Source organism: Trachurus trachurus, assembly GCF_905171665.1.
Source record: "Trachurus trachurus genome assembly, chromosome: 23".
Taxonomy (NCBI): domain Eukaryota; kingdom Metazoa; phylum Chordata; class Actinopteri; order Carangiformes; family Carangidae; genus Trachurus; species Trachurus trachurus.
The window spans coordinates 7084065-7364420 of NC_139912.1; the positions used below are offsets into that span (position 1 = coordinate 7084065).

Genomic DNA, 280356 nt, shown 5'->3' on the forward strand with positions numbered 1-280356 from the left:
GCGCTAATTCGATTAAGTCACTGGCTGCGATACAGGAACAGGTGAAAGTTTCTGCAGAGATTTAGTCATGTGCAAAAGAAAATGTTTACTATTTTTATGTTTTTACCATTTTTGATGTCTGAAGTGGCAAAAAAAAGGCAAACTACTACTGGCTTGTGGTTGTTTTTTTTTGTTGTAACAACTGTGTGTGGGTGTTTCTTTGGCTGAGTGGTGTGTTTCCTCTGTATAAATTCAGATGTAGGTTACACCTTTGTTATGTGTGTTGGCTTCGTTTGACTGGTGCCAATTCTGTTGAAGACTGCAGGACCTGTTTTCTCAGCTTTTTTTGCTTATTTGTACAATAAAAGACAAACTACAATCTACAAGCTCTGTGATGTTTCTGTTTAAATGTTCTGGGCCGGTATTCAAGGTGCTGACACAACAAACAATCAGCTGCGGGACAAAAACAGAAGGAACTGATCTAATACATTCAAAAGTTAGAGGAAACTGTCGAGTTTAGACATCGAACGGTGGTTCCCAACCAGGCGTCGAACCATTTAAAATAATAAAATGTCAACGCAAGACTCCTCACACATCTAAAGTGATATATTTATGAGCTGTGGTCACTGTTCTTCATCATTGCAAGTCATTTTAATCCTTTTAGAGGCACGAGGAGGTTCAGCTATCTGGTATCTTTCTCCAGCAAAGAGCAAAAGACATAAAAACCGAATAAATTAAGTTTTACAGAGCAGAAAAAGGTTTTTGCGCCGTCAAATTCGACTGTTTTGACCTCTAATATTCATTATGTGACCTTCATTGGGGTCTAGATCGATGACTTCCTGCAGATTTTACTATCACCCTGTGGCGATACTCAAATTTTCCAGAAACACAGATGAAAAGATAAGAAAAATATATACATTTCTCATAATTTTTGATTTGTCTGGTAATTTTAAGCACTCCAGTCTTTCTAAAATTGATATAGAGAGATTTAAAAGGAGGTCACGATGAACAGTGTTGTGTTTTTTGGTGGAGCCGCTGGTTTGGTTCACTGTTTAAAGGTTAAACTGAGGCTGAGTGAATTAAATATCCCTCGGCGTCCGTGTCCTCGTATCACAGGTTCAAAACACATCACGGAAACCGAATCCTCCCTCTGAGCAAGGACGATGATTCACCTGCACCGTGTCAGGGTCGCTCTACTTCAGGCTAATATATAATACAGCAAGACATTTTGGTGTAATAAAAAAGCAGCTAAAGTCTGAAGTGTGGTTTTAAAGAATAAATATCAAGCACAGAGTCTTTAAATCAATTAAAAACGAGGGAAAAGTCGACTTATCAATATGAGATTTATTTTATACAAAGCAGATATTTAACATGGTTTGAGGCACAGAGACTCCACAGGAAGAAGCTCATTGATCAACCACAAGGGGGCAGTGACATAATTGGATTAATTTCCCCCTTTTATGTTTTGTCCTGAAGTGTTTTCCTGTGGAGTGAAGTCCCCCCTCCGTCTTACTGTCACAGCCGAGTCGTCTCTCCACTCGTTTACCTCACAGGAAGTCGTACAGGTACTTGACAATATCAAAGTTCACCGTCCTGGAGGATCAATCACAGAAAACAGGACATTGTTAGTGAGACAAAAAACACAACAAACACTCACATATGGCAAGCCATTTTAACATTTTAGAGTCAGACTGTATGTGTTGCAGATATCTGTATCAGTTTAGCCCTGTCTAAAAGAACATTTCAGATATTCACAACTACAGTACATTCTTCCTAGGACAAATTATGTTACTTTTGCCATTAATGTGTATGGGGTTTGTCATTACAGATATCTACAATTCAGTTGCAGATATCTGCTATGTGACGTACGGATATCTGTAACTGAATTACGACTAGTACTAATTCCAGTTTGAGATATCTACAATTTGATTCTGACTAGTCATAATTCCAGTTCAAGATATCTTTAATTCAACTCAATTAAAGATATCTACATGTCCCTTTTCAGATATCTTAAATTAACTAGTCAAAATGACGTTGTAGATATCTCAAACTGGAATTAGGAATAGTTATAATTCAGTTACAGATATCCATAATTCACATAGCGGATATCTGCAACTGAATCGTACAGTAGATACCTGTAATGCCAAACCTCATACACATGAATGGCAAAATTGGCGTCATTTGTCCTAGGAAGAACATAGTTGCAGAAATCTGAAATGTCCTTTTTGACTAGGCAAAACTGAATTACAGACATCTTGAATGAAAAATCCAACTATTCAAAATGTAATTACGACTAGAAAGACGTTGTTGATATATACAATGTTAATTCCAGATAGTCAAACTTAGCTTTTAAATGTAAAATCTGTTTGCTATACACACCTGGATATGGCGCAGATGAAGTCCATGGAAACGGCACATTTGTACTTGGGGGCGTCGAGCTGGTCGTCGTGACTGACCTGAGTGAGCAGCTGTAAGGTCACCAGAGAGGAGATCTGAACGAGGAAGAGGAGAAACTGAATGAGTGTGTGTGTATGTGTCTGAGTGTGTGTGTTCCACCTCTTTAAACGCAGCTTTTTCACACACACTTTGATCCAGAGCCACTAAATGATGCTGATGCTGACGACGACGAGCTGCGAGCTGCACGGATACGGGGTTGAGCCCAATTTCCTAAAACCATTTCATGCTCGGGGGCCGTAAATAGACCGACATTTGGCCGCGGAAACCGAAGCTCATGACTTCGTGTGTAGGAAAGTCTCTGATCTGCGACGCTGTGGGTCATTAGGCGCGATTGGACATAAAATAGTCCCACTACCCCCTCAAAGATGAAATAATAATTTCAAACCCTCTGATTATGCTCGTGCATATTCTCTTTCATTTGCTTAAATCTGGGAAAAGCATGAAATTAAATGATTCTCTATATTCGGTCAGAAGCACAAGGCCTCACAGAGAGAGAGAGAGAGAGAGAAGAAGCTCTACAGGAACAAATGAAGGGTGAAATCCTCCCACTACAGAGCTCACAGTGGTTCATCACTTCACTATAAACTTTAATTTGTTCTGTGTTTTACGACAACATAAGAGGTTTCTTTTTTTTTTTTTTTACAGCAGAGCTCAGCGTTGTGCAGGTACGGTGGGAGATATATGGAAGTGATTCTGTTCTTGCTGTTTGTGAGACACAAAGAGGTGGAAGATGAGGAATTTAAAACGTTTGTTCTTCCTTATTATCTATATAAAGTAGGTTTACATATTGACCTGTGTTATTTATCGTATTTATATAATTTAAAGAGGAACTATGCAGGATTTTTAGCTCTACTATTCTAGATTTTTACCTTAAATAAACACCTTCGGAGTAATTGTTATGGTCAAATAAATGAATTGTAACTTGTAACAGGGAGAATGGAGAATGCATAAGACTACATACTGTAAATATACACGTCGTAACATTGTATATGATAAATAACGTTATCCACCGCTCCATGGATTGATTTCTCAGCGGCTTTGTTAAAAACAAATGCACATGGCCGAGAGGAGGGTTAGCAGAGCAGTGGGAAAGCGACCGGACTTGCATAGTTCCCCTTTAAAAGTACTTCTTCATATAATGTTCTTGTCTACGGGAGATGTAAAAGTTTGAAAATACTCTGAAATAAAAAAAGTATAAAGCGATGTTTTAATGTAAATTATCAAAGTGAAGCCTCATCAGAGGCTAAATGCTGCAGCTTAAGGCCCCGTAAAAGCTGTTACAGCAGCAAAGAGATGAAAATCAGTGGGTTAATCTGATTTTTATCAGTGTTTACATCAGAACGCCATAAATCCTCATGTCTTACTGCACAACCAGGTGTGAGGACTGGTTCAAGTCTTTTTCACTGCCGATATAAACTTGATGTTAGTGGGTCTTAGTGGGGTTTTTGTCCAGTTTCTTCCAGTCCATCCTTCACCATGAACAGATAAATGTCATGCAAACTGCACCTGTGCAACATGTGCAGCTGGATGCGACAACAGCAGCAGCTCACCTGAGAGAAGATACTGGCGGTGGGGGCGACTCTGCTGTCGACCACGCTGTAGAAAATGGCGAGCAGGCGGTCCAGAGGGAACGGCTTCGGCCCCAGAAGATGGTTACTGGTCTGGAAAATAATAACGACATCATGTTAAATAATATGTGACACAAGTTGTGAAGTGAAACAAACCAAGAAAAACAAAGGCTGTTATGTTAAGTTAATCACCTTTTCATTTTTCTTCAGGAAGTTTGTTTTTCTTATTTTACCGTGATGCTGTTGAGAGGAAACAGAAACACATTAAGTTAGGTTTTAATTGAAATAACTGATGAACACAAATAGCGGAGGAGTAATTAATCCGTACAAGAACAGAAATGAAATAAAACCCAGAGAAGCATCATCTCATCAGGAGACACTACAGGAGGTTTAAAGTCTTATAAGACTGAATTATTGAGGCGTTTTGATGAACCCAGAGTCCATGGGGTGCAGAATGAGATGATTTGCTCTCATGTTCATCTTGAAATAGTTCATTAATCAAATAAAACGCAATTTTTCCAAATCATTCACCAACAATTAGTGAGAAACCCTGAGGATTTTTTTATTGCATCGCTCTCTCCCCCCTGTTGTTCTATCACTGTGTCACACTGAGAAACAACCAGCTTCACATAAACCCCGTTTCCAAACCTTGAGGAAGAAGCGTTTGTCCGCGCGAGCCGGGTTGTAGGACGCCAGGTAGGCGGCGATCAACAGGAACTTGGAGTAATACGGCAGTTCGACATGAGTGTGAGCAGATAAACCTTTTGGAAGGAGGGAAAAATCATTCAGACGGGGTCGTGCGTGTGTGTGAAAGTCTAAAAATAAAAACCCACGCGTGGCTTCACACAGAGCAGCGACTTTAAAGCATTACTTTCAGTGCGATGAGCTGATAGACCATTTACTGCACAGGAAAATATATATATATACATATCACTGTTTCAGCATGAACCCACAGTGTCACTGCACCCTGTCACTTGTTTTACAGTTTAACATCTGCTCTGCAACCGCATTACGTCACTGAGCGAAGCAGCAAAACAGTGAACCAGTGTCGTTACCTCGCAACGCTCCGGTTTCCTTCTCGTCCATTTGCTGCATCTGCTCCCACTGAAGACTGAGGAGAGGGAGGAGAGGAAACAACACAACACAACAACAATGATCAATTTACAGGCCGTTAATTACGTGACAATGTCAAAAAATAGCCTACAAATAACAGCCAATTTCATAATAATGTCGAGAAATACAGAAATATCTGTCCATTGCAAGGACTTGGTGGAGAAAAATTACTATGAAAATTGACCGTTATTTCTTGATATTATCAGGTAATTAACGGCCTGAAAATTAAAGGGTTACCCAACGATCACATGTTGTCGGCCTCGGAGTTAAAAAAAAAAATTGACCGATTGATCGGACGAACCTGGAAACTTCTCGGAGATAAACTGTCTGCATGGCCTTCTTCAGATGAGGCTCGATGTTCCTCCACAGCTTGTGTGTGTCCGTTTCTTTCACTGCAACGCATGACAATAACCAAACATCAGTGACAGAGACACAGCGATGATGATGAGGCAGGTTCAAACAGCAACAACAGATCAGTTCACTCCACAGGTCACGTGATCTCTACGTCCTACAAACTTCCTGATTTCAGCCTTTTACAGCAAAAAACTAAACTTTGATAAAGTGGCTGTCGAAAAAACCTGCTCAGCACCAAATGGTAAACTGATGAATTTAGCAACTATCTGCTGAAGAAAGCTGAAAGTCTGGCAGCTGAAGGTCCAGATATTTTTTTGTCAAGAGCTGCAGATTAATGGTGTTTGGACTTCAGCTTCATTTATCAATGTTTCCCACTCCAATTCAAGGACTTTCCAGGCCCAATTCCTGCAAATTTAAAGACCTAACATGACATAATTTGAGAAATAAACAGTGTTGATTACTGTTATAACACTAAGATTCCTTTATAATAAGAAAGAGCACAACTTTAAAGAAGCTCATAGACTTATTATTAAAGTGAAAGAGTCTCAACTGTGTTGCATTCAAGTAAAAAGAAGTCATAAAAACAAAACACTTCGGTAACCCTTTAATTTACAGGCCACTAATTACGTGATAATGTCAAGAAATAGCCTAGAAATAACGGTCAATTTCATAGTAATGTCATGTTTTTCACAAAGGCAAAAGATTACACATGCTTTTCATGCTTTGAATTTTTTGGGAAAGGTCAGAACTTTTCAACTGACCAATATTTCTGGACGCAATTATTTTGTTATTTCTTGGCTATATTTCTCGACATTACTATGAAATTGGCCGTTATTTCTTGGCTATTTCTTGACATTATCACATAATTAGTGGCCTGTAAATTAAAGGGTTTCTGAAGTGTTTTGTTTTTATCACTTCTTTTTACTTTAATGTCTGTAAATGCAACACAGTTGAGACTCTTTCACTTTCATTAATAAGTCTATGAACTCTTTCTTATTATATAGGAATCTTGTTGCACAAAATATATAAATTCAAGCACTTTCAATGAGCCAGGTCTATTAATGTCTATATATACACATACACACAGCTTTCACTATAGGTACACCTTTATAATCTTATGCAGCCCAATACTACTGATCTATTTTTACTAAGTTTATAATAATCAGTTAATCAAAATGCTGTGATGATGATATCAATCAACCATACATCTAAGTAGATGCAATAGATGATCCTCATCTACATGAACTCTACAGCTGAATGACGAGGATGCTCACGCAGTTGTGTGATGGATGGTTACCAGGCAACGCGCCGAGCTAACGGGATAATAATCTGTCAAGAGCTTGTTCTGCTTCTACAAAAAAAATCAATTAATGCAGCTTTAAAGAAATAAATGGAGGGAGGCAGAGTTCAGACGACCGACATGACAGGAGGATCCCTCTTCAGGCGAACACAAAGAAACCGGGGGTGAAATAAGATATTATTTATATTCAGACATTGATCGGCTGTCAGATGAATGAACACTCGTCGTCTTTATGTATTACCTCTGCCTTCTGCCAGAGGCTCGCAGAACTTGGAGAAGTTCAGGGAAGCCTGTATGAAAAGAGACCAAAAAAAAAAAAAAAAAAAGGAGAGAAATCGATGATGCAAGGCTGAAAGAAAATCAAAACAGTGAAAAATCTTATAAAGGTGTGTGTGTGTGTGTCTGACCAGGTGTCGTAGCTCTCTCAGGTCTCGACAGACGGAGTAAAAGACTCCCAGCAGGATGTTGATGTATGAGGAGTAAAACTCGGCCGAATATGACGGATGTCTGTCCTGGGACAAGATCTGCTGCAGCTCACCTGTGAGTAATAAACACACACACAAACTATATTTAGAAGCAGTTTTATCACAGACCGACAAACAAACTAAATTATAATAAGTTGCATGTTTCCCAAACCAGCTGGAGATTCTTACATATCAAGTACAATGATTCACTGCCTCTAAAGAGCTGAATTCATACAGTGGTGTTTTTTTAAAAAGCAGAAACCTCCTCCTCCTCCACAGCCGCCGCCGCCGCCGCCACCTCGAGGAGCGCCAGAACAAAATCACAGGTACAAAATCTCACATCTCATCACGCTGCATCTGTCAAGTGTGTGTCATGACTGTGCAGAGAGCGCGAGTTATTTGTGATACCAGCTGATGTAGCATGAGCCTGTATGTGTGTGTGTGTGTGTGTGTTTGTGTGTGTGAGGACCGTGGTACCTTTGCTGTAGTCGGGGAAGTGGAGCAGAAGCGGCTCGAAACAGCCCGTGTTCGGTCTGAACTTGTCCCAGGAAATTTCACTGAGCAGGATGACGGTGACGTTGTCCTCCACCTGCACAACAGACACACACATTCACCTCAGTGAGTGACAGTGACCATTCATTTCGTCGTTTGTGTTAATAATCAATGTTTTTTTTGGGCTAATTTGTTAATTATATCGACAGAAAATGAACCAGAATCATTTTGACAGCTGGTTAATTGTTTATAGAAACCAAAAAAAAGATCAAACATCTTTTTAATTCAGCTTTAAAACTGTGAAAATTCACTGTTTTTCTCATTTTACATAGAAAATTCTCATGGACAGTTGCGCTTTTACCAATAATAGATAAATTAATAAATAAATACAGACACCAATTTCCCATTCACTTTTACAGCAGTGATCAAACAGGTGCAGCCTAGACTCAGAGCTTTTCATGCTCCTCTATAATATGAAGGACGTCTTTGTCTTTGTGAGGACAATACGATCGGCGACGGGGCTTTTAACAGACAAAAAGAAACATGTCAGCAGCTCACAGTGAACCAATGACGCACAGCTGATCTTCCTGTAATTACACACAAAGGGCTTCTACGGAAACATTGGAAATGACATGCTACACTGCTGCAACATGGATGGACCAAATTGTGCGATATCATAAAGTCAAAAAATGTCTTTCTTCAAAACTTCAACTGTGTCATAATAACATACAACCAACAGTTAAAGATTAAATCTGTCTAATTTATCAATACGTAAATCAGAGAAAGGCTGCAAATGATCACATTTGAGAGGCTGGAGGTAGAAAAACTTAAGTATTATTGCTCAAAAAGGCCTAAAGGGATAGTTAGATAGGCAAATTCTCCTATCACCATAATCCCTATAGTCATAACAGTAGGTTCATTACCTTTAATTATCGGTGCATGTTGTTTTGAGATCCGCAAGGCAGAGACGTGAGCTGCTCAGTGAACACAATGGAGGTGAATGGTACAGGTCCCCTGGCCCTGTCCCTCATCAAACTCATCAAATACACAATCCAACAACTCCAAAACGCTCTGGTGGACAAGTTGTGACCTGCACATTCACTACGCTATGAAATGAAATAATCGTGTAACAATACGAGACAGAGTTGTTTTCGAGGCAAATACAGAGACTGCTTGCCGAAAAAATGTCCCCGACAGGAATGCGCATCAGTGGCTTTGCATGAATTTACCTTGAAAACAACTCTGTCTAGTAACGTTCTGTTATTATCTCATAGCGTGGTGAATGTGCAGGTCACAACTTGTCCACCAGAGTGTTTTGGAGTTGTTGGATTGTGTATTTGATGAGTTTGATGAGTGAAACCAAGAAATCCAATTAGCCTCCGTAGCGTAGCTCTAAGCAGCTCGCGGCTCTGCTCCGCCGTTCTAAAAATAGCTTGCACCGACAACTAAAGCTTCGATTTTTTTGGGTCAGCCCTAGAAATAATATCAAATATAATTATATATATTGTTTTGTGTTTTGATGATGGGTCAGCATCATCTCTGAGAAGTTCAAGTGCAGCCATGAGTTGGAGAAAGCTTAATTAAATGTGCTCTGGCCATAATCAGTAAAGCCTCTCGGTTAACCTTCCTGCAGAGGCCAGAATAATATATTATTAGGAATATACATTAGAGACACACCAGCCCTCCATCATCCTGCCATCAATCACCCGACATGTGATTGTGCATCCTAATTATCACTTCCACAACATCCTGGGTGGCAGCGCTGAAGCAGCAGCAAGACATAAAAAAAAAAGACAGATTCCTCTTAACACTCACGATCCACCAGAGAGTCGTCAGCTTTCACAGGAACGAAACACAAATAATCACACAAATAATCAGTCTCTTTACTCTCGCTGTGTTTAATTAAAGTGCTGCGAGTGGCTGCCATCCATCCACCCATCCACCCATCCTTCCTTCCTTCCTTCTTTCTGTCCTAACAGCATTATTAAAGCGGTCCACACACACTCGGCTCAAGGTCACTCGTCACAAAGGGAGCTCTTCCAGTCGCTCTTCATCATCCACACAGTGCAACAACAACAACAGTAAAGTGGCCCGGGCTGATACTGACAGATAACACAAAGAGCCGGCAGCTGCACTTTCTTTCTCACCAGTTCTTGGAGACGGAGGAGCGCGGGGAGCAGATTGGCATCGGCGTCTCTCAGGAGCTCGGCTTTTTCCATTACCTGCGAGATAATAAACGTGCACGTTTGAGCTCATTTTGTAACATCCGTATGTACTCAATAAAAAAAACAAAAAAAAACAAGAAGAAGTTGTGAATGAGTGTTTTTTATCTCGGCGTTTCACTGTGATTGCTGCAGGAAGCTCAGTTTAAAAATGAAAATGAGACTAAAGCCAGGATAAGAGATTAAAACCCACTCCTGCGCTGGCTGGGAAACCGCACTTATATTCTCCAGGCTAATGCATCTGGAGCTTTGTTTGTTGCATCCATTTGCATATGCTATCACTACTAATCATATTATCATACAAACATTTAAGTGGCACATCCAGAGAGAATAAATAATTTGACGTGCCATGGATTACAGCCTTTTTTTTTTTTTGGTGTGTGCCAGGCGAGGGGAGATTTTCTGGTTGAGTGTAAAGTGCATGGCGCTCACAATGTATCGCGTCTGCTTGGCAGGAGACTGGGAGCGCTGCTGCCTGTAGATGCGAACAAAGTCGGACAGGGAGGGACTGCGGGGGAGCAGCGCGGCGGCCTCGCAGCCAAAGAAGGACCGCAGCACTTGTTCAAACAGCAGCGCCACGGAAACACATTCGACACAGCTGACTGTGGCATGAGGCAGCTGCAGAGAGAGAGAGAGAGGGGAAAGAAACAACGACAGGGTTAATGCACATCTTCGTCTTTTTCCTGTCGACTCGCATCACAATAAATGATTCAAATTTGTTCCTGTCACAACTCTTCCTCAGCTGGAATTTGGCCTCACGGGATAAAAAGTAGCGTGATGTTAAATTTACGCCACATCTAAGTTAGTTAGAGCTGCAGATATTTCTATCTTGATCCACTGTTTCAGTCATTTGTTGGTTTAAACCTCTCCACTGAAAGGATTTGCTGCTTTATTGTTATTTTTGAAGACATTTTTTGCCATTATTTGTCTTGAATGATTGTGAACCTTGTATATATTTGGGTTTTGGACTGTTGTAACTCTTGTTTTCAAAGACTAAATGATTGATCGCTTACTGTGTTTGTTTGTAGTTTGGTTGATCACCTATCACTTACATTGCAATATTAAACATAAATAAATAATCTTATGCCACATCTAAGTTAGTTAGAGCCACAGCTATTTCCATCTGGATTCACTGTTTCAGTCTTTTGCTGGTTTAAACCTCTCGACTGAAAGGATTTGCTGCTTTATTGTTATTTTGAAGACATTTTTCACTTTGATGGTGCCTCCATTTTCAATTTTCAGCTCATTCATTGTTTTTCTTCGTCTCGTAAATGTCATATATTTGGGTATTTGACTGTTGTAACTCTTATTTTCATTATTTTTAAAAGACTAAATGATCAATCAGTTAATATAGAAAAGAAATAATGTAAATAAGTCTTAATTTTCAGCCCTTGTTAGGAAGTTAGAAACTTAATTGTCCATGTTGTAAGAACTGGGCTCACATTGTAGCAAGGACAAACAGCACAATCTTAAAAAAAAAAAAAAAAAAGTTAACATAACAATAAAAATCAAAAGGAAGAAACTACGTTTGTGGTGTTAGTCGAGACAGATTTGCTGCTACTTGTCAATACGACGGGGAAGAAAAAACTCAAGTTTGGGTACAAAGGGTGGGAAGCTTCAGTGAGGATCTGGAAAGATTTGCTCTTCATATTTAATTCATACAGAAAGATTTGCAGAAAGATAGTTAAGTTTTTTCCTCCAAATCCGACACCTCGTATTCTATCTATGAATTTTAAATCAGGACGACAGATATAAGCCTACGCGCAGAGAGAGAGCTGCTCTGTGCAGGCAGGAAGGAGATTTCTCTGAAACACGCTGCCACCATAAAAATTTCTTAAAAAGGATCATGTTGTCAAGAACTTTTTCTTTCCTCCAATACTAATCACGATTTTTCCGACAAGGACTGAGCAACCAGTCAGTCAGAGGCCTGATAAACGTCACAAACGCCAACATCTGTGTAAAGTTTAATTGAATAAATCAAACTGTGGTGTTAAGCAGCAACTGACACGAGCCTGATTAATGGTTCATCATCCCTTTACACACTTTTGTTGTCTGTCTGCAGTGTAGGACGGGAGATAAGGGAAGACAAGGTAAACTTATTTATTTCTCATTATAATAAGAAAGTTGTACCCAAGTTGCAACCTGAGCATCGACACACATACAAACAGTACACCATTAAAGAAGAAGTGGACTGGACATGTTTGTCTCACCTCGAGTTCCTTTAACAAGATGTGCATCACATGACTTTTCCCTGACGCCCGATGACCGTAGATGAAGACTGAAGGGTAGCTGCACTGCTCTGGCTGTGGGGACAAAACAAAGCAGCTTTTATGCAGCATAATTGTTATTTTCATTGATTTCATAAACATATATGGAACAAACGTCTCTCCTTCTACTGTGTTAAGTAACATCAAACTGTGTTTTCATCAGCAAAATAAATCCAGTGCTGTTGATAATGACACTAAAAGCATTATTAATTTAATATTTAATTTAATATTAATGTCACTAACAAATGGATTAGTTTGAAACATTTCTATTAGATTGATTGATTTCCTCTGTTTCCCACTGTTCTTTACCTGCCGGTTTTATTGTCATTTTAATGTTTAATTTTATCCGCTGTGACTTTATTTTTATCCTCATTTTCTCTGTTGAGCATTATGTACTTTCGTTTGATAAGTGCTTTATAAATAAAGTTTAATATTAGTGTGTAACTGTTCCTCTTGAGACAAATGTGCAGAAACACATTGATTTATTCATGATAATCTGACACATGAGGTTTAATAACAAACACTTCATCTAATCTAAATAGTGTAAAGCAATGTCACAAAAGATTTTTCTGACATTTTTGGTAAAAATCACAAAAACATTGTTTAAGTCACATTATTGCTTCTAAAAGTTCATATTAGAGCTTTATAATTGATTTGAAAACCGTTTAAAACACCTTTTTAACCAGAATTTTCAAGCACACTTCCTGTAAATGAGTTGACACGCCCATGTATATAAAAGCTGTACAGGTGAGTTGACCGTAATTTACCTGTCCCATCAGAGACAGCAGCATCCCGGCCTGGACCTCTCTGCACGGCAGCAGCTCTCCGACCCTCCGCAGCTTCTCCTGCTCATATCCCGGCTGCTCCAACAGCAGCGCCGTCATCCCGTCTGTCGTAACCTCCGATGGCAGCACCGAGTCACCGTATGTGTTTATTATTATTATCTCACCGAGAGGAGGTCGGTGATTTCCACGGAGGCTAAAAACAACACAACCACCGGGAGCTAAGCGACCGTTTAACGGGCAGCAGGAGGAGCCGACGGACTGCTGTCAAAATTTGACTCAAACTAGTGTAATTAACTCAAACTATGTCCTGTGAATACACCGTTGTGTTGTGGAAACGTCCATGGCTGGAAATAAAACGTGTAACAAACGTAAAACAGCGTGAAAAACTAAGTTAAAGTCAGAAAAACACAACACATTCACGTTCACACAACCGAGGAAACTCACAGCAGTTTTCGCGCGCGCCTTCGGATTACGTCAAATGACGACGTTCGGTCACCAGCCAATCACAACTCACCACGGAATTCTGGGTAATGTAGTTTTAAACTCTTTATGCCTCACATGAAGATTATAGCTTATAAAAATGTAAACATTACAGCATTTCCTACTAGATCTGTTTCAAACTTTGTCCTATGTGATACCAGACTCTACAATACACTTATATATTTTATCTTTTTATATTTTTTCACCTTTTTTATGTATTAAAACATCTTGTAAAATAACAACTGCATAAATTGGATCAAAACTTCCATAGGAGATGCAGAATGAACATTACAGTGGTGATATTATTAACATTTGGTAATAATCCGTTGATAAAGTGAATAATCAAACCAATAGGGTTCTAGTAACATAAATTATGAACGTTGTAACCAGAATTAACCCATTAATGATAAATTATAATGGATTGCTTTTGTATAGCTATTTCTGTGCACAGAACATCTTAATATTTCTGCTTAATAGAAAATGTGATATTGTTGCTATTTGGGAAAAATCTGGAGGGCCTGATATGCTATAATAAGAAATAAATAGACTAACATATGCACATCCTTTTTATTAGTAGGTAGCCTATTTATTGGCCTATTAGGCCACTCGTTTCTGCAGCAGCTGTAGCAGGTGCATGTGCAGTCTATTGACTGTTGTGACTACGAGGACTCTTATAAGTTAGAACCAAAAGCAAACTTCTCGGGGTAGCCTATCTTTAATGTGCAGCAGCCTGAGCGCAGATGTGCCCATTAAATAGAGCCATCAGATATGTGTTTCTTCAAAATCAATGTGTCTGTTTAAGATTTGGCGCCTCGCTGTAATCATACGTCAGCCTGGGATTAAGGGAGGTGGGCTGGCCCTGTGATATCCACGGCTCTCCTCTCCAACTCTGATTCAATAGGAGCTGAGCTGCGGTTGTCGGTCTGTCGCCGCGTCGAGCACGGAGCTCGGACCGTTTCAGCGAGATCTCTCCCTCCTTCTCTCTCACACACATACTCTCGCACACACGGATTCAGAGAGCGGAGCCGGTCTGAGGGAATAACAACACAGCACAACAGCCTCCGGCTTTGGCACGACTCAGGTAGAGAGACGCTGGTGAATAAACATGAGGACAAATGTAGGATAAATCCACGGGCAGCTGCTGAGCGGATGATGCCTGGAGGAGCTGGTCTGCACGGAGCTGGAGCGCACGTTTGGTCCTCCTGGTTCTCTCTTTTTCTTTTTTCTTTTTCTTTCTTTCTTGCAGAGTGATGAATGAAAAGCAGAGAGGAAAACACTGGACGGAGACAAAGCGGTGGATGTGAGAGAGCAGCGGTGATGCTGCTGCTGCTGTGACTGAGCCCGGGCAGAGATAGATAGACAGATACAGAGATACAGAGAAGTTGTGTGTGCAGACCAACGCTGTGACTGTGCTGTTTAGGGGAACCAGATGCTGCAGATGTTTAGTTGAGTGAGGGAACAGTGATTGATCCTGTGGACTGAGCAGACCCCCCCTCCTCCTCCTCCTCCTCCTCACCATCATCACCACAATCCTCCTCTTCCTCACACAGACCAGAGGATGGTCCCCGGGGCCCCCAGCACCTGCACCACCACCACCACCACCACCATGCTCCCCGCGTCCGAAGCTGCCAAAATCTACCAGACCAACTACGTGCGCAACTCCCGCGCCATCGGCGTCCTGTGGGCCATCTTCACCATCCTCTTCGCCATCGTCAACGTGGTGTGCTTCATCCAGCCCTACTGGATCGGAGACGGCGTGGACACCCCGCAGGCGGGCTACTTCGGTCTCTTCCACTACTGCATCGGCAACGGGCTGTCCCGGGACTTGACCTGCCAGGGCAGCTTCACCGAGTTCAGCACCATCCCGTCCGGCGCGTTCAAGGCCGCCTCCTTCTTCATCGGCATGTCCATGGTGCTGGTGCTCACCTGCATCGGCTGCTTCGCGCTCTTCTTCTTCTGCAGCACCGGCACCGTGTACAAGATCTGCGGCTGGATGCAGCTGGCTGCAGGTAAGAAACCCCCACCGACCGACTACAGGTGTGTGCATGAGTTCACAAGTTCAGTGAGAAATGACACAGATTCACACTGAATGAAATCAGCTGGTCACTATCATACTATACGCTACTACTACTACTGATGTTGTCCAGATGTTTCTCATAGCAGCATTTTATATTACACAAACCCCCACTCTGCTTACTAAAGCAGTTATGTAACTGTGTGTAGTGTTAGTGTAGGTGGAGTGGTAACAGCCTTGGGGAAAGTGAGACCTTAAATTGAAACTGTAAAAAAAGAGAGAAAAGAATAGAAAGAAAAACATTGTGTGCTGCTGAGGCCCCAAGAGGTCTAATGAAAACGTACAAGCTTTTCTTTTTACAATTCCACCTTAAGCTGCATGAGGTTGGTTCACTGATTCTGGAGGTCTGAGCACTCAAAACCAGACTGTGAGCGAAAGAAAAAACATTTAAGTTTGCACAGTTTCCTGAATCCGTTCATGTTTTATCAGTTCATTTTGAGCTAGAAGGCAAAATGTGATAAAGTCCAAGTGTTGATAACTCATGGAAACAGGTAAGTCCTCAGTGATTGTGTGTGGTTTAAGCTCGACTTTAATTTCATAAGAGTGAGAAAATAGTCAAATGCAAGTCGTTGTTTTACTGTTAATGAGAACAAACAGAGTCTTTGCGGTGTCTTTAAACGCACTATGATGTAAGAACTGGTGTGAAGGAATCAAAGCAGCAGAGACAGAGCAGCTTGTTTCTGTCTTTTAATTATAATTTTAATCAAATTTCCAGGATGAAACAGAGAGAGAGAGAAAGAGAGAGTTCCTCTGTATGTGCAGCATCGAACCTCAACCCTCTTGTTTCACCACATGGGAGAATATTGTAATAAATACCTGCATGGACAATGTGTTCTTATTAATGTTTGTATTAGAGAACAGCAGGAACAAGGCCACACACACACACACACACACACACACACACACACACACACACACACACACACACACACACACACACACACACACACACACACACACACACACACACACTAACCAGTGTTTTCTAAACCAGACTATCACAAAAACTAAACAGAAATTACACTTAGTGTCATTTTTATTTGTGTGTTGTGCTCATCTGGATTTATTTAAACTCCCATTAAAATCACAATAAAACATTCAATGACTATAGATAGACATCTGCGCACACACACAAATACACAACACACAGATGCTCATTACACACTACAAATTGCGCTCATAGCTAGAATAAGAATTTATCGTCTCCAGTACGTCACATGTAATATTCAATAAACTCTTTTAGTTTCAGTTTTTACTCTAACTTTATGTTTCATCCTGGATCAGTTATGGTATTAAAAACTTTAGATTTTTTCCAAACAGTTTAACTTAACTCTCTGATGTGTCATTGATGACGTTGTCCCTTCACCTATTAGCAACTGTAACTGCAGAGTTTCTTTAGCTATACGAAGCCATTTTCAACACTTTTTTATTTTTAACTCGACAATAGTGGGTGAGCTGTCCACCTCACACTCATTTGTCTTATGAGTCACAGTAATTTAACCTCTGATGTTTCACTTTGGACATTTGCTCATACGGTTATTTCTCTGTTATCATTTACACTTAATAACCAGTCAGAGTCAGAGATTAGGTCTGTTTTTGTACTCCACCCCCTTCTGCGTCATTGGTCCAAACCATAGCACCTACTTTACCCACAATGCAACTCGACTTGGGTCAGTTTGGTTGGAGATTTGAGATCAAAAGTGATTTAAAGGGGACATATTATGGAAAAAAAAATCACTTTTTGAAGGCTCTTTAACATATATTTAGGTGTTTGTCTTGCCTTCCGGCCCCAAAAATGTGAAAATTGACAAAAACAATCTGTAATTTGCAGGCTCTTGCAAGAAATCTATGTGGTAGTTGTTTGACATGTAACCAGCTCTCAAATTTGCATAATCCCACCCCTACCTGTGAGTACGAGTACAGGTGGAGGGGGCGGGGCGAGCAGTGGCTCATTTGCATTTAAAGGGACAGACACAGCTGTTCAGAACAGGGCTGTTTTGAGCAGAAAAAGTGCTGTGATGTTTGATCCTTGTGGTATTTTGACCGAAGTATGTCACAGATATGTCTTTAAGACACCTGGGAACTATTTGAATTTGCGGAAAAGGGGCATTATAAGTCTCCTTTAATGGTTGGTTTTGTGGCTTTTGCTGTTTGCTGTAACTAATGTGTCTATAGTCACTCTCGATCTGTGCAGTGTTTTTCACTTGACCTTGACTTGACAGTGTTGGACGGTTGTTGACTGTGGGGCAGGTGTTTAGATGAAGCAGCTGTAATTCAAACCAAAAACTGTGAGATTCCACTTCACCTCTGAGCAGCATCGCACCAATCAACGCCTCAGCTGAGAAGAAGAAGAAGAAGACTGATAAACAGATTTTTGAGCCGAGGATCCTGATATAAATCTAATTTGTGGTGTATAAATAATCTCCCGACTGTGGAGCCTCCATGGCGCCTTGGCTGCAAAACAGTGCGCGTTCTCAAATGGGAATTAAATGTCATAACCAATAACGATCACATTCATGGAGAGCGCAGCTGCCTGCTGAAAATGCACGGCGGCTAAATATCCATCCTGAGTCCCCAAACGGTCAGTTGACCATCAGATAAACAGCGGCCAAACGACGTCACGCCGCAGCGAGCATCGATTAGACAGAGGTGAGCAGGAGTGGTTGTCCAGATGTTGGGCCCAACAGCTGTGAGGTGCAGACGGGAAGCTCAGTGGCAGCAGTTTATTCTCTGTTTTCTTTTGTGTCACGGATCAAAAGCTGCGTCTTATTCCTCTGAGTCACACGTTATGAGTTTTCGCAGGGTTTTTTTTCCCGCCACGTCGGGGGAGCAGCTGTTTAGAGAGTTTTTTTTCTTTCTTTCTTTTTTTTTTACAACACAGACAGGTGAAAGAAAGAGAAATAGTCAGATTTTCAAAACCTGTCACAGCTGATCCAGTCGTTTCTGCTGCTTCCTGTGAGTGTGGTGAACGATGAAGTGTTTTATTCTTCAATTTCAAAACACCTCAGGGAGAAATGTTGTACTTTCTTCCATTTTATTACAAGGGGTAAGGGAAAAATCAATACAGCAAAGGTTTGCAATTATTTGTGTGGCAACATTATATCGATATATTGATCTTTTATTGAGTAGCTATATTGTATTGGAAATACAAAACTGTTATGAGCAAACAGGGAACTTCATCTTATTGGATAAAACAGATGTTGACACACTTTCAGGACGTAATTTGCAGTTGGGAAAAAGTGATAAATCTCAATGTATTTTACCGCAATACTCAGGATATCGCAATAACATTGTATCATGAATCAATTATCATGATAATATTAAGATTCTGAATAGAAAATATGAGTTCACTTCCAACTAACGAACATTTCTGATCAATTTTGATATCATTTTTTAAATTTACTCAGTTACTTACATCCCCTTTAACTGCTGTGCTGTAACTATAGTTAATCTTCCAAATGTCCCCTTCAACTCATAATGGACTCACTGATTTATTATGACTCATTATTATTATTATCAATTATTAATCTGGTGTATTAATCCACCTATAAACAGTGCGTCAATGAGAACAGATACATTGATAACATGTTCCCATCATTCATACAAGACTTGTGAATGGCAGGAATGTGTATCAATGTATCTGTTTAATTAAAAACTTTCCTGAGTCAGTCTGATAAGGCACAAAGAAAAAGATAAGTTAAGATTTGGCTCATCTGAGAGAACTAAACAAAAGTTGGTTCATGGTTTGGATAATAAAGTAAATGTCCATTGTCATCTCCAAAAGTTGATACATCTAAACGTCTTTATAATCCAATCAAACAGCTGGTGTTGATTGATATTTATTTTTGATACATTTTCCTGCTGAAAAGTCTTTTCACTCACAGCCTCATTCATCACCCTCTCCTCCTCCTCCTCCTCCTCTTCCTCCTCCTCTGTCTCATCCACTGATTCACCGAAACCACTGTGAAATCAGCCATTTAAAGGTTTTTCTAGTAGCCAGTGTGTCTCCGTCTTAGCCGGTCTGTGAAATCCCAGTGTGATTGTAGAGAACGACGTGGTTTCAGGTGGTGGTGGTGGTGGTGTGGAGCTGCTGCTATCAAAGGCTCGGCTCCAACAACCACGGGATGTCCTGAATGTTTGATGAGCGCCGGCTTCTAGTAAAAAAAAAGAAGATGTTTTAGGGAAAATATCTGAGAATAATGAGGATGTGCTGTAATGGTGGTGGAGCTGAGTCTTTGTGCAGACTGTGAAAGAAACCACAGCCTGGTTAGATGATGCTTTTCATAGTCTTTTGTGTAACTTTTGCTCAGTAGTTGTTGCCTCTTGTTAAGTCTTTTTCTGTTTTGATTTCGAACACCCATCACTGTAACACACATTTTAGCCAGGCTGTCACCCATTAAAAAACAGAAGCAACACATGCAATATATAACAGAATATGTCCACATCCACTGGTGGTTGTGATCCATCGGACTAAAAAGCTGATTAATTTTTCAAAATCTTAAAGAGATAAAAGTAGATCAAGAGCAAACGTTAGTGTAAAAATATGATTTAAATTCGTTTTTAATTCTGCATATCTGAAGTTAAAATGAAAAATTACCCATTTCCTCACAGCTTGAAGCTCAATATCACAGTTTTCTTGCCGGTTACATTCATTTTTCTTCATAGCGTCGACTTACTGATTACACTTTTACACACTGAGCAACAGACACATATGCAAATGACACACAACTATGTAATAAGACGACCCCCCCCCTCCATGTAAATGTAATATACTGTGGAGGAATTGTGTTGTGTTTCATTCCTCCAGAGGCTTCGTGAATCTACGCCAAGCTGTTCTGGATGGTTGTGTTGGCACGACTCTCCTCTTGTGTTGTTGTGTTGTTGCTGCTGCTGTTGTTGTTGTTTTTTTGTCGTCTTTAATTTGTCACGCTCGTGCTCTCTCACTTTATAACTTCTTCGTTTTTCTGATGAGTTATGGAGCTTGTTAAAAGAAGAAAAAAAAGAGAAACAAACAAAAAAAGCAGCCTGGAGGAGGATAAAACAACATCCAAATGGATTTTTCACAACCCTAATAATAACTTATAATGTTATTTATTAGTGGCTTATTATTTATATATAAAGCAGTAATTGTGATCTATCTGCCGTTAACAACCCTTTTAAAGGTGTGCCTCATTAGAGCGATGTGTCTGATAATGGAGACAGGATGAGGTGAGCATGTGTGCTCAATAACCTGGATAACCTCCAGAGCTCGGACGAACCATCTGGATCTCTCACACACACACACACACACACACACACATTGACAAACTGCCCATTTTCCTGGGTAAATGTGTAAATCCATAGAGAGCCTCCGAATCAGAGGTGAGTTACTCAAAGTGTTTCCAGCGCACGGCCCATTTCCTGGTTGTCTGACCAGCAAGCTCCCTGCGCAGTAAGTGGCTTTACCTCGTGGCGCTCTCTGCCTGGACTAAGTGGTCCTCCGGAGCGAGGAGCTGGCATTGGGAGCCGACAATAAAAGCTCCATTTGGTAGCTGGAGGTTTTTATTGATCCAAAATGTTGCTGCTCCCCCAGAATAACAGGAAGCAGAGGCTCTCTAACAGGGGGACGGCTGCCGTCTCACGGGCCTTTCCTCTCCTGCATGCGCCATAATGTGTTATTTGTTGGCTGTGAGACAGACAGACAGAGAGACAGACATACTGGAGCTGACCGCCTGATAACACAGTCTGATAAGGCGCCTCACCGACTGATATTATTACACCAACGCCTGGCACATTGTTTGGGTTTTTCAATTTTACACCTCTTCAGAAAGATGTCAAGTGAGCGGCCGACGTGAAGGAGATGAAAGAAAGAGATATTCAGTCAGTGTACGGTGTATATACGAGCATGTGACCAAAGAAACTGCTCAATCTCAGTATGGTTTGCAGCTGAGACACTAATCTCAACATCAATAAAGATTAATCCTTGAAGTAATTGGGCAAAATTAAGTTTGAAAATCTACATAAATCTAACGTCAAAGGATCTTGAGAGCTGCTGAAGTCTCTGATCTCACACTTGAATATAAAAACTGCACATTTAATGCAATTTAGGTTGCATAATGTGGCGTTAGTCCATGCTGTGTACTTGTTCCTATAAAAATAGATATTAAATAAATAAATATATAGCTGCTGGCATTGAAGCATCTATAATTTATCATTTTTTTCCCCAAAAAGCAGCATTGACATCTCAGCTCAGTGTTCAGTAATGTGAGCTGAGATGGTCTGGATTTAAAGCCGAGAGCTAATGACATCAGCCCGGTCCTTATCCTCTCACAGATATAATGAAGGACCGGAAGAGTCTGAGAGGCTTTAGCACAGTGATGTAACATGACCACACACACACACAGAGCATAGGAGCCATTAAAAGAACAAACTGGGTGAGTGATGTGTTCACCTGAAGGCGTGTGGATGGATAAACCCTCCTCTACCCCCTTCAAGTGCTCAGCTGGTTGAGTTGATCTGCAGAGGGGAACATGTCTTTTTTTAGGCCCAGAGAGGAGGTCACAGTGGCTGGACCGACTGTGATTTAACACTGAGTCAAAAAATAAAAAACAAGCGAGGAGGCATAAATAAAAAAGAGACGGCGACGCAGCGTGAATCAGCCAAATTAGAAACCAGCCAAGTCAGCTGGAAGTCACGGAGACGAGGGATCTGGAGTCGCCTGCTGACTAAAATCTGAGTCGGTCGGAGGATTAAGAAAAGTGGATCACCTCCTTCCGCTGGTGAGGATTTTAAAGGGACAGAGGCCGACGTGTGAAGTTTGTTTGTTGGTTTGTTTGTCGCAACACAAATCAGTTTCACAACCTCATTGTCCATTAAACAACTCAACAGCAACAAATCTGACAGAGCGGACAATAGCTACTCACTAAGTAAAACCTCAACACAACAGCTCAGAGGACGATAACATGAGCATGAGGCCACTTCATCATTGTTCCTATTGTGGCTCAGGAATTAGCTGATTTAGCCTTTGTGGGTAAAACACCTTAGGATCAGTGTCTCAAACAGATAAGCCCATTGGCCGACAGCCAAGCTACCAGCTTCATGGCTGTGCAGAAGAAGCACAAGTACTAGTGTTAATATGCCAATGTCAAGCACTGTAGTTTCACATGTTAGCATGCCCCCAAACTGGGGATGTGCAGTACTTGGCCTATTCCCTGCCATCATGCTATGATGTTCCAAAAATGGGGTCATCCCGTTAGCCGGGTCCTATTTTCTCCGCTTTTCTCCAAAAGGACGCAGGGAACATGCAATTTTTGGTCCCATACCTGGAAATGTAGTTGTGACTTTGCAGATCTTTGCCTCTTTTTGAGTGAGAAGTTGAGTTGTGACTTTGAGTGAGAAGTGTCCCATTGGTTGGGTTTAGGCAATGAAGAAAGGAGTTGGTTAAGTTTAGTAAAAAAAATAAATTAAAAAAAGACCAGGTAGAGGCTAGACAGGCCAGATAGAGAGAGTCCATCGACCGGCAACAGTGGGCAACATTTCCCTATTGCGACCGGGGAACATGGGATCCTTTTTGGGGAAAACTGGGAACATAGGAACATAGGTACGCTCCCTTTCAAATCATTCTAATTTGATTGCAATGTTAATATGCTAATATTAGTAGCATATAATGTCACTATGTTTTCCATCTTAGCTTAATTTGTTGGTATGGTAACGTGCTCACAATGACATTGCTATGCTAATTATGTTAGCCTACTTTGTTTCCCTGCTTAGCTTTACATGCTAGCTTATGGTGAAATGACATTTGTTTCACTGTTTATTTGGGAGACCGTTTAAGACTTTATAATTTTGTCAGGTTTAAATGTCAGGGGTCACCAAAGTCATGAGGATAAATAAATTGGGAATCATAATGTGAGGACAAATTGCTTGTTTTGGCTCGATAAGAGAAACATCTGACCTGCAGGTGGCACCGAGTCAGGGTTTATCTTCTTGAGGCCATGAACATCTCGGTCCGTGCAATGATTGTTTAGATACTTCATCTTGGATTAAAGTGGTCGACCAAGCCACTATTAGATCGCTGTTGCCATCAAATGTGGCTAAAACATAAAGACAACGGGATAAATCGTCCCAAAAATACATAAAATCCATTCTAAATCAACAGTAACTGAGAGAAACATACAATCAGAAACAGAAAACCATCGCGCTGACATTGTGAAGGTCACATTATTCGCCGCAGCTTGTTGACGAATAACATGTCATCCCGAGGTGATGATGAGTTTGTCTGTAAAAATTAGCCGAGGAGTGACGGACAGATGAGGCTGGCTGCGGGAGCGGCCGGAGCCCATTCTCCGTAAAAGCGAAGCGAGGGTGGATGGTGTGTCTGATTGGGGAGTCGCGAGGTATTTAGAGCCTTAACTGTGACTGACAGCTGTGATTGCGGGGTAGTTAGGACGTGGAATGAGCAGAGAGATCGAGATTATGTGAGATGGGGAGCAGCGCAGGAGGCTGTCGGAGGCATGCAGCTAGACCACATGGAAATGACATCTAAAGTCGTCCTTCTTCCAAAAGCCCCTGGGGCTGTAATTACACTCCATACAATGCATACGCACACCTCTGGTTGAGGTTAAACTGCAAAGAAATGAAATCTAGTTGTTGAAACATGTGCACAAACACATCATAATACAATCAAGGCCAGTTTGATTTAAGCAGTTTGAGCGAGACTGAGGAATCGCAGCTACTTCGCCAACTCCACCGAGGAGGAGGAGGAGGTCATGTCCTTGGTACCGTTTGTTAGAATATTTTCACAATAAAAACTATTTTAAAAGATTTTAATGGAATAACTCCTCAAGAACACTTATTGGTTTTTGTGCACACATTCCCTCATTTTCTAATAGTTTCCAAAAAAGAACCGTGTTTCCAAATTTGGTGCTAATTAACAGAAAAACAGAGTCATTATTAAATTGGCCGTTGCCTGTCTCAATTGAAGCAAGTGAGGAGCTTAAAATTGGGTTTTTAATTGGATGTAAAATAGAGAATTTTGTTCAAGGACATTTCCTATTGCCGTTACAGCAACCTGATGAATTGAAGTGTCCGAAACTCAGTCGTCGAAAATTAAATCACCCCAATCGAAGCTTTAATATTCACAGGCAGCTTTTCGCTACTCCTACCCTACCTTCCCCCCAAAAAATGATGGTCATTATCAGCTAATCAGTGTGATTGCCTATCAGGGTGCACACACTTTGATTGAGCTCCAGATGCAGGCTGTGTGGCGTTGGTGAGGTTATGTGCAGTGCTCTCTTGATTGCTTTCTAGTTGTTTTGAATCCCCAAAATGAAAACCACTAAATCGCGTTTTTATCGCACGCAACAGCTTCGAGACAGTTGCGACTTTACAGGCTCCATTAGCTCGACATTACACCTCGTTTAAAAAAAGGAGTGAGTTTATTATGATGATTCGGGGGTTGATAATATGAGATTGCTGTAGGTGAAAACTGTCAAATCTCTGCATTTGCTTGTGTGAGGATGAGGAAACACAAAACCTACAGAGCTCTCTCTCTCTCTTCCTCCCTCTTTCCCCAGCTGCCTATGGCCTTGATTTCCACTGTGTTGCCCTGGAGCAGGCTTCATACATGTTTCATGAGATCTGCCATGTTCTCTCGTGTTTCCGCCGAGGCCGGGACAGGGGAAGCGTTGCCGCTTTAGGACGTTGGCATTTTCCAGAGCTTGCGCTGGCCTTTAAATTGGTGGGATAGTGTCCACTCGCCAGAGAGGAGAGAGGGATGATGGGTAGATAACAAGTTCCTTCTGGGGGGTGGGGGGGGGGGTGTCTCTCTCTGCAGGATTCAGCCGTGCTGAAGTGCATGGGGCTTAATAACGCTCCTAATCAGGTGGTAGTTATCGAGCAGCGGGAGGGAGAGCAAACAGCAGGAGGTTTGGAGAAGAACGGCGAGGCCTGAACGACGCCACGAGGGGAAGCAGGAGGAGGAGTGATTGGCAGCTCAGAGTTTGGTGTTTGTGCTGTTGAACAATGTAAAGCAGCAACAGTGTGTGTAAGAGTCTATGGAAGACAAGAGAGTGCATGTGGCGGAGTGGGAGTATCGAACGTTATTTTGTTATTTTCCTCTCTGCGAAAAAAAGAAAATGTTCCCAATCTGCTGTTGTATTATCCCACTGTATTATGTTTCCCAAAGGGAGCGTCACTAAATAGCTCGACTGCTCCCCACAGCACCAGGGATCAGTGACGAATCCCCCCGGCAGGAGAAAGTGATAATCTCGAAGAGCATAAGCTTGTCCCAGAGGAGAATGAAATGCTGTGCCTCTCTTGTTTTTTTTTGCTGCTGCCTTTTAAGTCTGGTGGGAAGCTCCATAATAACACCAAGAACCATATTATTCTTCAGAGCAGGGGATATCAGTCTGTTCTGCATATCAAAGGCGATCACGATGGAGGGTTTAATTGTCTCAGCTGATGTAGAACGGGTCGTAATCTGATCTATTTAATGTCCGGAAACTTAAATCACCCCCTGTCTGTATGCGCCATCAAAGATGTTTCATTATAGGCCTCTATAGGAAGTGTTTTTGACTCTGAGTGGCTGAATTCAAATCAGTGTTTCCCGTCCTACTCTTCCTGATTGATTCATCTTATTAAGTTAATGCTCAAATCCTTCCAGTCAGACCAGGTCGCAGGATCTGTGAGTGGGAAAGCCTTCGTTCTTCAGAGTCCGATCAGCGCTGCCAAATCTCACACACACTCTCTTTAACTCTCTCTCTCTCTGGTGTTGTCTCACAGAAACGATGCTGATGGGTTTCTGATGCTTTTATTTATGCCACTGCGTCAATCCTCCAGAGACTTCTGGGAAAATCGACACAAAGGTTCAACGGCGCTGTTGAATGCGCTCAAGTCTTCCACGCCTCGTTAAGATTTGATTATCCCGTCTCCCCAGGAGTAATGTAATTAGTGTAACCCGGGTGGTGGTGGTGTGGGTGGAGGAGGGGCAGTAGGAGTAGCTATAAGGAGGCTGAGTGTAGCCTCACTGCCGCTCAGCTTGCTCATCCCTATACGAGCTTAGAGACCTACATAGCCTGCAATCGTCGCCAACTTAATCCTATAGGCCCGTCGCCTCCTTCCCACGCCGCCGCCGCCGTCGACCCAACAAGTCGTCAGCGGCTCCTCCTCCTAACCTCAGACGACTGGAAACTTCTGCAAAGTTTCCCGCCGGAGCTAAAAAAAAACAGAAAAAAAACAAGCACTAGGCTTTGAGGCACGCCTAGTCGTGATGGGATGTGACAAGCTGAACGCGAGGAACAAGACCCCGAACCAACAGTTTGCCAAATGGACTGTTGAATTGAATGACTTTGTTGCTTCTCCGTCCCTCGGGCCTTTCAGTCTGAGCGAGCGCACACTTCACAGTCGAGATGCTTCTGAACTGAAGAACATCGCAGCCGATTCCAACAACCTTGCAGATTAAATGCTGCTGCTGCTGCTGCTCTTGTAATCACTGTCTCTCCCTCCTCCTGCAGTGGCCACTTGTGTCTTTTCAGAATAAAAGCCAGGCAGCAACAGCTCTGAACGGTCTGTCGTGTCTACAGATGTCACGATTATATATTTTCTTGGTGCAATCATTGTCAGAGAAATAATCACGGTATTACAATTATCACGATTATTATGCATTTATTAATTTCACAACACTATGAATGTGTAAAATCAAATACAGTCAAAATACAATTACGTTACTACTCATTGAAAACACAAAATATTTCAAGTATTTATCATGTCATATAATAGGCTATATGACCAATTATTAATTCCCCCAGGTGAAGTATTTGAAATATTCAGGTCATAAATTGTTATTTATACCAGATGTTTACGTTTATTTAAATCGTTTTTAGTTTTGTTTTATTTTTTTTTAATTACAAATGACAAGTTAACATTTAAATTCCTACCAATTCAATGTTTCGTACCTTTATTTTGGTGCACATCTGCCAATATGGTTCCAACATCATCTTTTTGTGTTTAATACCATGATTAATTGTGAAAACAAGTAATCGTGACATCCCTATAGTTGTGTCTCTTCCTTATCAATCTGACAGATTTAACATCCTCATTTAATCTGCAGATGAACAGCAGCAACTGATCTGACTCTATATGATTCAACAAAACGAACACAAACCAGCAAAACTGCAACAAAAACACAAACAGAGACTAACAACAACTAGCGATCTGTTTGTATTTACACTCGGTCCAAAGCGAGCTCCTCTCTCCCCGGCTTCATAATTACGAGATGAAGAAAAGTTGAATTTCACTTAATTAGGACCTGGGGGCAAAGAGAAAAAAAAGAGAAAGTACGAGAGGGATACTACTTCACACAATTAATCTCATGCCGCGGGTTGATGAGCAGGGCACCGTGTTTTACTGAAAAAAGAGAAGAAGCGGATGTGGTGTTTTAACAAGAAGACGTTGTGTTTATACGAAGACTTTTAAACAATGCTGGAGGAAAAGACATTATGGAGCACAGCACATCAGGTAATTACACTACAAGACACCCGGAGTCTGTTTCAGGAACATTTTGCAGAATAATTACTCCAGATTCAAACAGCAGCCACTTCTCTGTAGAGTTATTAGATATAGAGTTGAACTGTTCTCCCATTAAACACACTTAAATAATTTTAATATGAAGTTAATGAAGACGGCTCCTCGACTGAAACTATCAAGACTCATGATGTAATTCCTCCAGTACTTCACATAATGTGCACGTTCTTTAAGACCACTCGTCAACTCTGTCTCATAAAGCACCATTTATAACGGCTTCATAAGGCCACGTCCACACACTGCTGCCTTTTAACTTTAAAACACACCACACTGGAGTTTTTAAACACATAAAACAGAGATTTTAGAGACTCTGCTGAACATTTAGTTTCATTTGAAAAGCCTGCACAGTACAGACGCCAACAATGGCTCGACTACCAGTGAAGACAGCATCATTGATAACTAATTAGAGGCATTTGCTTACAACTGCTATTAGTTAAATTGGTAACCCTTTAATTGACAGGCCGCTAATTACGTGATAATTGTGATAATGTCAAGAAATAACAAGTAATTGCACGGTAATGTCAAGAAATAGCCTTGAAATAACGGTCAATGTCATAGTAATGTCATAAAGGCAAAAGATTAGCCTTTCCTTGCTATTTCTACGCAATCAATCGTTACTTCTTGGCTATATTTCTCGACATTACTATGAAATTGACCGTTATTTCTAAGCTATTTCTAGACATTATGACACAAATACTTGTTATTTCTTGACTATTTCTTGACATTATCATGTAATTAGTGGCCTGTAAATTAAAGTGTTACCGTTAAATTCTGTATTTTAATGCCTTTGCTGTTCTTCATTCATAGTATTTTGTGCAACTACTCAACTGCAGATTCCTGTTTACACTGGCCCAGACATGCCCAGCCTATGTGGATGGTCAAGTGTGTATTAATTCTCAGATGGTGTTTGATTTGTCTGTACGACGATTTAACCAAACTCATGTATCTGACTCTGAGCTTTATTAAACATAAAGCCCCAGAGCTTCCGACCTTTGACCCCTTGTTGTAAACAATCCATGTTCTCAGTTCACTGAAACAAAAACATTTTGCAGTTTGTCAGAAACTTGTGTTGTCAATCAAAATGCCATTTTTCTAACAACGGCACAAAAGCTGCAGCGAGTGAAGTTGATTATTCCGTGTCTCCGTCACTGTTGCTCTTTGACATCTGCAGGTTAATACGGTTAATCCATCCAACAAGCGATGGTTGTGCATGAGCACGCGCCAGAAAATATATATCCCTCTCAAATGATTCTTATTTTTCTCCTCTGCATTTAAATTCACCAGCATGTCTGTGGGCTGTGGGCTTTTTTTTTTTCTTCTGTTTTTTTGGGATGTTGGCAGGAAAAATTGTTTGTGAAACTCAATTTGAAAGCTGACATGCATGGTGTTTCCAAGATGTAAGCTTGTGGTCTGTCACCATCTGAAAACACAGAAGGTACCGGGGTGGGATGGGGGGGACACTGGACACTCTTTGTACGAAAGCACCAAATATAGATAAGAATATACAGAATATACAGCTGTATATTGAACCGAATAATTGCCAGTGTGGTTTCTCCTACAACTATACAACAATAACAGGCCGTGGCGTTTTAATACATTGGAGGAAACAGTACCTCAGGTTGTTGATTTTGTCTTTTACTGTCCTTTGTGTGTTAACGCTATTATTAAGTAAAGTAAAATAAAACTACGCTTGGAGCTGCAGCCGTCTTTTTTGTTCTTGTAAACAAATGAATGACCAGTAGACAGCAGCTACTATATCAAGCCTGCGTTTGATCCATTAGACTTTGTAGCTGCTGTTGTGTCCTTTACGGCGCTCTCTAAGCGTTGTCAACACGTCTCTTCCTCCTGCCGCCAGCTTTCACATGTGTGTGAGCCCCGGAGGAGGGGCAGGCTTTATAGATTTCCCATCGGGGGTTTATCTTCTTGATCACTGGGCCGGGATGGAGAAGACAGCCGCTTGATTTATTCTCCTCCTCCTGAGCGGAGGCAGCAGGACAAGGACATGGTGACCCATTTGAAAGCATCTGCCTCGGCTGAGCCTCTGTGCGTCCGCCCGTGTGCATTTGACTGATGTTCATTTCAATGTGTGAGTGTTTTGGGTTAATGAGTGATGTTGGTGTCCGCTGGCGTCGAGGAGACTGACGCACAGACCCAGGTCCTCTTCATATATCAGAGTCTCCGAGAGGACTGTTATGACACCTGGCTGTCATTGTTTGAGGGTGAATGATGCTCAGATTCTCCTTGATATATAGCAAACACACTTCAGTGAAGGTTGCACCACACAGACCAATTTTCAAGTCTAAAAAAAAACAGCTGTAAATGCTCGTTTCCAATGACAGCACCAAGTTGTGACCTCAGAAAGCTACTTTTTCATTTTTGCAGACCTTATAAGTGATGAATGAAAAGGGACTATTATAGGCCTACCACAATTAGGTAGATTCATAGGCCTATATTTATCTTAATTCTATTTTAGCTCATCTCTTTTAGCATTTAAATGTCTTTAAGCAGCTATTTGTAAGTTTATCGCGATTGTGTAGCCAATGTTAGCATTCACAGCTGTTTATGTATGTATGTATGTATGTTATGTATAAGAGAAAGTTAAACATTAGCCTAAACTTAACCAGCGATCCCCGGGCAGATTGGGCTAATTCAACACTTTCCGATACCGAGTCACTGTGGCCTCTCTAGCATTAATTAGCATATTAGCATCTCTAGTTCTTGCATCTTTAAGTCTCTGGGATTTTGTTCTGTCAAGACATTTTCATGTTTTACAATGCAATAAAAAATACATCACATCAGCAAATTCTTTAAAAACTTGGTTGCTAAAAGTTGCTAAATGAGAACTTTGTTGAGGATGTTAGCTCACATTGGCTAACATTTACTTTTTACGTGTGGCTTCAAAAAGTATAAAAGTGCTGTTAATTTGCTGGACGAAACGTCTTGAACTTTTGTTTACCAAAGAGCATGTTTTCTGCAGTAATCCAAAAAGCTTGTATAAAAAATCCAACTGGCTTTGTTTTTGTTGTCGCAGTAGCTACAGTGACGCTAACATCCAGATTAGCCTAATTACATCATCCCTGTCAGGCTCCATTACTCTACATGAGTCAGCACTTTTAGGTGCTCACTGGAGTCAAAGTTTTTAACAAATACATTAACAAACACTTCAATTTGTTAACAACTACGGTATCTAAACCATTTAGCATCAGACTGTCTCGGTGCCGCTGGATATTACTTCACCACACCCCTCTGCTATTCTCACCAACACTTCAAACTTTGCACTTTACATGGATTTGACCTACTTTCTAAACCATTTATTCATCTCAGAGTTCGATCGCTCTATATCCCACTGTCTCCGTCGTCCTAATGTCCAATTTATGGCCCTCAAATCCCTTGTTCTGGTCATCTCTGCAGCCCTAAAGTGCAACCACACCTCCTCCTCCTCCTCCTCCACCAAATCTCCAAAACGAAACTCAGACCCATTAGATCCACTCCACCTCAAACAGCTTTCTCAGCAGGACATTTCATTTGCACAATCCGCTCCTCTCATCATCGATCAATAACTTCATACTGGATGAGAAAGATGTACGATGAGACTTCGGTCTTGACACGAAACATCCCTGAGAATATACGACTCTGTGGAAAAAATTGAAGTGCTTCCTTTGGGTTGAGAGAAAGAACATGATACGACAAGTTGTTACCGAGTCATAAACGTCTACCTGATGTTTTCCTGCTGAAATTACCTCTCGCGCACAAAGACTGAATGAGACAGACTGAACCGAAATCCATTTAAATCAGTTTGTGAAAGCCGCAAGACGTCTTGCTCACTGCTGGTTTCCCTCTGAGGGAAAACGCCTAATTACACTGATCATCCATCGACAATTATAACAGTGGTATTGAGCTGCAAATGAGGAGGTGCGCCACGCTGGGGTGGAAAACACGACTAACAATGTTAACACTGGAAATCGTGTTGGCGGGGGGATTGAATCAAAGAAAGCTTAGTGAAAACTGGTGGCATAAGGAGAATACAAATGAGGGGTATCGTGGCTTGAAGAGGACATCAAACGGCTGCAGAGCTCGTGTGGCAGCGCAGCGAGGGTTGTTATTTGAGGGTTGTTATTTGATAAACTTTAGTGGGGGGAGTTAAGGAGTGAGAGCCGTTGTGGGAGTGTTTGCATCCCCAGCGGACTTATACTTTTGATTACACCAGGGAAATGGCACAGGAACAATACTCCTCACTGCACTGCACTCAAAGGAGGCTCTGAGTTGAGTGTTTTCTCAGACATGTGTGTGTATATGTGTGTGTGTGTGTGATTGTTAACAGTAGCTTCTATACTCTCGAGTGTGTTTGTTTACAGACACCATTTTTCCGAAGGTCACGGATCAGAGAACACGGTCTGAGTGTGTGTGTGTGTGTGTGTGTGTGTTGGTGTGTGTGGAGCAAGAGAGTTGACGTGTGTTGTTTCAGCGATGTTCGCAGCCACCTCAGCCGCCCATTAGTGCTCTTGCTCCCTCCCGAGCTTGCCGGTTGCCATGGAAACGCCTCTCCTCCTCGCCTCGCCACCACCACCGATGCTTCCACTGCTGCTGCTGCTGCTGCTGCTGCTGGCAGTATCCCATCATCACTCCCTATAGTAGGCTACTCCAAGAGATCACCAAGAGGAAGCCGCTCGGGGGATCAGCAGCGGGGTCTTTTCGGGGAGAGGATGCACTCTGGGAATTGATTCAAAGGTTTAAGGTGTCTCCATGACAACGTACATAGATTCAGCGTTTGACTGATCCATAAAAAAGCCTGAAGACGCTTTCTGCAGGTCAGAGGCGCTCGGGTCAGGAGAGCATCATCGCTGGAGCTCGGAGGAGCTGCAGCTGCATGATAATAAGTGACCACAGGAGGTTTCACTTCACTTCTCACATCAGTGCACCTTCCTAAAGCAGGGGGTGTCAAATGTGCTGGATGAATTTTCCACATGTGAAAATTACATAGAAGACAGAAGAGGCATTGTATTGTTGAAATTGCAACTTTTCTCAAGAAATTTCAGGTTTTTCTTAATGATTTATTTTGTAAGAGGATAGTTAATTTATTGTAAACATCTTAACAATGCACTTCATTTCTTTGCACTAGAACTAAGAGAAAAGGAGTTTTTCTTATTCATAGGTTATAATGCTGTTATTTTACTGGTCCGTCCAACCCACTTGAGATCAAATTGTGCAGTATGTGGCCCCTGAACTAAAATGAGATCGACACCCCTGTTCTAAAGTAAAGCTGCTATAACCAACAAATAAAAAACAAAACAAAAAAGAGGGAATGTTTAACTTGCATCACAAACATGAGCTGTTTATATCTGAATCTGTAGGTGATAACAGCTCATTTACTCTCTGGGTCCGTGAGCTTTTAACTGCATGACGTGTTTCCAAGACTTTAGAACGAGGCCTCGAGCTCGAACACAACTCGACTGTGACTGTGTCCTAAATCATTCCCATGTCCACTCACTTACTAAATACTTAATGGAGAGCACTATATTGAGATTTCAAACACTTATGAATCACTTTGAGTCACACAGCAGCATTTTCTTTTTTTTGCTTATACAAACACAATCCTATTGCAGCGTTCACACTCAAATAAAACTGAAGCTGTAGTGTAATATAGCTACTATAGAATTAAACAGGAACTATGCTACATTTTTACCTTCATTAAACAGCTTCAGAGTAACTGTGATGGTTAAATAAATGACTTGTAACTTGTTACAGGGAGAATGGAGGCTCTCTGCCTTCCACCTAGCGTCTCTTGGCCGAAAACCAACTTTGCAAGATCAGAGCCTCCGACCCGGTGACCCAGCTCTCGTCTATGCGGCACCGTATGACTGATAAAACTACATAAATATACACAATGTATATGATATATAACGTTATCCACCGCTCCATGGATTTCTTTCTCATCGGCTTCGTTGAAAACAAATGCACATGGCCAGGAGGAGGGTTAGCAACACAGAAGAAAAGAGACCAAACTTGCACAGTTCCCCTTTAAATAGGGAATGATTTCTGACACATTTAACACACTTTTCTGGTATAAACACTTCATCATTTGGGAATATTCAAGATGGGTTGTGTATGATTTAATGCCACAGCTTTCTAATATATCGCCTGACACATTTGGCATCTTCAGAAACATCGCCCTAGTAGTTTAAAATTAAGTTTTTGATCGGCTCCAAAATGGACAGTGTGGAGGGTTTTTGGATGAGAGCTGCACTTGTATATCTCAGTTTGATGGTTTTATCATCTCTCAGAGTGTTTTAAGTCACGTTCCAGGGGCAGTTTGGGGTTTAGTATCTTGCCCAGTGGCAGATGCGAGGAGCCAAAGAGCCAAGAGATTGAACCACTGATGTTCTGATTAGTGGGCGACCTTCGCTGCTTTCTGATCCGCCGCCATCCCAGAGGTTCCTTGAAGTATACTCCAAGATGTCTCTGACCCATCGGTGGGACAACATGCCTCCACTGCTTACACGGCTTACATTTCTCTTTTCATGCCAGGTGGATTTTCCTCAGTGAGAGACAGTGCTCTGATTTTTTTTTTTTTCTTTTTCCTCCCCTCACATCATCAGTCATTAGTGTGCATTGCTGCAGAAAGAGAGAGGGAGTCGGAGAAGAGGAGGGGAAGGGAAGGCTTGAAAGAAAGGAAGAAAAAAAAAGAAGAAGGAGAAGAGGAGGAAGAAGAGGGGAACATGTACTCTCTGCCATCACCACAGATCAGAGACACATTAGAAGTTACTGAAACGAGAGTGGAGCAATCCCCTCGGCCCGACTTCAAAGGCAAGACGGTTTTGGAGAGAAAATAAGGACAACCGTTAAAGATTCAGAAGAACTGCCAAAGTTGTCTATACCACTTCAAGAACCTCTGTCGCCACGTCAGAGGGAGCGAAGAAGGAGAAGAAGAGATAGATAGAGAGAGAGATGAAGCGGCGTCTGATCGCACATGTAACATTACCTGCATGGGATTATCAGGAATCAAACGTTCGCTGGAATCGATTGTTGTGGATAAAAATCTGACCATCTGTGTCATCTTTCTCTCTCTCTGGGCCTTTTCCCCCCATCTCTCTCCTGTTGTTTCCCTCCTCACCTCACATGCCCGCCGCTGAGCCATGACAGTATTGAGCTTTCACAAACACGATCACTGTGGGGGGATTTTAGATTTACTGACAGCGACCATACAAGGCTTAACACGTGTTTTTTTTTTTTTTTTTGCTGCTCCAGTCTGGGATGTAGCGATGCAGCCTGTTTGGCAGATTTACTCCTCAGGTTCAGCAGTGGGAGCTGTTAATTAATGGGAACACCTGCTCTAAATCATCCTCTATATCCCCCCCTCTGATAGGTTTGTGGAGGAAAGCAAAGCAGAAGAGAGGGAGGAAGGAAAGGGTGGGGGTGGTGGGGGTCCTCCTGTAGTTCCAGGAAACAAAATCTGCTTCAGATTACAGTCGTATGTGAGGATATGTTGGTGATATGACACAGCAGACTGCTCCAGAGGGTTGGGACATATGGTGGGGAAGAGACGGAGAGGAGAGGACGGGGGGGAGAAAACAAGAGAGGGTTTTTCTGTGTCACATTCACAGCGCTGAACTCAGGTGTTGCTGAAGCCCACAGACTTGTACTCATCCGCACAAATCCACACAATCAGCTGGAGCAGCGACAGCAGAATCGTCAACTATTTTGATAATCGAATAATCGGTTTGGGTAGTTTTTTGAGAGAAAAAAAGCCCAAATTCTCTCATTTCAGCTTCTTAAATGTGAATATTTCTGGTTTCTTTGTTCCTTTCTGACGATAAACTGAGTCTCTCTTTGGTTTGTGGACAAAACAAGAGATTTGAGGATGTCATCTTGTGGTTTGGGAAACACTGATTGATTGACATTTTTCAACAGTTTATTGACCAAACAACTAATCGATTAATCATTTACATAATCGACAGATTAATCGATAATGAAAATAATCGTTAGTTGCAGCCCTAATCCTATCCAATCCTCCCCAATCTGCAGGGAAAACGACTTCTTGCTCCCAAACAGGTTTTGTTTTGTGCTCCAAAGAAAATCAGAGGAGGAAAAACTTTGATTTGAGCTCATTTGAAAACTCGGAAGAGGAAGAAGAAGGAGAAGACGGTTCCAACTAGGACCGACTTCAAACGGAGACGGGCAACGAAATCTGAGGCATCGGCATCAGTGTTTGGATGCAACTTCTGAAAATGTGTCTCCTGTGTACTGTAAGGCAGCGGGGGGCCTCGTGCATCAGAGGGAGGAAACACAGCACCTCCGCACCGCCCGGGAGGATTATCATAATAACTTTTTATGCAGATTATCACGAAAAGAAGAGGAGCTTTGTTTCTGCTGCCTTGCTGAGGGGGGTTTACAAAGGGGCCACTGGAGGTGTCTTAAAATAATCCTCATTTGCTTACACACACTTGTGAGCATCAGATTTGGAGGCAGGCTTTGTTCTCTCACCGTCAAACAGTATCAGGCTTCGAGCCATTGTCATTACATTAACTTATAATATTTTCCTCGAAGGAGTAGCTTCATCTGCATCTAATCGTCTTTAATCAGCAATTATCCAATAGCAATTCTGTGTGTGTGTGTGTGAGTGTGTGAAGGTGTAGTAGGGTAATAATCTTATTTTACTTTGTTTTTACTATGCTCTAATTTTCAGAGTTCAGGGGACGATGTCTTTATTTAGCCTTTCTAAAACTATAAAACACAACTATCTCCTCTCTTATGCTTCTCTCTGGAGCTATAATAACAACAGGTCGATGTCGGCCAATCAGAAGAGAGGAGGCGCTGAGTCTCTCCTCTGATTGGCTGATAGTTCTCTGGGTGCTTTAATAACAAATAGAGCAGATTGAAGACTAAAACACTCCGAGAAATCAAAATGTTTCAATGTTGGATGTTTAGGTCCAGCCAGGTGGGCGGGGCTTGATGACTGCTTTGTTGTGACATCACAAAGTTACAGGAAGTTTTTACGGTTTGTTTTAAGACTCAGTATCTTCAGTTTACTGAAGCTTTGACACTTTGACAGCATTTATATGGAATTTATAATGAAAAATTGATGAAAATCTCACTTTTCTTACAATTTGGCATTTTTAAAGAAATATTCAGCAGGAAAATTGAAGTTATAAGAACAAGACGGACTAAGACTTTTTCTTTTAAATCTGTCCTTGTTATCATTTTGAATTGTTAATGCTTTGTGAAGCCAAAATCCTGAGGGTGGGAGGGGGCAGTCAATCATCCTCTGCCGAGTTCCTTCTATTACATTTGGTTTACGACCTTGAGCCAAAGTCAGCTGTTTTTTTTTTCTCTCTCTTGATGTTGATAAAGCACTAATAACATAATAACTCTTGGACTTGTGTTTTTTTGGCCAGTTTTCAGAACAGACCTGAGCGGCTGAGCCTCCCTCTGCTCAGAGATGATTAGATTGTAAATTTGATGCTCAATCAATTTTATAGCACACTCTCTTCTCCGGAGGACCGTCCCCAAACTACCTCGTGCTTGACACGGGGGGTAAAAATCTTTACTTTGCTTTCCGATAAACTGAACGAGATGGTCCAGGGCGTCCTCGTAGGTAAATTAAAGCGTGGATTAGCTGTTGCTGTTGTTTTTTTTTATACTTACGTGAGGCTGCTTTATGTCTTTATGTCTTTGAAGCGTGGTTTCTGTGTCTGTGTGCGCCTTTCTCTGAAGGAGAGGAGCGTGATCCGTCTCGAGCTGCATTTTTAAACAGCCACTTTCATTCCCTTCATGTCTCAGATGAGCGGCATTGGGATTCAAATCTTGTAACCCTTGTTCCTGCCTCATTCCTCCAGTGTTCGCTCCCTCTCCCTCTCCCTCTCCCTCTCTCCTCCTCTCCTCCTCTCCGCTCTGCCGCGACGTCTCAGCCCACACCTGAAAAAACACAACAGCACATGAATCAAACAACAACACGTACACAACGCATACGTTCTTCTATTATTGAAATCTGACTTCCAGATCCTCTCCCGCATCTTCATCCCTTGTCGTTTTCCCTGTCATGTTACACATCCTGACAGACACTACACACACAGGCACTAATGTTATTTTAAGCCCGAGCTGCATACATCAACCACCTGTCTCTCCCACTATTTGTTTCTCATTTCCTGTCTTTATACTCGCTCTTCCTCCCCTTCTCCTCCTCCTCACTCTTGTTTTGTCAGTTCATCTTTGCTTTATCTTCCTCACCTCCCCTTCCTGCCCCTCTCTCTCTCTCTGTCTGTATCATTCACAGTGACAATAGCAACACAGCTTTTGTTTGTTAAAGGAGGTGAAGAGAGGGGAAGGAACGAGGGCACGATGCAGATGGTTTTTGTTTCAGCCTGAGCGGCTCACAGTGACCTCAGTCAGCGTCTCAATCACAGAGAGCTGTGAAAAACAGCTGAAAAACGGCCTGGTTAAGATTTCAGCACCACAGCGAGTGGACAGCTCCCTCTTTGCCACTGTTCACTGTTCATTTGCTAAAAACGCTCCCATATTTTTTGATTAAATAGCCATTTGTTAATGTCCACAATCCATTTCATAATTAACCTTTCCAGTGAAATTCAAGCGAAGACGTATGGATACAGTTTCAACTAACTTCTAATGTGTCTCTGAAAAACTGTAGAAAATTTTAAGATTCATGTCATTCCCCTCCCCTGTCTCTCTCAACTATACTATCAATTAAAGGCAAAAATTGCCAAAAATAAACTTAAAGGGGACATATTATAGAAATATCCCTTTTTAAAGGCTCTTTAACATATATTTGGGTGTTTGTTTTGCTTCCCGGCCCCCAAAATGTGAGAATTGACAAAACAAAATCTGTAATGTTCAGGCACTGAAACCAGCCGTTCTGAACAGGGCTGTTTTGAGAGGATGAAAAGAGCTGTGATGTTTGATCCTTGGGGTATTTTGACCAAACAGATATGTCTTTAAGACAACTGGGAACTATTTTAATTTGTGGAAAGTGTGCAGAATATGTCTCCTTTAAAAGAAAGTGAGAAACGTACACATTTAAAGAGGAACTATGCAAGTCCGGTCTCTTTTCCTCTGTGTTGCTAACCCTCCTCTCGGCCATGTGCATTTGTTTTCAATGAAGCTGGCTAGAAATCAATCAATAGAGCGGTGGATAAAGTTATATATCATTTAAGATGTTATGATGTGTATATTTGTGTAGTCTCATCTGTCATAAACCAGCATTAGCACTGACAGCTGGTTATTTGCCAAGACATTTAGCCAGTGACTCGGTATCGGAAAGTGTTGAAACAGGCTAACCACAGCCAGCTGATTATTGAAACAAGACATCGCTTTCCAACCTCACAAATACGTAGATAAATAAATAAATATTCTTATTAACTTACATATAGCCTACAAATGTCTCTTCATATAGGCTACTGTATGTTTTGCTTTCTGTTTGCTCAGACTTTACAGTAGCGAGACAGGTTGATGACATGTTTCCTGTGATTATGTGCCACAGGTTTTTATTGCAAGTCGATCATCAGACCTATTTTACACCCCCATGGCCTTGGACCCATTACTATTTAATGTGAGAGCCGCTGTGCTTTCATCTCCTGGCTTTTTAATGAACCGCTGAGTGAAGCATGTTGCTGATACCAGTGTTCATAAAAAAAGAAAAGAAATCCTAGATAATATACTGCAGGTTTTTTCATCATGGCTCCAACTGTCTGGACACTGACATTAATCTACAATTACGCTTTGCTCACTGACCGTAAAGCTACACTGTGTTTTCTCAAATCTTATGTATCATGCAACACGTGACTCTGCGAAACACGGAGACTGGAAGTGAAGCGGCTCAACAACACAGCGGCCCATTAATCAGCTGTGCCAGCGATCGATAGCGCAGACAAACCCCCGTGAATCAGTGGAGCTAATACAAGAGGTGTTAATGAGGATGGTATGCAGCAGGATCCGTGTTGTAAATAATACTCCCTCCCTTCCCTCTCTCTCTGCCTTATCTTTCAGCTCACACACATTTGTACACACACACACACACATAGCTCAGTCCTCTGTGGAGCAGAAGGGATCAGGGCAGGGGGGTGGAAAGAGAGAGGAGGGGGAGAGAGGAGGTATTTTGTCCTCATACCTTCTTGCATCTGCCAGTTTCCGCCCCAATTAACTCCCATTAATATAATTTGCCATGGTCCACCTTGATGCCGATGCATAGTGCATACAGTATGAGCTCTCTGCCTCGCTCGGTGTGTCTCCTGCCTGCCCTCCACCACACACACACACACACACACACAAACACACACACACACACACACACAGAGAAAGAGAGAGACACACCTGCATTGCATTCACACTCTGTCAATGAGCGTGACGTTTAAAGGAACATGAATCGCACAAAATAGACAGTCACAGCTGGGCCTGTGAAATGCACCATAATAATGAGTGGCTTGATGTGCATGTGTGTGTGTGTGTGTGTGTGTGTGTGTGCGTATGTGTACCATGTGTGGAGATAGGACACAGGAGTGTAGATTATATGACACCTCACTCTTCTGATCGTCCCTGGGGTCGAAGCCGACAGCTGTCAGATGGGAAACCTTCAAGAAGAGAGGAAGCGTGTGGAGAGAGAGAGAGATGCTTGAAAAACTTTTTAATAGCGAAACTTATTCTGTGTGACTCGGCTCCCCTGATACTTTTTTGCCTTTGAGTATCAATAAGTAATACGATGTGTGTAATGACAGGATAGATATCATATATAGTGAGCTCAGCTGAGCTACATATTATTATTATTATACACTCCACATCTGCGTAATCAGTTCCCTCAAGCGCAGCAGCCGTGGATGTGCAGAGTGAGGAGGAATGATGATGATGATGAGCAAGCCGAGCACCCACGGGACGCCAGAGATCCAAACCTCCAACAGTCTGACGGCAGCAGCACATTCACATTCACATTCACACGCAGGCTTAAACACACAGATGTGTAAATGTGCAGCCTGGCACAGCTTCCTAAATAAAGCAAGCATTTTGAGCAGGGAAAGTTAAAGAAACGTGTTTGTGTAGCAGCTTTTCCAAACACAGAGCCAATTCCGAGGGTTTTAAATGAGGCAAAGAGAAATGTTTTAATGCAGCATGAACACAGATGGAACTGTTATCAATTAAGAAATGGCTGAAAATACAAAACTGAAAAATGTTTTTATGACAAAACAAATGGAAATATATATTTAAAAAAAGACTGACAAACAAATTTACCAGATAAAATCACTCAAAGAGAAACTTAACACCACATAAAATTGTTCTTTTTGCTGCAGTGTGTGTGACATCATTGCTAGGTGTTGTTACCAAGGAAACACAGCTTTTTTACAGATGTCCTCCATCCGGTTAAATTACACTTTAAAGTCACTACGCTTCATAATTTCAACACTTTTAAGCTTTAATTCATCTTCACTTCATTAGTTATCGATGCAGCAGGACATGAAATTATTAATGAAAACTAAGTAAACTCATCCACCGCTGTCCAGGAATTCAGAAAATATCTGCTCTCAAAACCGGATTCAATCAAAGAAATAAATAAAATATGTAGCTACGATAAATATAAAAAAAAACCTCCCGAGCTTCCAGACAAGGAAGGTCGAGGTGTAACAGTGCTCAGTAATTGACCACCAACCTCCTGCAGTGTTAAAGGAATAGTTCACCAAAAAAATGAAATTCAGTCATTATTGACTCACCCTCATGCTGATGAATACTCCGGAGTAGTTTTTTATTCCTCAAAGTGCATCTAGAGACCCAGGAGGCCGGTTCGTAGTCCAACGAAATCCTTATATGAGAGTCAATAGCGCCAGACACAAAAATTACCATAAAACTACACAAAAACCTTGTAATATTTCTCCACACTGCTCGTCCGCTGCAATCCAAGTGTCCTGAAGGGATATAGTCCAGAGTTTACTCGAAATGACGTAATTTTGGACATTTTTACAGCCTAAACAGTCCTGTACTGAATTTGCATGGGGCGCATGAACGTCAGAGCGCAATACAGGACTGTTTAGGCTGTAAAAATGTCCTAAATGACGTCGTTTCAAGTAAACTCTGGACTATCTCCCTTCAGGATACTTGGATTGCAGCGGACAAGCAGTGTGGAGGAAGATTACAAGGTTTTTGTGTAGTATTATGGACCTTTTTGTGTTGGGCACTATTGACTCTCAAGGATTTCATTGGACTATTAACCGGCCCCCTGGGTCCCCAGATGCACTGCAAAAAACTACTCTGGACTATTCATCAGCATGAGGGTGAGTCAATGACTGAATTTCATTTTTTGGTGAACTATTCCTTTAACGCACCACAGGTCTAAATGAATGAAGCCTTCTTCGCTCTCTCAGTCTGTGAACTTGTTTTTTTATCTCCACCCAAACTGTCTGACGTGTTGAATGTTAAAAAACCTGAGTCACTCTGAGTTTTATGGCGATATGAACGTAACCCTGCAGCTTTTAGGGTTGTGTGCGTTCGTCGAGCATCACTCATTTGAAGACTCAAAATGAGCTGACATGATTCCCCGTCTGAGGGGTTTCATAATATCTTTTATTATTTATGGCAGGGATTGTGCGTGGCCCTCTGCACAGACTGAACTGATGTTGAGATGAGGGGAATTTATTCATCAGGAGATGAAGGAGCTGATCCCATTGGCTTAGCCCTGTTGCTGTTGTTGCTGCTACACGTCACACTGTAGCTGCGTCGTGCTGCCGTTTGTAGGATTGTTTGTAGCTACACAACAGTTCTGTGCAAGCCTATAAACAAAACAATTTTTGCAAACGATAAAAGATGCGGCCTCAGTCCTACTTTAGAGACAGTTTTGGGGGGATAGAAATGATTTTTTGTTTGATCTTTTTCAGCTTTGCAGAAAACAACGGCTAAAAAAAAAAAGAAAAGAAAAAAGATTAGCTTCAGTACATTTTTCAACAGGGAAAAAGTGCAATTTGCAGAAACTGTTTATATATTGAAGATCAGAGCTGAAAGGATGATAATGAGATCAGTGGGATTGGATTATATTTCTTTATGCTGCATATTCGGCTTTAATCACATCCACACTTCTGCTTTTATGACATTAAACCTGCAGCTGCTGTTAAAACTGAAGCCTGAACCACCTCAGCACAGAAGTGGACATCTTAAGGATTTCACATGAGACAAACCAGTGTCTCTTTGATCCCCTGAATTTCTCTTCTAGTCAAACTCTACTGGATATTTAAGATTTTCCATTGAGATGACACGAGGTTTCGGCTCGTTCTATTAGACACTGCAGCTGAAAAGCCTGCAGGAGCACTGAGCAGGTTGTTTACACGGGAGAGACGCGTGTGCACTGTACCGAATCCTCTAATATGAATAAGGGGAAATCAACTCCAGTACACAGCGGAGGACACGGTAGAAATTGCAGATCATAGGAGCTGGGGTTTCAAATTATGACCTGAAAGTAGTGTGAGTTAGTATACAACAAAAAAAACAGATGAAAGAATAAAGGATTACAAATTAAAGTGATATGTCAGATGAGAACTTTGTCTCTGCTCTGCAACCAAATGCAGCGAGAGCTAGAGAGATAAATCTATTAGCAACACGGTGCGTGTTTTGTCTACTAAAAATAACATAAAGAAATGTATTTACTGCTGCTGTCTGCTGCTTTAAACTGCTTTTTCTCCTTTTGCTCTGAGAAAATTGATTTCCAAACTCAGGAAGGCAGAGGGAAAAGTCAATAGACTCATTGCCTCCTGGGAAATGTAGGCGTAGGATATGGATTAGAGCGCTTTTGCATCAATACTGGTTATTATTACAGTAGCTTGTTGCTGCTGATATTGTGAGCAGGATTTAACTCATGAATAAGACAAAAACAGAGGAGGTATAGGAGACAGGAGACAGGAGGGCGAGGACGGCGAGATGGGCCAAACTGAATGGGAGGGTAAAGGAGGGAGGGGCATCGGTCCCTGACATTTCCGGAGATTATCCATCTGCTTAGTCCCTGGCGGCTCACATTAGTACACTAACCTGATACACACACACACATACACACTGGTGACTCTGCACTTGTGAGGACCTTTTGATGACATAGTGTTTACAGTAGCTCCTACCGTCACAACTACGTGACTTATGTGACCTTAACATACATCTAATAACTGCTAGAGATGCAAATTAACTACAAAGAGACACAGAAAAGTAAAAAATAGACACAAAGAAACATGCAAAGTGAGTAAAAAAGTCACATAAACTGACCACAATGGATTGCAATATGACAAAGAGACATAAAATAATTGAAAATCGATGCTAAATGACCACAAAAAAAGATGCAAAATGCATAAAAAACCACACAAAGAGATGTTCAAAATAGATGCAACATGAACAAACCAGGAGATCAAGTCCTCACCTGAGCGATTTTTTTTTTGGACTGCAGCCTCAGATTTCTGTTCTTGGCTGACAGCAGAGGAACCCGATGTGACTTCTGCTGTTGTCGCACCATCTGCCTCCAGGTTTTGACGTGTTGTGTTGTGCATCCAGAGATGTTTTCCAGGTGGTGGTGGTTACCTGAGGAACCGGAGCCTCTCGTCTCTTGTCTCTTGTCAGCTCAGGCCCATCTCCTCCTCTGACCTCAGAGCTCCTGATCGCTGGGTGTTTTCTTGTTTTTGACTCCATGCTGTGTAAAAACAAAGAGAAAAAACAGTGGAGATTGTTGTGTATGAAAATACAGATACAGATACAGAAGAATTTATTAATCCCCGAAGGGCAACTCACACATACATTCATTCACACATCTTAACAAACGTAACGGAGGTAGCATGATGAGATGGAAATAAATCAATAAAACTCATATATACAAAGGAGGCAAATGCCAATAAAATGCAATAAAAAATGCAGAGAGCAGAATAAATAACAATGATAAAGAATAAAAAAATAAATAAAAAAAACGATCAGCAGATTCAGAAATACTCACCCCAGATATCTGGGTAACCCTTTAATTTACAGGTCGCTACTTACGTGATATGAAATAACAAGTAATTGCGTCATAATGTCCAGAAATAGCCTAGAAATAACGGTCAATTTCATAGTAATATAGCCAAGAAATAACGATTGATCGTGTAGAAATAGCCCAGAAGTCAATTTCAAGGAGTTGGTGGAGAGAAATTCTGGCTTTTCCCAAAAAAATTTAAAGCATAAAAAGCATGTGTAATATTTTGCCTTAATGAAAAACATGACATTACTATGAAATCGACCGTTATTTCTTGACATTATCACGTAATTAGCGGTCTGGAAATTAAAGGGTTACTGATATCTGATCTCATGTTTCAAACTAGAGGAGTGACCTTTTAATCTGAGCCTGACCCCAGGTCCTAACAACCAAACATCCAGTCCATCCTCTCTTTCCAAAAACATCCTCATCCTCATAAAGACATCAATTCAAATAGTGCTGATTCTCCCAAAAAAAAAAAAAAAAAAAAAATCCCTGACAATTTGACTGAGTTGCACTGTCAACAAATAAATACAGACCTCTGAGACCCGGGGATGATTTGATTGCCGGGAACGAGTGAGAGTGAGAGCAGCTCCCCACTGCTGTGAGATGACTCTGCTCTCTAACAGCTCGGTCTGTCATCGTCGGCCGTGCAGCAGACGGCTAATGAAGGCAGCCCGACTCACCACATGCTGCTGTGACATGTGGTGACATATTCTCTCTCTCTACCTCCTCCTTCTTCTTCTGCACCTTCCTGTCCTGTTCCTGCACCTTGCTCTCACCTATTTTCATTTTAATCGCTTGAATCCTCCTTTTTTTTGGTGAAATCTCTAATACTGCTTATAGATTTGTGGTTCCCAGATATTCCCTATAATGTTTTAATACAACTGAACTGTTGATATTCAAGTTTGATTTAGTTTGCACCCTTACTACTACAATACAGATCTGTAAATTTCAGTCATCTGGATGGAAGATGACTTCAATCAGTTTAAACTGTTATTTCTGTGCTAACTGTCTCAACAATCTTATTACTTCTAGCTATCAATTTCATTTAAGTCCTTATTTAGCAAACAAATTCTACTGTTTATTATCTAAAGCCTTAATTTCATTGTACATGCATGTATAATGACAATAAAGTATCTTGTATTATGTTAGCTAATTACTTAAATTCATTACTGTTAGGAAACTGTTTCCACAATTATCTTAATTACTTTTCGCTGACTACTTCAACTTCAATATGTTTAGTTAATTACTTCAGTTGATCTCTGTTAGCTGTTTTTTTCAACAATATCATAACTTTTCAACTGTTATTCATTTAATTTAGCTATTTCAATGGAGTATACATTATTATATCTTTACCTCACCATTTTAATGGTTTTATCTTACTCTTTTGAACAACTTTAATCATTACTAATAAGTTAAAGGTGTACAGAAAAGAAAATTGAATTTGAGCCCACTCTGGATCATAAAATTAATGTAATAACTCATCTTTCAGACGATGTAGGTCAAACTTTGTGCAAAATTCTATTTTTGAGTAAATCCGGGATGAAATTGTGTATTTTAGTGTAGTTTTTTTTTCGCATTGGATAATGCAGGCGCACGGATTATACGTCAGCCTGTACACGATTCACCAGCCACTGATATTGGATCCGTCATCCGTCATTCAAACGTCTGAGACAACACACACACACGGAGCTCGGGCTCGCCCCAAGCTTTGAATATCCCGCCCGCTCGATAACGACCAATCAAATTAGTTTTCCTCACTCGGGTAAACTCGTGTTGCAGCTCGTGACAACTCGGCGCGACAAACAGGACAAACGGCCATTTCTGTACACCTTTAAGTATTAAATCTGTTTATACATTACTCTAAAGTAACCATTACTTTTAGCTCACTACTTCTCTCTAACCATTTAAGCTGTTTATACAATACTTTTAACAAACTATTTAAAGTGTTACCTAACTATTTTGGCTTTTAAAACTACACTCCAGCGTTGTGTAGTTTTCTAGCCTGTTTTTCTATTCACTGTTATTGCGTTACACAGGACTCATAATGAATCAGTGTCACTCTAGTCTCTGAACTTGTTTGGCTACATTGTTTGTTTTCATCCTTTATTCTAATATGTGGATTTATTTCGAATCAAATCACTTTTTTTTTTCATTTTAAATGTAGTTATTTGAGTTAGTTGAGCTCGTACCCCTCAGCAACTGCTTAACATTCAACTATACTATACTTCCCACACTTCCCCTGAGCACAATGATGTTTTTACACTTTGTACTGTACTGTTCACATCTTATCCATATTTTATAAATGCCGCTGCTGCGTTTAAAGCGGTACACAGTGTCCTGAATCCAGCAGGAGGCTTCTCCCCTCGGTGCCCATTAAGCCATCATCTACTGTACAAACACTGACCTATATTTTTCCTCCCTCTTTTCTCCTGATCCATGCAGGTACGTGTCTGATCCTGGGTTGCATGATCTACCCGGACGGCTGGGACAGCGACGAGGTGAAGCGGATGTGCGGCGAGCAGACGGACAAGTACACGCTGGGCGCCTGCTCGGTGCGCTGGGCCTACATCCTGGCCATCATGGGCATCATGGACGCGCTCATCCTCTCGTTCCTGGCCTTCGTCCTGGGAAACCGCCAGGACAGTCTGATGTCTGAGGAGCTGCTGGGAGACAGTAAGACCTCACACATCATCATTCATCACTGTACTTTTGTCTGCAAAAAGGCTGTTTTTCATAGTTATTATGCCCCCGAGTGTACATGTGCATCTCAATAAAAGAACGTTTATTCATGTCAGTAATTCAATTAAAAAAGTGAAACTAATACATTATAATAAGATCCATTACACACCGAATTAAACATTTCGTGTTCTTTTTTATTTAATTTCTTTTCATTGTAATGATTATGGCTTCACATTTAATCTATCTAAAATCTAAAATTCAGTATATCAAAAAAGGGTATTTTTAAAGGGATAGTTCAACATTTTGGCAAATTGGCCCATTGCTATAATCCCTATAGCAGTAGGTTCGTTACCTTTAATTGTCGGTGCAAGCTATTTTTAGAACGGCGGAGCAGAGCCGTGAGCTGCTCAGAGCTACGCTACGGAGGCTACTGGGATTTCTTGGTTTCCCTCGTCAAACTCATCAAATACACAATCCAACAACTCCAAAACGCTCTGGTGGACAAGTTGTGACCTGCACATTCACCACGCTATGAGATAATAACAGAACGTTACGAGACAGAGTTGTTTTTGAGGGAAATTCATGCAAAACCGCTGATGCATGTTCCCGTCGGGGGCAGTTTTTCGGCAAGCAGTCTCTGCATTTGCCTCTAAAACAACAAACCTGAACCTTTAATATGGAAATGTTGGCCTTCTGAAAAGTATGTCCATCTATATGCACTCAATACTTGCTTGGGGCTTTTTGACTTGAACTACTGGAAATTGACTTTTCCATGATATTCTAGTTTATTGAGATGCACCTATATATTCATTATGAACAAAGGGACTTTTCTCTCTCAGTTGTGTGGTTTGATGCAAATCAGAAAAAAAAATCAAACAAAAAACTTATTACTGCTGCACAAACTTTGTTTTTTTTCCTTCTCTAATCTAATTATCAGTCAATTTGTTACTTTTCTTAAACAATTTGGGGATAATTTGTGGATACTCTTTAACAGTGACAGCTTGGTACTCACACAATAAATAAATAAAATGAATAGAGGCAGAGCACAATTACACCTGAAGTGAGATGCAAAGCTAACGAAACAAAGCAAATGTCAAGAAAACTTATTATGAAAATCAATCAGAGCACAAGGCCTGAGTGTCTGCTCTGTCTTCTCATCCTGTGAAGATTTTCTACCTCTCTGATGTGTTTTTGTTCTTAATTTGCCTTTTCCATTAAAACTCAATACAAATAATGAGAGACTACACATCAAAGACGCCATCTGATTTCCTCCTGCCATATAATATACCACACATCCCACCAGCAGCTTGAAATTAAAACATCCCTCACTTTTCTTTTTGTTTTTTTCCCCTCCTTGCATGATTTCATATGCACAAGTTATTAATTTGCATACATTAAATGGAAGTTATACACCACCTGCTCATCTTCTTTTTGCTCGCTTCTGTTTTTCTTTCTTTTTTTTGTGTGATTGGATGAGATGACAACTTGCACTCAGACCCAAAGAGAATGATTAAAACAGTGAAGAGGCAGGAAGGATGGGAGAATACAGATGAAGGAGGACGGCGATAAAATGCAATGAGAGAAAAGGCGAGAAGAGAAAGATGGGTGACAAGAGGAAGGAAGAATGCACCAATAGCGAAGGGTTAATTGAAGCCCGGGGATGCTGGACAGAGTCATGAATTACTAATGGCTGTTTACACAGCTTGCTGCCAGCCTGTCTAAATGAATCACAGCCACCCTATCAGCCAGGACACAGTCGCCTCTTAGCTCGTATATGCAAAGTGACTGGGAGGAGGAAGGAGCCATTATCAACCTAGAGAGACCGGAGCGAGGGAGCGAGGGAGGGAGGGATGATGAGCCGAGGAAGAGGAGGAAGAGGCAGCTGTACATGCAATACTAACCTGAGAGAGAAAATGAGGGATTCATCAAGTTACAAATGGGATGTTTTTCTTATCTTGTCACTCAAGAGAATTGATAATGACACCTACAAAAAAAAAAAAAAACACATGACAGAGTTGTGTTTTAACCCTCCTGTTGGGTCAAGGAAGGAAGGAAGGAAGGAAGGAAGGACGAAGGGAAAAAAGGGAGGAAGTAAGGAAGGAAAGAAGGACGAAGGGAAGGAAGGAAGGAAGGAAGGAAGGAAGGAAGGAAGGAAGGAAGGAAGGAAGGAAGGAAGGAAGGAAGGAAGGAAGGAAGGAAGGAAGGAAGGAAGGAAGGAAGGAAGGAAGGAAGGAAGGATGAAGGGAAAGAAGGATGAAGGGAAGGAAGGAAGGAAGGAAGGACGAAGTGAGAGATGGGAGGAAAGAAGGAAGGGAAAAAGGAAGGTACAATAGAGGAAAAATAGGGAAAAAAGGGAGGAGGGAAGGAACAGATTAGGTCAAGGAAGGAAGCAGAAGGACGGATGAAGGGAGGAAGGAAAGAAGGAAGGAAGGAAGGAAGGAAGGAAGGAAGGAAGGAAGGAAGGAAGGAAGGAAGGAAGGAAGGAAGGAAGGAAGGAAGGAAGGAAAAAAGGATTGTGGAAAGAAGGAAGGGAGAAAGGAAGGAAGGAAAGAAGGAAGGATGGAGGAAGGAAACAGGTTGGGTCATCTGCAGCTGGATAACTGTTAGTTTTATGCAACACTGCCACCTACTGGTTAAAAATGTGAATGTTATTTTAACCTTCTTGCTGATTTAGTGTCTCTCTTTCTTCCCACAGAGCCCGGTAATAACGCCATATAACTTCTGGTAAGAGAAAGGCAATCACACACACACACACACACACACACACACACACACACACACACACACACACACACACACACACACACACACACACACACACACACACACACACACACACACACACACACACACACACACACAGGTAAGGCTGCTACTGGAGTTAATGAAATGAAGCCGCAACAAAGAAGTTTTAACCTCTTAACATCAAGCTTTTATTTTATTCCCCCCTCGAGTATCTGAATCTTTATTGAACATTATGTATTTTTGACTAAAAACTGCAATTTAAACTGTAAAAAACTGAAACAAAAACTGCTGATCTGATCCAGAACAAAGGTGCAATTCATAAGTAATAAAAACAAAGCACTGCAATCAAACTATTATTATACTCATACACTTTATTCGAGTTCTTCAGCCCATTAAAACTCCATTTAAATATATCAAAATCCAGTTTTTCCCTTTTATTTCCCCCTCAAGTAAATTTAAGATTGAAAAAAATCATTTAATTCCTCACTGTTTAATTAGTTATACTTTCAGTTAGTTTTGTGGCTCTATTGATGATATAAATGTAATTATGAAGCATTCACAGGAATAAAATCCTGGTAGAGATGTATGGAGATACATTTGTGTCTTTATTATTCAATCCAAAAAAAGTTGATAAAAAAGATATTCAAACTTCACTTCAATAAAAAAAAAAAACCTTTTCAATCACAAAAAAAGTGTTTGAATGCAAAGTATATATATATATATTTGGATACCCAAAAAAATGCGTTTGAACCCCTTTTTTCTTTGATTTAAAAGGTTGTTTTTTTTTGATTGAAGTGAGTTATCATTGATTGAAAATATCTTTTTTGTTTAAATCAACTTTTTCTTTTTGATTGAATAATAAAGACACAAATGTATCTCCATAGAGACGTATTAAGTCCTTGAAAAATACCAGAATCAGCCTCAGTTGATGTGTTTTTTGTGGAGTGTAAACTGTTCATTTTGTTAAAACACCCTCATGAGAAACAATACCCGAGATAATAATTAAAAACGATCACTCCGGTAATCATAATAATGATTAATAATTGCTTCCCCTTCTGGATGCATTTGTGTTAATTTAGCTGCTGCTGTGTTAATGAAAATGTATCTATATACTCATTAGAAGAACATGGAGACATCTAAGAGTCAACATTTTCCCTCCGCCTTGGTGTGTGCGAGCACATTAAGTAAATAATCACGGTTTGAAAGCATGAGAGTGTGATTGTTTTCAAAAAGCTTGGGTTAATTTGTATAATAAGTAGTTTACATGGGAGAGAATTACTCCACTGGGCTTCCACCACCACCCACTCTTGAATTTCCAGAGAATAGAAGAAAAACATAACAAATGAAAAACATGGAAAGCAAAGATGTTTCAGGCTATTTACTAGACTTGTTCATTCAGATGAATTGCAGAAACCGGGGGCTATAAATTAACTCATCCACCACCTCTCTAACACTTCATTAAAATCATGCAGATTTTTTTTTACATTACTGTATATTGTTCTTCTTCTTCAGGTCTCGCTGCCTCGACGTGGATGTTACTTCAGGACCCAGCTTTCCTCTCCTGGTCCTAGCTTGTGGCTGGGAAACAGAGCTGATGTGTGAACAGATCAAAGATGAAGAGGAGGAGGAGGAGGAGGAGGACGAGGCCACACAACCTTGTGCAGGATGCCTCTTGTCCACCATGGAAGCTCCCTCTGTATAATAGCCTTCTCAGTCGTCTTAAACTGCTTATTTCTGCAGGATGACCTCTGAAAAAAGACGTTTTTTTATTATTTTATTTTTTAGTTTACCTGTGTTGGTATGTCACCGCTTCATCTTACTCAAGCTGGTCAAACTGAACTGAAATGTTCTCTCCGTGTGGATGCGAGGAAACGATGCCAAGAGTGGAGGTTCAACAAACAAAAAAATAACATTTTAAAGACTTCACTTCATGTGGTTAAAAAAAAAAAACCCAGCTCCAGGACACACGTTGGGGACAAACACGATGGTGGTGGTGGCAGTCGCTCAAACCGAATTAAATCAAAACAAATTACCCAGACTTTGACCGACACAAATAAGGACTTAACAGACTTGAGGTATAAAAGCTGTCACATCTTCTTTCTTATCAAGTCAACAAACTCCCTGTGTAAATGAGTTTGGCTTCTTCGACACTGTTTGACCTTTTTTTTTTATTATTTAAAAGGAGAAGGAGAAGAGGACGGACGACATTTCTAGCCTGGATAAACAAACTGAAAGAACAGTCGTGTTTTTTGCTATAATTAAATGTTTGGTGTGATAGAATCAATTAGAGGTTTTTGCTGGTGACTACTTTGCAAAAAAAAAAAAAAAAGACTATAAATAAAAGTGCACTAAATAGAAGAAGACATCAGTTGTATCAAGTCTTATAATCTGTGTATAGCTGTATGTTGGTTACGTCCCTGTACTTTGTCTTGACTTTGAAACTGGTCCATTATTAGTGTGTGCCATATCTTGTAATCTGACAGTATTGTGAAGTACTAAAGGTCATGAGGAGAAGCTAAAGTTGACATGAACTCTGGATGGAAAAGTCTGACTGTTGTATTATTGTCTATTTTTTATTTGATTGTTTGTTTTCTATCATTTTTCACTGTCACAGGTCTAAAAAAAAGCAAAAATCTAAAGCAAAAAACACACATGTTATTGCGTCTAACTTAGATTGAATTTGAAAATGTATGAAAGAACAAAAGAAATCAACGTCAACTGGACTGTTTTCTTTCAGGCAGCGTTAATTAGAGGAGCTGGTCGGTGGGTTTAGTCACTCTCAAACAAAGCTATCTTTCCAAAGTTCAAACTAATTGAAACTAACAGGTGTTACACCCAGTTTGGTGACCCATCAGATTCTGTGAAGTTTCACATATCAGGTCCTCGTGGAGAAGCTTTAAAGGGATAGTTCCACATTTTTGCCGAATCCTCCTATTGCCATCATCCCTATAGTCATAGCAGTAGGTTTATTACCTTTAATTAACGGTGCATGTTGTTTTGAGATCAGCGGGGCAGAGACGTGAGCTGCTCAGCGAACACAATGGAGGTGAATGGTACAGGTCCTCTGTCTCTCATCGAACTCATCAAATACACAATCCAACAACTCCAAAACGCTCTGGTGGACAAGTTGTGACCTGCACATTCACCACGCTATGATAATCATGTAACATTACAAGACAGAGTTGTTTTCAAGGCAAATGTGTAGTTGTTCCGAGTATTTGCTTCATGTGTCGTATAAAAAAACATGATTATCTCATAGCGTGGTGAATGTGCAGGTCACAACTTGTCCACCAGAGCGTTTTGGAGTTGTTGGATTGTGTATTTGATGAGTTTGATGAGGGACAAGGACTCTCTGCCCCGCGGATCTCAAAACAACATGCACCGATAATTTAAGGTAAAGAACCTACTGCTATGACTATAGGGATGATGGCGATACGTGAATTTGCCAAAATGGTGAACTATCCCTTTAACTATGCTAATAAGTGTTAAATTACATAGGCTATAAAGGTCTCTATCCTGCATGTAGGCAGCGATGTTACTCCTCCAGACCTTTGATGTTATGTAAAATGCATTAATAGGCCTTTCTTTTTATTTCCATTGGTTAATCCGTCCCCCCATATATCTCTCTATCCATTTCCTGCTACTTATCCAGGCCGAGGTCTGTTTAATGACTAATTAATGACATAATTGTGAATCATTGCTGCATAAAAAGGCCTACAGCTGGGGAGTACTGAAAAAAAGAAGTGTTAACACTTTACAATAAAGGAACATGAATTATGATATTGATAATTATTATAAATTATAAATAAATGTGTTAATGTAAATAAATCAATGCACTTACTATATTATCCCCATTGGTCCTCTTCTTCCACAGACTCGACACCTAAATCAGAGCTATTGACATTTGTAATTCTGCCTAGATATTACGTCGGCACAGTGTTCATGAACTTTCGCAGCAGCAGTGAAGCTGAAATCCCTAAATAAGTCATAAAATCTGACGGGTGACGAAATTGGGGAGTAATACTTGTGTGTATTTCAAGTATTTCTTTAACACTCTTTATCACACTAACCTTGTGCCTCCTGTGACACGATCCCTGTTACTGTAGCTGTTACCAGCCGGGTGTTAGAAACGCTGTTAATACAAAAAAGATAACACATGAACTCTTTGTACTTTTCCTATTGCGCTCCCATCAGTCTCAACCCTGAACCCAAAGGTTTTTTTATGCTCCCGACTCATAACCACCAGAAAATGATATATATATAAAAAAAGAAAAGAAAGAAAAATGTTTAAAATGTTAAATCTTTTCTGTAAAGGATCTGTCCAGATGAGCAAATATGAAATCAAAGAAAACATGTGCATAATGTGAGACTTAATAAAAAATAGAAAACACCAGATTCTCTCTGCTTCTGTTGACGTGAATAAAATAAAAAGGACTAAACTAACACACATTTACATTGTCCATATAGTGACTTTGCAATGGGTTGTTGCTTGTACTTTCTATTAATATATACATTCACAGTGGTTAGAGTGGAAACTTTGTGAATAAATTGACCAAAGTTTGGTTGATTCAAGGCGAGACAGCACCCCTGAAAATGCTATTTTCCCTTTTTTTGGTTGATTTTGTGATATTTTGCTTCCTAAACATGTCATTTTTCGAACTAGTGGCAATACAACGTCAATAACACACAATTAGTTGTTTATTTTACTTCATTTTGCCTCATGGCGTCCGTAAATTCCTCATGAATTTGCCAAAAGTTAGTACTTTTCGCACAGCCAAGCTTTTGAATCTGGCATCATCCAATGTTGGTGATTCTGTTCTTGGCGTTTTATGCAAAATTTGTGTATTTAATGAGTCAGCACCTCATTTGCATATATAAACATAGAGTTCTGAAATCTTGCAATACATTTTATCTTAGTTTTTATGTACATAACAAACCGGGAAACTTTCATAGTGATCTATTACATTTTTTTGCCTATTCACCTGGCTGTCTCGCCGCCTATTCACCTGGCTGGCTCGCCTAAATTAAGAAATTGAGTTAATTAATCTGCTTTGTTTCTTACCTGAAGCCTTCTTATGTACCTAACTAAGCTCTCACATCTAAGAAATTGTGTCTGCAGATTTTCTTTTTTTTTTTGGGGGGGGGGGGGGGGGGTAATAGTTCAAGAGCAGCTGCTGCCAAATGCTGGTTTATGAGTCACAGTGAACTTGGGCGAGAGCAGCATCACAATCACCAGAGACCCAGTGGATTCATCACGTCAGAGATGGAGACATCGGCCCTGAGCAGCTCAGAGGCAGCTGGATCAGAGGCCATCTGCTCCAGCATTCATCCTAACAGCCCACAGGCCAGGGGGAGTGGGGTGGGGGGGCTGGACACCTGCAACAGGAGGAATTACACTGTCGTCTCTCGATGAGGCTCTGAGTTATCAACTGGTAATTTTGTTCTGAGTCTGAGGAGGACTACGACGTTAAAACGCTTACAGCTATTACAGCTCAGTGGCCTTGTGAGGTTGTAACAATCATTACACAGCAGGAAAAACAAATTGGACAAGCGAACAAATGACTCGGCTATTCTTAGATCAGAGGAGCGAAGACCGTCGTCTCTGTACGGTGGCCATTTTAGGACATTACAGAGTCAGCCAGTCGGGTGCTAGGCTTAGTTTTCATCACTCTTACTATATACAAGTTATTATTCAAGCTCCCTGACAGAAACTGCTGCAACTAGAGCCACACAATCCTAATATCGCATACACATGAACTCCCATTTGTATTTATTATAAATCTATGGATCTTTATATATCAAAAAATCTGCAAAACAGTCTTTGTACATGTTGTATAAACTGATTTTTCTGGTGCTACTTATGAGTGATGTGATTAAAACTCTTCTTCCCGCCGTTTTCTGTGCTGGTTAATTCTCTTTTTACTTTGATGCATCCTCACTTTATTTATCTACATATGCAATTAACCAACATTCAAAGGTTGATTATTAGAATTTAATGCGAGATAAATGAAAATGTTGAAAGAAATATAAAATAACTGATGTTCTTATTCAGATATTGTGCATGGGTATAACATTTCATCATGTTAAATCCATGAAAAAACAATAGAAACTAGGAGATATAGTGTGCTTGTTTTTTTTGCAGATTATTATTTTGTGGATTTATGGCATCTCTCCAAGATGATCCAGATTAACCAAGAGTCGTTTGGACATGAAAAATATGCAGATTCAGCTGTGGATTAACCTTTTACCATCAATGAATATTTCCAATCTCTCTCCTGTGGAGGCAGGAAGCCGAGCGAGTGTTTCACAAACTTTCCCAGAGACACATGTCACCACGAGTGGTATAAAACTGTCATTACAGTGATTTATTATAATGAACCATGAAAATAGCCAACCAGTGCAGTGTCTGTGAGTCTCTCCCCTCCACACAAACATACACTCACACACACAAATAATAATAATAAAAAAAAAAAAAAGACAAAAGTTGAAGAGTCCAGAGAGAGAGAGAGAGAGAGAGGGAGGAAAAAAAATAAAAATAAAAATAATGCTACAGTCACAGAAACATTCAGCTTTGCCAAGAAGAGCGTTCATATTTACAACCATAGTTTCAAAATGGGATGGGTGGCGAATTGTACAAGCATAGAAAAGAAAAGAAGCAAATATTTACAACCTGTTCCTGGTGAAAGCTGGAGTAAACCACCTATACATTAAATTACACTTTCTACAAATAACCATTGATATTCAAAAATAAACCGCTAACGTCCTACCGGCGGTGGGCGAGACCAACTCTGCCTACCTCAGAAGACTACGAGCACTCGTTTTTACACCAAGTCTCTTCGCACGCACCTCTTCCTCTTCTAAGCAGCCATACACTTACACACTTACACACACACACAAGCGCGCGCACACACACACACACACACTCACACACACATACAAACGAGTGCAGCCTCCCGGGGGGGTTTGGGGGGTGGGAGGCGGTGAGGCAGGCTCCCAAGAAAATGGGGTCTTTTCTGAATCTGCAGCGGTGAACAGATTATTTTCGTTGTTAGACAGAGGAATAAAAAAAATAATTGTGTTTTTTTTTTCTTCTCTATACAAAAAGCTTTTTTTTTTCTCTTTGCTATAATGAGCCACTAGGTTAAAACAAATAAATGGTGTAGAGAAAGAGAGAGAGACAGAGAGCCGACGAGACGAGAGAGGAGAGGAATAACTGACAAAGGAGGAAGAGGAGGGAGGTAAAAGGAGGGAGGAAAAGGGGGGAGGAGGAATAAGAGGAGGAATAGGCTGGAATGTCAATTGATAAAACAAAGTGCGGGGTTTTACAACGGGATCTAAACAAGACACAGAAACAGAAACGGAGAAACGTTCGTCGTCTCCGTCACAGGAAGGTTTTTATAAAAACAAAGAGGCCAGAGAGAAGAAGAGAAGAAGAGAGAGAGGGGGGAGGGGGCTATGAGCACCTGGGGGGGAGAAGAGGAGGAGGAGGGGGAGGTGGGGGTGGGGGGTCGTCCATCTTCATCTTTTTTTTTTATACAGTTTGTCTTGAAGATTTTTTTTTTAAAGTTCACTGTCCTTTTTGTCTAAAATTTTTCTTTCTGTCCTTGTGTTGTTGTGGTTTTTTTTTTTTTTCCGTTTTTTTCGTTGTTATTTTTTAAAAAGTACCCTTTATTCCCACAATCTGCTGTTTTTCCACTGGCCGTGTTGTGTTGTGTTGAGTTCAGGTACATTAGAAAACATATCTACAGCGTTATGGTACACGCCCCTCTCAGGGTGAGTTCACAGGGGCTGCTGGGGGTAGGTAGGAGGGGTAGGAGGGGGGGGTCAGTGCCACCCCGTGCTCAGATACCCCGAGCTGTGGAAGGGGGTCGAGGACGCAGGAGCTCCGCGCGTCCCAGAAGGCATCTGGGCGGCGGCGGCGGAAGCGACGGCCTGGCCTTGTTGAGTCTGTTGTTGTTGTTGTTGTTGTTGTTGTGGGGGAGGGGGAGGAGGGGGAGGGGGCAGTCCGGTCTGCTGCTGGAGGGGCGGCGGGGGGTACGTCGTCGACTGAGGCGCCACCGAGGGATTCGCGACAACGGCAGCGGCGGCGCCCGGGTGCAGCATCGCCGGCTGAAACGCGGCCAAGTTCTGAAAGTGGTGGGGGGGCGGGGGCTGCATCGGAGGAGGGTTAGGGTTGGTGGTGGTCGAGGGCGCCGGGGGAGGAGGGGGAGGCGGCGGGGGAGGGGTGAGCGACAGGAGGGGGCCGCCGCCGCTGGTTGGAAGCGGTTGTTGCTGCTGCTGCTGCTGTTGTTGTTGTTGTTGGGGGGGCGGGGCCTGTGGCGGCGGCGGCGGAGGGGGGGCGGCGGTCAGCATGAGCTGGTGCTGCTGGAGGGGAGGGGGCTGCAGGTTGACGTGCAGCAGCGCCGCGCCGGGCATTGGGTGCGGGTGCGGCGGCGGTGGGGGCGGCGGCGGCGGCGGCGGGGCGTTGGCCGCCACCGAGGTCTGATAGTGCACGCTGTGGCTGTGGGGGGGGAGAGTCTGCAGCAGGGGCTTGAACCCGGGGAAGGGTCCGGCGGGGGAGGCGCTCTGGCCACCGGGGAAGTATGCCGCGGAGGAGGCCGGGGGCGCCGGCGGCGGCGGGGGAGGGGGCGGCGGCGCGCTCTGCGAGTTGTATTGAACGAAGGGGGCCGGGCCGGGCTGAGCCGTCGGGTTCTGGGGCTGCGGCTGCGGGGAGAACAGCGCCCTCTGGCTGCGGTACGGCGAGCCCTGCGGCTGCAGCTTGGGCGAGTGGAGGAGGGAGGGGCCGGGGTAGTGGACGGGGGAGGAGGGCAACGGCGCCGGGTGCAGCTTGGTGGGGGTCAGCGGCGCCGGTTTGGGTCCCGCGGGCTTGCTCGGCGGCGGCTGGCTCGTCGCGGGGTTCGGCGTCCGGGGTTGACCACCACCGCCGTCGCTGCCGCCGTCGTCCTCCTTCGCCGATCGACCGCCTGGAGAACCGGGCTGAGAGGAGAGAGAGGCGTTAATATACATAATTACAATCCATCCCATCCTACACAACACATTGTAAACAGTGACTTTAAAGAGGAACTATGCAATATGGACCCGTCGTAACTCGTCCATATGTGTTCATAACAAACGACTGCGAGAAATCAATCAGGCGAGCGCAACACAACGTTATTAGTTGTAGTTCATTTTTTGTTTTCAAAAAAATGGCATGTCGGGCAATTTTTGAAGTGTTAATGATGTTGTAAATGTTTTTTTTCCATCTTCTTTTCTACTCCTGTATTTAATTACCGTTAACTTTGTTGGTTGTGGTCATTTTTCCGGTTTAGTTTTGCTTTTTATGTTTGTTTCCTATAGACCCTTTCAGAGAGTATAAACAAAGACAGGTGTGGCTCATTAGAAAACGCTCTGGTACACTAAATGGAATGGAGCCTTAATTAGTATCCTTGGTAACACCTGTATTTGTTTATACTCTCTGAAACGGTCTATATTGTAAAAATGCTGAAAGGAAGCTTAGTTTGCTCAGTTTGCTATGTAGGACAGGCATTATGCTTCTGCCTGTGCCTTTTCTTAGCTGAGTCTGTGTTTGTAAAGAATTTTAAAAACCCACATGTACCGACTGGCAATTGTGCAATAATTTTAATGTTTTTTGTTTTGTCTTGTCATTTATTTAACCATCACAATTACTCTGAAGCTGTTTAATTAAGACAAAAAAATCCAGCATAGTTCCTCTTTAAACATTGACTATGAAGCTTTCTGATCGCCACTCACTGCGTGGGTCGGGGTCTTCTGCAGACTTGGCGATGGACAGTCTCTCAGCGCAGGTGTGTCACCGCCCTCTGTCTCACCGTCTGCGGAGAAACACACACACAAAAACGTTAAGAAACGACAGACAGGTAAAAAAAAGAAACTCCGAATCGGCGTCTTTTCCTTCGTTCTCACCAGTGTCTTTGTCTTTACTGAGCAGCAGCGCTCTGTGGTAGCCGCGCTCTCTGGCCTGCTCCACTGAGGTCGACGACGTCCTGCGGAGAAACATCCAACGTTACATCATCTCATTTCCAGTGGAAACGAATTAAATATATAGAAAATATATTTAATAAAATATAAAAAAAAGATCTTTAATGACACAAACTCACTGTATCTTTGAGAGCACGTACCACTGTCCTTCTCCACCTTCCTTCTCTCCACCGCTCTCCGCCTCCTCACTTGTTTGTTGTGGGTCCTTTACAGTGGCGGTGGCGGCGGCGGTGGCAACAGTGGCAGTGGCGGAAGGGGGTGCGGTGGTGTTGCCGCAGAGGGCCGCGGGAGCAGGGGGTTGAGGGGGCTCGCTGGTGGTCTCCATGGGGAAGGCGTCCATGGTCAGAGGCGGCACGGTGGAGACGGGGGAGCTGCACTCGGTCTTGGAGCCGCTGCGGCGAGCTTCCCGCTGGCGCTTTCTGTACTCCAGCAAGGAAACCTGAAACAAAACGCAGAAGAGTCAATTATGATAAATTGCTACATTGAACCATTAGAGGGCAGCGTTTAGATTAAAAAACAACACCATATGTGTGAGATAATGCATTTCTGAGACCCGGCACGTGAACAGAATAAAAAAAACCTTGGCTCAATTTTAACGTCACATTTTCCGATTAATCTCATTAGTCACCTCACCTTTAAAATTGAGCGTTAGCTGCTGCCTTTTGTACAATTATTACAATTATGATTATTGTAATTCATTATGTTGGTCTTGACCAGAGCTCGCTCCGCCGCCTGCAGCTGGTGCAGAACGCTGCTGCTCGCCTTTTGACTGGCACAAAAAAACATCAACACATCACCCCTGTTCTGGCCTCCCTCCACTGGCTTCCTGTCCGCTTTAGGATTGATTTGAAAGTGTTATTAATTGTCTTTAAGATTTTAACTGGTCTGGCTCCTCTATATCTGGCGGAATTTATACAAATCCGAAATCCAGCCAGAGATCTACGGTCATCCAGTGAGTTGTTGCTGGATGTAACGAGATCAAAATTGAAAACAAAGGGGCGATCGTGCCTTCTCTGTGGCTGCTCCAGGACTCTGGAACAGCCATTACATGTTAGACATGCGGGACCCATGGAGAGGATTAGGTGTGCTTTAAAAACACATCTTTTCTCCTTGGCCTTCGGATCCACAGGGACTTCTAATCCTGGCTAGTTTTGTTCAAAATATCTATGTGTAATTTTTGACATAATCTTGCACTGTGGTTTATGACGACTGTAGTCGTGCACGTATATGTATGTATGCGCATATGTTCGTATATGTACATGTGCTACATGCATTTGTGTGTGAGTACGTGTGATGGTATGCATGTTTTCTTGTTTCTTGTACATGCGTTCTTTTTGTTTTTGTCTCTGCTCTGTGAAGCACTTTGGACGACTGTCACAGGTCTTTTTAACTGTGCTATATAGATAAAAGTGAACTTGAACTTGAACAAATGTACCTTTTTCTTCTGTGGAGGGTTCTGCGCCGACCCTCCTACCTCGCCACTGCCATCCCCGTTCAGCGAGCGCGAGAAGCCGATGGAGCTCCCCTCCTCGGAGCAGGGGTAGAAGAGCTGCCCCTGAGCTTCGCTGAAGGAGGGCTGGGGGACGACCAACGGCCCCGCCACGGCCGCGGGCCCCGCTGCAGTCCCAGCTGCAGCCTCGGGCCTGAACGGCGCCACCAGGGGCTCCAGGGTGTGCGAGGGCGTGAGGTCCCGTAAGTTCGAGTTGACTGGTGAGAAGTTCAGGCCAGCTGGTCCAGTCGGGCCTCGCTCTGGGCTTTTTATCCAGCCGGGGAAAGAGGAAGCACACGTTTCCGCAGACGAGGACGACGAGGACGCCGAGGAAGCCTCGTTGCTGCCTTCTGCGGGGGCGGCGGCGCCGATGACGACGTCGGCCCGGTCCTCGCTGCTCTCCACAGACTCCACGACTAAAGGCTGCGGACTCTCTGGGACCGACACCTTGACTTCTGCAGGGAGGACGTCGGCGCTCGGAGCCCGGACGCACGGGGAGGAGACCAACGAAGGAGGGCGATCGGCCTGCGAGAGAAGGGAGGAAATCGACATCAGGCGACCGATTTAATGAGAGAAACAAACTCTACAGTCTCTCTAACACAACCCGGGGTCGGGTCACTCTGATCTGATCGCTAAAAAAACATGTATCCTGCCTTCTCAAAATAAATACATGGCTGGATCGGTCATTTTCAAATCTCCTAAGATGGCGCACAAACAAATGAATCACTACATCAACAGAACATCCAGTGATCAGTTTGCACTCATTCAGTACGTTTACTTGCACAGCTAAGTCGAACTATGCTCACGGCTCGAGTTCTGTCTGTTTGTCTGTTTCTCCCAGTTTGCATGCAACAGGGAAAATCGAACAATTGACAGCGTCCCTCAATATTGGTGGCGATATGCGTCGTTTCAGCGGGTTAACACAGACCCTGTCACCTAGTAAATAACTGGAAATAAATAACTAGTACTCAACTACAGTTGCTGACCAGATGCGCCTGTCAGGGCTGAAAATATATACAAATGACTCGGTCCGGTCAGACCTCAGGCTTCCTTTTTTTTTTCATAAAACATATCTTTTCGCTGGTTGCACTGTGTGAAATGCACTGAATCGGCGCCGACGCATCAGCAAAGGCAGGTTCAGGTCGGCTTCTCTGTTGCACTTCTTGCCGCCTCTACTGTTGTGAAGCATGCACACATGCATTGTCAGGTTTCAGTCCGATTTAGACGTATACATGAAGAAGAAAACCGGTCTTCAATCGCATTATCTAGGTGTTTTAGTCGGATTTGGAGAAGTATTAGTCGTACAAACGTGTTTACATGCACTTCCGTTGTCCAGTTATAGCTTTTTTTTCACCTGTCATGTAAACGTACTGATTGCTGTGAACAGTTTTTCCTCTCACCTCTTGCACACTGGGTTTCCGGCTGACCTCTGGCGAGCTCTCTACTGAAGAATCACTCTGCAAAAACCAAACAACACTCAGTTATTCCAGTTCTTCTTCTACACATACAGTATATTCAACCTTCCCAGACCCCATCTCACCTCCTGAGGGGCACTAAGTGTCTGTGTTGGGGTGCTGGGCAGGGGCTCTGTGCTTGGCTCCTCCGTTCGGGGACGTGGTGGCGTTGCCAGTAAGACGGGCGTCGCGGGCGCCTCCGGTTGGTCGACCCTGGTGGGCGTGGCACAAGGGGAGCCGTAGGGCGTCGAGCTCTCGGACATGCAGGCGTCTAACGGACTCAACCGCCGCTTTTTCAAAGGTGTGGGCAACTCTGAAAGAAGGAAAGGAAGCGAGTGCGCGTTTAGTGATTTCACCAACTTGTTCTGAAAGTGGCTGAATGTGTCAGACTCATTTGCATAGTTGTCTTGAAATGACACCAACAGGAGCTCGTTTGTGCATCACAGTCTGCTCAAAAGTGTTTTATGATGTGGCTGCAGACAAAGACAGGCAACACTAGTATTGTATTTAATTATGTAGTACTGTATTTAAATTATGTTTAGGCTATTCCTTTTGCACTAATAGCATATATTCTATTGTTTTAGACATTGTAGGATATATTTGATCATATACACAGGTGCATCTCAATAAATTAGAATATCATGGAAAAGTCAATTTCCAATAGTTCAAGTCAAATCGCCCCAACAAAGTATTGAGTGCATATAGATGGGCATACTTTTCAGAAGGCCAACATTTCCATATTAAAGATGCTTTTTTTTAATTGGTCTTTTGTAATATTCATTTTTTTTGAGAAACTGAATGTTGAGTCTTCATTAAATGTGAAGTCATAATCAATACAGTTAAAAGAATTAAATAAACAAAGACATGAAATGTTTCATTCTGTGTGTAATGGATCTATAAAATGTATTAGTTTCACTTTTTGGATTGAATTACTGACATAAAATAAACCTTTTCATGATATTCTCATATATTGAGATTCTATCTATCTATCTATCTATCTATCTATCTATCTATCTATCTATCTATCTATCTATCTATCTATCTGTACCTGGTAGCGAGCAGGATCCATCCGTACCTGGTAGCGAGCAGGTGCCGTTGTAAGGTAGCGGGCTGTCAGAGTCTCCGTTGATGGAGGGGCTGAGCGGACCCTCGCTGGGCATGAGGAGGCTCGGTCTTCTGGCCGGGCTGGTGGAGCCCTCCTCCTCTAGCGCCTGTTTCAACCACCGCTGTGATGAAAAAACAAGACGTTTAGTAACTCAGGTCGAACACGCTAGTGAACTTTAACGTTACATTTCTGAAGCGGGGCTCTGTACCTTCTTGCAGGAGCCCGTGGTCGGCGGCGTTTCTGGCAGTTCTCTGGACCGCCGTCTCCCCGTGGGGACCCCGGGAGTGGTGGGGCTGCGATTGGCCAGGAATGGGGACGAGAAGCGGACGTAGTGTTTGGGCGTGCTGTAGACCTGCGGCGAGCAGGCCATGCCCGGGAGGGCGTTCAGCTGCGTGGCGAGGACTTCGGGGTCGCTGCTTATTCTCAGCGGTCTCTCTGGGACCGGCTCCGGGGTTCGCACCATGCCACGGTCCTGCTGCTTCTCTCCCACCCATTCACTGACAAAGTGCTGCAGAGAAGAGTTTCAGTGGTTTAGTAAACATCAGATCATCTACAGGGTTTCAAATATCTGACGTTTGTATTTGTCAATAAATTATTATTTTAATGGCTTTGTTCTTTACAAGTAGCTCCGGCATAACAAATACAAAACAATCAAGTATTCATAGGAATGGGTTTAGGAAATCGATCTTCATTTGAAAGATTCGATATTGGATAATAAAATCCTTCGATCGATCTTTTAATATTTGCCATTTCCTGTTTGATCACAGAGCAGCGTGAACACAGTTATATTTAGTTGTGTCCGTTCGCTGCTGAAATTCAGTAGCTACTTGAATTATGTCAACAGTTGCACTGTTTACTTCTGGAAATAAATAAATGTGCATTAATGTCACTGCTTTTGGGTCAATTTCTCTTAATCTAAACACTAATAGTTTTTAAATAATGCACAAGGTTGGAGAGTTTCCATCGTTGTATAATTTGCAGCATCAGTTCTGTAAATACCTATTCCATAACCAACCAAGCAAAATTGGTATTAACGCTGAAATATCTCTAAATGGATCAATATTGAATGATAATCGGAAATCAAATCGAATCAAGTCCTTGTGAATCACATAAAACTCTTTTTGTACCTTTTTAGTTTTGAAGTTCTTGCTCCCGATGCGGTTCCTGTCCGGTGCAGGCGAGCTGCTGCTGTGCGGAGGGCTGTCGTCGTCGGGCGCTTGGCAAGCGATGGCCTCCGGCTCCGGCGCGATGGGCATTTCTCCTTCGGGGACCTCGTTGGTCAGCGGCTCCAGGGACTCGGTCGGAGAGCCCGGGGGCAGGTCGGAACAGGTGCTGATGGTGCGGGCTCGCCGGCGCTGCTGGCCGATGTGCGTGCGGTTTCTGGAGAAACTCTTCCTGTTTCTCGAGCCTTTGACCTTCGCCGGCTTCAGCCCCGGCTCCTCTTTCACCTCCAGAAGTGGCTGGAAGAGAGACTGTTTGGTGTTAATACTGGATTGTATTGAACTGAACTGAATTAAAGTTTATTATCATGTCATGCGTACATCTGTATGCCCGTCGCACATGGGCTGCCAGACAGAAAACAAACCGGGACCAGAGTCAATGTCAGCACATCTATGAAATGCACTTTAATGAATCTCAACAGCACTTTACGACACTTATTGTCGATTAAATGCACTTTAATATTGTATTACTCCTTGCTCCTTTCCTTTTGAAGCTACCACTGTGTGATATATTTTATTTGTACCATGTGGTGCTTTGTTTTGTCCTTGTCTAAATGCTGTTTTAGTGTGAACCGCGGGACTGTGGATGGAAATTAGCTTTAGCGCTAAGTCTGGCATGTTTACACTTTGTATGTAAATGAATATGCAGAGTCCCGTTCCAAATAAACAAATAAATGAAATGAAAATGAAATAGACAAACTAAAACACAGTTAAAACACAGTTAAAACAACCAGATCCTCAGGAGCAATCAGAGGAAAGAAAGAAAAGGAAACAATAACAAGCTTCGAAGGAGTTGATCAAAGATGAATTAAACAAACTATCCTGTCTTCTTTTCCAGGCTTTGGAAATAAAACTAGCAGTCTTAAACACATTGAAATTAAACAACCATTCAAGTTTTTGCTCATCAGAGCACCAAAATATTTAAAGGTTTTGTCTATAGAGTTTGCAGAATAATACCTCTCTCAAATCCTCATACTTTGAACAGTACAGAAGGAAATGGAGCTCAGTTTTCACTTCATCTACAGTAACTCACACATTTCACATATTCTATTTTTTAACTCGACCGACCTCAAAGGCCATGTTGTTAAAACAATTCAACACTTAACGAAACACGTCCCTCTGTGCTTATTAGTCACAAGCGCCGTCCTTGAGGTCTATTCATGGAAAAACACATTGTTTGTCCAAGGTCCGTAGAACAGAAGCTACTTCACAAACGCAGCGGCCGTGGCTTCTGTGTGCGACCGCTCGAGTATTTATGTCACCCAACATTCAAAAAGGAAACCACACACACACACACACACACACACACAGGAGGGTCTTTGTGTCTCTCTGAGCTCTCACCTGCATGACAGCCGGGGAATCCGCCATCTCCGGCGTGGCGGGAGGCTCCTCCTTGATGTCGCTGCGACCCCCGACCTCCGTCTTGCAGCCACCGATGCGCTCCAGCGCCTGCTCCCTGCGCTTCTCCCTCTTCTCCATGCGGGCGAAAGCTTGCAGGATGGCCTCCATCTTCCTCTCCTCTCGAGTCTGGAAAAAGGGGGATGGGAAGAAAAGAAAGGAAGAAGAAGGAGAAGAAGAGGGAGCAGAGACATGAGTCCATGGGGTTACCACTCGACCACAGAGCCCCAGTGGTGACACGACGGGTTAATATGTGCTGCACAGAGAAAGCCTTTCTAGTGCCGAGTGCAGAGGCAGGTGAGAGTGTGACCTCTCGCTTTGCACAGTAGGAGACACACACAAAAAAAAAAAGAAAAAAAAAGGAGAGCAGGTCAGACAGAAGCGACAGGAAAAATGTTTTGAGGTTGTGTAAAAAAAAAAAAAAAAAAGGAAAAAAAGTGACTGGGACACGAAGAGGTTGTGTAGTTTAACTCGTCTTAACGTGTTCCTGGCCGCTAATTTCACCCCAGCTCTGTGTATGTGAAACCATGGCAACCTCCACCAAAAAAATCAAAAGCGCTCCACGTCAGAGCAGCCCCACGAAACAAAAACTGAGACAACAACATCAACAACAACAGCAACAACAACGTATTTCTGCATAAGGTCAGACTTGAAGACTGGTGTCTGTTAGTTAGTAACGCAGGTAAGAGTAAACCTCTTAGGTCTGGAGGAGGAGGAGGAGGAGGAGAGGGGAGGAGAGGGGAGGAGGAAGGAGGAAGAGGAGGAGGAGGGGTAAATGGGTGGAGTGGGTTTGTTTGGCTATGTATGGGTCAAGTTTACCTCCTTGTGTTTCAGTCCCTTCCAGCTGGAAGCCGCCCCGACAGGGAGATGGGACTGCTCCGCTGGGTTGGCCTGAATGTTCAATAAAGAGACAGCCCAGTTTAGAAGAGACATGTCCCCCCTAAACAAGGCTTCACAAACAACTGGACACATCTGGACTGGTTATAAACTCTTTGCTCTGCTCTCGGTTTTGTGTTTTCTAATGACCTACAGGCTGCACCACACTGGAAACTACGGAGCTACTTCGGGGCGGGAGGGGGGCGAACAACTGACACCACGAATGTGACAAATAACGTCGAACATTGAGGTAACTCTAATAGTCGTTGTGCTTCAAACCTGCCTCGTCCTTATAATAAACCCCTCAGCTTATAAAATCTTCACTGAAGCCCCTTTAAACTGCTTAATTTGGGTTATCTGAGACGAAAAATACTAAAATGTTTGGTTGTAAATCCAAAACTATGACGTATTCGCACACACAATCCAATGTTAAGAGGTTTGTGGAGGACTTAAAAAACAAAAATTAAAGTTGCTTTACTGTTTTCCTATTTAAAAATGCTGCACTTTACATCTGATTATTGTACAACTGGACACAGATTGAGATTTTATTGGGGCTAATCTGACCTGCTTCCTCACTTTCAGCTCACACCTGAACTATAATAACCTCTCTAAGCTTCTTAACCTCACAAAAAAACTCCAACTTTTCTAACTTTCTTTGTCCCACAGCCATGTAAAAAACAAAAACAAAACAAAAAAAACACAGATTCGAACATCACCAAAAACAAAACACACAAAAAGAAACACAACAAAACAAAACACCGCCGAGTAAACAACACAATCCAGCCTCCACCAGCCAATAATAACACATTCGGTTAGGGAGCCATTACACAAAGAGCCGGGGTTTCAACCAACGGGGCGCTTTCTGTTTAAGTAGGCAAGATGTCATGCCAGCACGCACTGATGTTATCTCCCCCGCACCTTGTCGCGGCAACGGATTTACAACACCCACATGCATCTACAGTACTACGCCGGTGACTGTCGGTGTGTGAATGCAATGCAATGCATGCTTCTTTTTTTTGCTTTTCTTTGCTCCGGCGGGCTGAGCTCGCTCTCGCTCTGGCTCTGTTCTCCCGGGCGCCGTTCCATAGAAAGGAAAGCAGCCTATTGGATCTTCCCAAAGTCAATATGGCCCTGGCAACAAGGCTCGACCCTCTGCAGCCCCTCCCATCCCCTCCTCTCCCTCCCTCCCTTCAACTATCAATCCCTCTCCGGTCATTAGCAGAACTGTACGTTGGCCAAAGATGAGTCAGCACTTTACACCTTGGGTCCACCGTGTGAAATGGAGCTGACTGCAGGGTAATTTCCAGAGTGTGTGTGTGTGTGTTCGTGTGTGTAGGCGTGTAGGTGTGTGTGTGTCAGTATAGTGTACCATGCTCGCCTGTGGGTGTTTGATCTCATCGCTCAGTGGGGGGGGTATGAGGGTATGAGGCTGTTTGGCAGGGAGAGCGAGTGGTTGAACCAGTAATAGGCCGTTCGTGGGCCACAATGAAGGTGAGAGCGGAACAGCTATACTCGACTCTAATGCACACCGGGGGGATCGTTACAGTGTGTGTGTGTGTGTGTGTGACGATACAGTAAATCTGGCAGGAGGTGGTGGTGGTGGTGGTGGTGTGAACGAGCATGTTACACTGAAGGGCCTTTTCATTTTATCATATGGTGACAAGGAAATAAAAAAAAACATAACAAAATAACAAAAAAAAGGGACAAAAATGAGGGAAATACATGTTGCGAAGTCATGACACACACACAAACAAATACAAGCACAAAGCCCCAGTACTGTGAGAGGAAGAGGAGGGAAGTTAGCATTAAAAACAAAAAAAAAAACACAAAAAAAAGGAGGAAGATAGGACGGGGAGCGCTGGCAGGAGGCGAGCGATGAAGAGGAGGGTAGAGAGGTAAGAAGACAGCTGCTCCTATCCAAGCCACAGCTCCCGTTAGCAGATAAAGAGTTAACAGGGCAACAGGGGACACTTTTTATTTTTTTGCTCTTTGTGCTGGGTGGCTGTATGTCACACACAAAACAAAAGAAAGAAAAGAAAAAAAAAGCTGTAGCCCCCTAGCTTGGCACACTTACCATCTTCCTCCTCCTCTCTGCAATCTGCTCCTCTGACTCCATCTCTACTTCATTGCTAACGGAGGTTTTGTCTTCTAGATCCTCATATAACTCAGGATCCTGTAAGAGGAGGGGAGAGCGGGGTATGATGGCGCTTTATCACGGCTTTGATCATTCAGTCTGGCTACAGACTAAAAATAAGGGGGGGGGGAGACAGGTAGGAGTGTAGGAGGAGGAGGAGAGGGGGGAGGTGAGGGAGAGAGAGGAGGAGGAGGTCTGAAAAGATACTGTGAGACTGTTTGGCCTGTGCACAACACTTGGGTCAATCACAACGGGGCCTGTTTGGAAGTGAATACTGTGTCGACTCGAGTGTGAGCATACGGTTTAATTAATGTATTTAAAATCCTTTTTTTCTTCCTGGGACGCGTGTTTTTACAGCTGTGACAAAATAATAATAATACAAAAAAAACTTCTCGTGCTACTGGACTGGTAAAAATCCAAATATTTCTATAATATAAAAAATATTTCCGTGGATTCAAAATGCTAAGTGAAGTTAAAAAAAAAAAAACACTCTTATGGAGAGGTTTAAAAAAAAAAATTGTTTTGCAGGTTGATGCATCCGAGAAGGAGAGAGAGACGGCGCTCTGCACAATAGCGTGATACACTGCAACACATCTCTGCCAGACAAGTGGCATAAAAGTGTCTTGTGCAGCATAAAACCTGAATGAGCTCTTCAAAACTATTCACTGGGGAAGTGAACGCATAAAAAATAAAGATAAAAAAAGGGATGATGGGAGGGGGGGGGGGGGGGGAAGAGGGAACTAAAGAGGATGTATACAAAGAGTGACTAACAATGGAGAAAAAAACATGCACAGACCATTTTACAGAGATCAAATAAAACAAAACTGCATGCATGGACCATGAGGGTGAATGTATTTTAACAAAATAAGCAAAAAAAAAGTCTAAAAACCATGTGACACATGGGCAGTGAAGTGTTAAAGAAAGATGTTAAAGAGACTGGGTGCACTGGAGTGTGATTGGTCAGAGAGATGTAGTATGTGTGTGTGTGTGTGTGTGTGTGTGTGTGTGAGATCTTGCCTGGTTGTTAGAGATGGAGAGCCGGAGAGGAGAGAGTTTCCTCTGCTTGCCGTCGCCCACGCATTTGCTTTTCCCCTCGCCATCCAGACCCATGTTCTGGTTCTGGCCCAGGTCGTCGCGAACCGTCTCCTTGTCCTTGCGGCTCCCCCGGCGTCGGCCGCCGGAGCCCATGTTCTCCGTGGGCTCCAGGTTGTGCTTGAGGACCGGACACTCCTGGTTCCCCCTCACACAGGCACAGTCCACCTTGTATTTACTAAAACATGTGAAGAGAAGAGAAAAAGAGAGAAAAAGAGAGAAAAACAAAAGAGAAAAATATGAAGCCAGAGAGTCGACAGGTAGCAGAATCCAAGCAGTAGCAGATTTTTACTCTAACTCACCAGCTGCCATAGTCGAAATCAAAGCCAATGGTGATCTCTGTGCCCTTGGTGATAGGCCTCAGTGAATAGATGTATAAATGTAACATGCCATCTTCAATGACATGTCGCACCTGAGGGACAAATTCAGCAAAAACATCAGTGAAAGAGAAAAAATTACAACAAATTACAGCTGTTTGCTATTGGAACAAATAAAAAATTGTGAAGTTCAAGCAAGTATCATCTTCACCTCTGAGTTGGGGGTGCAGGAGCGACGGATGAACCGCGCTTCGTTGCCAAAGCTGCGAGCGTCCACACACATCTCCAGTCCGTCAAATTTAGAATAAAACAACACAAATGGGTACGGCCTAAAAGAAAAGAAACACGCACACAAAAAAAACAAGGAAACAAATCAATCAAGTGGTAATAACAGACATAATAAAAAAAACAACAACTCTGCAGTGTATTCAACTATGTAGCATTGGGTTATTTGTTCGAAGCAACATTTAATTTAAATTCAGAGGACAAAGATCCAGGGAGAAGCCCCCGCCGACCGGGGACTGGCATCCTGACCTCTTGAAGAAGTATCCATTGGCCTCGAACTGCTGTCGAAGCATGAACTTTCCCCTGTACTCAATGATGAGGGAGTCGGGGGCCAAGTCTCGCACCGCCTTGAGGATCTTCTTGTTCTTCTGAACTTGACTCTGGAGGAGAGAGAGAGAGAGACACTGAAATCAAAGAAGTTAAAGGTCAGAGTGTTTACAAGACTATAGACAGATACTTCATTCATATGCATGACTTTTTGTATTAATGTGTTTATATTTAACTTTAACTATGATTATGAAGGAACGATAATAGTTTGATGAGAATAATAATAGATGTGATTATGTGTGTATGACTAGATCATTTATACATTTTACTTTCATATATAGTTTATTTTTATAGATGTGTTTCCTTTATTGCACCAACTGGATTAGCACCTTGAATTTCGTCATGTTGATGCACTGTGTTCATATGATGGCAATAAAGCTTCTAACTAATAACTAAATATAAAACCATAACTACAATTCTTCTAGAACTGCAGCTACTACATGATTTATCTATATATGTTGGACTTTTTTACATGTATGATTGTTATGTGTTATGATGTATTATTAAATGGCTATATCTATTATTATTATTATTTTGCTATATTATTAGTTATTATATAACTAGAATTATATATTAGGACTAATTGTGTATGTGTGTAATTGTGTGAATATTGGCTTTCTATGGTTTTTTCTTTTACTTTCTTGTCAGATGTTAATTTAAAATGTAATTTTTGTTTTGTTTGTCTGTGTTGCGGACCCCAGGAAGAACAGTCGTCACCACTGTAACCCTAACTAATGGGGCTCTATTTAACAATAAATAATAAACTACCAATCGTACCTCCACAGGTGGTTTGAAAGAGGCTGGGTGCGTGTTGTATGCCAGGCTCTTGCCGTCGCCTTGCTCTTTAACACGCAACAGGACCTGGACGTCCTCGCTGTACTGATTGCTGCTGGCCTCCTCGTAGCGCTCCATCCACGTCTTGATCTTGTTCTCCCACAGAGACGGGTGCTCCGTCGGCTCCTGCTCCGGAGCTGCACCCTGAAAAGTTAAACGGCACGGCACAGTCGTTTGGTAAATGAAACGCACCGCTCTTTTAATGGATAAAAACCACAACATTAGTCTGTGAACAGTGGTCGTGTGCTGCTTTGTGTGAGTTTACCTTAACTCTGGAGGACTTTCTGGACCCTTCTCTGAAAGCCTGTCATAGAAAAAAGGGGGAATTTAATCTTTCATGTCGCTTGAAGTTCAAGCATATAATACATAATGGGCCTTTAGTGATTTCATTATTAATTAATGAGTCAACGCTGACCTTCTTCGCTCGAGCAGAGGATGCCGGAGGCTCTTTTTCACCACTCTTTTTGCGTTTCTTATCAGCCTGTTTATTGCCGAGGCGCCCAGTCGTCAGGGTGATGGTGGTAGGCGTGTGTTGAAAGGTGGAGTACAGCTCTAGCGGCACCTCATCTCCACTCTCTGTAGCACTGGTGTCCCCATCTGAATAGGCGAACAAATACACCAGTGATTAGGCGAGAGCGCTGAACAAAGAAACATACCGGGCTATAAAAAGCTACAACTGCTGCAGGCAAGAAAGGAAAAAAAAAGAAAAAGAAAGAAGGGGAGCTTGCCAAATTACAATAACAAGAGATAAGGCATGTTACAGCAACGGATTAGGCCGGATACAGTTTACAGCTTGTCCAGCAGGTGTCAGTGTGTCCCCGGCTCGGGCTGAGCAAAACCCGAGCCGAGGCTGCAGGGGGAGGAGGCTGCTGTACCCTGACACAGCCTCCAACCTGCTCCGTTCACCAACAAGCTGGCCATTTACTGCAGCGAGCGAGGAAACCAGTAAAAGCAGAACTGAAACATCTATATATATATAAAGCCTCTCGCAGAAAAACTCCTCACAACTCATAACTTGCGCTAGGTGAATGGATGTGGTAGCGTTGCACATCTGTGGCTTACCCAACTTAGTTTATGTTAATTAAATGCTGTGTTTCTTTTTCTATTTTTCTGTCATTATATCATTTAATAAGACTCCGCTATGTGGTGTTTATCATCAGGGGAAGCATGTTGGTTGGTGTTCTCTATGTTTTTGTTTTGTTTTATGTTATGTTTTCATCATTATAAAGGCAGATAAACTGTGTTGCATGACATGTTGCAGGAATATCAAAGACTGTATTCATTTTTGCTGCTCAAAACTCAAATAAAGATATTGTGAGGGGGGGAAAAAAAATAAAATGCTCAATTTTTATAAAGGTTAAGGGTTGAAAGTCCTTGTGTGTCGTCTCTGTTGTCTCTCTTACCAGACAAACATTCTCGTTTCCTGGTCTGCAGCAGGATGGCCCTCTCTCTATCCAGGTGTCGTGGTTGGCAGCGTTCGCACAGGTAGGTCTCAGGAATGTTCTGCCTGTCGATGCCCATGCAGTCAATGTGCTGCCAGGCACTAAAGAGGAGCAGAGCAGCAGCAGAAGAAGAAAGAGAGAGGGGGAGGTTTTAGTTTTAATGAGCGTTTAACTCAATTGTCTGAAGTCGTTTAAACATTAACAAACATGTGTTTGAGGGAAAAAAAACCCAGAGGTCTGAGTCATCAAGAACGATCATACATTATCTGGTAAACAATGAACATAATAACAACCTAGACAACCCGCACACATAAAAACGGATTAAAAAAAATAAAAAAAAAGGCCGGGAGTCAGCGCTATTCGAGACGTGTGACTACTTGTGCCATCCGGGCCTCTTCTCTCTTCTCTCTCTTACCTGCACTTGTCACAGCAGATCATGTAGCCGTCATCGTGGGTGAAGCCACAGATGCAGCGGGTTATGTCGGCCCCGTAGCTGCCATCCTCGGAGGTGCTGAGCGTGGTGCCGCGGGACGCTTCGTCCTGGCCCCCTGGTACAAACAACCCTCCCTCTCCTTGTCGGATCAACATGGAGGGGGGAGGGGAGGCCGGCGGCGTAGGTGGGGGCCGCGCCCCATAGTTATGGTCCTGATGGAGGGGACACAAGGGTCATGTGGGGGAAACCAAACTAAACTAAACTAAACTTAACTAAACAGTCTTATTCTATGATAAGATTATGAAAATGAAGAAAAGAACAAGTTTTTTTTTCACTATCAATTAATTTCCTGATATATTTTTAATGACCTAAATGAAAAATTGATTACAAAAATAGCTGGTTGATTAACGCAACTCTAATTTCCTATATCAGAAAAAGATTGAAGAGGCTAGTCCATTACAAGTCATTGCTCCATTTCTGCTCTAACTAGGAGTTAGTCATGCCACAGTGACTGATAAACAAAAAAGAGAGGGTTCAAAGTATGTAGGTTATTTGTAAGATAGTGAAAGGAAACTGTGTGTGTGTGTGTGTGTACTCACAGCATATGGCAGGCCAATGTAACTGTGGGAATGGTGTGAACTGCTGCTGTAGATCTGGTGTGGGTAGCTGGGCTTTTCCAGCACCACAGGGCTGGCCTCCACCGATTCTGGTCTGAAAAACAAACAAACAAACAAACAAAAAGAAGAAACGGCACTTTAGTGTACAGAAAAACTCAAAGATAACAAGGTTACACAGAGCGACTCGTGCATTGTTCCCTTCCAACAGTGTGAGGAAGTTGTGTGTGCGTCAAGAGGGCTCGGCAAGGAAGCAAGGGGAGCTACTGCTGGCGACACGGAGGAGGCAACGTGGCCAGAGAAGTGTGGAGCATGTGTGTGTGTGTATGTGAGTGAGTGGATGGACACATGTTATGGCGACGACCTATGTTATGGTGCTGTTACTGTGACAAATATCACAAAAGAAGAGACTTTTGTGCCCCAAAGCTGACAGAAAAAGCAGAGCAGTGTTTCCCACAGGATGAGAAATTCACTTTTAATCGTCCCTGAAACGCCTCAACTTGAAATAAATTAGTAGGAATCAGCACACAGACAGAGAGCTGTCTCAAAAAACAGGTGTGTGGCCCAAAATTAGTGCAATTTAAAAGCCTGAAATGAGGCCTTCTCATGTCTTATGAAAGATTTTCACCTGGGCGGATCTAAACCTCGCTGGGCAGGCCGCCCAGGTAGAGAGAGCCCTGTGTCACTCAGACAAAGCAACACACACATTTTTTTAAACTTTTTTTTTTTTTTTGTCGAGCTTATTCATACCAAACCAGTAGATTCACTTCACGCAGCACAACTGGGTAAAGAGAGAGAGTGAAAGAAAGAGAGAGGGAGAGAGAGCCTGTTTGGCAGTTTGAGACCAACCCACCCTTATTATGACATGATCAATCTATTCTTCAGTTGCTCTGAGGGCGGGACTAGAGGAAGAGGGAAGTGGAACTGGCCAAACGGATGACATGAGACATGATAATCAGGTATTAACAGGGACAGGAGAGGGGGCGAGGGGGGGGAGGAGAAAAAAGAAAGGAGTAGGAGGAGGAGGTGAAAATATGAGGAGTGACTACTAGACGTTACAAAACAAGAAAGACACATTTCGAGATCAGATCTGAGCCGAGACACAGTTTAAGGGGAGAAGCAGGAGTCACAGAGATCCACATGTGTTGATGGTTTTAAATCACGCGACAATATCTCCTGATCCCGCTCTTTACACACACACACACACACACTAACACACAGACCGTGACACATACACACAGGATCCAAGGTCAGAGACATAAACCAATAAAAAAAAAAAGAGAGTTGAATGAATGTTTCAGCAGTGAGCGCTTGTTTTTACTGCCTCTAGAAGCTCTACAGGCCTTAAACAACTAAACAAAAGGACACCTAACTCCAGGTAACTGTTCGAAAGTTTTCATGAGCAAGGCAGAATAATAATAATAATAAGAATAATAAAAAATAAAGCTCTCTAAGCAAACTAGACTAGACTGTGCCTCAGGTAGGCAGAGGAGTAAAAGGCTGCATGCAGGGACTCTGAACTCTGTTTCTGTCTTTACTTACAGTCACTCTACTCAACTAATAACTCACACATTTTAAAAGCCTTTAACTCAAACAGATGTACAGTGATCAGATCAAGCCCTATAAGGTGAGATACGTGTAACAACTGAGCAGCTGCAGCATGTCGTATCAATGACATGTGACATTTTAAATTAAAAAAAACACATTATTCCCCTTCCTCCTTAGTCCACCAATCTCACCTGTCTTTTCTCAGTTAGTCCGGGGGGGTTAAAGCTGTGATACGGGACCGTGTTTGAGCCCTTCTCGGCCCCTTTGCTCCTGCTCTTGCTCTTGCATGCCTTACGAGCACTGTGCAACACTTCCTGTGTGTACTGCCGCTCAAGTATTCGCTGTCAAAGTGAAAACGTAAGTGCATGCATGAGGTCTGGAGGCGGACCCACGCTAAGGTGTGTATGAGTGAGTGTGTGTGTGTGTGTGTAGACAACAGATTAACTGCCATACAAGACACACATTTGAGTTAAACGTTTCAGGTATGCAGAAAGAGCCGGAGTTCAAAAAAAAAAAAAAAAAGGTGGTGGGAAAACTTTCATAAAAGTTGAGAGTGGTGCGATAAGTTCACTTCACTTCCTGCAACTACTAACGCCCTTTTTCCAATTAATTAGGGGTGCACCGAAAGGCATTTTTTTGGCCGAAGCCGAATACCGAATAAAATCAAAACGCTTGGCCGAATAACCGAATAATACCGAATACTGAAAGTGGTTATAAAGTTTTTAAATAAAATATTTTTTTAAACTTAATTTTCAAAGAAAGTAAATGTTTATTGACTATTCTGACAGTTTTTGAATATTCCAGTTGCCGTTGCTCATCAAAAAAGCACAAGAAGTTAAGTGTCTTTTCAAACAGTGGTTCCTAACCTTTCTTGGTCAGATTTTTTTTAATTCATCAATTAGGCTGCTAGACATTTCAGGCGACCTCATTTGAATTTCAGGCGACCCCACGTGGGGTCCCGACCCCAAGGTTGGGAAACACTGTTTTAAATAGACGTCGGCCACGGACGGAGTTGGCGACATGCTGGGACGAGGAGCTTTCGTTTTAACTGCTGCAGCCGTCTCTCCCTCTCGTAGCCTACTCAGCATGTTGTTGTTTGGTTTTTAAATGATTAATTAAAAGGCGCGTTGCTACGGGAACGGTCCCCTCACTCAGTCCTCTCAGTGGCCGTGTCTCCGCTGCGAGAGGACGCACCGGCACCGGGCTCTTGGAGCAACGTGCAACGGTGCGCGCGGTCGCTGTGCAGCTTTCCCCCCACTGCTCTTGTTGCTGTTGTTTTTCTAACAGTAGGAGTCACCTACTAATAAAGCTCCATGAGGTTTAAGCTGCCGTTTCCATCGTCGCGCGATCGCGTATTTATCAGACTTTACTTTTTTTTTTTTTTTTAATATTCGGCCTTGCTTTGCGCTCATTCCACCGAAGGCCGAATGTTGCTTTTTTTGCAATTTTCGGCCGAATATATTCGGTTACCGAATAATCGGTGCACCCCTACAATTAATCATTAACCAAACCAAAGTCTACACTTTTATAATACAGGGATTGATGATCTCGCTCGGGGCGAAAGGTGAAACCGTCTTTCTATATAAAATTAACCGGGCATTTCTATATGATACACTTTCAGTTTGACCTACGAGTGAATCAGTGAGAGAAAGCGAGTCGGAGACAAGGACAAACAAGTCCGAAGACAAACAAGTGTTCAGCCTGTTCAGCGGGAAGGAAGTCGGCATGTTTGAATGTATGCGTGTATGTGTGTGTGTGTGTGTGTGTGTGTGCATAGCTGTGTCATTCATGTCTCCATTCCTATGAAGTGGAAAAGGAGGGACTACACACGAGTGGGAGGACCACACACACACACAGTCAAGTCAGTCATGATCATGCTCCTGCACAAACACCACGGGACATCACAGACAAGAACAGGAGATGAGACGACGGTATGAACAGCAGAGTTTGTGTAGTTTTAAACCGTCGTCAATCAAGGTGACGCTGCTGTTTGGGTCTCAGATTCGTTACTTTTTATTGGTGCCGAATTCCCGCCGAAGCACCGAGTATCGTTACATGTGAGGTTAAAAGGTGCCACATTTCAGCTTGACACGACGTCACAGGTCCAGCTATCCAACCTGAGGAGGCGCCTGGTTAAACATAAAATACTCTCACAGGCCGAGGAGTTGTGATGTTGTTGTGAATGAATATTCAAAATTCTGATGTTTTGACTATTCTTTTTTTTATTTTTTATAGACAAACTAACTTTAATTAACTCACACAAACACAAAAAAGTACCGCCGTCACACCGTCGGTACCGGTTCTCCTATACATAGGAACCGAGTGTCGGTACTGTTATCAAAGTTCAAATGTGAGCAGAAACCCGTCCCTGTGAGTAGGCGATCAATATCAGGTATTAGAGCGAGGAAACAGACGTCATTAAAAATGCAAACACCTGCTGCGGAGCGGGCGAAGAGGCAGCAGCAGAGTGGACGGACGAGCGCAAAGAGAGGAGAGATCAACAGCAGGAGAGAGAGAGAAGAGCAGCGCTGAAGAGCCAGAGGCAACGCCTTCACTCCTAAAGAGCTCCCACTCGCTGCCATGGCAACACTACGTAGTCGTTCGGCGTGTGCGCGCACGCCAGACTCGTGTGTATGTGTGTGTGTGTGTGTGTGTGTGTGTATGTGTGTGTGTGTATGTGTGTGTGTGTGTGTCACACTGCAATAGCCAACAGCTGGTCACGCTGCTGCAGACTTCAGGGGGATGTGGAGAGGACGTGACGCTGTTTCTCTGGTGAGTAGCCAGCCCCGCTGCTCCAGACTCGGCTGGCGTGCACGCACAATACTCCCAAACAACTGTGTGTGTGTGTATATAAGTGTGTGTGTGTGTGTGTGTGGGTGTGTGTGTGTGTGTGTGTGTGTGTGTGTGTGTGTCGAGCCCCTCTGGGTCTGGATGGGACCTGTGCAGCAGCAGCAGGTGGAAGCCCCTTTTCTTTCAGGCTTGTTATCTGCTTTTGAGTGAAAACCTGCAGCAGGCGATCGGACGCAAAATGTGGCCGGACAAAGGGCGAGGGAGGGGTGAGGGGGGTGAGGGGGGCAAGGGGGGCGAGGGGGTGCAGGCGAAGGGGCTTTACTCCGACCCCCGGTGGCAGCAGAGCTCCACGGAGAGCAGGAGGAGGGAGGGAGGAGGGCGGGGACGCGGTGGGACTGCTTTAAGACACCACATCTATGCGAGGGCCACCTGTCACTCAGGGCAGTGACCATGGCAACAGGCCCTGCGCAGTGCAGCGAGGGGAGCGAGGGGAGTGAGGAGGGGGGCGAAGAGCAGATACCATGGCAACACAAGCTGTCAGGGCAACAGCAGAGGACGGGGAGGGGAGGAGGGGAGGAGGGCTCTGTTAAAGACACAGGAGCCCCCGACGTCTTCCATAAGTTGATGACGTGTGTTATTCATAAGAGGAGAGAGAAAAACCTCTTGCTTCGTTTATTTGACCGGAAAAAGAAAAAAAAAAAAAAAACACGGCAACGGTAATGGCAATGTCCTTGACGAGACTATAGGAAGCAGAGAGGAAAGGAGGGGCAACAGGAGGAGGAGGAGGAGGCTTGTTGCCATGGTTGCATGCACCATTTCTGCCTCACTCACCGACCGACCGACCGACCGACTGGATGCAGCGTGTAACACATGTGCAAACATCACGGAAAACCATAATAGAGAAGAGAAAACCATGTTGTGTTGTTACTGTGTACTACACACACACACACATAGAGAAACACACACACACAACTATCTTCTGGGCTTCGAGCCAGTTTCATACGGGCAGATGTAGTTAATAGAGAGCACTCAGGACGGATGGCTGCGTTGAGGAGGAAGAGCCGAGTGCGAGCGTAATCAATGGCAAGACAGATATGTCCATTAGTAAAGACTGTGGAGTGGTTTGGAGGGGGGTAACTTTGTAAAAAATGTGGGGAGAGATAGAGAGGAGATCTGTGTAGAAAAATAGGGAATTGAATCACGCCACACAAGAAGCAGAAGATGGCAGAGCTGCAGTTTTGGAGGAGGGGGGCATGTCGGGGCACATATACATGTATATATGAAAAAGGAAAAGTGTCCAGGGGAATGTGAAGTATAACACCAGCAATAGAGAGAGAGAGAGAGAGATGAGAACAGAAAAGAGGGAAGGTGAAAGGTTTCAGAAGGACATTAAAATATAAAAAATAGAATAAAAAGAAGAGTGAAATGAAACCGAGAATCAGTCAGAGGGGGCCGAAAAGATTGTAAACAGGAATAAATGAATGAATGAACGAGAGGAAGAGGAGGTGTGTGTGTGTGTGTTTGTGTGTGTGTTTGTGTCGGCGTTACTCACTCTGAGCCCGCAGCCATGGCCCGGTATGAGGTGTCAGTTGTGTCCACCCCAACTGGGACGACTATGCTCATGACGTTCTCTGCTGATCAGTTCTTGTCCTACTGAGTCCAGAGAATGGGAGTCCAAAACACTGAGGCATGCCAGCCACAGCACTCATTGCAGACATCTAAGTGCATCCACAAGGCCTGGATGAGGAGAAGAAGAAGACAGACAACGGAGAAAGAGAGAGAAACAGTTTAATTAGGACTGTGCATCTGAAACAAAACCTTTAAAAAAAACCTCACGACAACCTGAGTGACGTGTCGTTTCTTTCATTCCAAGAACAAGTGTGCAGCTTTTTTAGCAAACCCGAAATCTTTTTTTTTTTTTACAAATCATAGTGAAAAACTTTGGGGGGGTATTTCCAGCGCACGTCGTTGCACGATGACATGATTCATACTTTCAGACCGAGAAGAGGTGTTTAACAGGGAAGTGTTTGACAGGAATTTCCCCTCTGACGGGGCTGAGGTGTTAACTGATGAAGAACGAGAGGAGGATACACGGTGCTGTAAGGTGAAGCCCGAGCTGCTGCTGCTTCTGCTGCTGCTGCTGCTGCGAGCTGCGCAAAAGCGACCTCTGCACACACACACACATGCATATATACACAATCTGCCGGGGGATGCAGAGGGCTGCACTGTAAGAAAGCTCCCACAAAGGGGAGCAAGAGCACACGGAGCAGCCGGCCGCCGCCATGAAAGGAGGAGGCTGGGGAAACGCACACAGGACAAAAACACACACAGAGGCCATTTTTCCCCCTTCGACTTCGACGGGAAGAGGACTGCTCTATTCTCAGCACACAACAACAACACACTCGCATCATCTCAACAAAAACAACAACATATGGACACACATGTTATGTATTCTTCAAAGAAATTTGATTACAGGTGCACACGGGGGGAAAGCTTTTGTGTTTTTTTTGTCCTCGCTGCTTGTTTGCGTTTCTAAAAGCTGCCGTCGGTCGGATCAAGTCATCAGTGAGTGATTACATTAGGTGCTAAGCAAGCGAACGCTACACTGCGTCCTTTAGGCACACACACACACGGAGCAAGAGGAGGTTAGCTGGATTAATAAATGACACTCTGAGTGAGATAATAATAATAATAATATTGATGGGGGGGGAATATTAAGCCGAGTATTTTAGTGTCTGATGCGGATCCAGACGAGAGCATATGTCAGCGCGGCCCGCCTCGATACAGAGAGCTCCGTTGATAAGCGGGATTAGTGGGAGGGGACAGATGCCGAGACAAAATAGGCTGGAGGTCACACCTCCGCCTGCTCGAGCGCTCGCGAGGGCCAAACAAAAGGCTCAGATCTCAGGCTCAGGGTGCAGATGATGCGAGCGAGGAGGTTACAAAGCAAAGGGATGTGTCATCATCATAATGTCATATGTGTGTGTGTGTGTATGTGGAGATGAGAAGAAGTGGGGGGCGGGCATACTTCACATTCACATTCACAGTTCACACTTAGCACAAGAAGAAACAACAAAAAAAAAAAGAAAAAAGAAGCCTGTCTCTGCATGCCTGCGAGGTTTCCGCCCGGTCCGGCCTGAGCATGTCCTCCTCGCCAAAACGGCATGGCTTCACAGTTCACACACGTCCTGTACCGTCTTCTCTCTCCAGGAAAACTGTATTTCATTAGCAGCTGTCAATGTCACCCCCCCCCCCCATCGACTGCTCTGCTACTTTTTAAGGTTTTACTTTCCCCCGTGATAGCAAGAGATGTTTATTTTTAAAAACAGAGTAATTTCGGCCACTAATTCGCCCAAAATGCACCATTAGGAGGCCGGCGGCCAGCGGGACGGGTGAGAGGCTGGCAGACATGACAGCTGTCAGCTCCGGGGCTAATTAATAGCAGGAAGAAGACCCCTGTGAGTCTGTCTCTCTGTGTGTGTGTCTGTGTTATGTTTGTGTATGTGTATGTGTGTGTCAGCCAAACCTATACTGACGGGGATCACTTTCCAAATTCTCTCTCTCTCTCTGTGATTGTGGTTGGTTGCTGCGCTGACTGGGTTTTAAAACATAAAACACAGAGAGAGAAAGGCATTTCATGATGGGAGCTGATGTAACCAGAACTCTCTCTTTCAACAAGGATGGGGGCAGTTTGCCAAAACACTGTAATGACAACCCCCCCTCACCACCACCACCACCACCACCACCACCACCACCACCACCACAACCCTCCTCCTCCTCCTTTTGTATTATCTGAGAGGCCCAGTATGTTTTAGCACTGGTAAATAGCGTCTCTCTCTCCCCCCCTCCACAACTAAAAGCAGCCTTGTCCACTCTTCGCTTCATCCAGGGAAATCCTGCCGTCACTACTGAGGAATGCACACACAACCTCACGTTCACATATATGCGAACCCCCCTCCTCCTCTCCTCCGTTGCACACAAACAGATAGATAAACCCCCCCCCAACCCCACGTCCTCTCCAGCGTTCCTCTATAAGGAGGCCGTCGGAGCAGCCGGCGTGCAAACATATTTTGCGCTACGCCGCCGCTGCTGCAGCCAGACGCAGTCAAGAAGCCTGACAAAAGGCGAGTGGAAAAAAAAGGGGGGAAAAAAAGGAAAAACAAGTACAGTACAGCAGCAGCAGCAGCATTCCTGACTAAATCTGAGCTGCGCTGTGTCTGCCTGCTGCCTGCCTGCCTGCGCTCCTCCTACTTCCTCTACCAGAGATGTCCATCACCCTGGAGAAACGCAGCCAAAGAAGGGGGGGGGGGGTAGAAAAAGAAAAAAGAAAAAACAACCACCACCACCGCTGCCTCCGCCACCGCCCCCCTTTCCTGTGCCCAGTCACCCCGCCCGGCCGGATTTGTCTCCCTCCTCTGTGCACTTCCTAAATAAACCTGAGACAGCAGCAGCAGCAGCAGCAGCAGCAGCAACGCAGAGCAGAGCGGGGAGCGGAGAGCGGCGAGGGGAAGGGGAGTGTCGCAGACTCAGTTTCCCTAATTACAAGGAGGGTGGGAAGAAGAGCGTTTAAAGCCACCTTTGGCCAAATCCTCCGCTGCTGCTGTTATGGAAACACTTGAGCGGAGTGAGTGAGTGGAGGGGGATAAAAACGAGGGGGAACATGCACAGGGGGAGTCGACAACCAGGAAGACGTGTAGCAAGAGCAACAGTGGATAATAGTAAAAAAAAAACAACAACATATGAACCACAGGGTGGAAGTGGTAAAGCGCTGCAGCACGTCTCCTGTGTCGAACCGTTCACCTTTCATGTCTCTCTCTGAACAGATTTCCTGGCGCTGTAGGGAGCTTTTAGAGAATCATCCACAGCCCCCTCCATTTCAGAGGGCAGCAGCAGGCAGCAGGCAGCCAGGCAGGGTGGGGGAGGTGTACACATATACATGGGGTCTGTCTGACGGTGACGCCACACAGCCCCAAAGACCCTGGGTGGACTCTGGGTGGCGGAGTGGAGCACGCATACATAGCGTAACCCAGTCTCTCCTCCTCCTCCTCCTCCTCCTCCTCCTTTCCTCCCTCCCTCCCTCCCTCCGTCGGTCGGCGAAGGGGACACAGTCACGTCATTGTGTTGAGGGGGAATAACTATCCTTTTAAGACAGAACCGCACTGAAGTCGGCGAGGGAAAACCCACACCACCATCACAACTCGGCTCGAACCACGCCGCTATACAGACAACAGCCTCCCTCTCTCCCTCCCTCCCTCTCCCTCTCTCTTCCTCAGTTTATTACCGCTGCTCTGTGTGTGTAACAGTGTTTTCATTCTTGTTTTCACAGCCAAGTCTGGGCAGATTATGTTTTTCGATAAGTAGGAGGAGCGAGGGAGAAAAAAAAAAGTTAAAAAAAAAAAAAAAAAAAGAGGGAATCCAACTGAATCCCCCCTGCTGCTGCTGCTGCTGATGTGACTTCACACCATCCTCGTCCTCATCCTCGCCGGCTGCAGTGACTCAGCTCATAAACAAATGGACAAAACGAACTCGTAAAAAACACGGTCACATATACAGGAAGCATGACCCAGATGGAGGAATGTAGGCCTGGTCGGCCCCTTTCTCTCTCACTCTCTTTCTATCTCTTTTTTTTTTTTTTGCACGGGTGCCCACAGCGGGACACATCGCATCTGCCCCGTCCTTCATAAATCAGCGTAAAAACCCACGGCTGCCAACGCTTCCCCGTGCACTCAAGCACTGAAGGTGAAGCCATACATCAATACAGCAAGGAGGATATGGATGCGAATGTCTGCACAAGCAATTTTTTTTGTGTGTGGCCACAATAGGAAATGTGTTGTTGCGTCTGCAAACCTAACAGCTCCGACTTGAAAGAAAGAAAGAAAGAAAAGCAAAAGGCCGGCCCACTTAAAGAGTCAGATGATGAGGAGAGAGTGATGCTGCAGTGTTCCTGTCTCCTAAGTAGCAACTTGTATAAACAATAAAGGCTGAGGGCCAAGCAGTGCAGCGTGCAGGCCGATGATGGAGACAGACACGGTAAGTATGAACATATAGGATGTTGTTGTGGTTGTGTTACATGTTCAGGTCCGCCCTGAGGCGTGGAAACCTGCCACATGGGATTGTTTTTGCTGCTTTATGGTGTGAGGAAATCGTATGATATGGGAAAGAAAACAAAAGTATGAAAATCAAAACAACATCCTAGACTGTGCATGGTTCAACCAGCCAGGGAGTGAGTTATTTCAAATGAGTAGGATGGGAAGGAGGACAGGGGTCTGGCAGCAAAAGCTGGGGCAGCCCTCCTGTAGTCTGAGTAATGCCTGTTCATGGAGAACCCCTGGGGCATAATCTCTCCATCTCCCTCTCCATCCTGCTTACAGAGAGAGTAGAAAGTATCACAGCCGGGCTATGTACGGTTCCTTAAAAACATTTGTAAATGAAGACTAAGGTATGTAATTCACTTCATACTGCATCTCCATGGGGCTGACATCATTTTTTTTTTGACTTGACTCGACTTGGGGATCTTTTCCCCCTGACAAGCAGGCACACATGCAGCTGCCAGCTAATTACAGCATTTGGGGAATGCAATGTGCAGCTAAACCCAAAATGTGAGCTATGCATGATGGGTGCTGCATGTGATGTGATGTGAGCGGGGGAAAAAAATGGGGAGAGGCTACACACACACACACAAAACAACACAAAACAGTGAGAGCCACCACTCAGGTCCCATTACAGCAGTGTTTGATGATCAATTTCACGCCTGGACCGCAGCGCCGTTACATCACCCCGACATCGACATGGGCACATCCACATCTTTATTAAAGTCTATCCTATCCTGGCTTGTGCTGCTGCTGCTGCTGCTTTAACGCACACGACACGACGACACCACAGCAACAACAACAGGAAGGAGGTTAAGGGAGGTGTGGTTCACTACGGCCGCAGCCCTGAAGCCACCTGTCGGGGAAGGCAGCTTGCGGAGTTTAAAGAGGGATCTGTTACGGCCCAGCTAGCAGCACAAAAACAGGTCACCTGAGCCCTGGCGTCTTGTCCCAGCTGAGGACGCCGTCATGTGACCGTGTCGGCCGGGGCCCCAGAGCCAGAGCCAGAGCCAGGCAGCTTTGTCGGTGGACCGATGGCGGGTCTGTCTCTCGGGGGGTTTTGGGCACACACCACACGAATGAGATCACTGGAGACCAGACCAAAGACACACAGACACACACACAGCTTAGTGAGGTGTGTGTATCAATCAACAGAGACCTGCACTTCACCCGACACAGAGGCGCGACTGTTTCAGGGGTGAGAGTTTATCGCCAGGAGAGCTGAGCACGAAAACAAGGGGAGAGAGGGAGCGCCGATAAGTCTCTCTCTGGGCCTCCGTCTGCCTGATCGATATGTGAATACGCCAATAAATATCCTGTGCACTTTGCTTGACTTCTCTATTTTCTCATTCTCGATACTTTAAAAAAAGAAAAAGGGGGGGAGTTCAGTTCATCATCTTGTGACTTTTTGATCATATGCGTCTGTCTCAAGGTGAGGGTGTGAGAGGAAAGGTGTGTCATCTGAGACCGTCTTTGGTCTCCCGGCTGCCGAGCAGAGGCAGTGCTCTGTCCCTGTGGCGGCGGAGGAGGAGGGAGGAGGAGGAGCGGTGGCGGCACAGCTCACCTCTCGTCACCATCTCTGTCAACAAAGCAAGGCAAACACACACTTTGCTACACAAGGCAACCAGGCACACACACACACACACACACACACAGTCAGGTATTTACCACTGTCAGCTCCATTATCATGTAGACGGAGGGAAGGAGGGGGAAAAAAAGAAAAAAGCGAGAGGCCTAGTGCTCCTTTACAAGGAAGAACATGATGGCGAGGGATTTTGTGAATTATGTAGCCGAGACTGATTAAGAACAGTGGAGCCCTATAACTCATCTAGCAGTTTTAAAACCTTCCTCAGAGATGAGACGAACCTTTGACACCTACTATTATGTGAACCTTATCCACAGGTGGCCGAAATTCATTACAAAGAAGCTGACCCTCGGCGGACAGAAGCTATACGCCAGACCGTGTACTGTTCAGGTGCTTTGTGGTGTTTTTGATATGAATAATAAAAACCAAGACTGGAAAACCGACCCTCTTTTTCCTGCGTGTGTGTGTCATGTGGTATGCAAAAAGTTTTGGAGGCCTGTGTCATGCTTTACTCCTGCTGCTGCCACGGGGTTTAGTCAAACACACCCACATGTATGATACATCTAGTTAGTCTAACACCGTCACAGCTGATTAAAGTCGTACAACTCACATTTAGCTGGTTGATAGTCTGAACTGTGATGCAAGCAGCCTTGATATATATCGGGCCCTCAGATGCTTCAGCATCTCTGAACATTTTCTGCTTCTCACTTTCATCTGACTAAATTATCAGTGGGGAAAGAGAGAAAAAAAAATACTTCTTGGCAATAGTCATGAACAGGCATTTGAGCTGTACATAGTGCCAAAGTTTGTCCCATGTGGTGATCTAGAGGAAAGGACAGTTGTACCACATATTGCATATTGCTTCAACACTATCCCGAAATTGACTGCTGACTTGGACAGCATATTTTCATTTCTAATGCATTAATCATAGACGGCACTACGGTTAAACTATAACTCACTGGTGTAAATATCAAACTAACTTAACAGAAATGGGCACAAGAATGGCCTACAGCATTAATAACAATAAAAAGATATAAGCTTGTGCAGGGAATATGTGCAAGACTAAGATTTGTAGTTATTGAGGGAATGTTTCTTCTTATTATAATGTGTTTGAAACATCTGTTGTGCAAATGTGGGCTTTCACATTACTAGGGAAAACTAAAAAATATATCAATTCAACACACTGAGACATCCCTGGTATTTTATAGGACTGGTTTAGTATCAACATTCATTCAAGTGCAAAAGCAGGGTTACTGCATGTGCTTTGTATATTAAAGTGAGGGGAAATGAACTATCCAGCTGGTTTGTGTATCATAAAGAGCTCAGGCGTGCAACAAGCAACATATCTCCTGTTGTGATACTTAAAAAACAAAATGACAAATACTTGTTCAAATTGATTTACCCACTAACAAACCGTGGCAGTGAGAGGCAAACTGCATAATACAGTTAACTCAGTAAAAGATAATTAAAGGCAGGTCATATGTGGCTAAAGGAGCAAGTCTGCATGAGATGTATTTTGACAAAGAGCTGTGTTTGTGTGTGTGCTTTCATGAAACTTGTCCAAAAAAAAGTGTATTTTACAAAATATAACATGCTTATTGTCTAATCTTTTCTACTAATAGCCCTCCTGTCCTCACATCTAACATTACAACACGAAACAGAGGCAATAGCATGAGCCGTGACGCACGTCACAGAGCTACTATGTTATTCGTCTTTAGGGGAAACAAGCATGAAGAAAGCATCAGTGATTGTTCACTATGACAGGACATAGAGCGCAGTATTATTACTACAGTGCAGTCTAAATTGTTTAACGTTATTGTTATGCCAAAGCTGAACTAAAGAAAATAAAGAATAAAAAAAATCATGTTGTGTAGTTGCTTCCCAGTGAGTATGTCGGCGCTGCAGTCAGTCCTGCCGATAGGGGTGTGGAGGGTAGGGTACAACGTTGCTATTATGTTACCACCACACACACTCCCTGGTGCTGTCGCCATTTTCATAGCGCTTTTCTCAGGACGGCGAGACAACCGTGTAGCCAGGGGAGCCTCGCCATGGGACGAAAAATCCCCCACAAGAATGCATTCAAATCGCCTCTTTCCATACACTCTACCTTAAGTATCACTCTGTCGGTTCAGTCTTATGTGTTGTTGTTTTTTTGTGGTAAAAAAATTCGTCGAAAGCAGCAGACAAGAGCCAGTAAGCTAATCTGCTAGTAGCAATTATGGTCGGCAATGGCCTCTTCTCTCTCTCTCTCTTCGATTGGGTTAGGCTTTATATTAATGGTGTTGGTTGGTTGGTGGTGGAGCGGTGAAACAACAACTCGAAGCACGAAGCGCATTTTTACATGACGGCTTCGGCAGACAGTGAACGCATCACCGTTTATTTAACACGGTGGAACTCAGAACGTGACGTTTAAAAAAGGCCAAAAAATAACGGACAAAGCTAAAGCTAGTAGCGATGCGTAGAGAGAGAGAGGAAGGAAGGAGGAAGAGGGGAGGGGGGAGGTTAGCATTGGTTAGCATGGCGAAGCTAGGCTAGGCTAAGCTAGAGCCGACGACACGAAAAAGAAGTGGATTAATGCTTTGGGGCTGCCGTCACAGACAGGAAAGAGCGACAACATCACCACCGTTGAGAGAGAGAGAGAGATAACTAACTCCAAAGCCGATTGCACACTCATACGGTAAATTGTTTCAAATCGGGGGTACAAAAAAAGACGAAAAAACAAAACAAATTGCGACAGTATCCTCCTAGTTCAGGTTCAGCATGGCTAAGATTGCCAATCGAAGATGATGTGAGTTACACAAATTGTATGACTGAGACTGAGATGCCCAAATGGATCATCCCCTCCCCCCACGCTTGCTTGCTTGCAGCATTTGAACTCAATAATAATAATAATACACCCCTCTGAATCTAAATTGAGTGATCGCAAAATGTACTTTTTTTTCTTTTTTTGAAGCTAATTTATAACAACAAAATAGCAGCACGTTACTTCCACGTTTGACATTGGATCTATCTCTTCTCGATTCGTCTTTGCTTTGCTTCTGCCATTGCTGCGATTCTGTAAAAAGCCCAGCAGCCTAGCCTATGAGATTACTGCGCAATGTAGCTAGGTATTTGAGTTATTTTATTTAACAGCTGGTCTTTGCTTTTGAGTATACTTGGGACATAATAAGACGTAGCGCCTTCAAATTACTGTTTACGTGCATGTAAAATGTAAAAAAGCTCATTGTTCTCTGGCTTTGAACTGTGGGGCAATGTTATAGATTTTGGCTGAACGGAAATAATGTCCCATACTCTATAGTTGAGCTGAATGTGAAGCCACCACGACACGAAGCACGACAGATTCAAGTTTGTTACTAATGTTAACATTTTGTCCATTTTCCATCACACTGACTGGGTGATAAGTCAATGTTGGCAAACACTGAGTGTCGATTTAAGATACAAAAAAGAGCAGCTGCAGTTCAGTTGCAAGGACCTCATCTCCATCAATGTACAGTGAAATAGACTAGTTTGAAATAAAGCGATGGGTGTTATAACAACAATAATAATAAGAGGTCACATTATTTTACACTAAAATGGGATGAAACAGTGCGCAATATTGCCCCGCAGTATCACTGTGTCAAACTTAAACATCAACTGAGTATCCCTCTATCTCCAGTTATGTTCAATAATAACAATATAATATAACATTAACAGTGGTATTGTTCGTTTTTCCTTTTTTGGAGGACAAGTTCACTCCTGGAAATGTAACTGTTGTTGAGTTAAGGCTATGGGACAGACTATTTTAATCTAATTGCAGCGTTTACCAATAATGTGTAATGTGTGTTACTCTAAACTAGGGCGGCAAATTGAGCACTACATCCTTTTAAAAGTTATATTTACCCGATGAACTTTGTGTAACGTTTCGTGTATTATTACCACACTATAACGAAAAGTGCCTGTGTCAAGCTAATTTGAGCTAGTAGCGTAGCATGCGCTAGCTAGCAACACTCACATTAGAAACTTACGTCATCTGGTTAGCTGTTTTCAATTTTTTTTCAAATTTAGGTGAAATACGAACGAAAAGAAGGTTTTATCAACTACATATCAAGCTAAACTCATCAGATAACTACAACTTTACTGTTAGCACAGCACCAGCCAGCATCAGCAGCAGCATGATGTGAGCCTAGCCAGCCAGCTAACTAACTACTAAAGCCAACAATAGCCTACACAGGTACGGATTTGGGTTTGTTGCTCACTCTTACTACAACTCACACTTAAATGCAATTTACTTACCGTTTTATGTCCACTCTGGAAGGATATGAATAGCGAATAAGGGTTAGGGGACCTGGGTAAGACCCCCGTCGCTTTCCACACAGCTTTCCACAACCAAAACAATACTTCAGTCCACACACACTGCGGATCCCTAGCAAAGGCTTTAAAATGTTTGTATTTAAACGTGTCCTTTTAAAGAAGTCCTTTTTACTGTAAAAATAAAAAAATCCCTTGACTCTTGTTCTACGCGGGGGACCCAAATTTAGGCTATAAATCAACTCCGAAACCGTTAAAACTGTGCCTTAGTCAACGGCGACTTTTTTAGAAATTAGATCCCCTCAGACCAGTCTCTTTTCCCTTTGCAAAAATGGCGGCCCTGCCAGGACTACCGAGACTCCGCCTCCCCCATGAGCCCCCCCCTCCCTCCCCATCACTAAACTCGAGCTCCGCCTCCTCATACTGCGGGGCTACACTCCCAGTTTCTCAGGGGCGCTGTGACCGCGCGTTGCCTGCATGCGCGTTCGCGACTGCGATTCCTCAAGTCTTTTTTTTTTCTATTTATGTCGGTGACGCTCTGGATTTAACTTGTACTACTGCTGCACCAGGGCCGGCCCAAGCCTCCATGGGGCCCTAAGCAATTTTTTATTTTTTTATTACTGCCAATTACAGTGATTATGGATCATTTACACCCCAACTTGTTACAAATTTATTTCATTTTCCTAATCTGTCATTATGAATCATCATGTTTTTATCCATCTATGGTTTTTAATAGTAGGCTATGAAATGGTACCAAATTCAGCTAAAAGTTCAGCCTGGGGTTGATTTACACTTACAGAGGAACTGTGCAGGTTTTTTTTTTTTTTTTTAGCTTAACTATACTACATTTTTACCTTAAAGGGGAACTATGCAAGTCTGGTTGCTTTTCCTCTGTTTTGCTTACCCTCCTCCCGGCCATGTGCATTTGTTTACAACGATGCAGGCCAGAAATCAATCAATCAAGTGGTGGATAATGTTATATAGCCTATCATACAATGTTATGACCGGTATATCTGTGTAGTCTTATCTGTCATAAACAAGAGATTACTCGTTACAAGACGCGTTTGTGACATGGTGCACAGAGATGAGAGCTGGGACACCGGGGTGTTGATCTTGCAAAGTTGTGTTTCAGCCAAGAGAGTTAGGATAAAAAATCCTGCATGTTACTGTATAATTCAACAGCTTTGAAGTAATTGTGATGGTTAAATAAATGACATATAACTTGTTGCAAGGAGAATGGAGGTTCTGCCTTCCACCTTGTGTCTCTTGGCTGCCAAACAACTTTAAGATCAGCGCTGCCCTCGTCTCTGCTGCACCGCTGGCACAAATGCGCCCTGTAACCTGTAATCTCTTGTTTATGATAGATAAGACTACACAGATATACAAGTCATAACATATGACATATAAAGTTATGTACCGCTCTGTTGATTGATTTCTCGCAGGCTTCGTTGTACACAAATGCACATGGCCAGGAGGAGGGTTAGCAAAACAGCGGAAAAGCGACTGGTCTTGCATAGCTCCCTTTAATATTTAAAATAATATAGCACGCTACTAAATGGGATACTGAATGTCATATGGGCCAACTAAATGTAGTAAAATAAACCAATAGACAATGCATTTGCTGTAAACACGTCATCTGCATGTTTTTTTTTTTTAATTTCTGGTTTTAAATAAACTGCAACAGCAATATGCAACAACAATTTGAATTTCAACAAGGGTTTTTGTAATTATGCAGGGGTTCTCCAGGGATCGACATAAGTTACGCAGTATAGGTAAAAGTTAATTGCTCTTTGGGGTCCCAGTGGTCACGGGGCCCTAAGCAGGTGCGCAGTTCGCTTATGCCTTGGGCCGGCTCTATGCTGTAGGCTACTGTTGAGACAGTGCAGTGTATTGTTTGGTTTCTTTTCAGTCCCACACCCCCTCAATTACATCAATACTATATAATTAACTTAATATTATTTTTAGCCAAAGCTCATATTCAGAACTGTAATCAAACGCCATGTGTGCCGTTTCGAAAGGAAATCAAACATTGACACAAATCTGAAAACAAGAAAGCCATAAAGACTCTGGGATTACAATGACTTTGTGTTGACTACCTTACTGCTCTATTTGTTTTCTTCTCCTGCATATTATTATATTATGTAACCTTTTCAATCTCTTGGCATCACTCTACTTTGAACTGTAACCCCCTCACTCCCATGTACGTATAGGCTACATCTGTCTAATAAAACAAAACAAAAACTGTTGAGACAGTGACCGTCAAATAAGATAATTAGAAGGAAAATTTGACTGTAGCTTGTTTATTATTTGATGTGGTAGTTCAACCCACTTAAGTTCTAATACATCTGGTTTAAGTGTTACTTTACACAGTATTTTTAAGTGATCACAGCATATTGTTGCTACAACCCCATAGCCTCCACAATGCTCTGATTACACTAATATCCGTGCTATCTTCAAGATAATCTTATTAGAGTGAAGTCAGCTGTGGGGATGTTTTTATCAGGAGGTTTTGTTTAAACTATTTGTTGTTTCCCCTTCTGTTTCCTATTTTTCCTCTCAGGATGAAAGGGGGGAGGAAACAGTCAGCTCACAGATGTGTGTTTTGTCCCCACATAGCCAGTTTATATTAAATTTATACACTGCAACATGTTTGATTTATTAAAAACTTTCAGACGCACTTGTGCTGACTGACTGGGCCAGTCCAGATTGTTTATTAATGCTGGGATCAGACCGCCTGTGGCTCTCACCTAAGTTTACAAAATCTAAGTGTGGCTACTTTGAACCAAAATCCTTTATTTTACCATTGGCACGGCTGAAAAGGAGCACCTAAATCCGCTACCCCAACACAGTAGGAGGCAGCTAAAGCTGTTATGTAACCCCTTACACAAGCAGCATTTTGTATATTGAACTGATGTTAGGGAAGGGATAGCCTATGAAACACTGACCAGTAAGATTAAATCACGGACAAAGAAAACAGACCACACAGGAAAATCTCCAGAGGGCTGTGACATTATTGAAGAAGTCATGCACGCTGAAAACATTATCACTGGACTTGATGTCAAAATCTCAAACACAAACAACTCACACAATAGAAACAGTTAATTAATAAACTCGCAAGTTTTTATTTTTTGTTAAAACTCCTCATTAACTCTCATGTAAAATATGATGAATTTTGTGGAGTGTTTTATGCCCTGCAATCATCATCACTTATGGTTGTTATTTAGCCTACAGCCCTTTTGTTTTTTAACAACAATATTAGAGTAGAATAGAATAAAGTATAAGTAGCCTACTTTATTAATCCTTTGCAGGAAATTATTGTGTCGCAGCAGCTAAAGTAGAATATATTTTTTTTAAATACTTAGGTAAATAAAATAACTTACCGGTAGGCTAATAATATTAAGGATACGGTAACAAAAATCTGTATACAATTATAAGGAGACATAGCCTATTCATTAATAAAATAATTCAGTTAGTGCAGGAACATATTGTGCAACCAGATTGCTGAACGTATAAGCGTATAGTTGTTCAAATCTGGAAAAAAAAAAAAAAAAATTCAAGCATTTTTTTGATATATATATTTTTGACAGCTTTATTGTTGTGGTGGCTGACTGTCCTCTCTCCAGAAATATGCCTGTAGAAATCCCTTTGACATCATATGTAGAGAGAGGATGTTCTCATCGTTTCCATCTATTGACCCCCCCACCCCCACTCCCACTCTGAACCGCATCCCCCGGCGCATGCGCACTCGCACGGGTTCCGCTGCAACTGCTTGGCGCACCAGCAACGAGGTTGTTAGAAATAAACTTGGTGGGGAGGACGGAGGTGAAAGTCGGGGCCGATCCAAACGAGCCGCCCTCATCATCACCTGCTTCTAAAAACACACGGAAATGTTCGTTAAAAAAGAGTCTGTGGAGGATGCAGCGACTAAACCGTCGTTTTTTTTGGTAATTTTTTGAAGAGGATATAACAAAAATCTGTAAATGATCGTTGCACAATCGGTCTTTTTTCATCCGAAGACGCACAGTTGGTGGTGGTGGTGGGGGATTATTAATCATTGTCCAAAAAAGCAGCAGCAGCAGATGAAAATCGGTCATTTTTTGAGAAACGGTTGGTTTCTGGTGACGTCATGCTGCTAGTATTTGTGGGCGGGCTCTGAGCTGCGAGGGGAGAGGGGCGCAACCGGAGAGCAACTGCGACCAGGCGCCATTAGGTAACAACAACGTAGCCCACACGACACGATGTGTATGTAATCTCTCGAATAGGCTGTAAGATTTAGATTAGGGGCCGTGTATGTTTCGATAATGAAGTGGAAAAAACCGGGAATACCGCGTCGCACGGACGGCTTCCTTCCTTCCTTCGTCGAAAGAATTGGTTACTGTTGTAACTAACGACTGGGAACAAGATGGCGTCGAAGGATTCTTTTTTTTCTCTTTCTCCCTCCTCTCTCCCTGTTGACGCGCACTCATGGGCGGCGGCGCCGTGCGCGTTCTCGACACTGTGTTATTATTTCCTGTTTTTTTTATTTATTTAATACACGGCAGCAGCAGCAGCAAACCCAGAGGTGACCGAGTGCACATGGTTTTGTGGTACCACCCAACAAAACCACAGTTTATACCTTGGTAATCTGCGATGTAAAAAAAAAAACCCAAAAAACTAATCACTGTTGCGTGTTAATATTTAATGTTCTTTTGTGTGTTTCAGTTACATAAGCACCTGGTCTTCCTCTGCCTTTTTTTTTTTTTTACATTGACATTAAACAACTCGAAGGGGATAGACTGTAACGCACTAACAGTGCATCACCCGGATGAGTTCATGCCCCATCGACTATGTTTAGCTTTTGAGCCCATCTAGTGGGCCATGCAGGTAAAAACAACGCTTTTCCATCTACTATAACAATGTTTGACACACATTTTACATTTATCCTTTACTGGCGTATTTTCTCCTGCAATTAATATATTTTCCTCTCTTAGTACGAGTTTGTATTTTGAATTACTGACATCTGAAAAATAAATACATTACACACCAATCAAGAGCACAATTTAACAGTATTGAGTATCACTGCATTTAACTTGTGTAACTTGTAGTAAAAGTACCATTTCCACACTAAAATATTCAATTCTAAGTTCTGTATTGAAGTGTTACTAAAGTACATGTATGGAAGAAAATGTACTAAAATAAAATTAAAGTGCATCATGCAGTGAAATGATCCTTTGACTCTACACTATTGTATATAATTAGAGGGATATATGGATTAATTAACATGTTACTGTTTACATGGTTTAAGGTGGAGCTAGTTTTTTAAACTATAAAACATTCAGTCCTATTTGTGTTCACTGTTGAAAAGTTTATTTCATAATAAACAGTCATTCTATTAACTCTTTATAGTTGTGGGTTTTTTTTTTTTTTTGTTCATGAATGAAAATAAGTTATGCAAATAGAATCACATGTGTTCATGATTTAGAGTTCAAAGGCCAAAGTGTTTTTTGTGAAAATAAATAGCTCTTGTGAGCTACAAATACAGTCTTTAAAGGGACAACGAGGAGTTTCTATTTGGTTATAAAAAAGTCTCACGTTAATGTGGATGAATCTCCGCTACCCACACTTGTTAATGGGCCCATTTTCGATAAATATATCGTTCTGTCTCTATCGTTATTTTGTTATTATTAGTGGTGGCGGAAGTGCTGGTCGAGCCGACCAGCGTTTCCTTCGTTGCGAATCATGAGAATAACGCAGCCGCATCGCCGTTTATGGTCGGAACTACGGTGGTATGTGAACCTCTTTGAACCTCTGACTTTAATTATTGATGAATGAAAACATGAGTCCGTCTTGCGCCCGGTCAAAGAAATGGACGGTGTGCGCGGAGGCTCATAAATGTAGTGTGAAAACGCTTCGCTTTTCCAAAACTCCTCGTTGTCCCTTTAAATACATTCACTGAGGTATTCTGTGACAGGGCAGTGAGGTTTCTGACAGTTTCACAGCTGTCTTAAATGAAATAAAGTATTCTGTAATTATCAGCCTACCTAACCTAGGCAATGTATATCATGTTTAAAAATTTTAAATGTACAGGGGTATGAGCTGCAGAACAAAGACAGGGCTCATGAGGAAAGTCCAGTCTTTTTTTATTGAGCAAGTACTGTATATACAGAACCAGCATGGTATATATTGATGCAGAACAGTATATCTAAATGCATAATCAGTCATTAATACTAAATAAAATGAGGAAAGGCCAGTCTTTTTTTTGAGCAAATATAATATACAGAACCAGCACATCAAAATAGATAAACAATCATTAACACTACACCATAAAACGAGCAAAGGCCTCTCCTCAGCAGACCACTAGAGGGAGACACGTCTCATTGCTGCGATTTTCATTCAGCGAATCAGCGTCGAGGAACAACACAGGTCTCCGCTCTCCGACCAATCACAGTCGACGTTGTTGGGAGGTCGCGTATTGACAAGGAGAGAAGGTGACTCCTGTGTCGAGCGGAGTCAGTGCTACCTAGGATAGAAAAACCAAACAAATACCCCGACAAAGAGCAGTTGTTCACCCAGTAGGTGAACATGTCTTCTTTCGGAAGGGCGCTGGGAGTCGTCCGGACCGGCACTCAGCTGCTGAGACGCGGACCTCAGAGGATAATGACCAGAAAGTGAGTAAAATGCCCGTTAGCATGTGAGCTAGCTGTAGCAGAGAGTTGCTAACAGTTAAAATGCTGCAAACAAGAAAGATAAGGAAACCATAAACGTTACAAGTTGTAAGTTAGAAGAACACAGTTACATGGTGCAAACAAGATAGAAGATAAAGAAACCATAAACGTAAGAAGTTATTATTTTACACATTTTAAATGTTAAAGGTGAAACACTACAGGTGAATAGGGTAAAAAATGTAAACCATGATGTAAACTAACAGATATCACCATGAAACTTCCTAAGGTTTTTACTCACAATAAGACAATTATTTTTTGTATTACAAGTTTTGTCGAATGTAATGTTTAAATATGTAAATTAGGCAATATCTGATTAAATACAGGGCTCCAGACTGCCCCTACATGGAGGCATTTTACCCCTAAAATTTGAGACAGTGCAAGTACATTTTTCATCTAGGCCTACCTGCACATGTGCAACCAGTAAATTGGTTGTGTGTGTTTTTCTTTTCTTTTTAACACTCAAATAATCTGGTATCTGTCGTTACAGATGGCAGGCCAAGGTGTGTGAGGATCATGAATGAAAAGGAAATGTGAATATTTGAAAGATTTACTTGCCCCGTCTCAAATTTTAGGGGCAAAATGCCTCAATTTAGGGGCAGTCTGTAGCCCTGTTATTAGAGTCAAAAGTTTTTACAGAGGGGATTTTGGATGTTATCTCTTTTTATCACTCTGTAAATGAGAAAATACTGTCACCAGCCCTAAAAAAAAAAAAAATTAGCCATGTTTTTAGGAATACAATGTTATATAAATCAGGCTGTGAATGATATGATATATTAACAAACCCCTCTGTACACAACCTTTAGAATATAGAAAGGAATAAAACTGGAAGGTCTGTTGTCTGTAATTGCTGCTCATACTTTGAGTTTGAGGAAATGAAACATTTTTGAAGCCTACATCATTGTGCAGGAGAGAGAGCTTTACAACGGTACCTGACATGACACGGGTCAGATAACAAGCAGGACACAGTTTTGCCACAGCAGCAGCATGTTCATTTTTGGTGAATTTAGGAGAAACTTACTGTCAAAAGAAGACAAAATGAATTAAAATAAAAACACCATAATGTGTATTTCCTACTATTTCTTCTTCCTCTAGTCTGAAAGAAGACATGTTAAGGAAGCAACATTGACTACAGCATGAAAAAACAGTGCCTTGTGACATTTTAAATGTTTAAATGTGCTTATTTTTTTAAATTGCTGCAGGGGTAGCGGCGGTCCACACATTGAGGCGCAGTACAGGCAGTATCCTCAGCTGACCAAGAGCCAGCAGTTCCAGTCAGAGCTCATCAGTGGAGCCATGTGGTTTTGGATCCTTTGGCACTGTTGGCACGACCCAGATGCCGTCCTGGTAAGTAGGCTAGGCTCGTTGTTGTATACACTGACTGACTGTCCAGCACATGGCTGGATGGATTACTGAACGGGGCCAGGGCCCAGTGGGTCAGTGGGGGCCCCTGTTAATGATGGGCTGTAAAATTCTAGCTACATAAATTAGATTGTTTATAACTGTAGACCTATATGAGTTGTTTTTTTAATCTTCATGTTGTCCAAACCTGACAGGAACGTAATCTATGGCAGTGGTTCTGAAACTTTTTTTTACATTAAGGACCCCTAAATTGACAGAAATTAGACCGCGAAACCCCATTGGACAAAATTTTGAAAACAAAACACCAGACGTACACAAATATTTGTTCTGTGACCGAATAACATCACTTTCTTAGTCAATCTACATTCAAATCAGGGCCAATGGCGTAAATATTTGGACATTTTTTTAGAGAAATTCCTAGAAAATAGTAGTAAAATTATGAGAAAAAGTTGGGAGAACCACTAATCTATGGGTCAGTGACAAATTAAAAAAATGTTAAGTAGAAATGTAGAAGTAAAGTGTTTTAAAAGCATCGGATTTGTTGAAATGAACATTTTTGTATGCATGTTGGTTTTATGTAATTTGTAATGCCATTTTCTAACAAAAGTCAGACCTTAAGCCCTGCAGATGTCAAATGGTGTAACCACAAAAGAATAATGATGCATTGCTAAAGTGCAACAAAATATAGTCAGATTTTTATGAAAAAATACCAGTTACACCACCCGACAGTGGGTTGCATCATGTCATTGACCCGTATTCATATAGGATGTAAAATGGGAATATTAAATTAAGGTTCTTCTCTTCTTTTTTTTCTTCATAGGGTCACTTCCCTTGGCCTAATGCTTCTGAATGGACAGACGAGGAGCTGGGAATCCCAGCTGATGATGAGGAATAAGGTGAGTTCTTCTGTTCATTAAAATACTTGTGGCAGCAATAAGGAGCCGGTACCAGGAAGAGATTAATGGGTCAGTCTGGTATATTTGGATTTAGCTCAAGTTTTTAACTGTGTAAAGTTTTGTTCAGTCCTGAAGGGATGAACATGACACAACAGTTTTATAATAATTGTAGTTAACAATTGACACCGTTGTTGTCTTTGATTAGATTAACAACCCGCATGCTGTTAATTAGCTCCCAGTTCACTATAAATGGAACATTTTGGTCAGAGGAATGTCATCACACAGCAGCTGCTTTCTAACTATTTTGCTCTTGTGAAACGGTTCGTTATTTCTTTATTAAGTCATTCGTACATGGGTCTGGTGATGCTGCTTGTTTTTTACCAACTAAGCATCTTTCATGATCGCTCACAGCAGAGGAGCTAAACCCAGAGCTAACAGAGCTTCATGGCACAGGAAGGAACACCATTTAACACCATACAATGTAGTAATAACATGTCAATCAAATTATTTGAATCTAAGTAATTCATATCTTCGGATGTTGTTGAGTCTATTTACATCTCTTCTCTTTAATAATTGTACCACTGTTATTTATGGGCCAGAGACACTTAAACTTGTCAGAGGATAAAGCTGATAACAGGACCCCGACATATTGACCATTTACATGCATAGAAAAATGTCTGATATGAAAATGTATTTATATTTGTGTGTATATAAAATGATATTCAGTTTTTGTTGAAATTGTTTTACAGGTGTTGATTCATCTGTGTCATCACTTGTCTTTCATTATTCCAAGGTGTTTGGTATTTGTCAGGTTTTCAGATATAAATAAGGTGGATTAAATAACAGAAATGTGTCACAGCTTAAACTGCAGCCTCTGAAATGACAACATGTCTTAAGAGTTTCAGCAAAAACTCATTTTTGTAACATGTTTCTCTTGTTGTAGATCGGCAGGACGGCGTCACGCTGCTGTGCACGGCTTTGTGGAAATCGACAGGATGTTCTGAAAGTCACTGTTGTACATAGACTAATAAAATTATCTTTAAGTACGTTAAACTGTCGTCGTCATGTGTGTAAATGTCAAGAAGGAAACATAAAAAGCTGAAAAAGAGCAGACGATCTGATGGAAACACAAAACATTATTTCATTGTTTTTTTTATTTACACGCAATTTTTGAAATGCAGAAACAAAATGCAACGCATTAACAGTGTCACAGTTAGCCAGTGTTTGTATATTTTAAATCATAAGCCATTTAAATCTGGGGAAAGGGGGGGTAAAAACCATTGCAAAGAACCAACGCACATAAACACAAATGGCAAGAAGAGTTGCATTTAAAAAGCAAAAAACAAAAGGAAACTAAACGAAAGGGGACAGATCCTGCACGGAGAATACTACAGCTTATAACAAACCCTGCCTGCGGGCCAGCTCGTGTGTTTCCAATGACATGCAAAGAGTTAAAAAGGTCAAAGTGTAGTGTAAAGGAGAGAGAGGAGGGGGGAAAGGGGAGGAAATCAGTCCGGCAATGAGATTATCAGCACTGAGTTGGTTCTTTGTGTCGGGATCAGGGCCGAGTGATCCATCACAGTCATGTGCACTACAAGTCAAACCTGAGCAAAGCTTTTTTTTTTTAAAGCCTCATGCTGTTAAGTGAGTGGTCTTAAAGCTACTTGGCATCAACTTTTTAGCCTGGGTGTCGTTTACATGGGGTGAAATGCATCTTTTTGTTGTTGTTAACACGTGTGGTTTTTATGTTTTAACACTGAGCTGGAAGTGTGTCAGGAAGCAGCAGCAACAGGGAAGAGAGGGTGGGAGATAGGGGGGGCAACACCAAATCAAAGGTAACAATGACTGACCGGTAAAAGCACAGCTTATCCTTACTCCAAAACCACGACCATGAGATTGTTTCAATGTTTTTTTTTGTTAGCTTGTCTTGTTTTGAGCAATGGAAAACCTGGTTTAAAGTCTTGAGGAAAAAAAAGAAATCTTGTCTGCATCCATGACGTGGCTGGTGGTTAATCGAAGGTTTATGTCCATGGCATCATTCCCTGAGAGTGAAGAACTGCGCACCCCGAGCGAAAAAACAAACACACCTCACATCATCATCATCACTGCTATCATTTAAACAAAACATAATCATTTTTGTAAAAAAAAAAAAACCTCACTCGTCCCATTTTTAAGTTCCTCAAACGTTCACTTCTGGATACATCAACTACTTTGGATCGACCACAGTGGCTCAGAATACTTTTGTTTTGTGTTTTTTTTTTTTTTTTGCTAAATGAGAAGTGGCACTAGTTTGAAAAAAAAACAAAAAAAAGGAAACAAAGCTCAGGTGTAGATATGGAAGCTGACGTTTCTCTTCTAACGTATAGTTTCTATTCGCACAGAGCCCGAACCCCCTCTGGCTACAGGGGAAACAAAAAACCAGGACAGACAAGAATCAACACAGGGTCTATTCACCTGGGTGAGGGGGTGAGGGAGGGGAGGGGGGAGTAGGGGTGAGGAGGAAAAAGAAAACAGCTCTGTAGGTAAACTGCTACTCAACAGATGATGATCACATGAACTCTAAAAACATCCACATTTACAAAAAGTATGTGTTAAAGATAAAAAAGAGAGGAAGGAAACCCCTAGGAAGGTAGGAAGGAAGGAAAGAAGGAAAAACAATCCCCTCAGAATCAGAATAACTGAGGTTTTCTATTTTTTTTAAAGGGTCAAAATAAAATAAAATCATCTCTTTCAATTAATAAATACATTATTCAGAATCCATAAAAATAACACATTAAAAAAGAAAAAAAAAATCACATAAAACGAGAAATAAATTAAGCAGGATAACATGCGAGTCGTTCGTCATTTTCATTTCTTTTTCTTATCTAAAAAAAATTTTTAAAAATGAGTGAATGACTCGTAATAATTCCTATTAAAAACAGATTCACTGTTCAGGAGGCAGCACTGAGCAGCAGCTTCACACCATCCAACAACAGTGCAGATCTGAGAGAACTTTTATTTTTCTTTCTCGTTAAATCGTCTGTTTTAAGTTTTTTTTTCTCTTTTCCTTTTCCTTTCCTTAATGCACCATTAAATTATTATTTCCACAAGCTGAAGGAACTCGACTGCTGCTCGGCGCTGCCTCCGCTCGCTCTCACCTTTCTCCTCAAAGTCATTATTGCTGGTGTGATTGAGATAAAGGATAAAAAAGGGGGGAGAGGTTGAGGTGGAAGGGACAAGCATGAGTGGAGAAAAGTACAAACAATAAGCACCATTTTGAAATTTCAGTTCACCACCACCTTCAACACCTCCTCCTCCTGCTCCTCCTCATTTTTTTTTTTTTTTTCGTTAGCACCTCGTTTCCTCCCTCAGGGTCTAATAAAAACTAAAAAAACAAATCGACCCTACAGGAGATTCAGCTCCGATTCACCTGCACAAGAGAAGCTCATGAACACGTTGGTGGAAGGAGAGAGGGAAGGAGAGAGGAAGGGAGGACGCGTTAGTAGAAATATGACGCGCATGATCTCAGCATCAGAAGCAGTGAGACGTCTCGGTTTGAGTTTGGTTTCGACCTCCTGCTGTAAAAGAAAAAAAACAAAAAAAAAAATCTCCTCTGTCCATTTCAATGCCCCCCAGGAGCTTCAGTCCACCGTTCCCTGCAGCAGAAAAACGTCTCGACGTGCTCGTCCTCGTCTCGCGGCGAAGCTCCTGGTCTGTTTTTTTTTTTGCTCTATTTTTATTTATTTATTCATTTTTTGTTCTTAGTGTGCTTGTAGTGAAGTCGTGCACTTGCTCATGTTCAAATCCGATACCCTGTCTCCTAAGCATGCACAGTGAGCGTGTTCGACGTGTCGGGAGGCATCTCCAGGCAGTGTCGTCGTCGTCATCTTCTTCCTTTTTTTAAAAATTTCTTTTTCTAACCCTCCAATCTCTACAGCACCAAAGTGTCTTGTAACAAATACACAAATGTTTCTTTTCTTTATCTCTTTTTTTTTTGTTTTTTTTGTTTTGTTTCGTCGTCTTCGTTCGAGAACAAATCCCCGGCTTCTCTTCTTTTCTCTTCTCTTCTACCCTCTGAAGTTTTTATGTTTTTCTGGAGCTACACAAAGACGCGACTGTGTCTGTTGAGTTTCAGGATCTTCCCCAGTCTCTGCTTGGCTGTAGCCATTCCTTTTTTGGGCCGTTTGCCTGAAAAAGAAAGAGGAAAAAAAAAAAATTACTTTGGATAAAACACTTTCAGAATTAATGTGAATGTTTAGAGTCCAAATAAAAGTTCTTTCCATCATCGATGATTCATCGTTTGTCACATTTTTTAAGACCAACATCAAATATCTTATCATTTCTGTTGAACAAACTGTTTATCAAAGCACGAGTCGACTTATTCAAATGTCTAGTTATGTTTCTTAAAGCAAAGAAAACAGATATAATCAGCAAATACCCACATGTAGAGGCTGAAAAATGTGACGTTTTAGCCTCTAAAATTAAATCAGAGCTGTTGACCTCTTACTACCACACCAGAAAATAAAAAAATGGCACATTTTCACCTGAAGGTTTGTTGTTCAAACACGTTATAACCCTATATTATCATCATACTGTGAAATGTTTCCAGTTTTGACCATTTAAATATTTATAATACGATAGGTTTGTGTTATAAAATATGTTATAGTGTGAACACTTTTCATGGTTTTAAGTGATATTAATGTTATAATATAAAGTTTTTCACATATTAATATATTTTCACATCATTACATCATACAAACTTGTGACCTTATAACATTACAAAGACTTTGTAAAAACATGAAAGTGCCACATGATAGCATGATATTGATAAGAAACACACTTAACATATATTAATGATAGTGTTATATGTTAAGTTATGTCTAATTAAGCTAAAACATATTGTTATAATGTGAAAAACACATTGTTAGAACATGTAATGCTGACACTGTCTGTTTTTATCTGGCGTAGCAGTTACATTTATTCCAAAATGTGCGTTTGCTAAACAATTATTTGAGGTGTAGTGCACTATTTCCAAACCTTTTGTGGCCTGATTGCTGATGGGTGGGGGGTTGGGGGCGTGCCTCTTGGAGGGGTGCAGTGGGGGGGACATGGAGGGGTCACAGTACTGGTAGTCCGTCTCGGGGCTGGCTCCGTGGCTCTGACTGAGGGGGCTGGGCGGCCCCTGATTGTCCCAGGCCTCGCTGCTGCTGTTGCCCTGACTGTCCATGGGGCTCTTGTCGCCCTGCAGCCGGCGCTGGTGCGGCGGCGCCTCCCGCTGCTCCAGCCGCGAGCACTGACCCGGGCTGGACCACCAGGGCTCCTGGGACGAGGCCACCTTCTCCGGCTCGGAGGAGCACAGCAGCCCCGCCATGGACAGCATCCCCTGAATGGCCTCTTCTGTGCTGGGTGAGGTAGGACGGTCTCTGAGGGGGGAGAGGGGGAGAGAGGGGATGAGTCACCGCCGCTCAACGCAAATAAAAACAATGCTTTTTCATTATTATCATTTCTTTTTTTTAAATAATTTTCACATGTTTTTGTTTGTGTGGTATACATGTGAAATTAAAGCAAAAAGGACGTCAACAATTACATCATGTTTTCTTACATAATTATGGATTTGTATTATGATTTTGATTTTTGTGAAAAATAAATAAGTAATAATTAACATCTAAAGAAATTTAGAATAATTTCGACAATAACCTGGCATCTAATGGAGACAAGAGGAGATACAACCTCATATGTAAACTGAAACTGGGAGAGAGAACTAGGTGTGAATATTTCTGAAGATGAAACGTGCTTTATAGATTATATTCTTGTCACAGCCAAAATTAGGAACAAATACACTTCTGTACCGCAGCCATGTTGGAGAAAATGTGGAGACATACATATACATGTAGACCATTCTCATGTTTTTTGGCTTTGCCCTAAAATCGTAACATTTTGGGAAGATGTTCACCGATTTATTGTCTGAACTTTGGGCTATGATGTATCCACGTCATTTACATTACTATGTTTTGGCAACATGAATGTTGTGATGAAGGAGGATAGATATTTACTGAACACAAGATGACTGGCTGAAAGTTGTGAACGAAATATACGTTGTGGAACAGTTGACTCATAAGATCAGGAGTCAAGAAGAAAAACAATTGTTCATTTTCTGGTGTTTGTTTCCCCTCTTATGTATAATGTTTATAGATTGACAAAGAAAAAAAGCAATAAAAAGAAAGTATCAAAAAAAACAACACACATCTGTGCGTTTGTCTCACCGTTTGAGTGGTTTGTGTTTGTGCCTGAGTTTCTGGCCAGACTGGTCCAGCTCTATGGTGTGCCCTGAGCCTTTCTGCTGAGATGAGCCCCTCTCCTCCCTGTCCTCCCGCTCCTCCTCCTCGTCTTCCTCCTGGGAACTCTCCGAATCCTCGTCAGAAGAGGACGACGACGACGACGACGATGACGACGAAGATGTTGATGACGATGATGCTTTACGCTGCGTTGGCAAAGCAAACAAAGACTGGTTAACAAAAAGACACAAAAAAGTATTGATGCACCAGAATCCTCCATCATCATCGTTGTTTTACCTCCGTGGGAGAGTCGCTGTCTGACTCCACGTCCGACACACTGGAGTGTCCTGAGACTTCTTCCCTGAGTTCAGTCTTCACCCTCTCCAGACCCCCTGGAAAACACAACCGCTCTCCGATCAGATCAAATGAACCAAACAAAATCAATCAATCAATCGATATCTAATAACTGCAGCGTGTAGTGACTCACTGAGGAGCGCGGGCCGGTCGACCGAGCTGTGCTGCTCCTGACCGTCCTGTGTCCTCTCCGACTTCACATCCACACAACTCTTTGGTGGTGGACTCTGACCGGCGCACGGCCGCTCGCCCTCCATCTTCACCGGGCTGCTGCTGGGCCGCCTCAGGTCTCTGCACACACACACACACACACACACACACACACACACACACAAAGAGTCGATAATCAATCACCCACTACCTCATACAATAGCACTTTCAGTTTGCACATGCACAATTTGCACACTATTTATTATACATATTGCACACACGCATCATACCTCCTTTTTCTCTCTTATCTCTTTTATTACTACTGTTGCTGTCATTGTTGTTGTTGTATTATTGTTGCTTTTAATTGTTTATTCTTATACCTAGTTTTTATAATTGCTGGCGTTTTATGATGTGGACAACAAAGTAAGAATTTCATTGTCAGGGAAACTCAACTTTCCACTGTACAAATGACAGTGTTGAATCATGGGAAATAATACATTCTCAGTAGATTCATTAGAAAGATTCATGACACTCGTTTCAAAACCTTCTGACTTGTGAATACGAGATGAATCAAACTGACAGTTTCACTTCCTGCACGAGCCCAGTGATTTTTTTTTTGTATGTTGTTGTTGCAGGAAATTCAACTTCTTTTTCTATTCACACACATTAACACAGTGTTTTTCAACCTTGGGGTCGGGACCCCACGTGGGGTCGCCTCGAATTCAAAAGGGGTCGCCTGAAATGTCTAGTAATTGATATTAAAAAAAGAGTTACTGATAAAAATATTTTTGTTAACAAATTACTATTCTTCTTAAACAACTGTATCGTGAATACAAATTGAGTTCAAATAAAATGCAGCATATAAAAATATCTGAGCTGGCGCATCTTGATGGATGGTCGCCAGAAATGTATAATGTAAAAATGGGGTCACGAGCCAAAAAACGTTGGGAACCACTGCATTAGCATTACACAAGACCATTAATACATTTATATTAGTGTTTTAAAGCCTCATGTAGCACTAATTTCTGCTCTCTCATTCTTTTATTCACTTAATTTGTTTTTTCAATTAGCTTTAATTTAGCATCGATCATATTTTCATACAATGTGTTTCAGATTTTAATGTTGTGTTTGTCACAGAGCTCAAATTGCGTAAACACAATTAGTAAAAAAAAAGCTCTTTTTTTCTAAAACAGAGTCATGAATTAGTGAAAATAAAAACCAGGCCTTAGTGGTTTTACATAATAAATCATTTTCTCACAGGATGCAAGAAATTGTTTTGCAAATGTCCATCATAATTTCCGTTGTATTATTTAATTCACTCTGGTTTTAGCTTGTTTTTTCTTCGTGTGACATTTCTTGATGCGTTATTATACAGATAGATGAGAATTCTTATGCATTTAAACAGACATAATAATCAGAGGGACAGACGTCAGTGTGTTGTGTGCTGAGCTCTCACCTGATGATTCTGCCGTTGACCAGCATGAGCCGTAGGTGGTTGTCCTCCAACAACTCTGCAGCAGCAGCAGCAGCCGCCGACGCCGTCTCCACCTTGTTGAGTTTCCCGTGAACCTTGGCACAGAACGCCGGGTCCTGAATAACACACACACCAGAGTCAATGCTGCAGAAAAATTGGTGTAAATCTGCTTTTCTGTTGTGATCAATCAATCAATCAATCAATCAAAATGTATTTGTATAGCACTTTACAATAGCCAGACGGTACCCACAGTGCTTTACATCAAAGCAGTAAAATAATGCATAAAAACACAAGAAAGTGCTACAGTGCTGCAAGAAGACACAAGAAAGTGCTACTAGTGCTGCAGGGTGTTAAAGGCGCTCTGAAAGTGCATACAGTAAAATAAAAACAGGCAAAATAAGTACACTTAAGAGCAGGACTTCCCTAGTCAGAGTTAAATGCTAATCTAAAAAAGTGCGTCTTTAGCTTCGATTTAAAAAGGGAGCTGCAACAGCAAACGAACGATCGCCCCACTGTTTGAATCTAGACCTTGGGACCTCTAACAGAAGCTGGCCAGAAGAACGGAGGGCCCTGCCATGATCGCGGACAGTTAAAATCTCTGACAGGTAGGAGGGAGCCAGGCCATTAATGGGAGATCTCCAAATACAGACATCACACAAAAACCACATTAACGAAGAAATTATCCGGTCCTCACCTCCTCCAGCGGTCCGACCTCGAGCCTCTTCAGCACCTCCCTGGTGTGCTGCTCCAGGATGTCCAGGTTGGAGGGCACTTTGGGCGCCTGCCGCTGCTGCTCCCTCAGCCTCCGGGCCGCTCTCCGCGCCCGCCGCGCCTGGCACAGCCTCTCCAGCGTGGAGCGAGTGGCCGGGCAGCCGTTGGCTCCAGATCCAGATCCAGATCCAGATGCAGATGCTCCGACTCCGCACACGCTTCCCTGAGATTTCACTGGCTTGCTACCGCTGACTGGCTCCTCCTGCAGGACACAAGTCCAAAAAAAACACACACTTAATGGAGCCGAGAGTCACAATTTACAGGTTCACGGGTTCATGGGGCTGCCTGCGAGGAGTGTTCAAACTCTGCCCACGTTCAAACTCCTCTTTGGATCCTTTTCTGTTTAACGCTGGCTCATAATCAGAGCTCAGTGTTACCGAGTGTGGGAAGAGTGGTCGGCCTGCGCTCGACTGCGCAAAGAGCAACGAAGGTCAAACAGGAAAACAGATCAGAGTCATATAAACTGACTCATTATTTGCAAAAAAAAAAGTTTGAAGATACTGCTGTCCAAACATTTCCTTTTTAAATATGCAGCAAATATTGTCAAATACGCCCCGAGTGTGAACATTAAAATTCGTTGGACAAAGCTCGGTGCTTTTAATATGACATCGTAAAACAAAGTACATAATTTAATTCATGATAAAATCAGATCCAACAAACCTCAGCCACTCATTTCTGGCTGCACTATTTTAATACAGGAAAGACATTTTTGACACCTCGTCTGAAGTCCAATAGAGATAAAAACAGCTTTAACAACTCTCTAACTCTCTCTTGGCCACGTATTTCATATTGATGTTTCTCCCTCCCATATCCACCGGCTCAGAGACGTCCTGTACTTAATACAACTAGAAAATCTGGCTCTCAAACAGCAGCTTTTTGTCCTAATTTGATCTCATTTGAGGTCCTTTTTTTCTGATATTTCAAAATCAGAAATTCAACTACCCGAGTAGGCAATCTGCTAATCGGTTACGAATTATTACCTGGTTAACCTAGGACAAAAAAAAAAAGGCGCAGTCTAGCGTCGGATCAAACTACATAATCGTGCCACGGTTCGGGTTTTTCGTAGTGTTAAACATGTTTTTTTTGCTGTGTAAAAGCATTTTTGGATTGAGCCTCAAACTTTCAAACCTTCTACAAGAATGAGTGGTGGTTCCCTCGGGGTAAGCCGTCGGGAGGGAGACAATAGGTCTCATCAAGTCTGTTAGGAAATAACTGGGAAGGTTTCAGATTGTTTTGTATTTTCTGAGACGATGCGAGGCAGAGAGGAGCGCAGTCGCCAAAATGTAGTGTGGACTAATAAAACAAGCACCGCTAATGGCTGAGAAAAATAAAATAAAATAAAACGTTTTCCCCTCCGAGGCAGCCGGGGCATAAAGATGCACCTATGCCCCATACGTGCATCTTAAACTCCAATCTCTACTCTTATTAACCACCTGATATTTTGTCTGATAACACAACCAGAGCGCATTTACTATAAGTCATTCTATTTTTATTAAAAGAATCGGTTACTCGAGTAAGACCAGGTCAGGTTACTAAATGTCATTGACTGGTCAAGTGTAAATCCCAATAAACAAAGTGTTCAAAAGCTGCAGCTGCAGAGAGTTGCACGTTGATATTTAACACCAGCACCAGAGCAGCTTCTCTCTCTTCCTCCTCCTGTCTTACCTCCACGTAGCGGATTTCCTTGGTCAGCTCTTTGATGAGATGGTTGGGCCTGATATGGTCTGGTACCTCACTGGAGGGCTCAGTCACCTGCGAAGCCACAACAGAACCACATTCAGACCCGGAGACGTGAACGGAGAGAGACGGACAGAGAGTCTGTTGTTGCGCATCAGGAAGATAAGGACAAAAAAAAAGAAAAAGAAAAAAAGGAAATGTGTCCAGCTGCTGTGGATGGTCGCGGCGCAGGAGGACAGAGATGACCGTGAGAAAGATGTGGCCGATGCTCACCTCTCTTTTCAACCAGGTCTTCAGTGCACTGATTAAAGCCTTGACTCCCTCCACTAGGTAGGTCGGCGGTGGACAGTTGTCCTCACGGAGCTCTGAGAAGAAGAAAAACAAACAATTTTCGTATAAAAAAGACAGAAAAATACTCCAGATAAAATGTCATCGCCCCTTTTTCTCTTTGGTTTAATATTCAAATCCACATAAACACTGTGCACTCTCACCTTTTAGCATTTCCAGAAGGTTCTTGGCCACATACCAACAGATGGCCTCGAAGTACGGAAACTTAAAGAGGTCTGGGGTTTTCAGACGACGCTCCATTTCATAACACCTGCACAACAAAAGACAAGAGTTTAGTGATACGAGGCGCTTTAAAATAAACACCATCTCAATATCTTATTATTAATATTATCATCTGAGCTGTTTACCTGAGCTGCATGCCAATATTGAGGTTGTGAAGGAAGTTCCCTCCAAAGGCCATGCAATCCTGAGAGGTGAGAACAGCATGGATCCAGCCTGCAGGGGGCGCCACAGCACAAGTTACTACAACAACTCCACACCGACTGACTGACTGACTGACAGACTGAACTCCCAACAACATCTCACCCCATAAAATCACCATGATACTTTGAAACTTGATCAAACATGCAGCAGATTAAAGCGCTAAGTCAGTGTGTGTGTGTGTGTGTTTTTACGATGTGTAAATATGCACAGCAGAGCCGACAACAACAAAAACTTGTTACCAACTCCCCCCCATCTGAACGGATTTAGAGAGATATGAAATAACGAGTTCCCGCTCAGATAAACAGCCTCCTTTATACGACACAAAGTGAGAGAAAGCAGAGTCTTAGAGGGGGGGGGTCGGTTGGTGTAAGGCTGATAGACAGGTCTGATAATGCACTCGCTGACTGACCTACTGTGCTCTCTGACCCCCACTTAATTCCCCACCTCTCCACACACCCTTGCTGCCAAAAAGCCTCTTCTCTCTCCCTCTCTCTGTCTCTCTCTGTCTCTGAATGGCAGCTCCAGCCTGCTGAGAAGCCACGGCTCGGAGACTGATTGAAGACGTCCAGCAGTTGACGGGCTGAACTAAGCTTTGTCTGTCTGGAGGCAGGAGGTGAAGGAGGAGGAGGAGGAGGAGGAGGAACTCCATCAGCTTAAAAAGTCCATTGAGGGTCCATTGATGGATGGATAATCGTATGACTACAAACATTAGCGTCACTTTGCTGGAAAAACAACAACGAAAACACCACCGTGTCCTGATCTGTGAGTGATATGAATCTTAAACACAACTTTCTAATCACCACAACCAAATATCCGATCCATTATCCTCATTTCATTTGTTTGAAAATGGCTCTGTCTTCTCATCTCAGAAGTCACTGTACTTGTCAGATGTAACACCCCCACAACACATTTACAACTTCTAATACAGTGGAAACCGCTTATATGGATCAAAAAGGTTGGGACAGAATCATTTCTATACAAATGCTGCTTATATCTATCTTGATTGCTATAAACAAATTATTTAGTGTTCATTTTTGGTCATTTTATGAATGAAGACACATGCAAAAACTATTTTAAAACTACTATACGTGTATTTATTTTATTTCTTGCCGGACATCTGTTTCTGCTGCTATAGCTAACGTAAATGAGTTGACACCGGGCTGTTCAGTAAAAAATAAGAAATAAGTCACCGCCAAGCCACGGACATACAGTACAGTAGGCAGACTGGTTTTTACTCAACTGCACAACAATGTTAAAGGCAACTGCCTATTTATAATTTTAACCACAGTAAGCTATATACATTACTGTGCTGTAGCCTATTGTGTACAGTATTTGAGTTTTATGTCTGTGCAGTAATTAAACTTGCACAGTGTCTCTGGAAAAGCATTTAAAACGACTCCACCATGTTTGAAACATTAAATGAAATTCAGTAAATGCTGAAGCTGTCTGTTTCATTATATTTTTCTCATTGGAAAACTATACAAATGGCAAAAATGAAGTGAAATAATAAAAAATCTGTCTTTTCATTGACACTAGCATGAACATTATTACTTTATATAACCTTGTTTTGTCTATTTACTGTTTTGTTGTTACTTTTTGTTCTTGTTTTGTTGTGCTACTTTGTTTTGCTCTATGTTCTTGTGACTGTTTTGCACATTGTTATTTGTAGGATCGCCTCGAAAACGAGATGGTACTGTATATCTCAAGGGGTTAGTTACTCCTCCTAACAAAGACTTTCCAACACTGCTGATTAAAAGAGAAAACGTCACGTGCAGGATGAAGGGACGTAATCGACAGCATCACTGCTGCTGTTTCTCGTCATTCATCCATTGTAATTATGACCATGAAGACGCGTATGGGGTTTGCTCCGTCCTCACACAAGAGATTTCCCTCTCTGTTATTTTCCCTTGGCAATGACAGAGGACTTTCTAGAAGCCTGTATTTTCCTGGCAGCAGCCATGGGAAACGTGATTATTTTAACTTTTTTTTCTTTTTCTTTAAAAAACACACGTGAAAAGACAAACAAACCACCAGACAACAGATCAGCTGTGAGCGGCGAGCGGCTGCAATTATAGAAATAGCTGCACGTCAAAGAGGGTGTGTGAAATTTATCGTGCTCGGACACCACAAAGTTATCGTCCAGGACGCCTTCACAACACAAACCCTCTCTCCTTCTCTCTGTCTCTCTCTCTTTCTCTCTCTGGCTCCTGTTGTTAGGACAGACTGCTGGTCGGGTTTTGCCTGGACTGTGTGGTTCCTGTGGGCTGGAGAGGAAGCCACCAATAGAACCAGGCCAAAACAACCGGACCGAGACCAGAGAAGACAAAAAAACGAAGAAAAAAAAACCCAACAAGGCTCTGAGTCCTTTTACAAGCAGACTGGCGCTGTTTGTTTGCGGTCCGAAAGCAAAGTGACCAACCACAGGATTTCTGTTGTAGTAGACGTGTGATATGCAGAAAAATTACTGCACAAGTTGATCAGAAAAACAATAATAATCAATGGAAAAGTCATGTAAACCATGTGTGAGGTCCAAGGTTATTATAATAGCTTTAACATTTTCATTATTTTCATTTAGTTCCTCAGTTTGCTTTTTTTTTTTTCAGTTTAGTTTTAGTTAGTTCAACAAGCGATTGAGCTGTTTTAGTTGAGTTTTTATTTAGTCTTCTGAAGATGAACTTCCAAATTTATGGGATTTTTCCCTTTTAGTTGCATCCAATAAATGTTCCCATCGGTCTTCATCACGTCACATTCACTCTTATCTACCTGTGGGTCATACTCGAAGTCGTCCCTTATTCTTCCTGCAGCTTTACAATCTCTAAGAAAACTAAAACTAAACTAAAGTTACGAATCTGCAATTCAGTTTAGTTTAATTAGTTGTGCATTGTCCATTGTAGTTTTTATTTAGTCTTAGTTTTCCCAGGTATTATGAGAAAGCCTCTGTGAGAACTCTGAAGATACATATTGATTTGTGGCGTTTTCTTCCTGCAACTTTTGCCACCATCTCTTAGAAAACTAAAACTAAGCTGATGTTACCTGCAATTCATTTTAGTTTTAGTTCTTGTTTTTCACTGCTAGTTTTAGTTTTAGTCGTAGTTTTAGTGAACTATAACAACCCTGGTGAGGTCCATAAAAAAGCAACACTACAAAAAGAAGAAGGAGAACTTTTTCTTTCGTAAACGCTGATCAATCAATCAAAACCTCTTTATTGGTTTGTAAAGAACCAGAATGAACAGAAACCAGACCAGAACTGAAGGTTTTGTTTTTGCTAGACCCGATGAACTCAACAACAGGTGTGAAAGGTCACCAAAGGTCACGACACATAGCTGTGCCACATAATAAAAAAAAAAAGACATAAAAGATAATGACGGACCTGTGGGGATGAGCAGGGTCGTTCCCTGGGGGACAATACACTTGTAGCACTTGTCCACTTTGTCCCCGAAGAACACTTCACTCTGATTGGGCGAGGAGCTCCATGCCTCGTATAGTGCAAGGTTGGCAGGAGTGGGTTTGATCAAGTAGAAGACCTTCTCCCCCTGTGGAGCGGAAGAAGAAGAGGATGAAGATGAAGTCAGTCACACACCTACACACACACTTACACACACAAAAATCCCAGTTTGAAATCAACGTCAGCTACAGTTTAGAGCAGAGACGGTGAGATCATCACCATGACCACAGCATGAGGCGAGGAAACCTTTCACAGCAGGCGTTAGCCAATCAGCCGTGACCGCCTCCTTTAAACATCACAGTACACACACACACACACACTCACACACACACACACACACCTACTGAAACCCACAGAGCTTGACTAATGTAAGGGCAGCGCAGCCTTTGATTTAACAACACACTGAAAAAACAAACAAACACAAACACACAGAGCTGACAGCGTCCCAGCTCGGGAGAAGTAATCACCACCTTCAGAGCCAGTTAAAGGAGAAATCCGGTCATTTTCTAAGTAACGCTCTACAGCTCTAGGTCCCCGAGTGCGACCACAGGACAAAATATGAGAAAAATATGTGCTGACCGGACCTAGCTCTCCTCCTGCTAGCTGCGCTACACTGCAGTTAAACAGCGAAGTAATGGGGGCAGTTCTTCTAACCGCGACTTTGGCCTCTATATAATGCTCAAAATATCACTACAAATGCTTTGCAACATCCACCAGTTCCTTACCACACAACACTGAGTGTGAATAACTCTGTTAATATGAGAGAGCAGTGTGTTTTTTATCATGTATCTCTGTTTACTCTAGCTTCCTGGGTAGACCTCACTAGTTGACTGTCGAGCTTGGGACTGTTTTCATATCAACTAAGACAAAGACGCAAGGAAAGCATGGATTAAGGAGGAAAAAAAATATTTTGGATGGGGAAAACAAGCAGTTGTATTCATATTGATGCTTTTTTCCCCACATCCAAAATCTTTTTTTTTCAACTCCCAGTCAACATTTTATCCACTTATAATGTTTGGAGTTTGAATAGAGCGGGGAACTTTCCGTCTTCTTCTCCGTTTTGTGTGTTTATGTGTGGCAGCGTTACGGCGCCACACATAAACACACAGGCCTGGCATATCAGTGGATACGTATGTACTTATAATAATATTTATGAGATATTTTTTTCAAAACGAACAAGAAAAAGATTGTTTTCGTGTGGACATTAACGTCTCAGCCTCTCGCTCACACTCACCCAGAGGACGTGGTACCAGACCGAGGTGCCTCCGAAGTCTATGTGGAAGTCTGTGTAGCTGTCCTTGACCCCCATGAGGCAGTACTTCTGGACAAAGGGCTTTGGGAAGAAGGAGTCGTCCGGCCAGTAGTTCTCCACCCAGGACATCTTCTGCGCCACGTCAGGAACCTCCACCAGCTCCGACATCCTGCAGGTTGGGGGGGGCGGGGGAGAAGAGAGGCAAAGAAAAATGAGGCTGGGTCACAGTAGCGATATTTATGAAAGTCTCAGATTTACGCTGGGCTTACACCGAAAGATTTTCACAGTCACAGACTAAAAACTGAAAGTCAGCTGTGACGTTTTCTGCGTGCTTTAGCCAAATGCAGAGACTGCTTGCTGAAAAACTGCCCCCGACGGGAACATAAATCACCGCTTTTGCATGAATTTACCTCTAAAACAACTCTGTCTCGTAACGTTCTGTTATTATCTCATAGCGTGGTGAATGTGCAGGTCGTAACTTGTCCACCAGAGCATTTTGGAGTTGTTGGATTGTGTATTTGATGAGTTTGATGAGGGAAACCAAGAAATCCCATTAGCCTCCGTAGCGTAGCTCTGAGCAGCTCACGGCTCTGCTCCGCCGTTCTAAAAATAGCTTGCACCTACAATTAAAGGTAATGAACCTACTGCTATGACTATAGGGATGATGGCAATGGGCCAATTTGCCAAAATGCTTAACTATCCCTTTAATTTAAACGCTTAGAGATGAAGTCGTAAACAACCATCTATCTCACTGTAATCTAACAAGATTTGATGAAACAAGCCCAAATAAAAAACTTAAAAACTCTGATAAAAGTCAATAAGCTGGAGTTCAGATTTTGCCTAAACCTGCCGACGTGACTTTGCAACTGTTCAATAGGAATCTGCATCTGTGTCTGAATTTCCTTTTGGCAGGACAGCGGGACAAAATGAAATGTCTTGTTTCTTACTTAGTGTCGGAGAACTCCAGGCTGATGAGGTTGAGGACTTTGGGTCGATGAGACTTGGTGAAATACTTGATGAACTCGCTGAGCTTCATCTTGCTGTCCGCCTGCCGCGCCACGTCGATCACGTCGATGACTTTGTTGCCACCTGGAAAAAAGGAGAGGAGAGAGAAGCGTAAATATATCGGTGTCGCCGACTCTTGAATGGAAAAAAAACAACATCTTTACACTTTTTTTTTTTTTAATTGGCTGCTGTGCTGAGTGGGTGGTTGGGGGGGTCACTGGGGTCAAGGAGCTGTAGCTTTTATACACCGAGCCCCGAGGTAAACTGGCACCAATATGGCGGCAGCAGCAGCAGCACGGAGAGACGAGCGAGACAATCCGTCAATCTGTCCAGACCGGCAGTGCAGTGGTGGGTGGAGGTGAGAGGTCTGCTGCGTTTAATGCACACATCTGAGCGTGGGAGAACTGAAGCACGGAGGGAAATATACGGTCGTGTAGAGATGTGAAAGAGAGAGAAAGAGAGTGTGTGTGTGTGTGTGTGTGTGTGTATGCAAACAAGACTGAAAAAACAGATGCTAAAAAAAAAAAAAAAAAAAGAAGAAGGAGAGTCAAAGCAGAGAGTCGTCGTCGTCTTAGCAACGCAGCTAACAGTTGGGACGCTACAAATCACACTCGGGTGACACATGGGGGCCGGAAGTAGAGGCGGGGCGCAGTGTGTGTGTGTGTGTGTGTGTGTGTGTGTGCAGCAAGACAGCTGGTTGTTGTATTCTCCCAACACCCCTCCCACACACCTTTTTTATTACCCCTTTGCGTGTTCCCTCTCTCACACACACACACACACACACACACACAGAGACCGACCGACCGACCGACATGCACTTGCACCTCTGAAGCCCAGCTGGCCGGCGTCTGATGACAGAGAACAGCTGGAGTGGAGAGGCAGTCAGTCACAGAGAGAGAGAGAGAGAGAGAGAGAGGAAGAGAAGAGAGAGAGAGGGGAGAAGAAGAGAAGAGAAGAGAAGAGAAGAGAAGAGAAGAGAAGAGAAGAGAAGAGAAGAGAAGAGAAGAGAAGAGAAGAGAAGAGAAGAGAAGAGAAGAGAGGGGGGAGAAGAAGAGAAAGCTAGAGAAGAGAAAGATAAAGAGAGAGAAGAGAAAGAAAGCAAAAGAAGAGAAAGAAAGAGAGGGGAAAGAGAAGATTTTTTTTTTGATTTTTACAACCACACTTTATTTACCAATCACAGGACAATTATCAGCTGTTCCTTCTACCCAACTACAGACTCATCTATTTATTTACAACCCACACCAATAAACACACATACATACATCAACACAAACAACCCCACATCAATCAATCAACCCATAAATAAATAAATAGATACTCTGTCAGTTTTTCAGCACACTGGTAAAAGCAAGTTCATTGTTTGACACAGCACACAGGACATTGTTGTGGCACCAAATGTCAGAGAAGCTTCCCAGGTCTCCCATCAAACTATAAAATGTGAACTCCAGTCTAATCCTACAGCGGACGTTAGAGCGCCACACTGCGGACGCCTCTACACCTGCCTGGTCTTCCATTTTATTTCTCCTGGAGATGTAGATTGCCATTTTCGCCTCCCCCACGATAAAATTTAACAGCTGCCACATTGCCCTATTTTCTTTTCTATATCCCGCCCCATAAATAAACACTGCAGTTGTAAAAGTCTGACTAAAAAGGCTAAAAACACTTGTCAATAGAGTAAAAAACGCAGAGAGCCGCCCACACTCGCTAAAGATGTGGAACGTCGTCTCCCTCACTCCACAATAAGGGCACTGGTTGGACACAGCAGCATTAATAACAGATGTAAACGAATTAGACGCAATAGCACCATGGAGAACCCTCCACTGTAGGTCTCCAGTCCTCTTTTTCAGGGGGGGCTTGTACAGGACTCTCCACTGTGGCGACGCCCCTCCAAACCTGTCAGCCCATGCACATGGTGCTCTGCCCCCCAGAGTTTTCTTATTTAGAGCTTGCACACAAGCTCTGTAAAGAGTCTTTCTATGGACTGTGTGCAGGCTGAAGGCGGCCCCTCTCACCAGAGGACCCTCCTGATCAGTCTGTGGGCTGAGCTGGATCCCAGGGGGGGGGTCTGTAGGGTCCGGCTCCTCCCCTCTGCCAAATTCCCTAAGGAGCTGTTTCTCTGTCAGTGTCAGTTTTTCCCTCCAGAGCTGCAACAACCTCTGGACCATCCTGCGGGACTGGAGGCCCACCACACGCCCCACGCTCTCCGAGTCCATCAGGGCGGGCCCTGCAGCGTGGACCAAGCTCTGCAGGTCCACCGTCCTGGCCCGGCGCAGCGCCGCCGTCAGCCCAGGCGTAGCTGCACTGGAGATGTCCAGCCTGGCTCCATGAATCAGCGGCTCTTTCAGTAGCCAGAACAGAGAGCTAGAGCTTTCCTTTTCCCTGCTGCTCTTAAAGAAAGCCCACACCTTAAAAATACTCTGATAAAAAGGAGGAACCCCGTTAAAATTTAGAAATTTTAAATCAGTAAAAAACAGAGCAGCATCCAGTCCCAGATTACTCACCCCTCTGAAGATGCCGCTGGCCACTCCCCTCCACACCAAGTCTGCTGGACCAGCTATGTACCTCTGAAGGAACAGCAGCCTAAACGCTGCCGTCCTGCTGGCCAGGTGGATGAGGCCCTGCCCCCCCTCCTCTCTCGGTAAAAACAACACCCCCTGTGGCACCCAATGTAAGCCGTCCCAAAAAAAATTTACAATTTTCTCCTGGATCTTTGTTAAGAGCCCACTGGGTGGGTCCAGGCAGGACAGGCGGTGCCACAGTAGAGATGCACACAGGTGGTAGGAAAGAGAAGAAAAAGAGAGGGGGGGAGAAGAAGAGAAAGAGAGAGGGGGAAGAGAAAAAGAGAGAGAAGAGAACAGAGGGAGAAGAGAATAGAAGAGAAGAGAAAGAGAGAAGAGAAGAAAAGAACAGAGAGAAGAGGGGAAGAAAAAGAGAGAGAAGATAAGAAAAGAGAAGAGAGAAGAGAAGAAAAAGAGAAGAAGAGAAGAGAAGAGAAGAGAAGAGAAGAGAAGAGAAGAGAAGAGAAGAGAAGAGAAGAGAAGAGAAGAAAAAGAGAGTAGAGAATAGAAGAAAACGAGAGAAGAGAAGAAAGGGCAGAAAAAGAGAGAGGGGGAAGAGAAGAAGAGAAAAAGAGAGAGAAGAGAAACCAAACTACAAAGCTGAAGCTCTAACTGCCGCCTCACGACTAACACGACGACAGCAGCAGCCGAGAGAGAGACGAGATGAACCGAACCTCGGCTACCTGATGTTGTTCATCACAGTGACCACGGTGGAGACACAACACTCAGTGATGTTAGAGGCCGTTGATTAAAGGCAGTTGTTGAAAAGTCAATGTGCAACGTTGTTTATCCAGCGACTGCAGATGGAAATTAGCGTATATAACTAAATCTGGCACGATTTATGTATTGAGCGTTGTCCCTGTTAAATAAACACTCATCTACCATTTACATACATACGCTCCACTATACTATTCTGCTGCTTCCTCTGCTGATGGGATCAAAACAGGTTTTACTTTATCTTATGCACATTAAAATAAATTGATTTATTGTTATAATCAAATATGAAAACAGTCAATTGTAAGAACTTCCTCCAGTTCATCTCATTTCATGATGCGATATCTCCGCAGGTGCATGATAACTACGCCTCAGGGGGAAACCTCAAACCATTATCTCTGACACTTTATCCAACAACCGTTAGATAAAAATGTTTTTTTATTTTTTTTATTTTTTAAATGGTAACACTCAGCGTTTTAAAAACCAGTATTTTCCCCCACAATGCAACACTGCTGCTCGGCTCCTTCAGCGTCTGACATACGACACACTTTGCTGCACAGAAGGCGAGATCGAACCACCAGACTGTGGAAATGTTGGATTTTAGACGCTGCTGCTTTTGATATTTTATCATCGCACCAGGCAGAGAGTCAGTGGACTCCTAGGAGATCAGGAAAATACTTTAAAAAAAGAAGATATATTACTTTATTTTTTTTCTGCTTTGGCTTCAGTTTGTACTAGTGCTGACCCCGAATCACAGATCATCATAATCTATTGAGTCCTATTTGGTATCATCTTAGTTTCTGTTTCAATATTGGAGTTTTTTTTTTTTTTTTTACATTTCTGCACAGCTTCCTGCACGTGAAGCTGCAGAATCATTTACACCGCAGTTTTTCACATCTTTGTTTGTCATAATAACACTTGCAGCCATGGGCGTAAATTATGTCAAAAATCAAATCTAGTTTGCTAGTGGTGAGAGGTAAAGCTAGAGGAGGAGGCCAGAGAGTAAATGTGCTGGTAGGATTTAGCCGATGCCTCTAAAACAACTCGCCTCTAAAACAACTCTGTCTCGTGACGTTCCGTTATTATCTCATAGCGTGGTGAATGTGCAGGTCACAACTTGTCCACAAGAGCGTTTTGGAGTTGTTGTATTGTGTATTTGATGAGGGAAATCAAGAAATCCCATGAGCCTCCGTAGAGCTTGCGGCTATGCTCCGCCGTTCTAAAAACAGCTTGCACCGACAATTAAAGGTAACAAACCTACTGCTAAAACTATAGGGATTATGGCAATGGGCCAATTTGCCAAAAGGTTGAACTATCCCTTTAATGATTTTGCACACATGCTGACTTTTTTACTTTAAAAAATCCTTAAGTGCAGAGATCTTAACCCCCCAAATGTTTAACCCAAAGTTACGCCCTTGCTTGCATCCAACCAAGGTCAAGCCTCTTCTCAAGTTTCCATTAACTGCCATTATGTGAAAAAAAAAAACGGCCTCACACATCAAACCAAAACAGAGCGAAGGATTTTAAACCGGAGCGCCTGCCTCCTATCAATCGTCAAAAGTCTCAATCATAACAACTTTCACAGGCTTTCATTAGAAGTCATTGACCACACACTGAGCTGCATGAGACCCTAGTGAGCCCCAGAGGGACGTCACCCTTCACTCCCGGTGTCCCATTGTCTTCTGAACTGTAAGGAGCGAAACCCGACACTCGGTCCCCGGTCACAACACCTGTGCCTTGGGTTAATGCTCAATAGGGCATGGGAGAGGGAGATAAAGCGAGGGAGGGAGTCTGTAATCTGAACTTAATGATAAAAACACCAGCGGGCTTGGTAATGGGCTTGTAACAGGAGCTGGGAAGTGGCAAGCTGTTTTCGGTAAAGGAAGCGCGGTGGTCACGGAGAGGGCAGTGAAAGCTTAGCCATCGCTCATTTAGAAGTCATTCAGCCGTCGTCTGATGCCCGATAAGTGGGTTAAAACCCCATGAACCTGGAAACCTGTTCATATTGACACACACAGATGGCGCCTCCTTGCTCAGCGATGGCCACTTAGCCGGGCCGGCGTTTAGGTGGTTTCATTAGCGTTTTAACAGACTGTCTCTCTACTCCGGCATCAGAGCCCACATCCCAACATCCTACATTACTGTAAAAAAAAAAAAAAAAGTTAATACAGCTGCAGCTTCCTTACCCACGTACTGCTCCACATCTTTGACAGAGAAAGCAGGGGGCGGTAGTTTGAGTCCCAGCCCCTCCATCTCCGTGACCTGGATGGGGTAGTTGAAGCCGTGTCTTTCCAGGTACCTGGGCGTCACCAGCTCGCCCTTCATCCGCATCAGGATCTCCTCGCCACTGGAGAAACATCACCACAATGGGTTCAATAAAACAAGGTCATACCCTATTTTGTATTGTAATTTAAGGCGAGACACTACAGGGATTTTGGGCTATATTGCTTCCTTAACATATCTTCTTTCAGAGTAGTGTAAAGAAATAGTAGAAAATCCACATTAGGGTGTTGATTTTACTTCATTTGTCCCTTTCATTGGTAGATTTGAAGATAGATGGGCTCCAAACTGGTCATTTCCTTTGTATCAATGGTTGTATCGATGGAATTTTACAATACAAATCTTTAAAGGCCGTTTCTCAAAATGAGTTTTTCCTCATACAGAACTTAGAATAATCTAGAAATCTTCCAGTTTTATCCCTTTATATATTCTGAAGGTTTTTACAGAGGGGTTTGTTGATACATTATTCACAGCCTGATTTATACAACATTTTATCCCTAAAAACATGGCGAAATCTGATTTTTGAGGGCTAACAGTCTCATTTACAGAGCGATAAAAAGAGATATAACAAAATCCCCTCTGTAAAAACTTTTGACTCCAATTTGTCAACAAAATAAAAACAAGATTTTGACAGTTTTGAAAGTAGCTTTATCCATTTTTCAGATTTCTGCGCTGGAAATGTATGCAAATTTAATTAGATATAGACATTACATATTGAAACATAAAATTTGACAAAACTTAACGTAATACACAAAATAGCGTGGCGTAAAAGTTGAGTTCATAGTTTCATGTGGACGGGTTAGAGCAAAGCTTCATGGCAGCCATATTTATACACTGTGCTGCTTCACCTCGGAAATATTTACAGAACGCATCAGGGTGACAGTATCTATACAGACCACAAGAACTGTGAGTGGTTATGTTTTCAGCAAGAGAGAGCAGGCTGAAGAAAAGCTCAGTTATCTGTGACCATACAAACCACCTGCACAACACGAACATCGCTCAATATAGCAGTGGATATAAGAATGTAGACAAAGCGACTGCACGGCTATTTCACAAAAGTAGCATGAGGTACCTGGATGTAACTTCACTTCTACAGTGTAAAGATGTTACCATGTATTGTCCTACATAAATAATGAGCAGTTAGCATGGCCGTGGTGGGAACAGTAGGTCAATTTTGGTGCTAATAACCTTCATCTTAAGGATTTTTAAGCTGTTATTAACTCTTTATGAACATGGTTCAACTCTAAGTGGCTGCATTTAAAGAGGAACTATGCAAGTCCGGTCGCTTTTCCGCTGTGTTGCTAACCCTCCTCTCGGCCATGTGCATTTGTGCACACAAACTCGCTCCGTAACCCGCAATCTTTTGTTTATGACAGTTTAGACTACACAGATATACATGTCGTAACATCGTATGTGTTATATAACGTTATCCACCGCTCCATGTATTGATTTTTTTCCACGGCTTCGTTGTAAACAAATGCACATGGCCAGGAGGAGGGTTAGCAAAACATGCAGAAAAGCGACCAAACTTGCATAGTTTCCTCTTTAAGGCAACTGAAAAAGCAATGCAAGTGTGTGCATGTGTGTCCAAATCCATATGTATGTACCTGGGGAAGGTCCTGCTCTGCAGCTCCTTGATAAACAATGGGGTGCCAGCTTGGACTGGCTTTGATCCATCGTCTGGCTCCGTGTAGTCGTGCCTGTGCCAGTTGTGACGTTTTTTCACTGCAACAAAACGAAAAGACAGAGAGAGAGATCAGAGTTTCGTCATCGCCCCCCTCTCTTCTCAACGCTTGCACTCCTTGTCCCAAAAGTGGCGGTAAATTATGCACATTGCCGCCACTTTTCACGTACGTAAGGACATTAATTCACTCCTACTCCACCTCCATCTCTGAGCTCCGGGGTTGAGAGGGCTTGTCCAATCAAAGTGGAGGGCTTACAACGCCATTCAATTAGCCTATTAATGTCTGCCCCCTGGGCTCTCAGGGGTTAACCCGTTCCCCTCCCCCACCAAAAAAAAAAAAAAAAAAAATCAGACTTGACAAACATCGCACAGAGAGTGGCCTCCTCCCTTGGGACGGGTGCAAACATACAGAGAGACAGGAGTGGGAGGGGAAAAACTGAATGGAAAGAGCGTTAGACATGTAAATGAAAGAATCAGAGACGGTGTTTGATAAATGAGATGCGTGTTGGGACCGAGGGGCACACACACATACATATATACGAAGCTGAGGCGACACGCTACTAATGAGAGAAAACACCACTACTACTACTACTCACTCAGGGAGGGTCCGTGTACGACATCACAGTTGGGACAGTGGTAGACGTCGATATCCACAGCATGATGCTCTTCTACCTGCACACAGCTGGAAACAGAGGAGAGAGAGAAAGACACAGAGAGTTAGAGTCAGAGCAGATTCACAGTCCAGATGTTCGAGAACGATTCGATACTTTATTTTGGATTCAATTTGAAATGTTAAATAAAGAAGCTGTCGACCGGATCGGATGACACTGTAAAAGTCGGAGGTGATCAATAACACACACAGGGAACAGCCAGACCATGTAATGACATTTTTGATATGATTTGGAGTGTATTGCATCAAGGCCTTGCACTTTGCCTTGAATTATGGACTGCATCTTTAACCTCCATTATGTTTGTTTTTGTTTGCAAATCATGAAAATATAATTTAAAAAACTTTGAATTATATACAAAAACAACACCACACATCCACAAATCATCTCTAATCATTAGCTCCTTATTTCCATTGGTGCGTTTGGGTGAGCTAGCTCAGGTTAGCTTGTGCATACACTTTTAAATCTTTATAACCTTTAAATTGTGCTCTGTTGGGCTTATTGATGTACGTTACTGCTTTAAATACCATGAATAGCAAGATTTTACCATTTTTTGTTGCTCTCTTGTAACTTTATTTTAAAAATGTGCTCTATAAATTATATTCATTACTATTAAAAACATTGAAAATGCTCCATAAACACATCATTTTCAATGCTGACAAACTGTTCGAGGTTCGAGGTTAACAAACTCTCGAGATACAGTAAAAGTACTTTTACTCCGATTTATCTTTTTCCTCCCAAACCCAAGCTCCACTGACATTTGACAACACAGCAGCACATTTCATGGTTTTGGCACAATATTAAAAATCATAAGGACATGGGGAGTTGGGGACCTCTCCGGCTCTTTTAGCTAAAGCCACAATCATTTAGTCTGTTTATTTTTTTCCAGCAGCATCAACATAAACCCCGAGTCCAGACTGTAATTCACAGTTGGGAGATATTATGAATTTCTGACAGCGGTGGTCATTATCTCTCATCGAGTTTAAAAAAAAAAGAATCCTGCAAAGCCGCCAATGCTACAAATTGCCTCTAAATCCAGCAAATCCAATTCAACTGATTCAGCAGCTACATGTTGAGCAGCTATACATAGGACTTAGGGTGACTTGAGGTTGCGGTACACTTGTTAACGACCTGCTGATCCAAATATGTGACACGGACAAGGTGAGTATTTAAGTTATTTAAACAATCTTCCCTTTGTGTTGTCATTGTGCCAACTGCATCAGCTGCTCGTGCAGATAGTAAGGTTTGCGTTGCATGTGTTGCGTTGGGTTTTTTTTTTTTCCCATGGCTCTGTGATAGTGCCACTCACACTGCTACCCCCGACTGTCCTGCAAACAGCCAAACCGCAGGCACCGACACACATGCACGCACACACACATTCCTCTGTTGCATACCAGAGCCCCATTCCTGAGCAGCAGCGACCAGGCGTCCATTAAAAGCCACTCTGGACTGGACGGCCAGTGAGTGGATGTTGTTGTTGTTGGTGGTGGTGGTGTGACTTTAAAGCATGTGCACGGTTCGTTTTTAAAGCTTTAAGCGATCTGCACAAAGAGCTGCAAAGATCCGCCACAAAGGACCCTGTGTGTGTGTGTTTTAACAGGCCGATGTTACGGTTTGTCGTTTCAAAGTGATTTCTGAGGACAGCGGTTGTATTTTATGACATCATCACATCGTTGTGTGTCCTCACTTGGCCTGGAAACCACTAAGCCTCCAATTCAACATCATCGTTTGTCCTTACCTACTATGCACAGACTTCCAAATAAAAGCCCTGCATGAACACACCAAACTACAGCTATGACTTCTCAACTAACTATGCAGGATTTTAACCGAACTAAGTTGCATTTTTTACCTGAATAAAACAGCTTTGGAGTAATTGTGATGGTTAAATAAATAACTTGCAACTTGTTACAGGGAGAATGGAGGCTCTCTGACTTCCACCTATCGTCTCTTGGCTGAAAAACAACCTTGCCCGGTGTCCCAGCTCTCATCTCTGCGACACGAATGCACCCCGTAACCTGTAATGTCTCGTTTATGACAGATAAGACTACAGACACACATCTTGACATCGTATATAAAGTTATCCACCGCTCCATGGATTGATTTTGCGCCGGCTTCGTTGAAAACAAATGCACATGGAGGAGAGGAGGGTTTGCAAAACAGCGGAAAAGAAACCGGACTTGCATAGTTCCTCTTTAATTATTTGACTTTTTGGCTCATTAGTAAATATTCTGCGGAGGTTCATTAGCACTGTGGCAACTCCATGGAAGAAATAACACCATGCAATCCACGGAAAAACTGCAAAACATAAATATTTTTGCCTTCTTCAAAGCATCAACAACTTCTTTCGTGAGTAGCTTCAAGTTGGAGGTGGTGGTGGTTAGTTAGCTGTAGCTAAACTGGCAGGGGTTGGTTATTTGGTGTCGATACGAGCCGTGCTATTTTAAAGCAGGAAAAGCCTGGAGGAGGGATGGTGTTGACCGCAGCCTGCTATCACCTTTGATCTGCAGAGGAATTGCAGGAAACTGTAAAGGAAATAAAGCCAAGGGCCATTAACTCATCAGGAAGTGGTGAGCTCGTGTGAATGCTGGACTCCATCTCCCTGGCGCTCTAACAGGATATCAACAGTAGCTCCGTCTCCACAGCTCACCACCGCATACGAGCTGTGCTGCAAAACATGCACATTGTTGAAAACAAAGAGTGCAATTTCGAATGCAAACAGATGTGCGACTCTTAAATCTATGCAATGTTAATGGAAAGAGTCATTAGAGTTGTATTTATTCATGTTTTTTTCTCTTCTGCATAATTTATCCTTGTGTATTTTTACCTTGCTCATTCATACAAGCTGTACATTCACTTGTTTTTCATACGCACCCACACTGTGCAATCTCTTTTTTCTCTATTTACATAATATTTTGTACAAAAATCCGGCTTTAATTTATATAATAAAAAACGGACGTAAAGTTCTTTCAGTTTTGTTTTATAGGGTACAAATTTTCTAAAGCTCAATGTCTCTCATGTTTGTTTCTGTATAATTGAAAGGTCATAAAACAAATTTAGACTATAGTAAAAAGGTGGTCTGTTTTTATTACTTTTTATAAATCAAGAAGAACGCTGTTTTTCATTTAAATGCCTGATGCCTGGAAGAGCTCAGAAATAAAATGGTCAAATCATATATTTTAGTTGTTTTTTGTGAGTTGATATATATATGTAAATGATTGTGTTAGATGGGCAAATGATATCGCATCATATTGATCGCAAGCTTAAAAAGTCTTATGTCTTGCATTTAGCTGCTATAATCAACCAAAAACAAACACACCAGGAGACTTCACATCAGTCCAGTCTCTGTTTTGCTTTTAAAACTGATGAATTTTGCAGCAATAAAAAGCAGTGAGGGTGGGGGCAAACCAGTCAAAGCAGCACTCCTGCTCCTGCTCCTGCTGCTGCACGTGAGCAAGCGGATGACCAACAATAACAGTGCACAGAGCTTGGCTGTAGTAACCGGGCTCAGCTCATGTATCAGGAATCTTTTGGTTCAAACATGTGGCTGTTCGCTCGCTAAGGGGAAAGCATGAGTCACCGCTCTCGGCTGCCGGCCGGGCTCGTTCGTCAAGATCTGTGAGAGAGAAGAGAGAGGGAGAGCAGCGTGTGCTCAGATGAGGTGACCTTATTGTCCTCATCTCACTTGGGCTTTTTTTTTTTCTTGCTCTCTCTCCCTCTCTCTGTATGCCTTTATGTAATGCCACAGCGGGAAACCAGGGCACTGTGCCACATTTTGCAGGCCCTGATTCAGCGTATGTGTCACCACCAGTAATGATTTGCTGCTACTTTAACAAGCCGCCAAACGCCAGGCTCATGAAACCGTGTAGACTCGAGAAACAGAGAGAGAAAGAGAGAGAGAGAGAGAAGGCAAAACAAGCGGAGGAAACTCAGCTGAGAGGAATAAAGCAGAGCCAAGTATTTCCTGCCTTGCTCAGGTCTGATGGTGTATTGCATCATTGCGAGAAAGAAAAAAAAAGCTGGTGAGTGTGCAAACTCAAGAGAGTGAGTCTTGAACCCACGTGAACCCGTTTTTTTTTTTTGCTACAGAAAGCAATCAGTGCACACAGATCATCGGATTGGAGACAACTAGCGTCAGTTTTTAACACTTAATGAGATTGTGTTGTGTTGTGTGTTATCTCAGAGAGAGAAGAGGTGACGGAGAGTACAGTACAGCCAACATGTCCTCCAGATAAAACAAAAACAATCAAACAAAACTTTGTGCCATATATTCAGGCTGGGGTTATTCTGTGTGACAGCGCTGCGGCAGATTACCAAGCCAAACATCCTTTCCCTGTGAATGAGAGGAGATTTGTGTACTTGGCTAAAGCCCCCCCCCCTCTGCCATCGACAGCCTCCACTTCCTCTCATCAAGGGCCTCCTTCCTGTGTGACTGAGAGAAGCTTATTCATTAGTCGGCGCACTATGAGGGGTTCATTGTCCTGCGTGATCGGTGCAGAAAACACAAAAGGCTGGAGGCGGGTTATCGCCATTATTTTAAGCTCTAAATAACCGCCCAGCATGGGGGGGGGGGCTGACACGCCTACATTAGGGAACAGGCAGATCTCTAATGGATGGATGGATGGATGGAGAAGAGATGAGGGCAGTTAAACACACCTGGCTATCTTTATCCACCCCCAGAGGAGTAGTGGACTTTGCAGCAGTAAGAAGAGCGACTGAGCCCTGACAGACGGATAAAGATCTGTCATTTCTGGGCTGCAAATAATTTTAGCGAGCTAAGCGTTAAAAAGAAAAATAAAGGCGGTTACAGCTTGAAAGAAGAAGACCGCGGCCCCCCCTCTTCTCCTCCTCCTCTCCTCTCTTCTCTCTCTGTGTAGTCAGCTGGTAAACAACAAAAGAGGATCACTTTGTTGTTTATGGGGCGCCGGGGAGCCCCGGGGAGTTTTAACAACTTAATTGTTTTTGGTGCAGGTTGAGTTGCCTTCAGGCTGCTGTAACGCCAAGGCTCTGCCTTCACACATGTCTTCAACATGGTGCGTCGTCTTCTTCTATGAACCCCCACCCCAGCAGCAGCGAGCGCCCCTGTAAAAAAACCTTCAAAGTCTTCAAACTCAGTCTAAAAGAATCTCTGACTGGTTTGTGGCTGTGCAATCTGTCAACAAGCCTTTAATATCTAATAAATAACATATACATTATCGCTGATATAAAGATAAGAGGACAAACAAACTGTTCTCACAATAAAAGCTGCTTCCACAGACTCATGTAAATCAGATAATATGAGATTATTAAGACTTTTGTGAAACAAATTGGGAATTGCATGGCTTTAATATTATATTATATCTTCTCCCCCGACCCCAGCGCCCCAGTAAAAAAAAACCACAAAGTCATCAAACTCAGTCTGAAGAAACTCTGACTGGTTTGTGGCTGTGCAATCTTGTCATTAAGTATTACATATCTAATAAATAACAAAAACATTATCGCTGGTATAAAGATAAGAGGACAGACAAACTGTTCTCACAATAAAAGCTGCGTCCACAGACTCATTTGAAGTAGATAAAATGAGATTATTGAGACGTCTAAACCCAATCGAGAATCGTGTGGCTTTAATATTGTAATTCATTGTGACTGATAATCAATACATGAGGCTGTTGACCCCTAAATAACACGGATCAAGCTAAAGATTAAACCCGTATTAATGAATGTAAACACAGCTTTCAACATGAGCTACGACGCTGCATCCGACTTGGTCCAATCATCTTATCAGACATCTAAAGTGATCTCAAACATCTTCTTGTGCGGTTAAAGAAAGAAAAGGGCTCTTCCGCTCATCTATCCCTCCATCCATCCCTCCACTTAACGCCCACACTAAGGAGGCGCTCCTCTGTGGAGGGGATCCATCTCTCTTTAGCGTGCTCACACTCTGTGCGACATTGACGGATCGTGCATTGAACTTGGCTCACTGGAGCTCCCATCAATCATTTCCTCTGTCCCAACCGAGCCCTGCTGGTCTGTCATCGTCATCATCAACCCCCCCCAACACCAACACCAACACCCATACCTTAAAAAAAAAAAAGAAAATCAGACAATGGGCTGCGTGACACCTACAACCGATGGTAAACCGACCGACCTGACCTGACTTTTTTCAACCACCATGTATAATCCCCCTAATTCTTCAGTTAATTATTTATATATCCACTTTTACCAGATGACATGCGGCCGTGCTGTAGCCGACATATTGTAGTTATTTTCTTTATTTTCCGTTGCCAAAGTATCAAAGTATCATTGTTTTCTTAGACTGGTGGCTCTGAGTTCAGGGTTGGGGGGAGGGACGGGTGTTGTTTCGAGATTTGAAAGGTGAAACTAATTATTTTGGATGAATATTGTACCAAGTTCAAAACTCAATAAAGATACAGTATGTGTTAAAAAAACAAAACAAACAAAAAAAGAAAAACGATTTTGGCGTCTAATCGGACTTCTGTCCTTGTCCCAGTTTACATGCAACTGCGAAAATCGAGTAAGTGACGGGAACGTATCCTCCTCCTCAACACCGGGTGGCGATTATGCGTCATTTCAGCGCGTTAATACGGCCCCTAATCGTACAGCTTTGTTCATCTCGTATGCAATGTGCGTGTTACTTATTGTGCATTAAAAAGGTGCACGCTATCCCTCGTGGTCATGGTGATTTCGAGAGGCAAACAAGAACGCCGTAAGGCTACAACAACCATGCGTTGTCCAGCTAAACTCCGATTAAGGCGTATACATGCCGGAGAAAGTCGAATTCCAGTCGCATTATCTGGGTGTCTTTCTTTCAAAATGATTTTTACTGAGTTTTCCTTGGATGCATTTCAACAACGAATGTCAGGGCTCAAGGGATTCAATCCAACACTTAAAAAAAAAAAAATAGGTAAATAAATCTGTAAATATCAAAGTAAAAACAATGCCAAGATCATACAGAATCAAATCATACCAAAACAATGCAAGTTGAATAAAATAACCATGAAAGAAACGGAAATAAAAGAAAGTAAAACAAAGAAAAAAGCATTATCTGGGTTTCTTAATCGGAGTTGACATTGAACTCCAATATTAGTCGGACCAACGCTTTTACATGCACTCAGTTGTCCAGTTACAGTCGGATTAAGGCAATAATTCGTTTTTCTCAAGTGTCATGTAAACGTAGTTGAGTGACATAAATTGGAGACACTGGGAATCATCTATTTAGAGAGGCAGGTCTTGTAATTATAGGGGGTGGGAAAGAGGAAGGGGAGGGGGGGGTCTAAATGGTAAATAACAGAGTTCAAACTAACATTTTGTAATCTAAACCACAGGGTCTCGTCTAGAGGAGGGGGTCTGGTGCCTGTCAACAGTCTTTCAGGGTTGGTGCTGCTACCTGAGGGGCCCGAAAATTACACCAGCGGCGGGCGGCGGGGTCACGAACAGTCAAATAAAACGAGTCGGAGGGAGAAAAATCTCTCTTTTGGTTTAACTGCTCACAATAAACCTGTCAAGAGGAGGTCACAGAGAGACAGAAACAGCAGCAATGTGACAAATAAAAGAAAAATATCTGCGTAAAACATCTGTATTATGTTGTGTGAGACCACTGCGGAGTCGGATAAACATTTTTCAAACATCAACCACTCCGATTGCCCCCCGCCAGTCCTCCTCATCCCCATTAAGATTAAGAGTCCCAAGCTCTGTATTGTGCTGCACTGAGAAGCTACGAGATACAAGTGATGGAAAATAGGACACTCTCCAGAAACTGAGACAGTGAGACAAAAGTCCACACACACACAGAGAGAGACACACACACAAATACAAATACACAAACAGCGAGTGCGCTAGCCGGCTGAAAAACAGGCACCAGGAGGCTGAGCTCTTCTCTGCTTTCCAAAGCATCGGCGTGCCATCATCCACAGCCAGAGAATATCCCTTTCCTTCTGGCCAGCCTCGTGGGAAAGAGGCTGGAAATGTGGCTGTTTTTGGAGCCCGGCTATGCGTGTGTGTGTGTGTGTGTGTGCGTAATGTGTGCGTGTGTGTATCTGCTTATTAGTCATCAATGGGGGAAGCTCCAACATTTGTTCCTTTTCTTGCTGGCACATGACACACAGCCAGCCAGTTTTTTTTTTCTCCTCTCCGTCTCTCTCTCTCTCTTCCTTCTCTCTGGCTCTGATCTGATACGCCACAAATTCTGGCCGGCAAGTTTTTTGGCAGCGTGCGTAATGTGGTTACGCAATGGCTTCCGTCATTTCAACACGAGCAAAAAAAACAAAAAAAAAAACAGATTATTGTATTCATAAACAGTTGCTGTGGAGATGCGCCCACACAGGCAGATTCAGAGAGGATCATCCGGGAGGAGAACGGGGCATGTGAAACTTTTGTTTTTACAAGACGGCTTAAAGGAGTGGTAGAGAAAGTTTAGATTTTACTAGGTTACCCGATTGTGACACATGTAAACATATAATTCATAATAAGACACTTAATTAACCCCCGAGGGAGAAAAGTCTCATCATTCTTCGAGCTACAAAGCCACAAAACAGCTCTGTCTTGTTTATGGACGACTCAACCGGCTTTATGGCTCCCTTTAAAAAGCGGATGCACCTTTATGGCTCCCTTTAAAAATACAGTTTGTACTTTGTGTACAAAGCCGGCGTGGAGTGATTGTTTCAGATCCAGGGTGTGTGTGAACTTACAACAGGACACATGACTGAAATCTGACATTAGGCAACGTGTCTGCTGATTGGGAATGAGGATGGTGTTACACAACACCATAACACAATACAATACAATTCCCCCTTATGATTTTGACATCCGCCGCCCACGCACGCAATGATTCATAAAAGCATCAATGATAAGAAATGACCCAGTTGTAATCACAGCCATGTGGGAGGGAAATCAGAAAGGAAATATTAAAAAAAGGCCAAAAATGAAGAGAAAATACTAAAAAGAAAAAATAAAAGCAATCTAAAAAGACATACATGTGTCTACCTGGTACCTTTAAATAATCCCCCTGTCCACCACTAGGGGTCTCCTGCCATGTGCCTCCTCAGCTTTGAAAGGGGGTTTAAATTTCTCAAGCTGTCAATCAAAAGCCCAACCATAACAAGCTCGTTGTTCTCTACCATTTGCCTTACACTAAAGCAAACCAAGAAAATCACAACAAAATACTAAAAACACCTAGTTACTCCAAATTTGATCTTAAAATCTATTAATTTAAAAATAATGAATACATAAATTATCAACTGATTATGTATAATAATAGTAATAATGTTAATACTAGTAATAACAACTCAAACACCATGTCCAGATTGACAGAAGTAATCAAATCAAGAAATCAAGTCTATGTAAATAAGTTTAACCTGATTTATTTTCTGGGGGGTTGCCAGATTGCAGGTTTACACGCGTCAACCACGACTGGTTTAAATGGCTCGTAATCCGATAAATCACAGTAAAAAAACAAAAAAAACAAAAACAATATTAAAACTTATCCCTGAGGCGATTATCTAAAAAACAGGACAACACACGCGGGGGCTTTTGTATGTCCCGATGACCCCGGGGCCAAGCTTTTTGATCACCCCGGTTTGGCAACACTGATACACAGATCCGCGTATTATTATTAGTGGATAAAACTATTACTACGGGGCTCTATCTGTGTAAATAACGTCAAATTTCCAACATAACCACAAAGGACATGTGTACGTGTTGTGTTTCGGACACACTCCCCGGGATAATGAAGTGGGAATAAGCCCCATTTCAGTGAGAGAAACCCCCACTTTTCTTTCGTAAAGTCGTGTCAATAGACGGTTTAAAACCCACCGTCGCCCACCGCTAACGTTAGCATGCTAAGTTAGCCACCAGTCACACACACACAAACCGTCGCCTTTTTTCTTAACGAACAATCAGTGTTCGTCGGTTCCCCCCGGACTACACCTGTAAAGGACGTTATAGCCGACGTACCTGCCGTGGAACCAGTCTTTACAGATGTCGCACTCGATCATAAACCGGCTCACATCGTAGGGCTGCCGGCAGACACAGTACAGCGGGGCCGCCGCCATCTTCCTACTGTCCCCCCAAACAACGCAGGAATGAAGCGGCGGCGGGGCGGGGATTTAACTCAGCGTCCGGAAATGCCCGAGAGCACACGAGACGCGCCCGGAAACAGCCGAGAGCACACGAGACGAGATCCGCCGTTCTAATGCTGCGTTCGAGAACACTCGGAACTCGGAGAGAATCTCCCAAATTGAAAACTCATCGATTTTCCCGACTTCAAAGCTTCACGCAAGCCGGCATTAAAACAAATTACAAAGGGCACAGAAACAATCTAAAAAAAAGAGGAAATTTTAAAATAAATTTTATAATTTCATATAAATACATTTTAAAATAATGAAACAGCAGCCATCAGTATAAAAGAGTCTCATGGCTGCCACCTGCACTTGTACATTACATTACATTGCACAATGTTCATCCTGCACTATATGAATTACTGTTAAAATGTTTTATGTCTCCTTATATTCTTATACAGATTTTGTTACTGTATCCTTAATATTAGCCTATTTCAAGTCTAAGTTATTTTATTCTCCTAATTATCGTAGGCTATCTGTGTTTTCTATTCTACTCTATTAGAGCTGCTGTGACACAATAATTTCCTGCAAAGGATTAACAAAGTTCTATTCCATTCTATTCTCCGACTTTTCCAAGTGGGAGCTCCAACATGAGGTGGCGTTTGATTGCACTTTTTCGAGTAGGAGGTCGGAAAAATCCGAGTTTCCGAGTTGTAGCGAACGCAGCATAAGGCAATCCCACCTCTGACGTCAGTTTCCTAATTATTCATTTCCATCTGGTTGTTGTGTAGGCAAAAACCAACAATGGACACAAACTTTTTTTTTCCAACAGAGCAGTGACATAATGGTTAATTTGTCAATATTGATATCATATCAGAACCTGATCATATTTAGTCCAAATAAAGGAAAATGGCACAACTCACAGGTCTTAAATTGAGTAAATAAATCCTTAAATCCCCACTAAATTATGCCAATGTGATTTTCAGAAAATTAATATGAAATTATGTGCAAGAATTTGAAAAAAAAAATAGAAAAAAAAAAATAATATAATGGCACTAGCTTGAATATTCACATTTTATTGTGTTGCAACAACTAAAATGTTCAAAAAGCAGATTTCAAACAAGGTGTAAAAAGTGTTTTCGGTGAACTGAAACTACCAGTGAGTGCCTGTGTCTAAATATGCAGCATCAGCAGAGCCTTTACACAGCTGATATGACACAAAGAAAAATAAGATTGACTAATTGTGTCACACAATCGAAAGCAGCTCTTTCTGCAGAATTTTTTTTTCTTTTTTGCAATAGCAGAGTTGCAAAATTGCGAGACTTCCTTGTGTTTTCACACCTCTCCTTGGCAGAGAGCTAGCTACTATTTCACATTATTCTGAACCTGCATGTGACAGACGTGGCAGAAGAGCATAAAAACCCCAAAACATAATATCCACTCCTGGTATGTCTCCATGGAGCGTGTCTGACATGCCCTACGTGCTTGCGTGGTGAATAGCAATGGGACCACCGACCCACAGCTTGATCTGTGAGCTGACAGCACCCATCCCCCCACACGCCCATCTGTGCTGCTCTGCATAGGCAAGCAAGCAGGCTCGGTGCATGCAGGAGACTCATAATGCACAGAAAGACACGTGCAATTCACCCCGATTCATCTGCAACGTCTCATCTCAATTGTGTTTTTTTTTGGTCTTGTTTGTTTTTCTTTTGGTGCATTCTCAAGCTGCAGCCATGGATGTAAACATCTCCTTTGTCCTGAGGGTGATAATAGCAGCCTGCTCCACTTGGTTGATCATTATCATGTCTTCACATGAGGTTTTTCTCTCCTGTGTGAGCAGTGTAACCTCATGTCTGGTGTGCAGATCCACACACACATGCCCATAAACACTCCTCCTGGAAGTTAATTACCCCTCGTAAGTGGAGGTCAGTGCTTCTGAAGATGGGTTAGTGTCGCTGCTGATGGATGGCCACGCACAACTTCTAGTACTTCTTGAATTAATCATACCAGCCACAGAGCAGGCCAGTTCAATTCACCTGGAGAGGCCTAATAGTTCCAGCTTAATATCATCAGTGACAGTGTTTTGTACTATTACACAATTTAATTGATTTATAGACCCTTCTTAAGAAGTCTAACACCACATTTCAAAGGATAACGTGCAGCAGGCGTAATTATAGCTGACATCGTAGCAGAGCAGGCATTACAAAGCAATATGACTGACAATACTTTTCACATGAGCCATTGAAAAGTGAAAGCGATATGCAAATCATGAGAGCGAAATTCTGCTGTGTTGATGATTCGTGTCACTGTAAACAAACACTGCTGACACTCAGAGATGTCAGATCACTTCCGAACTGGACTGCTTAATTAGAAATAAAGGCTGACAGGATTACTAGCTGCTATTTAAACATAGTCAACTAGCTCAAGTGAGAAAAAGGAAGTAGAAAAATTAAACACTTAGTCATTACGAGGTAGAGCTGTGTTTAACAAACTTTCATGCCAAAAATATATTGATTACCATTAAGAAAAATAGATTTTTCAATGTGGTAGCAGACCTTTAAAGAAGCTAAATTATTATATTATTATTTAGAGGGAAAACAATCAAGTATATGTTACATGATAAGAATCACAGCTTTAGAAGTTTATACTTCCTACAAATATTAGTTTATTAAAACATCATAACCACTGAGATAAGCCCTGTGTATAATTTCAATAATTTGTTAATTTATTCTAATCAACCACAACAACCTCTATTCGACTCTATTCTAATCTATTTTTAACCCACCCTATTTACATACATTTATCTTCAATAAATAAAGCAGCATTTCAGTGTTAAGCCGCCACCTGCTGGCTGAACAGCGTTATCGTTCTCTTCGCGATCCCGCTACAACGGGAGCGCGCACGTCACGCACTCTCCCTACGTCACTGGTTCACCCAAACAAGGAAGCGAGGAGCCCCGCCCCCCTCCTCCTCTCTCTGAGCTGCTAGCATCATGGACGGATCGCAGTGCACTGAAATTAAGATTAAATCTAAACCGCACTCGTAACTTGTTGAGTGGAGACACTGAAGCACGAGTCAACATCAACCCAGATGATAGAAGAGGTAAGAAAAATATATAAATGCACGGTGGCACGAGGCGCAGGTAGATAAATAGATAGATGTGGTGTTCAGGGACACGGTGAACTGACAGCAAATCACTGTCTTCACATTAAATATCTGTATTTTTAATATTGCTCTGGACTTTGTGCAATGTCTGTCATATTCAGTATTGATTTTATAGTAAATATGTCATTTCATAAACAATTTCATAACGTTTCTGTGCGATGTTACAGTGTTAATATAGAGATGAGAGATGTGCAGTGCAGAGTTGGTCTTATAGTTTAATAAGAATTTACTGTGGTGTTTGTTTGAAGTGCAAAATACACACAGCCTTAATAATGACACATTAGATTAAAGGCCATTATTAAATCAATAGTCTAATATGGAGGGATGGTTTAGATAAGGTAATGTTGTAATAGTGTTATTAGGGATGAAAGAAATAATTGATTAAAATAAACAGAAAATTAATCAAGCTCTTTGACAAGTGATTAATTATCTCTCTTGCAAAAATGGGAAGCATTCATTTTCTTCACAGTTGTGCTGCTTTTTTTGTATGATTTAATTTATTGTATTTTACCCTGTTAAAAAATAAAACAAAACAAACATCAGAATTTTTTGTTATGAATACTTTTATACTTTTAATCATTTTGTGACATTTTAATGACCTGAAGATTAATGGATTAATCGTAAATGAATTTACAACATGCTTGACATGTTATACATTTTTCTGTAAACATGAAATAAATACTAAAATTAATCATTTTCATTTTCTAATATTATCTTGTTTATAATATAATATTTCCAAAATGTCATTTCTGGTTGGGTTTACAATGTCATACCAAAAATAATAACTGTTGAACTCACCAAAATAAAAACGGCATGTTATTTGTGCTCATGTCTCAGGGCGAGAGTCTGAGAAGAATATATTTCAAAATGTCCTAATACATCTTCAATAATCATCATCAACATCACTGTAAAACTGTTAAATCCCACTGGTATGAAGTCATACTCATGTAAACAGTGGAGGATGTGACCGTGACTGTGACTGTGATTGTGACGTTGACCTTCTGTGTTGACCTGAGGTGGACGCGGCGGTGAAGCGTCCTGAGCCTGAACATGAGGCGTGTGTCCAGGAGGAAAGCCCTGAGTCTGGTGAGGGAGCTGGACGCCTTCCCCAAGGTGTCGGACAGCTACGTGGAGACCTCAGCGTCAGGAGGAACAGGTGGGACGTCGCTCTGGAAACACAAGACAATGATATTATTATTATTAATAAAAATTTATTAATATTCACTCCTCTGTCTCATCCACAGTGTCACTAATAGCTTTTAGTGCCATGGCTCTGCTGGCGATCTTAGAGTTCTTTGTTTATCGAGACACTTGGATGAAATACGAATACACAGTCGACAAAGATTTTTCCAGGTGAATTTTACATTCAGTCACTGAAAGTTGATAAATACACAATCAATATATCTTAAATTAACTGTATGTGTCTCCTCCTCTTCATCACTTACAGCAAACTGAGAATAAACATTGACATCACAGTTGCCATGAAATGCCAGCGTGAGTTCTTCAGCTTCTTGTTTCACGCACAGAAACCAGTCATACACATACATATACTGCACTTTATCTACATAAATACATGTATATGTATGTTTAATAAGTCATTATCTGTGGCTGCAGATGTTGGAGCAGATATTCTGGACCTGGCTGAGACCATGATCACGTCCAGCGGCCTCCAGTACGAGTCTGTGAGTGAAACATCTCTGATTATTCTGTCAAATTTAATTCTCAAGCTGCTTTTTTTCTACTGTTCGTTAAAGCGACGCTGCATCTTAATTCGTCAGTGTCTTAGCTCACACAGTTTTTCTTTCCAGCTTTGTAGAAATGTTGCTTTCCACTGCTCCTTTTCTTTTTTTGTTTTTACTCTTTTCTCTCTGTGTGTGTTTGATCAGGTTATTTTTGAACTGACTCCACAACAGAGACTGTGGCAAAGGTAAATGTTCATCACATCGACCTGAACCAGCCAAACTAGAATAGTAATACAACATCTGAAATATTGTGAGCTAAACTGGAGCTAATGATAAATCCTCAGTGAAGTTAGAAAACACTGTGGTATGAAACCTTTCATGCAAATGTCATCCTGTCATCTGTCAACACCGACAGCTGCTTTCACTTCTGTGTTTAGTGATGAAACATTTAGATTTTACATTTTTCTGTTGTTCCTCCGACTCTCAGATGATTGAAACACTCAACAAATGTTGAACAGTGACATTCCTGCTGTCGATTCTCTGCACTGATGTGTAATTATAAACAAGTGACAGTTGTGCAACCTGTTGTTTTTATTTATCTTTTTTTTTTTTTTGGTTCTCCTGCAGGACGTTGCTGCTCATACAGAACAGGCTGAGAGAGGAACATGCTCTTCAGGAAGTCCTGTACAAAACTCTCCTTAAAGGAGCTCCCACTGCCCTGCCTCCTCGGTCAGTTCACTGATATTATATCAGTATCATTATAGCATCAAAAAAGTCAAACCATCCCTTTTTGACATTTTACAGCCACTGTTAAAGGGATAGTTCAACATTTTGGCTAATTGGCCCATTGCCTAGTCCCCAGTAGGTTGGTTACCTTTAATTGTCGCTCGCTCTGGTGGACAAGTTGTGACCTGCACATTCACCACGCTATGAGATAATAACAGAACATTACCAGACAGAGTTGTTTTAGAGGTAAATTCATGCAAAACCGCTGATGCACGTTCCTGTCGGTGGCAGTTTTTCAGCAAGCAGTCTCTGAATTTGCTCAAAAACAACTTAGTCTCGTAATGTTCTGTTATCATCTCATAGCGTGGTGAATGTGCAGGTCACAACTTGTCCACGAGAGCGTTTCTGAGTTGTTGGATTGTGTATTTGATGAGTTTGATGACGGAAGCCAAGAGATCCCATTAGCCTCCATAGCGTAGCTCTGAGCAGCTCACGGCTCTGCTCCGCCGTTCTAAAAATAGCTTGCACCTACAATTAAAGATAATGAACCTACTGCTAAAACTATAGGGATTATGGCAATGGGCCAATTTGCCAAAATGTTGAACTATCCCTTTAATAAGTGTGTGTGTGTGTATGTGTGTAGGGAGGATACCTCTATGGAGCCACTCCATGCCTGCAGGATACACGGACACGTCTACGTGAACAAAGTGGCTGGAAACCTGCACATCACTGTGGGAAAGTAAGAAACGGTCTGATTGGTTAATTAAGTCTAAACACAACAGTTCAGTCCCAAACCATGATCCAGATGTGGTGTGTGTGTGTGTGTGTGTGTGTGTGTGTGTGTGTGTGTGTGTGTGTGTGAACATAAAAAACCACACACAGCTGTTGTAACGACAGTATCTTGTCCCCTTCAGGCCGATTCACCATCCTCAGGGTCACGCCCACATTGCAGCTTTCGTGAGCCACGAGAGTGAGTTTCTTTTCTTTTTCTTCCACATCCAGATGTTCGTGATGATAACGTCCAGTTGTTGAGTGCCATTTTTCTCTCCACCATCACTTTCGAGCTCTTTCAGTGATTCGTCACGGCCTCCAACTGAACCGAACTTCATCTTCCTCTTCTCTGTGTGTTGCAGCGTACAACTTCTCCCATCGAATAGACCATTTATCTTTCGGGGAGGAGATTCCGGGCATCATCAATCCTCTGGACGGCACCGAGAAAATCACCTACAACAGTGAGTTACTGCGGCTCACGGAGACGACGGGAGACGGCTCGGTATAAAACACTACGGAGACGGTTTCCTGTCGCAGAAGATTCACATCAGAGTTTTTCAGCACAGTTACAGTTAATGTGGAGTCAGCGAGTTTATTGAGTCACGACCCGCGGACAAGACGCCTCAGGCGATTAAACGGTTAAATAAAAATAAAGAAAACACAAGGAGCTGAAGACGTGAAGTCGAGTTTTATCTGTAAAGAGTCGAGAGACAGATCCTCTTTTTATAATGATGTTGACAGAGAGAAAAGAAATAAAGAGCAGCAAGAAGAATGTGAGAGGGAGAGAAAGAGGGGAGGAGGGATTGATGAGGAGGAGAGGGAGAGGCAAAGCAAGAGGGGAAGAGGAAAGGACAGAGAAGGAGAAGGGAAGTAGGAGAGAAATGGAGTGAGGGAGAGAAAGGGTTGGAGATTGAGAAAGAGAGAATAGCGGAAGAGGAGAGGGAGAGAAAGGAGGAGAGTGGGGAGTGAGGGAGGAAGAGTGGCGGAGAGAGGGATGAACACAGGGAAGGAGAGTGAGAGACGGGAGAGAGAAAGAGAGGGAGGGGTGCGGAAGAGAGAGAGTAAAAAGGGAAGAGAGAGAAGGAGAAGGGAAGTAGGAGAGAAATGGGGGGGACGGAGAGAGGGTGAGAAAGAGGTGGAGATTGAGAAAGAGAGAACAGAGGAAGAGGAGAGTGAGGTAGGAACAGAGAGAGGGAAAGGGAGAGAAAGGAGGAGAGAGGGAGGGAGAGTGGGAGAGAAAGAGGGAGGAACAGAGGGAAGGAGAGTGAGAGATGGGGAGAGAAAGAGAGGAAGGAAAAGAAACAGGGAGAGTGTGAGAAAGGGGAAGATTGAGGGGTGAATAAGAGAGGAGGTGAGGGAGAGTAAAAAGGGAGGAGAGAGAAGGAGAGGGGGAGTGGGAGAGAGATGGAAGAAGAGTGAGATAGTGAGGAATAGAGAGAGGCAAAGCAAGGGGGGGAGAAGGAAAAGGGAAGTGGGAGAGAAATGGAGAGAGAGAGAGAAAGAGGTGAAGAGGAGAGAAAGAGAGGGAGGGAGGGAGGGAGGAGTGGGGGAGAACAAGGGAGGAACAGAGAAGAGAATGAGAGACAGAGGGGGAGAGGGAGGGAGAGGGGAAGAAAAGGGAGAGAAAGAGGGGGAGAGGAAGAAAAAGAGAGTAGAGGAAGAGGAGAGAGGGAAGAAGAGTGAGAAAAAGGGGAAGAGAGAGAGGGAGGGAGATGAAGGGAGAGGAAGAGAGAGACAGAGAGGAAGGGGGAGACAGAGGAAGGAGGGAGTGAGAGACAGGGAGAAATAGAGGAAGATGAAAGAGAGGAAGAGAGGAGAAGGACAGATGACAGTTCAGTCAGTTTCCTTCAGTAACACTTCATCTCTCTCTCTCTCTCTCTCTCTCTCAGACAACCAGATGTTCCAGTATTTCATCACAGTCGTTCCCACCAGACTGAACACGTACAAGATCTCAGCCGACACACACCAGTTCTCCGTGACGGAGCGAGTGAGTAACAAGGACAAAAAATAAAAAAATAAAACCTTTAAAAAAAACGACAGGATGAAACACTCGTCTGTCTATCTGTCTGTTTTTTTTTTTTTTTTAGGAGCGGGTGATCAACCACGCGGCAGGAAGTCACGGCGTCTCCGGCATCTTCGTGAAGTACGACACCAGCTCCCTGATGGTGACGGTCAGCGAGCAGCACATGCCCCTGTGGCAGTTCATGGTGCGACTGTGCGGCATCGTCGGGGGCATTTTCTCCACCACAGGTGAACCCGGCACTGGCAGCAACATCTGGACAAAACACAGCTGGATTCAACCAAAAACAACACAATAAAACAAATGGTGTGCTCACCACTGTTATTAGCTGTAGTTAACTAAAACTAAAACTAGCAGTGAACAAATATACAGTGAATGAATTACGGAAGAGTATTGCATTCATTTGAAAAAAAAAACTCCTGTTTTTCTGACAAATTTTTTCTGGTTTTCGTGGTAATTTTTTTCCTCCTGTTTTTTGGGGTAGCCTAATATTTTTTTCAGAGTTAACGGGATTTCAAAATCCCGTGAGAAGCTCCCATCTGCAAGTAACGTTTAACCACTGCGGTCAAGCCTCCACTTCATCGCGGATCTATTAGATCTAAGATTAATGAGATACATCCATATGCTCCACAAAAGATACAGTCGAGCTATCACCGACATTGTAGATTTTCAAAGGAAAACCCCACTCATTTTTCTTATTTTCACTGTGTTCTTAGATTTATATAGAAAGGAAACTACCTGTTATTACAGAACACCACCTCAGAGAGTGTCACTCTGAGCAGTCTGATGTAGCACCTTTATTTTGATATTAGTCCTTACGTTACTTGTAGGTGGGAGCTTCTCGCGGGATTTTGAAATCTCAATAGTCAGAAAACATTACCACGAAAAACAGAAAAAATTGTTGTCTGAAAAACAGTAAAAAAAATATTCAAAAAATCTGCCTTCTTGTTCTATGTTGTTCACTGTTGGTAAAACTAACAAAACGTGCAATAAATATATGCTTTAAAAAAAAAAAAACTGAACTCAATTGCAGATTATGTAGAATATGACCCCCAGGTAGATTGAAGTAAGTGTATTGTGATGAGGAGGACTGATGTGAAGTGTTTTAGAATGGGAATATTTGTGGGATGCAACTACTACGAGTAAAAATCCCACAATTTTGAAAGGTCATCTCGAGAGCTCTCACACAGAAGCTTCTACAAATCAATGACACCTGAAAAACTAAAACTAGTCAATTCCTCAAAATAAAAACTAAAGTAAAACTTGTTTAATCATTTGCTGAACTAACTTAAAACTGAACTGAAATAACAAAACAAACTGGAAAAACTACGTATATACCGGTACTATACCCTGTCTCTGTGTTGACAGGAATGCTCCACGGCCTGGTGGGCTTCAGTGTTGACATGATCTGCTGTCGGCTGAAACTGGGAGTGTACAGGCCCCAAGAGGTGAGTGATGATCTGTATCACTGCCGGCAATATTTAATAAATCAACATCAGGCTTCAAGTTTAGTGATTTAACTCGTGTCTTGCAGGTTGTGCAGATCCACCACGAGCAGCAGATGAACAACCTGAATAATCACCACGTCCCTCTGCTGGACGACCCCGTTCCTCAGGAGTAGACGTTTGTCCTCAAACTGCTGACCGTGCACCTGTAAAGTGCAAAATAAAAAAAGCTGACCTGACAAAAACTGGATGAAGTTATGAACTTTTCTCATCCATGCAGGAGGAAATCTCATTATTTATTGTTGTGCACTTTTTGTTTCTCCCGTTAACGTCACCTTTGTTTTCTTTGTGTTTTGCCACTGAGGAAGCTGAAGCGTCTGTTCGACCCTGTGCTGTAGAGTGATTGTATAAACTTCACGTTATCGCACTTTAAGAAAAAAATGTTCGCCCTGTGACTGCAGTCATACATGTGTTTTTTTTTTGTTTTTTTTTTTATAAACAGCTCCATCTTGTGTTGGTGCTTCTTTAGAAGTGTTGTAGGCTCCTTGTTATTTAAAACTTTAAATAAATTCAACAGCTCCACTGCTGTTTCGTTTCACAGCATCAACGTGTGGGAACAGTTTCTTCTGCAGAAAGTCACAAAAAACTTTATCTGAGAGAAAAAAAATTAAACCTTTAAATGAAAAGATTCATTAGATTAGAGTGAAAATATTTTAATGCAACAATACAGACAAGTTGAAGACTGTTATCAAAGCATCCTGGGCTCCAGTAACACCTCAGCAATGATTCGTACTTAAGTAGTGAGTGCAATAAATTAACATACCAGTCAGAACATGAACATTTCTGTAACGTAAATGTTTTTTTGATTGATCTTAGAAAAATTTGAGACACCAGATTCTTGATTTTCATGAGCTGTGAAGCTGTAATCATCGAATTAAAACCAAAGACTTTAAATATTTCACTCTGTTACATGAAAAATTCACTTTTTGAATCGAAATACAAAAATCTAATTTCCCCATGATACTCTGATTATGAGCTGCACCTGTATGTTCTTTAAATCTAGCATCACTTCGTGGTTTTAAACCCAACTTTTTAAAGGGATAGTTCAACATTCTGGCAAATTGGCCCATTGCCATAATCCCTATAGTTTTAGGAGTAGGTTCGTTACCTTTAATTGTCGGTGCAAACTGTTTTTAGAACGACGGAGCAGAGCCGTGAGCTGCTCAGAGCTACGCTACGGAGGCTCATGGGATTTCTTGGTTTCCCTCATCAAACTCATCAAATACACAATCCAACAACTCCAAAACGCTCTGGTGGACAAGTTGTGACCTGCCAGACTATAGGGATTATGGCAATGGGCCAATTTGCCAAAATGTTGAACTATCCCTTTAATAAGTTTTAAGGAGGATTGTTCTGTCAGGTTGCAAAAGAATATGAGACCAACCTGACCAGAAAAGTTCACTCTTGTGTTATTGATCCCATTTCCATCTTAAAACGTGTTGCTTTGATAATTCATCCGTGTCCATTTTCAGAAGCTCCCTGGCTGCAGGTAAAACATACAACTTCAGGGATCAGGAAACAAAAGAGCTTGTAAGTTGTTTGAGCAGCTTGATGACTAAGACAGAAAACCCCTGAAGAAGTTTTTTCTCCTGTGATGTTGAATCTTGTGATGATGATGATGATGATGATGATGATAAACTTGGGTGAATCAAATCTACACTTTGAGGTAGGAGACAGGTTTAATGGACGTCACGGCAGCACACTTTGCTCTTTTGTTTTTTCTCTTCTGGTTTATTTCAGTTTTGCAGTCAAAGCAGACGTGAACGAAGTGTTGTCAGAGCACGGAATAATAATAATAATTAAAAAAACAAAACAAAACAAAAAAAAGGTGGTCAAACAATTAGCAAACGACACCAGAAAAAATCAAGATGGCGCCACTGATCACGTGTCGCCGTCTTGTTGCTCCGTCCCTTCTTCCCCTCATCTGGATGCTTTGTCGCAATAGAAACGAGCAGATCAACCATCCATATACCAATAAGCTCTGTGATGAAACCATGTCTTCATCATTGTCGTCATACAGTGACACCTTTTTTTCTTTGTTGTGTGTTTTTGGTTCATTTTGTCCCTCCTCTTCCTGGAATTGAGGACATTTACCATGGTTACGCCACAGACATGGACTTTGCATAAACATTTATTTAGTTTTTTCTCCCTTTTTTCTCCCATAAAAAGGCTCATATACTTATGTATTTGTATTCTGTCAAGAGTCAAGCCTTCGATCGATCGCGACATTTACATACAACACTGTACAGGTTCCTCGTTTGTTTTTTGTTTAGTAAAAATCAGACTTGCCCGTCACATGTTAACACTTTTGGTAGACTCTGTGGGAAGCTCTGTGGTAGAATCCAGTGAAGACACTCACCAAGCAAAAACAAAACAAAAAAAACAAAAAAAATCAACAGTCAAATACAATTTTTGGTAGTCTATAAGAATAATATGCAAGTTAAACTATGTACAGATCTTCCAAACTGGGGAGTCGGGCAGAGGGGGGAGTAATAATAATAATAATAATAATAATAATCATACCAAGGGGCGGGCTTTATAACCAAGTCCCTTGTTTATAATCTAGCACTTGTGATTTAGGTCCAGACTAACGAACATGTCACAGTTTGTCCTGCTTGATAAAAAAACAGCAGACCAGCTCCATCTGTTAAGTATTGAACGCCCCTCACGGCTCTGTACTTGGTCCACTTACTTTCTCTCTGAATCCGCCTCTATGCAGATGACACTCGACTCTACATCGCAGCCAGTAATACTACAGTAATAACAACTGCTCTGAGCCGTGTCCTGTTAACATGACTGTAAAAAGCAGACAGACATTTCTTATTTTCTTACACAAAGACGACGGAGACACAGAAGAACTCCAACTTACAACAGGATTTTACAAGTTCAACAGCCCCCGTCTATTAGCGTTACGTCAGAGTCACAGTGGATCATTTAACAACACTTGGTGCTGATCTGAGGATATTTCCTAACACTACACTCTTCTATTTATCTGGATGAAATAATATATTCTCTACACTGTTCAATAAAAAAGCTTTTTAATCAATTTCCAAAGCTGCAGCTCTATTTCCTGTGCAGGTAGCTTGCAGGCTATTGGGGAAACCGATTAAAAATCTTATTTATACAGAAACTGAAGGAATATTTTCTATCATCCAGACGGTTTGAAGAATCTGTGGAAAGATCCTCAGCAAAGCTTTAATTTTTATATAATCTTATGAAATTTCATTATTATAATTATTTATTTTTCAAGAAACACATAATTCCCACTGTGACTTGAATCTAACACTAACACACCAGAGGCACAAAATAGGATTTTTAATCTTTCAAAGACTCAACTCCCTACTTCACCGTCCAACCTGCTCCAAGCTTGGTCCCCCAAACATCACATACCTGCTACCTCATCTACTTATATCTGATGTTCAACTTCTTTAACTGGACTCGTTGCTTGGACAAAATAATAATAATACTTATAATAATCATAATAACAAATCTATTTTAATCCCACTGTTATATCTGGACTCTAAAAGCTTCTTGAAGTCTTTGAGTCTTCTGAGAAACCTCTGGCTTGGTTCAGGGAACTCCTGGGAAACATTGTACAATATGTCATACAGGGCTACACAAATAAACTCGACTCTGATGTACTCTTATATATATTATATATAGTATATATATATATATAATACACTGCCAAGGTCTACCACATATATCAGATTAGCCTTTGACGCAAGTATAAAGATGTAAAAGTAGTAAACTTAGTTTCAGTACAAACTGCTGTACAAACAGGCAAAAAGTGGATGAGCATTCACACAAACAGAGGTTCATGTTCAAAGACATACCGACATTATAATAATCTGTGATAGTAAATAAGTGACGACCTCGACAGCAGGAAAGATGGAAGATCTGTATGTTTCAGGATCTGTAGTGATAACGTTTGTCATGTGCGGTCAGATTCGAGCTTTAATACTAGTCTCAGTTATGGTGTGGATTGGCCTCGACACAGGTTAACCAGTCAGTTTTGCGAGCGTGTGTGTGTGTAATCTTTAAAAAAAGGCAGTAGATACACATAATGCAAGAAGACATACAGATATCCATAATCACCTGCGTTATTAAAGAAGAGGAGCTGGATATCACCCGACGGTAAAAAACCAGAGAACCAAAATAATCTTATAGAAATTGTCCTCCACTGACGCACTGCCGTATATTCAAGTATGAAAAACCAAAAAAAAAAAAAACCAAAAAAAACCCATCATCACAAGGCAAGGCGATGTACCTACGATTCAAGAGGATGGAAACAACGAGGTGGAGAAGGAGGGTGGTGGAAGTCACACAGAAGGCTTGTTGTTGCATATATAATTGGCCACTTTGAAGAAGAAGAAAAACAGTGGGTTCAAAATGAACGACGACACTCGGGTTTGGACGGGGGTTCGGTGACTCAACAGTGCAAGTTACTGATGATGACAGATTTCCAAACTAACAAAACAAATAATTCATGGCTAGTTAGACCTCTTTTTTTCCATTTCTCCCCTCCCCCCGTTCATCCTCCCGAGTGCTTCACCCAACTGCACCCCCCTCCTCCCCCCCACCTGTAGACAAGACAAGCCCTGCTGATCCACACCGAGGAGGACGTGGAGAGTCCTTGGTGGACGTTGAGAGTCTCAGATGTTTGTGTCCTGCTGACGGCGGCGGTGGCGAAAGGCAAAGTGTTGGAGGTGGAGGTGGGATGTGTAGGGGCACGGGGGCGGTGGGGGGTAAGGGAGGGGGGGCTGCTGTCTCCCGACTCGAGGCGGTGAGGGGAAGAACTCAGTTGGTTAAGGTGCTGGATGCGCGGAAGTAGGAGAGGAACTTGAAACAGAGGCTGACCACGAAGTACCAGATGTTTCGGGCCATCTGGGAGCGGGCGATGAAGACCCTCCAGATGAAGACGACCAGCACGGTGTTGAAGGTGTAGCGAATGTTCCTCAGTCTGGGAGAGAAGAACCACGGGAACAATTATTTATGGACGTCTTTAAAGGGATAGTTCAACATTTTGGCAAAATTGGCCCATTGCCATAATCCCTATAGTTTCAGGAGTAGGTTCGTTACCTTTAATTGTCGGTGCAAGCTGTTTTTAGAAGTGCAGATTACTCAGTTTCTGCATCAATGTAAATTTGCCAGAGAATAGACTTTTTTTTATATAAGCGTCTCTCCGAGTCCAGACACAATAGGACACTTAAAACAGTTTAACAATTTCTGCAGATATATTTATAAATGTAGTACCGTATATACTTTATTCATCCCCCAGGGTAAATTTAAGTGCCCAGTAACTCAATTTGTGGTAAGAGCTTAATAATTATTATTGAATCATAATAACTCAGACAGTCTGATGGAGGGATCTCCTGAACCACTCAGTGCTGCACATACAGTATGTATAATTTATTTAGTTAAATATGCATGTTGTATTACTTTGTAATATTTATGTAAACTAGTCTCCATCTTCTGCTTTGAAATCACAAAAAACTGTTGTGTAAAGTTAAAGTTTAAGTTAAATGAGAATTAGAGCAGATGTTCAGGGGATTTTTTTTGTCACTTACTTCCTCAGATGCTGCCTGGCAGCGGGAATGTCGGACATGTCTTCGTTCAGGACGTACTTCTTGGTGCCGATGCAGTAGTTCTCGATGTACTCAGGCCAGTTCAGCTGACGCACGTCAAAGTTAAACGTCTGCAGAGAAACAAAACAGAAACATTCAACATTACAGTGAAGGTGAAATTTTACTTCCTCCCACTAGATGGAGCAGTGAGCTCCCTAATACTGTTACATGTGTTATAACCACACAGTGTGCTCTGTCTCTACTACACCAGCTTTATATAGCAGAAAATATATTTCTTTAGTGAATAAAGAAGCAATAAACAAACAATAAACTATAACATGCATTCAGAAGTGCACACACACTGTCAGTAAAATGTATGTAAAGCATCAGAAAGTGAAGCTCTGATGCAGAATGGCAGGATAATAAACTGTTATAGTCAATATATATTATAAAATAGTTATTACTGATGCATTAAGTATTAAAAAGCATTTTAATGGAGTCTAAATTAATCTAAAATAATTTATTATATTGGGATATTTGAATAAATGTGGCTGTCATGTAAATGTAGCAGCACATTATTTCCCACAGAAATATACAAACTAATAAATGTAAAGCAGCAGTATTTTCTTATTTTGGTGCTATTGATCTGAGGAGGTTGAGTAATCGATCGGACCTTCCTGTCCTCAGGTGTCAGCTGACTCAACAACATGTTCATGTTCTCCGAGTTCCACTCCCAGTCCTGGCTGCTGAAGTACTCCAGCAGGCCGATGGCCTTGTGCAGGCGATTAAAGATGCGCATCATCCTAAAGAGACAGAGAGAGAGAGAGACAGAGGTCATGACTCTGTTTGAACTTTTTCTACTTTAGATTTAAAGTCCAGAGGCAGATGTGTCCGGGTCTTACTGCGGTTTCTGTCCGGACAGACGCAGGAAGAGGTCGTAGAGGAGCGCGGGGAACTTGTGGCTGACCAGGATCCAGTACTGGTTGATCAGGTAGTTGGAGGTGATGTTGGCGTTGGGTCTGCGGAAAGCCTGTTCCAGAGGGTTCCTCTTGAAGGACGACATCACATGGTGCTCTGCAGAGAATAAAATAAAATGAAGAGTTAGATGTAAAAACTGTCAGAGAAATAACAAAACATCTGGTTTTAAAATATTTCCGATAAATGTGTCGGAAAATTAAGCTTCAAGTTGATCTGGAGGTTTTTCCAGAATCAACATTTTCTGTTCAAAATAACATTCTTTCTATCTATCTATCTATCTATCTATCTATCTATCTATCTATCTATCTATCTATCTATCTATCTATCTATCTATCTATCTATCTATCTATCTATCTATCTATCTATCTATCCATCCATCTATCCATCCATCCTAATCTTATCCATCCGAAACCTTAAACACTCCTGGGTCAAAAAGTCTGAGCTGTCCCTTTAAGATCAGTTTGTGTGTGTGTGTTTTTTCTGATCACTGGATGTTGAGCTGTGTGAGTCAAATCTAAAGTCACTGTAAGACAACATCTGATCATGAAGCTCTGACGAAAAACAAAAAAACTGTTTTTTTCTGTGGTTTTTTTAAGGAAATTGACACGCGCCACGTTTCCATCACAACCAACAAACAAACAAACAGGTGATCATCACACAGATTACAGCCTCTACACACGGATCATGACTTCCAGGAACTGTGCTCGGCCTTTAATCATTATATGATTTTCAGCTCTGACCCCCCCTCACATACCCCACCCCTCCTCCACCCCCTCTGGCATCACGGCCCCCCACCCCCCCTCCCCATCCTCCCACAATCCAACAGCAGCAGCAGCAGCAGCAGCAGCAGCAGCATCAGCAGCAGCAGCATCAACCATCCACAGAAACAGAGAGCGACCATGTGACTGCACATTACATCACACACATACACACACGGCACGCAAACTAGGGCTCGCACCGTTTGTTTCCATGGTAACAGATATGTGGCGGTTCTGCTGCTGCTTGCTGAGATGACCAGATCGGAGGTGACAGCCAGCTGTGGCCCCGGCTCCTCGCAGCCCGGGGGCCGCGTAACCTTGAGACGCCCTCGGTCGACAAGATATCGCACTTTTAAAACACCAGTGCAGAATTCATACCCACAATCCTTTGCAGGAGGAGAGACAGGGAAAACGACATCCTGGTTTCTGTGCTTGTGTGTGTGTGGTTTTTTTTTTTTTAAATGTAATGTTTTGTCATGTGGCGAGCGGCTTCCTGCCTCCTCTGTAGATTAGCTTCATTCCTGCTTTGATTCGTGACGTTGAGATTAGAGTCGTCCACTGTTCCTCTTTCATAACAGAGAGTCGCAGCGATGAGACCTAATCCTGCCCCGAGCCATCTGGTGGCAATTTCCTCGGTAAAGGGAGCATGTTTGCTAATCTGGGAGAGAGAGAGAGAGAAAGAGGGTCGCTCGTCCACAGGCCTCTAATCCCGGCAGCGAGTGCGATGACGGAAACAATGAGCTTCGACTCCTTCATGTAATGTCACGGCCCGAGACCTCGACCTCAGTGTGAGGAGGAGAGCTACGACCGACACAGAGCTGCAAGTTCACACCAACTCCTACTGGATAATTAAAAAGCAGAGATGCTGAAACTAAAAGACTAAAATTACACAACTAGTTGATGTGAAATGATGGGAAATTCAGCAAGTTTGCGCTTGGAAATTATATATTTGAAATAATTGATGATGATTCATGAATTATTTCATGTGACAGTAATATAAATATCTGAGTTTGAAACCATGAGTCAGACACAACGTGTGGCTCGTTGTTGGGGGTTTCTGACATTTTATTGAATCAACATTAATCTATCGAGAAAATATTCAGCAGGTGGATCTATAATGTAAATGATGACTCATGTGACTGAAAACACAGTCGTGTCACAGTTTTCTTATGAAAACAGCACATTTATTTACTGAAAATGGCAGTAACACTGACTTTTGTTAAGCCTGTTTACGTACCTACATTTTTCTTTATCATTGTTGTTGTCTTTGTTATCATCATCATCATCATTATTAATTAATGTTTTTTTTTTTTTTTTTTTACAAATGCGTTTATTTTGAGCATAAAAATAAGAATAAAAAGATTGTTGTTTTCCAGATGTGAAGCCCCACTGATCAAGGGGCTGAAACATCTGCACTGTTAGCTTAAAAAAAATAAAAAAAATAAATGAATAAAAACACGCACACTGATTCAAAAGATGATATAAAACCTGATTTGTGTCATTTCTCATAAATAAATGAGTTAATATGAACAGAAACTCCTAAATATAAGTAAATATGTTTCTCTCTCTGCACCTGCTGCCTCCGACCAGCAGGGGGCAGCCTCCCTCCACAGGCGGCTCAGAGCGACTACATCACACAGACATTATGTCACAACACTGGAGTATTATTGATCTGTGATGATGAAAGCGATGCGGGACGACAAGATAGTGCGATGTCGGCAGACGCAGACTAAACACAGCGACAGGTGTGTGTCTGTCTCTGTGTGTGTGTGTGTGTGTGTGTGTGTGTTATCTGAGAACGAGAGGACAAAACAGTGAACATACCGATCTCGCCCCAGTGGAACGGGTTGATGCCGCCGGTCGTGCAATTGTAAACCAGAGCAGTTTTAGGTCTGTGAGGAAGAAAAAGAAGAAGGAGAATACAACGACAGGTTAATTATACAGGTTATGACACAAAGGTAAACACAGGTAAGATGCTGAACACAAACAGTCTGAGACACTAAGTAATGACTTTCATTAACCTTTTAATGTAGGGATCAATACTTAACTTATTTTTCTGTTATTCTGTTTTCCTTCTGAAAATAAGTGATAATAATAAACTTTATTTATTCAGTACTTTCCTGAACAATGTTACAAATATAAAACATAAAAGTTTCCTGAAGATTTGGGGGAAATGAATGAATCAAGCATATCAACCATATATATTAAATATGGTCAATTTCTTCTAATTTTTGCTATAATTGATCAGTAATTTGAGATGTTTCCCAATGGTCTTTCAGTGTGATTTAAATCTGCATCACCATGGGAGTTAACAGAAGGATAAATTATTTCCTCTTCATCTCCACCACGGAAAGTCTGACCTCGTCTGTTCTGGTTTTAATGAAGCAGTAAAGACGACGTTTCCACGGAAAAAAAAACCTTTGTCAAGATGAAGGAGGAGGAAAATCTAATAAAACTTTTCGCTGATTCAGCTTCTTTTATTTGCAAACATCAGCAAAGATGTTCATCTTTTTGAGTATTTCTAAGTGCAACAATGCACTAAATGTGAGATTATTTTGTCTATTGCTATATTTATCTAGTGTCCATGAGCTCCCTGAAATTTCACTAAACTTTATCTGCGCTCCTTCACTGTGGTCGAGGAAAAACTGTCTCATATGAAAAACTTTTATTCCTGCACAGCATAAATAAAAGATTTAACACATAAATTGTTTAATTTCTTGCAGGATTCCTTTATAAATCATGTTTCTGCTGTTTGGTCTGTGAGAAATCTTTCACTTTGACACATTCCTCAAAATGAAAAACTTCTTCCTCTTCAGTTTCCATCATTACTTTGTGTTAATCCGTCTTTATTGCGTCTCCAGACTGTTGGAAAGTGTGACAGTAAATCACTGGAGCAGCTCTTCAACGTGTGAATAAGCAATAATTAAGTTCATTTCCAGGACTGTTATAGTAATAATAAACCAATAATCAGCTTTGAGGTTTTCGTCCGGTGCTCAAACCTTTCGCGGTGCGTTCACTGACCTTTGCACGGCGGTGTACCAGCCGGCCGCCAGCGTGAGGTTGATGACCACGTCCACGGGGATGAGGTCGGCCACGGCGTCGTTGTTGGCCCTCATGGTGCGGAGGATGCCTTTCCCAGCCTGAGACACACCGGGGACAAACTCATTTATTATGATGATACATACATGTATTGATATATTGATCAGGTCAGTCGAGCTGCGAGTTTCAGATTCCACGTCTGTGTTAAAACTATTTACAGCTAAAAGAAGTGATTTTAATCTTCTAGATGACGACAGAGACACAAACTCTCCACTTCTGCTCCCAAAAAGTGGATATTTTATTGTCCTTTATTATTTTCCCTCTTGTTTTATCACAAAAAACTTAAAAAAAAAAACTTTATCTTCATATACTGAGCAGACAGAAAGGAGGGTTTATTAAGTGTGCAAACTGTGTATTCATCTTTATAGTGTGTATTTAAGTTAGACACTGATTTTGTATTCTGGTTTTGTTTTTTATTTCATTATTTCCCAAATAAAATGTAAAACAGGGGGAAAGGAAACAGACTCTTTTTTTTCCAAGTTTATTTAATCCTCTCGCCTCTTGTAATCATTTTATGTTTTTTGTTTTTCTTTGCAATAGTACACACACTGTTCTCACCTTCTGTTTATTTTTATAATTGCATTGTAAAGGTAAAGCTGAAAATATATAGATTACACTGTAAGGGGAATTAATGATAAGGCTTAAATGTGCTTTCCTTTCCTTTAAAAAAAAGACACATATATACTTTGTTTATCCCAAATTCAGGTGTTTAGCAGCTAATTCGTAGCAATAATAGTTCAATAGTCAATAATCTTTAAAAAGACACGTTGTACTCACAGCGATGAAGACGCCGCTCGGCCCGTTGAAGTTGTCGATCCAGCCCTGAGGAGAAAAAAACAGAGACGTCGTTACACACAACTTCACCATCGTGTGTGGTCGGTGTGTTTACATGAACCAGCTGATCGTCAGGTTTATGTTACTTCCTGTGGTGGGAGCACAGACGTGTGTGTGTGTGTGGCAGCGACAGTCGACTTCAATTAGGCTCCATAAAAAATGGATGAAGCTACTGGTTCTAGAGTCCAGCAGCAGCAGCAGCAGCAGCAGCAGCAGCAGCAGCAGCAGCAGCAGCAGCAGCAGCAGCAGCAGCAGCAGCAGCAGCAGCAGCAGCACCGAGAAGTGGTGAAGGTTGAGTCTAATAATAAACTCTGGTTGAGATAAAGATGAAGAGGCCGAGACCAAGATAACCCCGAACCCACAGGGGGTCAAAGGTCACAGCCCCACGGTGTGAGGGTTAAAGGAGGAAACACACACACAGAGACATAAAAAAACACTGTGGTTATAAACACACCACACGTTAATACAAACAGCGTGTGCCAAGTGTGTGAGTGCAGTCGTTTGAGGAGTCGCTGCCAGGCCGAGCTCACGTCTGAAGGTCGAGCTCAGAGCCAGGAGCCCAGACACACACACACACACACACACACACACACACACACGGCCTCCATGTTTCCTGACACCAGATACAGGCGACTACAGGGACTACAGGCAGAAATTAGCAATTGTTGCTATAACCTGGCTCAAAGCATCTCTTCCTGTTTTACAAGATTAATGTTTTTTGTGCATTGTCCCCATTTTAAATAAATAAATTCATTCAAATAAATTCATTCATAAACCAGTGTCCTCCTCACTCTGCTGGATGGATTTCTGCAGCATCATCTCCACAAAGACGTAAAAAAAAATAAAAACTCATCATCGTCTTTAAAAGGTTTTTTTTTTCCCCTTGGAGCTTTTAACATCATATAGTTTTCACTCAGACGGAGGAGGAGCAGGAGGAGGTGGAGCGTTGGAGGCTTAAATGCTCCGAGCACTGAGTCTCCGGTTTGACTTATAGTTGATCAGACCATTTCCTGCTGTCCCTCGACTCTCTCTGTCTTTACATTTCCTGCCTTTCCTGCCTTCCTCCACTGCTTCTTTCTAATAAAAACATAAAATCGCCTTAAAAAATACTTAAAGACACCACAGGAATTTTATTTTACAATTCCTACATTTTATATATTAATGAAAAAAGTCGGAAAACACTCATTATCTAAAAGGGAGGTGATGTTTATGCTCTGCACTGGATGACAACGGACACCTCTCATTTCTGTACATGGACTTTTGAACTGCCTAATAATCAATATTTGCAGCACAAATTTAACTTCTAATGACCTGCAGTCAGAAAGAAAAGAGCAAACACTGACACCTGAGAAGCTGGAATGAACAAATGTCGTCTGGTGTTTGACTTCTCAAAACAAATAAAAGGGGAGGAGCTCAGGTTTGAAGCCCACAGCCTCATCGCCTGAATCAGCTCCCGACAAACGTCACTGATTCTGACAAAAACCTAAAAAGCCTAAAACCTGGAGGAGTTAATGAAGCGTCTGTTTCTGTCACTTCTCAGCAGATTTATGATGATTTTTTCTTTTTCTTTTTGTTTCATCAGAGACGACTGAAACTAAACCGTGTTCTCCGCTTTGACTTTGAAATGTTTCTGATTTCTTACACAAATTGCAGCATTTTTGCCTCATGCCCCCCCCCCCCCCCCACCACACACACACCCACTCACACTCATCTCATTTCTTACTAGCTGCTCCACAATAAGTTAAGCTTTTTTTTTTTTAATCATACTGTAATGTCTAGGATGAATTCTTATTGATCATGCCTTTACCTTAAAGGGATAGTTCAACATTCCAGAAATAAACTGTTTTGGAAAACTGTAGCTTGTCATTTTAAAGGGATAGTTCAACATTTTGGCAAATTGGCCCATTTCCATAATCCCTATAGTTTTAGCAGTGGGTTCGTTACCTTTAATTGTCGGTGCAAGCTATTTTTAGAGTGGCGGAGCAGAGCCGTGAGCTGCTCAGAGCTGCTCAGAGCTACGCTACGGAGGCTAATGGGATTTCTTGGTTTCCCTCATCAAACTCATCAAATACACAATCCAACAACTCCAAAACGCTCTGGTGGACAAGTTGTGACCTGCACATTCACCACGCTATGAGAGAATAACAGAACGTTACGAGACCGAGTTGTTTTAGAGGGAAATTCATGCAAAACCGCTGATCGGGAGCAGTTTTTCAGTAAGCAGTCTCTGCATTTGCCTCAAAAACAACTCTGCCGTTCTAAAAATAGCTTGCACCAACAATTAAAGGTAACAAACCTACTGCTAAAACTATTTTAGATTATGGCAATGGGCCAGTTTGCCAAAATGTTGAACTGTCCCTTTAAGATGATGAACTACAGTAGTCCCTCTCTCTCTCTCCTCTGGACGTCCGGCTCTGAGACATTCAGTCCACGGCGGCGTCTTATTTCTGCAGCTGTTCAGGTGGATTGACGTGGGCTCGGTGAACATATTAACCAATTTGCTTTAATCCCAGGCCACTTAAGATAAAGCCCACAGGGGAGCGGTTATTGACCCGTGCAGGATTACAACGATCGATATCTTATTTCCATTCGTTTTACTGTCACAGGCCGACACAAGGTGGAGGGTGGGGAGGGGGTGTGTGGGTCACTCATGAGCGTGTAACATGTTGATTAACAGGAACCAGAGTCTTCCCAGATGGCGGGTAAGAACGTTCCCCTGCAAGCGAAACTGTGTATCCTTGGTCGTCAAATCTAAACAGTCAGTATTGATTGATTTCGGGCTTCTTCGAGCTAGAAGACTGATCGCTCTTTTCTGGAAAATCGCTGTCTGTAAAGTTATGTTTGAAGGAGATTGCAGCATATCTTGCGTTAGAAAGACTTACATATATGGTTAGAGGGAAAAGAAAACCGTTTGTGAAAGTATGGAAACCTTTTTTGTAGGATGAAAATGAAGGATCAATCAAGGATGACTTGAAGATCATCACTACTGCTGCTTTTTCAGCTATTTTTTTGTTTTATTTACTTCTGTTACTGCAGTTTTATTTGTATCATTATTATTTATCTATTTATTTATCATCTTTTGATTGTTTTTTTTTGTTTTTTTGTTTTTTATTCAAACATATAAGAAGGGGAACGAACTCACCACCGATGTCTCTGGGTGGCGGGACAGAAACCTTCTGCCTTTCTGTCGGGCGGCTGTGAGAAGCAGCGACTCGGTGTCAGAGCGCTGCTGGGTGAACGTAGCCTCCCTTATCTTTTGATTGTTTTGTTGTATAGTACACTCTTACATTATTTGCTATTGCTTTAATTTAATTTAATTCAGTTTATTTGATAGGGACAATGCAGGTTAACATAGTGACACTTCCACTCGTTACAAACAAGTCAATGTGACTGATGTTCTGCATACAGAGATTATAACTAATGCTAGTTTCCAACTCCCGTCCCTAGTTAGACTTTTAGTAGAAAAAAGAAGGTAAGAAGAAAGTCATTGTTATTTGTATGTTTTCTATATGTATAAGAAAAACACATGAACCAGAGTGACGACTGTCCTCATGTTCATCTTTGTGTTTGTGTGAGAGCGTGGCGACTCACAGAGAAGGGCTCCTGCCAGCTGGCCCCCACTATCGAGGGCCGGATGATGCCGATGTTGAGCTTGTCCTGCTCCTGCTGCACCACGTACTCGGCCAGGGCTTTGGTGTAGGTGTAGGTGTTGGGCCGGTCGCCGATGAGCCGCGGCGTGATGTCGCGCACGATGCCGTCGTCCATCCACCTGACGACAGGAAGCGGAGACACAAGAGGGTTTTAGACACAGCTGCACTTCATGTTGTTGATTTATATGTCATTCATTTTAATGACAATGAACAGTCACACACACAGAGAGTTCCTGTTCAGCAGCTTCAGTCTGTTGTCGTCTACTGTCATAATAATAATCAATTATGTAAAAGATCAGACTGTAGTATTTTATTAGAAGATAGGCTACTCAATTTTCAGAAACAGAGTGCAATTTAATTTATGAGATTGAGTTTATTTTTATTTCTGCCTTTTTTTTAATAACTATTTCGTATAGATAGATAGATAGATAGATAGATAGATAGATAGATAGATAGATAGATAGATAGATAGATAGATAGATAGATAGATAGATAGATAGATAAGTTAATGGTCAACCCCTCTGTGTCATAGTGGAGAGTTATGAATTAGAAGACTTTCTGTTAGATTACTGTTGGGGTCAGTTATCTGCCCTACTTTCTCTCTGAGGAACATGCCAAGGCCGTGGTCGCTCTTTGGCGTCTTCAATCTCACTCTCTGGCTGGTTGCAGACACAGCAGTTGTAGAGTCAGAGGATAACGCTCTCCGTCACTGGATAACACTTACAGTACAGTAGCTGGTGTGAATCCTTATCTTCATGTTTATGCACTATAGCCAATTGGATGTTATAACATCTCCCCTTTGCTGTCTCGGCCCATTTCTACTATAAGAATCTGAGCTTTGCTGTTTGACCCTTAGAATTGAGGTGGCCTCACGCACTTATGCTGTGTTGACGACTCTTCTGTTCTCCTTGATCAAGTAAATAAACTCCTTCAGCATAAGACATACAGGACTCTGGTACTTTTTCTTCATCACCACAAATTCTTCCCTAACACACTTCATCCTTAATTTAACAAGTAAAAGTTGAATTAATTGAAATACTAATATCTTAATATAGGACCAGTCATTAATCCACTGGGGGAAGTGTCTGAAATATTTAAGTCATTAATTGTCATTTATATCAAAATGTTTAAGTTTATTTTAATCTTTTTTTTCACAATATAAATGACACGCTAACATTTAAATTCGTACTAATTCAGTGTTACTTTAGATAAATTGACCAGTATCTGTGCATTTACCGTTACTTTGGCGCACATCTGCAGATATGGTTCCAACATCATCTTTTTCAGAAAGTAACGGTATTTAGGAATCTTTACGATCAATTAATTGTGGCGTTTAATACCACGATTAATTGTGAACATCCCTAGTTCTGAAGTCTTGTTATTGATCTAATATCACATCATCATCATCAATGTGAGTAGGAATCTGGAGACAGAAGCTGTCGAGATCAAACTTTGGTCACATTTTTAGGAAACTTATCTAATTTTCGAGGTAGAATATCTATAAACTTGATCATGTTTATTAATTTTAAAAAACAATTTTGGTTAAATATGTTCCAAATATGTTCCAAACTTGGTCAGTGTGAGTGCTGGTTGTCGACGTCACCTGTCAGCTCAGGTGTGTCATGTCATGTTCACTTTCAGCTCATTAGCAGCCGTCAGTGACATGGTCCTCGACCCTGAGTGAATCAGTCCGAGTCCCCGAGGCACAAAACAACAACCACAACAACCAGCCGCCGCTCATCCACTCACTCACTCACTCACTCACTCTAGAGACTCGATGAGCTTCTTGGGCTCGACGGGCGGCGGGTAGATGATCTCATCGATGTGCTTGCGGTTGCAGTTTGCATAGGCGGTGGAGATGTGAATGAAGGCCTCGAGGTGGTGCATCTGCTGGGCCAGGCTGAGGAGCTGCTGCGTGGCGATTACATTCAGCTGCAGGGCGTGTCTGCAGGACAGAGAGAGGGAGACAGAGAGAGAGTTAAACAGAGTGTATGGGTGTGTGTGTGTGTGTGTGTGTGTGTGTGTGTGTGTGTGTGTGTGTGTGTGTGAGAATGAATGGCGTGTTTGTGCTTGAGATTGAGATTAAATGTGTGTAGGAAAGAGAAGAAAAGGCTTTGAGGAAATCTGTGTATGTGTGTGTATTCAGACTTCTAATATCTCAGTTTGAGCATTTGCATGTGAGAGCGTTTGTGTTTTTTGCTGCTCCTCTCTCCTGGTGAATGAGATGGAGAAACGTTATCGTCGTTTCTCCATCCCCCTCCTTGTTAGAGAATCATTTCACTTCCCTATAGATAGTTTGTGTAGTTAATGGTCAATCCCTCTGTGTCATAGTGACAGTTATCTGCCCTATTTTCTCTCTGAGGAACATGCCGAGGCCGTGGTCGCTCTTTGGCGTCTTCAATCTCACTCTCTGGCTGGTTGCAGACACAGCTGTAGAGTTAGATGATAACACCCTCCGTCACTGGATGACACTTTGTGGTTTCCTTATACACTCAAGTTTATTTCCGGACATTTTTATCTTCTCTTCTTCAGATAATAAACCCGTCTTGAGTCATATTTATGATTTTGACCTATAGCAGCGACCGACATGATCGTTCTGCAGGATTCCTCATTAGCAAAACAAACCGAGCGTCTCTGATTCCTCCAGAAATGTCATCAATAGACGTCAAGACGCAGCAGCGACTGATGTGGGAGCGTTGAGGCCGATGTTGAAACTGATATTAGGAAGTTACTACTGTATGTCCAGATGACGGATTAATCAGCTGATATTCCCCATGTTCACATAAACATTATTTTGCAACGATCCCTCAAATATGGTTCAAACACTTGTGATAAACACGTGTTGGAGACCGTTTTACTGTTTAACAATAAAAAAACTTATATTATTCCAAAGAGCCTCGGTGCAGCTCTGTTGTAAACTCTTGGAAAATGTGAATTAACCCTCCTGTTGTCCCCCAACTCTGTTTTGACTGGTCCTTATTTCCTCCTTTCCTTCTCTCCCTCCATCCATCCTCCATTCCTCCCTCCTTCCTCTCCTTTCCTTTCTTTGTTCCTTTCTCCATCCTTATTTCCTTTCTTTCTTCCTTCCTTCCTTCCTTCCTTCTTTCCATCATCCTTTTCATTTCCTTCCTCCTTTCTTTCCCTTGGTCCTTCCTTCTTTCTTCCCTGAACCAATTTTTCCACGTCTTCTTTCCTTCCTTCCTGTCTCCCTCCTTCTTTCCACCATCCCTTTTTGATCCTTACTTCTTCTTCCTTTCTTGACCCAATCTGTTCCCCTACACTCTCTTTCTTTATTTCTTGCCCTCCCTGCATCCTTCCTCCTTCTTCTTTCCCCTGACACAGGAGGATAACAGGAGGGTTAAATTAAAATAACAAGCAAAAAAGAGGTCAAAATACTCCAATGAATAATGAAACACTTTGTTTTCAGAGCCTCCGTCAGTGTGTGAGGAGGAAACCTAAAGACATGAGATAAAACCATACGGAGCAGAAATCAAAACTAATCCTGAAAGTGAGTGTGTGTGCGTGTGTGTGTGTGTGAGAGAGAGAGAAGATAAATACAAAGGAAAAGGAACTAGAGAGTTGTTTCATTCATAAAACTGAAACTGTGTGTGTGCGAGGTCACAGTGACTGGGTCGTTCACCGTCTGGTCCGAGTGGATGTTTGAGCCAAGTTTGAAGAAGGTCAATAACAAAAACTGTTTCCCAAAGAAATAATGGTAAAAAAAATAACACACACGCGCACACACACGCACACACACAGACACACACACACAGGGGGTCTGTATCCACTGAGCTCGAGGCGACCGTAAGAAAAAACCAAGGGTCAGTGTTAACCAGACACTGCAGGACACACACACACTGCTGCTGTGTGAGTGTGTGTGTGGGTGGAGTTGTGAGGTGTGTACAGTATGTGTGACAGAGAGTGTGTGTGTGTGTGAGTGTGTGTGTGTGTGTGTGTGTGTGTGTGTGTGTGTGTGTGTGTGTGTGTGTGTGTGTGTGTGTGTGTGTGTGTGTGTGTGTGTGTGTGTGTGTGTGTGTGTGTGTGTGTGTGTGTGTCGGTGGTGTTGTGGGCGACGGCTCCGCTGGCATGAATCAGATGTTGTCCGGTGGTGGCAGCTTGTTAGCGGCAGTGAGGAACACGGAGAGGAGGAGGTGTGTGTGTGTCTGTGTGTGAAGGTGGATTTTAGAGGATGCGTTCTTCGGTGTGTGTGTCTGTGTCTGTGTGTGTGTCTGTGTGTGTAGGCGTGTCATCTTCCACCACCTCCTGGGACCATATGCTGGGCGTCCTGACAGAAGGACAAAGATGGACGCTGCGGTTCTTTCCTGCAGCCGAGTCATCGTCCGTCAGTCTGTCTCCGTGTCATCATGAATCATCTGATCTGATCCGACAATTCCACCTTAAAAACACGTTTTCACTCCAACTATCATTTCTGAAGATAATATTAGACTCGCTACTATTAATGCATGTGGGCATTTAAAGGGATAGTTCTACATTTTGACAAATTGGCCCATTGCCATAATCCCTACAGTCACAGCAGTAGGTTTGTTACCTTTAATTGTCGGTGCAAGCTATTTTTAGAACGGCGGAGCAGAGCCGTGAGCTGCTCAGAGCTATGCTACGGAGGCTAATGGGATTTCTTGGTTTCCCTCATCAAATACACAATCCAACAACTCCAAAACACTCTGGTGGACAAGTTGTGACCTGCACATTCACCACGCTATGAGATAATAACAGAACATTACGAGGCGAAGTCGTTTTGTTTTTTATTAATTAAAGGTAACAAACCTACTCCTAAAACTATAGGGATTGTGGCAATGGGCCAATATGCCAAAATGTTGAACTATCCCTTTAATAATCTCTAATCTCAACCAGTCATTCTAAATCTGGGTCAAAAATTATGTACTAGATTTGAGCGTTAACAACATTTTTAAGATCAGTTTTCCTCAATAAAACAGACAGTTGAACGTCTTCAGGTCCAGAAAGCTTCATATTAAAATCAATCTGCATGTCTTAATAAGTAATTTATAACTTATTTATCATGATTATTTCTTCCAGTGGGGCGACAGGAGCAGCTTCAGTGAAACACTTCACTGTGTGTGTGATGTAAATATTAAGAGACAGGAGAATAAAACCATCAGAATAATCTTTGAATAAACAGGAACCGTCCTTTGAGTTTGGACAACAAACTACATGGGGGATCGAACCTTTAACACAGACGCTGTAGTCCAGTGATTAATGTCGCCGCTCTGGTCGCAAGGCTGCAGCTCGACAGACGAGAGGAACGATGGGAGAGAGAAGGAGTGGAGAGGAGGAATAAATAAAAAAAACAGGAGGAAGGTCGACCAGAGAGAGAGAAAAGCCTTTATCCTGACTGAGCTGTCACTCAAACCTAAGTCCCGCCTCCAAAAAGTAGTACAACTGTCAGATACAGTAAATATTTGACTAATATGTAAAACGCAGCATCAGATAAAACACAACAGGCCCACACACACACATTCACACAGACACACTTACACATTATTCTTCTCTGCACTTTATTCTCCATTCGTTCTTTGAGGCACTCCAAGTCCTGTTTCCTCTGTTTTGTATTTATTAGACACAAATGATCAAAACAGCTTCCTGTTATTGTCCATTATCACACTCCACACACACACACACACACACACACACACACTCACACACATATACACACACACACACACACACACACACACGCTCACTAACAGCGGCTTTGATACAAACATGCTGCTCAAACACCACTCACCCTCTTTTATTCCTGAGGAAAACTCAAACTGATGATGATCTTTTTATTTGTAGCCGTCTCTAATGTTTGAATTAAATTACCTGTGTTTCCTTGAACCTTCACTTGTTTTTTTTAAAACGACTCGATGTCAAAAAAAACTCTATAAATAAAATATTATATTTACATGAGTCTCTGTGTCACTGAGTCCAAGGCTCCTTTTCGAGCCTCCAACCAAATCCTGTTCATTTTTCTTTACATTTAAAATAAAAAAAATCACTGAATATTTAATTCTAATGTGTTTATTTAGCATTTATCCTCCTACATGATGTTCTGCTGCTGTAAAAACAACATTTATCCGTCTTTCTGGTCTTAAACGTGCAGCTTTAACACAGTTCTAACGGCTGGTTGTCGGCTCAGCGTCAGCGCGGCGCTCTGACACACTGACCTCAGACCAGCGTTCACCACCGCAGCTCAGCTAATTGATTCACTCTCATCAAAATCTCTCTCTCTCTCGCTCTCGCTCTCTGCAGCAGCTTCATTATCCGTCAGCGGGTGAAACCGAGGCTGCTAACAGAGGGCGAGAGCTGACCTGGGATCAGTCGACCACCACCACCTCCTCTGTCATCATCATGGATCATTATTTATTAGCTGCTCTGAGCCGTTAATGAAACGAGCTGCTGCTGCTGCTGCTGCTGCTGCTGCTGCTGCTCTCACAGGGTTTAACACACAGAGGAGCGCTGAGCTAAATGTGTTTCCAGCTTTAATATATTAATTTATTCCCATTATTTTACCAAACTGATTCTTAAAATCTAGAAATCTTTAGTATGACCCTGAAAAAATGCTCATTCCGAAATAAATTCGCATTAAAGTCAGCAACACAAAACAAAATAACTAGAATATCTTTCTTTGCACAGTTGCTTTATCAATGTAAATGTTTTTTTCCCATGCCAGTAAAGTTTCTTTGAACTGAATGTCATACAGATAAATTAGGTTTAGTGTCGACAAACTCAACTGTAACGTTGTTTGTCCATGTGGTTGTTGCCGTAGCTAATGTGAACCCAAAACCCAAATAAGACGGCGACAAAATACTAAAGATGGAGGACGTACGATGTTCAACAAAGACAAAACAAAAAAAAGACGCTGTAAAAACTCAGCTAATGTTATGAGTATTCATAGTCAGATGAAGTTGGAATATAATGTCAGGGTTTGTTAAAAAAATCAAGTTTACAACTTTTACAGGTTATTTTAAATAATTAATTACAGTCAGTCTACTTCTGGATTTCTTGAAATAAAAACCTCTTTTGTAAAATTTTTGACCTAAGACTTTATCAATATGATGCCATTGACTATTATTTTAAGTCAGGAAACACAACACCATGTGACAAGATAAAAAAAATAGTGATATTTAGCATTTGCTAATGAGCTCCTGTGTTTTATATCTGTATATGAGGCTGATGGGAATTTCACAAAGCTCATCTATTTTCATATTATCACCAATTTTTCCAGCATCTTAGGTTCACTATTTTGCCCAAGGACACTTTGTGTGTACCGGAGGAGCTGGGGATCGAACCACCGACCTTCTGATTAGTGGACAACCTGCTCCAAAGTTGATCTGAACTCATGGGAACCTCCACATGTCTCATCATGACCACTTCCTGATCTCAGCTTCTCCTGCTCCGATCTCAAACACTGAACAGAGGGAGGTGTGTATTGACCGACATTAACTTCATGTTCTCCTCCTCATCCTCCTCTTCCTGCTCCTCAGTCTCTGCTGCAGATCAATAAACCCGTGCAGCCTGTCCTCACAACAGGAAGCTCCTGCTCCACAGAACCAGAACACGACGAAGCTAAACTGTCGGTGCTAAAGAGTGTGTTTTGTGTTTATGTAAGAAAGAGATGTTGAAGAGAGGAGCGTGAGTGTGTGTTTGTGTTTTTGTGCATAAATTAAAGTCATGTGATCCTCACTTGAGCGGCTCGTCGAAGCGGATGGTGGCGGCGCAGTGGAAGACGATGTTGATGCAGCCGGTGAGCTTCTCCACGTCCTCGGGGCTGATGGCCAGACCCGGCTGCGTCAGCTCGCTGCTGATGGGGATGATTTTCTGGTGGAAGTCGGGGTTGTCTTCCCGCACACGGTCGAACAGCTGCAGACAGAAAAAACAAAAAACACACAAACATATGAAATAAACTAATAAGTTAAATGCCATTTATAATTGTGGCCGGCCATCTGGAACCAGAGCTGGAGGGCAACGAGAAAAACTGACTCAAGTGTCGACAGATCAACTCTGAAAAAGCAGGGCGAGGAAATGAAAAAGAAAAGAAAAAAGAAAATGGTCAAACGTATCCCTTCAAGTTTTAATATTACCACATTATAACGAGACAGAGTTGTTTTAGAGGTAAATTCATGCAAAACCACTGATGCGCGTTCCCGTCGGGGGCAGTATTTCAGCAAGCAGTCTCTGCATTTACCTCTAAAACAACTTTGTCTCTTTTTAACGTTCTGTTATTATCTCATAGTGTGGTGAATGTGCAGGTCACAACTTGTCCACCAGAGCGTTTTGGAGTTGTCGGATTGTGTATTTGATGAGTTTTATGAGGGAAACCAAGAAATCCCATGAGCCTCCGTGGCGTAGCTCTGAGCAGCTCACGGCTCTGCTCCGCCGTTCTAAAAACAGCTTGCACCGACCATTAAAGGTAATGAACCTACTGCTAAAACTATAGGGATTATGGCAATGGGCCAATTTGCCAAAATGTTGAACTATCCCTTTAAACACCAACACTATAAGAAAACTTTTTTTTTTTTTTTACAATGTAAATGAAACGTCCGTTATCTGCTGCTGGAAACCAACAGTGTGGACACAGTGAGTCAGTTTCCTCCAGTAAAATGTTCTCTTGACAAATACTTGGAAAAAAAAGAAAAAAGAAACCGCTTGAGGTCAAAGCGTCGTTTAGGTTCGAGTCGTTGGATCAGAACAAAGACAATTAGTCAATAAATGACCCGACCTCTGGCTAATTAGCCGCTCTATTACTTACAGATCTAAAGGAAAAAGAGGCCTGTGTCAATATTTGCACTTTAATACAACGGCTGCAGGTGTGAGAGAGGGGCGGGGCCACGGCCACGGACCAATGAGCTCGACCCAGGAATCAGACGTAGGTGTGTCTCCTGATAAACGGCCGACTGAACAAAGCGAACACACACAGTTGTTGAGTAATACCAGAGGGCTACTCTCCTTGTTCAAGAATGCTTGTGTACACAGTGTGAGTGTGTGTGTGTGTGTGTGTAACGTCAAACTGAACATTTGAGCCTCTGTTCAGTGGAATCAAAGCGTAAAAAGCACAAGAACTATAAACAGCGATTCAAATTACATGTAGTTTCCCATTTTTCACCATTGACTGGAAATCATGTGGATAAAACAAGGCGACAAGTTCAAACTCCAGCTCACAACCAACAAAACAGAGAATTTATAGCAACAACAACCAAAAAATTTGAAAAACTGAGTCAGATTGTGATCATTTAAACAGATATTGTGATTACGATTACAGCTTAAATTATTATTTTTGCATCTTCATTGTAATTTTTGTTGAGTCTTGCACAAAACAAACATTTATCCTTTAAATCTGGACGATATGATTAACAGGCCGAGGTGTTTTGCTGCCAACAATGCAGACAATGTTCAAATATTTATATATATATTTCACCTTTAAATCAATAAACTGCAGCTCCCGTGATTTGTATATTGTAATTAGGATTATATTGATTGATTGAAGCGTGCAGCTCTGTAATGTTTGATCAGCACTCAGTCGCAGCTTGTTCCTGAAAAGCCGAACCGCTCTTTACAAACTGGCAACTGCGATGACTAGTGTGCGTGACTGACACACACACACACACACCATGCACTCACGCACCACATATTCCACATTCAATTGATAAAAATGTGATAACGTGTAACCCGACACAAAGCCGCGTACGTGTGATATCGCTCCACCTGTTTACTCTGCTGTTTGCTGTGCTCCGAGCTGCGCGCATTCCAACATGGAGGAGGATTAAGTGAACTCTCGTCTAGATTTACCAGCTCATGTCTGACTCAGCCCCCCGACACTCGCTGCTCTGCATCGGGCGACGCCGACCAAAAAGGCAGCAGCAGGAGGAGGGGTGGGAATGGGAATGGGAATGGGGATGGGGGGGATGTGGTGTTGCATCATGCGTTTCGTTTCTCCGTGCAGCTCCAATCGGGAGGGCCGACATTCCCTCTGCACAGAGACAGTTTACACATACATGGGAAGAGATGGCAGGAGTGTAAAGAAGAAGAGAGTGAGTGTGAGGGGAAGTGAAGGGACTGGCATCAGAGTGTGTGATCTCTGTTATGAAATTGCTGCTATGTGTGTGTGTGTTTGTGTGTGTGAGAGCTGTCCTAGTAAGCAGAGGAGGACGTTGAATTAAACAGCTTCAAACAGCTGTTTATGTTCATCCCTCCCTCTCTCCTCTCTTTGTTATTCCGCTCCTCTCTCTCCTCTTCTCCAAATGCACCTCGCTGCCCATATTAGGCACAAGTGCTGCTGTAAAGTCATAACCCAAGCCAGTGCAATATATTTCCTGCATGGTAGTGGTGGTAGCGCTGCTGCTGCTGCTGCTGCTGTTATTACGTAATGCAGAAATAATAGTGTGTGTGTGCTCCCTGTGCTCGAGGCAAACAGCTGGCAGTAACAGAGACCATCAGTCAGCACAGAGCAGCAGCAGCGGCAGCAGCAGCAGCAGCAGCGGATGAAGACTAAGACGAAGACGAAGAGGAGGCGTCTCGCAAACATCTTCCCAAAAACACCAACTCTTGATGTGTTTCCCTTGCACACACTGTTCCCTCTTTACTGTGCGGTTCACCGAGCTGCTGCTGCTGCTGCTGCTGACTCTGATGTCATCCGATGACCTCGCTTCAACTTCCTCTTGAGGGTGTGGAGCCTGGCGACGAAAACAAACCACCCCTGACTAACCGGCGGTCGCTCTCTCAAGCTGCAAAACCTTGTGGGTAAAGCGTGCGGAGGGAGTTTGACCTAGAAGAGGAAGGAGAAGAAGAGCATGTGAACTCGTCTTGTAGCCCCGAGTCGAGTGTTCAGGACCTGTCACATCAGGTTCAAGAGCAGAGTGACACTGTCAATCAAAAAGATGAAGAAGAGGAAGAAGACGGGGCATCTGAGATCATCACCGAGGCCTTTTGGGAGTCGCTCATGTCTTAAAACGTCCCCAGAATTAGCACATGTTTCATGAAGAAACCACCGCTACGCTCTTGTGATTGTCAGTCCTGAGGTTTGACGGCGCTGTTAACCACTTCTGCAAATCAGCACTGAAACGAGAGAGAGTTGGTTTTCACCACAACACACCAAGCTCTGCGCTCCTGACTGTCAAAAGGTCGCTACAGTGTTTAATTAAATGAGGGGCGGTCACGATAAACTAGGAGGCGTGAGTTCACCTTGTCAGCCTGATACAACCTGCATCATGTGAGAGTTGTTTTAGAGGTAAATTCATGTAAAACCACTGATGCACGTTCCCGTCGGGGGGCAGTTTTTCAGCAAGCAGTCTCTGCATTTACCTCTAAAACAATTCTGTCTCATAACGTTCAGTTATGATCTCATGGTGAATGTGCAGGTCACAACTTGTCCACCAGAGTGTTTTGGAGTTGTTGGATTGTGTATTTGATGAGTTTGATGAGGGAAACCAAGAAATCCCATTAGCCTCCATAGCGTAGCTCTGAGCAGCTTGCGGCTCTTCTCCGCCGTTCTAAAAATAGCTTGCACCGACAATTAAGGTAACGAACCTACTCCTAAAAATAGGGATTATAGCAATGGGCCAATTTGCCAAAATGTTGAACTATCTCTTTAAAATCTAATTTTCACATTGGTACATTTAAAGCAGAAGTGAGTGGTCCGGTCGTTTTCGCTAATGCTGCGTTCCAGGCAGGCTTTTGAAATCGTAAATTACAGCTTCAAGTCACAACTTACGACTTTGTAGCGTTCCAGGCAACCCACTCGTGTTTTCCGACCTGTTTTACCGGTGAAAGTCACTATAACGGCCACTCGTAACTTCCGACCGGTGAACTCGTACCAGATCGAACTGGTACCACTTCACGGTCGGAAAAATACGAGTTTCCTTGAACGCACCATAACAGTCCTCGTCGCTACGTCACCACATTCACGGCGTTCCTTGGCTGCACACACAGCCCTGCATGCCGTTCTCTCTCCTCATTGGATAAAAACTGTAGGATACGATAAATGTTTTCTCCTCGGCTCAGAGCAGAGCAGAGGGACTGAGAGACCCGTGTTTCAGACCAAACACTCTATGTAAGTGATTGCTGTCGGAAGATATAACTATTTAAGACTTATATTAACACAAATGTATCACTCACTTCTGCTTTAAGTGATAGTTTGATATTTGCCGGTATCCAAATAGAAAAATGTAATAAATGTGCATATATTGAATTTCTATATATACATGAGTACTAAAATCATATGCAAAAGTTATATATGAAACCTGTAAGTAATTGGAACATCTGTCATATTAACATAATGTGCTGCTAAAACTGTAGGGATTATGGCAATGGGCCAATTTGCCAAAATGTTGAACTATCCCTTTAAATTTCATTTCTGCAAGGTAAGTTTAAGTGCATGTTAAGTTAAAGCACTTGGCAAACATGAGGTAATAACTTCATGAGACACATTACGCAGCAGATAAAGTCACTGAGATCTTCAGTCTGCAGCCGCTCGGCCTGTGAACTTGACTCCACGTGTGGCTCCATGCAGGCTCCGAGGAGTTTCTCATTCCTCTGCCAGCTGCTCACTTCACTCTTATCTGCAACCGCAACAGTCAGTTGTGCAAAACTGCTTTTTGAAATTCCCCTTCATTCACTCCACGCGGGGATATCACTCACTGTGCACTTGAGAGATTTAAAAAAAAAAAAAAAAGTAATGTTTTCTGGGTACGTTCTCGCTCCACTACTGTACTACCACCACCACCATGCTGTATAAAAATAGCTGCACGGCTGTTAGACCAGTGTAGCTCCCATGAACCGAAGTAAAAACCCATAGAAAGTCCCACAAAAGGAGCGAGTGCATCAGGGTCAGGAGGGTGAATGGGGCCGTACACTGTGGGCTTCAGAGGGCTCTTTGTTGTGGACGCGGGCAGAGAATGGCATTGTGGGACTGTGGGGTTGTTTTTGTAAAAAGGGCTCTTTGGATGATAAGTGGTCTTGTGCCAGCCTTCCATCGCTCGCATTTACCACTGCACCCTTCTCCGGCCCACGGGCATCAATGAGCAAACTGCCTTGTGCAGGAAGACAATAGTCGACCAGTTCGTCGTACTAACCCCCACCCCTCCCCTCTTTCCTCCCCAATGCTGCTGCTGCAAGCGGAGAACGTCACCGCAACCTTTCCTGCTGTGTAACCACCAAGTGTTTCTGGTCGTGCATCTTGTTTTTGGTCAAACAAAGTCGTGTCCTTGAAGCAAGCGGCGATCGGGGTCGTGTATAAAGCCAGTTCACCTCCTGACTCTGTAAAACGATGGCCTCTACATGTGGTCACCCTTCGTCCTCCCATACTGCCACTTTTAAAGACCCGGAGAGCAATAAATCTCCCATCAAGAGTGCTTGAAGTATCCGCTCTGTGGACTTTCACAGAAACCCAACACTAATGGCACTTTCCTTTCAGCCCGGCAACCCGAGATGCCATTTAAGCTGCCTGTCTTCTCACTGACTGCCCTTTAACTGGGGCTTCCACTCTTTCCTCGGCCCCCTTCGCCCCTGGACTGAAGTGATGATAGCGAGAGAAAGAAAAAGAAAGGTCATGCTGCTGTTTAGTCCAATAAAGTACTGATTATTTGTATGAAATTGTGTCATAATTGCTGTGTGAAGTCTTGAAAGTGTTTTGCAGCAAAATCTAAAAGTCGGTTCATCCGTGGGTCCAAGTTCCATCAAGGCGGGACGAATGGATGAACGTACAGAAAACCCCAAAACAATACACCTCCAGCTCTGGCTGTCACCGATGTGGAGGCGTAAAGAGTGGAGGAGGCACAAAGGCCACAAGGAGCTGGTGAAAGGAGCAGCGGGAACAAGTTTTCCTTTTTTTCTTCTTTTTCGCACTGTCTAAAATATTCATTGGTCCCAAAATGTCAACTCCGCCTGGTCTTTAGGAGAAAGTCCTCATAGGTCAGGTCACAGCTAATGATGGCCCTGCTCTTCACACTTTTCAGAGGTGTAGCACGACTTCTTTGACTCACTGGAGTGCAGACCCCCCCCCCCCCCCCGCTGCAGACTTATAACAGGTCAGTATCACTTCAAACAAAGTGCTTCTCAAATCCCTGAAGGTCTAAAACCAATTTTCTCCACAACTTCCCAATGCTGCCGTTGGGGGCAAACTGTGTCCAGGGAGTTTCCTTACCTTTCTGAAACAATTTGACACTCACTTAACTTCATGTAAAGAAAAACTGTTGGCCTCTCTCATAACTGCATCTCAACCCCATATGATGACGGTCTTGGGAGGGTTTCCAACGTAGCTGAACTCATTAGTCCCGCAAATTGCTTTAGGCATAACCGACAGTTTGTGAAAAGGTTCAGTATCTAAACAAACACACGGAAAACCTGCTTCATAATTGTGTTTATGAGAAAAACAAACCATCATCCTCCCTGAGTCCCTGCTCTTGTTTCTCCTCAGCATCTGTACATTGCACCTCTTTGGACTCCAGTTTGCCGACCGCCGCCAAAATCGGAGGCAAACAGGCCGGAAAATTTACTGTAGCTGTGGAAGCGTTGCCAAAGTGTGTCAGACAGAAGCAATTAACAGTTGCACCCTCAGCGCTGACCTCCATTTCCTGACACGCACTGTTTAAATTAGTCGAATAATAGGTTGTGAGCAGGTTTTTTTAACAAAAGGAGGGGGAAAAAGACAAGTTTGTCCAAAAAAAGATATTACCATGACCACAATTCCTCCAGGAGCATCGACAATGAGCATTAGCGTGAGGATTCGGATACCTTTCTTTTTTCTTTTTTTTTTTTTTTTTTTTTTTACAGATACTAGGCAGGTTCTTTTTCCCCATCTGTCAAAAAGACGAGGCCCCAGACTAAAAGGATAAAACGCTAAGCCTAAGGAGAAGTCAGAAATGCGAGGAGTCTCATGGGAAGCTGTGTAGAAGGACAGACAAGACTAAACCCCGGGGCTCTTAGCATATTAAGGAGAAAAAAAAAAGGGCTCATCTCTACTTGTCTTCACCCTGTCTTCAATCCATCCATGTCCTTGCCTCCCTCAGAGCCTCCCAGTGGCAGGAAAGACAGATTTAACCAGCCTGTGCCACTAGATATATAAACGCTGCTCCTGCACACAAAACCCTCAGAGGCGAACCATTAGTTTTAAAACGTTGCATCTTGCATCAGCAAAAAAGACAAACAAACCCAGACTGAAGCACAAAATCTTGATACTTTATCTTGCGGTACCACTATCTGCAGTGATGCGCTTTGGAGTGAGATCAAGGATTGAGGGGAAAAGATCATTAAAGCAAACTAATGAAAATGGAGGGTCTTCTTCTTATGTCTGGCTCTGCTGTCTCACTGTACACACAACTCAATTGAAAAACGATCAATATGGAGCAGCAGACTAATGAGGTTTACAGTGACGGCAAATGTAGTTTCTGGGGTTTGGCATTCGGTGCGTCAGTGGCATCGCATTCCAGTCTTTCAGACAGCGACGTCACGCCCCGTCGAGGAGACTTTAAAACCCTCTGAGAGTAAAAATGGACAGAAGTAAGGCTGAGTTTATGATGTGTGCTGCAGAAACTTTTGTGTTCTTATAAAAAATACCCCAAGGAATGAGCCAAGACTGAAATACTTCTTGGCCTCTATTGGACCATATAAAGAAGCTTTGACGTCGGCATCGCCATCAAGTCGATATGGGGAGTTGTCAATCTAGGAAATTAAAGCCTTGTCCTTTCTTGGTTGATCAAAATCAAGTCAAATCTTTATCAAGTCCAGTCCAGCTGGATGTGTTCACCATTTAAAGGGTTATTGAGAGATGACTGACAGGCCCTTAAGTCTTAGTGTTTTGTTCTGCCCTCTGAACAGAGCTGCACAGGGACGAAGATAACACAAGAGCCCAAGGTGCACCGTTACCACGCAGAAACGTCTTACTGTCCACCCACCAGCCTGAGTGTGATTCCTTTCCATCTACCACAATATTGATCGTTGTTCTGACAAGCAACAAAAAAACATGTCTCACAGGCATCGCAGTGGAAACAAACTGATTTGTATCTGAAGGACGGAGCTGCAGCGGGTCCTAATCTCGATGAACACAATCCTTGACGATATGGAGAGCAGCTTCTCGTCTGTCCCGACACCTGATCCAGAAACCTCTCCCACATCTTTCACCTTGTTTCAGGCAAAAAGCAGGGCTTCATTCATCTTAACCATGATCAATAACCCCCACATACACTCATCAACTAAAGGCCAAACAATCACATGAGGACGAGGAAACACATTTTACACCTCATTAAGATCCACTTGTTGACTCACTTTGTTTTCCTCCAGCCTTCACAGATAATCCAATAACTACATTGGCCCATTGCCATAATCGCTATAGTCATAGCAGTAGGTTCTTTATTTGTCGGTCCAAGCTATTTTTAGAACGGCGGAGCAGAGCGGCGAGCTGCTCAGAGCTACGCTACGGAGGCTAATGGGCTTTCTTGGTTTCGCTCATCAAACTCATCAAATACACAATCCAACAACTCCAAAACGCTCTCATGGACAAGTTGTGGCCTGCACATTCACCACGCTATGAGATAATAACAGAACATTACGAGACAGAGTTGTTTTAGAGGTAAATGTGGTGAATGTGAAGGTCACAACTTGTCCACCAGAGCGTTTTGGAGTTGTTGGATTGTGTATTGGATTAGTTTGATGAGGGAAACCAAGAAATCCATGAGCCTCCGTAGCGTAGCTCTGAGCAGCTCGTGGCTCTGCTCCACCGCTCTAAAAATAGCTTGCACCGACAATTAAAGGTAACGAACCTACTGCTAAAACTATAGGGATTATGGCAATGGGCCAATTTGCCAAATGTTGAAGTATCCTTTTAAGGGTTTTAGTTATATATACTGTAACTAGAGGTGTGGCCACTGAGTGACAGGTGAGTGATCGTTTCCAACAAGCTGGCATACACCAATGTCTCAGCTCCTCACAAGCTCCACCTCTTTGCCTATTTTTGGATTAGATGGGCGGAGTTACACACTGCCAAGATGGCGCTGGGTCAACTGCCCACTCTGAGCTTCAAAACCACTCTTCAAACGCCTGTGTGTGACATTCAGGAGGCTATATCCATCTCTATATCTCTATTTACGGTCTTCGCTTTATTGAAATTTCCATTTGGCGTTCCCCAGGGCTCCGTTGTCGGCCCACTGCTGATCCCTTTCGATACAATCAACTCAACAATTAATAAAGCAAGACACATTAAAGCCACATTCAGAGTCGCCACGTCCGTCTCTCCAGCATTCACAGTCATGTATAAATACAGCATTACCAGCAGATGTGGTGGATAAACATGTGTCCTCCCCCCCTGATGGAAGGAGATTAATATCACTCCTGATGCATGAGGTCACAGCGGCCACAGTAATGGAGGTAAAAAAAACAAAACAAAAAAAGCATCCTGACATGACTGCAGAGAGTGAGAGAGGGAGAGAGACACCTGGCAGAACTGAGGCATGTCTGCTCTGCCTTAATGACTTCGCCAGCGACATTTTAATGTGCTAATTTGCTTCATAAACTGGAGTTAATTTGCGGCCTAATTATACGCAAAAGCATCAGTTCCCTCTTGTCCCCGTCTCCGGGGAGGAGTTGTGGGGCTACTGGTTGCCTCTCAGTCTGCTCGCCTGCTGTATCGCATGACAACCGACCACAGATGAGCAGCAAATGCTTGTGCAGTGTGCCAGGCTGGCAGCCGCAATCCCTCCCTCCCTCCCTCCCTTCTCCCTCTCCCGTTCAGTTCAGTTGCCGTCTCTGAGCGGTAAGCACTCGACTCCACGCAGCTAATGCCAAGTCACCTCCGCTCACCCCCGCATCCCTAAAAGCCGTCGATTTAACAGAGCCCGACGCGCCTCGAACGCCTCACATTAGCTGCAGGATTTACCTCATGAGGCATAAATCAGGAATGTGCAGGCTAACAGAGGTCTGTACTTGCTCGGGGGGGGTGAGGTGGGATAAGAGGCGTAGATTTTCTTAAATCAGGTGTGTCCGCTCTGACAGACGGCGCCGTTAACAATGCAGGCAAGCAATTTCCATCAACTCCACAAGTGGAAACACAGGAGCTGCTGCCTGTTGGACCCAGCGGCGGTCGATAAATCTTGAAAGATCACCTGGCTCTGGATGCAAACAAGAGGAAATCAATACAATGATGTGGTTATGTTGGATCAGAGTGTGATAATGGGGCAAAAGGGGCTGGGAAAACCACAGAGCAGTGGCGGGCTGCACCGTCCTAAACGCACCTTGAACTTCACAACGCGGCACAAAAAGCCCCACGCAATGCAAGCCCATAAATCTACCGAGAGTCTCTACTAACGCTGGGAATTAGCTTGTTTAGCTGCCGTCAGCTGCAGGAGGACAGAGTCAATTAGAGGGTGAGCGAGGGCGACTGCACGTACATAAATCTCCTCGTACTGCATGTCCACTGTGCATCCATGCATCTCTAAAACGCACCGCTGTCAATAATTCAGCGGCTGCATTCGCTTCCTAGGAACACACATGATCTCTCACAGCGAGAGGGGAAAAGAAGAAGAGCGGGAACGAATGACTTCAATCTTTTTCTTTCCTGTCGCTGCAGGTTTTGTGTCAACACGTTCACCTACCAGCCCTCAGACTTTAAACTTCACATAAACATATCAAAAACGAAGGAGTGGTTTATTTCCTGCACATCAGCAGTGACGCCACAGTGACGCTGCTTCAGCTCAGCTCTGGTATTTAAAGAATGAAGCTCTGCAGAAATATAAGATCTGAGTGACGGAGGTGCAGGTACGGGTAGAGTTTCTCTTTCTGCAGAAAACAAAGAACGTGACGTGGGTTTTAAAGATAAAAAATAAAGGGAAACACTTAAGTGTTATCAAGAACTCAAATCATTGAACTCAAATCATTCAGCATGCAATTTATAAACGGTTATAAATGTTTAATTCTGGATTGATAATCTCATATATTATGTATTTAATCATTGTATTTTCATCTATAATAAATGGAGTCATCATTTATAGATAAAGTATTATATGTATGACAAGACAGTTATTTATGAGATGTCAGGAATGTAATTAATCATTAATCACCTTTATGCATGCACTTGATTTATAAATGCTGAATCCATCATTTATTTAGAATGAAAATATTAAAACACATTATAGATGGACTGTGATCATAAACTACAGACTATAATTAATATCAATGTAAGAAGGATGCTTTATAAATGATGAATTAAGAATTGAATGATGGTTATTATAAGTGTGTAGTTATGAATGAGTGTTACCAAATAAGGTTAAATACATGTTGAGAACATGTCCTTATAACCTCACATATCTCTTTATATACCAGATTTTTATACAGTTTTAACGTTGCACTTGCTTGAACTTGAACATCTCAATCTGAACTGTTTATCAATAGATTTATCATTTCCTCTAAACTGTGGACTGGGTTCTTTCTAAATGGAGCTCTAATAAAACCTCAGGGATGGCGGCGGCTTTGTAAATCTGAGCCGACTCTTTATTTGCCGAAGCGACGACACAACATCTGTTCAATGAACGACCGGATCGGCTCGGCTCTTCTCGGCTCCAGCCCCATTAGACGACATGTTTGGTGAACAAACACTTGGCCGATTTCGCCGACTGGCAACCAGTTAGAACATCCAGTCTGTGTTTAATCAGCGGATGTTGTGAGGAGACGACGAGCGCGGGAAAGTATTTGCAGAGGGATTTTCATTCAGACTCAGATGGGAGATCTTGCAGCATCAATAACGTTTGACTATTAAAGGGATAGTTCACCCAAAATTGAAATTTCACTCATTATCTACTCACCCTCATGTCGACTAAGGGCTGGGAGAAGTTTCAGAGTCCTCCGTGGCTTCTCTGAGTTACAGGGGGTCTCGGCGTAACAAAAAGACACACCAAAAAACATCAAAATACCTCCATGCTGCTCGTATGTAATGTCCGTCTTGTATTGAAGCCCTGACATGCGAAATTGTCCCGAAAAAAATTAGATAAGTCTATTTTTCAAGCTTGTTTGTATAGCGGAAGCTCCTCTTCCTGGTTCGTCAAATTTGGACGAACCAGGAAGAGGAGCTTCGAGAAGCTTCCGCTACAAAACAAGCTTGAAATATAGACTTATTTAAAAAATTTTCGGGACAATTTTGCATTTCGGGGCTTCAATACAAGACGGACATTACATACGAGCAGCATGGAGGTATTTGGATGTTTTTTGGTGTGTCTTTTTGTTACGAAGACAGTTGGTATCCATTTGCAACCGTCATATGGACATGCACTGCTACGCTGAGACCCCCTGTAACTCAGAGAAGCCACGGAGGACTCTGAAACTTCTCCCAGCCCTTAGTCGACATGAGGGTGAGTAGATAATGAGTGAAATTTCAATTTTGGGTGAACTATCCCTTTTCTAGTCCATAGAACCCATCTTTTAAACTGTATTTCCACACTCTCTGATACTCAGTGTTGCTGCCTCACAGGTAAAACTCCCTCCTCACACCTCTCTGCACCCAACATCTGAACCTCCTCCTGCTCCTGCAGAGCCACGGAGCTGCTCGGCCTCAGAGCTGAACTGGGATCAGATCAGCAGCTTTGTCGGTGGGCGGGAGGACGGACGCCACAGAGCAGGAGAGACGCCCCGTGCACCCGCAGGCGTCCGAACGTCTCCTCTGTCCAACTGTCCGTCCGTCTGTCCGTCTCCACACAGAGTCTCTGCTTAAATGTCAAAGTGATGCACACCGACTGGGAGATTCCTATCGTGTTTGTCCTTTTCCTGCTCGGGGCAGCCGGCCCTGATTGCATCCTTTGAAAAAGAAAAGAAAAGAAAAGAAAAAGAGAAAGAGAAAAAAAACACACCATGGGATAGATCTCCTGGTTGTTACCTAGCAACAGGTGGTAGGAAAAGACACCGGGCCGGGGCTTGAAGGATGAGACGAGAGGCTACTCGAGAGACAAACCCGCTGTTCTCCTTCATGAATTATCCCGGTTCTGAGTAGAATAACAGTGACCCCAGGACGGCCATGAATACCAATCGCCACTTGAGGCTGCGGCCGTGGAAATTTAATGACATCACTTGTGAACGGCGAGCGAGCATGAGTGACTGTGTGGACTTGGCAGAGCGCCATGCAGGCCGTGTCCTGACAGACGACACTATTACAGCGACGTGGAAATCCAGTGGGAAAAGTTGTTGAGAGGCTGAAACGGTGCAAACAGCAGCAGGAGATAAATGATACGTCGATACCAGCGAATATGAAGTTAAATAATGAACTGGTGAAAAACAGAAGCTCAAACACTTTCAGGGTTTATTGTTTTGTTTTTTTCATGACACAGAGATGAACTCTTATCACATTTTATCTCTGTGAGCATTGACCTACAACTGATACTCTACAAATACTGCTCAATTAATCCAGGTTAACATACTGTATCTTATTATGGGGTTGAAATGATGAACCAAGCATTAGATTACCCAATTAAATGAAAAATGTGGAGCAAATTTTGACAATTAAGTCAATTATCAAGAAAAATGACCACATTTTCTACCATTATAGCTCCACATTTGCTGTTTTCTCTGTATTATCCAGTAGATGTGACACATTCATGTTCTGTGATTGGTTCAAAAACACACATTCATTCAACTTGACATCAAAAAACCTATAAAAACTATAATATTTTCTAAAAAGTTAGGAAACTGGAACCATTTTTTGGCATTTTGCGTCTATAAAATACTAAAATCAGCAAAGAAATCATTAAGTACTTGTTAATATGTTTCCTTCCAACTGAATAATGACCAGTGAGTGGTTATTGCGAAGCGTAGGGGCCTTAAGCTTTCATTGTCTGACGTTTTTTTAATCACATTTACAACGAATATGTGATTTGTTTTGATGTTCGTATTTGATTCATGTGAAGTATTTTGTTATTTGGATTGAAAAGTGCTAAACAAATAGGTTGTTATCATTAGTATTACACGGTGCAGCTCTAATTGTTCCATTAACAACATGTAGTTTATTTACCTAAGTGAAAGTGCTTCAATCATGATAAATACTGTATTTAATGGAAGCACATTTTCTATTTGGCTTGTTATAATGCCTCTCCTTTCTTCAGAAATCTGTATCTAATTAGTTGAAATTGAGATGTTTTGGTTTTGATCCAGGAAAAAAAAAACTTTCTTGGACTTGTGTGTGGTGTTAATTAAAACCCGTCTTCTTGTTCAAACAACATGAACCTGTTGCCGACGTGTCACAACAACAGAAGGAAACGTTTGATTCTCCGTCCTAAACACCACAGCAGAGGTAAGGAGGAGCATGCAATTTAAATATGAAGGTTTTATATATAAATTAATCAGTTCCTCTCCTGTGTCGCCCACTCACCTCATTTCTGCAGTGCAGCAAATTACTGTGTGTTGTTACCAGACACTTCTCTACTGTGCTGTTAGTGTGTGTCAGAGTGAATTAATTACACGACGAGAGGTTTCCAGTGAATCCTGGACGCACTCACTCACCCACCGACAGATGGAGGGTGAGTGACGGAGAAAAGGGAAGGGAAAAAATATAGATATAGAATAGATATAAATAAAAAAAAGCCTGTTGGGGTAAATTAAGGGGCAAATTCTCAAACTGCAGCGATCACAGGCAGCAGCGAGTGTGGGATAATGAAATCAGCAGGCAAAAGTTCAATGAGAGAAGTAAAAATAGATGCTAAAACGAGGGAGATAGAAAGAGAGAAGGAGAGAATGAGGGATGGAGGGAGGGAGGGGGGGAGTTGTAGAGAGGAGGAGGTGTGATTTTCTTAGGTGCTCTGACAGTTTGAGGCCAACAGCAGCAGCAGCTGTTTCTCAGCACATCAACACAAACGCAGCGTCAATCCTCATCCTGCACGACCACGTTCAATCTGAGGTTGTTGGTTTTTTTTTTGTTTTTTTTTGTCGAGTCATGCTTTGCCGATAAAAGCTGACACCACATATTTGTAACCCTCCCTCCTTCCTCTTCTTCCATCCTCACCTCCTCATCCTCTCTGACTCTGTTTTTGAGGCTCAGATGAACTGTTGGGACTCCTCCGGGGGTCATTAAGTCCCTGTCACCATGGCAACAGCTGCTGTTGCCGCCGCTATCGCCATCGCCGCTGCTGCTACTGTAATACAGGCAAATTTCCATCGCTCTGTAAACACACGCCTCCTTTTTTTTTTGAACTATGCCCAGTTCTCCAGAGGTGATTTGAATGAACATGAACAGCCCACTCGTCACAGAGCGGCGCGGCGTCATCACAGGTTCGATGCCGCTGTAAATCGGCGCCTCAACAGAACGACTCTGTGCAGGGTTTTTTACATATTAACTGAGCCGTGATGTTCAGGGTTTTATGATGGAGACCGGGTCCATAAAACTTTGCTGTCATGTCACAGAGTCACAGAGTGGAAGGAAGGAAACAGTTTGGTGCTTCGACAACATGAGAGTAAATTATTGAGTTTCTTCATTTTCACTGTTTAGAAAGTGGAACGACTTTTGCAAAAAGTTGAACTCAGATCAACCAGGACGCTCTGATGTGACCCTGCGGATCAGGGTCAGGTCCAGCTCGATAATCAACTCATAATTTCTATGGGAAATTTCAATAAATTCAATCAATATCATAAGGTCAGATCCTAAAAACGATTACATCCGAAAATTAAACACCAGGGGCCAGATTCACAAAACCTTTGTGTAATTTTTTTTCTTAACTTCAGTCTTAAGAAGACAAAAGAGAAGTCATATTCTCCAAAAAAGTATTTTCTCAACTTTCTTCTTAAGTTTCTTCTTAAGAAAAAAACGTAAGAAAAAATGGTATTCTTGAAATCAAAGTTCTCACATTTGTTCTTTACTTTTTTCTTAACTTGAGGACAACCTTGACCTGTCTTAAGATTCCTACAGTGAATAGGTCAGCCTCTAATATCACCTTTTTCAACATATTTTAGACAAGTTTAGACAAGTAGGTCATAGTTTAAGTAAATAAAATGTGTAATTAATAACACAAAGAGCCTGTTAACTGTTAGTTAGCATGTTAAATTACTGTAAGTTGTGTACACTATTGTAAAGTGCTACCGTATGCATCTCTTTTTGTCCTTCTCCATGGTTAGTGAGTGACTGACAGACAGTTGAGATGCAAACTATATAAATTATGTTGCTTGTTGGCACGTGCAATGCAATGCAGTGACGTATTTTAAGAAAATAAATAAGAAATTTGTAAGAAATGACTGTTCTTAAGAAAAAATATTGAGGAATTGCACTTAAGAAACGTTCTTATGAACTTCTTAATTTTAGATCTTAAGACATTTCTTAACATATCGGTGAATCCGCCCCCCCAGGTTTTCGTTGACAACCTCTCACCTTGCACTTCATCATGTCGCTGACCCTCTGCTGCATCGCCTGTCCGGCTTTGGGCCTGACCAGGATGTAGAGCGCTTTGACCTCGGGACACGACCTCAGCAGCTTCTCCACCAGCACTTTCCCCATGAAGCCCGTGGCGCCCGTGATCAGGACGTTTTTGCCGGCGTAGTACTCGGGTATGGACGCCATCCTCCTGCCGCTGCCGCCGCTGCTGCTGCTGCTGTCGTCCGTCAGTCTGGTCGCTCCCTCGGCTGCCTGCTCTCCCAAACCGTCGAGGTCCTGGCCGTCAGACAGATCCTGCAGAGGGAGGAGGAGGGAGAGGAGAGAGGAGGAGGTGAATATGGAGGCCACAAACTTTAAATACTGCAACAGGAAGTGGCTGAAGCTCTGGAAGAGGGTGAGTTTAAGTGACAGAGAGATCAAATCTGAAGAGACAGTGAAGTTACAAGAAAATGGACTGCACACAAACACACAAACACAAACACACACACTCTTAAAAATGTGTCCCAGCTTGTGTCTCTCTGCTCTGACCTTCACTGTGCAGATGAAACATGCGACTAATATGCAAATCACATGAATATTCAAGCAGAGATATGGGAGAGGGCAACGTTCAGGGGCAGTGTGACATCAGCATGTGTGTGTGTGTGTGGTGATGATAGCTGCACTACAAAAGGACATCTCAGTCTGCACACACCTCAGGCTGCAACTACTGATCATTTTCATCATCAATTAACTTTAATTACTTGAACAAAATGTTTTCTGAAACTTCAAAGTTACATTTAAACTCTATTTTATCATCGTTGACAATAATCCTCGTGGAGTCCAGACTCGTCATTTCTACATTAAAAAAAACAAAAAAACAACTAAATTCATCATGGCAACTGTCGCCAATTACTGTTAATTCGTTCAGTAACTGGATGAATTGCACTTGGCTGTTGTGCGTCATTGTGCACAGCCCACACACGCACACTGTCGGAAGATGGTTTGTGAAGGAAGATGCTCCACTCTGTGACACGACACAATGCACAATAACTAATGAACCGAGTGTTTCTGTAGTTCATTAAACTGAACCCTGTTACAAATATCTAGTAATTTAAGATGATAAATGACACTTTTGAACCGTAACTTTCAGGATTTGTAAGTAAACACACACAGACAGTGAGTTTTATATATTCAAATAAATGGAATAATGTTGCTTGTTGATGTGGCCTCATATCTCTGAGGAGAAAAAACAAACAAACATCCCACACACATATTACCAAGGTGAAGCCCCACTTAAACGGATGGAAGAAAAAAAAAACCTGTATTACATGACAAACAAAAATGCCCAGAGACTCTTTTCTTTACTGGACTTGTTTAACTTTCTTGAATAAAACCCTCACACTGTTTTTTTCTTTTTGTTGTATTCTGTTTTTTTTTTTTTTTTTCCTCTTTGTCTTGGAAGCTGGTTCAATATTTTCTATCTTTGTATCACAAATTGTGTTTTAGAAGAAGATAAAAAGACACACATATTTCCCCACGACCTCATAGTTCAGGATGTAGCTACAACTGAAAAATCACCATGACAACAACATCCTATCGCCTCTACACACACAGCTATGTTTATCCTCGCGTTGTGTCGTGGTTTCTATGGCGACGGGACTATAGGTACAAACCCAACCAAAACAGGAGCCGGAAGCCAACAACAAACATTTGCACAACAATCTCAACGGCCGAGACACACACACACAGGTTGGTTTACCCAAGATAAGGTGACCCAGACTCAACCTTTACGAAGGTATTAGGGCCAGCCCAAAAAAAAAATCAGGCGGGGGGGGGATTCTGGAAAAAAAAAAAAAAAAAATCCATAGGGGAAAAAAAAAAAAAAACTGCGGGGAAAAAAAAAATCCATCAGAAAAAAAAAAATCTGGCAAAAAACAAAAGGGCCAGGTATAAAAATAAATAAATTGAGAAAATATCAAAGTACTGTTGTCGGTGGCCATGTCTGCCTCTACAGATGCCTTGATTAAAGCAGAAGTAAAGCCTGCCACACACATAAAGATTTTATAAATCTCAACCGATTTATTATCTGTGAGAGACCCCACACATGAAGATAAAAAATCTGTGATTGAACAGTTTTGATCGTATTGTGTGTGGTGTCCTGCGATATTCCAAACACAACACACCACACACATTAAGACAACAATCCGGCATCAGCAGCGATACCAGGGGTGTCGTTGTAGCTACTCTTTCGGGTCTATTTCCGGAATGGACAATGAGAGCGACGTAATTTTTTTTTTAAAGAAAGCGGGACACTTCAGCCTTTACAACGATCCCATCTGTGTGTGTCTGTGTGTCTGTGGCTCCGGACACCGAGCAGTCAAGCGGCTGTCCAATAGACCCTTTCAGAGAGTATAAACAAAGACAGGTGTGGCTCATTAGAAAACGCTCTGGTAGCTACACTAAATTGAATGGAGCCTTAATTAGTATCCTTGGTAACACCTGTATTTGTTTATACTCTCTGAAACGGTCTATAAGGACCCGTGTGCTGTCACATGACGGGCTGTGAGCGGCGGTCACATGATCGTTTAAACATGGCTGCTGTATTGCCGGCTGTTGCCGGCTATGAGCGCTACCGTCTTTGCTATCAGCTATCAGGAAATCTCCTGTGTATGCGTGAATGTCTGTGTGAACCTCATGTAATGCCAGGGCTGCACCGTGGCTCTCTGTGAGGTTGCCGGTGCTGTGTGGAGAAGTGGCTTGTTGCCGCGAGCAGCATGCAGAGCTCGGTGAGCAGAGCTCAGCAAGCAGGCGCTTCTCCGCACAACACCGGCTCTCCACACACAAGATGACTTTTGATTGAAACGGCCACCGAAGTCGGCCCCGATAATCGTAAATATTGAACATGTTTAATACTTACGATTATCGGCGCCGAACGTTTTCCGAGCCGATTGTCGGGGGAATTTTGACTCTTAACACACCACACACTACAAGAGAATCTTATAAGATAATCTTAAGACCTTAAGATAATCGGGCGGTGTCTGTCCGTGGTCGGAAGGGGGAAAATCGGGGCAAAATCAGCCCGATTATCTTTATGTGTGTGGCAGGCATAACTGATGGAGTTAGCAGTCCCCGCCCTCGTCCCTACGTCACCACATTCACGCGCATCCCTTGGCTGCACACACAGAGAGGACCGCCCCTTTATGCCGTTCTCTCTCCTCATTGGATAAAGGTTGTAGGATACAAGGAAAGTTTTCTCCTCGGCTCAGAGCAGAGCAGAGTGACTGACAGACCCATGTTTCGGACCAAACACTCTATATAAGTGATTGCTGTCGGAAGATATAACTATTTAAGACTTATATTAACACAAACATTACACTTACTTCTGCTTTAAGCTGTACTTCAGAATCGGCCTCAGTAATAAGGATATTCTCTCTCGGGCTCATAAACGATGTGGTCATAAGTATAAGGACGTTTAAGAGACTGTGTCGGAAACTTGGTTTGTTTAGGAGGATAAACCACACAAACTTGGAGGAGGTGCTCGTATTCGTACTGTAGACCTTCCTGTTGCTCCTTCAGTGATTTTTGTTTTTGACGTGCGTCCTCCAGGGCCGCCCAGCCCAGCCCAGCCTCATTGTACTATGGAAGCCTAATTGGATCAATCGCTGCTCTAATGGCGGCGGTGGTGTAATTGACTGTGTGTGTCTGCTTATTTGGGCCGAGCCGATACGATAAATCAGGAGCTGTGTGTGTGTCCGCTGCTTTAAGCGGTGGCAGGCGGCCAGGCCCGACCAACCGACCGACCATGGTGCTGCTGCTGCGCGTGCTGCCCCGTCACAGACCTCCACCGCTGGTTATTGCCTCAGGTACCGACCCGGGCGCCGGGGGTTCATGACCCTCATCTCTGCTCGCCGACCGTCTGGAGGCAACAGTTGGTGGCTCTTCTTCCAACGGGTGCATTTAATTTTCCTGTCGGCTGACGGAGGCTGTGCAGCTCCACAGGTCTAAATCTGGGGCATCTGTGGTCAATCAACTCAATTACACAACACATGGTCTCCACTTCCCCCTGTGTGTGGTACCTACACACACACACTCAGCCACACACACAGCGGTGACACATCTGTCTGTGTGTGAGAGACAGAGTCAAAACAATGAAAAAAGAAAGAAAGAATCACACTCTCCTCACTAAAACGAGGCTTCCTGGGTGAATTCACAGACCTCTGTCCCTTTTTTCAGGTTGAATCTAAGGAGTCTGCAGCTACAGTAATGACTGATTTAATTATTGATGAATGAATCCAGTTTTTTAATATTACATTAGTAGCCTCGAGAAATTTGACTCCACCTGTAAAACTACGGTGGCCCTCAGAGCTCAGAGCATGACGACCTTTAGGGAAACACATGCAAAATAAAACAGCTGCAAATTCAAATTCACACAACAAACACAAGGGTTGCCAGGCGACCAGGGATGCTGTGGTTAATGATGTCATGACAACGCATTTGTTATGATTTTTTTTGTTTTGTTTTTGCTCATATTTTGTCAAATTGATGAAGACGTCTCCTAAATTTGCAGCACGTTTGTGTTTTTGCATGTTTTCTTTAGTTGCAGTGAATTGAGCCCTCGGGGCCACCGTACTCAAACCAGGGACCCAACCAATATGTGATTTTTGGGGAAGATAACTGATTATTAGGCCGATATTCCTCATGTTTTTAGCAACGATCCCTAAAATATGATCAACATTTTACAGTTTATTAATCAAAATGGCTCTACACAGTCTAATGTGAGGTCTTTAAACGCCTCATTTCATCGGTCAACAGTCCCAAACCCTAAAGATATTAACATATACTGTAACATTAGTCAGAAAGAGCAACTTTCATGACTCTCATTCATCAAATAGATGACAAAACAGTTGTCGGGAACTTTAACTAATTGCAAAAGTTGCAGGAAATTTATTTTAAAATGGTCTATTTCCACAATTTCCATAACAACTCTTGTTGACTGTTAAACGTTAACGTCCTAATGACCTCAGCGTTACATTCACAGCCTGTTTTATCTCTCAGGTGGTTAAAGTACTGAAAGTGATGAGTTTGGTTTTTCGTCGCTGCACAGTTACAGAAGAAAAAAAAGTTGCAGCCGATGTTTCCACTTGACTTTTTAACAACATTTGTGTTTCTACTACAAGCTTCTGTGGCATCGACTCACGTCTCCATGTGTGAATCACGTGAAGACAAAGAGCAAACATGAGGTTTTTGGTTATAAAACCACATGAGGAACCATGTTGTGTGTTTACAGCGGCGGGACGTTTAATCTTTAACGACCTGAGAGCTTTAAAACATTCATGAACATTATTGTTGTGGGTTTGAGGAGAGTAAAAAAAAAAAAAAAAAGGACAAAGTCTGAAGGAGTCAATGTTTGACGGTCGTCATCAAATAAAACTGACAGCTCTCCGAGGCGTCATGTGACTTCAGATGTGAGTCAGGGAGTTCTGTGTTAGGTGTGTGGGCTATAAACACACACTTACACACACACACACACACACACACGCCCCTACACTCCCATCACACATGAATGATGGGTGGTGGCTTCGTTGTGTCTCTGGGTTTCATAGACAATCAGAGGAGTGGGTGAGTGAGCGCATCGTGGTGCATTCAGGGACACCCCGCTTGTTATGTGTAAATGAATTCATGCACTTCTTGGCAACAGTGGCACTTTTTGTGTGTGTTGTGTTGTGTGTTGTGGAGGAGCTGTGATTTGTGCGCCAGCTTTGCGTTTCCTCTCTCTGGAGCTGTCGACCCAAAGACACAAGACACAGAAACCAAATCCTCCTGAGCCGAACGTGGCCCAGATAACAAACTAACAATCTTGTATTTACTTGCTTTCTTTTCCATCCTGCCCTCTGTGTAATATTGAGTTAGTCTCCCTTTACACACACATATACTGTACACACGCACATGCAGAGCGAAACAGGGGTGAGCGTGTGTTTGATTTATTCGTCTTCAGCCTGAGTTTCATGTACAAAGTCAAGTCCTCTGAGCTTTACATCGACACCAGCGCTGACAGATTACTGTATTTTAATCCCTTTTCCTCTCGTCCTATAATTTACAGACGAGGTAATAATCTGCAGATTTCCCAGCTCCGTGTGCACACAGACACCAGAATAATATTTTTTTTTTTTATAAAAAGGAGGTCAAAGTGAAGGTCGTCTGCAGCCGAGGCCTCTCCGACATTCCAGCTCGCTGCTTCACAGAGATTCCCCGTGGACACGAGGACGAGGGCAGAGCGGCCGAGAGTCACTACGGATTAACGCCCGACAATGGAAATGTTCCCGCAGCTGGAAAAGTGTCGGAGCGGACGCACACATCCCAGATTCAAACGCACGCACGCACGCATACACACACACACACACAGACACACAAGTGCATTCTTGTGAGGTTGTTACACAACTCCACCTCTGGCCTTTGCCTGTGACTGGTGGAGTTCGGCCTCCACTCCACACCGAGTGTTACACTTACTGCTGCAGAACTATGACGAATTTAACGATGGAGATGAGGACTTGTGTCACTATTTTATCATTTTAATAATGAATTATTAGATCAAGAAACAGTGAAGTGTCCATGAAAAATGACGGGATGCCTCAGATTCTCCGTTTACATTATTATTATTAGAGTGGAGATTATTATAATTTGATTTTTTTGGAGCATTTCCCTTTAAAATAAGTTACTTTTTAAGCAAAATTTCTAAAACTGTTGCAGATTAAAGTAAAAATGTATTTACTTTCACATCTCACTGTAATATTTCATTAACTCTTAAAGGTCTTGGGGCTATTTTTACTTTGAATAACTTTGATTTTGCCTCATCAAAATGTTTATTAGGTTAACGTTTTGTGTCTTTTCTTTCAGCACATCATCAGCTATATGATCAAACTTCGCTCAATCAATATATTGGACAAACAACACAATATACTGCGTCTGTCAGCATCAAACAAAAACACATGATGTGATTACAGCTGCTGAAGTTCACAAAGTTATATCAGTGCATTAGGCTGATTGTTCATGGTACTGATACATAGTGATCAGATCGTAAAACCATTATGTTTTCTACATCTGGAAATTATTTCATTATAATGTGACGCAATATAAATTTAAAGTTTAAAGTTGCAAATTTATGAGAAAAAAACATAATGTGTTTTTTCCTCCCTTTAAAATCAAGTTAACATGTCTCAATGGTCCACATGCAAAAAGTTCCTGCTACACAATGTAAGTTGTTGCGGATGTTCAACAGGAACGTGGCTGCACCAGGTAAGTTTACATAGTCGAATAAATGACATTTTATCCTTTTTTTTTCAGTTTTTTCCTCATACACCAGCTCTAGAACTCCGTCATAACGCAAACATCCTGATTTCCTCCATGAGACGTCTAAAGCTGAAGAAGAAGCCTGGGAACAACTGAGTGAGACTACAACCAAAACATTTTCGTTATGAGGAAGAGAAACTGTTTTGGCCTCAGGTTTGGCATAAACAGTAGTATCCTGACGGGCATGAACGCACCATTTACAGCTCTGCTTCCTGAGGGCTGAGTTTGATTTCCTCTTATTGTTCGTGTTAGAAATTTTATTTACAGTAAAAAAAAAACAAAAAAAACAACAACCCTGTTTTCCTAAATCCCTCCCTGTGCACTTGTGTCAATCACGTGGATCCTGGAGGACGAGCGGAGCAGCTCAGCTCCAACCTGCTCGTCTCCTCCCTGGGGAGAACCACAGCAGCGTTTTTTAAGGAGGCCTGCGTGTGTTGCTCTACGACTTGAAAGGAAAAGTCAGAGCAGAGGACGAACACTGAAAACCTTAAGGGACCGGCTTCTCAGATTATGATGCCATCTTGACGAAGAGCCGCGTCACGTCCAAAGTCACTCCGGGTCACTTCAAAAATAAAAAGCAGGGAGACGCTGGAGGCGAAGAACAGCGGTTCACTGATGTCTGCTGCTCTCTGGACTTATTTCATGTTTCCTTTTCTTCTCTGACTCAAGGTTTTTCTGTGTGTTGTGTTTTATATATATTTTTTACTTCCTCTCAAAGCCTCTCTCTCTCCCCAGGAGGTCCACGCTGTTTGTTGGAGGCGGGTCGTTTTAAGCCGCAGCTCTGCGGTCCTTCTGCTGCCTCCGGCCTTTCCTCACACAACCCCTCCATTAGTGGGTCAGCTGAGTGCTGCTGGAGACACAGGCAAAAAAAAAAAAATCGAGCTCTGCAGCTGCACGCTGGCTAAAGCCATTAGAAATGGACAAAAGCTGACAGAGGCAGAGAAGAGAGGGGGAGGCGGGGGGGGTTGTGGGAAAAACAGAAAGCGTAAAAAGAAAAATGCTGCAGAATGAAGCCAACAATTAAAGCAGCATTAGTCAACTTCCACGCCAGTGCCAAGCAACACAAAGGAAAAAGTCAGTCCCCTTCTCTGGAAAGCACAGCGCCAGCCGTGTAAATAAAAAAACCCTGAAAAGCCGAGTGAAGTGTGCGACCACTCTGTGGCCGCCGTCTTCACGTCCTCGTGCCAAACGGAGAAACACACATAAGAGAGACGAGGTTGGACTGGTGAACGAGCCAGAGACACAAAAGGTCTCAGGATCCAAGACTCAGAGAGTCGAGCAGCCAACAGGTTCAGACATTACCCACGGTTGAAAGTTTTGGCTAACTTCCTGTCAGCCAATGGAGTTAGCAGTCCCCGCCCTCGTCATGGATCTATTGGTCCTCGTCGCTACGTCACCACATTCACATGCATCCCTTGGCTGCACACACAGCCCTTCATGCCGTTCTCTCTCCTCATTGGATAAAGGTTGTAGGATACAAGGAAAGTTTTCTCCTCGGCTTACAGCAGAGCAGAGTGACTGACAGACCCATGTTTCAGACCAAACACTCTATATAAGTGATTGCTGTCGGAAGATATAACTATTTAAGACTTATATTAACACAAATATTCCACTTACTTCTGCTTTAAGGTGCCATGAAGGCATCACGGGCATACGGCTGCTTATACACACGATAATGTTTCTGCTCAAGTAGGAGAGGAAATTAGCGAGTCTTTACCCAGAGGGAGTGGGTGAGGAGGGCGGGGCCACGACCCGATCATAAAGATTAGATTAATAAAAACCCATCAGCCCCTGGTAATAACTTTTTTTTTTTTTTTTAAAGCGCCTCATAATTGCCGGTGAAGACAGACTCACCCTGACCACTTGCCAACCAGATCCACAGTGTAACACGACCTCATTCATGAGCTCAACCTGTTGTCAACTGTTTTCAATATTACAAGGAAAAACTTTAAGGATGAAACTTGTAGCTCAGGTAACACTGATTTTATAAAGTGTGACAACAAACTAACATAGTTAAATCTGTGGCATGAGAATAACACACAGTTGGTGTAGTAGGCTAGTAGGCTAGTTGGAGCTGCTGTCATTATAATAATATAGGACATATTGCAGTTGCAAAAAGATAACTCCAACTAATAATGTGACCTCATATCATGTCAAAAAATAAAAATATATTAAAGTGTTGATGTTATATTTGTTGGGTCTTGTATTTAAAACAACCATCGTGCATCTGGAGAACATTAATCTTACAGGCTGGTTCGTCTCTGTAGCAGCTCATTCTTCATTTAAAAACTCTACGCCGTGACACATTTGACCTTCAGAAAACAAACTGCAGCACCTGTGGTTCAGATATTACACTTGGACATTTTGTGGTTTTTCAGTTTCAGTCCTATTTAGGAGTGTAGGCCTAATTAAAGTGAGCGAGTTAGCGAAGAAAACTAACAGTTGAAGCTCATGTTATAGTAGGCCTACTGATCATTCACACTTTTTTTTAGCATATTATAGAGCATTATAATAAAATAAACTTAATATCATATTGAAATCATTTGATATTGGCCAAACTCATAATTCATCATGAATTAGCAAATAACAAGCTAACAGCGAGTTAGCGAGGAAAACTAACAGTTGAAGCTCATGTTATAGTACAGTGGTGATCATTCACACTTTTTTTTGAACATCATGCAGCATTATAATAAAATAAACTTAATATCATTTTGAAATCATTTCATATTGGCATCTTTTTAATTGATTAATTGCGTCATGCAAATAACAAGCTTGTGCTACAAAAATGGACAAAAGCATTTGCTACAGGAAAGACATGACTTGAAAATGTGATTATTATTTGTTATTTTAGTAATAAAAGTAAGAAGTCTTTTTTTTCTAGTTTAGTAAAAGTAAAAGAGGTCCCCGCCCAGATGCTCATGCTTCAACATGGCAGAGTCATAGACAGTGTGTGAATATGTGTCAGAGCTGCTGCAGCTGCTCACAAAGGTTTAATGAACAGTCGACTGAGCTCCTCCCTATACAGAAAGAAAAAGTTTAGTCACAGCCTGAACTCTCTCTTTCCTTTCAGTCCAAGCCTCTTTCCATGATGACGAATCAGTTAAACATCTTTCCCATCATCCTTCAGCTCCACTCCCCCGCTGCAGCAGCAGCAGCACTTGAGGTGGCGGCACTGCCCCTCGAAACAAACCCACGTAATTGCCCAGAAAAAGAAAAAAAAAGAAAAGAGAGAGGGCCCTTATCCAAGAAGCATTAGCAGTGTTAAAAAAAAAGAAAAACAAGCAGATCTTCTGTTTCTCTTCTTTTTTTCTGAGGCAGCAAAAGGCTAATCTAATAAGAATTAATTATCTCGGCCGTGGGCTTCAAGGATTTAAGCTGCATCTCTTTGATTTCATTTTTTCTCACACAATAAAAAAGAAAAACAACAAAAGACAGTTTCAAGTCCACGCATGAAGGTCGTTGCTCAACATCAGCTGTGTGTGTGTGTGTGTCTGTGTGTAGAAGCATCAGTGTGTGTGTGTGTGTGTGTGTGTGTGTGTGTGTGTGTGTGTGTGTGTGTGTGTGTGTGTGTGTGTGTGTGTGTGTCTGATCTGATGATGGAGGGACTCTGTAATTACAGCAGCGTCTCTGAGTCACGGAGCCGCTCGGTGTCGCTTTACACCTGGACCAGACCCAGACGGCGCTCATTGTGCTCCGGAGCGCTGAGCCACGGGGCCGAGAGGTCACGACCCCGAACCGCATGGTCACGGTGAGATGACTCAACACAACAACAACAAGAAGAAGCACAACAACAAGAAGCACGACACCACCACATTGTCACTGCCTTTGTACGATGATGCAACAACTAGAGCTGCACAATCAATCCAAATCTAAGTGATATTATGTTCAAGTGCACTACTCAAAACATACATTTTTAACAGCAACTATCCTTTTAAAAACACATTCTTGGTTGAAAACAAACAAAACAAAAAAGTTAAAGTATAATTTCCTGTTTAAAGACAAATGACGTAGATAAATTAAATGTAGTTTGGAGAAGTCGACAGGGAGAAGAAGGCAGCAGAGCTCTTAGCACGTCGGATGCAATTACTCTGCAGTTCCTCCATGAATGAACATTATACAACAAGTAGTTCCGACCAAGCAATCTGATTGGTCGACAAGACATTTAGAACGTACTCAAATCAGCATGACAGCAGCACGCCTAACTCATCACTAAACATATTACTCCGCCATGTCATGTTGTTTTACCATCCATGGATTCTTATTTTTATTATTTTAGAAACTTTATGTTACTCGTGAAAATAAATCACAAACTAAATCAACCTCCTGTAGAGTGCTCCTTTCAGATGCCAAACTCAAATTTTAGAACAATTAAATAACCTTTTTTTAGTGAATATATACAGTCAGAGAGACACTAGTTGTAACCGTGGTGAAAATATAATATGGCCTGGAGCTAAATATTTCGTTGGATAAAACGGAAGATACCTCTATATATGGGCTTTTAAATAATCTGGAGTAATCTAAATGTTTGGCTTTCCCCATCAGCTGTGTCGGCGACGCGGTAAGTTATTGATTTAGTTCGGTTTCGAAAGTCCAAGACCGTGATAAAACATTAACGTCGGCTCAGAGTTCACTCATCTGGGACTAGAAAATCCTTTCTGTTGCTAGGTCGTTACTAAGGGTCGGATTATTTGCTGTAGAGGTAAACTAGGTTCCATTACACATAGGAGTCTACTGACGTGACTGATTGTGTTTCAGGTATTAGTCGGACCCCATGTATTCCCATGGAAACGGGAAGCACACTCGCAAAAACCTTTCAAATTTGAGAGCGAATTGTCCATCAAAATGAATAGCCTATATTTTGATGATACACTTTATTCTGTTGGTAATAGTTGTATAATCGCAAGCGCCTCGGTCCTGACCGCATCACTGTCGTGCTCAAATGACGTTAAAGCGCACCCTCGAGGGTAATATCGCTTAATTTGATTGGAGCTGAAGCAGAAGAGTGGGAGTGGGGGAGTCATTAAGGAGTGGGAGAGGGGGGTTGTTTTGGATGCACAGTCTGAAAACTCATCTGCTTTATGAGGCCGACGGGACGTTTTATTTGATTCATCATCGGACAAGTTTGAGTTCATGCGTCTTATAAACTGAATGGACTTGTGGGAAATTATGTTAAAATGCAAAACCGACCCTCGAGGTGCATGAATGTTTTTCTCATGTAGAGATTTACTGACCGTCTGCACAGTGTTTCGGTAGTATAACGTTCATGCCCTATATAACTCTTACAGCGGAGCAGATGGAGCAGCACGCACCAAGAGATCGACCGTCACAACCTTATGTTATATCTCACTGCAGAGCCGAAGCTGCAAAATACAAACTCAAATCATACTGTAGATCACATTTTAGTGTGAAGGGCCATTTTTATTTTCCATTTTCACTTTAAAAACCAACCAATTTTCTTCCACGGCCTTGTACATGGCCTATAAGTTATACCAAACACAAACGCGTCCCTTCATGTCTTGAGAGGAACATGATTTGTTGTGCAGGGCCTCTCCATAGCAACACAACAGTTACAATGCCAAACAATGTTGTGATATTTTATCTTTCTCATTCTTTTCTATTTCATATTGACACTTGGCTGGACTGCGATTGATTGTGCAGCCTCAAACAAACTGCAAACAAAAGTAGACAATAAGTTGTGCTTAATGTAGAAATATTGTCATTTTTATTCCCACAATGCAATGCATTTCCCATTTCCGGTTGCAGACATGTAAATCAACATTACGCAATGGTTTAGACTCTCAGTATCTCACTGACTGTGGAGTAAAGTATGAAGCTTTACTGTAGTGGGAGGAGGAGGGGGGAGAGGGGGGAGGGGAGGGAGTGAATGAGGGAGTGTTTTTGGACACAGCGTTGGATTTGTTTGATTTTCTCTCCACATGCTCTTGTGATGTGATGTGATGTGCGGGTCGACTCGTCTCATTGGACATAATATACCCACACACAGTCCACAGCTGCACGGACAGAAAACCCAAGTGCAGCCATTATCACAGCAGCCTCACAGATCCAGACCACGACGACGAGGAGCAGCGACCAAGGGGGCGTACAGGCCTTAATTAAACCGACACTTTCAACCCCCGTTATCACCGGGAGGAAGAGGAGGAGGAAGAGGAGGAGGAAGAGGAGGAGGAGGAGGAGGAGGAGGAGGAGGAGGAGGAGGAAGAAGAGGAGGAAGAGGAGGAGGAGGAGGAGGACCGGGGCTCTGGCCACAGCCGTCCTGTCACTTATCCTGCAGCCTCATTTTCCTAATGTGGAAACAGGGACGGATCCAGAGCTCAGCGAGGCTCAGAGGGGGCGACTCCTCCCCTGACATCATCTTTATATTTACTGGTTATCATCGAGTTAATGATCCAAAGAAAACTCATTCAAAAAACTAACAATATTAGTTGTTCGGGTATGCAGCAATCCTTTTTTTCCCCTGATGTTTTTCTATAAGAAATAATGTATACTTGAATCTTTGTAAATGTTTTAATACCAACTGTATACATCTTCAAAACCCAATAAAAAAAAGTTTGGAAAAAAAACTAACAATATTAGAGATGAATTTAATATACTCACGTATATACAGACCATCTTCCACTACAACATCAATTCATAGCACTATTTGCACTAGTATAGCATTCATCTAACTGTTGATGTTGTTTTTTGTCTTTGTATGTTTCTGTTGTTTTACACTTGTCTTGTATCACTTAAAGGGACAACAAGGAGTTTCTATTCGGTTATAAAAAAGTCTCACGTTAATGTGGATGAATCTCTGCTACCCACACTTGTTAATGGCTCCATTTTCGATAAATATATCGTTGACGGAAATGCTGGGCGAGCCGACCAGCGTTTCCTTACTTTCGGTTTCGTGGCGTAACGCAGCTGAATCGCCGTTTATGGTCAGGACTACGACGGTAACTGAACCTCTTTGAACCTCTGACTTTAATTCTTGATGAATTAAAACATGAGTCTGTCTTCCGCCGGTCAAATAATTTTACGGTGCGCGCGGAGGCTCATAAATGTAGTGTGAAAACACTTCGCTTTTCCAAAACTCCTCGTTGTCCCTTTTTTGCAATTTCATCTTTTTGTCAAGTAGATCCTGATTCCTGTTTAAAAACGAATGTGTTTTTCCACTGTTACATATAAACATGAGCATAGCTGTTTATTTAGTGTAGGTTTAACTGATTAATGTACAGTACAGCACTGTTTGCACTAGTGTTGCATTTGTCTTTGTTTATTTGTCTTGTCTAACTGTTTAATATGTTGTTTTTTGTCTTAGTATGTTTTCACTTGTCTTGTATTTGCGTCACTTAATAAAAAAAGGAAGTGTTGTAACTTTAAAAAAGAGAAAGTTGAAGAGTTGAGATGGGAGTATTTTTGCAATTTCATCTTTTTGTCAAGTATATTCTGATCCCCGTTTAAAAACGAATGTGTTTTTCCACTGTTACATATAAACATGTGTAGAAGTGTAGAAGAAATGTAGGTTTAACTGATTAATTAGTATTTATGCTTTACAACGTCGTTAAATAATGAAACTAAAATTTCGCTTCAACTTGCGTAACCCCTCGTCCCTGAGCTTCTGTGGCTACCATGTAGGAACACAGTTATCTTCTTCAGACACCAGGTGGGACGACAACGTGGCAGCGTGAGCTAATGACAGTGAGGAGATCAACATCTCAACATGTGGTTCAACAGGTTTTTCTTAAGTGTCTGATCTGATCAAACCACAGTCGATTAACGTCTGCGGCAGCGCGACTCATTAAGACTCAGATAGAGGAAGCAGCTGGAGCTAACATCAGCACAGTCACGTTTCCATTAGGACAAGAAGACGTCCTGGTGGGAAGACATTAACTTCCTGGTGGGAAGACATTAGAGATGAGCTGGTGTTTGTTTCACACATTGCAAAAGATTCAAGAAAACTTACATTGTCATTTCAGCTATTTACGAGCGCAGTGTGATGAAAGAAAAAGTGAAGTTTCTGCAGAACCATGATGCTAAAAAACAAAAAACAGAAATGACGCAGCTGAAAAGTCTGAGTCCAACAACATGTTGACCACAAATCGAAGTGGATGCAAAGTGCTTGTACATCCTGCATTTTTTTTTTTTTTAACAGTGCGGTTTTGCATCAAACCTAATTCCTTTTACCGTCTACTCCCAGCAGCCCTGAAGTAGCAGCAGCCAACCGTGGCTACGTGTTGTTAAAAGCAACAAATGGCTGAAAATCTTGAGAAAACGGATTCAAACAGATTACACACTTTTTTATTTCAGTCATTCCAGCTGAAGAACAACAGAAAACCAGCTGAAAACCTGTAATTATTCCTTTTTTTTATTCACGGTAGGCTATGTCACATTTTAGCCGTCGCTTCCCATCTCTCTATCTGAAGACTTAACTGGTATGAATGGACACAGATAAGCGGGCCAGCAAGTTCATTTTAATCACCATGATGTAACTTTACACTGTTATAATTAATGACTCGTCCATGTTTGAGAGCAGCAGTTCGCCGGCGTGTAAACCGATACGTGTGACCAAGTGATTTAATCAGGCATCCGCTGCATAGATGGATTACACCGAACGCACAAGAGCCATGTCGCACTTTGCACACACGCAAACTCAAGAGCTTCTACCTGAGTTTCCTGCAGCCCTGGTTTATAATTAATGACAGAGCTGTTGGAGTATCCTAAACCAATCCGTCCCTCCATCCGTCCCTTCCTCCCCTCCCTACGGTTATTTGGATTAGAGCCGAGGCAGAAAACACCACAACACCACTCGTGGGTTTGAACACAAGAGGCATGAACATCCACAGATTATTTCAGATTTATGCTGCTAGTGGACAGATTAGGATACAGTAATGCAACAGGATTTAACACTATACCATCATAATCTTTTTATCTTTGGTGACAGCAACACAAGGGGAACACCCTCCTCCTGAAATAACAGCACACACACACACAGCAACGAACACACACACAAACTCACTGTCATATGTTCCAGATTTTTATCACAACTCGACAGGAATGAGCAAACACACTTCTCTCTGGAGGAGATGAGCAGCCTGTAAAAACATGCAAACACGGCCGAGCAGTTGATTTCTGTGAATGGAGGATAAATACACTGCAGCCAGAAGGACTGTCACGTTGTTGTTGATGTGCGTGAGTGTTTGTGTTTGCATGTTTGTGTGTGTGTGTGTGTTTCAGGGAAAAAGAGGAAGCAATCGGCTTTGGCTATCTGCTCGGTACAAGACCATGAGGGGGGAGATTAGGAGAAAGGCTGCTCTCTTCCTGGGACTGCAGTGAGGATGCATGTGGTCTTTGGAGGAGCCACTTACACAGAGATTGGTGTGGTCCAAAATAGCAACTTGTGTGCACTTGAGATTTTTCCTCAATAAATGTGGAATCTCTCTAGGATTCAAGATGCTTTAAAGGTGGATGTCCATGTGTAGTGTGATTATAAAGTAGCTTCTATATTAAAGCAGAAGTAAGTGGTCCGGTCGTTTTCGCTAATGCTGCGTTCCAGGCAGGCTTTTGAAATCGTAAATTACAGCTTCAAGTCACAACTTACGACTTTGTAGCGTTCCAGGCAACCCACTCGTGTTTTTCCGACCTGTTTTACCGGTGAAAGTCACTATAACGGCCACTCGTAACTTCCGACCTGTGAACTCGTACCAGATCGAACTGGTACGACTTCACGGTCGGAAAAATACGAGTTTCCTTGAACGCACCATAACAGTCCTCGTCCCTACGTCACCACATTCACGGCGTCCCTTGGCTGCACACACAGCCCTGCATGCCGTTCTCTCTCCTCATTGGATAAAAACTGTAGGATACGATAAATGTTTTCTCCTCGGCTCAGAGCAGAGCAGAGTGACTGAGAGACCCGTGTTTCAGACCAAACACTCTATGTAAGTGATTGCTGTCGGAAGATATAACTATTTAAGACTTATATTAACACAAATATATCACTTACTTCTGCTTTAATAGTGTGAAAGTATCAAAGCCTTGGTTCACAGAGAAATGCACACAGCTTGTATTCAGAAAACGAGCCATTAGGACTTCCTGTGACTTTGTGATGTCACAACAAAGCCCCGCCCACCTGGACCCAAACAGCCATCCAACACTTTGCAGGATTTGGTTTCTCTTGAGTCTTTTATTCTGAAATTTTAATAATTGGATCACTCAGAAAACAGGCAGTCAATCAGAAGATTGACTGCCACTCTGATTGGCTGACACCGACGAGAAGAGCCTGAGAGAGGAAATAAAACTACACTGAGATGGGTTTTTTTTTTGTTCATTCTTCTTATGGATCAGCACTTCAAAATAAAACACTGGTAAAATCTTAAATATGGGGCCCTCAAGCTTCATTTGAGCAGATCGGCTACAATAAGGAAGAAAAAAAAAAGTTGATTCATGACATCACATCCTTCGTGTGGCATATCCTAATTCTGATCAAGCTTCCTGCCACAGTTACCACAGCAAGCTGCATTATGGGTCATGTGAGAATGAAAAGCTTGAATGAAAAACAACGCTGAGGCAGAACATTTGATTCTTGGCTTTAATGACTTTAGCAATTAATTATCAATCAACTAACACCGAGTTCACTCATCAGTGTTTTATCCCTATCCTTCCTTCCAAAACCAAAAGCAAAAAAGTAAAAAGGCTTTTATTTTGGCAGCAGAATAAATACATGCGGAGAATCAGAGGCCTTGCAGTCGAAAACAACATGCTAAAGGTCTTTATTAAATAGCAGATAAATGGAGCTATTTACTCCCTTTGATCCGTTTGCATTCTCACTCTAATAAACTGCCTGATGGCTGACTTCAAAGCCGTCCTGGGAGGGGCCGCCTTTATCTCCCCTGCACCCGGCCGGTCCTGTGCTGCATTGTGTCGCCTGTGACTGACGAGGGATACAATCACAATAAGCTGCTGCTCTCTCTCTCTCGTCTCTGAAACACCCTGTTAGACATTCACGCTCATGCAGGTCTGGAGGGAAAAGAAAAAAAAAAAAAAAAGACTGACGTATATGAGGAAGCTATGCAAAAGGCCGTCGTCTATACATCGAAGGCTGGGCGTCCGTCCAAAACAGTCCCAGATATGGACAACGAGGTTGGGCCACCCAGCCGCAGACATGGAGGTCTGTCCCAGACAAACATCAATCCCAATTACCCCCAAAGGCTTCTTCTTCTTCTTTATCTTCTTGCACAAACTTTAAAGATGTCGCAGCGTGCCTGAGGAGGGTTGGTCTGAGATGGAAAAACGATTCACTCTTACAGTAACCGAGCAGCGTGTGACAGCCCGAGGCGAGCGGCGCCTGTCAGTCCAGTCAATCAGCCCCGTCGCCTCAAAGACGAACAAGACTGTCAAGGGGAGCCGGAGGAGGTCGGCCTTGTTTGACAGGACGGCGCTTATACAAACAGTTGAAACAAGGCCAGCTCTGATAAGAGAGGAACATGTTGATCAAGCGAACTAACTATTGATGTCTTATTTATAATAAAATATCTCTGGGTAGTAGCTGCTTTTATCATCCTGGACAGGAACAGCAATGCTCTCCTCAAACACAAGTGGGCGTGATGGGGAAGGCATCACTTTCAAAATAGTCCTACAGAGCTGCCCCTCCCTTCAAGTTAAACAGCTTCTTCTCGACTCACCCTGCTGGTTTACACACTAGAAGAGGAATGTCTTTTACCATCTAATTATCCTGTTTCAGCTGAAAGTGTGTCTTTAAAGAGTAATAAACACACCCAGGGGCCTTTAAGGCTCAAATATTGGACCTGCCATGAGCTTTGTTGTGTGTTTTCTGATCCAGACTCTGAGGTGGTCTCAACAAGTGACTCGCGATTACAGTAAGTGGCGTCAGCTCGGGCGTGCACCGAGACAAATTATCGGCCCATGACGGCGCAGTGTCGGTCGACCTGCCCTGCTGTGCTGAGTGGCATCAACTCTCGGAGATGTGCAACAGCAGAAACCCTGCACCGTCCAACAAGTCGCAACAATAACAACACCCACAACACAGCAGATTCATGACCCCCCTCCATCCGTCATTGCAAAACTCACTTACAAGGAAGATGACTCAACATGGGAACTTTCACTAAACTTTCACCATAAAAGGTCAAGATGATCGGTACAGGTTAATCAATAAGTTCATTCATACTCCTTCACCTAACCCCTTGCAACAAAGTGGCAATAGTGTTCCCCTATGAAATTAGACACCAGGAATAAACCGTAATACATCATTATCTCCATCATATGCATTGATACTAGTTCATTTTCAACATCTGCTGCATCAGTCATGGAGACATGTATGGAGAAATCTGGGACTGTGGTGCATAACAGAAAACCTCCCTATGAAGACTGGGGTTGTAATCTGCAGACATGAGATTGAACATACAATAATGGTTGTCGTCATTATAAAATCCTTATTAAATGGTGGAAATACAAACATTTATGTGTCTCTTGTGCATCCATGTTGCTGGTGTATTTTGGCAAATTTGTTCTGAAGAATCTTTAAAAAAGGGATTCATTGGCCTGATCCTTATCCAAAAGAGAATCGGGATACACTAACTCTTGATGTGAACATCAGGGCTAAGGGGAAGAAATACGACTTGGCCCTTTAGCTGCATCTTTGTTTTAAAAAAAATTACTTTTGATTTCATTATCATTTCAATATCTTATCGTCTACTTCAAATGCATCAAACCTCCTCTCTCCTGCTCTTGGTCTTGTGTTCGACAGCCTTCTTCTGCATGTGGTGGTCACTGACTCCATTAATCAACGCTGGCTGGGTGACTCACTGCCAGAAATTGCCCCTAAATCCTTTCCATTACGCTGCGGTGACACGCTGTTAACAGAGAACCTGTGAGGTTCAATGTCATTCAGCCCATCACATCGCAACACAACCCCCCCCCCACCCCCCCCCCCACCCCCGCCGCCGCCGCCTCTCTGGATATTAGCAGGCCAGGAGGCCCACAGGATCCACAGATGGAGTGGGTGCTGCAAGGTGACCGATGCCAATTTACAACATCTGTCTGAAGCTTCGACAAAGTCGTTTTTTTGGTGCTCAGTCAAAGAAGCCGGAGCTCGTAAATGTTGAATGTCTAAGCGGCAGCCAAACAAGCAGTTTGCCTCCAGACAGCACAATAGAAAATAAGTCAACAAGTCTGACCTGACGTGCAGAGCTGCTTTTAGCACCTGATACTTATTCTACAGACACCTTTCACTGTGGTTTGATTCTAACTCTTATGTGGGAACCAACCAAGGACAAACTACAGTACATTCATCTCAAAGAGTCGCTAAGTGATCAACAAAACCTTGTCTGCTTAATGTTTATTTTCATCTCATCTTTAGGCTACTTCTTCTTTATTTTTCTGCTGAATTATTTACCCACGTTACCTCAGACCCTGACGACACGAGAGGGAATAAAAGGAGCGAGCTGCTGAAGGATTTTCATTTGAAAATGGTCAGCAAAAAAAAAAAAAAAAAAAAGAAAAGTTGAGTACATGTATTGATTTTTTGACTGAAGAGCCGAACCCTTCAAAACACTTGAAAGCTGAATCAAAACAGGATGTCCTTAAAAGGACCGTCCTCAAGGTGAATGTGAGATCCACACGCCCCCCTCTCTACCTCCCCCCTCCGCCTCTCTCTCGGGGCCCCGACCCCCTTTCTCCTGCTCATTTATTCTCCACATCCGCCGCCTTCTGCAGCGAGTGCAGATTCGAACATATCTGGGTCCTCCCGTGAGGAAACGTCCAACCACAGGTGCAGGGACGGCGGCGCCTTCGTTAAGCCTGGCCCCGGCCGACAGCTACGCCGTGTGCTACTTTTACCTGATTTATTTCATCTTCCTTTCTTTTTTTCTTCTTTTTTTGATATTAAGCAGCTGCACTTTCTGTTTACTGTTCGTTTTTTTACTAAGCTCTTCAGTGTTTTGCTTCTTGAACTGCAGCGTTTATCATCCAGGCTGAGTCGTCGTCAAACTGGCAGAAAGACACCACCGCCGCTGCTAACAGAGTTGTGTTGTTCTTTTCAATGTTCTTTCACCATGATGTTGCTGTTGGCATTATGTAAAATGTCAATCAGGGGTGGGTGACAAGTAATGAAGTAAAACAGCTTTGTCAAGTTTGGAAGATAAAAGAAAAGAACACATGACACATACCATTGACATTATGACCTCTCTCTAGGAGGCAACTCTTTTGTTCCAGGCTGGAATATCTAGGCCTATTATTAACCATCTCAACCTGTTTAGTAACTCCCTGATCTTTCATGCATTCATGAGCCCCAGAGGATAATGGCTTTTCATTTTAGGTCACTTCACTTACCCTGGGAAACATCTCAGCATCTCATAGATGAATAGCACCAAACATAATGACGGCCATCTTTTCTTCCAGTTCTGCTGATACTGACAACTCAAAGGTCAATAAGTTGAAAAATACTAAAAATTAAACTAATAAAAGCAACTGAAGAAATGATCAGCGACGACTCCAGCTAATAAAAACACAATTTTCCTATTGAAGTTTCTGAATATTCTTCTGCAGTTTATCAATTGTGTGTCTTTCTACATAAGTCGTTGCCTGCTGAATCTCTCTGGGTGTTTAAAATTCAAATAAATATGAAATTTCTCTGACATGTCATACCAATAGCTACAATCTAGGGATGCACGATGACATTCAATACAGATAATTAACGGTACAGATAATTATTGGCAAAAATAAACAGTTAAGTTTGATTTGACACAATAAGAAATGTCAGTCATAACTGTTCTTGTTTTTGTTCTGATCGCAGTAGTGATGTCTGTTATAATACTTGGTTACGTCAGAGGCAGAGCTATAATGTTAATTTCATCTTTACTCACTACATTTTAGACTTTCAGGTATATAAACTATTTAAAATATTATTGGTTATCAGTAGTAGTGGGGAAAAGAGTTATCATGCATCCCTACTACAGTATAATCGATAGCTGCAGCCTTAGTATTCAACCTCATATCTCAAGAACTCATCAATCAGATTACTCTCAGTACTCCTGTGATCATATTTCAAAAATAAAATGTTGATTTAAGATCTCAAACATCACAGACTCTGAAGCTGATGACGTTTCCTCTGATGTGATCTTCACAGGACAGAGGACACCGTATGATGAGGCAGGCCTTCCTCCTTTTGATGTGGACAGTAAAAAAAAAAAAAAAAAAAAGCACCACTGGGGTATCATGGGTGATTTATGGTCGTATATCTTTCCGGAGAATTCCCCTGAGGAGGCGAATCAATTCCAGGAATTTACTTCTCGAAAGCTTCTCGAAAATGTCAAAGCAGAGACTTATGTGTATGATCCACTGAATTTACATCCTGATAAAAATCTAAGGTTTGTTAACAGAGAAGACGGTGGCAGTGCTCACACAACACCGACATAGATAGAGATTTATCTCCTCTGCATCCTCCTCTCTCACCCACCGGACCACGTCTTCTTTATAAGCTGAAGCTGCGGACGCTGGTGCAGAGGAGGAACAGCTCTCACGCCGCACTCCCATCATGCCTCTGCACCCACTGCACTGTACTGAACTGAACTGAACTGAACTGCTACCACCCCCTGTGGTCTAGAAATCCATGGAGGAGGAGGAAGAGCAAACAGAGACGCATCTACTTAGCATTTAAAGATTTATGAAGCGCTGCAACAGGAGGCAGGAGGAAGGAAGTGGCTCGCTCATGTAAAGCAGAGGCTTAGAAAAAAAAAAAATGAATGAGAGCGGCTGCACACGTGTAAACAAGACAGTTTTTAGACCTGGAAGATCAGTTCCTCGTTATGAAATCCAACTTTTAAGATCTTAGAAAACAACTAAGCTGCATCAAACACAACAACGACCACAGGCAGACACGTATGTGAAGCCAGGTCGAGAAAAAAACACCATCTGATCACATTTAAAGCAGCTTTAAGACGTCTATGAACATGTGGACACACTTACCTAACGCTTATCTGCAGGGGAAAAAAAGAAGAAAAAAAAGATATATAGGTCATCACCATCCTGAGATGATAATTAGCTCTTTTTGTGATCCTGTTTTAGAATCAGCTCAAGACTCTTTTTCTCATTTCTCCTCTTAAAGCCGTGACGGTGACAACGACTCGAGCGGCGTTTATGATGATCACACATCAAAACACCTTCTGGGGGGGAAGAGGGAGACAAATCTGCTCACACCATATGATGATGAACTGAGATTTTATATTAAGCCTTTTTCAAAATAAGAGGGGGAAAAAAATAAAACATGAGCTGTGTGTACGTTTCATTTAACACCATCGCCAGGAGCGTTGTGCATCCAAATGTCTCAACGGGAAACAAATTCATGACTCAGCATGGACTATTTTACTTCATTAAGACGACAAGTCCACTTATCACACAAGATAAAGTATCTACATTGATCTGGAGCTGCGCTTATATTGCTTTACTGTGTGTATTATGCATGTTTGTGTCAATCAAATGGAGATATAGTGGTATTAATAATTGTTTTTTTTTTATATTTAATGCAAAAATATCTATTGTTCTTCCAGCTCTTTAGATTTGTGGGCCACAGTAAATTGATTATTATTTTGAAGACGTCACATCAGTGTTCAATGATGTTCTACAAAACAAGATTGTTCTCATGACATTTTTAAGCGTTAGGCTAAACAGTTTGTGTCAATACAGTGGAGCTGTGTGTGCGTGCGCATTAACATTAGTAAATTAGCATGTTCTGTTCTGTTTCTCTTCAGCAGCTTGTTTGCAATGTTGCCTGCAGCGAATAAAGTGATTCACAATGGAGCCACATTGAGCCCCTGGCTCTCCATTTGTCTGACATACCATACATGTAGTGCAGTTTCATGTGCCTTTTCTACTTTGTTCTGCAGCTTAAATGTTGCTAAGTATGTAAATAAATAGGGCTATGTCAATAGTGACTACTGTGAGATCACGCTTAAACTTTACCTGAGGCAAGTTTTTACAAACGGAAACAAGAAATTTCTTATAATCTCGTCCATTAAATTGATATTTATGCATTTAAACTGACCAGTCACACATGCTACCTCTGATTAAATGGACATGAGGCTGTTTTAATGTATAACGTTGGCAATAAGGATGCTGTCCATTATACACACAGACTGAGAGAGGGCTGCAATGAATGGGACTGTAGAGCAGGTTAGGCTGGTGGTGCTTTATGATGCTTATCATGGGGGTTTTACGTCCCTGGCTGTAAATATATGAACACAACAGTGATATGGGTAGTAAAGTGTACCTACAGTAAAAATCAAATGCAGCACCAAACATCTGGGCTCTATGGAGGAATTTTCCATTAAACCACCTGCATGTGGTCAGATCATGTGCATCCAAAACATGAACAAATAATAATGAATGAAATAATAATAATAACAACACTGAGGCCTAATGTGAACACAGGCTGTTGTAGGCTACATGCATGATCAGCTGGACTCTCTGTCATCTCAGTCAGACCACAGCTCATCAACCAGGGGCTGATTCAAGCCACTCGCCTCCACATGGCAAAGCCTCAGAGACGGACAGTGGAAAAAACGACAGACGCGGTGGTTTCTGGTTCTCAGCGACACAACATGGCTCCTGCTTCTCCTCGGACTCAACTCATTCACCGCCGCACAGAAAATATAACGAAATGAACGTGTTTTGGGTTTTTTTTTTCAAAACAAATCCGTGCAAACATTTTCCGTTGGATGACGTAAAGAAAGGTGTTCTGTGAGCTACTTCCGGTGAAACTTTTCATAATAAAACCCGAAAAAGTGAGGGGAAGGAAAATTGGTAGCCTACCAACTTATCAATTTGTCATCAGTTGACACATATTTGAAAAATGTGCACATTACATCAGTCCGGAAAGCCAAAGATATAGAGAAAAGCAACAGATCTTCATATCTGAATAACAGGAAGCAAAGCTGACATTCTTGATTAATCAGCCGATCAAAACAACTGAACAATCAACTGATATTCACACAAACACTTGAAGAAGATATACAAACAATGACAACATAGGCTACTGTAGGCTATATTCTGAAAGAGCCAACCCAGTTGCCTTCAATTAGGCCTATAGCTAGTAGCCTACTTAACAACAATATTTTGAAGGAGCGGATACGTTTAGAAAGACACCTTCTGATAGGCATTTAAAACCACAAATGTTCATGGAAACTAGCCAGGTAATGAAATTGCTACTACGTAAACATGTGGGCCTGCACCAACTAACTTGTGCAAGTCTAAATGTAAGATAGTAGCCTAATCATAAGATTAAAAATCCATTATAAAATGTGCTTCATATTGCATGTTCTACCTGTATTGATTGAGATCCTGATATAGGCCTAAGATAAAGGCTATACAAAATCTACATAGCCTACAATAACTTCAAGAAAAAAAACTGCAATAAGGTAAAAAAAAAAAAAAAAAAAAAAAAAAAAAAAAGGTATTTAAACTTATTTAAAACTATTCTGCTAAAATAATGCATGAATCCAGCAGCTGATTCCACCATCGGTTGATACTTTTATATGCTTTTGTTTTGAAGGCCTGGCTCCACATTTCCTGTCTGGTAGCGGCTACTGGTCTCCAACTTACCGCCGCCGCTGCTCCTCCACGCCGCCGCCGCCGCCGCCGCTGACTGCGGCTCGAACCGACGCCGCTGTCCGCCGCCCTGTCGTCTGGAGGCGGATACAGCTCCTTGCTAACTACGCTCTCTCTCTCCCTCTCTCTTGACACGCAGCCCACCACGTTCAGGTTCAACCATTAAAATAAAGATAAACACAGATTTTTTTTTCTTCTTTTCCTCAGCTATCTCTCTCTTTATTTGTGTATGTGTGTCTGTGTGTGTGTGGTCGTAATAATAAACCTTTCCAGCGTTTTCATCCCCGGCGTGTTGATGCTGCTCACTCCCGCGGCCACACCGCCGCCGACAAAACCGGTGGAAGATGCTCCACCACCAGCGGCGTGCCACAGCAGACCACCGCTTCCCTGAATCCATATTTAATCCCCCACCACCCACAGACAAAAAAGAAAACACCACTAACACTAAACACCCACCCACGGGGGGAAAGTGAAAGGGGGATAAATTGCTCCCTACCGTGGACATGGGTCGGTGCGGGTGTCTCCTGCTTCCTCTCGCGGCTGTCAAAGAGGCTGTGCGGTGCAGCAGCTGCGGACTCTCTGCCTCCTCCCACCGGCCGCCCCTGGGCTCCGGCTGCTGGGTTACTTCCACCGTGAAACAAGCCCCGGTTCGAGTCCTGCTGCTGCTGCTGCTGCTGCTGCTGCTGCTGCGCTTACTCCCTCCCTGACTGCTTCCCTGCCTGTCTGTGTGCAGACTGTAGGCTACAGCAGCTAGACTAGACAGACTGGCTCGCTGCTTTCACCGATATAAGACAGTGAGAGTGAGTGGGCAGGGCCGGGCCCGGGCGTGTCGGTGTCACCCACCCACCACCGGCCCGTGGGCACCTCCCCTCTCTCTCCTCGGCCCACGCCGGTAGCCTACACGCCGCTCCACTGTGCGCAAACTGTCTGAGCGCCACGACAAACTTCATTCAAAAATCTAGGAAGTTCACCCCACTTGATGACAATACAGAGGGGTAGTTTGACACATAAGGGTCTTTCTCTCTGTAAAAAACACAAAAATAAAGCATATTTTTTCTGAAATAGACTAGGCCTATAGTTTATTGGATTTTTTTTTTTAATTATCCTATTATTTTTTGACAAAACGTGTAAACTTGGTCCATTTCTGTGAAGAATGATCATGTAAAGGTTTGAAAGATTCAAACCCAATCTCCATGCAGCTAAATAAAATAAAATAAAAAATATTATATCCTATGGAATTCCTATTGATCCATTATCAATTCAATATTATTTGGTATAGGCCTACATAAGGCCTACATAATATTCAGACATGTCCATATAACCCTAACCCTACTTAGATCAAGTTGAAACTCAACATATCCAAACAGATTAACAATAAATCCTCTTATCTGAGGTTCAGGAAGCAAAGATTAATATTCTTGATTAATAAATGAATTAATCAACTAATAAACTCTTTTTTTTTTCTCTCTCTCTCTGTCAACTGAATAATATACCAATATGAACTACAAAAGTCAGATTTCTATTGACCCAGATGAGGTGGATCCACCACATAATAAGTATTTTGTTACTGCTGGACTGGTCATTTGATCTGGACATTAACAACCAGATCGACATTATCTACGATCACACGATGATGTCATCAACTTTGTCTGTGTCTAATTATGTGAAACAGCACACGACTTATCTCCTGCACATAAAATCACCCACTGAACACACACACACACAAACACACACACACACACAGCTCTTAAACTGAACCCATTGTTCACTCTGCTGCTGCTGAGCCCTCATGTCAGGGCAGGCCCTTAACTATCGACATCTGCATAAAGAGACGCACAGGCGTTTGTTCTCCTGGCTGCAAAACAATCATGTATAATTAAACTCAGGTCCCAGAATCAAAAAACTCCAGTTGGGGCTGTTATTCCTCATATCTCAGCTCTGATTGAGATGATTTCACAGGTTCATAGCGTCTCTAGCTGAAGGCCACAGATTTTTGCAGCCGTGCAGCCACTGTAACACAATCAACCAGATAAATCTCTGCCAGAGTATGAACACATGACCGGGTGATGATGTAACAAGAGGGTGCACACATGGCAGAACAGGTTCAGCGGACAGTCCTGCAAGTATGTATGGTATGCTATGTATGAGTGTGTGCATCATCATGCATGGGCATGTGTGTGCTTGTGTAGCCCGTATAATGTGGCAGTGCAACTTTAAAAAGAGTGTGTGTGAATGTGTGTGTGAGAGAGAGAAAGGAGCAGGAGGAGACAGGCTGCAAACTGGGCTTTGACCCACAAACCTCAAAGTGGCCCTCGCTCGCATGCTGACGGGATCTGCTCTGCTGAGTGTGTCAAAACAGGACAATCTCTTTTTATTTGATGATAAAAAAACACACAGGAGCGGCCTCGTGTGCAGGTAACCCCCCGACTGTGCAGTGTGTAGTGTGTTTATGTGCTCTAATATTTTGCTGATTGCTGTTATTTAAAGTCATGGCTGCTACACTCTGGGTGTTATTCAATTTCACTGACATGCGTTTGGAGACAGTGCATGCTCAGGACTTTCTGAACCCTTGAGGTTGATTATTTTCCTGAGGGAGCACCGACCTTTTTCCTGCACCGCTCTGCAAACGAGGCGACACCGAGAGAGATAAGAAGGAAATCTGCTTCTGTGCAGCAGAAAACAATTCAGTGCTCACCTCAGATAAAAGCATCAATGGAGCTGCTCCAGGCCTGAGGTGTCACAATCCAAGTCCTACACACTCTGAAACCCCCTTGATCAGTGGAGATGCTGTTCAAGTTTTTTTGTTCCTCGTCTTCTTCTCGGTGTATGATGATGAAGTCATTGTGCTCTCTCTGTGTGTGTTATCTCTGCACTGCAGTTATTTTACTGGCAATATGTTTAGTGTTGATGAGACGCTACAGGATGAAGTGGCGGGGAGCTCCACAGACGTCGGCGGAGGAGGTGAAGTAATCCATCAAACACTGCTGTGAAAATCTGAGTCATACCTACTCTCAGTTACAATAGTGTGTGTGCGTGTGATGTGAGCCATACTGTGCAGCTTAGATGCACAGTTTAAGCTACTGTATAACATCCCATCATCATCTGACTGCAGTGCTGCTGTTAATCTGAGGATTTTAGGCTGAGTGAGTATACAGTACTGTACATGCAGAAGAAGCTTCTCCGGCGGCTCCTAATGTCCATGTCTATCCAGAGAGTGTTAAAGGGATAGTTCAACATTTTGGCAAATTGGCCCATTGCCATAATCCCTATTTTAGGAGTTGGTTCGTTACCTTTAATTGTCGGTGCAAGCTGTTTTGACAATGGCGGAGCAGAGCCGTGAGCTGCTCAGAGCTATACGCTACGGAGGCTAATGGGATTTCCCTCATCAAACTCATCAAATACACAATCCAACTACTCCAAAACGATCTGGTGGACAAGTTGTGACCTGCACATTCACCACGCTATGAGATAATAACAGAACGTTATGAGACAGAGTTGTTTTAGAGGCAAATACATGCAAAACCGCCGATGCACATTCCTGTCGGGGGCAGTTTTTCAGCAAGCAGTCTCTGTATTTGCCTCGAAAACAATTTTGTCTCGTAACGTTCTGTTATTATCTCATAGCGTGGTGAATGTGCAGGTCACAACTTGTCCACCAGAGCGTTTTGGAGTTGTTGGATTGTGTATTTGATGAGTTTGATGAGGGAAACCAAGAAATCCCATTAGCCTCCGTAGCGTAGCTCTGAGCAGCTCGCGGCTCTGCTCCGCCGTTCTAAAAATAGCTTGCACCAACAACTAAAGGTAACGAACCTACTCCTAAAACTATAGGGATTATGGCAATGGGCCAATTTGTCAAAATGTTGAACTATCCCTTTAAGGCCTGAGCTCGGCCTGTCGCTCTCTGGTGGAGACAGGAGTGCAGCTCTGCACCGATTCCCTCCCGTGGAGAGACACAGGCAGCAGACAGCAGCTCCCAGCATGCAGCAGGTAGACCTGACCGGCGCTGCCTCTGCAGGACAGCTGGTTGTCCTGCTCCTGCGGTGCCTCATCTCTAACTCTGCTCTCCCTTGTCTTCTTACCTGACACACACACACACACCTCTGTATATGCATGGAAACATTGTCACCTCCAAAGCTTGTGGGGGAATATTTGACATATTGCTCAGTTAAGACAAAAACAGCCACAGTACTGTATACTGACACATGAAATCAAATGCTAAATGTGTTGCAAAAATGTCAAATCTGTCCTCGAATGCATCACTGTGCAACTTGCAAGGTTTACGTCATGTGTGTTTCAACAGGATGTGTGTATGTGTATGTGTGTGCACCACAAAACCACAATGTCAACAAGAGGAAATGTTGTCGTTAATTTCCCAAAGCAGGTTACAAAAGCGGAAATGCATCATTTTCTGGATGTGTATGCATCATCCTCCCCCAGTAGCTTTTAAACCCCTCTTTTTAATTTTACAGGGGGAGATGTCCGACTAATAACTTTATGTAAGTTCAGCAATTATGAAACCAAGTGGCATCAACATGTAAAGCTGGTCTACACTGACCTCCAGTGGAGACATGGGTCATGTGCACATCAAAGGCATCAAACGCCTCAGCAATCAATCCAAATTTCTGCAAAGTTAAAAGGGAAAACATGAGTAATTATGCACATTTTCAGTAAAATATCCATTAGATTAGTTAAAAATCATCAGGGTCGGTGATTTTGTACAGGTTGTGTGTGTGTGTGTGTGTGTGTGTGTGTGTGTGTGTGTGTGTCGTCCTGCAGAGACTCAGCTCAGAGCTCAGCTGCCTCCATGTGACCAAACAGAGATATTACAGCTGCTTGCAAACAGCCAGAGACACACACATACTTCAGCATACAGTATAAGCAGGGCATTAACAATAAATAAAAGGTTTATAACACACCATTATGCAAATATAGAGGGAAGATCATTATTAATGCAGCAAATAATCAAATTAAACCTCTGTAGCTGAATGGATCTGCATAAAATAATCAGGTTTCTGAGTTTCTTGCATGTCCCTTCTTCTTTTTATTCATCTTCTGTATCAAATTTAAGTTGAAAACCTGAGTTTGTGAGGTATATTTCAACTAAATTTTGTTTTAAATGAGATTATTAGTAACATCAGGGATGTACGGTGTTTATAAAAGATCGGGATGATCATTTGAAAATGCAAATACTGAAAAAACAACAATAAATGGCGCATTTCTCACATAAAGGTCATCTGTCTGCACTAAAACTACATTCTGGTGTGTTACCAACTCATGTGTGTGGTATTTTAAATACTAAACAGGAGGGTTAAAGTGATCAAAACAGACTTTATACAGCTTAAATGAAAAGAGACAACCATAATGAATCACACAGCAACGTGTCCTTAATCAATCTTTTCATGTTGTGTCAAGATTTTTCTTTTATTTTGACAGCGTTTCAGAATATCTTACAGGTAAACAAGATTTTTGCAAAAGTTAATATATCCATAGCGTTGCATTTCATAAAAATAGTTGCTCCACTTACAGTCTTTGTGACCATCAATAGTACACTGAGTCATATTTATAGAGATATTTGTTTTCAGGGTCTACACACACTGCTATGACACTACACAGTGATACTGAGCCGCTCGGGGTGTGTTGAGTTTATGGTGCAGCGTGTGCCATTGTCGCAACACACTTACGCACACACGCACTTCACAAACACACACCTCTAGATCTCTTTGTTTTTTGTTCTTTTTTTTTATGTTTGTTTTGCTTTCCATAGAAAACTACTTACAATTTGGTTCAGTGGAGACAGCTCAGACGTGGAAAGCAGTGAGTTTGTGCAAAGGCTGAGCAAAACGAACACAGATTTTTTTTTTTGTATTTGTTCCTGCATCAAACAGAAGTCACAAAAATAAAAGGAGCAGTCCGTTAAAATGGGCCGTGATGATGATAATAACAGTACGCAGGCAGCATCTTCTCCCCTCAGTCTGACAATGACAAATGAAAAGAATTTAGGGGTTTGGGGGGCTTGTTTTACCGGTATGATGTTCACGCTACACACCATCTACAATGTGACTGAAGGGCTGAGTCGTTTGTGCCTGGCTGATGATTTTCTCCCGACATAATTAATATCCAAACTCTCTCTGTGTTGAGATTGTGCTTTAAAGTCAGTCTGCTTAGTCCTCGTGTAATTACAGATTACAATGGCAAACATAATGACTCGTCTCTCTTTGAACACCATCGGTCTTTCCCCTCAGCAGAGGAAGGAGGAAGAAACTTTTGTTCCTGTATTATGTTGAATTATGATTACTTTTTTTTTCCTCTTCTGTTTAACATTGGCTTATTGGGAGTAAAGAAAAATACAGAAATATCACATCTGTAAAGACGTTTCAAGTGCCGGGAGAAGATTTGTAGATCTCGCTAAGCAAACCCCTTCCTCCGCAACGACAACAGGGATTCAATTAAAGCTCAGCAACTTTTTCGCTTGAGCTCTGGATTGCTCCACATCATGTCAAAATGGGATGTTTCAGAAACATCAACACTTTGTATTAAAACACTTTTAGAGGATTCAACTGTTTGTTTATCTGCTCTAGTGTGAGCTGCAGTTGTTAGCATGTCTGGCTAACTAGTTTACTAGCCTACCTAATGTTAGCAGGGTAAAAAACTTTACACTCCAGCAACTCCAACCTCAACATATGTTAGTTTTCATCTTAAAAGCCTGTTCTCTTAACATTTTTATCATCATTCATAAAATGTTAGGATGTTTCATCCACACTGCAATGCAACACAGATGCTTTAAAAGGGGACACATTATGGAAATATCACTTTCTGAAGGCTCTTTAACATATATTTGGGTGTTTATCTTGCTCTCCGGCCCCCAAAATGTGAGAATTGACAAAAACATCTGTTATTTGGCAGGCTCCCTAGGTTGAAATCCATGTGGTTTTACGAGTTCTTCCCTCGGTTGTCTAGCAATGATGTTCTGTAACTAGTTTTTGAATTTGCATAATACTATCCCTACCTGGTACCATCAGGAAGCAGTGGTTCATTTGCATTTAAAGGGTGTTTGTGGAAAGGGGGAATATGTCTTCTTTAACAAGATTATTTCTCAAAATTTGTATTTAATTTTATGGAACAAATGTTAGCTTAAGCCAATCCTGTCAGTCACTGTGAAGAAAATGGTTGTTGTCCACCTTTGCCTACACTTTGAAGAACGCTTCAACAACATTGTTTTGTCATTTAATTTGGGCGAATGTTATCTGAATAAAGTTGTTAGATGTGATTATAAAAACCTTTTCTGTCAATTTTAACCTCATTCATACAATTCTAGGACTTTATCCACACTGCAACACATTCTTTACCCAATGTTAGTTTCATTAGCCAGCTAGTTAAAGTGGATTACATCTGCAAGCAACAGTTGTCGTTTTAGCCAATTCTGTGAGTTTCTGCTGAGAAAATGTTAATTTCATTCAATTTAGGCCTATCTGTTTATTTGTAATGGGACTCATTCATGAACGTACAAAAAATATTTTGTTGTAAATATGCCAGATTTAGCTCATTTCCAGCTGTAGTCCCATAAATAAAGGCGTTTTTCCATCTTTTTCTACACTTCAAATGACTTTAAAAGATTGTTTTTCATTTCATTTTGTGGATGATTAGCTAGCTACAGCGGATAACGTCTGCTAGCTAGCAACAATTATCATTTTAGCCAATATTGTCAGTCGCAGCCTTCAATGTAAAGGTTGTTTTCCCACCTTTGTCTAAACTGTAGTTTAAAAACTTGTTGAGAAATGAGCTGTAAATGTGCAAATATGGAAAGTTAACAGTAAGAGAAGGTGACAGGATGTAGCAAATGGTCAATTGTTTTCCCTGTTTTTTTTTTGCTTTTTTCTGTTTGTATAAAAATGTACACAGCCATCAATGTGAGACAAAGTCTGGAGCAGATATGTCAGCTGAAAAAAGAAAAAGAAAAACTGAAAACGCACAGGGAGCTTTGGCGTGGACATGTACGATTTCTCAACAACACACAGTGTAGACAGAGTCACCTTAGAACAAATGAAGCTCAGCAGCTGTGACAAGTGCAACTTCCTCTCAGCCGCTCGGGGAAAATAATAGAAAAAGTTTCATTTTTTAAAATCAAATCGAGGCTGTTGATTCATTCATTCATTCAGGTCACAGACTGTTAGGCGAGCGAGCTCTTGACAAGTGAGACTGATTCTTTGACGACTCAATATCAGATTGGACTAATTCAGTTTGGTTTGGGTTCAAGGCTCTGCCCCTGCGCCGACATTCGATCGTTAACACCGAGCCATTCTTCATGGAAATTACTGGTGTCAGACCTCATTAAGAGAAAACCACTAACGAAAAAAGGTATCGTGACCCAAAAATGAACAGCCTTGCACAAATAATAAGGACCTTTTCAATTCCTCTGGGGTAATGGGCTAATTTTTCACACATAAAACTTTGTGAAATAAATTATGTATTTCACCTCATCACACACAAACCTTGTAGCTGAAAAAATACAGTTTATTATTTATATCTGTAAAGTTGGTGGTGGTGTATAATAGCAGCCTGTGTCGGACCCTCTGAAGTGTTTTGGAGTTGAAGCTTTGACTTGAAAAGCCAACCTCTCTGTCAGTCTAAGGCACTCTGCCCCTCGGTTGGTCGCTGTCACGTGAGCTCCTCCTCCCGCCGCCACCGTCGTGGATTGCTTTGTTCGTTAAGCACGCTAAAAATAGAAAAATGGATTGACACACGACACCTGCTGAACTCGGGATGATTCAAAGAGCTGGAGTGAAGAAAGAGGAGAAGAAGAAGAGGAGGGAGGAAGTCGGTGTGGATGTGAGTTCTGGTCCACGTCGTCTTCGCTCGTCGTCTAATCACGGACTAGAAATTTCCCATCGGCTCAGCTATAAGGTTCTTTCTGTATCGCTTTAAAGATGATCTTATTTACAAAAATGATCCCACATATTCATATTCATATTCATTATAATATATCTATGTCTATAATCATCTGATTAGGTTATTCAAGACAGATTCAGGCCCACACAGTCTCTGTTAAGGCAAAGTTTCTGTTGATAAGTTTCATCTCCTCATCGCTGTCACGCTGTGTCCCATTCGCTCTCGTCAAAAACAGGCAAACCTTCTTTTTTAACATTCCTCTTCATAAAATAGACTCCGATGTGTAGATATATATATATTTATATATATATATATATAAAAAACAACCAACCAAACAACAACAAAAAAGAAGTCCAATGACAACTGACAAGTTTCTTCCCGTCATGTCGTTTATATTTTGCATGTTTATCCCCCGGTTCTTGCTCAGGGAGAACTCAAAATAGAGTTCCTCAGAGTTGAGAGCGATCCACCCGCCACGCTGCTGCTCACACATTCTGCTTGCTCTTCCTTCCTTCCTTCCTTCCATTTTTTTTTTTTTTTTTACATTTTTTTTTTTATTATTTTGTCAAAAAAGTGGATGATTTACCAGTTCCTTAAGGTGGTGGGTGTAAAATATTTCTCAAAATAATTTAGAGTTGTTCAGTTTCATAAATAAAATTCTAAAAACACGTGGTCCAGATCACCCTGCCCCCCCCTTCGCCCCCTCCTCTCCTCTCCTCTTGTCCCCACCTCCTTTTTTTCCTGTTTTTTGCCTCTGGTCCGTGGGAGAAGGTGGACTGAACTGAGGGGGAGATAAAGGAGCACAGGAAGGTGTTGTGAGGACGGTGGTTTTCATTTCATCCAGATGTGGTGTTTTTTTCTTTTTTTCTTTCAAAAAAGTTCAGATGAGTGTGGCCACTGTTTTTTTTTTTTATTATATGTGTGTGTTTTTTTTCCCTCTCTCTCTGCTGGAGTGGTTGTGGTTGTTATCTGCTCAGCGTGGACGTGCCCGTGCCCGTGCCCGTGCCCGTGCGCAGCGTGCTGGGCAGTTTGTCCGACCCGGGGATCTTCCAGGGCCCAGGAGAGACCGTGGCCTTCCTCCCTGCTGCTGCTGCTGCTGCTGCTGCACTGCTGCTGGTAGTAGTGGTGGTGGTGGTGGTGGTCTTGCTGGGCCGGCTCTCTCCCAGGCTGCGGTCCAGTTCCCTGGGCCTGCTGGGCTTGCTCTGCTCCGGCGGCTCCACAACATGCTGCTGCTGCTGCTGCTGCTGCTGCCGCTGCCCGCCGCCGTTGTAGCGCTCCACGTCCTCCCTGCTGCTGTTCCCGTTGTGTGTGTGTGGGAGCTTGTGGGAGCTGCTGGGAGAGTGGGCCGACTCCCTGTTGCTGCTGTCACCGCCAGTGTTTCTCTCCTTGGACCTCCCTCTGCTGCTCCTGGAGGGTTTGGGCTCCGCACTCTGCCCCTCTTTGCCCCCTCCTCCTTCCCCCTCAGCAGCAGCGGTAGTGGATGTGGTGGTGGTGGTGGCGGTGGTGGCGGGCTGCACCCTGTGCCCCTTGTGGGTGGACCGGCCACCCTCCTTCTTCTTCGCTCTGCCGCTCCCGCTGCCGGTCGTCGTGGTCGCTCTCCTCCCCTGGCTGATGAGCGGCTCCGGGTTCAGGTTCAGGTTCAGCAGCTGCAGCTCGGCCTTCTGGGGGCTCTTCGAACGCTCCGTCCTACCGTCTCTCGCTGTCGCCGGGTCTCGGGGGACGTCCAGAGGCAGCAGGTGAGGCGGCGGCGGCGGTGGGTCGGGGGCCGGGGCCAGATGAGATGAAGGCGATGACATGGAAAGGCTGTCGATGGGAGGGGCTACTTCCGACAGGCTTGGGGAGGCTGAAGGGCGAGCATCCCATGGGGCGGCATTGTCTGCAACAAACACACACACTGTCAGTAATAGGAAAAACACACAAACACACACACACACAGACATATACACACAGTACACTCTGCTTAAAGAGATAGTTCAAGATTTTTGGCAAATTCTCCTATCACCATAATCCCTATAGTCACAGCAGTAGGTTCATTAACCTTTAATTATCAGTGCATGTTGTTTTGAGATCAGCGGGGCAGAGACGTGAGCTGCTCAGTGAACACAATGGAGATGAACGGTACAGGTCCCCTGTCCCTCATCAAACTCATCAAATACACAATCCAACAACTCCAAAACGCTCTGGTGGACAAGTTGTGACCTGCACATTCACCACGCTATGAAATAATCATGTATAATTATGTAACATTACGACACACGAAGCAACTATTAGGAACTACTTGCACTTTTGAAATCACTCCGCCCAGCAGCAGCCGTGTCTGGAATGTACTGTAGTTCCGGCTGCATTTGCCTCGAAAACTACTCTGTCTTGTAATGTTACATAATGTTACATGATTATTTGTGGTGAATGTGCAGGTCACAACTTCTCCATGAGAGCATTTTGGAGTTGTTGGATTGTGTATTTGATGAGTTTGATGAGGGACAGGGGACTACTGTATATGTACCGTTACCTGAGCAGCTCATGTCTCTGCTCCGCTGATCTCAAAACAACATGCACCGACAATTAAAGGTAATTAACCAACTCCCTATGACTGTTGGGATTATGCAAATTTTGCCAAAATGTTGAACCATCCCTTTAAAAGCTTGCTGCACGCATGCCACTGCATAAACAAACACAAACACTAAATCAAAACGGGAATAATCATCACCACAGCAATCATTCCTACTCTACAAGCTGAAAAGCATTAAAGTAAATATCCAGGCAGCAGCGCAGCAGCAGCAGCAACAACAACCTACTTCTGAGCGTGTCACAGGGCGACTCTACTTTTAGACAACATCAATCTGCCTCCCATAGCTCTCTTTAAAGCCTCGGCCAATCTAAAACCTTGGCGGAAAATCGAAAACAGGTTTAATGAAATGGATGATGTGCCCAATAAGGTGGTGCTGTAGCGAGAATGAAAACCTCAGGGGCCAAGTGCCTCCCCCTCTCTCTTAAAGCCTTCGAAGACGCCCGTATCCAGCGTGGTGAGTCTGCGGCGCGCTCCTCCACTCTCACGGACTGTTAGCTCCGGTTTCTGCACTGATGAGCCTCGGCCATCACTCATTTTCAGTGGGCTGGGTGCTGGTGGTGCTGGTGTTGGGGAGGGAGGGAGTCTAGCTACTGTAGCACCAAGAGGCCCAATTATAAGGAGACTCTCATTGCGGCGAGGACTCGGAGTATATTAGCTGCAGGACTGAGAGGCAGCCGGTCATCTCTGAGTACACTGCAGTCTGCCTCCACAGTGAGGGATATTAGGGCCTTATGTGAGTGTGTGTGTGTGCATATGTAGTGTTTTGTGCCTCTCATAAGCTCAGTTAAAGCTCTAGTCTTCTTTTTTTTTTTTTTGCTGAGTCATCTTAAGCACGTTCTGTATGAGAGCAGCAGCAGAAAACAGTGAAGTGTGTCCTCAACAAGCTGATGGAAAGTGACTTTACACCTCTTAAACCTGCAGGAGCTGAGTTTTTTTTCTTTCTTTTTTTTAAACCACAGTGGTGCAGAAGCAGGAACCAGCTGTATGTTGTAATTACCTGATTCACCTGTGAGCAAACAGTCTCTTATTTACTTTACTTTTCATGAAACATCAGTATTCATCTGGAGTCGCGTCCGCGTCCACCTGACGAATGTTAGACCCAAAGATTCACTTTGCTTTTTAGCTCTGGTTTGTGCTCCACTGACTCCTGGGGGAAACATCCGCCTCTTTAGCTGCTAAATGCTCCATTATGTTCATTAGCTGGGCGCTAACGTCTTCTGTCTGCTGTTAGATACAAACAACAGTGGGGTTTTTTAGAGCGGAGAGAGGGAACGAATCAGTGAAGTCGTGTCCGGAAAAACGAAAAAACAACGAGCCGGAACAAGCCGAGCCGAGGAGAACGGCAGTCTTTTGTTTCCTGGAAGAGTACTGCTCTTAAATACAAAGTAAAACACAAATCCAACCTGTTTTTTCTTTTTTTTTCTGATGCTTTCTGTTTTTGAATCCCTATTTCTATTATTTGAGGATTCACAAAATCAGGTGTATTTAGTTGTCCCAGGTATGAATCAGCCTTTGTCTATAAAAACACATATTTGTAACATCTGTGGAGTTTGGTAAAGTTCAAAAAATGAACTGAAAAATGTCAATTTTTATGTGTAAACAGCCCCAAAAGAATTTAGAAATATATATAGCATCTGACCAAAGATTAAAGTTGCATTATGGGAACTGTAGTTGAGGTGCTACTTTACATAAAGTTAGTGTTTGTGCATCTGCTGCATAAATTCAGTCTCTGAGGAAACAACACTAACAGCTACTGGAGATCTGATCTTTAAATGAAGAGAGCAGCTGACGCAGACTAAAACTTGCTTGTGCATACATGTGATTAATTATGGGATGTCGTCCTTTAGTTAACTTTGATGTAAGTGTTGAAGAAGCTCTATTCTCAGGACGTGTAACTGGTTACGTTGATGCCCCTGAAGCTGCAGATCTGACACAAACACAAACACACAACAACATGCACATGCTCACAGGTGAGTGTTTTCATGCTGACGTTGTTCTTCAGTTGAAAAATAAAAAGAACCTGAGATAGAAATAACGTGCTCCTTTGAACATTAGTATGCTAATGTTTTAAATAGCCTAATTAATCACATCGGGGATGATTTGCATAACCTTCCACTATGCAAATGAAGCGCCTGTAAACGACGAGCGAGCGGTGAGACGCTGTGTGGAGTTGAGCCCACACAGAAACACAACATGTGGCCTGAGATGCTGCTTCAGGGGGGAAACTCAGAAACAACAGTAAACATCTCTAATGACGGAGCTTTGTGTCTCCGTTACGGCCGCGCTAACGCTCCCTGTGTGCAGATTTCAAGGCTGCACAGTCACCTCAAGGCGAGTGTCGCAAAAAGTGCTCCACACGGAGAGATTAAACCCACCCCCACCCCCCCACCCGCCCCCGACTGGAGGAAGGAAAAGGTGCCGACATGTGGAAAACGACATCACCCTCTGTTTCCTGTGTTTAAGGGCTGCAGGGAGACGACTGATGAGCGTCCCTTGGGGCCTCGAGCGCCGCGTTGTCCCCCTTTAAATGGACGTAGGAGGAGGAGGAGGAAGGTGGAAAAGTGAGTGACGTGCACAAGTTTTATTACCTGCTGTGTCGCACAAATAAATACAGTCTTCCGGGCTGAAATCGAGATTTCACCGGGTAAATAATCGGCCTCCGTGTTTTATGTTCGTCTCCTCTGGCTGACCCAGGGTGAGCGCTCGTTTCGCTGTATTTGTGAGCCTGCAGGTGGCTGTTGGCCACTGATTTATCTCTGCCAGGACCAGAGTTATGTTCACTAATTTTTACAGCCTCCTGCCGCCTGGAGTGACTTTGACTCATTATTCCCCCCCGAAAAAGGCCAAAAAAAAGAAAAAAGAAAAAAGAAAAATCCTTCCCTTCAAGGTTGTTTCGGTATCAAAGGTCGTGGTTGCAACAAAAACAACAACACCACAAAAAACCACAGCACAAGAAAAGCCAGGGGGGTCGAGCGAAGAGAGAAACATTCGTATGGTCACAAACCGTGTCTTTAGGGTGGCCCATTAGGAAGAAATAGGGGGAGCCATGCTTGTCACTTTTCATGCACATGGAGAGACTGGAAGATACCATTCCTATAGAAGGGGAAGTAACAACCTAGACCAATCAATTAGTGATAGATCACTGAAATGGACAGAAAATAAACGAGAGTTAGTCAAGATAGAAGAAGAAGACACATCATTAGTTGTTTTGTTTTTACTGCACAGTGAAATACAGATTATAAAGACATGAATATAGATACATGCTAGAATAATGTTATCAAGAGCTGAGGTGGTAATTATGAGGTCAGACAGTGAAAGAGATTTAAATCTCAAGAGTTAAAAGGTGAGAAATGATGATGGTGTAGATGGAGGAGGGTGCAGCCGGTTCTTACCGTACTCTGGGACCTGCCCCGTGCCCCTCTTCAGCAGCAGACGGACACGCCGACCGCCGGACTTGATCAGCTCGATGGCCCTGGCGTGCGTCATGTCCCGGGTGCTCTCGCCGTTGATCTCAATGATCTGGTCCCCGACCTGGAAGTCAGGAAGAGCGTGACGGGGGGATGAAAGAAGCTGTGAACGGACTTTACACACTGTTAATCACACTTTTAACCATGAATCACCATAATATCTGATGTAATTTCATAATAATTCTTAATATTTTTGTTGATAATTGCATTATTAAGATGTTATTCTAATATGTAATCCATAAACACAGACATATTGTCAACTATAATGTGTTTAATGATTGATTTTCTTACTTAGGCATTCAGCATTTATAAATAAAGTTTTGTGCAAACCAGTTATTACATTATTACATATTAATAAAGTGTATGTAAATGATTAAAACACTATTTAGATTAACATTGATGCTGCAGTTAACAATGATTTAGACATGAACTGTTGTTTTATTATTATATCATAGTAGAAGAACTTATTAATTCAGAGTTATAACATTTATAACTGTGTTTATAGAAGAAGAATGCTTCATAAATGGCGAATTAAGAATTTAATAGTGTTAACTATAGTGTGTATTATATGTTCATTTTGATTTCATTCTCAGGTCTGTTGTTGTTTGTGTATTTAAATCTCTTTCAAAATCAAACTCCTTTGTTCCTGTGGAGGAAAACACTTCAGATAACTCAGGTCTTCGTTTTTTACTCCTGCCTAAACTTCCTGCAGCTCTGCTCAGTCACTGGTGATGAACACTGTGTGAGTTCAGAGCTGAAGCTGCGTTTTATAGATTTAAAATCACCAATAAAGCTCCTTTGACCAGCGACTGTGAAGCACGGAGCAAAAACCGCTGTTTCACAACCGAAGTGAAACAAGGAAACCGATGAATATGTTAAACTCGCTCTTGTGTTTGAATAATGAAGCTTCAAACTGCGGACAGGGTGTGAAACAGACTGAGACTGACGGGTAGAAACACTGGATTAACGCCATTATCTCCACATTAGGTGGCATCTTGTTGCTCCAAATCTCCTAGTGAGGTTCAAGGGAGTCAAGCAAATTAACGAAGGCATTGTGTGTGTGTTAGTGTGTGTGTGTGTGTGAAACAGAAACTTAACAAGCTCCTTTTATCGTGAGGCGACAGTAATTTATAAAGATCAATACGGATCTATAATTCATCTGCGTTCCCATGAGCCTCTGAGAGCATTAATAGGCATTACCAGTCATGAACTGGTGTCACTTATAATTAACTTTTGCGGTAATTTAGACGTGTCCTTTGAAGGGAAATATGGTCGACCTGAGGAACACTGAAGAAATAATAATAAAAACCAACCCTTAAAGGGATAGTTCAACATTTTGGCAAACTGGCCCATTGCCATAATCCCTTTAGTCATAGCAGTAGGTTCGTTACCTTTAATTGTCGGTGCAAGCTATTTTTAGAACAGCGGAGCAGAGCCGCGAGCTGTTCAGAGCTACGTTACAGAGGCTAATGGGATTTCTTGGTTTCCCTCATCAAATACACAATCCAACAACTCCAAAACGCTCTGTTGGACAAGTTGTGACCTGCACATTCACCACGCTATGAGATAATAACGGAACGTTACAAGAAGAAGTTGTTTTCGAGGTAAATTCATGCAAAACCGCTGATGCGCGTTGCCTTCAGGGACAGTTTTTCAGCAAGCAGTCTCTGCATTTGCCTCGAAAACAACTCTGTCTCATAACGTTGCGTTATTATTACTGTAAACTGCTGATATAAACATAAACTACACTACCTTTTCTACAGGTGCATCTCAATAAATTACAGTATCATGGAGAAGTCTTTTGTAATGTTCAAATATTTTTTTCTTTCTCATCTTTTTATCATTATTAATACATCCGTTCATTTGTATACAATATTAACAGTGGAAGCACAATATGAACTCGAACCCCTTCCACCCTGTCAAGCCCTTATTTCTAAGACCATACATTCTTTTTTATACTGTATGAATACACAAAGGTAAATAATATATATAGTATATACACATATTAGATAGATAGATAGATAGAATATAGATAGATAGAAGTAATGGGTTATGTTTACACTGAAAGTGGAGATGAGGGAAGAGTTGAAAGCAGGGATAAATTAAGAGTAAAGAATTTTTCTGTAGTCAGTTGTCGAGGTGAGTGAGATTATATTCAAATATTCTTGAGATACTGAATTTTAGATCTTCATTAAATGTAAGTCATCATAATCATTACAATTAAAAGAAATTAAATAAATAAAGACATGAAATGTTTCATTCTGTGTGTAATGGATCTATATAATTTATTAGTTTCACTTTTTTTCAATGATATTCTAATTTATTGACATGCACCTGTACTGTTTATACTTTTTTGTGACTTTAAGCCTGTTGTGCGAGAGGACGGGTCAATCGGCGCCGTCCTCGCCGCCTCAGCGCTCCCACTTTGGGTGGAGACAGCTCCCCGCTTGACTAATGGGGAGGATTCATGGGGAACAGGACAAAACGTGCCGGCCAATTACGCTAACAAATGGAGAAGTCCTGTGGTAATGGCCGAGGTAATTTAAAAGTCAGGAGCGGACTCCAGAGGAGAGAGAGGGGGAGTCATTAGGTGTCATTACGGCGGGTCTGAAGAGAGGTGGGAGGCAGGACGGTTTGCTCATTAATCCTCACCTCCTCACCGGCGGAGGAGAGCCATCTCCGTTTTCATCTTTAATAAAAAAGAGCAGCGAGCTCAAGTTGAATGGACTGAGCGTCATCGTGTGCTGCTGGGGACCGGAGCTGCTGGAGCTGCTTCTATTGCCCCCGACGCTCACATACACTTCCCTTTTTATTGGAGGTTTTAAAGCTTGGAGTGCTAATACACTACGCTAAATGATGATCTGACTCACACAAATTTACTCAAAAAGTCTCTGAAACCTGAAAAGCATATGAATTTAAACTGTTATTGCTCCTTGTGTTTGATTCGTTTGTGGCAGCCGAGGTCAAAACAGCATTTTCTTTCTGTCTTTTTTTTTTAACCCTCTATTTGATAAAAGCACCTGTTGTTGTTGAAGAGGAGTGATTTGGCTCCGGCTCAAAATGTCAGAGTGACTGCAGGGGAGTCACAGTGGGCAAGTGAAGTGGGCTTTTTGGGTTTTCGGCACCTCGGTACATGTCAAAGCAGCGCTCAGATCCAAAGTGACAGGCATGTCGAATGCTTTTTAAGCAGTGTCTCACATTTACTTGAGTCAAACACAGATTGATTCCTGTGTGCAGCCGGCAGTATGGATCCAGGCTTGTTGGAGGAGAGATCAAAGCTTTTTTTCCCTGCACCTTGTTCTCTGGAAATTTATTCAAGAGCACAGAGTTGAGCTGATTTCAATATCCTCACCAGCGGTGTTACCGCCCGGCCGCTCGTCTGTGACAAATCGGACTCGCTGGTAAAGTAACTACGAACATTTACTCAGGAACAGTTGTGAGCTTCTTGTGTTTATTGAGAATTTTAATTTTACACTGCTTCATAGTTCGACATCCTCAACAACGTCTCTGTGGAAACTGTGGAGAGTTTTTACTCCACTAAATGTATTCCATAGATATTGTTGCTTTTAAATTGCAGATTTTACTTTTAAGATCCTCCCAAATTCATAAGGACACGTTGATGTAATAAGATTCATATTTTTTACTCTGAGCCGGAAAGCAATAACACACACAAAAAAGAAAGTATTAGTATAATAATTTGTTTTTTTCAACTCCATTAATCATCTCTCAACCTCTCGGTTTTATCTTTAGATCATTTTGACAGGGTTCAAAACAACATGACCACAGGACGACTCACTGCAAATGTAGAATAGATTAAAACCTAGACTCATCTCCTTGTGTTTATCTGCCTCTGGTTACATCACTGTTTATCCAGACTTATATAGAATATGTGTGAAAGTTTGTTGATGGTAATGGTGTGAATCACGACCTCGACCTTTGCCATCTTAGTCTAATCAGTTCATCCAGGTGGACATTTGTGCAACGTCTGAAGAGATCCTTGTTCGTAAGGTCAAAATGATGTCTGTGACTTTGACCTTTTGTGACAAATTTGAAGAAGTTTAGCCAAGGTGGTATTAAGATATTGTGTCCATGAGAAAGAGGCAGACATTTATTTTCTCTTTTAAAAGATGAAGATGTTTCATAAGGTTTAAAGCAGAAGTAAGCGATCCGGTCGTTTTGGCTAACTTCCTGTCAGCAGATGGAGTTAGCAGTCCCCGCCCTCGTCCCTACGTCACCACATTCACACGCATCCCTTGGCTGCACACACGGAGAGGACCGCCCCTTTATGCCGTTCTCTCTCCTCATTGGATAAAGGTTGTAGGATACAAGGAAAGTTTTCTCCTCGGCTTACAGCAGAGCAGAGTGACTGACAGACCCGTGTTTCAGACCAAACACTCTATATAAGTGATTGATGTCGGAAGATATAACTATTTAAGACTTATATTAACACAAATATTCCGCTTACTTCTGCTTTAAGGTTTTTCTAAAAAACATGGCGATAATATCACACATGATGAAAAATACCTGCATTATCATTATTAATTGTTACTTAAGACTTAAATCTGTATGACAGCAGCCACTGGAGCCAATGGAAACACTGAAAACAGTAACATGACTCCAGATGTAACGGGCAAAGAGTGTGGAAGTGAACTGATCATAAACACAAAGTGAAGTGGGAATGAGCCGGAAATCAGTAAAAACAAGTCAAAATCTTTCCAACTTATGATGTTAGTGGCTCGATTGACGTCAGTGACAAATGGAGGCTCGTCAGAAAGGACAGATTCTCTATCTTAAGGAGGAAAAAAATGAAAATCTTCAGCCCAAACAGTTGTGAACTTTTCCCACTGTCCTTGAATTGGTGTATTTTTACAGTACATTACTTGGCTCTTATATACTTCAGTAAGAGGTCTGAGTGCTTCCTCCGACACTGCTCAGACGTCATGGCCGCCTGCATGCAGACTTTAAGTAGAGCTCAAGAGGGAATCCCTCCCCCTCCTCCTCCTCCTCCTCCTCTGCTTCTTCCACCTACATCTGGGCCCACCGGACTCCCATCGACTGCGCCGCCGAGGTGGGAAAGTAATATCTCCCCCGGGGGGCATTTTGCACACATTATCTTTGACAGGTTCATTACAGATAAGGAATGTAGAGCAGACTTGCTATCAGCCCCACGACGTAAAGACTGCAGAAGGGAGTGGGGGGGGCGACATATGAGTAAGAGAAAAAGAGGAAAAACCAAGTGGGAGATGGAGAGCGACGTGTTGGCTGCAGGATTAAATCAGCACTGACAAATAGAGAAAAGCTGCTGTGGAAGTAGCATTTTGTGTTGCTTGCAGCGGATCACATGGATCGAGCACATGAGGGGGATTTGCACTGCGGCAGCGGCGGCGGCGGTGGCGGCGGCAGAGCTGCAGAAGAGGAGCCATGTGCTCTGTTTGAATTTCTTGAGTATTTTTAGTTCGTCTTTGTAAATTCAGAAATTGTGTGTCTGCTTTCTCCGAATGGTACAGTAGCAACCGTAGCTGCAGGGGAGGAATCGTGCAGCTGTGCAAACATTAAAAGTGCAATTTAAGTCGGCCCGCTTAAATGTTTTATCTATCTTTATCTTTATCTGAATATTATCTGTTACTAAATCCAGAGGAGAAATGAGTTTTAGTAACAAACTTCTGAAAAAACGACCAAAGGACAAAATCGTCTCTGAGTTTTTTTTTTGGCAGATTATTTCTTTAACCAGCTCTGAAAAGTTGCTGTTGTCGCTGTGATAAGATCAGACAATTACAGAGAACGTCTGCCATGTAATCCAGAAAGATAGAAAACAGCTTAACCTTTTAAAAAACAGAGGGTGGAGGTGGGTGGCTTTCTTAAAAGGAAATTGCATCACCAAACCTACCCTCATCCTCCCGTTGCGGATCGCCGGTCCGTCCTCTGCCAGCCGTAGGACGAACAGGTCCATCTTGTACTCCCGTCCTCCGCGGATGCTGAAGCCGAAGCCCTTCACGCTCTTCTCCAGCTCCACCGTGAAGAAGTCGAAGTCCTGCGAAAGCTGAGACAAGCAAAAGATCAGATACGATTAGATTCAGTGAGATCTGAGCAGGAAACGGACCATTACCGCGGAGAACGGTCTCAGGACTCAGCAAGTAAAAAAACATAAATGAATAAGAATGGAGCGAGTGCAAAGTAAACAGAAAGCAACCAAGAGTTTTATGAAATACATCACAGTTAAACCAGGGAGCGGTTGAAGGGGAAAACACTTCCTTTATCTAGAAATATGTGTCTGTATCAGCTGAACACTTTGTCTGCTCACTTTAACAAACACATACAACACCAAAGGGAAAACAGCCAGAGAGGTGCTAATGCTTCACTTAGACAGACGGCTTCGACTTCAAGTGGAAATATGTGGATTAAATCTAAGGAACAGCTCAATTATAAAATATATTGTATTATTCTTTATATACTAGACCTGTAAATTGCTTAAAAAACATTTAATTGAGTGTCTTGAGTGTTAATTATATGTATTTCATTTGTTCAAAAAACATCTCAAAGGGATATAAAGTGTTTAATAATGGACAACCGTGCTTGCTTTATTAAATATAACTTTATTATACAGTCACCATAAAACAACGACCAACATTACCCAGAAACCCTCAAAGGCCTCTTTCTTTGTCATTAAAAAGAAACAGGCTCAAATAACAACATGACAGCGCCATTAGAGCGCTAACTGTTTAGCTCGTGGCTACAAGATATTGATTGAAACTACGGGTCGGGACAAAGGCCAAAATAAGAGAATGTGCATTAATGTCACGTCAAGAGGAATTTGCGTTAATGTGTTATTATCGCATTAACGTTGACAGCCCTGATATGTTCGTATATGTCTCTCTATGTGTAGAAATTCAATATATGTGCATATATTATATTTCTGTGTGGGTGGTCCCCGTGTCGGTGGGAGACGTCCTTACTTGAACTGGCGGCATCCTGTAGTCTGGGATGGCGAACTGCCTGGCGTCGGTGGCGAGCTGCCTGTAGTCGAGCAGCGGCGGGTGTCTGTAGTCCAGCGTGGGCGGCTGCCGGTAGTCTGCCACGGGCGGGTGTCTGTAGTCCACCGGCGGCTGTCGGTAGTCCGTGAACGGCGGCTGTCGGATGTCCGGTTTCACGTCCTGTCTCGCCTTCACCTCTGACCTGTAACTAACGGACCATCAGAACGGAGGGAAAAAACCGCCGTGAGGATTTCCATCACCGTCTCCAGCGTTATGTCTCGGTCAAAGGGATAGTCCAACATTTTGGCAAATTGGCCTATTGCCATAATCCCTATAGTCATAACAGTAGGTTCGTTACCTTTAATTGTTGGTGCAAGCTATTTTTAGAACGGCGGAGCAGAGCCGCGAGCTGCTCAGAGCTACGCTACGGAGGCTAATGGGATTTCTTGGTTTCCCTCATCAAACTCATCAAATACACAATCCAACAACTCCAAAATGCTCTGGTGGACAAGTTGTGACCTGCACATTCACCACGCTATGAGATAATAACGGAACGTTACGAGACAGAGGTGTTTTGGAGCTAAATTCCTGCAAAACTGCTGATGCGCATTGCCTTCAGGGGCAGTTTTTCGTCAAGCAGTCTCTGCATTTACCTCGAAAACAACTCCGTCTCGTAACGTTCTGTTATTATCTCTTAGCGTGGTGAATGTGCGGGTCACAACTTGTCCACCAGAGCGTTTTGGAGTTATTGGATTGTGTATTTGATAAGTTTGATGAGGGAAACCAAGAAATCCCATTAGCCTCCGTAGCGTAGCTCTGAGCAGCTCGTGGCTCTGCTCCGCCGTTCTAAAAATAGCTTGCACCGACAATTAAAGGTAACGAACCAACTGCTATGACTATAGGGATTATGGCAATGTGCCAATTTGCCAAAATGTTGTACTATCCCTTTAATGGAGCAGAAACTAATGCTCTGGGGTCACCCGGTGTTGATGGAGATGTCTTGTTTTGGTTACGCGCTGATGACCATTAAACCAGCCTAAATGAGGGAAATTAAACAGTTTTTCCTTGCGCATCGCATGAAATGTTTATAATAAAAACAAGTTGTCCCAGAGGCTGCTGATGCTGAGTACAAAGAAACTTGTATACTGTGCAAAGCAGCAGAGGGAAAATGCAATGACACTGTGGATTTTGGACCCCTGTAGATATTGGTAAAATATTCAACAGATCTCTATAAAGAAGCAATTTATGTAAATAATTTAGCGCTCCATAAGAGTTAAGTGATGTTATACAACAAACTGGGGAGAGAGCGCGAGCGAGCGCAGGATGAGGAGACAAGACAGTGTGAGCGAAAAAGACAATGTTAGTGGTGAAAAAATAGAGAGAGAGAGAGGAAGAGGAGGAGGAGGAAGAGATGAAGGAGTGACAGAGAGTCAGAGAGGATAAGGATAGAGGGATGAAAGCGCCTGCCTCCTCGTACCTGCGCTCTCAGAGGAGCAGTGTTTTGCCCCAGAGACAGATCGAGGGCCAACCTATAAAAATGCTTCACTGCATCAGCAAATCATGACAGCTTTCAAAACCTGACACTAAAAAAACAACATGGGTTTCATAACACGCCGCCGCCGCCGCCACTCTGACAACCTCAGCTCCTTGTGAACTCCACTCCTCCTCCTCCCAGTCCTCCTTCCTCGTGTCTTACCTGCTCTCGTGGGTGTAGGTCTGAGGCGGCGGGGCGGGCAGCTGGGTCACGGGGCTCTGGTGGGGGATGGGGTTGGGGTTGGGTTGGTTGGCGGCGGCGGCGGGGTTTGGTTCTGTCGCCAGCGGCGGCGGCTGCAGGTTGGGCTGCGGCGCTGACGAGCTGGGCTGGGTCTTGGGGCTGTGCTGCTGGGCCATGGGGCTCTGCTTCTCCGAGCTGGGGGCTGACGGGGGGTTACTGATCTCTGTGATCCAGGAAAAAGAAAACATGAGAAAAATAAATCAAGAACAGAACAGAAAAATGTGTTTTTTAACTCTTGGACAAACCTCTCACTCTGAGTTACCATTTAATTTGGGTTTACAACCAATGCTGTACTGTATCAGACACTGTGGTTGGCTGTAATAACACTCATTGGAGCCAATAGGAATGTTGAATTGATTGAAATGACTCTAGATGTCACATGTGGATGAGAATTAATCACAAACACTCAATAGAGAAGCAGGGATACACCAGAAAACGATAAAACTACTTAAAAAATGTCATTACTTTTAACTTTGGTGGATCGATTGAAGTCAGTGACTCACATTAACGAGCATGGGCTCGTTAGAAAAAGCAGATTCTCTAGTTTAAGGAGAAAAAAACAACAAATCTACCGCTCAAACAGTCTTGGTGTAATGACGCTCTAAAGACAACAACATATTCTTTCATTTTCTGTATCAGAAGCTAGCAGCTAAGACCATGTGCTGTTTGATGTTAAGGCTGGTAACATACAACAGGTTTTTTTTTGAGGTTGATAAGAGTCAAACAAAAACAATGAGCTGAAAGACGCTAAAACGGTTCAAGCATGAAGCTCATAGAAACTGCAGAGTCTCTGTGGGTTTGACTCCATTAGCAACTTCTCTCATGTTACACATTTGATGATTTGATCCATTGTTAAAAAAAAAATAATTAACTTATTCCTTCGCAGTTATCAACAATTTTAATCTAAAAAGATCAACACCGTGGTCAAAAATCAAAGTAGATCTTAAAGAGTTTCTTGTAGACGAGTAAACAAGTTTGTTTTTCGGTCTAACTAATGTTTTAAATCCAAATCCACAAAAAACATTTGCAAAGATGATTTAAATGAATAAATGTTGCAGTGTTTACATCATCACACATCACCACCAAATGTTGATAAGAAGGGAGAGGAGAGCTCAAACTTATAGCACACAATATAACTAAATTACTCCACAGTGCTTCTAGTGATAAAATCTCCATGTGTTTCCTTCAGTTCAGCTCTTAACACAGAGGTTATTACACGTGCATGAATGGAAAAGCATACAACAGGTGAAGAGGCAAACCAGTCATCAGTATAATTTAATCATTGACTTTTTTGTTCAGCGTTAAATCCACATTGTGGGTCATTCCTCAGTCTGACAAAGTCTAATAAAGTCAGTGTTGCTTGCTTTTGGTCATTTCCAGCCTATTACCTGCCGGAGGTGAGCGGTCAAGAGTCTCTTTGGACTTGGAATCACGTTCACTAAAGAAAAATGACCGTGATAGTGGGATACAATAAGAATAACAGCACAGTGTGTGTGTGCGTGTGTGTGTGTGTGGGGGGGTTATTGTAACCACAGGAGACAAGCCGGTGCGTTCAGGCGCAGCCGTGCAACAGTGTGTTGCCGAGTGTCGGAGATGAGATGAGATGAAAACAACTCTGAATGTGACAGTGACAGTTAATTTAAAAAGAATCACATTTTCGCAAAACTCATATTACAACTTTCATTTGCAGTCATAAATCATCAACTGGCTGCGGCGTCGCACATTCAACATGCTGGAGTGTAATAATCTCCATGCGTATATGTGTGTATGTGTGTGTGTGTGTGTGTGTGTGTGTCCACGTGCTCGCTCACCTTCCTGCGGTATGATCCTCAGGGTGACGCTGAGGCCGGCGTCTTTGATCAGCTTAACGATGTCGGCGTGCGGCATGTTGACGATGGACTGGCTGTTCACCGCCAATATCCGGTCTCCCACCTTCAGCTTCCCGCAGCGGTCGGCGGGGCTGCCCTCGATGATGCGGCCAATTTTATGTGGCACGGCTGTTGGCGGATTTCAGACGCACGCACAACACACACACAACATACACACACACACACAGACAGACGCTGCAGGTGAAGACGAGCTCGGCAGCAGATTGCAGGATTACGCTGGTGTGTGCTCACACAGCACTCACTCACTGAATGACTGAATATGTCTCTGTTGCTCTCATTTTGCTATTCACCCCAGGCTTACGTAAGGCATCCAGGTTTTTTCTTTTTTTCATTTTTTTTTTCATATGTGTGTGGGCGATGCACTGATGCTGGCAGCAGCAAAGCAGAGATGTGTGTGACTGACGTATCGTGGGAGGGCATGTATAATTGAAGAGATAAAATGAGAGGTGCTTCGCTCTCTGTTGAGCCATGACCTCTTCGTATACTTAAGTTGCCGCTTGTGTCGACACTAGATTAAGATTAGTTGTCAGTTAACATGTCTGAGAGGTTTCACATGAGTTTAGCACTCGAGGCAGTTGTTGTGTAGAGAGGATGACGGATGATGCACGAACATCTACTTGACTCCATTAAAGGGGAATTGCAGTTTTTTTTTTACAATCTGGACCTTATTTCTAGCAAAAAATACGATCTTTTACTCACCCAGATAACTTTGGTGTCATTACGACAAAATTAGATCCAGCCGAGAGCCGCATATATCCATATAATGCGAGTCTACAGGGCAGCGGAATGCAGCCTCTAAATAACACATTATCTGCCGCGAAACTCGTTCATTTCACCAATATTTTGTTATGATACGCTAGTGCTATTCCCCTCTGAGTCCGGGGTTAGCTGTTATCAACATCCGGCGTCTGTAGGTTGACCTACTAACCTCTGACCTGGATGATGTCATCTCTGAGCGCCGCGCGGCTTGTTTACCTGAAAGTTGCTACCACTAATGCTACGGTTCGTTTCGGCGTGTTTCCGACGTGTCAGAACAAAATGAGCAGCTAGATGAAGTTCAGCTTCCACACGCTTCCTCTCTGCAACCTGGACTTACTAAAGCTCTGGCTAGTTGCGCTAAAAATGAACCTGAATGCCGAAGTGGAACCGTTATTATCAGAATGAGCCGTACAGCGCTATATCATCCAGGTCAGAGGTTAGTAGGCCAACCTACAGACCCCGGGTGTTGATAACATGCCACCACGGGCTCGGAGGGGAATAGCACTAGCGTATCATAACAAAATATTGGTGAAATGAATGAGTTTTGCGGCAGATAATGTGTTATTTAGAGGCTGCATTCCGCTGCCCTGTAGACTCTCATCATACGGATATACGTGGCCTTCGGCTGGATCTAATTTCGTTGGAACGACTTGTAATGACACCAAAGTTATCTGGGTGAGTAAAAGATCGGATTTTATGCTAGAAATAAGGTCCAGATTGTAAAAACCCTAATTCCCCTTTAAAGCTGAACTCCACTGAGAACAATCATTAGACTCACCGTTGGCGGCGGCCGCCTCGGGCCGGTTGAGCGAGCTGATGATGACGAAGCCGAAGCCTTCGCTCTCCTTCCGGTTGATGACGACGTCGCTGGGTTGGGCGTTGGCGACCGACGACGACGTCCCGTCCGAAGCGGCCGCGTTGCCCATGCAGGCGTTGGCCGCCTGCGTGGCGCCGGTGCTGTTGCCGTAGGTGAAGTCGCTGCGCGGGGAGCTGTGCTGCGTGGAGACGGAGCCGGGGCTGCGGCCGTTCTCCGGACACAACTCACCTGTAGAGGGTTAGAGGAAGTGTTCAGCTTCATTTGTGTAGCTACATTAGGGCAATTCAAACAGCTTTACAGGGCAATAACTTATAAAATGTAACAAAGGATATAATTAGATTTACAGTTAAAGAGTGAAGAGAAAAGATACAAAAGGTAACTAGATTGATTACAATGTAAAAATCACCATTAAAAATAGCAAGAGTGCAGCCAAAAGGTGCTAAGATTCAAGAAAATGATCTGAAATGAGATGTTTTTCATAAAACATGGGAACCCATCTTGTCATATTGGTTTGAATATTTCCACCATTCTTGCAAAAAGGTTTGTATCATAGCTCAGAAAAATGACACCCTACCATTTGATTGATATGTTTTTGTTTCTGTCTACCTTCATGCATGGCAGTGTATCCTTGGCTTATTCAACTTTATATTTATTTTATTTGTATACGATGTGACTCCTGAATCTCTCGCCTGTATAAATTTGAATGGGTATTTGAGCCAAATGTATGTTTGTCTGTTTTGTCATATGTCTTCTTGTTTCATCGCAAAGAAAATATATTTGAAATCAAATCCAGGTTTGTTCAACACCATCTTTGAGGTTATTCCAGGTTTGTGCTGCATGATAAATCAACACTGCTACACTGTGTTTTGTTCGAACCCTTGGGATGTGCAGGAGACCCAGAGGGTCCTAGAGGGCTCATAGGTCACGAGCAGATATATTTGGGCACTGAGCGAGAGTATGAAAGTTCATCAAGGGCGAGGACGAAGAAAAGTGGAAAAGTTGCTTTTGCACAGAACAGGAAGCAGAAAAGTATCGACAAAATGAATGAAAAGCATTGAATGTAAAAAAAGAGAAAAAAAAAAGGCTGCTGTGACGGATGTATGATTACACATTAGACACATTAGATTAGTTGGTATTCTAACAGTGTACGCCTCATATATTCACATTTTATGAGTAGTTTAATACTTCTCTTTATGAACTGGAAATGCCATCATACGCATATTATGAATTTAAGAGTGGAGCGGTTTCAGGTGATGCTCCCCCTCCCCCTCCTCCTCCTCCTCCTCCTCCTCCTCCTCCTCCTCCTCCTCCTCCTCCTCATTAAGCCGCCTATACCACGGTTGCTGTGGGGCGAGAGGAATCCTACAAAGAGTAGATAGTTGACATTTCTTCCATACTGTTGCGTAGAGCAGACCCGAGCTCCATAGTGTGCATGTGCACTAAAAGCACCGTCTTTATCGAGACACCTCCAGCGCGCTGAGCTGTCAAGAAAACCCACTCACTCCATGCAGCCTGGAAGGCGTCCAGTAGACTCTATTTATATTTCTCACTTGGATCCGTCTTGTTTGCAGCTCGACTGCCTCTGTAAATGAGGTCAGTTTAAATCAGACTCCATGCGGTGGAGTCGGAGGCGGTTGAGGAGCGTTGTAGAGAAGCAGGTGGAGGGTTTTCATCATGACCACAACATGTTTAGAGGCACCACGACTACAGAGCGGACACTAGGTGGGGCTGTTGAGGAGGAGCCACAGGTTTGTAAATGTGAATGTCTCTAAAACTGGCTGTGGTCCAGGTCGAAAAATGATCCAGCATCAGAAGATTTTAATGTTTCATGCTGATATAATTCACTAAGACCTGCGAGACCTTTGTGAAACCAGGAGGAGATTTACCTGCACAGAGACTAGGATTTAACCAAATCCTGTAAGACTGGTGAAGGCAGGGACCGAATAAAACATAGAATATTGGACTAAATACGATGCAGCTGCTTCTGAGGGCGACCTCGGCTGCTGATTTCGTTCATGGACAAAATGATTTGGTTCCTAGATGGAGAAACGGAGGGGGAGGAGGGATCTCTCCAGGGGCAAAAAGTGTCTGCACTGTTTGTTCACAGGAATTTTAATAATTTAAAATTTGATTAACTTCTGGGAACTCTTATCTCGCTTGTGACTATTTTGTCTTTGATCCCAACGACTGTGATGTTAGACTGATTTCAAACCTTTATATTAATAAATGTATGTTTTAAAGTAAATTAAAGTATATTTGACGTGTGCCCATACAGGACATGTAGCCTTTTACGAAAAAGAGTGTTTTTTTTTAAAAAAAAGAGTAAAATCCCAATTAGTAAAATAACTAGTGACTAGTTCATCTTGTTATATACAATGATCAAATGAAGCACAAGTATCTCTAAAAAGTATGTAAATGTTTTAGTAATTTTCCGGCTCATTTTGTTTTCAGAGATCAAACTCAGTAACAAATTCCTCTCTTGTGCAGATAAAAGCAATTCCCATCTCTCGCTGTGTTGCTGTTACACTAAGAATTAACCAGTGTGATGCATTATTGCTTTGGCAGACTCCAAAAATGATATTTCAAATGTACAAAAACAATTAATTTCTACATGCAAGAGCATTTTTTTCCTCCTACAACCCCTAAAAATCGGACGAGCCGGAGCTGAAGCTGAAGCTAAAAGAATCAAGGACGCGAACACAACACAACACAGCGGCGCTCCACACAAACAGCAAAACATCAGTCGCAACGTGGTAAAAACACATCATTAAAATGCAGCAAGGAGTCGAACCAGAGACGGAGAGAAAGCAGCTCCTAGCACCTCCAGCTTTTTATTTTTTATTTTTCTATTTTTTGTTTATATATACTATGTGTGTATGTGCATTCTGGCATAGTGAGTGATCAAACCTGGTGTTGCTGTTTTGATAGCTCACCGGGAAGCAGCGCTGTGGTTTTTCTGTAGCTTAAACAGTCGGGAATTGAAAACTGCTTTTTTCAGTTTAGTGAAATAAAAAGTTACAGCGAGATTTGTCGCTGCAGAAAGGGAACATAACCCACATGTAGCATGTCTTTACAACAACAACAAGTGCACAAATAGTTATTTTTTCATGAGGGGGAGAAAATATATATTCCCCAAAAAATAAAAAATAATAATATAAGGAGAGTGATTTGTATGAGCTGAGAACAAGAGGGCAGAGTCTGACACCTCACAAAGTGCCAGTGGGAGTCAGACAATTAGGATGGAAGTAAGGGCCACAGAGGAGGCCAGGCGTGAGTCAGACAGTAGCCTTTGGTGAGATGAAATTGACAGAGAGGGCGGAATAGAGTGGGAAGAAGTGGATTGGTGAGAAGAGAAGAGTGTGTGCATGTGTGTGTGTGTGTGTGCAGGGGAGAAGAGGGGGGAGGTAAAGGGGAGGGGGAAAAAATAATGAGAGCAGAGGAGCCTGGAGTTCACAGGAGGAGGTGCCGTGACTGTGACCATCTCTCTCGACTCCGAGGCGATGGAGGTGGAAGACGGACCGGAGAGGGAGAGCGACGGTGTGAGGGAGCTAATGTGTTGTTTTAGGAGAAGGATAATTACTCAGAGATTAGTTGCCTCGGTTTTCTGACTGATTAAATCCCGTTTCCTGGATCGTTACAGGACGCGAGAGCTGCAGCGGGCGGCGAACGGTGGAAACAGGAGGAAGGAGAGGAACCAGAGAACAGAGTCAACCTCATCATCCTGTACTTTAAAAGGCGTCATGTGCAGTGATACATCGTCTAATTAAAGAATCAGGGTTAAATGTTTATCTCAAGGTCAACAAATCAACTAAAATGACCAAAACCTACTTGTAGTGTGAAGCACAAAACCATTTGTTGCTCCTAAGGATGTAAACCACGGGGTCACACACCTGTCCATCAGCATCTATTAGTAGATCTTTAAAACTTTCTCAGTAGATCTGAAGAAAAATAGAAAAACTAGTCCACACCTGGGAACATGTGCTTTTTGCTACATGACAACAAAAGAGGTGGTAACACTTTATAATAAGTACACAATATTAAGCATTAGTTAAGCCTTAATATATACTGAATTCATCATTTATAACGCATTAATACCCATTAGTATGTCGTTTTTAATACAGTTAGTGCTTATCAATGAGTAAAACATTTTTAACTGTGTTTATAAACTACATACTAATGAGTATTAATGCGTTATAAATGATGAATTCAGTATTTAATGCTAAACTAATGCTTAATAGTGTCTACTTATTATAAAGTGTTACCAAAGAGGTTTGTAACTGCTATGAAATAACGTACAGTAAAAGAGGCGGAGCTTTATTTCTGACGTTCAAGCTGCAATTCCACATTCAACCACAAGTTACAGGGTGGCGCTGTTTGTGTTTTTACTCGTCGACTCTTCGAAATAAAATTTAAAAAAATGTCCTGGTGGTTTTTTACTGATATGAAGAAGAGGAAAGAAGAAGCAGGCATATAATTTTCACCCAGAACAAGCTTCAGTAAACGAGCAGAACAGTTAGCAATCAGTGGTACTAAATATGATTTAACTCACTGCAAATGTGAAGAATTTTTGTCTAATATGAACAAACTAGTTTCCTCATAAAAATGCTAAACAGCCACATGCTTGTTGGAATTTAATTAAACATTTAGTTAGAACTGAAAGTGTGATGTGTTGAGAAATTCTCCAAACAAGATGAAGCTGTGGCCTTTAAATTCAAGTGCATTATTGGTTACTTTAATTTGAAAAGTAGACTTAATCACTTTATATAATTTAAATAGAGTCAGCTTCAATAAAGAGGCTTCAAGCTGCAAAAACAGACTGGATTGTCTTTTTCTCTTAAGGTTACAGCAGGTTGGATGTTGACTTTCACTCAGGCCAAGTTCAGGGATCTTTACAAACCCACATTTAACAGTTTCCTTTTAAAAAGAGTAACTTGTGTAATTTCCCTAAAGAGCTGGATGCTGTGAATGTTACACATACACGAGTAAGAAGTGAACTCCACATTCAGCTGCAAATTAATCCACATTTGGTGCAGTAGTATTTACAGCAGCAGGACACCAGCAGTGCCCACGTTCATCATGATGAAGAGACGTGTCACACAGAGCAGCAGCAGCAGCAGCAGCAGCAGCAGCAGCAGCAGCAGCAGCAGCAGCAGCAGCAGCAGCAGCAGCAGCAGCAGTGTGGCTCACTCGTGTGTTTTTAACAGCGCAGCAGCTCAGAGAGTCACACATGAGACTTGTTAGCGCAATGAACTCACTGTTTGTTTTATGGGACAAAACGAATGCTAGAAAACTGCTGCTTCCAAAAACTAGTTTCCATCAATCTCTAAAATAGTAATAAGTTCATTGTTGAGTGGATTCCCCAGGCCAGATCATGCTTTGTAACCCTAAACTTGACCTTTGGCCCCCCTAATCACTTCCAACTCTTCTTTAAAGGGATAGTTCAACATTTTGGCAAATTCTCCTATCGCCATAATCCCTATAGTCACAGCAGTAGGTTCATCACCTTTAATTATTGGTGCATGTTGTTTTGAGATCAGCGGGGCAGAGACGTGAGCTGCTCAGCGAACACAATGGAGGTGAACGGTACAGGTCCCCTGTCCCCTCATCAAACTCATCAAATACACAATCCAACAACTCCACAACACTCTGGTGGACAAGTTGTGACCTGCACATTCACCACGGTATGAGATAATCATGTAACATTACGAGACGGAGTTGTTTTAGAGGCAAATGCAGCCGGAACTACATTCCAGACACAGCTCACGTCTCTGCCCCGCTGATCTCAAAACAACATGCACCGATAATTAAAGGTAATGAACCTACTGCTATGACTATAGGGATTATGGCAATAGACAAATTTTCCAAAATGTTGAACTATCCCTTTAAGTCCTGGTGAATGTTTGTGCCAAATATAAAGAAATATCATCATGGTGTTATCGATACATCATGAGACCGACCTATAGACAAGTAGAAAAAACAAACGATGTCCGCACAACTGCTATAATCGAGCTCCCAAGAATTTATTAAAAGGACAACGTTTCGACCACTTGGGTCTTCATCAGGTCATCCGACCTATAGACAACCTGAACATAACACGCCTGTGCACCAGTGGTAATCTCATGGTGTGTGAGTGGGGGGTCGTTAAAATGTACGACCAATAAAGTCATAACAGCTCTTTCCACTCTCTCTCTCTCTATCTCTCTCCCTCTCTCTCTCTCTCTATGAGTAACAGCTCTCTGATTTACACTCAGGATTTATCTGTCACAGGTTCATCCAGGTGTCCCAGCAGTCACAGCTCACACCGTGTCATCACCACCTGGACTGAACCTCTAATCACACACACACACACACATACATACTCACACAGCTGTCACGTCACCTTGCTCGCTCTCCTCCTCTCTCATAAAAAACACTTGTCTTTTTCCTGTTTTCCTGCAGAGACTTTAATCACTTAGAAAAAACCACTAAAAAGAAAAAGAAGAGGAACAGCCTAAAGAGACGATTGATATTCCTCCTCGTGCTTCTCAACTCTTAAGGAGCAGATTTTTGCCGGCTAAATCATAAAATAGTGAATAATTACAATCATATTCCAACTTTCATATTTTGTGAAAATCATTCTCCTTGTGCTTAAAAATAGATTTCTAATCATAGTTGCCCACAGTCTGAACGATCGGCTGAATGATTGAGGATTTCATTTGATTTGATGACGATGATGACGAACAAAAACGCAGCCACCGGTCTCCTCCCTCCCTCCCTCCCTCTCCTCCCTCCCTCCCTTCGTGTTTCCTCACCTGGTGCCGGTACGCGCCTCCTGATGACCAGGTTGACCTGGCCGTTCCGCGCCGCCCCGTGCATCAGGTCGATGACGTATCTGTGCGGCTTCCCCACCACCGGGATCCCGTCCACGAACAGCAGCTCGTCCCCTGGCCGCAGCCGCCCGTCCAGGTCGGCCGGACTCTTCTCGATGATCGCCCCGATCAGGATCTGTTACCGGACGACGTTGGGACTGTTAGAAACAGGAAGTGTGTGTGTGTGTGTGTGTGTAGGGTGTTTGGACTACTAAGTGTTCAAGTGTCGCATGCAGTGGGTGTTAAAGTGGTTGTTATGGTGATAAACAATTAGCTGAGTAGGAAGTTTGAGGTGTTGTTTTGTTACTTTCACAGACAGCAGAGAAACAGACACGGAAGCAGCCAGAGCATCACTCTCTCAGGGGTCAGAGGTCAGAGGTCAGGGGGTTAGGTCGGTACTAGAGCACTGGAAAAGAGAGTAACGACACGCATTGGTTCAATGGAAGCGCCTCCTGATGGAGGAATATGGGTGTTGCAAAAGCGCCCAAGAACTGACAACTCTGCATTGATGGTGAATGAGCAAGTGTGGTATTTTCAATATTTTAAGGACATTTATAGATCACCCACGTTAATAGCATCATTGAGGACCCTTTACAGATAAACATTAACACATAGGTGAGTAAAAAAATAAATAAAAAACTGTTGTCTACATCAATGTTTCCATTTACATTTTGCAATAAACAAATTATAAGTATAATTTGATAAGAACAAGACACCTAAAAACAAAAACACGGCCGTTTTCATCAATTTACAAGCAAGTGGGCAACACACATTGGAGTGAATGAGTTTTCTGGGCGCTTTTGCAATACTCATATCCTGCCACTCGGGGCGCAAAACCCTTAGCACGGGAGTCAGTGGTGGTGTCATTACTCTCTTTTCCAGTGCTCTAGTTGGTACGGTGGGTGTACAGTACGGTACAGTGTGTGGTGTAGTGGGTTAGAGAGGAGAAAATGACAGGGTTCCACGCCCATCGCCATACGAGCCTTCTCACGCGTCTCCGGACTCACAGGCTGCCCGGCCTCGTCCCCGCCCAGCACCCGGAAACCAAACCCGGACTTCTGTCTGCGCAGGTGGACCTCGATGTCCTGGTACTCCACTCCTGAGGAAGAGGAGGAGATTAGGAATTTATATTACACTATGATTTATATTACACTATGCACATTCACCACGCTATGAGATAATAACGGAGCGTTACGAGATGTAGTTGTTTTCGAGGTAAATTCATGCAAAACCGCTGATGTGCATGCCCGTCGGGGGCAGTTTTTCGGCAAGCAGTCTCTGAATTTACCTCTAAAACAACTCTGTCTCGTAACGTTCTGTTATTATCTCATAGCGTGGTGAATGTGCAGGTCACAACTTGTCCACCAGAGCGTTGTGGAGTTGTTGGATTGTGTATTTGATGAGTTTGATGAGGGAAACCAAGAAATCCCATCAGCCTCCGTAGCGTAGCTCTGAGCAGCTCGCGGCTCTGCTCCGCCGTTCTAAAAATAGCTTGCACCGACAATTAAAGGTAACAAACCTACTACTAAAACTATAGGGATTAAGGCAATGGGCCAATTTGCTAAAATGTTTAACTATCTCTTTAGCTGTTTCATGCTTTTCTTCACATTATTTTTATGTCAAATGTTTGTCTCTAGACGACCACTTGACAAGCCCTTAGAAGTTTTTTTGGTTTCTCCTGCACATGTTGCATCTATTCTATATATTGTATGTTTTTTTTTTGCAGTTCTACACTTTCATCGTGCTGTTTTATATATATTTTTTCTCATGTGCTAATAAATACATCAAATCAAACGTCCTGGTCCTGGTCCTGGTACTGTAGCTCACAACATTTACAGCTTCAGTTCAGCTTTCAGTTTCATAACAGGGTCCCTGCAGAGATCTGTACCTGAGGAGTCCACGGGAAAAACAGTCCTCGGTTGGCCGGGTTCTGGATAGAAAGAGAGAGAGAGAAAAACAAAAAAACAATCAAAAAAACAACAAAAAAAAAAACACAGGCTGCTCCCGTAAACAACAACGGACACACAAATATTGTTGGTACACAGACAGAAAAAACACAGAGGCTCCCCCAGAAAAGGCAGAAACACGGCAGAAAAGGCCCTGTCTCAGCATTAATGTCACCGCAGAATTTCAGCATCATCCATAAAAGTCAGGAAGTGCTTACAGCGTGTAATACACCCCCGTCCCTTATTTACAGTGTGAGGTGGGATGCAGGCACTAATCTGCAATCAAAAGGGGCTTCGCTCGACGACATGATCTGCAAAAGTGGCGAAATGAACTCGAGCGCAAGACGAGAGAGAGAAGGAGAGAGAGATGGAGAGAGGAGAGAGGAGAGAGGCTGCGGATGAAAAATTGATTCCAGTTGTAACTGTTTTAATCACAGCGAGCGCTCTGCTGGGACTTCGGAGAGGAAGGATACGGCTGCAGACGAGTCGACGAGAGGAGTGACGCAGCCGTTGCCACAGAAACCGCGTACACACACATAAGCAAGCACCCCTCTCTCTGAGATTTATACAGGATGTGAACCGAGCAAATATTTATAACAAAATCACCTTGGGATGAGATGAGGAATAAAAACATCCCTTTTGCAGTTATTCTCTATTGAAAGGCAAGAAAATGATAATAATAATAATAATAAACCCTCCTAGAGTTCCTCTGAGGTCTCAATCGAACCACATGATCCTTATCAGCACCCGTAGTTTACTGGCTTGTCAAGATTTATAGATTCAATTTCTCTGCAAGCTCTTAAAAGATGCTGTGCTGCAGAGAGAGAGAGAGAGAGACGGTGTGACAGGTGTTTCAAAGAGAGAGAAGGAAATCACCTTTAGCTTCTCCCTGCAACAAATCAGACGCCACAGCTGTTCCATATGTAAACACACTGTTCATCAGAGGATGAGAGGCCGCCTTAAGTCGTCTGCTTAAGGAGGACACTTGAGGAAGCTACTTAAGGACAGAGAAGGAGAAATCAGAGGTACCTTTTATTTTTCCCTCACATTCGTTACTGAGATTTATTCCTAAAATACAAGTGTTTCTACTTCCTTTCTTCTCCTGCCTCACACAACACGAGCCGATCATTCACTGCACTCATTCACTTGCTTTTCTAGACTTTAGTTGCTATAATTTTGTCTCGGGGAGCTGACTTTATCCTTATTCCTTTAATGAGACTATTTTGATTCGCGCTCTTTATTTTGTGTCCTTTCAGAAAAACTTCCTTTTCATATATGAAATAATTACTTCAGAATAAACTACTGTTGTTGCTGCTGACTCAATCGATGCTCCGTGGCCTTTGTTCATTCATTCTGCTTCCTGATTATTATTTCAAACCTTTTCTGAACCTCCTACGCAACAATAAGACTCAAATACAGAGAAAACCTTGCAACTGTTTTTATTGAAAGTAAAACCTTCACTCAGGACTTGAGGAGAAACTTTAACCTGAGGTGTTTTGTGCAGCTGGCTCATAAAGTCTACTGTAATTTAACTGAAATGATAAATGAAAGTTGAGTAGATAGAAATATCAATTAACATAACAGCTAAACTTGGTCTGCTGCTGAAGATCATGTGAATGAACCTTGAAAACAAACAAACAAAGTTGGTGGAGGGTAAAAAAAAAAGTAAAGTTAATACTATTGCACCACTGCAGGGACCATTGTTCGTGCTTTAAAGAAAAGACTCACTTTATCAGCTCTGTCAGCTTCATTTAAAGGGCCAGCTCACCCAAATTAAAGAATAACAAAGTCTAGAGTCGTACACCAACATCCCTGCACGGGAGAGGCTGAGAATAGAAATGTGTTTGTAGGAGCCTCCATGTTACTGTGACTCAGCAGAAACCATGTTGTGGATCGTTTTAATGGGGGTTGAGTTGAGGAGAGAAAATACGATTCAGTCTGAGTCTGTTTACATAATCTCTGACGTTAATCTACTCGTGAAAAAAAGATTAAGACTGAAGAGCAGGAGGTCAGGAGCCCCGAGGTTGTGACGGCGCTGCATATAAAAGGTCACGCTCTGCCTCGCGCTTTATCAGAGACGGTGGCAAACGGAGCATTCCCTAAAACACCCTGCTGACCTGAGCGCTGACCTTTCCCGAGAAAAAAGGCAGCAGCGAACGCTACGCAGAGGAGCTGGAGACAGAGAGAGACAGAGAGAGAGAGAGAGAGAGAAAGAGACGTAGAGACAAGAGGTTTTGATGAGGAGACTTTCTGACAGCCACGTCTTCCTCAATCACAGCAGGTGCCTCAGAGAAGAATGAACAACAGTGAAAAACTTTATCATCTCCTGTCGACAACGAGCACGAAGAGGAAAACCACGACTCGTGTCGACACAGCTCACACACATTCACTCTGATCCTCATCATACTCATGGCTGCTGGACACAGTTTTGTTGAGGAGGAAGTTTCTATTATATAACCGCAAATAATAAACATTTGGTGTCTGGTAAATTTGATTACTAATAGACCAATAAATACACAATTTATAGCTCCATTAGGGCCTTTTATACTCAGAGAGCTACTTCAAATAGCTCCTCATGTTCTGCATTACTGGTTGTTTTTTATTCACAAAGTCTAAAGCACTGAAATAAATGAGAGCAATTTAAATTAATTAAAGTTAAATATAAACATCCGAAATTTACTTTTTCCATTATAAAGTTGAGCTGCTAACACTTAAAGCACAAAATAACTCATGAGTGACGCTATCACAGCTCTCTCTTGTCTTTTGTCTATTTTTATCCTTTTTTTAATATTTAGTTTTTGGATGTATTCTTTGTACTTGGACTTATTCAACTATGTCTCCGTGTTCTTTGCACTGAGCTCTTTGTCAAATTACCTGTAGGTGTAACAACTACTTGAAAATAAAAGTTATTCTGCTTCTAAAACTGATTCTGATGAACCGTGAATTTCACAGATAGATGATATAAAAACGATATAAAACAACACTGAACAGAAGTAACTCAAATACTAATAAATAATTGAAAACTACAAATAAGTAAATACTGTACAGACCACGTTTTTAAACATTTTAACCTTTTCCGATTACCTAAATATCCACGCTACAGCCGTTCATACACGCTCACACATAAAAAGCACAGCACAGCATATGTTCGTTTTCACTGCCTCGTATTATTCAAGGCTGCAGGAAGTGATGAAACCACAATGAGAGAAAATGACTCTTATTATTATTTTTTTAATCGAGCCAAAGGGTTGCGTCCTCTGCGTGAAAAGCTCAGCGGCTGTGTGAAGCGTTTATTCAACTCATCTCTGCTCGTGAAGCGAAGCGTCAGAGTCTGGATGTAAAGATCCTTTCAGGGCAATAAAGAGGCTGTTATAGCGGATATACCGGGGGTTTGTTTGTGCGCGTGCATCGGCTTGTGTAGGCATTTAATGAACAAAGATCATGAGGTAATAGCAGGATAAGTAGCGGCGAATGCTAAAAGAGGAGGAGTATGTGTGTGTGTGTGTGTGTGTGGTGTATATCTGCAGAGCTTCTGATGATTATTTAAAGCGGAGGTATTTGTGCTGAAAATTCAGCGTCAGATCTTTGAGTTTGATAGAAAGAGGTCAGTTTCTTTTCAGTGGAGCAGCAAAGTGTAGAGCGAGTCTCCCTCTTTGTGTGAGAAGAAGTGAAGAGAAAGAGAAAGAGAGACAGATAGAGAGATAGAGAGAGAGCGATGAATCTTCACCGCATCACCTTTTAATGAGGCGTCTATACATCAGCATCAGCTTCAGCTTCAGAGCGACAGAGGAAGAGTTGTTTCACAGCGCCACAGCTCTGGTACTTACGCCTACTCTCATAGATTGCCCTGGACTTCTCATAAAGGTCATAGGGGTCGGGTTTAGCCAGGGCCAGGGCCTCGGAGGCAGCTGAGTCTGGGACCGAGGCCCTGTGCAGGTGGTGGTGTGTTGGGAAGGGGGCGCTGAGGGGGATAACGGGGGCCGACAGGCTGGTCTGAGCGGGGCTGCTCTGGGACTCCCACTGCTCCAGCACCTGTAAAGCACAGCGGCATGAAGGGTCAGTCTTTTATACGCCATCTTCCAAGCGTTACCATACCAACTCCTTGTCGATGCTCGATTTTTTTTACTCGGTATGACAAAAAGATGATGTTCACCCCCACCCAGTTACTGTCGCTGCAGCTGTCAAGGTTTCTGTTCTCACACTGCATTTTTTTCTTCAGATGACAATCTACTGTAGGCAAAGCTAAGACTAATACTAAAACTCTGTTAAAGTAGCTGGTTATAAAATATATAAATAAAGCCATATTGACCCCAATATAAGACGAGTATTTACATGTAGGATATTTGAGGACCAACTCTCTCTAAAGACAATAATTCATCACAGATGTAATTTTTCTGAGAGATGTTTGTCTCATTATGTTTTCACTGTGTGTTTATATGTTAAGTTAATTATGTTTTGAGCCCTGGAATATGTATGATCTCCCTGGAAAATTAAAAAAAAAAGATAAAAAATAAAGTTGTATGAAACACATTAAACTCTGTGACACCACATTGCCTCATTGCTTTGACAACTCTGCAGCTTTTATCACCATCTTCTTAAAGTTAGCTTCAAAACTTCTTCAAAATTCTTGGTTAACTTTGTCCTATATTTAAAGGAAGTATATTCAAAAGGGGAAAAAAAATTCTTATATTTGGGTCAATACAGTAATGTTTTGGTATTATTATTAATTATTTAAAAAAGCTATATGCTATTTAATCAAATGTAACACATTCTGGTGAATGTTAACACAAGTTTGGCTGCAGCTGCTGGAACACACACTACTCTCAGAGCTGCTATATTTACTAGGCTATATTTTGTATTTTTGGTTTTCTGGGAAGACGGTTAAAAATAAGACGCCCCCCTCTGAACTGAGCGGAGCGTTTTGTGCAGGTGGAGAAATCCAGATGTTGACATGACAGGCCCCGTCGAGCCCGGTTACAGCTGCTGAGCTGCGATTGGGCAGCAGGACGATGGGGTTTTAGTCAACGATCAAACCAGACAACAGATGGGAAGCCGGACGGTTAGTGGGGTTAGTAGCTGGAAGAAGCCAAACAAGTTAGAGCCTTTATTTGCCCTTTAGATCAGAGTGGACATGAAGGATGTGTATGAAGAGGGAAAACACAGAGAAGACTGAAATAGACAGAAAGTTTCAGATTAACAGCCAATCTGATCATGTTATCAACATATGGAGATATCTAATGTCAAATTACACAATCACAACCACATTGGTTTCTATATTTCGCCCCATCGGCATGAGTTGCTTCCACAAACACATTTGGAAATGCGCTGTCAAGTGTTTGAGGTGACGGCGTCAGTTTTGACAACACCAGTCAGTCACAGTGTCAGCCTTGATGTGTCAGATAAGCCGGGCCGCTCCAGTCACGGCACGACACTAAGCAGATCGCCAAGATGACATGTTGACATGTCAGAAACCGTGAGAGACGGATCCGCAGGGGAACGATAAGGTTTTTTTTTTTTTTTTTTTTCTTTGAAAGCGAGCCGCCGAGGCTGGCTGCATATGGCACACACACACACACACACACGCTTTAATATTGAGAATCATGGGGCATCTGGTTGGAGATGTACCGGGAATATATATCAGCTCCATGAAAGCTGCGGGGCCTGAATCAAAAAGAGTTCCCGCTCTTCATGGCTCTAGTCATCATGTCTGCCGCTGATGTGAGACTGGAGACCTTGTTACGGCGCCGATCAGATGCATCTACATCTCTACTGCGCTCTCTTTGTGTCTTTTTAGCTGTTTGACTAAGACTTTGTGTGCTGCCTGGCTGTAATCTATGTCTTAAACATGGGTTTATGGTTTGGCCGCATAAAAAAAACCAAAAAAACACCTGCACCACGCGCTCCGGAGTTAAGAAGCTGTTACCTACAGCACAGGCTGGATTTTGACAGACAAATCTCGACAAGCTCATTTAGCAAAAAACGAAGCTCCCAGGAGCCGCGGGCTGAGCCTTTTGCTCGACTGCAGGTCGATATGACAATTAGGCGACTCCCCGTTCTTCCCTTATTAGTCAGATTCCTCCATATTTCACTCTGGGAGCTGCTGTGGAAGTCTTCCTGTAACAAATGATGCCCAATTAAACTGAGGCTGAACTCTGAGGCTGGTGTGTGTGTGTGTGTGTGTGTGTGTGTGTGTGTGGAGAGGAGGTGAGGTGAGGAGGGGGGCGGGGCAGCCAACAAACGATAACTAGACAAGAGAGAGAGAGGCTCTGCATGTCGCCTGCTACGTTTGTGACGTTCAAAGCTTTTCCCCTCAGAGCAGAGAATTTTAATTATTCCGAGCGAGATGGAGGAGATTGATTAAATCGAGAGAAATGATGAACAATGAGGGGTTTTTAGGGCACAAGTGTCTTAAAAAGCTGCACAATGGACTTTTTTTTTTTTTTTTGTCTTCCTGTGCTGTTGGTTGGTTGGTTGGTTGGTTGTGATCTGGATCTGGAATGGGGACAACATGAGCTGGAGAGTCAGAGGCTGGTTGGACCGAGGCAGCGGCGCTTGGGAGGACGTCCAGGCATGAAATGGATTACACACACAGTCGCACAAACGAGAAACAAAGAAAGATGGGCAGAGAGAGACTCGTGCGACGGGGGCGACAAAGGCACACGGAGACAAAGTGAATCTGATCTGAGAGGATGTTTGGTGGACAGAGTTGTTAGCGGGTTTCAGGGACGGCATGATACTATAGCGGCTTATTGATAGAGGCAGAAGAAGAGGAGACCACACGGTGGTGGTGGGGGCGGCAGGGGTCTGGCTTTAATGTGATAAAAGGAAATAAAAGGAAAAGATGAAAGATAAATGAACTAGGAGCAAATGTAAAGGGGAGGAAAGTGCAAAAGGAAAAGCTTTTAAAAATCAGAAAGAATGGTCCGAATGTTGTGAAATGAAGATAAAAAAAGGGATGGAAATGCATCGGGGCCATGCCAGAGCACTCTGATTACAGACAGATAGCAGCGCTACAGCTGTGGCATTATTCAAATGGGCTGACTCAGTGCCGAGCCCTGATGGCACTGAGTCAGGCTGTGAATCAAGCCTGACGAGCAGGATCAAGAGTCTAGTGATGTAATGAGTGGGCTACTTGACCTTTTTTTGCCGTCTCATTGCAATAAAGAAGAAAGATATCAAAAGGCTAGCTGCTGTAAGAGCCACCGACGTCTAGTGAGACATGAGCAGAGTTAGTAGCTACGACGGAGGACGGACAGAGAAGTCACTTCTAGATCTTAGGAAGTGAGAAAAAAAGACAAAAAAACAAGATCAAGGTCATTCCCATTAGCACAGAGAGTATGCAGCATACTGCAGCCACTGCTACGGAAATCTATCTAGTCATGGTTGGAAAGCAGAGATGGGGACAGTCCAGATTTGGGAGGCTTGATGCATGTTACCTGCTTAGGGGTCTTCCAGGGTGAATAGTGACCTGCAATGTTGAGAGAACAAAAAAAAAATGCTTTAGACTGAAAAAGATGGTAGAAAGGAGATTATGAAATGTGAGGTTTCATTTTAGCTGTGGCAGCCAATTCCAGGGGATTTATATGGATAAGGTTTATAAAAGAAAGAAGAAAAAAAAAACATTATCAAGTGAATTACAGATAAACCAAATGAAAATAAGAATGTGACATGGAAACATTGTTTGTGAACGGTGGAGGGGGGGATAAAGAAAAGCACAACTCAAACAGGATAAAGGCACAAAGAAGCAGAAGATGTAAATATAAATATATGAGGTAAACACTTGTTGTGAGGGGGGAGAGATTAAGAGGGAACCTCAGAGAGAGCAGTGCTGAGCAGCATGCTCTCACATGAGCTGTCTTCGTATCGTGATAAAAAAACAAACAGTGATCAACAGGCGGCAAAAAATAACATGAATGATGGTTTTAAAAGCAGCGATGGATTCATCTTTTCCAGTAATGATTATGGTTTCTTTCTGTTAATGAATTTATGTTCTAATTTAAAGGATTTAGCCATTTTATCATTTTCCACATGGATGAAAAAAAGCGTTAAAATTATCATTATGGAGATTAAACCTGCATTTACAGATATTTTAGCCACTTGGAGGTAGCGGAAACCAGGTGAAAACCTGACAACACTGGATTATTTACACACATCCAACATAAGCCTTCATTTGGAGTTGTGCTGTTGTGCTTCTGGCCACCACATGAATGTAAATCCACTGTTTTTGGCTCCTTTTGCTGCTGAAATGCTCCATAATGTTCAACCAGCTGTCTGTCAGTGTGTCTGGCTGTTAGTCGCTGTGCTGGGCAGGTAGAGCCACTGCTGTACTATCACAGGTTTCTGGTGAAGACATCTGTCGGCAGCTGGAATGTGAGTGAGGCTGAACCAAAATATCAATGTTTCAGGCTTTAAAGGGGACATAATGTGGAAATATCACTTCCTGAAGGCTCTTTAATGTATATTTGGGTGTTTGTCTTGCCTTCTGGCCGCCAAAATGTGAGAATTTACAAAAAAAATCTGTAATGTGCAGGCTCCCTAGGTTGAAATCCACGTGGTTTTACGAGCTGTTCCCTCAGATGTCTTCCAGTGATGTAACTAGGTTTCAAATTTGCATAACCCCACCCTTACCTGGGACCGGTAGAAGGGGCGGGGCAAGCAGTGGTTCATTTGCATTTAAAGGGACAGACACTGAAACCAGCCGTTCAACAGGGCTGTTTTGAGAGTTTGAAAAGTGTCATGATGTTTGAACCTTGGGGTATTTTGACCAAAGCATGTCACAGACATTCAGACACCTGTGAACTATTTTAATTTGTGGAAAGGGGGCAGAATATGTCTCCTTTAAAACCAAAACAAGAAGCTAAAAAAACCCGGCAGTATATCGGCATGAGTCAGCTCTTTCACATATGTATAGCCAATATGCCTTCTAAAAAATATAGCTGCTTTTATAGTTATTATTTCACTTTATGTGGCTCTATAAGGCAAAATGTGCATCCCCAGAGTCCCCAGCAAATATCAGTATCCATTAACACTGATTTACTGTAGTGAACGGCCCCATCAGGGCCATTTGTGAGTGTATCATAGACGTGTCAGTGACGATGGAGAGGCGGTGGGATTTGACAAAGCTCCAACTTTCGTTTAAGTGGGTTCAGGACGACTGTGCTTCACAATAAAGTGCTTTTCAGTTTGTAACACAATGCAGCGAGTTAAAGGCCGCGTGTTGTCATTTGACTCTCCCCATTCGTTTTTTTGCTGTGACCTTTCAAACGGCAAGCCGCGTGTTTCTGTTGTTTACAACAACGTTCAAGCACAAACACCCAGAGATCTATCTCGGAGGATGAAAGAAAACAGTTAAAAGCACAACAGCGGCTGCAGACGTCGCTACACACACACACACACCACACACACACAGTAATGAAACATACACTCCAGCTCTATTTCTATAGTCATATTCACAGGAGCACGCTCCATCTTCTTGATTCAGTTTCTTTCCTTCCCGTCTTTCAAGTGCTGCCACGGTCTCCCCTCTGGGAAGCTACAAGCATATGCAAATGGAGGGATCAAATTATGGGGTGACTGCTTGAATTATGCGCCAGCCTTCCCAGTCCCGGCCTGGCGAGGCTCCAGTCACTCTGTAAAAACATTCGTCTCACTGAGCCACCAGTGAAACAGTGACGACATGGAAATTAACAAAAGGCAATACAAAGAAAACCCGGCAATGTTTATGTTTTTTTCCAAGACTCTTTGCTTCCCTCAGTCAGAATAAGCCAAATAAATGTTTTAAAGATCAAAAACACTTATGACAGCTTATCTAAAAACTCAATGGCAATTTGGCTTTTTATGCACACAAGGATATTTTATCAGCCTGAAACAAGAAAGAAGATATTGAAAAACAGAACAAGAGCACGGGACAGAGAGGACTCTTTCTTTTGTTGTTGCTTTTCTTCTCAAACAAATCTTTCAATGACGAGCCAAAACACCTCCATCAGAGCCGGCGTGAAGGACAGAGTGAGCAGCGGAGGCGACAACGGAAGAGCAGACCCGGTGGTGGGTGACAGAACCTGAGCTGAGCCGCACAGACAGGACGGGGAGGGGCACTACCAGGCATCGCTGACTGACTGACTGACTGAGTTGAGGTGATCCTCGGGGCAGAGCCGCTGTTAAGTCAGGCGTACCAAACATTTTAGTTAGATGTGGGTGTCACAGTGCCCCGTGGCCAAGAGTTGAGCAGGGGGGCGAGATACAGAGAGGAAGACTGAGAGGAAGAGAGAAGAGGTGAAAGGAGCTGTCCGTGGTGCTGAAAGCCCTTAGACTGAATGCTAATCAGAGTTGTCAGCTCTGCCACACAGAGCTACATGAACCCTGTGGTGTCAAACTTGCACTTAGCTCCAAGCTAAGCAGTGTGAGCTGTAAAACTGTAAGTGTACTGTAACTCTTTCCTGAAGCACGCAGCACCAGGACCAGGGCGGTGTTGGCTGTACAGTGGCATGTGAACCGTTAAAGAGGAACTAAGCAGGATTTTTCCCGTGGCTATGCTACATTTTTACCTTAATTAAAAAGCTCTGGACTAATTGTGATAGTTAACTACATGACTTGCGACTTGTTACGAGTGAGAACGGAGGCTCCCTGTCTTCCACCTGGCTTCTCATGGCTGAAAACCACAACCTTGCAACATCAGTGTAGTTACTTGGTCGCCCGGAGTCCCAGCTCTCGTCTCGGCGGCACCACGACACAAACGCGTTCCGTAACCCGCAATCTTTTATTTATGACAGTTAAGACTACACAGATATACACGTCGTAACATCGTATAATGTTATCCACCGCTCCATGTATTGATTTTTTGCCCGATTTGTTGTAAACAAATGCACATGGCTGAGAGGGGGGTTATCAAAACAGCAGCAAAGCGACCAGACTTGCATAGTTTCCCTTTAAACAAGTCTAAGATGAAATGATCTCCAATAGGCATAAAGGTACAAATGACACATTCCCTTTACATTTTAAACAATATACAGTATGTATATATTTTTATTTTTCATCTTTTACATTTTCAAAATGACAGATAAGGAAAAGGGCCTGCAGCAAAGGTTTGACCACCCTGCATAGTTAGTACCTAGTAGCCCCCCCTTTGGAAACTATCACAGTGTGTAAATAGTAAATATCTTGTCTGATAACTTGGTCAAAGTTATCTGAGAGCTCAAGTCTCCTGGGTTTCCCATTCTTTTGCAGGCTGCTGCTTCCCCCCCCCCTTTCACTCCAAAATTGTAGAAAACTAAGATAATACACTGATGTTGAGTGTTTCATGTTTAACTTCATGCCTTTTGGAGATCATTTCATCTTCAGCTTGCTTACTGTTCACATTAACAGACATTTTCACCAGGGGTGCCCAAACTTTTGCATCACACCACTGTATATCTCACTTACAGTGTCTCCATAATGAGAGTGCTGCAAATCCATGAAGTGTGATTGTGTACACTGAGTTTGTGTGCTGCTCTGGCCCAACTTCAGGTGATGATGACCTGCCTCGTTTACAACCCCCACCCCGCCCTGCCCAACAAAAAAAACTCAAATTAAAGTGACGGGAACCGCTGAGGGTGTCGCGTCGTCTGGTTTTCTCTGGCAATAACAATGGCATTGTTATGATCAGGCTCCAAACGGCAGCGACCCACACAGCCCTCCACAACGTGACACATGGGACCAACAAGAAAAACACAAAAAAACAAGCTTCATGTGGGATGATTGTGATTCAGATGTCTGGGAAATCTGCTGGCAGTAGAGAAGACAAGTCCCAAAAGTAAAAAAAAAAAAAAAAAGTGAAAGTGAAAGACGGTGCTGGTACAGTACAGTACCTTGTGGGAACATTGTAATTTACTGTCACATTTGCATGCTTGTCTACAATCCACACAGCCACTTCAAAATAGAGAGAACTCTTTTGCTTTCACCTCTGAAGGTCAGACAATAATAATCTCCTCTGCTCCGGCACAAAAACATGATGTTGTCCACAGCAGGAGACCCTCAGCTGTAACTACATTTTGAGCAAATGGAAGGTAGATGACATCGATTTAGACTTTTTTTTTTGACGAGGACCGCAAAGGAACATGATGTGCTCCAAAAAGCCCAGGCTCAGTGTATGTGGGTGAATTTTTCCTCTTTCATATTAATGGTAATTTGCACCACTGAAGTGCAACATGAGCGTCCTTGTTCATTTTGTGGTCATATCTTGTACAAGGACCCTGTCAGGGGTCAATAAAGACGTGGCAGGGACTTCAGGAAATACATTATTTCTCAAAAGCCCCAAATTATATCTGGTATGATGACTCATATTAAACCTAGAAGCATAAGAGCAGGTTCTTCGTGGAAAATAATTTGGCTGAATGCCATGAAAGAAAGCTATTAGCTGCTGTTTTACACGATGGGTTACTGTGTGCACAGGCAAAATGAGCATGAAGTCAATGGAAAGATGCAATTAGACGTAAATTCACGGGGGACGGCGCGATCCGATGCGAAGATTGGATGTGAGAAAATCCACCTATATGATGGGGTTTTGTGAATCTGCTTCATAAACGCACACAGATGAGAGGAGAAGGAGGGAAGGTCTGGGGGGAAATAACAGAAAAGTGAGTTCTGAGTTCAGTTTGAGGCTGAGCTGAATACAAACACTCCCAGAGACACTGGTTTGGTGTCTGAGTTTATTGTCTAAATGTCTAGTACAGTTGGTACGTCTGGGCCTGTTGTGTAGGGTGAATGAAAATAAATAAATAAATAAACGAATAAACAACCAGAGAGTCAAATTTGTGCGAATGCAGCGCAACTTCACTTTCTGTCTGTCTGGAAAATACCTTTGTGTTAAGTGGCTGTTCCAGACGGCTCCGTGAGATGTAATTGGTTCCTATTAGATTAACGTCTGTGAGCAATTTGATTCTGTGTATGAATTTTAAAATCTTGTTGCACAGAAGGTTACAAACATTTTTTTTTTGGAGCTCCATGTGAAAACTTTTACACACAGTCGTAACTTTGTTATCTGTTGTAAACTGGGATGGTGGAACATAAATGCGAAGGATTTGCGATGTGCGTTGCTACCTGTGGCCACCATTACGCCCCCAGTCTATTGACTCCAATGGAAGAAGTGAACGTGAGCACAGATTATGGTCGATTCTTTCGCCCCATAGTCAATAAAGTAAATATTGGGCTTATTTTTTCACAAGCCACATCTCTTCTGAACATTTTGACACTAAAAATGGCAAATTTCAGGCAGACAAATTAGGAGAAAATTAACCTGTCTCTGTCTTATCAACACTCTCTATGCGAGATTTGGCACAGATCTCCTATATAACTTATTTTCGTGATGCTAAACATGACTGTTACAGTAGCTGTGTGACTATTTAAAGCAGAAGTGAGTGATCCGGTCGTTTTCGCTAATGCTGCGTTCCAGGCAGGCTTTTGAAATCATAAATTACAGCTTCAAGTCACAACTTACGACTTTGTAGCGTTCCAGGCAACCCACTCGTGTTTTTCCGACCTGTTTTACCGGTGAAAGTCACTATAACGGCCACTCGTAACTTCCGACCCGTGAACTCGTACCAGTACGTCTTTTTGTACAGTCTATGTACCAGATCGAACTGGTACGACTTCACAGGTCGGAAAAAAACGAGTTTCCTTGAACGCACCATAACAGTCCTCGTCCCTACGTCGCCACATTCACGGCGTCCCTTGGCTGCACACACAGCCCTGCATGCCGTTCTCTCTCCTCATTGGATAAAAACTGTAGGATACGATAAATGTTTTCTCTTCGGCTCAGAGCAGAGCAGAGGGACTGAGAGACCCGTGTTTCAGTCCAAACACTCTATGTAAGTGATTGCTGTCGGAAGATATAACTATTTAAGACTTATATTAACACAAATATATCACTTACTTCTGCTTTAATGTTATCATAAAATATAAATAGATCACGTTCGTCTACTGACAACTTTTATAAATCCACACACACGTTCACAACTCGAGGTGGGGGTACGGGTGTATACCATTTCATATCATTGGTGCAGCTTGTCATGGGCCATCTTGATAGTAGTAGAGCCATCATTGTTTTCACCAGAGCCAGGGAGAGAAACGAGACGGTTCGTTTCTTGTATCTGTATTACGCTGGTTTCACCGACTGCCTCGTCGATCCAACGGGAGAAGTGAACAAGATCGGGCAGATTATTTCCCTCCATAGTTACCGGAGTTAATATCAAAGCCATTGTCAAAGACGGTTTAGAAACAGAGTCAGAGTAGTAAGAGTATCTTTGCCATTGTTGACCAACCACAGACCGTCCAATCACTCTGACATCAACAAGACATCTTCATTCAGAGCAACTAATAAGGCGAAAATTAACGAGATTTGCTCCTGTTTCAGCAACAAACTCTTGCAAGATCTCAAAATGTAACGTAACGTATCTCCTTTCCTTGTTGGTTTTAGTTCGCTGCTTAAGATTGGAGAAATGTCTTCATGAAACTATTAATTTAACATTTAAAGTGAAATTAAACTAATATTCCATTTATTTTAAACAGACATTACTTATTGATATATTGTTAAAAACAGGCTGCACATTCAAACTATTTCTGGTGTTTATGACCACATTCATTTGGGAGGAGAACGGAAGCACAAACCATTTCATATGACTGTTTTTTCCTGAACTGCGACACAGCTTCTGTAAACTTCATAACAGAAAAGCGAAACATGATGAGTTTTTAAAGGTCAGCAGTGGCCACAGTTCGTCTAAATTTGAATAAAACAGAACATCTGCATTGGATGAAGAAGAAAAAAAAAGAAGCAAACACTGACCCATAACACCACGCCAAAAGGTGCATGCACACACACATCCAACCATCGGACACACACACTCGAAGCTACATTTGCTCACCCACACAAAAAACACAAAATGTCTTTCATTTCACAATGTGAGGCTAATGCCGGCCCTTCAATTATTTAAATGAGCCTATAATAACACTAGAATTGATGGGAGCGTGTATGAATCTTCTAGCGCTCTATGAATATGTATCTCCACCTAACGAGGCAGCTTCACACAACATCCACGGCAGAAACCGGATTCTACCCACTTCTATTCAAATGCCCATTTCCACTTATTTCCACCGATATTCAACGCCTTCATTGATGCTGTGTGCAAAAAAAAAAATAAAATAATTGTTTGCCAGGCCCATGGTTGAATATGCATGATATTAAAGCTCAACACAGCACAATTTATTTAACCACGCTCATGTAGTCACAGGGTAATCACTCCACCCCATTAAAACCCAAATAGGAGCGCTTGATTTGTTTCAGAGGCAACCAAGGTTAGTAAATCTACTCCTCCCACGCACACAGAGCCCAACTTTTTTTTTGCCTCTGTGATTTAATATTGATGGCAATAAGGCTAAACACCACAAAACCGGCTTTGCTTAACCTCCTCCCGTGCCCGGACCCCTGGCCGTCTTCCTGGGGGTTTTAGTTTGACAGGATGGGATATTATTGATCCCTGGCGGGCGGCAGCTCCTCCAGGTCCTGGAGCTGCTGGGGACAGAAGTCTTAAGTGTGAACATGGCTGACGGTCTGTGGTCGACTGGCGGAGAGCCAAACTCATCACTCCACTCCGCGCTCTCTCCTCTCTTTTTCCTTTTCTCTCTTTTGTTTCCAACTACTCTATCGTACACACACACACACACATACACACATCCAATGAATCACTGTCTAGTTACACACCGATTCCCTGGGAGGCAAGAGGAGGCTCAGTGAATCAAACCCTCCCTTCTTTTTCTTTCTTTCTCTCTCTCTCTCTCTCTGCAAAAGCAAAACCTTCACCTGAGGTCTGCATGGTTTTTCAAAGTGTCCTCTAGCGATCCCCGGCGCATGTGACCAATCGCAGGTGAAAGGCCAAAACCAGACAGCTGATTCATAATGCACGAATCACCCGGCGGTGGTACAAAGGAGGAGGGAGGAGGGGGTGGTGGGGGGTTGTTTATGTAAGTATGCGGAGGCTTGTGTACAGAAAGGCTGCCTTGGGATAAGAAGAGGGAAAGTGTGAGCCTGTGTGGCTGGCCGTGTAGGTGTGTGTAGCGTACAACCTGTGTGAATCAAACCATGTGGCCCGGCGTTGGTTCGTGTGAGTGTGTGGGCGGACGGGGTGGCGGGCGGCGGCGAGGGAGAATGCGGCGCGTTAGTGGAAGCTAAATGGGTGTACATGCGAATGAGCTGAAAGTCTGCAGAGCAATTTACTGCCCCGAGTCTCTGCTGCTGGTGTGGCCACGAGGACACAGCCTGTTAATGGTCTAGATAGCCACTAATGAGGCTGTCTGCCATGCACACGCACACACACACACACACACATATGGAGGCACAATAATTACTGGTGATGAGAGACACAGCGTCCATTTGTTGGGCTGAAAAAATGGCTCGGGAGTCAAATTCAAATTTCAGGGATGGCTAAATATCATAACTTTATAATGAAAGTGGCCTTTTCAAGGTGATGAGACTTAACTGAGTGGATAGTTTGATCATAAATGGCGCCATTTTTCGTTTGGCGGACTATGCGGTCGGCTTTTCTCTCTAATGATTTGGTTTTAATTCTCTGGGAGCTGCGACACGTGCCTAAAAAGAATGACCCCAGTCTAAAGATTTTTCTTTACTTAAAGGGGAACTATGCAGGTCCGGTCGCTTTTCCGCTGTTTTTGTAACCCTCCTCCGGGCCATGTGGATTTGTTTTCAACAAAGCCGGCGAGAAGTAAATCAATAGTGCTGTACATAGCATTATTATCGTATATGTGTTAAAATGTGTATATTTGTGTAGTCTTGTCTGTCATAAACAAGAGATTACAGGTTACGGGGCATTTTTGTGTTGCGGTGCCGCCGAGACGAAGGCTGGGACCCTGGGTTGGAGGCTCTGATCTTGCAAGGTTGGTTTTCAGCCAAGAGACGCTAGTGGAAGGCAGAGAGCTTCCATTCTCCATTCAAGTCATGTAGCATAGTTAAGATAAAAATCCTGCTTAGTTCCTCTTTAAAGTGATAAAATGTGGCGTTTTAGGAAATAAAGTTATTTGTTTTCTTGCCAAGAGTTGGGAGCAGTTCGCTTAATAAACAACTAGCCTGCTACAAGGCAACCAAGTTCATTTAACAACACTTTTAACACTTAGTAATTAAAAACGACAGCTTGTTTGATACAAAAAATTGTGTTTAGCTGGGTGTAATTTAGCATGGCTGAATGCCTGGTGTTGTTCCAACTGATGTTATTACGGAAACAGTCAACCAAGAAGTTGGGCGCCATCTTGGAAGCCCACATTCAGTATTTGATGAGTTAACTCTCCAACGCTGCCTGTAACTAACGGCTACAGCGTCTCAGATAAGCCAAACAAAACAACCTAATCTCCACAACCGAGATCAACACAATGACTTATTCCCCAGAAGTCCATGTGTGAACAAACGTGCTCTGCTCATCTGGAGACGGAGCTGAACGTCTTCACTTTGAGATTTGTCTTTCCTCTCTTTTCGCTGCACTACAAAGAGATAAATTATCGTCGGGTTGTGCGGCAGCCGTTCGCTCGGCCCGACAATCTGTCTTTTTACACCAAACACAATTTTAAAAGCCTCAGCTCTGGCTTTTTTTTTCTTTTGCACTGAAACTGTTCAGTGGAAGATTTTTTCTAGATTTCTGTCTCTGATCTGATGCTTCGACTGCAGAATGAAAAAAGCAGCCGCCTCTGTCGTCCACGATGGTTAATAACGATCATCCTGGTATTAGGATAATAAAAACAGTAGTGATTCATTGATGGTTAAAGGCTACACACACACACACACTCTCTCTCTCTCTCTCCACATGAAACAATAACTCCCTGCTGGATCTTTTCTGTATCCATGACAACACCAAGCCAAGCAAGTTGAGTCTTGCTGTATCACGGTGGCGCTCTGTGTTTTTAATTCTCACCCTGTCGCCTCGTCTTCTTTTCACTTTCTTCATCTTTTCTCCCTCTCTCTTCTCTAACTTCTACCTCCTACAGAACAAATCGCCTTGTTGTTTACACATAGTACTTCTGGGTAGAAAACAGGCATGGGAACAATAGGGACGAAAATATCATTTTCCACGTCACTATATCACCGTTTAGACTAATCTGATGTTTGTTAAGTCTATCAAACCAATGATTGAACAAACATTAGCTATAATTTCTGTGTGCACATTTTTGTAATTAGTCAAGGTTATAGTAAATCGGCAGGGCTAACCGTTTAACTTTAAAGCAGAAGTAAGAAATCCGGTCGTTTTGGCTAATGCTGCGTTCCAGGCAGGCTTTTGAAACCGTAAGTTATGGCTTCAAGTCACGACTTATGACTTTGTAGCGTTCCAGGCAACCTGTAACTCGTGTTTTTCCGACCTGTTGCCTGTGAAAGTGCACTATAACGGCCACTCGTAACTTCCGACCCGTGAACTCGTACCAGATCGAACTGGTACGACTTCACATGTTGGAAAAACACAAGTTACGGGTTGCCTTGAACGCACCATAACTTCTTGTCAGCCGATGGAGTTAGTAGCCCCCGCCCTCGTCATGGATCTATTGGTCCTTGTCCCTACGTCACCACATTCACGCGCACCCCTTGGCTGCACACACAGCCCTGCATGCCGTTCTCTCTCCTCATTGGATAAAACTTGCAGGATACAAGAAAAGTTTTCCACTCGGCTCAGATCAGAGCAGAGTGACTGAGAGACCCGTGTTTCGGTCCAAACACTCTATGTAAGTGATTGCCGTCGGAAGATATAACTATTTAAGACTTATATTAACACAAAAATTATGCTTACTTCTGCTTTAATAACTCAGAGACTCAATAAACAGTCCGTGAAAAAAAATTTTTTCCAGCAGATACAACATAATTGAGCGAACTAGAGTAGTTTCATATCGTGTCTGGCAACGGGAGGGTTTTAACAGCTGACGCCCTGATGTTAGCTTTGCTACTGCCGTTAGCTTAGCTGCTGCTGTTAGCTTTGCCCCTGTCAACTGCAGCTGATGCTTTCTAGACACCATTATTCCCCCAAAACTGAATAAATACCACACATGGCAACACAAAACACAACCCCACAGAAATAGTAATGTTTCTTCAATCATTTCAGATTTGTCTAAACTCTAAACAGTGATAGTGGCGTGAAAAACATGACAGATAGCTCAACTCTCGTTTGTTACTATTGTTCTCATTCAAATGACGTGCTGGTACCCCCCCGCCACCACCACCCCGCTCTCACCCTCTCTCCTCCTGCAGTCATCTGTGATCTCTGATGCTGGACATTAGGAGCCCGTCGCCATGGCAACGGCAACATAAAATAGCCCCGTAACAGTAAAACAGTGTTTCTGGATTGTGAGTGTGTGTGAGTGTGTTTTGTGGGATTTTGCTGGGAGAACGTGGGTGTCTGTCGTGGAGGCGTCGATGCTGTCAATCCTGCCTCAACTTGACGACTCGACTCCTGAGAGTGTGTGTGTATGTGTATGTGTATGTGTGTGTATGTGTATGTGTGTGTGTGTGTGTGTGTGTGTGTGAGTGTGTTTTCTCAGACTGAAGCTGGATGTAAAGCAGAAGAAGCAGCGGTGGTGGTGGCTGCTCTGTCTGCAGGATAAAGGAGCTTTCATTAAAAAACAATAATTCAACAATGTAGAAATCTGCACTCCCGCACTCTTTTAAAACTTAGTCAGCTCATTTACCCCCTCCTTTCCCCCCTCTTTCCATCCCTGCTCCACATTGTGTTTTCAGTAAATGTGATGAGTTGTGCGCTCGCCCCCTAAACTGGCAAATATTTGGGGTCGGAGCCAGAGAGAGGAGCGTGACAGTTGCTGGTTCCCCGCCTCCGTCCCTCTGTGGTTCGAGCCCTTCAAAAGAGAGAAGCAGCCAGTTCAATTAGGTTGTGTGGCCAGTGTCCAGTGGGGCCTAAGTAGCAGAGCCAAATTGTGGTGTGTTAAGAGGGAGAACATCAGTCCAGCAGCGCGGTGACAGTTTTATTACGACGGGTAATAGCTTGGCTAAACGCTCGGAGCTGGCCTTTCTCGGGGAAAGTTGGGTGGGGACGGAGAAGCAGCGCTGCACCTCAAAGCCTCTGTGATCCTTGCTCTTTAATCTGTGAAGTATTTCTACTGCTGGAAAATTGTGCAGCGACACAAATAATGACACGTCGGTTTCGCTCCCCCCTCGCAAATGTCACGAAATTAAACCGACTCGATTTTCGTCTCTGTCGATTCTGTAAGTTTCAATAAAAGCAAAACTGTGCATGCAAATGAAGCCAAAACGACAAACAACAATTTAAGTTTGTAATTACTGTACGACTCAACACAACACAACACCCGGATCTCAAATGTCAAACTCTCACATTGGTAGTTACAGCTATAATAAAACAGACTAATGGAGCTTCATTAAAGAAAAGTCCAATCACAACATCGGCAGCCGATCACAGTGGAGCTGGACACACATCAGCCATCCTGGCACTTGTTCATTATATTTAATATGAAACTTATTCATTATATTAATCATTCAGTCAATTATTTCCTAAATTGGCCTGTAGAGGTTAAACTGTCTCTAACCCTCCACATATTCTCTCTAATAAAGTCATGAAAAAATGAATAAAAAAAGATTCAATTAAGTTTCCAAGATTATAAAACAGAGCTAATAGAAGCTGGAACCACTGATCACTTTGTCTGATAGCTCATTAATCAAGTCTCAAGGTTTCTGTCAATTATGTTGCAACAAGTTGTATCAAATAAAAATGATCTTAATTCATACATTAAAACAAAAGTTGTCATAAAAGTATCTTATGTATGTTATAAATGTATATATACAGAGGATGCATGTCATGTTTTACCATTTTTCTATGGGAAAAGATGCCGTAGTTTATGCCACTACATAATAACTGCATAATAACTGTTATAGCTTCATTTTTTAGTGTTTCGTTACAAGGCTTTAATGAGACGGTGAATGTTTGTCAGTAATCTTTTCCACGAGTTATATTTGGAGCGTGTGAACTGCAGAGAGTCAACATTACTAGACTGACGAAAAGAGATGAAAATAAAAAATGAAAAATGACAAAGACTTTTTGTTTGTGTCTGTTTTTCCTCCCAGGAGACTCTGAGCTCTCTGATCTCAATGAGCTTTAAGTCTGATCATGTTTTCCTGGTAAAATCCCTCCCTCCTTCCCTAAAAAAAAAACTCTCCTCTCCAGAGATCCACAGTGTGTAAATCTCAACGACACGCTGGCACATCTTCTTATTCCTCTCTACATATGTGTGCCAAACACAGTCATGCTACTGTAGGAGCCGCCCGGGTGGCACCGACGGTTTGATTTCTTGTTTTTTCTTTTTTCTTTTCCTCCACCCCGAGCACCCACAGCTTGTCATGTCACAGGAAATCAACACAAGCAGATGTGACACTGCACCCGGGCGTATTGTTGTGTGGTGGAGCTAAGCCATATCCAGATTTGGAATAATGAGATGTAATATAGCATGTAAATAACGTTGCTATTTCCTCCACAGGCCAACAGGCTGACTTTTCCTCTTTTTTCTTTTTTTTTTCAGATGGGAGCGTTCGTTTCGACCTTCCCTCCCTCCCTCCCTCCCTCCCTCTGCCTGCAGCTGAGGGAAGTGGACAGATGGTGGGAGCGCTTCACCGTTCGCTTCCTGCGCAGATGGGAGACGAGTGTGTGTTTTTTATGTTGTGTATGAGTGAGTGTGTGTGTGTGTGTGTGTGTGTGGGGAGTGCACTGACAGATTGGTGATGTCTGAGGTGGTGGCACAAAAAACTTTTGACCTCCCCCCCCTGTGTGTGTGTGTGTATGTGTGTTTACATGGCAGACGATGTTTCAGAGGTACTGGCTTAAAAGAAAAATATTTATCTCCCTCCCTCTCTCACTCACTCACTCTGGGTTTAGAAACTCCCTCCTGGAGGCAAAATACATCCACTCACTTCCTGTTTCGGCTCGCCGCTCACTGGCTCTCTGGCTCGCTGGCAGAGGCTGTGGCGGCCCAATAAAGGAATAAATGGCAATGAATCTATTCAGAGGAGGCTGCTGACCTTTGTGGCTGAGTCTCGGTGGTGTCTGTGGCACCAGGCAGTTGGCACCATGACTGCTAGGTGACATTACACAGCAACAAAGAGGCAAAAATATTGAGCTGCAAATTGGTCCCATGACTAAAAAAAACAAAACAAAACAAAAGTTTAAAGTTCATGTCTCATCAGGTGTAAAATCAAGGACAGGTAAACTCGACAGCTTTTAACGACGTTGATCCTATCTGCTCCGTTGATGAAGTGATGCCGCGGCTTGTTCCTGGATTTAATTAAAACCGTCGCCGGCGCTTTTCGGCTGAGTTATCACACCGTGCCGCCGCCATGCACCGTTCAAAAAGAAAGCACATCTCAGATCGCTGGCAGATCACAGAAGCCTCACACACAACTTATGTTCTGTCACTGCGGAGCCGTGCGCACATTTAAGGCAGGAAGAAGACAGTGACAGTGACGCTGCATCTTTTCCCCCCCTTCTCTTTTTTTTTTTTTTTTTTTTTTTAGTTACAGCACCGATGCCATTAGAAGTCAGCAGTCTGAAGGTTTTTGAGGAGGCGGATACAGACGTTTTAAACACAACCCTGCGCACTCAATCTAGCTCTGAATACGCACTCAAAAAGGCAGAAAACAGTCTGCTACCTGTTGAGTCTGCAAATAACTACCCTGTGTGTGACTCACGACACAGTGCAGTGCATAATTATGATTGTCAGAGGGCGACACGCTCTGAAAAACACAGGGCAGAAAGCACTTTAGGGCCATTTGCAGTCCGCCGGTATTTTATTTAAAACTGCTACTTTTGACATGTACGTTAATCTGGGGTTTTTTATTTGTGGCCGGAAAAAGAAGGTACAAATTTGCCACATATATATAAACCAGTCAGGGTAAAAAAAATAAATAAATAAAGTGACTTTGAAAATAACTAAGCACTGCAAAAAGGATGCTCTTCAATCAAGGGCTGTTTGTTGACCACTAGGAGGTTTACGGCTCGCCGAGCAGAGAAGAGAAGAGAGGCGGCTCTTTAAGTGAGATGTTTTTCTCCCCATCTAAAGAAAAGAGGAGCAGGAAGGCCACTCCAGATGAGCCGCGCATCAGTCGGCCATTGTTGTGTGCTGCAAAGCCGTATAATAGGCTTCTGTGGTCTCTGGATTGGACCACACATACGGTACTGTACAGACGCACTTGGCTATAATGGTAAAAGATGACAGAGATGAATAGGCAGCCAAATATGCAGCTAAGAGAGAGAAGACACGGAGAGGACGCAGCGAGATCTCCAGCTGCATCCCAGTGGTGTAGTCTATGTGATACTCAGGTATACTCAGTTAGTATACCCACTGAAAATGCATAAATATTTCAGTATACCCAGTACAACAAAACTATCTAACTGAAGTATATGTCAGTGGTTCTCAAAGTGGGAGGGTTGACAGAGTTAAAGGGGGTCCCCAACTTTTTTTTGAAATTTTACCACTTTTTCCTTGAATTTTTTCACTTTTTTCATTATAGTTTTAATTTTTTTGTCTTTTTTCTGGAAATGTTACCACTTTTCCTAGAACATTTTTGAGAATTTTACCATTTTACTTTTTACTATTTACTATTTTCTACTTTTACCACTTTTTTTTTTTTTTTTTTATTATTCTTTGACTTTTTTTGTTGTTGAAATTTTACCACTTTTTCTGAGAAATTTTATCAGACTTTTCTAAAAAAATAAAATTGCAAAATTTTACCACTTTTTTTCTAATTTTAAAAAAAACTTTTTTGTTTATTTTTGTGAGAATTTTTACCACATTTTCCTAGAAATGTTTCAACTTTTTTGGAGAAATTGTACCACTTTTTTCCAGAAATGTCTCTATAATCTTTCAAAAATGTACAAAATGTACCCCCATTGTCCAATTGGGGTCCGTGGTCTAATTTGTGTCAATTTTGGGGCCCTTGATATAAAAAAGTTTGAGAACCACCGGTCTATGTGATACAAGTATGTAGCCTACAGTTGACCCACCTAAAAAGCAGTACTATACCCACTGCAAAAAAAAAAAATTAGACTACACCACTGCTCCATCCCTACCTGCAGCCGCCACCGCCGCCGCCGCCACCACCGCTCTTACCTGTTCCTCCTCTCTGGACCACCAGGCAGGTCTCGACTCCGACGTTGCACTCCTTCAGCAGCTCCACCACCTGCGTGTGCGTGAATCCCTGAACCGGCTGCTTGTTAATCTCCACGATCAGATCGCCCTCGCACAGGCCCGGGCAGCCCTGAGGCTCCAGCACCTGCTTGACGCGCTGGCCCGTGGCGCTGTCCGCTATGGTGAAGCCGAACCCGTCCATCCCCTTCACCATGGTCAGCGTCAGCAGCTCCCCCTGGGTCGCCCCCGACGACGCCATGGAGACGCTGTCGGGAGGCGTGGTCCCCGTGGTGGGAGGGAGCGAGCCGTCCAGGTGGGTGTCGCCCGGGTGCGGCTGCAGCAGCTGCTGCGCGGCGCCGACCGGGTCCTGGCCGGGGTCGGCGACGGCGAAGCGCGCGGTGCGGGACAGGTAGTCCAGGTAGTTGTCGTAGCCCGTCCGGCCGTTCACCATGATGGGCCGCTGCTCCATGATGCCCAGCGGGGAGATGATGGTGGTGGTGGTGGCGGCCGTGTTGTTGTTGGTGTTGGCGCCCTCCTCCGGGTCGTAGGGCAGCGGGTAGCCGCGGCACAGCACCAGCGTCACGCTCTGGCCGATCGGCACCGACTGGAACAGCTTCACCACGTCGGCGTGCGTGGTGCCCAGGACACACACGTCGTTGATGTAGACGATGACGTCACCTGAGGGTAGAAGAGAAAGAAAAGTTGAAGTACAGCGGTGGTAAGTTTGTGATGTCATCTGTCGCAGCTCGCAATCCAAGATGGCTGCTCTGAGCATCAAAAGTGAATAAAAGCTGAACATTAAACTGTTCATCAGCCATTAAGTCTTGTTTTTGTGTCATTAAATAAGTCGTTCTGACTGTGCAACCTCTACCTGTCGACATGTTGCTATGCTGCTTTCACATGTAAACTATGTAGTGTGTTCGTTGTAGACTAATCTGCTGCAATTAGTAAAAAATGCTAACAACAATGAGCTTTTCCGACTAAGTAAGTAAGTATTTCTAACTCTGGATACCAACTTCTGAGGTAAATAAAACGCAGCATAAAAAGTAAAGTAACCAGTTTTTTTATTTTTATTTTTTTTTTACATATTTTCCCTGTAAAGCATCATGGGAGCTGTAGTTTCTACTCTCGCTGGGTTTTTAGCAAATGTTAAACTAGTGGAATAGAAATAGAAATACTTTATTGTCACACACAGGATGCAGGATAAAATGGCAATGTACCTTTTGAAGTGGGGCAAATATCTTGAGACTATGATTTGATATAATGAATTTATTATTTTTATTTTATTTTATTTTATTGTCCCATCACAATACTTTGGTGTTGTGGGATGACCCTTCGGGGTGGGTGGAAGGGAGGGTCGTTTTTCTTTTTATTATTTCTGTGTGTGTGGATGTTGTTTTGTTTCATGTACTGTCATGAATGAGAATGTTGGAAAAAATGAAAAAGTATAAATCTAAGAAAGAAATACGTTATTGTCTACCTTTGCATGCAAAAGCAGAAATTTGTCTTTGGCTTGCATAAAAATGCATTTATAAAATAGAAAAAAGAAAAAATTTCCTAACATCCTAGTTTAAATCAATCAGTCACAATAGCAGCCACATAAAAAAGTAGAGTCAAGTATAAAATCCAGTGTAAATATAAAGTGCATCATGCAGTAGTGGTTTGATTTAGTTGCATGTATCAGGCCGACTTCAAGGTGTTTATCTTTTACTGGTGGAGAATGGAGGAACAGTAACTAAAAGCCTGGGATGTGAGTATTTTGGAAATCCTATCAACTCACATTGGTTATCAACTGACCTACCTACTGTGTGCCTGTTACCTAGCAACCAATACTACCATTAAATTTCTCATTCAAAAAATAGAAAGAAAAAAAAAGACAAAACAAAACAGGCACTTAACTTCAAGACAGATAAGTGTGAAGAAGTGTAGCAGGTGTAGAAAAATACACTTATTTACAACAATGCTAACACAAAAGGGGACACAAAAGGCAGTGTGGGATAAGATAGCTCGTATCTACTAACGACTGTTTTGTTTTTTAAACTGCAACACATTGTTCGCATCTGTCGTAGCTCTGCTTAGTGAAGTAGCTCTGCTTGTTTATGTTTTGTTGGCTGTAAAAGCAATAAAGTGGAGGAAAAGTGAAAGTTAGGACATGTTATAGTTTTCCTAAGGCTTTGTGGAGAAGGTGGATTTTCTCCTAAATCAGGTCCTAACCTTAATTATCATGGTTCCCAAACATTAAGATAAGATCTGATAGTTCAGGAGGTACCACAGGGCCTCAGGACTGCAGAGCTGGCTGTTCTGTTCAGCGCCGGTTTTTCCCCTCTACAGCCATAAACCATATCTACAGATACACATTACCACAGATTGTGTCTTATCTGCCTTTCAAGTGTAAAATAGTGCAGATGACAAGTGGCTAAAATGTTTGCCTTTCATGGCGCAGAGGGCTTTTTATTTGCTTACTGCAATATACTGCACCGTAGATAAAAATACGAGCTGACAATTAAATGCTCCGACACAAAAGGAGCTCCACATCCAGCCTTATCTTAGCCCGCACCAGATTACTAAATATAGTGTTTTTGTGCTCCACTGTGGAGGCGCCATGCAGGTTTTTTTTTTTTAAACGCCAAGCAAGTGGGAGCACACGGCACAAACCATATTAAGGTCTGACAAACAGCATTACCTGGGTTGATAATGAAAACACTTATTTTCTAATTGCAGGCATAATTGTCAGGCTCTTTAGAGAGAGGGCAGGAAGAAGGAGAGAAAAACAAAGATCCGTCATGATTAATAAGCAAACCGTGTGTGTGCTTTAGTGATTGGCCCTCACCTTGCCAACCACAAGCTCCATCCTTTCCAATTTTCCCCTAAAACGTGAGCAGGAGACTTTAACAGCACTAATGGCAGGATCGGTGACACGTTTTCCTTAACAACCTGTCGATTTATATTGATTTTCCTGGACTGACTGTTGAACCAGAGCCAAACCTCTGACCCGTCTGACTGAGTGACAGCAGCCGAGGTAAATGGAAGTTAAAAGGTCCAATATTTTACTCCTTACAGTGTTTTCTCCTAAGTGTCCATCAATAAAAAGATACGTTTGTGTGTTTTTCTCTAATAACAGCACATGGGTGTCAGCCAATCAGAGGAGAGGAGGCTCTGGGCCTTTCTTCTGATTGGGTGAGTGTTTTCTTAGTGATTGAATAAAAATGTTTGTAGTTCTACATTAAAATACTCCAAAGAAACCTAATCCTATAAGGGTGGATGATGGGTCCAGGTGGGCGGAGCTTAGCAACTGCTTTGTTGTGATGTCACAAAGTTACAGGCGGTACTATCGGCTCATTTTAATTTAATTTCCTGTTTATCTTGTAACATTTCACTTATAATGTTTTCCAGATACACTTTATGTATTTCACTGTGCTTTATGATCTGAACTTTGATTCTCCTCTTCTTATTTAGCATATGAATTTGATCTATGTCATTGTGCTTTATGGCCTTTATTTTTCATATAGTGCACTTTATTTACTTCACTGTGCGATATGACATGTTTTGTTATTTTAGATAGCCTACACTTGTGTACATTTTATTTTGAAAAAGCTTTTATTTTGAAAAGAGGAAGTGACAAGTAGCTTAAAGTATTTAAACGCCCTACATTTCCTGGTCTTTGTACACTGAAGAAGACTACCACCTGTTACATTAAAGCTATCTAAATTACATTTTGCGAGTGCTGGCCCTTTAACTTCTTTCACAGTATTAATATCGACCTAAGACCCCTACTTAATAATCAAAAAGTCCACCTTTATACAAAATGGGACCTTTAAATTAACACTGAAATGGTGTCCCTCCCTCTCTCTCTCTCTCGTTGTAAACTGTGTTGCGCTTTCCAAGTTTTAACGCTCCGTCAGTGCCGACAGAGCGAGCTCACATCTCCAGGCAGCTTTGACGTGAGGGAATTTTTAATTAATCAGGGTAAACTCAGCCGACATTTGCCTTGAGCACTGGTGTCAGAATCAATAGTTGAGCACACTGGCAGAAAACAAATGATGGTACTCTGACCTCGCCGTGCCCTTGCCGTGCCCATATCTCTTGTTCTCTAGTTATGATGGACGGAGAGAGAGAGAGATGGATGGCCATCAGCTGGTTCTTTTTACAGATTTTGAGATATACTGTAGTATCAGGCTCCGACAGATATAACAGCATCATAATACAGTGGAGATGAAAGGAGTTGTGTTTGTGATGGTCAGAGTGCTACATTTAAGAGACTGTGTCAAGGCAGATCCCTCTTGTTGTTGTGGATTAGTGAGTCTCCACCTCTTTGACTTGTGATCTGAATTTCACTCACGGCTTCTTATCAAAGGTGCTGCATTTGTGAAGTGCGAGCACCTTAAGCAGAGACCTGCTCATGTTGGAAAATATTTCAGTTCTGAGCTTTGACAGGCAGAAACCGGAGAGAAACAAACCTCCCACTCCTTTATATCTTTGCCCCGTTGTTTCAAATATTACAACAAGACATTCGAGCAGACAGGGATTTTAAACATTCTCATGTTTAATTTCTGTCATTTTGTGTTTCTGAAGAAGCAGAATTCATTCAGAAATGTTCATTCGGCGCTCTTGTTAACATCTCGAAACTCTCAGATTCACGCTGTGACCCCCTCGAGGGGCTCTCGAACGCCCAGGCACTGCTCCGGATAATCTACAGAGCTGTCTGTCAACAGGTATTAGCAATTTGTTCAGGAGAAAGCAGCTCGTATGAAAACTCTCAGTGAGGTCTGAGGATTATAAAAAGTATAACCAAAAGCCACACTTTTTTCTCTGCTGCTTCAATTTGATAAAAGCGCCACAAATCGCGTCCAAAGTCACAGAAATAACAGAACCAGACGCTTCAAGGCTTTTTTGTAATTTGGCTAAAAATGACCCTTAATGAACACACATATGTTCACATGGATGAAAGGAGGAGAAATGGACCCATCAACAGAGAGAGAGAGACAAAAACACACTCTCACGGCCACCGAACAGGCCTCTCTCCATCCATTAGAAACCCTCCTGCAGGTCTCTTCTATACTGTAAATCACACCGACCTTAACTGTAAACAACACACTCGCTGGGACCAAGGCTTCGCGCTCGCAGCAGCAGCCGCTCCATCTCTCACCGTCCCGCCCTTGCATATTCCTCACGACATATCCATCTCCCGCTAATGGTGCGTTCAAGAGTCGGCGGACATCATGACGAGAGGGTCTCGGTGGCCCCGCCGAGAAGACGAGGCCGCGGTAACGGGGTAGTTAGATTCTCAGCAGGGTGTGTACGACATGTTAAAGACTCTACTCCAGCATGTCGGGCTAACTAGCAGGAATAAACTTGTTGTTTCCCCACAGGGCCGAGGAGCCTGTTGTTAAGGAGCTGCATGAATTGAAGGTTGTTTTAACAATAAAGCCCTGATTAGCACAAACAGAGGCTAATATTACTCCTTTCTCCACCTGTGGCTGAAATCAAGGACTAAAGCTCTCAGCTCAGCGGCACCGCCACACAAACACGCCCTGCCTCTCTTGTTTATGACAGATACGACTACACAAATATACACATTGTAATGCAAATATGATAATTAATGTTATCCACAGCTCCATGGATTGATTTCTAGCTGGTTTCGCTGAAAACAAATGCACATGATCTGGAGGCGGGTTAGCAAAACAGTGGAAAAGCAAAAATTGTATTGAATTACCAGTAATTACCTAACTACAGTAACCCATCTACTGTACCGACCAAGCAACCAACAACCTATCTAGCTACTACAACAATCTACCTAACCTACCTGGAAACTTACCTACATACGAACTTATCTAGCTACCTACCAATCAATCTCACAATCTTTCTACCTACCGACTTACCGACCAAGCAACCTACCTAACAACCCATCTAGCTACCACTTTTACAATCTTCTACCTACCTAACTTGTAGTACCCTACCTGGCAATCTACCTAACCTACCTGCCTACCTGGAAACTTACCTACACACTAACTTATCTAGCTACCTACCAATCAATCTTACAATTTCTTTCTTTTCTACCTACCAGCTACCCAACCCCAAGACCTACCCATAGCAACCTACCCATCTACCCACCTACTTTCCCATACCTACCCGGCAACCTAGTTAGTTAGTTACCTTTATTTAAACTCGTTGAGGCAAGCCTCATTTACAGTGCATACGAGAGTACAAAGCAAAACAAATAAAATACAGATCATACACAATGAAATACAGTAAAATACAGAAACAGAAACAGTGATTGAATGGGACAAGTGAGTTTAACCTGAGAGTTAGCTGAAGATGATTCCAGATGGGGCATAAGCAGAGAAGGCAGACCTCCCTCACTCAGTCCGGATTTTGGGGTTATTCAATTGCAACCAGTTACTAGAGCTGGTGTTGTAACCTAACTAACAGTCTTATAGCTACCACTTTTACAATCCTCTTACCTACCTATATACCTAATCTACCTCCCTACCTGGCAACTTATCTACATACCAACTTATCTAGCTACCTACCCAATCAATCTTACAATCTTTCTACCTACCAATTTACCAACCTCAAGACCTACCCAGCAACCTACCTATCTACCCACATGCCTTCCTTGCAACCTCCCGACCTACCTACAACGTAAGCAATATACAAAATGTAAGAATTTACACATCAGTTTATTTCTGTTGTGTTTTCGTAAGAGTTACTGATAGTTACTGATATGTATAATAAATTGAATAAATTAACACAGAATGAGTGTAATTGCGTCTTATCCGAGTTGAACACACACTGACGTGTATGGATACAGTTGAGCAGAGTGAGAGAAACCCCTCTGGTGCTGAGTGAGTGTTGCAGCAGTTTGACTCCCCAGTCTGAAGCATACTGTACTAACAAACCCACTTGATTTTTCATTAAACGCCGCCTCTGGCATCCAAATTAAGCTTCTCCACTTCAAGCGAACGCAGCTCTTTGCTCTGTGTTCCACAAAAACACAAAAATATCACGGCTAATGAACCACACGCACACACACACACACACACGCACACCGAAATAAATCCTACAAAGAAATTAAATTCTCTAAAAAAAAACACAACATTTCTACATAACTGCGCTGCATGTGTTGGAGCTGTTTTACATCAGAAATTTAATAATAACAATAATAAGTGTTTGAACATGCTCTCACTGGCCGTGTAATCAGCCAGGAGGGGTCATGCAGGTGAGAGCGGCACAAATTATCTATGTGGAGTGGGGAATTTCACACCTCTGCAGGCCTGGGTTTCCTTAGTGCTGCTCTGTTACTAAAGAAGAAGTAGGACACAAAGTCTGGGGAGGCATGAGGAGGAGGAGGAGGAGGAGGGGGAGGAGGAGGAGGAGGAGGGGTGGGGGGGCAGAGACGGAGATGAGCTGATGGTAGATAGTGGCTGTGCGGAGACGGGAGGTGAGGAAATAGAGAAGTGGGAGGGATTTCTTAATTATTTCTGGGGAGAGCGTCGACGACAAAAGAGAAAGGGACTCTGGGAAAAGGAGGAGGGGAAATGGTGGTGGTGGGGGTTTCATACAGTATGCAGTGTAGAGAGCAGAAGCTTTATTAGTCATCAACCTATTGTGGACTGCTGCATCCACACTTTCATAGAGGAGGATTAACACGTTGTGGTTGGTGCAGTTACAATCTGTGTCCATCCAGACTCATGTATCACATAAAGTGAGTGGATTATTGAGTTATGGTCAAAAATATGCTTTGTGTGATCTTGACCTCTGAGTTTTGAGCCACTAAATTCTCATCTTCTATCAGTTCATCCTCCAGTTGAACAAGATGTAATGAAATTCCCTCCAGATGTTCCTGATGTATCGTGTTGACAGGATGTGCGGTCATTGTCACCTTGACCTTTTGACCTTAACTCACATTAAATCATTTCATCTTCGAGTCAGAGTGAGTGTTTGTGCCAAATCTAAAGAAATTCTCTCACCGATGTATGGATAAGGGATGAAACCTGAAAACATGACGCCTCGGGCCTCGAGCTGTCGGCGCCAGAGGCAAAAAAATATATTAAAAAGAAAAAACAAGACATTTGACCCTGATGTTGTAAAAGAAGTTAACACAACCACAAGGTAAGGGAAGAAGTCAAGAGTAATCTGAAGAAGAGTACCATCTCTACTAAAGAGGAGCGTCTCCGGGGAGCTTAACTCCGCGTGATGAATGACCACTACAACCTCGGCGCTCGCCCCGGCGTTTACACACACAGAAACATCAGAGCGTGCAGAGAGCAGCGACGAAACCTGCTACGTCTGTTTCCTTGACCTTTGCTACAGCTGGTCTCTCTCAGACAGTGCATATATATATATATATATATATATATATACTATATGTGTGTGTGTGTGTGTGTGTGTGTGTGTGTGTGTGTGTGTGTGTGTGTGTGTATGTATAGGTGTCTGTGCTGCAGTCCCACCCCCATGTGGCCACAACCAGGAGTTATGGTGCCCAAAGTCCCGTTCATGATTAATGGAAGAACAAAACTCTGCAGTCGGTGCACGAGCGTAGACACACGTTCATGGAGCGATAGTGCACGTTTGGCAAACTGTGACTGCAAACACACACACATTCACACACTCAAACACACACACACCAAATTTGCATTATTCGTAATTGTCTTTGCACAGGGAACTGCACATGTGGTCATCACATCTTAAAGAGGAAGCTACACACATATCTATATATAAACTGTAAATCAGACTAGATCTGATGTTTTTTTTATGAAGCTTTTTATGTTTATTATCTTTTTAAATGTGGCCGATGGTCGACTCTGATGGGGTTGTACTGAAATAAACGTGAAGAAGTCGGGGATAAGAAACATGGAGGCCACAGGTGTGATGGTTTCCTGTTTCATTCAAGTCGTTCTGCACAGGAACCATGTGAATGTAGGGACGTTCACTTGTTTGTGACTCCCAGATGTGCACAATTATGGCAGATGTTGATCTAGAAAGATGTTAAAGTTGCACTTCTCTGATACCAGTCAGACTTGGTCCACGCTTTTGTGTGTTTAACTATTTGCAAAAAAGGGTAAATATGAGAAATGTGTGGCTTGAAAACTTTCTGTATCCTCATTAATGAAGCAGAGTCTTCTGTAATTGTCATGCATGTTCACAAGAATCTGAACTATCTGACCTTGTTATGCTCATTGGCTCTGTGTGTTCTCATGTACACTGCCTGTCCAAGAAAAAGTCACACACTCTTAATATTTTTTTGGCCTTTAGCTTTGATTACGGCACGCATTTGCTGTGGCATCGTTTCAATAAGCTTCTGCAATGTCACAACATTTATTTCCGTCCAGAGTTG

The 280356-nt window shown here is 42.6% G+C and overlaps 8 protein-coding genes across 27 annotated transcripts in view; 3 read left to right on the forward strand and 5 right to left on the reverse strand.

The window, feature by feature from the left end:
* Positions 1 to 1432: 1432 nt before the first annotated feature.
* On the reverse strand, positions 1433 to 13100 carry orc5 (origin recognition complex, subunit 5; the record flags this gene model as incomplete). The annotated part of the gene is made up of 14 exons (XM_083999258.1): positions 1433 to 1572; positions 2359 to 2471; positions 3987 to 4097; positions 4197 to 4244; positions 4653 to 4765; positions 5060 to 5115; positions 5419 to 5509; positions 7013 to 7061; positions 7179 to 7309; positions 7713 to 7824; positions 9875 to 9949; positions 10382 to 10567; positions 12160 to 12252; positions 12984 to 13100. 14 exons carry the CDS (start codon positions 13098 to 13100, stop codon positions 1527 to 1529), a joined length of 1341 nt encoding a protein of 446 aa, XP_083855384.1. The 3' UTR covers positions 1433 to 1526.
* A 1939-nt stretch (positions 13101 to 15039) lies between these two features.
* On the forward strand, positions 15040 to 52208 carry lhfpl3 (LHFPL tetraspan subfamily member 3; the record flags this gene model as incomplete). The annotated part of the gene is made up of 3 exons (XM_083999371.1): positions 15040 to 15490; positions 47525 to 47785; positions 52078 to 52208. The coding sequence occupies 3 exons, from the start codon at positions 15040 to 15042 to the stop codon at positions 52206 to 52208; spliced, it is 843 nt and encodes a 280-aa protein (XP_083855497.1).
* Positions 52209 to 56840: 4632 nt separating this feature from the next.
* Positions 56841 to 92589, reverse strand: kmt2e (lysine (K)-specific methyltransferase 2E). Of its 20 annotated transcripts, none has more exons than XM_083999984.1 (25): positions 91807 to 92589; positions 81413 to 81597; positions 75508 to 75619; positions 74891 to 75120; positions 74437 to 74576; positions 73449 to 73630; positions 73299 to 73337; positions 72977 to 73177; positions 72122 to 72276; positions 71799 to 71916; positions 71573 to 71682; positions 71196 to 71448; positions 70119 to 70217; positions 67988 to 68059; positions 67112 to 67297; positions 65678 to 66010; positions 64759 to 65058; positions 64494 to 64671; positions 63532 to 63758; positions 63392 to 63448; positions 61938 to 62516; positions 60643 to 60941; positions 60428 to 60507; positions 60257 to 60336; positions 56841 to 59482 (listed from the first exon to the last, which is right to left on the reverse strand). In XM_083999984.1, the coding sequence occupies exons 2-25, from the start codon at positions 81481 to 81483 to the stop codon at positions 58331 to 58333; spliced, it is 5253 nt and encodes a 1750-aa protein (XP_083856110.1). In that variant the 5' UTR covers positions 81484 to 81597; positions 91807 to 92589; the 3' UTR covers positions 56841 to 58330. The 20 variants fall into 20 exon arrangements, with proteins under 20 accessions (XP_083856110.1, XP_083856112.1, XP_083856106.1 ...); XM_083999986.1 differs by having other exon boundaries at positions 64521 to 64671; positions 91807 to 92588; XM_083999980.1 differs by having other exon boundaries at positions 60622 to 60941; positions 91807 to 92588.
* A 5667-nt stretch (positions 92590 to 98256) lies between these two features.
* On the forward strand, positions 98257 to 101826 carry ndufb2 (NADH:ubiquinone oxidoreductase subunit B2). The gene is made up of 4 exons (XM_084000023.1): positions 98257 to 98468; positions 99725 to 99869; positions 100705 to 100780; positions 101724 to 101826. Exons 1-3 carry the CDS (start codon positions 98383 to 98385, stop codon positions 100777 to 100779), a joined length of 306 nt encoding a protein of 101 aa, XP_083856149.1. The 5' UTR covers positions 98257 to 98382; the 3' UTR covers position 100780; positions 101724 to 101826.
* Positions 101827 to 103763: 1937 nt separating this feature from the next.
* On the reverse strand, positions 103764 to 135896 carry kdm7aa (lysine (K)-specific demethylase 7Aa). The gene is made up of 18 exons (XM_083999815.1): positions 135786 to 135896; positions 125766 to 125851; positions 125093 to 125210; positions 123392 to 123552; positions 117876 to 118017; positions 116911 to 117097; positions 115602 to 115764; positions 112156 to 112243; positions 111952 to 112058; positions 111734 to 111825; positions 111449 to 111535; positions 109707 to 109985; positions 108995 to 109128; positions 107522 to 107679; positions 107332 to 107426; positions 107023 to 107240; positions 105797 to 106182; positions 103764 to 104947 (listed from the first exon to the last, which is right to left on the reverse strand). Exons 1-18 carry the CDS (start codon positions 135881 to 135883, stop codon positions 104859 to 104861), a joined length of 2688 nt encoding a protein of 895 aa, XP_083855941.1. The 5' UTR covers positions 135884 to 135896; the 3' UTR covers positions 103764 to 104858.
* A 2969-nt stretch (positions 135897 to 138865) lies between these two features.
* Positions 138866 to 146017, forward strand: LOC311006361 (endoplasmic reticulum-Golgi intermediate compartment protein 2-like). Its single transcript, XM_083999176.1, has 14 exons — positions 138866 to 138991; positions 140071 to 140210; positions 140299 to 140407; positions 140502 to 140548; positions 140669 to 140736; positions 140941 to 140981; positions 141364 to 141465; positions 142106 to 142201; positions 142377 to 142432; positions 142596 to 142694; positions 144123 to 144220; positions 144321 to 144483; positions 145622 to 145701; positions 145788 to 146017. Exons 2-14 carry the CDS (start codon positions 140105 to 140107, stop codon positions 145872 to 145874), a joined length of 1152 nt encoding a protein of 383 aa, XP_083855302.1. The 5' UTR covers positions 138866 to 138991; positions 140071 to 140104; the 3' UTR covers positions 145875 to 146017.
* A 4541-nt stretch (positions 146018 to 150558) lies between these two features.
* On the reverse strand, positions 150559 to 211649 carry LOC311006833 (fatty acyl-CoA reductase 1; the record flags this gene model as incomplete). Its single annotated transcript, XM_083999816.1, has 12 exons — positions 211431 to 211649; positions 184988 to 185284; positions 168353 to 168528; positions 162410 to 162589; positions 160586 to 160763; positions 156938 to 156982; positions 156083 to 156201; positions 154886 to 154953; positions 152228 to 152399; positions 151999 to 152128; positions 151329 to 151456; positions 150559 to 150721 (listed from the first exon to the last, which is right to left on the reverse strand). Exons 1-12 carry the CDS (start codon positions 211437 to 211439, stop codon positions 150559 to 150561), a joined length of 1665 nt encoding a protein of 554 aa, XP_083855942.1. The 5' UTR covers positions 211440 to 211649.
* Positions 211650 to 220785: 9136 nt separating this feature from the next.
* Positions 220786 to 280356, reverse strand: part of magi2a (membrane associated guanylate kinase, WW and PDZ domain containing 2a) — a gene marked incomplete at both ends in the record, with an annotated part of 256339 nt that continues 196768 nt past the window's right edge. The window contains 13 exon segments of the mRNA XM_083999183.1: positions 220786 to 221696; positions 225782 to 225920; positions 231744 to 231896; positions 232810 to 233035; positions 234524 to 234764; positions 236413 to 236598; positions 238028 to 238294; positions 244858 to 245050; positions 245898 to 246013; positions 246803 to 246844; positions 250688 to 250892; positions 254297 to 254328; positions 271002 to 271697. Of these exon segments, the coding sequence (XP_083855309.1) occupies positions 220786 to 221696; positions 225782 to 225920; positions 231744 to 231896; positions 232810 to 233035; positions 234524 to 234764; positions 236413 to 236598; positions 238028 to 238294; positions 244858 to 245050; positions 245898 to 246013; positions 246803 to 246844; positions 250688 to 250892; positions 254297 to 254328; positions 271002 to 271697 (3407 nt within the window).

Coding starts and splice junctions, on each gene's coding strand:
- kmt2e (XM_083999967.1), bottom strand. CDS start 81,483: ATGAGCATAGTCGTCCCAGTTGGGGTGGACACAACTGACACCTCATAC. Junction 71,449..71,572: donor GATTTCGACTATGGCAGCTG/GTGAGTTAGAGT, acceptor CACATGTTTTAG/TAAATACAAGGTGGACTGTG. Junction 63,759..64,493: donor TGGATCCTGCTCGCTACCAG/GTACAGATAGAT, acceptor TCCTTCTTTCAG/AGTTGCCCACACCTTTGAAA.
- ndufb2 (XM_084000023.1), top strand. CDS start 98,383: ATGTCTTCTTTCGGAAGGGCGCTGGGAGTCGTCCGGACCGGCACTCAG. Junction 98,469..99,724: donor CAGAGGATAATGACCAGAAA/GTGAGTAAAATG, acceptor AAATTGCTGCAG/GGGTAGCGGCGGTCCACACA. Junction 99,870..100,704: donor ACGACCCAGATGCCGTCCTG/GTAAGTAGGCTA, acceptor TTTTCTTCATAG/GGTCACTTCCCTTGGCCTAA.
- kdm7aa (XM_083999815.1), bottom strand. CDS start 135,883: ATGGCGGCGGCCCCGCTGTACTGTGTCTGCCGGCAGCCCTACGATGTG. Junction 125,211..125,765: donor CGTACACGGACCCTCCCTGA/GTGAGTAGTAGT, acceptor GTTTTGTTGCAG/TGAAAAAACGTCACAACTGG. Junction 109,986..111,448: donor AGGAAATCCGCTACGTGGAG/GTAAGACAGGAG, acceptor TGTGTCCTGCAG/GAGGAGCCAGTCAGCGGTAG.
- LOC311006361 (XM_083999176.1), top strand. CDS start 140,105: ATGAGGCGTGTGTCCAGGAGGAAAGCCCTGAGTCTGGTGAGGGAGCTG. Junction 140,408..140,501: donor GTCGACAAAGATTTTTCCAG/GTGAATTTTACA, acceptor CATCACTTACAG/CAAACTGAGAATAAACATTG. Junction 142,202..142,376: donor CTGCACATCACTGTGGGAAA/GTAAGAAACGGT, acceptor TGTCCCCTTCAG/GCCGATTCACCATCCTCAGG.